The 285,237-nt window shown below is 48.9% G+C and overlaps 8 protein-coding genes and 1 pseudogene across 10 annotated transcripts; 4 read left to right on the top strand and 5 right to left on the bottom strand.

The window, feature by feature from the left end:
• Positions 1–41,858: 41,858 nt before the first annotated feature.
• Positions 41,859–66,843, bottom strand: CMC2 (C-X9-C motif containing 2). Its single transcript, XM_080703163.1, has 4 exons — positions 66,836–66,843; positions 55,746–55,858; positions 46,090–46,161; positions 41,859–42,068 (listed from the first exon to the last, which is right to left on the bottom strand). The coding sequence occupies exons 2-4, from the start codon at positions 55,824–55,826 to the stop codon at positions 41,982–41,984; spliced, it is 240 nt and encodes a 79-aa protein (XP_080559289.1). The 5' UTR covers positions 55,827–55,858; positions 66,836–66,843; the 3' UTR covers positions 41,859–41,981.
• Positions 58,501–60,249, bottom strand: TIGD1 (tigger transposable element derived 1; the record flags this gene model as incomplete). Its single annotated transcript, XM_080703464.1, has 2 exons — positions 58,501–58,506; positions 58,759–60,249. 2 exons carry the CDS (start codon positions 60,247–60,249, stop codon positions 58,501–58,503), a joined length of 1,497 nt encoding a protein of 498 aa, XP_080559590.1.
• Positions 66,844–72,291: 5,448 nt separating the features above from the next.
• CENPN (centromere protein N) lies at positions 72,292–86,033 on the top strand (the record flags this gene model as incomplete). 2 transcript variants are annotated; one of them, XM_080702708.1, is made up of 10 exons in its annotated part: positions 72,292–72,462; positions 73,283–73,328; positions 75,226–75,285; positions 75,547–75,623; positions 77,504–77,677; positions 80,370–80,471; positions 81,649–81,712; positions 83,661–83,773; positions 85,650–85,776; positions 85,951–86,033. In XM_080702708.1, the coding sequence occupies 10 exons, from the start codon at positions 72,292–72,294 to the stop codon at positions 86,031–86,033; spliced, it is 1,017 nt and encodes a 338-aa protein (XP_080558834.1). The 2 variants fall into 2 exon arrangements, with proteins under 2 accessions (XP_080558834.1, XP_080558835.1); XM_080702709.1 differs by lacking the exon at positions 80,370–80,471.
• Positions 86,034–88,721: 2,688 nt separating this feature from the next.
• ATMIN (ATM interactor) lies at positions 88,722–102,442 on the top strand (the record flags this gene model as incomplete). Its single annotated transcript, XM_080702333.1, has 4 exons — positions 88,722–89,060; positions 98,262–98,387; positions 99,072–99,271; positions 100,633–102,442. The coding sequence occupies 4 exons, from the start codon at positions 88,722–88,724 to the stop codon at positions 102,440–102,442; spliced, it is 2,475 nt and encodes an 824-aa protein (XP_080558459.1).
• An 8,697-nt stretch (positions 102,443–111,139) lies between these two features.
• On the bottom strand, positions 111,140–113,872 carry LOC308267379 (uncharacterized protein C16orf46; the record flags this gene model as incomplete). The annotated part of the gene is made up of 2 exons (XM_080702046.1): positions 113,638–113,872; positions 111,140–112,153 (listed from the first exon to the last, which is right to left on the bottom strand). Exons 1-2 carry the CDS (start codon positions 113,839–113,841, stop codon positions 111,140–111,142), a joined length of 1,218 nt encoding a protein of 405 aa, XP_080558172.1. The 5' UTR covers positions 113,842–113,872.
• A 7,299-nt stretch (positions 113,873–121,171) lies between these two features.
• GCSH (glycine cleavage system protein H) lies at positions 121,172–132,687 on the bottom strand (the record flags this gene model as incomplete). The annotated part of the gene is made up of 5 exons (XM_080704363.1): positions 121,172–121,269; positions 121,919–122,050; positions 124,440–124,503; positions 126,153–126,232; positions 132,549–132,687. 5 exons carry the CDS (start codon positions 132,685–132,687, stop codon positions 121,172–121,174), a joined length of 513 nt encoding a protein of 170 aa, XP_080560489.1.
• Positions 132,688–134,657: 1,970 nt separating this feature from the next.
• On the top strand, positions 134,658–134,909 carry LOC308269156 (cytochrome c oxidase subunit 7B, mitochondrial-like; annotated as a pseudogene). The gene has a single exon. The product of its transcript is annotated as a cytochrome c oxidase subunit 7B, mitochondrial-like (transcript).
• A 3,689-nt stretch (positions 134,910–138,598) lies between these two features.
• Positions 138,599–229,048, bottom strand: PKD1L3 (polycystin 1 like 3, transient receptor potential channel interacting; the record flags this gene model as incomplete). The annotated part of the gene is made up of 43 exons (XM_080703463.1): positions 138,599–138,760; positions 141,630–141,761; positions 142,252–142,353; positions 144,467–144,677; positions 145,844–146,004; positions 146,850–146,977; positions 147,832–147,965; positions 150,116–150,443; positions 152,029–152,214; positions 152,866–153,006; positions 155,185–155,278; positions 156,641–156,845; positions 157,998–158,226; positions 159,035–159,227; positions 159,574–159,791; positions 160,174–160,373; positions 162,521–162,667; positions 162,963–163,141; positions 164,199–164,300; positions 167,090–167,320; positions 173,748–173,941; positions 175,583–175,805; positions 181,811–181,942; positions 183,105–183,231; positions 184,384–184,508; positions 185,727–185,909; positions 187,992–188,123; positions 189,136–189,330; positions 190,141–190,286; positions 192,053–192,229; positions 193,852–193,993; positions 195,446–195,569; positions 197,184–197,391; positions 200,669–200,786; positions 202,957–203,006; positions 204,217–204,294; positions 206,281–206,685; positions 208,998–209,218; positions 216,867–217,014; positions 221,258–221,368; positions 225,467–225,652; positions 226,540–226,701; positions 228,748–229,048. 43 exons carry the CDS (start codon positions 229,046–229,048, stop codon positions 138,599–138,601), a joined length of 7,371 nt encoding a protein of 2,456 aa, XP_080559589.1.
• A 17,346-nt stretch (positions 229,049–246,394) lies between these two features.
• On the top strand, positions 246,395–284,304 carry BCO1 (beta-carotene oxygenase 1; the record flags this gene model as incomplete). The annotated part of the gene is made up of 11 exons (XM_080702707.1): positions 246,395–246,458; positions 249,271–249,399; positions 255,607–255,736; positions 259,191–259,338; positions 261,936–262,083; positions 265,084–265,307; positions 268,252–268,509; positions 276,682–276,787; positions 279,274–279,368; positions 280,928–281,039; positions 284,075–284,304. 11 exons carry the CDS (start codon positions 246,395–246,397, stop codon positions 284,302–284,304), a joined length of 1,644 nt encoding a protein of 547 aa, XP_080558833.1.
• Between the last annotated feature and the right edge of the window lie 933 nt (positions 284,305–285,237).

Raw genomic sequence — 285,237 nt, 5'->3', positions numbered from 1 at the left:
TGCCTTCATGCGTGCATGCATTTGTTCAGTGCATAGCGGTGACGCAGTTGTTCTCAGCCTGTCCTGAGCTGGTGGAATGTTCCAGATACTCCCACTCTCCCGCTCAGACCTGCTCCGTTCCCTACCCTTCTCCATATAACCCCCAGCGTCCACAGAGGAGTGGAATCCTTCACTTTCTGGGACCAGCTAATCTTGTTCAGCAAAATATTCTCTCATTCCATCCATGTTCCTGCAAATGACAATGTTTTGTTCTTCTTTACGGCTGAGCAAAATTCCACTGTGGGTCTATACCATAGTTTCATAATCCATTTATCTGCTGACTGACATCAAGGCCGTATTTATTCCATAAATAAATTCCATTCTTTATTCCATAGTTCAGCTCTTCTGAACCATGCTGCTGTATCATGAGTATGCATGTAGCCCTGTGATATCCTGACTTCAGTTCCTTTAGAGAGATCCCCGAGCATGGCACGGCTGGGTCCCCTGGTGGTTCTATTCCTAGTCTTTTGAGGAACTTCCACACTAATCTCCATAGCAGCCGAACTAATTTGCATTCCCACCAACAGTGTAAAAGGGTTCCTATTTTCTCTGCACCCTTCTGGCATTTATTATTGTCTGTATTCTTTTTTTTTTTTTTTTTGGCCATACTGGGGATGAAACCCAGGGTCATTCGATCTCCGAGCAACACCCCCCGACCTATTTTCTATTCTTTATTTTGAAACAGGGTCTCACTGAGTTACAAAGGGTCTCACTAAGTACCCGAGGCTGGCCGTGAACCGCGATCCTCCTGTCTCAGTCTCCCAAATGCTGGAATTACCCAGTGTGGGCCACCACGCTGGCCACAAAGGTCGTTTAAGAAGCAGAGGAAAGTATGGTGGTCTCAGGAAGCAGAAGGGGTGAAGGAAATGGGGAAATAAAGTATTCCCTTGAAGCCGCTGGCACAGACATTCCCTGTCCTCAGGAAGCTCACGGTCTACCTGGGGAGAGAGAGGTTAATGACTAAATCCCCTGCAGAAAATAAATGAAGCGAAATGAGACTGATAATTGGGGGACTCCTCTAATGAATCAAGGGAGCCGATCTGGAAAGAGGGGCAGAATAAATGAGGCGGTTTGGTGGGGACAGAGAAGAGGGATGGTTAAGGCAGCCCGGGTGAGCACAGGGGCTCTGGGACATTACAGACACTCTGGATAAGGACACCTGGGAGGGCCAGGAAGGGGCCAGCATGACCGGAGGCCAAAGATGCGCAGGGGAGAGGTGAAGTCCAGAGCCAGAGAGAAGGGAGGGCAGAGGGCAGAGTGTACATGGCACCAAACACTTTGTGAGGGGTTTGATTTTGAATCCCAAGAGAAGAGAAGATCATTGAAAGGTCTTCGGTGGAGAAAGGACAGAATTCATCGGATGTTTCTTTCATTCCCGTGCCCTGTGGAGAATGGGTTGGCGCCGACAAGAGTGAAGACAAAGAGCCCGGCAAGGAGGCAAGAGCTGTGGTCCAGGAAAACAAGGACAGGCAGAGCAGAGCGTGGGCACCACGCCTGCAATCCCAGTGCTTGGGAAGCTGAGACAGGAGGATCGCAGGTTCTAGCCCCGTCTCGGCATCTTAGCGAAACCCTCAGGACCTTAGCAAGGCTCTGTTTCAAATTTTTTAAAAATAAAATAAAATAGCGCTGGGGATGTGGCTCAGAAGTAGAATGCTCCTGGGTTCTATCCCTCATACTCTTGGAGGAGAAGCCAAAAGAGAGAAGGTTTAAGAAACAGAATCCGCAGCTTGATGAGAGATGAGGGAGGAAGTCCAGGCTGTTGACCTCCTAACTCGACTCTGCTGTCCGTCAAGGACACTCTGGGTTTTCTACTGCTCTTATGCAGTTGCCCAAGGAAGTCACGGAGATGGCCATGACAGAACAGAGTAGAAAATGGGCGCTGAGCCAACACCTACCTAGCGCTTCCGCCAGTGTTTTCATTCTGCAAGCACAATGCAAGGTGAACGCCAGGAGACTGTGAAGTCTATCTCTGACCCTCATTAGCTAGAGAGCAGGAGTGACCTATTTTGACCTGTGGAGCTTCTGTTTCCATATCTATAAAATGGGGATTATGATACCCACCTGTTTTAACCTGGGTTTGTTCAATACACACACACACACACACACACACACACACACACACACACACACACACACAAGATCCTCTGCAAAGGGTAAAGAGTATGCAATGCTAGTTAGTTTGGTATAATTACAAGTAAAATCACTCTCTTATGAGAGAACATTTATCTAGCACATTGGTTTCTGGCAATGACTAGTTCTATATTTGCTGATCCCTCCCAAAAAAAGGGAAATTGCTTTCATGGGTCTTTGTTTCAATGTCATGCCTCTATAGATCCAGGGGCCAGCACCTCTCTGTGTGACTTGACAATGAGGAATTTCAAATGGAAAAAAAAAAAACCCACAAAGTATCCTATTTTGGGTATGGTTTTTGCCACTCAGAAAACCTGTCATCAGTGACCTGTCGCCTGTGCCTGCAGTCCTCTTTGATAAATTACACAGGTGTTAAAGCCACAGGCAAGCAAAAGGCTCAATGCTCAAAGGGATGAAGAGAGGCCAAGCCAGGGGTCGGGCTGATTCCAAGCAAAGACCTTCACTCAAATTGGTTAAACAAAAAGGGAACTAACTCTTTGATATGGAACAGAAAGTACCAGGTCTGTGGCAGATGAAAATATGGCAAGTTCTGGGGCTCGAACAATGTCACCAAGGCCCTCCACCTTCTCTTCTGTGCTGGCAACACCTCAGATTTCTCCCTCACAACCCCAGGTTTAGTCCATGGCCCTGGCAATACCTTCAGTTATAATGCCTAGCCCCTTGAGGAAGGGTCCGGGAGGAAGGAGGAGGAAGGGAAGGAAGAGTTAGGTAGGTATGGGGAATGTGTTATGTGCGTCTATACATCTGTAACAAATCCCACGATTGTGTTTAATCCTGATGCACCAATAATTTTTTAACAAAAAAAAACTCCTGGCCTCCAGAATTGTGAGAGAATAAAATTCTATTGGTTTAAGCCACCCAGTTTTTAATCAGTTTTTATAGTGGCTCTAGGAAACTAATACAGAAAGGTTCTGGGACACACACCGGGGAGGATTTGGGGAAAGGGAGTTACTGGACCTGATTTACATCTTAAGATTTCTCTGGTCACTGTGAAGTAATTACCTATAGGAGCTGAGTCACAGAGGTTCACATTTGTAATACCAGTACTTGGGAAGCTGAGCCAGGATGACTGCAGATTAGAGACTGGCCTCAGTAATCTAGGGAGCCCTTAGCAACTTAGCAAAACCCTGTTTCAAAGTTAAAAAGACAAAAAATAAAAGGGCTGGGGGAGTGTAACTCAGAGGTAGAATGCCGCTGGGTTCAATCTCCAAAAGGAAGAAAGGGAGGGAGGGAGAGAAGGAGGAAGGAGAAAGGGTTAAACCACATGTGACAGAAACAGGTGCATACACGCTGGGGAGACCATTGCAGAACTCCAGGGAACACGCTGGTCACATACGTGGACTGGTAAGAACTGGATTCTATATAGACCCTGAGAGTAGAATCAACGGTATTTGCTACCAGTTGGGCGCAGGGTACAAGAGAAGACGCGGTGCCAAGAATGAAGCCAGAGATTTGGGCCCGAGTGACGCAAACATGAGCCGCCATTATTTTAGATGGAGCGTCACGGTGGGCAGGTCCGGTGTGGGCAGCTCTCGGGAGCTCTGTCTGGGCCAGGCTACTACTGAAAACCAGTGAGCCGGCTTAAGTGGAGAGGCTGCTGAGGCAGCTATATGTTCCAGAGTAGAGTTCAAAGAAGAGGACCAAGTCAGGACGATAAATTCGGAAGTTGTCCTCGCATGAGAGGGGTTAAAACGTGAGGCTGGATGAGGTGGCCTGAGAAGAGATATGGTAAGTGTAGAAGAGAGAGGAGATGCAAGGCCTGGGCTCTGGGGGCTCCAGCCTTTAGAGACCTGAAGTGTGACGGAGAACAAGAAGATGACCACCCAGAAATGGGCATGAGGACCAAGAAGGAAGAGGGTGTCCTGGAAGCGTAGAGAAGAAAGTATGTCAAGGAGAAAGAGATCAACTGTGCCAACAACTACCTGAAGGTCACATCAGATAAGGGATGGGAAAGAGCCATTCATTCAGCCACAAGAACGTCACTGCCACGGAAACCTGGGGGAAGGGGTGCAGCTTCAGCTCCAAATTTTGCCCTGGATTGGAGAAGGAGGAGTTGTGTTTGGTGTGTATATGTGTATATGGTACTGGGAATTGAACCTAAAGGCATTCTACCTGTGAGTCCCCCACCCCCAGTCCTTTTAATTTTTTTTTATTTTCAAACAGGATCTCACAACCAGGCTTGGAGGTGCAAGCCTATATAATCCTAGTACTTGGGAGGCTGAGACAGAAGGTTCGCAGGTTGGATGACAACCGCCGTAAACAGTGAGACTCTCGTCAACCTAGCAAGACCCTGTTTTATTTATTTATTTATTTATTTATTTATTTATTTATTTATTTTTGGTGGCACTGGGGTTCCTGGAAACCCTTCTACCTCCGGGCTACACTCCCAGACCTATTTTTATACTTTTTATTTTGGAAACAGGGTCTCTTAAGCCAGCGCGGATGGCTTCGAACCTGCGCGATCCTCCTGTCTCCGCCTCCCAAGCGCGGGGATTACAAGCGCTCGATATCGCCACCACTCCTGGAGATATCAAGACCCTGTTTTAAAATAAAGAATAAAAAATAGGGCTGGGGGTGTCGCTTGGAGATAGAATGCCCCCTGAGTTCAATCCCCAGCACCACAAAAAAAGATAAAGAACTTGCCACAAACTGGGATTGCAGGCATGCACCACCACAACCCAGAAAACTTACATCTTTAATGGTTTTCCAGGCGACTGTAATGCTGCTGGGCCCCACTGAGTAACAGAGATTTATAGCAACACTTTCTTTTGCTTGCTCAGGTCTGAAAACCCAGTAGGAACCCAAATCTCTCCATGCAGTTCACTTCCAGGCTGATAGAGGGAACCTGCAGTGTAAACCCCGAATCCTTTGGCTTCTCTTCCTTTGAATTCTTCCTGAAGCGTAGCCCCTGGCAGTCAGACAGCAGGCACTCAGTTTCAAAGCTCTCCTGTGGCTCCACATATTTAGTATCATACCGCATATAATTGTTCATTTGAAATCAATCATGGTTGCAAATACGAGACGCGGCAGTCAGAAACAGTTTAAGAAATACGGTCAGCATGTGCTCTAGGGGGATTGCTCTCCCCTGTCCCCATAAGACCATCCTGAAATTCAGGTCCCTCTCTTTTGGTGTGCAGCTGCCACGGGAGGGTAGAGAGAACAACCTGTCAACATCTCATGTGAAATATACACAGGCGCCCTCCGGCTGAAAGGTCTACATTCCCACTTACTTTCTGTATTTACCAGCCCTGGGATTCTATTTCTGTTTCTCTCTGGTCCTGTCTGTTCTCATCCGGACCTGGAAAGAGGACCGGGTACCTCTGGGGGAGTCTTGCATCAACAGGAGAAAATGCAGAACTGAAGAACGCATTGACGTTGGAGTCAGAATCTCCTGGCCTCTCTTCCAAATTCAGGAAGAGAGCTGAGCACCCCGAGGTAGGTTCCTTGGCCCCGGAGCCTCTGTTTTTTTCCCTTTAGAACAGAGACAATAATGACCACTTTGTGGGCTGCTGATGCTAATTATCCGAATTGTTTTCTCTACCTCTAGCATGAGCAGCAGAATTAATGGAGTCGCTAGTTCATTCATTTAGCAAACACCTTCTGAGTACCCCCAGGACGGGGCAGAGGTGCTGCAGTGAAGAAAAGGCACAGATTCCCGCCCTCTTGGACCATGGTGGGAGCAGAAAGCCAGCAAAACGTAACGAGTGCTATTACGCTCCATCAAAAGGCACGAGGTTTGCAAGGGGGCTTGGGCTTCCCATGGCGGGGAGGTTGCAGTCTTAAATATGATGGTCAAACACGGCTTCGCAGAGAAGGTGTTCACTGAGCAAAGGAGCTGAGAAGACCCCCGGGACAAGAGCACTTGGGGCCGGGCCAACAGTAAGCACAAACATCCCCAGGTGGGGACATTTTCATGACTTTGAAGATTAGCACAGAGGGCACAGGATGGTTAGCAATGAGGTTAGGGCGTCATTCTGTGAGAAGATAAGTCACAGTGGCCCAGAGTCACTTTGCCTAGTGACAGCTAAACTAAAAGTCGGGTTTTTAGTTCCGGCAACATGTTCTACAGGCGACAGCTCTTTGCTAGCAACTCTGAGTGATGGGTATTCCTCTGCATTGCCAACGGTAATAAAACGTGACCTTCCCTAATACCAATAAAAGCCAGATTCCCTGAGGGTGAAATGTAAATGAATCTCAATGAATATCCACCTAGGTGAGGGCAGCTGGGTCTACAAACTATTGTTTCCAGATGCATTCTCCTTCTGAGGTCTGTCACAGCCTCCAGGGGGACGCCTCTCTTCCTACTTAATGCCCTCCATGGTGCGAGGGGGGAGGCGTCTCTCCTCTTCAGAGCCTCTAAGCATAGTTGGGTCCAGGCTGGGGCAGAAGATCGAGTTTTCAAGGGCCAGGGGAGGACGAAGGGAGCTCAGCACGAGGACCTACTGGGAATGTGACCGGGACTGGAGACCAGCCCTAGAACCGGCTCTCAGCCCAGCCTCTCGGAGGTGGGCACTTTGTAGCCCTTATTTGCTACATTTAACAAATAGATGGGGGGAAATGCACTATATGAAGCAATGAGGATATATTTTAAATAAAATAAGCATAAGTCTTATGCTTCACAAAGAAATCAATATTTAATCCCAAAGTGGAAAAGGCCAATATTATGGTCAGCTACAGAATGTCCCCTGAATTAATGTTCAGGGTTGATATAATTAAGACATGAGGGTTACAGTCTCATCGGTGGATATATCTATTGTAATGGATTCGCTGGGTGGTAACCTAGGCCAGCGGGGTGTGGCTGGAGAAGGTGAGTCCCTGAGGACGTGGCCTTAGGGATTTTGAATTCCCTTGCTTGCTGGCTCTTCTCTCCTCAGAGCCCTAGTTCTCTTCCTCTCTCTGCTTCCTGCCACCATGCTGAGCTCTGCAGACCCAGCCTCACATGGACTGAACCCCCACATTTCAAAGAAAAATTTATGAACAAATACCTCTTCCTTCCCCTAGATTGTGTGGTCAGTTCTTTGGATGATGGCAGGGAGAATGTTAACCAAGACAGCAATAAGGAAACGAAGATTTGATGATATGCTAAGTAGCTAAGCCTACTTAGCGTAGTCAGGAAGGCTTCTGTGAAGGGGTGCCCCATATTCTGAAACCTGAGAAGGAGGATCCAGCCTTGCAAATGTGTAAGAAGGTACCACCAGACCGAGGGGGACCTATGTGAAGGGACTGGGTGGGAAAAGGGAACATTCATTCCTCTTGCATCTTCCTTTCATAGTGTCTCCTCTACTAAACTATAAACTGTAATCTCTGCCAGCAGGACCTGGGCTAGCCTTTACACTGTTAAAGCCAGGGCACAAGCCGTGCATGGTGCTGCATGCCAGTAATCCCAGTGCTTGGAAGCTGAGACAGGAGGATTCCAGGCTTGAGGCCAGCCTCAGAAATTTAGGGAGACGCTGTTTCCAAATAAAAAGTAAAATGCGGCTGGAGGTGTGGCTTAGAGATAGAATCCCTCTGATTTTAATCTCCAGTTCCACAAAACAAAACAAAACAAAACAAAACAAAACAAAACAAAACAAAAAACCAGGGTATATACAACTGTGCCTCTCACAGGCTCGATACTCAAGAAATCTTACTGAAATGAGAGAATGAGTCAAAGACTTAGAGAAGCCCCCAACACATGCTGGACATGGAGTCCTCCCCCATCTTCGTGTGTGTGTGTGTGTGTGTGTGTGTGTGTGTGTGTGTGTGTGTTTCTGGGGATTGAACCCAGGGGCATTCTACCTCCAAGCTATACAACCCCAGCCCTATTTTTATTCTTTATTTTGAAAGAGGCTCTCACCTAAGTTGCGGGGGGCCTCACTAAGCTGCCGAGGCTGGCTGTGAACCTGCAATCCTCCAGGTTCAGTCTCCCAAGTACTAGGATTACAAGCATGTGCCACCATGCCCAGATTTTCCCTGTACCTTCTTTAAGGATACTGTCAAGGATCCTGGTGTAGCAGGGGAGGGCACTGGCGGAAGCTGAGGTACCTATTACAGTGCAGAGACTTATAAAACCATGGTGGGGCTGGGTGTGGTGGCACCTACTTGTAATCTCAGCGCTTGGGAGGCTGAGACAGGAGGATCGCACAGGTTCAAAGCCAGCCTCAGCTACTGAGTGAGGCTCTCAGCAACTTAGTGAGACCCTGTTTCCAAATAAAGTATAAAATAGGTCTGGGAGGATAATCCGGAAGTAGAAAAGCCCCTGGATTCCACCCCAGTACCACACACACACACACACACACACACACACACACAACCAAAAAAAAAAAAAAAAACATGGTGGGTGGGCTCAGGCATGAGTTGGAGTCAGCTCAGGCTTGGCTAGCTAACAAGAGCTGCTGTCCTCATCTTTTTCCAGCTCTGTATTCAATGACCTCATGCTGGTAGTTTGAAATTGACTATGGCCATAAAAAGAGAAGAAGGAGGAGGAAGAGGAAGAGGAGGAGAAGGGGGAGAAAGGGGAGAAGGAGAAGGAGGAAGAGGAAGAGGAGGAGGAGAAAGAGGAGGAGAAGGAGAAGGAGGAGGAGGAGAAGAGGAAGAGGAAGAGGAGGAGAAGAAGAGGAAGAGGAGGAAGAGAGAAGGAGGAGGAGGAGGAGGAGGAGGAAGAGGAGGAGGAGGAGGAGGAGGAATTTTTATTTTGAGATGGCTTCCACCCTGGCTGAATCCCTAAGATCCTGAAACTCTGCGGTCTCTGTCAAGGCTCCTTCCCGTAGGGCACAAAAGTCCCTCTGCGGGTCAGATCCCACGAGCACCCTGCTTCTCCTTTACACCTCCAACGGTGCTGTACAGGCTCAGTTCTAATAACGACCTGGACAAAAGTACTGGTAACCCTCCATCAGCTTCTCTAAGAAATTGCCAAGGAGAATGTCAGGATACGTGAGCATCCAACTAATATAAAGACAAACTCATTCCTTAAAATTCACGTGACGTTTCCCTTGAGCACCTTGCAGTACCCCAGCCAGGTGAGACGCCGCCCCATCCCCGGCTCCTGTGTGGTGCTGCGTGCCCACGGTACCCGGCATTCGTCCTCACCTCCAGGGGAACATGCTTATTTTCAGCATCTCTGCTTCTCTCGCTAACAATTAAAATTCCATTACAGTCAAGAGCTCACAGCAAGAGAGCTCTCAGGATCGTGCCACTCTACCCAGGATGCCCAGAAGTCGACCGATGGTGGCACAAGATGGGGCATTGACAAGTGTTAGCGACCTTCTAAAAGGACAATCGGCAAACACACACGGAGGGTGCCTCTTGGAATTCTTCCCTTTGTCAGAAGGACTTGCCTAAGTGAAATCTTCTCAAGAGACGTAACTGCCGAGGAGAAGACTGGCTGACAAAATGCAAATATTTAAAATTTAAAATTCTTCGGGAGGGAGATGTCGCCGGGCTAAAAATAGAAGGCTTCAAGAAGACAGAGGGATAAACACCACGGAACGAGATCTGACTCAGCAACCAGGGAGTGCAGCACACGGAGTTGCTGTCAGACTCAGAGGCTACTTGCTGCGTGGCCCCATCCACGTCACAACCTGGACAATGAACTTATGGTGCAGGAAGAGAAATCCGTGGTTGCCAGGGCCTGGGGCTGGCGAGAAGAGAGAAGAGAAAGTACGGGCTGAAAGGAGTTGTTTTGATTATATGTGAATACATGCATTTGTCAGAGCCCCTTAAAAGGGTGAATTTTTGCCATATGTAAATTGTAGCTCAATGTGATTTTTGTGTGTGGTGTGGGGGGAGGAGGTACTGGGGATTGAAGGGCATTCCATTTTCGAGCTACACCCCCAGTCCTTTTTTTAAATTTTTTTGTTTTGATACGGGGTTTCTCCAGGTGGCTCAGAGTCTCCCTAAGCTGCTGAAGCTGGTCTCAAACCCATGATCATCGTGTCTCAGGCTCCCAAGTATTAGAAGTACAGGTGACGGCCACCACACCTAGCCAGCTCAATTTACACACACAATTCACACACACACACACACACACACACACACACACACACACACACACACATTTTAGTGTGGGCAAAAAAAAAGTATCTAAAGTATCAGCTGGATGTGTGTCCAGTACCTGGAAGGCTGAGTCAGGAGGATTGCAGGTTCAAAGCCAGCCTCAACAACTTAGTGAGAACCTGTTTCAAATTTAAAAATAAAATAGGTTATCTGGAAGTGTAGCTCAAAAGTAGAATGCTCTTGGGTTCCATCCCCAGTAACCCACACACACACTCAAAAATAACAATAAGCAAAAATAAAGTAATGCAGCCAGGCATGGTGGCACATGCTTGTAATCCCAGCATTCGGGAGGCTGAAACCAGAGGATCGAGGTTCGCGGACAGCTTCAGCTACTTAGTGAGGCCCTCCGCAACTTAATGAGACCCTGTTTCAAAATAAAGAATAAAAAATAGGGCAGGGGGTATAGCTCAGAGGTCAAATGCCTCTGGGTTCCATCTCTAGACCCGCAAAAAAAAAAGTAATGCATCAAACCTTACGGTAATTCAGAATTATATCGTTATTTCAAGACCTAATACATAGATAGGGTAATGATATAAAGAGATAATTTATATGGATCAAGAGAAATGGCAAAGATAAAAGCCACGGGTAAAAATCCATGCTGCTGGATTTTAATGCAGGCGAAAGCAGCCCTGACATATCATTTTAAACCTGCCCGATTTGGCAAAATGTCACAAAATAAACAATATAGAACATGGGCCAAGTTGAAATAAAATGAGGACCCTCATTCATTATAGGCACCATTATAAATTAAGATGACCTCTTTGGAAAGCAATATTAAAAAGCATTTCCAGTAATTTCACTCCTGGTAATGTATCCTAAGGAAATAATTCAACCGAAGCAAAGAGCTATATGTCACAGATATGTTTATTACACTGTCAGCTGTTATAGAAAACTAACAACAACTAGAAGCTAAATGTCTAACACTAGGAAAATAGTGCTGTAAGTTATGACCGATCCAGAGAACACCAGAGAAATTGTAAAAAGGAATGCTAATGATGTACAGTTGGGATAAAAAAAATTTTTTTAATACAGCAGTTTTTCACCATAAACAAGAACTAAATTTTATTCTCTGCGAACACAAACGGCCGATGCATTTCAAGATAGCAGCAGCCCATGACATTTGGAAAAGAAGCAGAGAGATCGTGCTGAATTCCATTTCTCCACGGCTTCCTCCTCCCAGCAGCTGCGTGGGAAGTCACAGCCCCTAGGTATGGTTCCTGCATTTGTAAATTGAGGTAAATAAGGGAGAAAAAAATAAGAGAAAACACTTTCTAATCTGTAAGGGACTGTGTAAACAACAATGTTGCAATTATCAGGAAACAGCTAAACTTAAGGGAAGAGTTCAGCAAGAAGTTGGAAAATTAATAGCAGGGCCAATGACAGAAGATTCTGAACAGTTTCAGGAGGCTTTCTGGTGTGTGTGTGTGTGTGTGTGTGTGTGTGTGTGTGTGTGTGTGTGCATGCGCGCGCAACCTCGAGCATGCTTCATATGTTCTGTTGGGTCTAAAATGAACATTGCGGGGAGGCTTTCTAATTGAAAGGGTCTGTTTGTAACTTATTCCTCAAGCTACCTTAGAACAACTTGAAAAAGGTTCCTTGCCTTTTCCATTGTATTGGTCAGTTCTCACATGTGACAAGAGTCTTGATTCAATTAGACTGTTTAGATTGACTCGACATGCAGATGGAAGCACACGCAGTTTGGAAGCAACAGGGTAGAAAGACCATAATGTGTTGTTTTTGTTGGTTTGGTTTTGTTTTTGCAGTGCTGGGCGCCACATCTAGGGCCTCACGCATGCTCCACACGAGATCTACCACTGAGCTCATAAATCATTCTTAAGTCAATGACTTCAAAATGAAACCCAGACACAGAAAACCTAAAAAATAAATGCAATAATTGTGCAAAACCTATGGGAAATGACTGGTAATGAGTATTGAGTCTATTTAAATATAGAACCAAGCCCCGTGGTGGCACACACTTGTAATCCCAGGGTTTGGGAGGCTGAGACAGAAGGATCCAGGTTCGTAGCCAGCCTCAGCTACTTAGCGAGACCTCTGCAACTTAGTGAGACTCTGTTTCAAAATAAAGAATGAAAACGATAGGTCTGGGAGTATAGCTCAGAGGTAGAATGTCCCTGGGTCCCATCCCAGTACTACAAATATATATAAGCCGAGCATGGTGGCGCACGCTTGTAATCCTAGCATTTGGGAAGCTGAGACTAGAGGATTGAGGTTCACAGACAGCCTCTGCTACTTAGTGAGGCCCTTCACAACTCAGTGAGACCCTGTTTCAAAATTAAGAATAAAAGATTGTGCAGGGGGTGTAGCTCAGAGGTCAAATGCCTCTGGATTCCATCCCCAGAACCACACACACAAAATATATAGATAGATAGCCGGGCATGGTGGGCACGCTTGTAATCCCCACTCTTGGGAGGCGGAGACAGGAGGATCGCTTAGGTTCGAAGCCATCCGCGCTGGCTTAAGAGACCCTGTTTCCAAATTCAAAAAGTATAAAAATAGTCTAGGAGTGTAGCCCAGTGGTAGAAGGGTTTCCAGGAACCCCAGTACCACCAAAAAAAAAAAAAAAAGCCTAAAAACTGGGTAGGGCTGGGGTGTAGCTTGGCAGTACAATGCCCCTGGAATGACAATGCCCCTGGGTTCCATCCCCCCTACCAAATACAAACAAAACAAAATAGATGATAGATAGATAGATAGATAGATAGATAGATCTCCGACAGTAAAGAGCCATGGGGAACATAAAAAATAAAAATAATTAAAATTAAAAATAATTAAAATAATTAAAAAATAATTAAAAAATTAAAAATAATTCTGGTCCAACTTTTAAAAATCAGGAAACAAAAAAAGTAAGCAGAAGAAATGTGTTAACACTTTCGTTTTTCTTAGAAGGGATTAATTAGTTGAAACACAGCTTTTCAAAACCTCCAATTACTTTAATTTTCATTATCTCTCTCCCTATATTTTTCTCTTTCTCATTTTTTTATCAATAATTTTTTTAATTTTTTTATTAATTTATTTTTTAAATTGGTGCATTGTAGTCATATATCAATCACATTGGAGTACAAGACTTGAGAGGATATACAAGCACACATCATCCAATTAGCCCTCCTCCAGCCCCCATCCCATTCCCTCCCCCTCCCTCCATCCCACGCTTCTTTGGTGATTTACTTTGATACATTTGTTTATGTACCTCCTGCGTTTTAAAGAGGCTCCGTCCTCCAGTATTACATACCCTCTGATTGGTCACATTAGTTGCTTCACTATAGGGCCCTTTCTATAGCTCAACCTCTTCCTGTTGCCCTTTTCCTCCTAGTTATTGCTGATTAAGAGAAGCGTCTGATTTATATTTTCTGCGATATTTCTCTGTGGATGCTGTGTTGCAAGTACCGATCCCACTCTTGATGGTCCCAGTAGTGGCCTGGCTACTCAGTGGACTGATCCAGACCTCGCTGGCTCAAGCAGCGGCCTTGCCTCATGGGAGGCCCCAGTTCTGGTCTCGCTGGCCCCTGCACCGGTCTAACCCCTAAGCTGGCTTTGGTCCCGGCCTTGGAGGCCGCAGGAGTGAACTTGCCTCACGCCAGGCTCCGATGCTGGCCATTGGCCCCTGCACCAGCCTAACCCCTTGGCAGGATTCCAATCCTGGCCTCGGAGGCCCCAGCACCGGCCTAGCCTCACGGCAGGCTCCAATGCCGGCCTCGTTGGCCCCAGCACCGGCCTAACCCCTCGGCAGGTTCTGTTCCCGGCCTAGGAGGCCACAGCACTGGCCATGTCTCACGGCAGGCTCCAATGCTGGCCTCGCCTCACGGCAGGCTCCGATGCTGGCCTCGCCTCACGGCAGGCTCCGATGCTGGCCTCGCTGGCCCCAGCACCGGCCTAACCCCTCGGCAGGCTCTTATCCCAGCCTCGGAGGTCCCAGTACCAGCCTTGCCTCACGGCAGGCTCCAATCCCGGCCTCGGAGGCCTCAGCACCGGCCTTGCCTCACGGCAGGCTCCAATGCCAGCCTCGCTGGCCCCAGCATCGGCCTCACCCCTCGGCAGGCTCCAATCCCGGCCTCGGAGGCCTCAGTACCGGCCTTGCCTCATGGCAGGCTCTGGTGCCGGCCTCGCTGGCCCCAGCACCGGCCTAACCCCTCAGCAGTCTCCGATCCTGGCCTCGGAGGCTCCAGCACCGGCCATGCCTCACGGCAGGCTCCGATGCCGGCCTCGCTGGCCCCAGCATCGGCCTAACCCCTCGGCCGGCTCCGATACTGGCCTCGGAGGTCCCAGCACCGGCCATGCCTCACGGCAGGCTGCGATGCCGGCCTCGCTGGCTCCAGCACCGGCCTAACCCCTCAGCAGGCTCTTATCCCGGCCTCGGAGGCCCCAGCACTGGCCTTGCCTCACGGCAGGCTCCGATGCCGGCCTCTCTGGCCCCAGCACCGGCCTAACCCTCGGCAGGCTCTTATCCCGGCCTCGGAAGCCCCAGTACCGGCTTTGCCTCATGGCAGGCTCCGATGCCGGCCTCACTGGCCCCAGCACCGGCCTAACCCCTCGGCAGGCCCTTATCCCGACCTCAGAGGCCCCAGTACCGGCCTTGCCTCATGGCAGGCTCTGATACCGGCCTTGCTGGCCCCAGTACCAGCCTAACCCCTCAGCAGGCTCCGGTCCCGTCCTCGGAGACCCCAGCACTGGCCTTCCTCATGGCAGGCTCCGATGCCGGCCTTGCTGACCCCAGCACCGGCCTAACCCCTCGGCAGGCTCTTATCCTGGCCTCGGAGGCCCCAGTACTGGCCTTGCCTCACGGCAGGCTCCGATGCCGGCCTTGCTGGCCCCAGCACCGGCCTAACCCCTCAGCAGGTTCCGGACCCAACCGCAGAGGCCCCAGCACAAGCCTTGCCTCATGGCAGGCTCCAATGCCGGCCTCGCTGGCCCCAGCATTGGTCTAACCCCTCGGCAGGTTCCAATCCCGGCCACGGAGGCCTCAGAAGTGGCCTTGCCTCACAGCAAGCTCCAATGTCGGCCACTGGCCCTGGTGCCCACCTACCCCTCAGCAGGTTCCGATCACTGTCTCTGTGGTTATTATTTCAAAGGTTCCAGGTGTAATGTATCAGATCTCTGCCTCCCCTGAGTATTGGCCACTGGCATTGCCACTGCCTCCACCGTTTCAAATCCTTCCCAGGCTCTTTTTCCACTCTGAATGTTGTCCAGTGTTCCTAAGCATGCGTGATGGTAGCATTCGACATTTGGTGTAATTTCTCCAAAAAAATAAAGTTGGTAGGATCCGGTTTCTGCTTCTCCTGAATACAAGTCTCCACCACCATCGCAGAGAACTCTTTCAACACCGCATTTCTCCTTGGTTTCCGCTAAACTCTCTCCTTACAGGTGATGTCTGAGATTCTTAACAATATAGAGAAATAGCAGTCCTCTTTCACGGCGAATTTTTCCATAAGTTCCAGTGCATTTAGGTAAGTTTTGTCTGCATCTCCAGTGTCCTGGCATCCATAACGGCTTTCTTACCTCCTCTCCGATATTTTTCTTTTATCTTTTTCTGTTCTGGGCCGGGTTTCTCCAGGGGTCTGGCGAGCTACGCGCAGTTAGGCCAGGGCCCAGAGTCCCGCGACCCGGCCCTGGCTGGTGTGCGCTGCGCAAGACCCCCGCCCAGAACCCAGCGTCTTACTGGGCCCGGTTTCTCCAGGGGTCTGGCGTGCTACTAGCAGTTCGGCCTGGGGCCTAGAGTCCCGCGACCCAGGCCCCTGCGCCCGCGCGATCCCCGCCCAGAACCCAGCGTCTTACTGGGCCCCTCTCATGTTTGTTTGTTTGTTTGTTTGTTTGTTTGTTTGTTCCAAAGAACTGGGGCTACAGGCGTGCACCACCGCGCCCAGCTTCCTTCGCTCCTTTTGGTGTTTTTTTCTATATTCCTTTTTTAAAAGAATCTTTTATTATATCTCATACTAAAACACACTTATTTACACATCAACAATTCTTGAACCATTTCACTACTTTCTGGCACTGAATCCAAATGCGTAAATGCCTAAAATGAATGTTTTATCTCTTTTGTTGTCTCATTTTAATAAAACACATTCATCCTCGGAGCAGCATCCACCGGTGTCGACGAGGGCTATTGCTGTGTGGTGTTCCTTTGTCAACTTTTCTGCATCTTTGGATCGCTTTGAAACAAGCACAAGACCTCCTTAAAAAGACAACAGATCGGCCGTGTTATTAATGACAGCCATTGTGACTTCAGGGAGACGTAGGAGGGGCGGAGAGGCGAGGCCCGGATCCGCTGCGCTCCGACCTACTTTCCACCTGCAGGAAGATCAGTGCACGTCCGAGCAACCGTGCTGGGCCTCGGGAGCCCGGGAGGGGAGCGGGTCAGGGCGCCCAGGGTCGCCCCATCCCCAGCGCAGGGCTGGCTTCCCCCAGGAGGGCCGGCCGCCTTGTCCCCTAAAGCTGGGTGGCTCCCTGGGGCCCTTCTCCCTGGGCTCTGGACCCTCGCCTCCGCGGTGGGACACCCTGCCGGCCCCCCAGGGGCAGAGAGAGGCCCGGCTCCCAGCATCCTCGCTGGGCGGGAAGGACCACCTGGGGCTTGGAGGTGAACAGGCTCAGGAGCTTTGCAACCCTGGCCTCCCACAAGGCAGTGCTCCTGGGAGCCCCATTTCTCTATTTTTATTTTTTATTTTTTGGTACTGGAGACTGAGCGCAGGGGCATTCTCCCTCTGAGCTACAATTTTTATTTATTTATGTATTTATTTATTTGTTTATAGCAGTACCAGGGATGGAGCCCAGGGGCGTTCTACCTGAGTTTTATTTTTATTTTCTTACTTTTTTTTTTTCAATACTGGGGATGATGCCCAGGGGCATTCTACCTCTGAGCTACAATATGTATGTATGTATGTATGTATGTATGTATGTATGTATGTATGTATTGTAGTACTGGGGATGGAGCCCAGGGGTATTCTACCTCTGAGTTATATTCCTAGCCCTTTTTTATTTTTTGCAGTACTGGGGATAGAACTCAGGGGCATTCTACGTCCGAGCTACATCCCCAGCCCTATTTTTTATTTTGAAACAAGGTCTCACTAAGTTGCAGAAGGGTCTCACTAAGAAGCTAAGGCTGGCTGCAAACCTGCCATCCTGTCTCAGCCTCCCAAGTACTGGAATTACATGCTTACGCCACCATGCCCAGCTTCCTAGCTCTATTTATTTATTTATTTATTTATTTATTTATTTATTTTAATTTTGAGACAGGGTCTCACTAAATGCCGAGGTTCTCACTAAGTTGCTGAGGCTGGCCTGGAACTTGCAGTCCTCCTGTCTCAGCCTCCCAAGTGCTGGGATTACTGGCATGGGCTACCACACCCTGCTGATTTGTCTTATTTTAAAGATGGAGAAAATGCCACCTACATTCCAGAAAATTCCACCTACATGCCAGTACATTCCAGGGCCAGGCTCTGGATTAGAACTGAGACATGTTTGGCAATGTCTGGCATGGTGGTGCCTGGAGTCAGCCTTGACCCTGGGGCTTGTCATGGAGAAGTTATTCCTTCTTCTCCTCTAAGCTATTCTGAATGAGGATTTTTCATCTATTGCGATCAGATAAATCGTGAGGCACTTACATAACGTTGAAAGGCAGTTTCATTTGAGAAAAAAAAAACCATTCCCACCCACGGGCCATTCATCACAGTAAAAGTATGGGCTCAGCTGGAGAAGCAGCAGGGTCCTGTGGCCGAGAAAACCATCTGCAGCCTCCAGAACCAGAACCCACTTATTTAAGAAGGCATCTGAGCCGGGTGTGGTGGTACACGCTTGTAATCTTAGCATTTGGGAGGCTGAGACAGGAGGGTCGTGGCTCATGGACAGCCTCAGCTACTACTTAGTGAGGCCATTTGCAATTCAATGAGATACTGTTTCAAAATAAGGAATAAAAAATAGTGCTGGGGGTGTAGCTGGAAGGTAGAATGCCCCTGGGTGCCATCCCCAGTACCACCACGGATGTCAGAAATTCCATGGCAAGGTGGCCCGTCCAAGACTGAGCGCGGGGTCCCATGGCTGGCTCCCCGGAATTCCATGAGCCTCCTGAGATTGTATGTGCAGCTGCATAGCTTTCTGAGGATGGTGTCTACGGTCCCATACAGATTCTCCAAGGTGGGCGTTGTGCCCAGTAGGTTAAGACTTAGTGAATGGGTCTAGGCACCCTAGCTGAGAAGCCCTCTTAGAGCTACACACAGCCCTCCGAGCCAGGATGCTGGAGCCATCATTGGAAGGCCACCCTCTGATAACCTGGTTCCTCATCGGACTCAGGTCCAAGAAGAAAACCCAATGAGCTACGGATGGGGGCACTCGGGCTCACAGGAGAGCAGTATGCCCTATTGCGAAGTAAGAAATGGAGACATGAGGGAAAAGGGGGCATGTTAGTTCTTGGAAACCCCAAGTACAAATACAATTGTACCCAGGAAATAAGTACCCGTATGTGTTGATCCTATGGCCCAGGTACTTTTGATCATGTATTATCTCATTTAATCTTAACAACCCTGTCATGATTACATATGAGGGGGAAATCACTTCAATTTATATATTTATTTTTTTTTTAGGAAATCACAGTTTGTTCCAATAGAGACATTCCCTCAGGGTCACGCAGCTGCCCGTCTTCCAAGCCCAGAGCTGTTTACGCTGACACCAATTGCCACACACCCCACTGAGCTGCTGCCAATACTCTCCACTACTCCATCAATGGAACCTGCCTCCAGTCCTGGCCAGCTGCCTGGGATCCCTCTGGATGAAGAGGTTTGTTTAGGGTTGGAAACATGGCCCAAGTCAGGTCCCTCCAAGTTCTGCCCTGGTTGTTGTCAATGGAGACAGTATGGAGATCCTTCGCCTCTTGGGCCTTGGAGAAAGTTCACCTATTGAGGAGGGAATAAAGTTACAGAAACCAGAAGTGATGAGAGGTGGGCAGCAAGCTCTGGGTCTAGTTCTAGAAGTTCTTCCTTCTGTTCTGTGAACTTTCCTTTTTACACCCTGGACAGATGAGTCATGGGAAGGAAGGTCGTCACAAGGCATGTCATGGCTACCTTAAATTGCATGGATTTCCCCACATCCAAACTCCGAGGTAAGGTCTATTCTTTTTGCCAAGGTGAAAGAACAAAATGGTAAAGCATACTGCCCAAGGTCACACAGAGGTGAGTGGCAGAGAACCCCAGAGCCAGAGCTTCAGCTCAACACCATATAATATCGCTCTCCATCAAAGGATGAAAGTCCTCGTCAATATTTGGGTCCTGTCCATGAGAGCAGAGAAGGACTGTGTCTCAGTTTGGGGACAGAGCTGAAGGCAATTTCCATGTCTCCAGGGAGGTAGGTTGTCCTGACAGATGCAGAGGCTCCTCTTAGCTTACCTCAACAATCAGTGTGTTAGTATCTTGTTATAACAACTCCAAAAATCTTCACGGTTTGCAACCACAAAGGTTTCTGCATTCAGGTTTGCAGCTCAACTACACCTTCTGCTCAGCTCCATTCCCACGTGTCTTCTCACTCCAGGATGAAGAATGAAGAATTCATCATCATCTGGGATTTGCAGTCTTGTGGAAGCAAGCAGGAAGCAAAAAAAGCCAAGCCAAACCGTGAGACCTGGTTGAAAGCTTCTGCTTAGACATGGCACAAACCATGCCCATTCCCCTTGCGCTAGCCAAGCCTACCAATATATTCCACCTTCTGGAGTCACTCCTGGGAGTCACATGTCAAAGTGTGTGGGCACATCAGACCCAAGGAGCAGGGAGAAGAGAGACGCAAACAATGAACACAACCGACCACATCAAGAAACAAACAAGTGCTAGAAAATGGAACTTGGGACGAACCTACTGCAATCACAGGGAGCCCTTTAGCAGGACCGATAGAAAAACATGTTTTCCAGGCTCATTGAGTCCTAGCTGCTAAGCTCCAGAGGCAAAAACAGAACATCCTGAGAGGTAGACCTTTCACCATCTGGAGCCCAAACAAAGGCTCGACAAAAGATCAGAATACAAGGACCCCAGGGGATGCCAGTTGAGTATCGTGAGAATAATCTCTGTCACCGGACACTGAGTGATGAGTAATCTCCCAGTCTATTCTATTGCATTACTGTACTACTTTTATGATGATAAAAACAAGCATTTATTTTAAAGACATGTGCCCTTCCAGAAGTCCAAAACAGCATGAGGCAGCAGAGACAACTGCTTCTCAATGCCAAACCTCATGATATTGGTGAAGGTTTGTATATCAGATGACTCAACAGGGGTGTGTAATTTCAATACCCTAAGGCAAACAGTCCCGCCATCTACTGTTAATAACTTACAACTGGAAAAGCAATAATTAGGATAATCTTTTCCCCAAGTATTTTTTTGTTTCTCCAATCAGCATTCTTGCTGCTGTAGTCCAAAACAACTGACCACAACTTAAAGGAAGATTTGCTCACAGTTTGGGAGATTTCAGGGGTTCATCTCATGTCAGGCTGGGTGTATCTGTGGAGGTCAGAACATGGAGGTGGGAGCCAGAGAGAAAGAGAGAATAAAACCTCTGCTCTCATATCATGGAGGCTGGGGGGAAGGGAGAGAGAGAGAGAGAGAGAGAGAGAGAGAGAGAGAGAGAGAGAGAGAGAGAATATGAATGAATGAATATGAATATGAGTGAGAATGAATGAATATAAATATAAACCCCAGGCCACATAACTAAGAACTCCTCCTCAGCAACCAAGGCCTGCCTGCCTCCAACACAGCTGTCTGCTTTCCATGAAGTCTAGAGGGATGTTCTAAATTAAAACTATAACACTGGTTTGCTTACTTTAAAAGAAAATAGGCAAATTAGATTTCACTTAGTGAGACCCTGAAACTTATTGAGGCCCTATTTCAAAATAAAGAATAAAAAACAGAGCTGGGGGTGCAGAGCTTGGAGGTAGAATACCTCTGGATTTAATCCCCAGTTCTGAGAGAGAGAGAGAGAGAGAGAGAGAGAGAGAGAGAGAGAGAGAGAGAGAGAGAGAGAGAGAAAGAGAAAGAGAAAGAGTGAGAAAGAGTTTTAGCTGTCATTGAACCTGTGAGATTGACTCCAATTTGATACAATATACATTGTGACTTAAGCCCTGGGTTTTGGAGTTAAAACAGGCTTTTGAACCTTGGTCCTGTGTTTGACATCTCCCTGTGGGCAAATGATTTATTTCCTTGTGCCTCCATTTCTGCTTGAAAAATGGGACAAGAGTAGCATCTACTTTGTTTGGATGTGTTTTTATGATTAAAGACATACATCTAAAGTTCCAGGCATACTACCTGACATATAGTGAGCAAGTAATAAAATCTGGTTAGAAATCCTAATGTAATGGAACAACAATGATTGGTAGGTGCATTCTTGGTAGCTTCTACCTCTCCTCTCCCATTAAAAAATAGCTACTAATACAGGCCAGAATTTCCTCCTGCCCCTTTTACCACACTTTCCTCCTCTTGGAGAAATGAGCCATTTGTAGGAAGAAGAACCAGATGAACAAGAATGAGGATTTACAATAGAAAATGCAAAAGAAACCAAAAAAATTATAGCTGGGCATAATGGTACACACTTGTAATCCCAGTACTTGGGAAGCTGAGACAGGAGGATCGCAGGTTCAAGGACAGCCTCAACTACTTAGTGAGGCTCTCTGCAACTTAGTAAGGCCCTGTTTCAAAATAAAGAATTAAAAATTAGGGCTAGGAGTGTAGCTGGGAGGCAGAATACCCCCTGGGTTCTATCTCTAAAACAAAACAGAAACAAAGCAAAAAATTAGAATAAATCAGCAAATAATAAGAGAAAAAGAGAAACCAAAGGAGGGAAATGGAGATACTTTTCAAAGTTCTGCAAAGAGTGGAAAGTAAGAAACAGGGAAAAAGATGTATCATGCTAATGGAGACCAAAAATGACCAGGAGTAGAGACAAAGCAGGTCACCTCCTTTTATTCAAAGGAACAATTCAGCAAGAAGATATAATGACAGTAAAAGTTTATACCCCAAATGTAGATGCACCCACATTTGTAAAGAAACACTTCAGGACATCAGATCTCAAATAGACCCAAATACAATAATATTGGGAGACTTTAACACACGACTCATGCCATTAGATCAATCTTCAAGGCAAAAGATGAGTAAAGACTCTTCAGAAATAAAGAAAACTATAAACCAAATGGACCTAATAGACATATACAAAATATTTCAATCAGGAACAGTAGAGTATATATTCTTCTCAGCAGCCCATGGAACCTTCTCCAAAATAGATCACATCCTCGGCCACAAAGCAAGCACCAGCAAATTCAAAAGATGTAATATAATTCCCTGCATCTTTTCAGATCACAATGGAATGAAAGTAGAAATCAACAACAGGAAGACCAAAAGAAACTATTTAAATACATGGAGATCGAATGATAAACTATTAAATGAGAAAAGATCAGAAATAACAGGAGAAATAAAAAATAAATTCCTGGAATTAAATGAAAATAAAGATACAACATACCAAAATCAGTGGGACACTTTGAAGGTGGTGTTAAGAGGAAAATTTATAGCATTGAGTCCCCATATAAGAAAAACAGAGAGTTGTCAAATAAACAACCACATCTCAAGGACTTAGAAAAAGAGCAACAATCTAATACTGAAACCAGCAGAAGGCAGGAAATGATTAAAATGAGAGCAAAAATAAATGAAATAGGGAATTAAAAAAATACAAAGAATCAACAAAACAAAAAGCTGGTTCTTTGGAAAGACTGACAAACCCCTGGCCAACCTAACCAAAAGAATGAGGGAATCAACTCAAATCCTTAAAATCAAAAATGAAAAAAGGAGACATCACTACAGACAGTGGGGAACTTCAAAGGATTATCAGAAACTATTTTGAAAATTTATACTTCAATAGACTGAAAAACATGGAAGAAATAAAAAGATTTCTTTTTTGTTAATTATTTTTTTCATTACTGGAGATGGAACCCAGGGCCATTCTACCTCCAAGCAACACCCCCAGCCCTATATTTTTTTATTCTTCATTTTGAAACAGGGTCTCACCGAGTTGCAAAGGGCCTCACTAAGTATCTGAGGCTGCCTGTGAATCACAATCCTCTTGTCTCAGCCTCCCAAATGATGGGATATAAGCATGTGCCACCATGCCTGGCAAGATACTGAAAGATTTCTAAGCACATATAATCTACCTAAATTGAACCAAGAGAACATAGCAAACCTAAACCAACCAATAGCAAGCAAAGAAATAGAAATGGCAATAAAAATTCTGCCATCAAAAAAAAGCCCAGGCCCAGATGGGTTTCCAGCTAAATTCTACAAAACTTTCAGAGAAGAACTAATCTCAATACTTTACAACTTGTTCCAGAAAATTGAAAGAGATGGAATTCTTTCAAATTCCTTCTATGAGGCCAGTATCACATTAATACCAAAACCAAATAAAGATACCTCAAGAAAAGAAAGTTACAGACCAATATCTTTGATGAACATTGATGCAAAAATTCTTTTTTTGTTTGTATGTTTGTTTTTGTTTTGGTGGTACTGGGGTTCCTGGAAGCCCTTCTACCTCTGGGCTACACTCCCAGACCTATTTTTACATTTTTATTTGGAAACAGGGTCTCCTAAGCCAGTGTGCGTGGCTGGCTTTGAACCTGCGTGATCCTCCTGTCTCTGCCCCCCAAGCGCAGGGATTACAAGCGTGCGCCACCAACGCCCGGCTTGATTCAAAAATTCTAAACAAATAATCACATCAAGAGAATTGTACACCATGACCAAGTTGGTTTCATCCCAGGAAATCAAGGCTGGTTCAACATATACAAATCAACACGTGTTATTCACCACATAAACAGAACTGAGAATAAAAACCATATGATCATATCAATAGATGCTGAAAAAGCATTTGACAAAATCCAATACCCATTCATGTTAAAAAAAATTGCAGAAAATTGGAATAGAAGGAATGTATCTCAACATCAATAAGGCAATATACAATAAACACAAAGCTAACATCATATTGGATGGAGGAAAAAAAGTTCAAGAATCCCCCTAAAATCAGGAACAAGACAAGGGTGCCCACTATCACTAATCCTTTTCAATATAGCCCTTGAGACTCTTGCCACTACGATAAGACAAGAGAAAGGAATTCAAATAGGAAAAGAGGAATTAAAATTATCCTTGTTTGCAGATAACATGATCCTATATCTAGAAAACCCAAAACACTCATCCCAAAGACTACTGGAGTTGATTAACCAATTCAGCAAAGTGGCGGGATACAAAAATATGCCAACAATGAATCCATGAAGAAAGAAACAGAGAAAACAATTCCATTCACAATAACCTCAAAACCAATAAAATACCTAAGAATAGACCTCGCCGAAGATGTAAAAAGGCCTCTACAATGAAAACTATAAAACATTAATGAGAAAAATTGAAGACGACCTTGGAAGATGGAAAAATCTCCCTTGCTCATGGATAGGCAGAATAAATATCATCGCCGGGCGTGGTGGCGCACGCTTGTAATCCCAACGCTTGGGAGGCAGAGACAGGAGGATCGCGCAGGTTCAAAGCCAGCCGCGCTCCCTGGCTTGGGAGACCCTGTTTCCAAATAAAAATGTAAAAATAGGTCTGGGAGTGTAGCCCAGAGGTAAAAGGGCTGCCTGGAACCCCAGTACCACCAAAAAAAAAAAAAAAAAAGAAAAGAAAAGAATAAATATCATCAAAATGGCCATTCTGGCAAAAGTGATCTAAAAAGCTGGTCACGAGGCCCCAGCTCCTCACCACAAGGCCCCTCCATAGGGCTTCATGAGTGCCTTCCATGACATGACAGTGGCTTCCCCAGAGTGACCAGAAAGACAGAACAAAGAGAAAGCTGCAGGCCTTTCATGACCTAGGCTTGAAGCCACACCATCACTTTTACCATATTTTATTCATTAGAAGAGAGTTTGAAAGATGTTATTTGGTTGTCTCCAGATCTCGTTTCGGATGACACTTCCGTGATCATTCTAATCCTTGTTCCCTAGTATATAATGTCTCTTTGTGCTCAGGCTGTGCAGTCAAGACTTTTCTCCTCATTTTTGACGTTCAGCAATTTGACTGTGATGGACCTACATGTAGCTCTCTTCATATTTACCCTGCATTAAGGTTCGCTGCTTCATATACCTCTAAGGTAATGTTTTCACCAAATTAGGGAAATTTTAGACTTTTATTAAAATAATCAATTTACTCCAATCTCACTCTCTTCTTCAATGGGACTCCACTTACACATATAATGCTATCTGATGTGCGCTCACATGTGCTCTGTTCATTTTCTAATACATTTTGTTGTTGTTGTTGTTGTTGTTGTTGTTGTTGTTGTTGTTGTTGTTGTTTTGGTGGTACTGGAGGTGGAACCCAGAGGCTTTCTACCTCTGGGCTACTCTCCCAGCCCTATTTTATATTTTATTTGGAAACAGGGTCTCACTAAGTAGCTGAGGCTGGCTTTGAACCTGTGCGATCCTCCTGTCTCAGCCTCCCAAGCACAGGGATTACAAGCGTGTGCCACCTCGCTCGGCTCTAATACATATTTTATCTATTATTCAGGTTGTGTGTGTGTGTGTGTATATATATATATATATATTTTTTTTTTTTTTTTTTGCAGTACTGGGGATGGAACCCCCAGCCCTAATTTTTTTATTTTTTATTTTATTTATTTGTGGGTCTGGGGATGGAACCCAGGGGCATTCAACCTCCAAGCTACACCCCCTGCCCTATGTTATCTTTTTATTTTAAACAGGGTCTCACTGAGTTGCAGAGGGCCTCACTAAGTAGCTGAGGCTGTCCGTGAACCACGATCCTTCGGTCTCAGCCTCCCGCATGCTGGGATTACAAGCGTGCGCCACCACGCCCGGCAGGTTGTATAATTTTTACTCTTCTGTCTTCCAGTTCTCTGGCTTTGTATATATACATATTATTATTTGGTTTCTTTGTATATAGACATGCTGTTATTTGTCTCCTTCCTTTCTTCTTGTCTGCCCTCTGCACCTCCCTCCGTCAATCCTCTTCACTCTTCTAGTGATCTCTCTCCTTATTTGTCTGAAGCCTTTTTTATTTCCAGTTTTCTCTCTTAACTTCCACATAAGAGAAAAAGCACATCTTAAAACTTTGAGACCGGCTGTTCTCACTTAACATAATTTTCTCCAGTTCCATTCGTTTTCCTGCAAATGAATAATTCTGTTCTTTATGGGAGAGAAAAATACCACTGCATGTATATACCATCATCTTCTCTGCCCATTTGTTTGTTGGCAGGCACCTAGGTTGGTTCCATAATAAATTAAAAAAAAGACTCAGAATAGCCAAAGCATTTCTCGTCAGTAAGAATGATGCTGGTGGCATCACAATTCCTGATACTAAACTATACAAGAGATAGTAACAAGAAAGCACGACAAAGGCATTAAACCGATGCCGGCCAGAAGAGAAGATACAGGGTCCTCACACGTACAGCCAGTTGACTTTTTATGAAGATGCCAAGAACGCACACTGGAGAAAAGAAAGCCTTTTAACAAACTGTGTTGGGGAACTGGACATTCATATGGAGAATGAAATTAGACCTCGATTTCTCATCCTGCACAAAAATCACCTCAAAATGGATCAAAGACCTAGGAAATAGACCAGAAATTTTGCAATTACTAGAGAGAGAGAAAAAGAAAACACATGACCAACTCTCCAACATGTAGGCACTGGTAGACTTCTCCAATCAGACCCCTAGAGCTCAGGAAACAGAACCAAGAATGAGTAAATGGGATACCATCAAATTAGACAAGTTCTGTGGAGCAAAGCAAACAATCAAGGAAGAGACAGTCTGAGGAATGAGAGAAGATCTTAGCTAACTACCTCTCTGATAAAAGACTAATATCTAGAATATACCAAGAACTTTAAAAAATAAACACCAAAAACAAAGAACCCAACCCAAATATGGACAGACACTTGTGATCCCATTTATATTTTAAAATACAGCCCTGGGTGAAGATTCCTGCATTCCTCTGGTAATTACATCTTCTTCTTCCTCCTGAGAGTTACTACATAGGGATATATGTATGTATGTATATTTGTATATGTATGTATATCTATTATGTGGATATACATGTTTTTATGCTTAAGCCTCTATGCTCTTTTCTTTCGTATACTCTTAATCTTAACATAAACAGGACTATACTATAGATGCTAGCCTGCGACCTATGCTCACTGTTCATTACAGGATTTGTGAGACACGTCCACGAGGAGCATGTGAAGTCCCAGCTCACGCGTTTTTGCTGATGCATTCCAGTGTATGCAGGAACCAGAGTATATTTATTTATCTTCCTCTGAATGAACATTTCCATTTTTCTTAAATCTACAAAGAAAGCTATTGCAGACATTCTCAGTATATGGCTTTGGGTGTGTTCGTAGGAGAGTCCCTTTGGGGTATATAAATAGGAGAGGCATTACTGAGTGCAAAGATGTGTCTGTTTTTAACTTTGTTTTTGATAGAGGCTGTATCAATTTACATCCCCACGCCTCTGTGTGAGAGGTCTGCTGAGTCTCCACATCCTTGCTAATACCTGCTGGGCCTGTCTTGAGAATCCATAAATCTTCTTTGAATCCTCTGTGGGAGTCTCAACTCCACATGGCCAAAGATTGTGTCGATTTCATTCACCCCAACCCTAGAGACAACCCACAACACTTGGTATGTTCTGTGAGGGAGAGACAGGCCAAGAATGGGTTCTTAGACTGGGCATGGGGGCGCGCACTTGTAATCTGAGTTTAGGGAGGCTGAGACAGGAGGACTGCAGGTTCAAGGCCGGCCTCGCCAGCAATGCAACTTAGCAAGAATCTATTCAACTTAGCAAGACTCTGTTTCAAAAAAAAAAAAAAAAAAAAAAAAGTGTTGGGGGCGTAGCTCAGAGGTAGGATGCCCCTGGGTTCAAGCCCCAGCGCACGCGTGCGCGCACACACACACACACACAGTGGGTTCTTAGAAGGTAGGGTCTCGGCCTCCTCCTTATCTGGGTACCTCCTTCGCTATGTTGTTATCTGTAGGGAGGGAGGGAAGGACAGTCTGTTTACTGGGATCATCTTGCTATTAACAGAACAGGCACACAGAGCTAAAGGATGGAAAGACATCTTTTGTCCTCCAGCTGTCTAGCGTCTATGGGGAGTCCTCCTCTCTTCTCCTGGGCCACTCACATCCTTCATTCTTCCTCCTGGCCAGGGTCTTCCTCAGCCTCAGCCTCAGCCTCGGGCTGTCCGTCAACTCAGGTCCACTTGGTTTCCCTTTAATGGAGCTAGGGAGTAAGGAAGAGGCCAGAGGGACCCAGGAGAAAGGGCAGGAAAGAGGAAATAAAAGCAGCCTCCCTGAGCTGCCTGCACAGGAAGCATCTGAACCCCACCGTCTGCTAAGATAAGCCACTTCTCTGCACAGGACAAGTGGATTTGGGTTTCTCTCTGCTTTTCCAAATGCGTCCTTTTCCTGTCCTAAGCATGGGCCAAATTGCTAGGAAAAAGACAAGGATGCACCGCACCTGGCCAGGATGGGTACGGACTCCCTCCAGACTCAGTCTGTTCCTAACCCTGCTTCCTACAATGGTTTAGCCAGGCGCTGTAGTGCCCTTCCCTCCCGGAGGCAAAGGGGGACAATGTGGGGATTTCTTTTCTTTTCTGTTTGGTTTTTTATTCCTCCAGTACCGGGGATGGAACCCAGGCGCATTCTACCTCTGAGCTACACCCCAGCCCTATTTTTTATTCTTTATTTTGAAGCAGGGTCTCACTGAGTTGCAAAGGGCCTCACTAAGTAGCCGAGGTTGGCCACGAACCACCATTCTCCTGTCTCAGCCTCCCAAATGCTAGAATTACAAACATGTGCCACCATGCCCAGCTTGTGTGGGGATATTTTAAGTAGTCTCCTACTTGGGAACTTAACAAACAGGTCAGCATCAGGGACGCTGAACAGGACAAACCCACACAAAGAAGAACTGTCTGTCTTAAAAGCTGGTATTGCCCTCACTTGAAAACGCTTCCAAAAGCTGGGCACAGAGGCCCACACCCTGGGATTGCAAGTTCGAGGCCAGCTTCAGCAACTTAGTGAGACCCTGCTTCCAAATAAAAGGCAAAATAGTAGCTTGGAGGTAGAATGCCCTTGAGTTCAATCCCCAGGACAACGAGAGCGAGAGCGAGACAAAACAAAGCGCTGTTGGGTCTGGGAGGCCGGAGGACATCCGCCCTGTTTACAGGATTGCTCCAGCACTGGACAGGGCCCTGGCAGAGAGGGAACTCAATAAATAGTTGTTGAGGGAAAGAATGCATGCATGCGTGTAGAGTTCCAGAGTTCAGAGAATCAAGTGCCTGCCACAAGCATGCTCTGGAAAGCGGGTGGTAACTCGTCAGTGGTAAAAGGCAGTCCAGGAGCCTGGAAATTCCCCATAACCCGTCACAAGGAAGTAAACAATTTTCTCTCTGTGGGGGAAGAGATTGTGTTCCCTCTTCCTGGGAAGGTCTCGAATGCTGTCTTATCTCCCACGGAAGCATGAGGGGGCTGAAGCAATGGATAAATAAATCTGATGTGCCAGATCTGTCTGGGTGGCGGGCGAGGCGGGTAAGATGTGGTTGGGGTGTGGCCTTTGGGTCATATATGGCTCCTCCCTAGTGCGCGCGGTCTGTCTCTGTCTCTTTCCTGGCCTTCATGAAGAGCAAAGCCTTGGGCGCTCCCTCTCCGCTGTCATCAGGCACTGAGATCCGTGGTCCCCAGCTTCACGAATGAACCCCAAAACTGTAAGCTAAGACATTTTCCTCTAAGCTACCTAGTCCAGCCTTTTAGATTATAGCTGTAGAGATGCTGAGAGACGCAGTCTGCAAGCACAGCTCCTAGAGGGGAAGGCAGGGGAGCTGGCATTGGGCTCTGCCACCTAGCAGCTGAGACTTCAGATGAGCAGCCCAGCTTCTCCAAACCTCAGCCTTTTCCTCTACTAAATGGGACTAACCATCCTTGCCCTAGACGGGAGGGGAGAATTAATGAGGCCAGGGCGCATGAGGCACCGTGCCTGGCAGTTAGGAAACATTTATTTTTGTCATCATTATTAATTTTTGTGGTTTTTTTTGTGTGTGTGTGGTACTGGGGTTCCTGGAAGCCCTTCTACCTCCAGGCTACACTCCCAGACCTATTTTATATTTTGAAACAGGGTTTCTTAAGCCAGCGCGGCTGGCTTCGAACCTGCGTGATCCACCTGTCTCCACCTCCCAAGCAGGGGGATTACGAGCGTGCGCCAGCATACCCAGCTATCATTATTAATTTTTGAAAAGCAACCCCAGGCAAATGGCCAGTAATAAAGCCACTGACCACCTCGGGGAACAGAAGAGACGTTTAACCCAAGGACAGGAGCTGGCTGAGAGAACACTATGTCCTTAGGAGACAAAAATGAAGCAATTTTATTCTGTCTCTAAGTCATTTGATTCCCTGGTTGAACAAGACAGTGTTGTGACTCACACTTTAAAATATAATTGTGTTTCTATATCCCTTCGGTGATAAATATTTCATTTCTGGGCCTCCTTTGCAAAAAATGAAGGTCTCCCAGCCAACTTATTCCTCATTCAAACATTACCAAAAGCGTTTCCCTTTCCCTGTCCTCCCCCAGCCTCACCCTCGATGGCATTCTGCTTCACCGAGTGGATTAGTGTTTTATTCCAATAACTTTGAACATCGACAGTAAAGAAAACACTTGGCATCTGTTTTCTGTTGAAATGGGAATGTTTCAGAGAAATATTTACAAAACCCACTTCCCAACCACTGCTCTTAGATTTGACCGAGTAACAGCAAAACACGCCATTCCAAATCGAGGGACAAGCTGTTCCTGGGTTGCGTCTGCGTCGGGGCCAATCCCGTCTATTTCCAAATTGACAGCACGGTGCCAGAGACACATCTCTTATCCAGTGAACCCAAGCGAATGCTCCCTCCTCTCACTCCCAATACAAGAATTTCGGTTTTCCTGGCTCCACATCCCAGTGGATGTTCCCTTTCACGCATTTTGGAGATTGTAGGTGATGTAGGGAATAATTCAAATATTGGTAGAATGTACCCAGGCGTGATGGCACACACTTGTAATCCCCACGCTTGGGAGGCTGAGACAGGAGGATCGTGCACATTCCAAGCCAGCCTCAGCTACGTAGTGAGGCTCTCAGAAAATTATCTTTCAGTAGAGATGATCTGGCAATTAAATAAATCAAGGGAATTCATTACAGGCACAGGGCAAGGAGCAGTCTTTTTTTTTTTAATCAAACTTAGGTCTTCATTTAGAACACTGACAAAATTCTCTCCTGGACATCTGGTGGACAGGCGGCGACTTCCATATCCCCAGTGACATAATCACAGTATTCTGTCTAAATCAAACCCACGACTAATAACTATTATCAGTACTCTGAGTAACAGCCTCCAGAGATAACAGGTCCTAATCTAACCTGTAGGTGTTATCTTTTAAGGAAGAAGGGTCTTTGTAGGCTTGATTAAGTTAGAAACCAGAGCTAGAACATGACCTTGGGTTCTCTGGAGAGCCCAAAATGCCATCAGGAGTGACTTCATAAACCAGTGAGAGAAGGATCGGATGTGGAAAGTGAGGCCGTGTGAGCAGAGACTGGGGTTCTGTGGCCACGGGCCGACCAACCCCAGCGGCCACGGGGGCTGGAGGAAGCCAGGCAGGGACTCTCCCGGAGCTCCATGGGGCAGCAGGGCTTCAGTCTCCTGACGCCCACTTGAGACTTCTGGCCTCCAGAACTGAAAAACAAATCTATTTCTGTTGTTCTCAGCCAGCTCTATTTGTGGTGTTCCTTTACGGTGGTCAGAGGGGATTAACACGCTGCACAAACAAAAGGCCAACTCACAAGAGGCCAGAATTCAGCAGTGAAAAAGAATCCAATCCTCCCTCAGACTGTTTCAATAGACTAGGAAACTAAACAGGGCGGGGGTAGGGAGTGTGGCGCAATAAATCCACACGCCCCGCAGGAGACAGAGCGAGGACCAGGCCTTTAGAGTCTCCTGACTTGGTTTTAGGAAGGAGGGTTGAGCCTGTGGCCTGCAGGAGGCCTTTCCAACCTCCCCAGGGTGTTTTCAGGACTTATCCAATACTGTCCAATATGGTCCAGGCCACTAAAAAATAAAAGGGCTGGCAAGGTAGCTCAGAGGTAGAACACCCAGAGGTTCAGTCCCCAGTACCAAGAAGAGAAAAGGAAAAAAAAAGTCTATGAGTAAGTTTCTATAGGGAGCATACATATTTCATTCTGACCATATTCTTTTCCCACTCCTGGCATTTCCCACTGCCAACATTTTGTATTTTTTGAAAAGTTGGTCCTTTGTCTTCACCAGAAAAACCCAAAAACTCTTCAGAGTCAAAAAGACCAAAATAAATCTTAAGCATTTGAGAAGAACCAGCAGTTCTAAGCCTTTTTCTCAGAAAAGTACATGTTTCTGACAAGTTATATTTCTAGATAAATTGCTTCTTGACTCTAAAAAATTTTGATTCCTTTTAAAAAAAATATTATGGAAAATTTCAAGCATTCATTGAGAAGAGAGAGAAGGATAATAAAGCTTCCTTTATCTATCAAGATCCAACAGCCGTCAACCCCTGGCCAGTCTTGCTTCATGGAGTCCCCTGACACCCACTTTGTTTGCAGGTATTTTAAATCTCACACAACTGTCATTTCCCCTGTAAACACTTCAGCGCATCTTCAACTGATAAGGACATTCTTTTCAACATAATCGCCATGTCATCATCACACTTAGCAAAATTACAGTAATTTCTTAACACCATCTGAGACCCAAGTATACTCAAACATCTCCAACTGTCTCAAATACGTCCTCTTTGCTGCTTCTTACATCCCTTAACCTAAGGTACTGTCCACTCCCTCTCTTATTTTATGCTATTTACTTGTGAAGGCAACTGGGCTACTTGTCCTGCAGAAGGGCACAGGTTTTGGACCTCAGAGGCAGCAATGTAACGTGTTTTTCTGGCTCTCAGATTCCTGGAAGGAGGTGTTAACTAGAGGTTTGATTAGACTGAGGGAAATGGGAGATTTTTTTTTAAGGAGGCACACAGTACAGGGTAGTGTCGCTTGTAACAAGTCATGCATTTTAAGATTCACCAATGTGTCCTGGCCTCACAGGTCTGATTCAACATTCACCTTTGTCTTTCCTTTTTTTTTTTTTTTTGGCGGGTCTGGGATGGAACCCAGGGGCATTCGACCTCCGAACTACACCCCCTGCCCTATTTTTTATTCTGTATTTTGAAACCGGGTCTCACTGAGTTGCAGAGGCCTAAGTAGCTGAGGCTGTCCGCGAACCGCGATCCTCCGGTCTCAGCCTCCTGAATGCTGGGATGACAAGCGTGAGCCACCAAGCCCGGCTCACCTTTGTCTTTCCTCAACTGGTTTCAAACACCCACCGATTTTAAACTTCCCAGAACTATAAGTTATTGTATTAGGGCTGCAAAATGGCATTTTTATCAAACTCTCACAGTCTGTGTTTATTGGCTGGGATTCCTCAAGAAAGAACTTTCCCGTTATTCAGCAATTAAAAAAAAAAAAAAAAAAACAAAGTGCTGACACATATCGCAATGTGGATGAACTTGGAAAACACGATGCTAGGTGAAGGAAGCTAGGCACAGAGGACCACCTATCACTCAGAACAGGCCGGCCCAGGGAGACGGAGAGCAGATCAGGGGCTGCTGGGGCAGCAGAGGCGGCACATGGGGAGTGACGGCTAACAGGTCCGGGGTCCTTTAGGGGAAACATAAAAAAGACATATTTGAAACAGAGATATTTGAGTATGACTGGGTTTCAGATGGTGAAGAAAATATTCTAGACATAAGTTGTGGTTATGTTTGCACAACTTTGTGAATGTAATAGAACACCATTAAATAAAATGGGTGAATTTTATAATATGTGAATGCCTCAAGATAAAAAAAGAGCTCTCTTCTGCCATCCATTTGACAACTTTAAGTATAATTTATATAAGAAAGTTAGCATAGCCAGGCATGGTGAAGCACGCTTGTCATCCCAGCATTAGGGAGGCTGAGACCGGAGGATCGCGGTTCGTGGACAGCCTCAGCTACTTAGTGAGGCCCTCCGCAACTTAGTGAGACCCTGTTTCAAAATAAAAAGAATAAAAAATAGGGCAGAGGGTGTAGCTCTAAGGTCGAATGTCCTTGGGTTCCATCCCCAGACCCACCAAAAAACACAAAAAAAGGCATCAGGATAAATATTTCTTTCCTTTGAGAGTGATGAGTTGGACACCCCAGTAGTCTCCTGTGATGAGAGTACATTTTAAAATATTTTCATGAACACAAGGATATTTTCATATTCAGTATGTTTACACCTATTATATTCTTAGGGGCTTGTACGTGGTCCTGGCTCTGGCCAGTGGGGCTCCTTCAAACTGGTTCCAGGGCCTCACTTACAAAGACCCCGACAGTCTTGAGAGCCCCCTTCCTTCAGGCACAGGAGAGCCCAGGCTCACATGATGTTGCCTGCCCAAGACCTGGAATCTGCCATTTCAACAAAGCCTTGTCTCTTTTCAGGAGGGAACGATATTTTGAAAGCACCATCTGAGAGCTCAGGGTGCTAATTGCTGAGTTGTCATTGCTTCAAAGGCCTCTGCAGTGCACACAACTAGGAAATCCACTGCTTTTTTTAGAAGGAGAAAAATCATGAATTCAAAGTAGTATTTCCAATTCAAATGTAACATTAAAATGTTTTGACTTGGTTTTTCTTCTTGTAGTGTTTTGCTCTCAGGCTCAAAAATCTCAGTTTCCTCTAACATAATTACTTATTTTACAACATATGTATATATATTTTACAGCAATAATTTCAAAGTAACTATTTTTATTATTAATAAATAGTCTTACATTTCTTTTAAGTTCTTTTTATCTTCAGACTACATCTCCTTACAGGAGAGTAGAGACAAAATACTGTATTTGAACTGTTAAATAACCCTTTTCTTCCTATGGTTACACAACCAGCTAGGTACTTACATAAGAGTTATTTCTAGCTAGGCGTGGTGGGGACGCTTGTAATTCCAGCATCTGGGAGGCTGAGACATGAGGATCGTGGTTCACAGACAGCCTCAGCTACTTAGCGAGGCCCTTAGAAACTCAGTGTGCAGCCGGGCGTGGTGGCGCACGCTTGTAATCCCCACGCTTGGGAGGCGGAGACAGGAGGATCGCGCAGGTTCGAAGCCAGCTGCGCTGGCATAAGAGACCCTGTTTCCAAATAAAAATATAAAAAGTAGGTCTGGGAGTGTAGCCCGGAGGTAGAAGGGTTTCCAGGAACCCCAGTACCACCAAAAAAAGAAAAAAAGAAAAAAGAAAAAGGAACTCAGTGTGCTACTTGTTTCAAAATAAAGAATAAAAAATAGGGTTGAGAGTATAGCTCAAAGTTAGAATGTCCCTGAGTTCCATGCTCTGTACCACAAAAAAAAAGTTATTTCAGTTTGTTTTCAGGTTTGAGGCCTTTCTCTTTAGAGAGAGATATGTCACAAAGAAAATCTTCATTCCTTTTGTTACCTTCATGATACATCTTTGTGTAAAATCGCCATTGTTGATTTGACTGTGCTGGTGGTAGACATGAAGAGTCCTTTGAATTGTAATTATCCAACAGTGTCCCTAGTAATCTATAGAAAAACACTTAGAAAAAGTGAATTTACTTATTTACTTATTTATTTGGGTACCAGGAACTGAACCCAGTAATATTCTACCTCCCAGCTAGACCTCCAGCCTTTTTATTTTAAACCAGGGTCTCACTAAGTTGCTGAGGCTGGCCTTGAACCTCTGACACTACCCCAGCCTCCCCAAAACTGGGATTACAAGTATGCACCAAACCATGCCCACTGAAAAAAATGAATTTTAAAGGCCTTCACACTAACAAGTAATTCAACTCTTAACTTATTCATTTATCAATTAAAAAACTCACTCGATACAAGAGAGCATCGACCACGTGCCAGCCACAGAGAACAGCAGATACAGCCACGCAGTGGAAGGAGGTGTCGGCCCAGGGAACAGCCAGTCCAGGTAACCTGACCCCACTGTCGCCAACACTGTGAACCATGTGCTGGCTGAATTAAATGCTGATTCTAGCAGGTCAAGCCATCATTGCAACTTGTAATTTACCTGGAGGTTTCTAGGGTAAAGGTCAAGCTTACTTGATCTTTTTATCTGCTTTGAAAAGATAACTTTTCACAGTCTGGAATAATCCCAGGAAGCCCAATCAGCAGACCAGCAATCAAGGGACACCAGGAAATGCAGCTGCTCTGTGTGCGAAGCGCACACCTCATGGAGAAGCGCCAGGCCCGAGGCTGCCATGCTCAGTGCATCCCTGGACGCTTCGCTCTCAGCTCCCTGCCCTCGAGGTGAGCAGAGGGTAGCCCTGGGAATTTCACAGTGGCTTTACCCTGAAGTTAAGTAAGATTTTACTGTCATATAGAATACATGGCCAGTAAGAACTTTTCTCAAAAACCTGCAGCACAAAGCCACTTCAGAGAAGTGTGTAAAGGGGCTTAAAAACGAACTAAAAAAGGCTCATGATACAAATGGTGACAAGTCTGAAGGACATCACCAAAGCCAAGCAAGTGGGAGTTAAGTCAGGAAAGTCAAAGTGAGTGCTTCTTGTTTATTTTTGGTACAGGGGTCTGGACTCAGATTCTACCTCTGACCTACACCCCAGCCCTTTTTATTTTTTGAAACAGGGTCTCACTAAGTGCTGAGGCTGACCTCAAACCTGCAATACTCCTGTCTCAGCCTTCCAAGTACTAGGATGACGGATGTGCACCACCATACCTGGCTTCAAACTTTTATATGTATACAAATCATCTGGGGATTTGTTTAAAATGCCGAGGTGGCAGGGCATGGTGGCGCACGCTTGTAATCCCAGTACCTGGAAGTGTAGATCCCTAGCGGAGCCATGACAGGCTTCATCCATCCAGCAAACACGCTAGGCCTAAGTTTCAGTTTCCCAGGAATACAATGAACAGGTAAGCGCCAGTTTTGGCACCTGGGTCAGGGTGAAAATCTCCCAACCAACCCCAGGAGGCACGAACCAAATGGGAGGCACCAAGTATCCTGTCCGTTGCTTGAGATCATAGCAGTAAAAATTGCTTTTGGTCTAAAGATAACCCCTTTGTAAATCACAGCCCGAGTGACTGAAATGTATAAAACTGCCTTGGAACAAAGGCTCAGGGTCCTTGTCAAGACTCCATTGTGCTGGATGAGACTCGGACCCTAGCTCGAGCTAGTTTCCCAATAAACCCCTTCCTGTGTTTGCATTGTGTGATGGTGGTGGTCGCTGTCACCCTGGGGTCCCGAACTTTGAGTAGAACAGGAGGCTGAGACAGCAGGATTGCGTAGGTTCAAAGCCAGTCTCGGCTATTTACTGAGGCTCTTAACAACTCAGTGAGACCCCGTTTCCACTTGTTGAAGCTGTTTATAGTAGCAAAGACTGGACAGCTAAGTGACCATCAACAGAAAAATGCTTAGAGTGGAGTAGTCATACCACCGAATACTATTATGGCAGTCAATACGAACAAGAGCTTCCTTTACCAACAGTGTGTGCCAAAAGGAAGCTACGAGGTCTAGGCGCACGATGCCTTCTAAGCAAAATTTTTAGATATGCACAATGATATGCAACATACGGATCCTGACACGTGTCAGAAGTACAAAATCATGAGCCCGGCGTGGTGGGCACACTTGTAATCCCAGCACTTTGGAGGCTGGAACAGGAAGATCGCACAGGTTCAAAGCCAGCCTCAGCTACTTAGTGAGACCTTGTTTCCAAATGAAGTATTAAAATAGGTCTGGGAGTATAGCCTGGAGGTAGAAAGCCCCAGAGTTCCATCCCTAGTACCACACATACAAAAAAAAATAAAAATAAAAAATAAAATAAAATAAAGAATAAAATATAGGGCTGGATATGTAGCTCAGAGGTAGAATGCCCCTGGGTTCCATCCACAGTACCACAGGGGGGAAGGAAAAAAGATAGTAGCTTATAGGTATTTATACTAGTCAGTTCACTTCTCTATGAAACTCAAAAGCCTCATCTTTGGTGAGAATGGCAAGTCAGATAAAAGGTCTTTCCCACAATGCAGTGCTCCCTTCTCCGTTTCAGAAGGGTAGGCACTGCGCCAGCTCCTATTGTTAGTGAAATCGGCCCACGTGTTCTCGGCTGTGCCGCCTACTGTCAGCCGCATGTTCAGTCTTCTGTCTTTCCGTGTGACCGGCTGCCTGTGAGATCAGACTTGAGCTCAGAGAAGGAAGCAGCCTCATGGGCCTGGAGCCCAGGCCAGCTGCTCACCGACACCGTGGAGGCCGGAGACGGGTAACACGAGAGCATCCCTTCTGAAGGCCCTGCTGCTCCCCGTGCGCTTGTCCCCTCCAGTGACCTGGAGGGGCGGCAGGCACGACTAAGTTAAGGACTTGGGCATCCTTGGATCCAGCACTCAGGCACCAACTTCAGTCTCAGGGTGTGGTGAGATGGGCAGCTCCTCTGTGACTATGTTCTGCCAGGAATAGAATGGTCTCTGGTCTACCAGGCAGGTCAATGGCACGATTTCTCATTTGGTTCAGCCCACACGATTTTGTTTTCCGCTGAGAACTCTACAGAGATTAATCTGATTTTCAACTTTATTCATTTACCTAAATGGTAATTGAACCCAGGGACATTTTACCTCTGAGCTACACACCTAGCCCTCTTAATTTTTATTTTAAAGCAGAGTCTCGCTAGGTTGCTGAAACTGACCTTCAATCCAAGATGCTCCTGTCTCAGTCTCCCAAGTGCTGGGAGTGCGTCACCACTCTAAATTCAATTTATCTAAGTTCAGCATCAGCCCAACTCTTCTATCTTCACGCTTAGGTAAAACCGTGTAGCGCTTCTTACAACAAAGCATTAATCAATTTGTTGTGACCACAGCATCAAGGTTCACAGCGTTCTGCAAAATTCCATTTCTCAGAAAAACCTTCACTGCTGCTCTTCAATTCCCAAGAGACCGGCCCTTCTGACCCAAAGGCACTGAAAGCTGACAGGTGAACCGAGTCTACGCCTTCGCTCTCCATCGCGTGCGGTCTCTACGCTGCCTTCCCACTGCCCAGGAGGAGAGCCAAACTCCGTAAGACTCAGGAGGCCCCATCTGACCCAAGCCTTCTTGCGCCACGACTACCCATTCATCACTGTACCAGCGGCACCCAGCGCCCTGCCAGGTGCTTAATAAAGGAAGAAGACAGAGGACCTGTGGCTCCCCGCCCCGGGCTCCCTCTAGTCTCTTAGACTTCTAGAGCAAGTGAAAAGTTTTAAAATACATGTAATCCACCAAGGGAAAGAATGCTTGCTCTAGAGAGGAGAAAAAAGGAGATGCCACTCTCGGCCACAGAAAGCTGAGCCTCGACTCCTGCAGGGCAGGACATGAATAAAGTGATACAGACAGCTGAGATCCAGCGAGACAGACAACCAACTCCAGACCAAACTGCTCTCACCGTCGGAATGCTACCTGGGCTGCAGAGGGGGCTCAAAAAAGAAAATTACCCCACTAGTTAGTTAGTACTTAGGCTTGAGGTCCTACGAATTCTGTGGTAAACTAGTCCAATGATCTCATTTTGAAAATTAAGAGCCGAGAGCCGGGCCTGGTGGCGCACGCTTGTCATCCCCGCGCTTGGGAGGCCGAGACGGGAGGATCGCGCAGGTTCGAAGCCAGCCTCAGCTACTGAGTGAGGCTCTTGGCAACTTAGTGAGACCCTGTTTCCAAATAAAATAGAAAATAGGTCTGGGAGTATAGCCCGGAGGTAGAAAAGCCCCTGGGTTCCACCCCCAGTACCACACACACAAAAAAAATTAAGAGTTGAAATCCAGAGAGGCTGAGCACTCTGTACAAGTCAAACAGTTGTGTAACTTAGGATCGGCACCCTACAGTCCAGTCATGCTGAACGGCCTGAAATTCCCAAGAGGCATCCCATTTCCTCTTATCTGGCAAAGCTCGCCTTTGCTAAGCAGCTTTCTTGGAATGACTCCCTCCTGAAGGCTGGGCATAAGCGTCTTTTTCATTTCCCATGACATCTCTCAGTAGAAACTTTCACTAATAACAGTTGACTATTATAGTAGTCAGCTTGCCAGTTTCTTACAAGATTTTCAAGGTAAAATGTCTCATTTCTGCACCTACTCACGCTGAGGGAGACTGAACACCGCAGTGTGCCTTGGCAGGGCCTCTGCACTGCGCCTCTTCTCCATCCTCCATCAAATGCCTGTCAGCCTTTGTAACTCTTGCTCAGGACGTCGACTTCTTGAATACCTTCTGGGACAGGGTATCACTTATTAACACCAGCGGCCTCAGGCTGGACATTATGCACAGGATCACCTGGAATGGAACCCCCAGCTCAGTCCATTCCTTGACACCTGAGAAGACCAAGACCCTGCTGTGGCTGGGAGATGCTGACTCCCAAAGGGTCAGACTTGGAAACAACGGGCAGAAGGAGCACTGGTAACTCCTAGAACTGAGAGCTTAAAGAGCCCTACACCTGCAGAAAAGACCCCTGTTCTGAGGTTAATACTCAGAATTAACAGGCACCACAGGCACAATCAGCCACATGAGGAAGCAAAGACTTAAATCCTGACCAGAGGCAATCTTATCTATATTAATTAGTCATCCACCGCTGTCTGAAAAGGATTGGTATCTTGATGGTGTGGTATTTACATATACCCTATACACAAGGATTTATAATACACATACATGCTGTATCTTTTAGAGAAAAATTTTTAAAAGTCTGCACATACTTAGTAAAGATTCAATTTTTTTTCAAATATTTTCAATCTATGGTCAAAGGGTCAACTATAAATAAGATATCAAAGCCAGGCGTGATGGTGCATGCTTGTAATCCCAGTACCTGGGAGGCTGAAACAGGAGGAATGCACAGGTTCGAGGCCAGCCTCAGCTACTTTGAGGCTCTCAGCAGCTTAGTGACACCCTGTTTTCAAATTAAATATAAAATAGGCCTGGGAGCTTAGTCTGGAGGTAGAAAGCCCCTGGATTCCATCCCTAGTACCCAGTTTTATTATATATAATAATAATATATCAGAAAATGACCCTTTAAAAACAACATAACCAAAACATTTTCATATAGTTAACACTGCTGGGATTTTCCCAGAATTCTTCTTGCTCTAACTTACGTCTTTAATGTTTGGTTTTTATTGCAGTGCTGGGATTGAAACCAGGGCATTTTACCTCTGAGCTACATATACTCCAGCCCTATTTTATATTTTATTTTGAAACAGGTTCTCACTAAATTGCTGAGGGTGTCTTTGAGCCTGTGATCCTCTAGTCTCAGCCTTCCAAGTACTAGAATTACAGGTGTGCACCACCCTGCCTGGCTGTGTCTTCAATGTTTAATATTCAAAATCACCATGTTGTCAAAGAGGGAAGGCTATCAGCACTGTTTTTCTCTAGTTCTAGGAAAGTCTGAGAGAAAGGAGAAAACTGGCTTAAGTTATTTTATTGAGGGAGGTAAGTTACTGGAACGCGGGTGGATGGAGGGAGAGCCGTGGCGCAGGCCGGCTCGCTGCTGGGCTGGCGGCACTACCGCTGCTCAGCCCACGCCAGAGTCCAGGTCTGCGGCCCCTCGTGGTCCATGCTTCAGGGAACACGTCCCGTTCACAGCACTCTGAAGAGGACGTAATAGAGGACTCGCTCAGCTACCGGCCAACAGCCCCTGGGTCTCCTCTCAGCCGAGACATCCAGTGAAATACAACTTATTTTCCCGATTCCTCTGGAAGACTGAAAAGCCTCCTGCGCATCTCATCGCCGTGTTCCCTGCTCCTGGTCCTCCTTTCCATGTACTAGAAGGAAAAAGGAGACGAAATGGCAGAGGTCAGCGCTTGTATCAGGTAAGCCAAACGATAAGCGTTTGTACTGACAGACATTCTTGCCTGTCCTCTGTCACCAAAGCTGAGATGGAGACAGTGACTTTAGAGGACCCGGGTAGAACCTCCTTCATCTCCTAACAAGCACAGAAGCACCTGCTGAGTCACCTGCCTCCAGAAATGAGGAGCCAGAGAGTGGACAAAGGCTGAGCTCGGGCCACTCCCCAGGCGCTCCCGGTCCAGGCCCTCTCGCCTCTGCTGGACGCGTCAGTACGAGGGGCCGGCTGCCTTGAAGGTGGCCTGTAACTGCGGCCAGCTCTATCTCCTAGGTTTCCAAGTTGGACCAGAGCACCCCCTAGAAGCCCTCCTACTGCCCTCCACTTCCTCTTGCCTGCTATAGTCTTCAAAGGATGACAGGTGACCCACTCACTTTTTTTTCAGGCTGAACATCACTGGTTTCTGAAACTGTTCCATAGAACATAGCTTGTCTTCTAACAGCTTACCTGCACAATGCATTTTATAATGCACTTTAACCAATGCCCTTAACTTAAAAATCACAAGAATTAAACACAGTGCAGCAGACACACTTGAACCGGAGGGCTTAGTTCTTATGCGCTAGTTATATATTCTATAAATATTATTGAGAATCAGCGGCTTTAGCAATCATATGAAAATCTGTAGCCAGCTCAACTTCGTAGGATTTTTTTCATCTTGAATAGTCATCAAACTTGATTCTCCCCAAACCGTAAGTTTCTGTAATCAGTTGGACTTAACTGCAGTCTTTGCCTCGGAGGGTTGCAGGCTAACGCTGTGATCCAGCCAGTGGGTTATAAATAACACAGCTTGGCATTTGAGGAAAAAACACTTGAGAGTTCCCCAATGGTTACTAACCCATGCTTAACACAGAGAAACTTGAATATGCTTTTATATGTGCATATTTACATGCTTACAATATGTATACAAACACAAACAAAGAGTAAAAGTTAATTAAAATAGAAAAAACTTGATTACATGTGAACAGTTGAACATCAAAATCTTTGAGGAATCAGAGATGCGGAAACAGAAGCCACAGAAACAAAAGATTAGAGACAGAGCATTAAGAACCTAACTGAAACCCCTTCACCACGCCTGTAGAGCAGAAAAATATGGGGATCGTGACTTTTGGGTTATTTCACTCTTCAGGATCAGTTTTCCCAAACAGAGGAGCTGGGCTAGAAAATCTTGAAGTTTTCTAGGTCAAAGATTTTTGTTGAAAGATTCTACAAACTTTTTTTTCTTTTTGTTTTTGTTTGTTTTGGTGGTACTGGTGATGGAACCCTTCTATCTCTGGGCTACACTCCCAGACCGATTTTTTAAAAAATATATTTTTATTTGGAAACAGGATCTCTGGAGCCGGCAAGGCTGGCTCCGAACCTGTGCGATCCTCCTGCCTCCGCCTCCCAAGCGCGGGGATGACAAGCGTGCCCACCACGCCCGGCTCTACAAATTTTTTCACATGACAGTGTTTTGAGCCATTTTCCTTCCTCATCGAAGTGACAGATGAAACACCATTTTTAAAATCTATCATATATTAACTTCCTCAGAATATAATACTTTGTACCAGGTCAACAAAATAAATTACACAGCTAAGACAAGAGGATGGGAGGTTCGCAGCCAGCCTCAGCGACTATGTTCCCAGGTACTAGTTCCTGTTTAAAAATAAAAAAATAAAAAAATGAAACAAGGCTAGGGATGTAGCTCAGAGACGAAACGCCCCCGGGGCTCAACCCCCAGTACCAAAACAAAAGTTATAAAGCAAATTAAAATAGAAAATATGTTAAAGTATATGCTCTAGAGGGAGTCAAGAAGACCCCTGAATAAACAGGGGAGCTATCGAGTCACTCACAAAATTATACCAAATAATGCAGATTGAAGAAAAGGTCAATTAACCAAACAATTAGGAAGGATAAAGGAGGTCGATACAAAAGTATTATTAACAATTACTTCAATAAAAATAAAAGCAGTAAAAAATAAAAGGGCAGCAAAAAGATTCAGAAAGAAACGGCCAGCCTTGCCCAAGTGGCCAGCCCCAGGCACGGAGTGAGGCGTGGTAAGAGCATCTCCGGGTGCACAGGCTGACGGGCTGGAGAGGCGCGGCCACGGAAAACGCCTGCGGGAGACACGACGGCAACGTGAGGCCGCACACAGGGCTGCTGGGGAGTAGGCCGAGGAGCCCCAGCGCGTGGCAGGCTGAGGCAGGAGGACCGCGGTGCGCGGCCAGCCCCGGCTGCCTAGCGAGGCCTCTGCAGCTCAGTGAGAGCCTGCTTCAAAATAAAGAATAAAAACAGGGCTGGGGCGTGGCTCGGAGGCAGAATGCCCCAGGTTCCACCCCCAGTACCGGAAAAATAAAACAAACTAGAATGCCCCAATACTGCCCCCCAGAAGGAGAAATACCAACTCTACACAAAAAAGACAAAATAAAGCAGATAAAATACAACATTCTACCAAACACTGAACGAGCCCAGTATCTGCTGAAGAAAACAAAAATTGTATCAAGTTCTAATCACCAGAACAATGGCAAAATATTGAAGTGTATGGAGAAAAAAAATCTAAATCTAAGTAAAAAAACCTATGTAAGTGAAAGCATTCTGAATCTTAAAATTCATCCAACTGGCTGCTATATCAAATAAAATAGCATGGGCTCTGTTTTCCCATTACATTTATTATTAGAACAGCCCTAGGTTTAGTTTCCATACAAACCAGACTTTATATATGAAGACCACTTTTCAAAAATCATTTTAAAAGCCAAGCCTGGTCGTACAGCCCTTGCAGTCCCAGCTGCTTGGGAGTGAGAGGCCGGCGCGGGCAACCTACTGGGACCTTCTCTTGGGAAGAGACTGGGTTGGGGGGAGGGGAATATAGCTCAGTGGTAGAGCACTTAGCGCACATGAGCCCTGGGTTTATTCCCAGTGGGGGGGGGGTTGCTTTCAAGTACTGATATACACATTGTGCACACAAAGTAAATGACCACCTTTAATATAGAACTCCAGAAAATTCTTCAAACAGTAAAGGTGATGTCACACTGAAAAGGGATTTCAAAAAACCCGCTTGGATGTAAAATGCCTCTGGGTTCACATCCCAAGCACCACAAATAATAATAAAATAATACTAATAATGACAAAAAATAAATAAAAATAAAAATAAAATGCTGTTATCTAAGATAAAAACATAAAACTCTCCGAGTAGAAAATATACAAAATGAAGATAAATGCTGGATAACTTTCAAATGTTAAACCTTTCAATCTGAGAATAACTGAAAATAAGAAAGTTCATATAAAATATAAAAATGAATATCAAAACACAGATTTCTTAGTTAATTTATATATGTATTTCTAGTCATCACCTGGTCTTGGGCATTTGATGTACAAAGCAGAAATGGAGTTAAATTTCTTTTGAGGGACCTGGAAGACACACTGCTTGGTTGGCAGTGGCTGCAAACGGGCACTGCAGTGGGCATCTTTCCTATCTGCCAAGGCCAAGCCCCAGCCTAACACTTGCATCACGAGATGAGGGTCCCAACCAAGTCTCTGTAGTCATGGCCTGTGCAAGGCCATGCAAAGAAACTCCAATGTGGAAGCCGGAAGGAGCCCGAGCCCGGCCTCCTCGCTCCACACAGGAAAACTGAGCCCCAGAGTTTGAGCATCCGCTAACCAGCTAATCGCTGAGTGACCTAAGTTGTCTGCGGACCAGAGACTCAACTTCTTAAACCTTAAGATTCAGCCAACTAGAATTTCCCAGTGAAAACAAAGATGTTTTCCTCGTTCGTGTGCGAGGCAGAAAAGCAGCAGCGTTTGAAAACTGGCCCGGAGGAGGGCTTTGCTTGCCCTTAGCCTTCGAGGGGAAGGCACACATACAGCCAATTTGCTAGACTGAGATGGGGGAAATTTTAATAATGGCAACAATCCATCATCCAAAAATGTCCCATTTTCACCATTTCCTGCTTTGACACTTTCCTTACCTCATTCTTCAAGCACCTTCTCATCTCCCGATCAAGAGCATTGCAATGACCGAAAAACTTGAGAATGTTGTGCTGAAAGGAAGAAAAGTGATAAAATGTTCATCCATAAGATGCCAAGGTACATGGCATACAGAACGTAAACACACGCTCAGGGACATGACTTCACAATGTCCCTTTGTTAACAAGCAAATAGTTAAGTGTATTAAAATATATAAATAAATAGCCTTATCCTGATCCTGGCTACCAAGGAGAAATAAATGCTCTCCAAGTATGAACAAAAAACAAAAGACCTTTGCTTTTACAAAAGGAAAGCCTCCTAACCTCACACAGAGCCAGGTGCCGAGGTGCTCACCTGTGATGGCGGTTCGTGGGAGGCTAGAGTGGAGGATCGCACGTTTGTTCAAGGCCAGCTTCAGCAACTAAGACAAAATCGGGCTGGAGATACAGCTCAGAGGTAGAATATGCCCCTGGGTTCATTCCCAGCACCACACCAAAAAAGAAAGAAAGAAAGAAAGAAAGAAAGAAAGAAAGAAAGAAAGAAAAGAAACAGAAACAACCTAACAGAGTGTACAATGCAGCCTCCTGGTCCCCCTTCCCTCAAGGGGCACATTTAAAATCACAGCACAACCCATTCTCTACAGCAGGGACAGCTGTCACGCTGCAGCGTGGTCAGTGACATGCAAAGAGTAGCTATTCAGTAGCACACCTCTGTTCCATACAGAGTTACTAATAAAATGCCCAGCGCCACATTCTCAGGCATACATTCAAAATGCCATCAACCCAGACACACCTGCTACCATGCCCTGACCTGCGGAGGCCATGTGAGCAGGCCACGGTTTACAGTACAGGGAAATCTACATAGCAAGTTCAAAGTCTGCCGTGTCAAAGCAACAGAAAGAAAAAAACCTCCTGGTGCTTCAAGCCTGTGACGATGAATGGCAAAGTGTGGATGTTAAGCCGGGCGTGGCGGCGCACGCTTGTAATCCCAGCACTGGGAGGCTGAGACAGGAGGATCGTGGTTCATGGCGAGCCTCAGCTACTCAGTGAGCCCCTCTGCAACTCAGAGAGCCCCTTTTCAAAATACAGAATAAAAATAGGGTTGGGGTGTAGCTCAGAGGTAGAACGCCCCGGGTTCAATCTCCAGCACCAAAAAAAAAAAGTCTGGATGCTGCAGAGCAGGTCTGGATGCCGCCTCACGCCGAGGACCTGACCTTACGGGGCTGTGATCAGTGGACTTGCTCTTCACAATTCCAAGGGCGGGTCAGAAAGCGCGGCGATCGCTGTAATGGCGTGCCGTAAACGCTGAACTTGTACCTGTTATAAGTGCATTTTCTCCTTCTCTCTCTAATTGCAGCTTTCACGGAAACCAGACAACACACAATCAGTACGCTGTGCCTCGTGCTGTTTCATTCTTTCTTCTTCGCTGCCACCTTAAAGGCATGTCTCAGGTCCATGAATAAGTGGCGAGAAGTCTTTAAGACAGTCTAGGGCCTCCTACTTGTTGCCTAATGGCCTTCTCCGAACATTTCATGTCTATTCCTAAACTACTTAAACGACTTCTTTGACAGTGAATAAACAGGGACGATGTGTTTCCATCCTTCTCAACAGGTAGAAATGACAGAAACACGCAACCTGTAGAACCGAGGACAGTATTTCGGTTTGGCATACGTATCATCCCAGGCACATACACCATACTTCTAAAATTCAGAACTAACCTGTGTCCTTTCACCTGCACAGTAACTCAAATGGGAATTACACTCCTGACATTACCTGAAAAATGGCAGAGCCGGTGCAAAGGTCTGCGGGCCGCGCTTCTCTAACACACAGGGCAGGAGCCTCGAGCGCTCAGGGCTATTTCTAGAGAACCAAACAGCTGAGCCGCTGACTGAGTAGGGAGCCGTCACGAGCCCGCTGAGGACCCAGTGCAGGGAGAAGCGCGACCCAGGCCCCGCACTCACAGCCCCACACAGACGGAGCCACCCGGATCTGCTCCTTGGAGACTAAGCGGAGCAACGGCCACCGAAGTGGGAAGCCCCAAGGCCTTGCAGGACGCACAGGCCAAAGCTCCCTTCCTAGGAACACAAGGCCTAGTCTTCGTCTCTTCGCTCTCACCCCTCCACAGGGCAGAGCTAGTGCACGGAAGGGCACTAGTGCAACGACTGAGTGTGGAGGAGACACGCGAGGGCAGCGGGCTCCACTCACTCAGACGCAGGGGACCATAATGCAGGCAAGGCCATTCTTCCATTTCCTTCCATCTTGAGGAATAATACTTTTATGAAATATTGACATGTAAGTGGTTTATTACAGACTAACTTTTTACCGTCTCAACTTTCATATAAATCAGTAAATACTGACCGATCTCGCCCACATAAACAATACTCAGTAACGACTAACAATGCTAGGATGGTGGCGAACACTTTCCCCAGCACTTGGGAGGCTGAGAAAGGAGGATCGCAGGTTCGAAGCCAGCCTCGGCAACTTAGGGAGGCTCTCAGCAACCTAGTGAGACCTTGTTTCCAAATAAAACCGGGCTGGGGCTGTAGCGCTGAGGTGGAATGCCTCTGGGTCCCATCCCTAGAACCAAGAAAAGGAAATGACTGAGAGCATAGAGTTCTGAGGCAAAAAGGAGTAAGGACAGCAGCCAGCTGCGCCGAGGAGACCTCAGGAATTGTAAAGCCTGGCGCGGGAGACTGAGCGAGGGCACAGCACGCACAAAGGTAGCAGAGGGCAGCAGCATCCGCAGCGCCCAAGGCACACGGTGAGGACAGCGAGGAGCGGCGATGCCTGGGGGCCACCTGTGGACCGGTTTCGTGAAGCCCCAGCCATCAATACACCAATTCTGGAATTGACTCTGGAGGCCAAGGGAGCCGCTGCAGGGGAGCAATGACTAAACTTACTTTTGAGAGACCTGCAGATCACTTTGAAAGTGCATAAAGAAAGGGACCAGGCAGGAGAGCCAGTGGACGTGTTTGACAGGTGACCCTACCTAGGTGCCGCTGCAGGCTATGCTGGTGGCCATGGCAACGAAGATCAATGCTTCCAGGACTGTCAGCAGAGGGCACAGGCAGCGCACAGCGAGCGTTCACCAGAGGTGGGCTCATGTGGAATTAGAGACGACACGGGCGGGCTTCTGGCTTGAAAAGCAAATGTCACTAACAAAGAGGTTTTTAGAAAGTGGTAAACTGGGCTTGGTGGCGCACGCTTGTAATCCTAGTACTTGGGATGCAAGACAGGAGGATCGCAGGTTCAAGGCCAGCCTCAGCTACTTAGTCCTCGCAATTTTAGTGCAACTCTGTTTTAAAGTAAAGAATAAAAAACAGAGCCCTGTGTTTTTTGGCTGGGAGTGTAGCTTGGAGGTAGAATATCTCCTCAGGTAGAATTCCATCCCCAGTACCGCAATAAAGAAAAAAGCAGTAAAGCCAGGCATGGTGGTGCTCACCTATAATCTCAGCTCTTGAGAGGCTGAGACAGGAGAATCGCAGGTTTGAGGCCGGCCTCAGCAACTTAGCAAGATCCGGTTTCGAAATAAAAAATAGGGCTGGGATTGTAGCTGAGAGGTAGAATGTCCCTGGGTTCAACCTCCAGGACCAAAAATACATGTTGAGTTCATTTGTAGAACAGTTAAATCCACTACAGAGCTGAAATAACAGACTTGGAATTGGGAAGAAATCTGCACTCCAGATGAAAGCGTTGAGTTACAAAACCATGGGAGTAACCGTGTTTCTCCAGGAAGGTGCAATAGGCAGAGGAACAGGACTCAGTTAGAGGGGGCCGTGGAGGAAACTGCCGAGCGGCCAGACACAAAGCCAAGCCGGAGGAGGAAAGCTGGGAGCCTGTGGACACTACGGAAAACGCCCGCCCGCTTTAAGGACGCTGCAGTGGCGGTGGCCTTGGCAGACTTAGCCCCCTGGAGAGGGTGGAGCGCAACTGAGGAGCTGGCTCTCCCTCGCCGTTCTGAAGGGGGCACACAGAGCTGCCAGAAGCCTGGGCTTCTGGAAGGGGATTCCATTACCCATTTGGTCAAGATGAAAAAGATGCGGGCACTGTAAAAGGCCAACCGGAAGACAACACAAAGACCTGAAGAATTAAAATTGCTGGGTAAAGCCAACTGTCAATGAGTTTATTTCTGAGCAGTAGAGAAAAAACGTCATTTTGTTTGCATTATACTTTCTCAGGTTTTTTTTAAAACACTATTTCCAATGATATGTATTACTTAGATATTACTTTCACAGATCAAAAAAAAAAACACACACACATTAAGGACTTGAAGTCGCTTTGAGGAAAACAGCTGTCTTAAGTTCTGTATTTTAACTGTAGGTCGTCTGAATGTTGCTGACAAATGTAGACAAAATAGGCCAGTAGATCAGAGGCAGCCGTAGATTCTGACGGCTATGGAAATGACATTTGGCTGCAAAGACCACAGAAGAGCCATAAAACACAGAAAGGATGATAAAAGCACAGCAAGCTGGGGCTATTTGGAGATAAAGCAGCCGTATACTTCAAGAGGATTAGAGAGTACTGCAGAATTATTGCACGGAAAGAAAGGCACTCAGAATGATGGCCTAGTCAACATAAAAGATTAAACTCAGTATTACATAAATTGGGGGCTAGAAGACATCTGGACAATTTAATCCATTTATTCTATGGATGAAACAACTGGGTTTCCAAGTGACATGTACTTAGTATCCTTGAACAATGTGGGAATATAAGTAAAAGTTTTGAGCTTGATCAAAAATTAATTTTTTCAGAAGCACATGCACGCATGGTACCTTCCTGTTGACATCAAACATGAAAATGGGCAAAGCTGACGCTACGGTGAGGACACACTGCTGGCTGTCCGTGTCGAGGGGGACTGGGAGGGACCACGAGGAGTTTTAGGGTGATTTTGTCGCTTGACCAAAGCGCTAAAATATGAGTATGTGCTTGTGAGAAACCCTCATATTATCTACGATCTATCTGCTCAACCCCTGAATACACAAAAGTGGGTTTCAGAACTGCGACTCCATGCCGCTGTGAAACCCAAACTCTGCCACCAACAGGTCTTTGTGTTGCCTCTGCTCAGATTACTTGGGCTAGCTCACTTATTCCTTTAGTGGGATTAGAAAACTCATTTAAAATAAAACACATTAGCTGTGCTACCAATACTGCCTCTCACGGTTTTTTAAAGGCATCAATTTTATGAAACTTAATTTCTTCTGAAATTTTGAATCCTAGTTAGGTACTTTACCCCACAGGGTTATACAGGAATTTACACAGGTTTCTCTTCTTTTTAAGCATGATTTCATTTTTTAAGTTTAGACATCTGATCCACTGAAAGTGGATAACACTGATTCATGCATGGTATAAAGCACAGACCTAAAAACAGGAACACAACAAAGATGTCCACTATCACCACTTCTTTTCAATATAATACTTGAGATTCTAGCCAGAGCAATAAGGCAAGAAAAGGAAATCAAAGGAGTACAAACAGGAAAAGAAGAAATAAAATACAGACTTAATTCTTAACCCTTTCTAAATGACTACCTAGTTGTTCCAGAGTCATTCATTTTAAATCCTTCCTTAAACTTCTGGTTCTGGCCATGAAGGAACAACTTGTGAACAACTAGTTCTTTCAACATTCGAAAACTGGACAAAAAGCATGAAAACACTATTTTCAGACACTGGGGTCACAGAATGCAGGCCTCTGCTACCTGGGAGAAGGAAAGAAAATGAGTTGAGCCCTTGGTTCACCCCGCCGCCTGTCAAGAGGTGATTACAGAGCAGGGTAAGAGAACCAAGAAATGACTGGTGAGAATGACTGGTGAGCTCACGGAGTTCAGGAAGCAGAGCAGAGTTTAGAAGGCTGAATCTGCAAGGTAGAGACACGCAGCGCAAGAAACCCAGGCATGGAGGTGGGCGCTCGACTGCTCGCCTGCACCTGTTGAACTTCCCCAGGCTACAGTAACAGGGCCAGGAGTCAAAGGAGTTCGCAAAGCAAAAACAGATCTCATGGAACGTAAGTCAATCAGTGGAGATCTAGGAGAGTCATGGTTGGGCTACATGAATCCTAGAGTAAAGATGACTCCAGACATGGGGGAGGTACACAGCAAGTCTACTGAGTCAAGTACTTCTCTATGAAAAGGAACTGCCTACCAAACAAAAGAGAAAGCCTAAGCAGTCGACAGTGTTCAGCATCAAATGTAAAAGAAGTAGGCCGGGCGTGGTGGCGCACGCTTGTAATCCCCGCACTTGGGAGGCAGAGACAGGAGGATCGCGCAGGTTCGAAGCCGGCCGTGCGCGCTGGCTTAGGAGACCCTGTTTCCAAATAAAAATGTAAAAATAGGTCTGGGAGTGTAGCCCGGAGGTAGAAGGGCTTCCAGGAACCCCAGTACCACCAAAAAATAAATAAATAAATAAAAGAAGTTGACATGGTTTTTTAAGAAATCGACACACTGATTTTAATATTCCTATGAAAATGAAAAGTATCTAGAATGTCAAAACAAGAGTAAAAAGCCAAAGCTGGAGGATTCACACTAGATGATTTTGAGATTTGCGAGAGGGCAGTGGTGACAGAACAGTGATGCCAGCGTGAAGAACAGGTGTACAGGCTGGGGTGCAGCTCAGCAGTAGGGTACTTGCCTCACACCCTCAAGGCCCTGGGTCCAATCCCCAGCATCTAAAGAAAGCAGAATAAAAGACAGAAAGGGCAAACAAACAAGCAGAACAGTCTAGAGGCCAACTCATTTTGACAAAACAACCAGAGTAAATCAACGGGAAAGGAGTCTCTTTAAAGGAGTCTCTTTAGTTGGTTGTAGCAACTGGATATCCACAGGCAGAGTGAGCCTCGACTCATACCTCACACCATACACAAATACTAACCGAAGAGGAATCAAAGACCTAAGTGTTAAAGCCAACACTAAACTCTAAGAGAACACAAGAAAATCTTTGTGACCAAGAATATACAAAGTTTTCAAGAGAGCTGGGCGCCAGGGCAAACACCTGTAATCCCAGTATTTGGGAAGCTGGGACTGGAGGATGGTTTGAGGACAGCCTCAGCAACTTAGTGAGGCCCTATTTCAAAATAAAAATTAAGAGGGTTGGGATGTACCTAGGAGGTAGACTACCCCTGCGTTAAATCCCCAGTATCCCCCCAAAAATAAAAATTTGGACATAAAAAGCATAAACTATAAAGGGGGAACAAGACAAGTAAGACTTTATCAAATTTATAAGCTGCTACTTGAAACACATTATTAAGAAAATGAGCAAGGATGTTACAAGCTGAAAGAAAATATTCACAAAGCATCACAGGGCCTGCATGCCAAACGATTAAAAAAATTCTTAGAACTCAATCAGAGCACAAACAATCCAATTTTAAAATATGAGCAAAAGATTTATCTGAATGGCCAATAAGCACATAAAAAGATGCTCAAAATGACTAGCCCACAGGAAAACACAATTCAGAACCGAAAGGAAACACTAGTACAATACCCATGAACAGGCTAAAGTTAAAAGTATTTGCAGTATCAAGTGCTGGAAAGAACGGGAGCTGACAGCAAGACGATAGAGTGCAAGCAGTCTGGCAGTCATCCCACTCCCAGAGTTACCCGAGAAATAAAACCGCGTCCGCACAAATACTTGTACACAGAGGTTCACAGCAGCTTCATTCAAACAGCACACTATAAAAAAGACAAATGCCCACCAACGGGCAAAGAACTGTGGCATAGTCACCCGATGGAGTACTGCTCAGCACAGAAATGAACGCACCACTGGTGCGTCCAACAGCACGTACCTGCCTCAAAAATGGGAGCAATACTTAAGATTCTACAACGTAGAGAACATTTGCAAGAGGTTCTACAACAGTAAAACTGACCTACATCAACAAAAAGTAATGGAGGAGCTACATTCAAATATGTGTAAAAGTATGAATGTAGCAGGTCAACCTGGACACTCACTGTTGGGAGGGGGAAGGGCAAGTGGGGTGGGAGAGGGCACCGAGCACAGTCTGAATGCATGCCATTTTCAAAGCGATACACATAAAAAATAAATTTTTAAAAATTGCTAATAAAAAAAAGTCGTTGAGCCAGAGGGAGGAATGGAGACTGTGAAGGACATGGGAGCTCTGATGTGAAAGAAATAAGTGAGTCTTATCTCCACTGTGATGGTGGTCGCACAGGTGTTTGATATATCTTATTATAAGAGATCACTTTGAAATTGTTTAGTTTGCTTCCAATTTGAAAATAGTTATGGACCAAATGAAAATATGCAAATAACACATAATGAAGAATAGTTAAAAGGAATTAAAAAAAACCCAACCCTTAAGTTGCTTAACCTAGGAAGTTAGGATGGAGAAATGACATCCTTATTTATGTCTAGCATTATGAAAAACACAACACACTTCCAGAGGGCTGTGCCAGGACGGAAGTGCCATTCCAAGTTTCCTCCTCTCCATGCGGCCCCTTTCTGTTGGCAAGCTTCTTCCTTTCTCTGTGGCCTACTGCTACTTACCACATAGAGAGCTAAAGCATTCTGTATTAAATCAACACAGTCAGGTCCTACTCTTTAAAAAGTACACATTTTGTATTTTAACTTTAAAAAACCTGAAGTTTTGTTTCACTGATGTAGTCTGTCTCAAGTTTTAGCTGAGTCAGTTAAAAGTAGGGAGAGCGTGGACCAGCTAGCTCCCAATTCATGATTCAAAGGCATGGTGTAGCCAGGTGTGGCGGCATGTGCCTTGGGAGACTGAGAAAGGAGAATAACAGGTTCAAAGCCAGCCTCAGCAGCTTAGCAAGGCCCTTCAAAATTTATAAAAATATCAACTAGATTTGATATATTCCAAATAGGGGAGTCATTTCCTTTTCTTTTCCTTTTTTTTTTTGGTGCTGGGGACTGAACCCAAAGCTTCCCATTCCCCTGACAGGAAAGCGCTCTACCACTGACTTGCTGAATTGCACCCATAGCCCTCTATTTTAGTTTTAACCATAGAATTTTGCTTCCATTCCATTAAAAATTAAGTAAATCTATCAGATTAGGCCAATCAGAAATTAAATCCAAGCCAGGCGTGGTGGCACATGCTTATAATCCCAGCATTTGGGAGGCTGAGACAGGAGGATCAGGTTTCGCAGACAGCCTCAGCTACTTACTGAGGCCCTTTGTAACCCAGTGAGACCCTTTTACAAAAATAAGGAATAAAAAATAGGGCTAGGGATATAGCTTGGAGTTAGAATGCACCTGGGTTCCATCCCCAGTACCAGAAAAATTAAGAAAAAAATTAATTAAATCCAGCCAATATCTAGTAATATAAGTGTTTCAATTAGCATAAAATCGAAGTCATCAGAGGACACACAATCATAGAATAATTCCATCATGATGACAAGAGGCAGAACTAGACATGATTTTTCTGGTATCTTATTGTTAGGGAAACATTTTAAGTTAATGGATTCTAACTACTATCTATCATTTCAGAAGTTCTCTAACAAATTATCATGGCTTCACTTTTCCTAATCATAAAAGAAGGTGGTTTCTAGGGTGTTCACACACATCGACTGCTAATCTTTACCAAGCTCAGACCCATTACTGAAATATTATCATCTCTTTGCATGAGTAGGGATAACATTTTATGTTGGTGCGTCGTATCTCAAGTAAGTCTGTGCACTGTGGACCTTTTTCTGAACTCTTACATTTCTGTGACATTCCTTCAGCAAGTTAATCAAGGTGTTGCATTCTTCAGTGTGCAAGTGTGGAGAGAGGTCAGGATGCATCTTTAGGAGGTGATGGATCACAGCAGGGCAACCTGTGGGTACAAGAATGTCTTGAATATGCGTGCATATACTTGTGAATGCCACCTAACAGCGTATTCAGTAAGAACCCAATATGACCTTTATCAGAAGAGAAGGTTAACCGTTAACCAGCTGTTGACCGTAGGCAAATAATTGAACTGGAGTCTCAGCTTCTTCATCCAATGATTTAATATATTCAGCAAGTTAACAGAAGTTGTTTAAAGAATGTGCAGATCCAGAAGGAGAAGAGCAGGAACCCCACCCTCCCAAGAGACCAGTCCTGGAAATAAGTGCTCTAGCAGAAGCGGTCTAACTTCAGATAGTTTACGTACATTTCTTAAATTGATTACTGCTCATTTCGCACATGAAATTCTACCACTTAAGGGAGCTGGCATATTCTTTTGAAAGAGTTAAAAGCCCACTGGCCAGTATCCCCTTAGTGTGAATTAATACAGACTGCTTTCTTCACACCTGGCAAAGAAAATCTAGCCAATAAAACAGAACAAGAAAGAGATGTACATTTTTTTTTCAAATTTAGTACATCCATCCATAAAACTAAGATTACACTGGAAAAGAAATCTGAAAGTAAATTTAATTGGTTCATTCACAACATAGAAAATTAGTAACCATGGTCAAAGGAAAAACATTATTTTAAGGTGTTTAATATAGTCCCTTAGTGCTATTCACTTATTTGTTACATATTCTAACTTGGAAAAGATTACCAGAAGAACCAACTAACTGTGTTAATATTTTAAAAGTTCCAGGAAAGAAACCATAGGATCCACATCGCAAAATAACAAGTATTAGCGACATGAAGAAATTGGACTTCTTGTTCACTGCTGGTAGAAAATGTAAAATGGTACACAGTGAAAAACTGTATGATGGTTAGTCAATAAACTAAAATCAGAATTAGTCTGATGATTCTACAATTCCACATCTGAATATATACCCAAAAGAACTGAAGGCAGGGTCTTGAAAAGATACCTGCACGTGCATATGTGTAAGACATTATTTACCATGGTTAAAACAAGCAAACAAGTGCCCATGGACAAATGAATGAATAACCACAATGTGGAATATACACCTGATAGGACATTATTAACCCTTATGAAGGGAATTCTAACATGCTACAACATGAAGGCATTCTGAGGACATTTTTGCTGAATGAAATAAGACAAGTCACAAAAAGAAAAACACCGTATGTATGATTTCACTTATATAAGTAGCTAAATCACAGATAAAACAAGTACAAGTGTTTTGCAGGAGCTAAGTGAGGAGAACAGCGTGGCACTGCTGTTCAATGGGTAGCACACGCTCCAGTTGTACCGGATGAAAGAGTTACAGTGATAGATGGCGGGAGCAACTGCACATTATCAATGTACTTTCTGCAATGCTGGCAATCTACCACAGAACTACAGCTGAAGCCCTTCTTTATTTTTCACACAGGATCTACATTGCCCAGCCTGACCTCCAACTTGCAATCCTCCTTCCTCTGCCTCCAGAATAGCTGTGATTACAGATGTGCACCACAGCATCTGGCAGGAATGTATTTAATACCAATGAACCGTATGCTTAAAAATGGTAAGGATGGCAACTTTGATGTTAGATGTATTTTACTTGAACTCTTTTAAAGAAAACAGAAAATCACAATCTCAGGTTGAGCAAAAAACATTCCTAGATACATCAAAAGTCCAATCCGTAAAACAAAAAATGTACGTCTCATCCAAACTCCAATCTTTTTCACTCCAAAGAACACCATGAAGACAATGAAAAGGCGCGTCACATTCTGAGTGGTGACAACGCACTAACGCCTTCAACTCTAACCATGGACCGTGGGTGACAGGGGTAAAGGAATATCAGAATCTCTGTACTTTCTGCTCAATTTTGCTCTCAACCTAAAATTTTGCTAAGATAAATGTTTTAAAATTGCTAAGCCACAAACCAGAAGACACCAGCAAATCACATATGATAAAGGACCTGGAACTACAATACAAAAAGAATACTTACAACTCAGTAAGACACAGAACCTAATTTGTAAATCACAGCGAAAAAATAGGCAAAAGATTTAAATGGGTATTTACCCCAAAATATAGGAAGAATTAATTAAGCACATGAAAAGATGCTCAACACCATTAATCTTTAGGGAAATACAAGTGAGAATTACAAGATATTATCACATCTACCAGAATAGATACACAGATGCTTGACAGTAGCATTATATCCAAATAAACCTACAGTGAGCTAAGAATATCGTAAGTAGCCAGGCGTGGCGGCGCACGCTCGTAATCCTAGCGCTTGGGAGCCTGAGACAGGAGGACTGCATAGGTTCGAAGTCAGCCCCTGCTACTTAGTGAGGCTCTCAGCAACTTATTGAGACCCTATTTCCAAATAAAAAATATAAATGGGTCTGGGAGTATAGCCCAGAGGTGAAAAGCCCCTGGGTTCTACCCCCAGTACCACCAAAAAAAAAATATATATATATATATATATTCTAACTTAAAAAAACGCACTTAATGCACCTAGTCTACTGAACAGCACAGTTTAGCCTAGCCTATCTGAACTGTGCTCAGAACACTTACATTAGCCTACAGTTGAGCAAACTCATCTAACAAAGCCTTTTATTATAATCAAGTATTGCATAACTCATATAATTCACTTAACACTATAATGAAAGTGAAAAACAGAATAGCTGCGTGGGTACTCACCATTAATGTACAAAGCAGAAAACACACTGGGCCTGAAGAATGTTCGAAGCACTGAACTAAATTTAACTGTTGGATGATGTGGAAACTACAGGGACAGGGGCGTGGATTTCTCTCTCTCTCTTGCTGGTAGAAGGCACTGGAACATGGGCTCTTGGTGATGGTCTAGCAGGGATGGTGTTTCTCAGGAAGACACCAAGTTTTGACTGTACAGTTTGCTTCTTTTCATTATATATTTCTCTATAGCAAGCAAGAGCATCCTGGATCTGCCTGTCAGCTCTCGCGTATCTCTCATAATTATCGTCCATTTCTTCTAACATCCGCATGCCACTGCGGATACTAGCAAAGGCCGCTGCCAGTTTCTTTGCTGTGAACATTCTTGGTGCCTCAGGCAAAACGTCTTCCTCTGCTTTAATTCTGCTTCTTTCTTCTTCTGGTTCAGTCAGCTCCTCACTGGAAACCTCTTCAGTCTTGATGCTGACAATTTCACGAACATCCCCCTCTTCATTGACGTCCAATTCTAGCTGCTTCCCAAGCACTAATACCTTGTCACTTACTAAACCGCCAACAGCAGGATCTTTGTTAAAGCCTCTGAACGCGTTCACATACGTCTTCAAGACTTTCTTCCAAATACAGTTCATGCATTGCTGGGTGACTTCTCCCCAGGCTGCGGCAATGGTCTGGACAGCATTTAGAATGGTAAAACCTTTCCAAAACTCTCGAAGTGTTTGGCCCGATTCGGTTGCTTCAACAGCCTGAGCAAATGTTTGGCGTAGATAGTGTGCTTTGAACGCAGCTATTGCACCTTGGTCCATTGGCTGAATGAGCGTGGTTGTGCTCAGTGGTAAATAAATTACCTTTATATCAGGATGCATGCCACCGACGTGCGGTGGGTGCCCTGGCGCGTCATCTAAGATGAGGAGAATCTTGAATGGGATGTTGGTCTGCCTACAATACTCTCTTGCCTGTGGAATGAAACAGTTCAAAAACCAGTCTTCAAATAAGGCTGCCGTCATCCAGGCTTTCTTGTTATGGCGATAATGAACAGGAAGCGAATGCTTGCTCACGTTCTTGAATGCTCTAGGGTTCTCCGAGTGGTAGATAAGGAAAGGCTTTAATTTAAATCCGGCCACATTTCCACCCAAAAGCAGAGTTACATGGTCTCTGAATCCTGGCACTGTCTTGGATTCCTGGTGAACATACGTACACTCCGGCAATCGCTTCCAGAATAAGCTTGTTTCATCAACATTGAATATTTGTTCTGGTAAATACTTCTGATCCACAATCATCTTATGCAGCTCTTCCTTAAAAGCCTCGGCACATTCAATGTCAGCACTGACTGCCTCACCACCAACTTTCACAGTATGAAAATTATGACGCCTTTTGAAGCGCTGGAACCACCCGTGACTTGCAGTGAACATCTGTGTATACGCAGGGTCAGCATGCTCTTTCAGCATATCGAACAGACTTCTTGCCTTTGCCTGGATCATCAGCAGGCTAAGCGGTATGCGCTTCTGGACCTGCTCTTCTATCCACGCAACGAGCAGCTTTTCCATATCATCGATAGGCCCCGCCCTTTTCTTCGTGATGACCGTGGACTGCACGGACGCTGAGGCCTTCACTGCATCGCTGACCCGCTTCTTATCCTTTAAGATGGTTGAGATCGTGGACTGTGAAAGTCCTAACTCACGCGCAATGACCATCACTGGCTTGCCACTTTCGTGTTGGGCTATTATTTTGAGTTTCAACTCAAGAGTAATTGCCTTCCTCTTCTTCTTTCCACCAGAAACGGGAGCCATGGGTGGCCGTTTTGTAGACATGATGGGATTCAAAAAGAGAAAACACAATATCCAAAAAGCACTGGCAACACAGTACACTATAAAGTACACCCTCGGAATCACGTGGCTGGCTGGGAGCTACAGCTGAAGGCTGCTGACCAGCATCGAGATAGGGTACTGTGTCACAGATCGCCAGCCAGGGAAACGATCAAAATTCAAAATTCGATGAAAGGATTCTACTGAATACATATTGTTTGTGCATCATTGTAAAGTTGGAAAAATCCTAAGTCGCACCATCATTAAGTCAGGGACGGTCTGTAATCAAAAAGTCAGACAATACCAAGCATCGGTTAGGATGTGGAGAAACGACCTCACGCACTGCTATCGGGGACATAAAATAGTACAGACACTCTGGACAACGATTTTGCAGTTTAAGAAGCAAAATACAAACTTACCAGATGACTCAGCAATTGTACTCCTAGGAATCCACCCAAGAGAAATGAAGACACAAATCCACCAGACGTGTACAGAAACGCTCACAGCAGCATCATTAACAATAGCCAATACTGGAAAGCATTCACGTGTCCAGTAACTGGGCAAATGGATAAACAAAATCTGCTATATCTCCATAACGGGACACTACTTAGGAACTGAAAGGAATGACTACGGATGTATGCTCTAACAATGAACTTCAAGAACCCTTTGGCAAATTAAAGCAGCCAATAAAAAAAAAAAAAAAAACCTACCCGTTACATAATTCCATCTATATGCAATGTCTAGAAAAGGCAAATTTATAGAAATGTAAAGCAAATCAGGAATTACCTGGGTCTGCAAGTGAAAATGAAAATAATTTGTACATCGGCACACAGGAGCCTCTTTGGGTGATGAATATGTTCTAAAACTGGATTGTGATAATAAGTTCTAAAAAACTGCTAAAATTACAGTGGGCAAATTGTGTGGTATGAAAATTAGACCTCAGTAAGGCTGTTTGGGACAAAAGAACTGAGAAATTCAAACTGCCCATCCACTCCTAACAAATAAATATGAAATACAACAAAAATGTCTGAGCAAATAACAGCTACTACTTCAAATGACAACTCAGATCACTGTTCCGGTCAGTAACTAAACACACACATGAACACACCACAGCAGAAGATCACAAATCAAGCTGCTGCGGCCAGGTTCGAATCTTGTCTGCCTACCACTGACTACAAAGTCCTATGACACAAACGGATACATTGCCTCAGAAGACTAAAATTTCATACAGCTCAGCAATGTAGGCCATCTAACAGTGTACTAGCATTATGTACCTACATTTATATATTAGTTACCTGGCTCCTGCTTCATTTTCCCTAGTTTAGACGCCTACAAATTATCTTTACCATTTCGTAAATGTATCTGCACACTACTTGTATATGTATCAGCCAGCCCTCAAAATTGAGCCCTTCCAGTTCAGAAACATTCCTGATGTACTGAAACAACTCATTAGCAAAATAAGTAGGCTGCCCCCGACTTAAAACGCTCCTTACAACTTCTCAACGACAATGCTGCAGAAGCAGGGGGTACTCAGAAGCCATATGCTGAATTTTGATCTCCTGAACTAGCAGTGGCGGCCAGCAGCAGCTTCCAGTCAGTGACAGGGTCGCAGCAGGAGCGATCCATTCCACGATGGGCCGTGTGGCCATCATTTGGATACTGTGTTTTGAGTTTTCACATTCCATCGTATCTCTAAAATACCCATCAGTGTGTGTACATGGAATATTCAACACTCTACTATAAAAATGAAAGTAGGGCTGAGGGATTTAGCTTGGAGGTAGAATTCTCCTGAGTTTAATAAAAGAAAAAAAAAGATACGCTATGCTAAGTTATAATGGTTCAGATTAGATGAATTAAATACATTTTTACTTTTTTTTTTTTTTTGGTGGTACGGGGGTGGAACCCAGAGGCTTTCTACCTCCGGGCTATACTCCCAGACATTTTTAAATTTTATTTGGAAACAGGGTCTCACTAAGTTGCTGAAAGCCTCACTGAGTAGCTGAGGCTGGCTTCGAACCTGCGCGATCCTCCTGTCTTGGCCTCCCTAGGGCAGGGATTACAAGCGTGCACCACCATGCCCGGCTGACATTTTTACTTATATTTTCAATGTATGATGGTTTACCTTAACATAACTCACTGAAAGTCCCATAGCATTTGTACCTGAGAAGATACTTGTGCTAAGCCAGTACATACAGAAGTATAAACACACAGTGATATGTAATGACACACATCTTTGCCTCCTTCAGAGAGAAGTTTACTTCAGATATGCGTGCTATTGTAGACCCAGCCAGGGTATCAATAAGAAGTTTTCCCTTCTACTTTTTTATTTTTAACCAACAGATAACAATTGCATGCATTCACAGGGCGCTCCTAATTTCTTAGAAATTTCATAGAATTAAATGGTTGCAGCTTCCTTCTCCTAGTCTTCTTGTATGAAGTTACTACTTAACCTGAGCTCTAACCACTCACCCTTATCTAGCAAACTCCCTGCTCTACCAGTCATTCTCCTTCCCCCTCCACCAGAGCCTGCCAGCTAGACACTCCCTTCCTCCCTTCTCCCCACTCTGCCTTCACCCCTGCTTCCTTCCATCCACCCTGTCAGCTGGTTTTGCCTACATGTAGTGCACGCACAGATGTGCTGCCACCTCTTGGGTGAAACGCACAAAATTTGACTGTAATGTAAAACGATGGCACTGTTCTGACACTTTCCAGGAGTCATCTTCCTACTCTAATGATACTAACATAACTCAAGATATTTGAGTGAAGGAAATCTAAATATATTCAGTATTCATATCTTTAAAATTTCTTACCCAGGTACGGTGGCACACACATGTAATTCCAGTACATAGGAGGCTGAGACAGGAGACAGGCTTGAGTACAGCCTCAGCGACCAGCACGACTCTCAGCAGAGACTATTTCCAGTAAGAAAATCAGGCTGGGGTGCAGCTTTAGGGTGGAATGCTTCTGGGTTCAATCCCCAGTACCACAAAAAATAAAAAGGGCTGAGGATGTGGCTTGAAGATAGAATACCCCTAAGTTCAATCCCCAGTACAATAAATAAATTAATTTCATAGAAAAACTAAGCCCCCAGTCATTTACTGTGAGTAAATGGCAGACCTACTACCCAACATACTACCCACCCTGACAGATCATTCCCATACTCAAATAGGGAATGGCATGCCTTCATAGCAATTGGTGAATAAAATAAATTCACACAGAGCCAGGTGTGGTGGCACACAGCTGTAGTCCCAGTACTTGGGAGGATCCTTCAGGATAATGAGCCTGAAACTAGATTTAAAAAGAAAACCACTGATGAAACTGGGTCTATTTACCAACTTAGAGAGGCCCACAACAGACCACATACAAACAACAAATAGTCTTATTAAGTAGAACAATGAATCTGAAGGAAGAAAATGCACATAGATTTAAGGATGAAAGTTATGGACTTGGCTGTTTTTTTTTCTTGTTTTTTTTTTTTTTTTTTTTTTTTTTTGGTACTGGGGGTGGAACCCAGAGGCTTTCTACCTCCGGGCTATACTCCCAGCCCTTTTTTATATTTTATTTGGAAACAGGGTCTCACTAAGTTGCTGAGAGCCTCACTAAGTAGCTGAGGCTGGCTTTGAACCCGTGCGATCCTCCTGTCTCGGCCTCCCAAGCGCGGGGATTACAAGCGTGCGCCACCGCGCCCGGCTGGACTTGGCTGTTCTTAAATGCTATCTTTCTGGTTACTAATCGGTGACCTAAGTCTCAAATAAAATGGAATTAGCTCTTGATCTAAGTTTCAGAGTTTGAAACAACATATTTGAGCACATCTGAAATAGCAAACAAATGTCACTTATGTAAAGTGTTACCTGTATATCTGAAATCCTCAGACCCATAACGGGAAAGACTGAACTGAATTTACACTGTGTTATGTCTGAGGACAAAAATGGAAAACAGCAAATTTGCCAGAACATGTCATTTTCAAGGAGGACTGGCAGTGAAACAGGCTGCTGTGTGAAGCTGAGTTAGTAACCCACTGTAACACTTCCAAGAGGCCACATCGACTAAAGACATTATGGAGTGTATTCTTACGTTACATTCTTAAGTTTCTTCTCAAATATAAGTTTACAATTAAAAGTACTACAAGCCACTTCCAAAAATTCAAAGAATGCCTGAAGAATAAACACTGAATACTAAGAAACACTAGAGGTGCGGCTCAAGGGCAGAGCATGTGCTTAGCATGTCCACGGTCCCTGATCCAATTCCTACCATCCATCCATCCATCCATCTCTCTCTGTGTGTCTGTCTGTCTGTCTGTCTCTGTCTCTCTCTCTCTCACACACACACACACAGTATTCAAAAATATCAACAGCACTGCAGCAACAAAAGCAAAGTCAACATTCATTTGTGAAACGACCTGCTACGTGGGCATTTGCAGTGGAAAGAGGTATTTCCATTCACACTGTATTAAGCACAAATTTTCAAACCCAGAAGTAGTCATGTTTAAAAGCGTATTCTAATAACACCAGTATAACACGAAGTATTTCTTAAAACTGAAGAAGAAGAGCGTGTAAACACAGAACCTCAGCCCCCCCCTTTACCCTGGCATTGGTAAATCACCAGAAGGGTAAACTTGGCACATTACACCTCTCATTCCCTGTCAGCCCTACTTCCTCCCTCAAGTGCGCACAGTGACACCCAAACAGTCCAATGAAACAAAACTTTTCTGCCGGAAATTCAAGGTGGGCTGGGAGGGTAGATGCAGTATGATATTCTCAGTGAAGATATAAAACTTATAGCTTATTCATTCCATCTGAAGTCTACCACAATTCTAAAAAATTGATGAATTTTCCAAATGAGTATTCTGATATCGGATTTCAACCACCAGGTGGCACAATTTTAGAAAATACAAGTACAAAGAAAAGGGCTAGAACTCTAATAACAGACTTTCACAGACCTACAATCACAGGGGGAACGCTGTATTTTAATGCCACTTTGGTTTGTCTTTAGAAAGATTTTGCTACCATGGAGCTGTGTCAAAAATAAAAAACCTTTATACCACAGCTGCAACTTCTAATGTTTTAAAATAAGCAAAAACCAAAACAAGGCCAGAAAAGTTATTGATCAAAATCTGAAGAAATCTGTTCTCCAGGAAAAAAATATAAATAAATGAACTCTTAACGACGGCTTTCTGAAATGTTCCTTTTTAAAGCCTACAATTCAGAAAGTTCCAGTAAGCAGTATTTTCCAACTTTTCCAAACTATGAACCACCGTGCAGAACAGACAGCAGACAAGGCAGGAGGATCGTGCAGGTTCGAAACCAGCCGCTAGCTCTGGCTTAAGAGACCCTGTTTCCAAAAATATATATAAAAATAGGTCTGGGAGTATAGCCCGGAGGTAACCCCAGTACCACCAAAAAAAAAAAAAAAAAAAAAAAAAAAGAAGAAGGGGGTGTGCCCAGGCTGCCTGAGAAGGATTTAACAACTATGACCCACACCCAATAACTTCACAAGAAACAGACCTCTCTGCAACTTTCCCCAAACAATCATCAGTACTCCGAGGTGCTGAGCACTCTGCCAAGTCACATGAGTTTCAGACGGGGGAAAAAAAAAAAGGCCTATACATGTGGAAGAATGCACAGGTCAGGGAGAGAGGGCTGTAAATGTACGCAGTAAATGCTAAATAAAATTTGCTAAATGCTGGGTGTTTTATTATCAGAATGAGTGATAAGTCAAACCTCAACACATGATGAGAAATGAATGATGTTTCGAAAGAGGCTCGTTTTAAATCAACTACACCACGTGCAAAAATCGGTACCTATAGAAAAGGAAATACCCTGGGCACAAGAGAAATACTTCGCCACTGCAAACCTGAGCTCATTAGACTCAGTTTTAAAGGAAGTTTCAGAATCTTCCGACTGATTGGACTCTTGGGAAAACACAAACCTGGTCATCTTTAGAGCCAGTAAAAGGGATGTGAAGGTCAGCTTTGCTAGACAAGGGTGCCGATGGGGATCTTGCGGGTCACAAGCCGGATGGAGGCAACTTTGGCTGCAGCTGCCATGCGCTCTAGCGGGCCCGTCTCCTACAAGCAGCGGTTTAGGAACCGCTCAGTGTGCCCTAGGCTGGATGCCGGGCTTCAGGTCTAAAACCCCACGCGATGGGTCGGCCCCGCTCTGCGGGAGGGTCACGGCTCTCGCGGGTAGGAGCCGCCCAAGGTCACGGGCTAGCGGAGCGGGCGCCGGCAGGTGCCGAGGGCGGGACCAGAGCCGGTCCAGGCCCGAGCCGAGGGCGGAGCTCGGGCCGCCCCCCGCGAATCCCCGCACCGCGGCTCGGCCCGGGTCTTCCCAGCCCGGCCTCCCCGACCAGACCCGGCGGGACATGGCGCCGCGGAGCCTCCCCGCCCCAACCTCCGGCGAGGCTCTCCCAAGAACCGGCCGCACTCCGGAGACTCCCAGGCTCAGCCGCACTGGACGGCAGGAGCGGGGCTCACCTGCCGAGACCGAGACCCTCGCGCCCCGCGCCGGCCACCCCGCCGGAAGCCAGCTCCCCGCCGCCCCGCCCGCCGCGGCGGCACGCGCATGCGCGGTCCGGCCCGGACCGAACCATTCCTCGACACCGGGGGGGAGGAGAGCGAGCCCCGGAAAAAGAGCAGCGCCCGAGCGGCAAGCCGAAGAACCAGGCGGTGTTCCTGCATGAACCTACCTCGCCGTGCACAGTCAGCTCTTCTACGAAGGGTGAAGCGCGGCCCCGCTGAGAGACCCTCCAGTCGCTGCCCCCGTGCGGCCCCCTGGACCCGAGGTACAGTCCGCAGTCTGCGCACCGGGGGCGGAGCCTGAGGCCGCCGGGGCCTGCCATTGGTGGCTTTGAAGGCGCCTCCTCGGCGGGAGCCGCTGCGGAACGGCTGGAGATGCGGGCCGGTAAGCGAGCCCCGGGCGCAGCGGGGCCGGGCCGCGGGGTCGTGGGGGAGCCGAGGAAGCCGTGTCCCCGGCCAGCGCGCCGGCACTCCCGCAGCCGCTGCGCGCCCCGAGGCGCAGGTTTGGCACTCAAGCAGGAGATGGGGGACTACCGTAGAGGCGGAGAGGAAGAGGGCAAGGGTGCTCTGCGCCGGGCGTCACTTCCGCCCGCAGTGGGGCGGGGCTGCTTCGGCGCGCGCCTGCGCCGTTGGCCTGCCGGGCCGTCACGTGACAGAAGCCTTGCTGCCTGGGCTTCCTACCCCGCAGAGAGTTGGAATTTTGTTTTGAGCTTTAGTTTCCTATAGCTTCCGTCGTTTTTGTTCCTGCAGCCTTTCCCAGTGCGCCATATACCCCCCGTTGCAGCGGCGTGTGTCTGCAGGAACGTTACTTAAAGATGTCTTTTTTGTTATGTCTTCATTGCACAAATACACCTTAAGCACTTAACTATACCCCAGGCACTGTGCTAACACATTAGGAAGCTAAAAGTTTTTTTAACGATCGTTACTGGGTCAAAGTTTGTTGAAAGGTTTTCTCTCTCTCTCTCTCTCTCTCTCTCTCTCTCTCTCTCTCTCTCTCTCTTTGGCAATGGGGATTGAACCCGAAGGCATTCTACCTCCGAGCTACTCCCCCAGTTCTTCTTAATTTTTATTTTGAAACAGGGTCTCGCTACATGGCAGAGGCGGGCTTAGAACCTGCACTCCTTCCGGCTCAGCCAACCAAGGACAGGTATTACAGGTGTGCCCCACCACGCCTGGCTTTAAAAGGTTTTATAACTTTGCTGTTGAGATTAAGTATGCTCCTTTTACCAGAATTTTCTCTCTCTCTCTTTTTTTTTTTTTTTTTTTTTTTTTCAGGTACTAGGGCTTGAGCCCTGGGGCATTCTACCTCCGTGCTACACCCCCAGCCATGTTTTTCATTCTTTATTTTGTTGTTGTTTGTGGGTCTGGGGATGGAACCCAGGAGCATTCGACCTCCAAGCTACAAGCTACAGCTCCTGCCCAATTTTTTATTCTTTATTTTGAAACCGGGTCTCACTGAGTTGCAGAGAGCCTCACTAAGTAGCTGAGGCTGTCGGTGAACAGCGATCCTCTGGTCTCAGCCTCCCAAATGCTAGAATTACAAGCGTGCACCACCACCCCCGGCTTCATTCTTTACTTTGAAACAGGGTCTAAGTTGCAGAGGGCCTCACTAAGAAGCTGAGGCTGACCACAAACCTATGATCCTCCTGTCTCAGCCTCCCACATACTGGGATTATAAGTGTGAGCCACCAAGCCTGGCCTGTTAACTAGATTTCTTTAGAGTGGCGTTCTGCAAACTTTACCCAGAATTAAGATTCTTCTCAAGTACACTTCTGAAATGCTAAATGTCCAGTCTTCTTTCTAGTTTAACTTCCTTCAAGTTAAACTGTCCCTCTCCCAGTTTAACTTGATGGGGCCTAGTAGTCTTGATGGGCCCTTCCAACACTTCTATTAAGAAGTGTTGGAGTATTGGTTCAATATTTATTAAGTGCAAAGCTATAGTTCTCAGGCATAATGAGAATCTGGTCATTCTTGTTTAAGGATAGTGTCAGAGTCATTCCTTCCACAAGTATTTAGCAAGTACATGGGAGATGGTTCTTGGCGTGCCTTGACTTACTGACTAGACTGGCAGTATTGTAGGTTCTAGGGGTGTAGCTACACATAAGACACAGTGACCTGGAGCACAATAAGATATTGTGGATACCCTAAAATAATAAAGCAAATTTCAGATAGCTCTGTAGTAAAGTAGAAGGTGGGGGGGAATAACTTTTTTTTTTTTTTTTTTTGGTGGTACTGGGGGTGGAACCCAGAGGCTTTCTACCTCTGGGCTATACTCCCAGACCCATTCTATATTTTATTTGGAAACAGGGTCACACTAAGTAGCTGAGAGCCTCACTAAGTAGCTGAGAGCCTCACTAAATACCTGAGGCTGGCTTCGAACCTGCGTGATCCTCTTGTCTCAGCCTCCCAAGCGCGGGGATTACAAGCGTGCGCCACCACACCCAGCTTGGGGAAATAACTTTTGATTGGGTGAACAGAATAAGTGTCTCTAAGGATAAGCCATTACCTGGGTATGGTGGCACACAGGCTTGTAATCCCAGTTATTTGGGAGGTTGAGACAGGAGGATCCAGGTTCTTGGCCAGCCTCGGCTACTTAGTGAGGCCCTCTGCAACTTAGTAAGACTCTGTTTCAAAGTAAAGAATAAAAAAAGAAAAATAGGGAAGAGGGTGTATTACAGATGTAGAATGCCCCTGGGTTCAATCCTCAGCACCACAAAAAAAAAAAAAAAAAGAAAAGAAAAAGTGAGACCAGATACGGCAATACAGATCTTAAATGCCCCCAAAGGCTGACATGCCAGAGGCTCCGTTGCCCGCTTCTGGAGCTCTTGGAAGGTGGTGAAACTAGTGGAGGTGGGGCCTAGAGAAAGGAAGTTAGGTCTTTGTGTGTGTGCCCTTGAATGGGAATTGCGATCTAGCTACAGTCCTCTTTCTCTCTGCACAGCCTCCAGGAGATGAACAGACCCCTACCACGCACTCCATAATGAACCGTACGGCCACAGGCCCGAGGCGGCGGAGCCAAGCCCATGGACCAAAACCGTGAGCCAAACTCCTCCTCATAAGCTATTTATCTCAGTATCTCCACAGCAAGGGGCAGCTGACTCACACACCTCAGTGATGAAGGCAGTCACCCGTGTGTGGAAATGGACAGGAAAACCCCTTCCAGGCAGAAGTAATCGCAGGTGCAATGGCGCATCCCCAGAGGGGTCATTCTGCCTTCTAGGAACTCAGAAGTCAGAGTAGTTGTAGCTCGGAAAGCCAAGGAAGCCCAGGCCAAACCATACAGGGCCTTAGAGACGCTGCCGAAGGTCTCATCCGTCACCATAAGGTAACAGGACGGGCCTGTTTCTAGACAGGACAGCAAATCAGACTCGGCTGGCACGGCGCGCATTCTGTCCCCTGTTACTTGAAGGCCCGAGGGCTCGGAGCCCTTGCACATGTTCTTGCCTCTCCTGGAAGGCTCCTCGGCCCCGTGACTCGCGCCCTCTCCTCCCAAGATGGCCTCAGTGTGGCCCCTTGCAGCCCCACTCTCTCTCTACCCCTTACTCCTGCCTCACAGCTAACACATTTTCTCCACAGAATCTCTCTCTCTTTTTTTTTTGGTGGTACTGGGGGTGGAACCCAGGGCCTTTCTACCTCCAGGCTACACTCCTAGATCTATTTTATACTTTACTTGGAAACAGGGTCTCACTAATTTGCTGAGAGCCTCACTCAGTAGCTGAGGCTGTGCAATCCTCCTGTCTCAGCCTCCCTCGCGCGGGGATGACAAGCGTGCACCACCACACCCGGCGCAGAATTTCTCTCTTTTAACATATCTTGTGGTTTTCTTGTTTCTCTCCTTACCGAATGACTATTACATGGAATTTTATCTTCCTGGCTAAACCTGTAACTATCCTTAGTACCAAGAAATGCCTAACATACATGTGCTCAGAAATGGGTTGCCTCAGCCAGTGGGTGGATGAATGAAAGAATGGAGGACTGATTTACATATCACTGCCATAAAAAGATCAAAATATTCTAGACAAGATGAGGAGCTAGCACTCGTAGCACTAGTCTTCCTTTATTTTTGTTCTTTTTTTATAATTTTTTTTACTGGATATTGAACACAGGCATTCTACCTCGAAGCTAAACTCCAGCCCTGTTTTATTTTTTAGTTCGAAAAAGGGTTTCAGGAAGTTGCTGAAGCCTCACTAAGTGTCTGAGGCTGGCCTTAAACCTGTGATTCTCCTGTCTCAGCCTCCTGAGTACTGCGATCACAGGCATGTGCCAACACACTCAGCTCTTCATCTGTTTTGTGTTGCTATAACAAAATACTCAAGAGTGGGTACTTTTATTTAAAAAAAAAAAGGTTTGCCAGGCTTGGTGGAGCGTGCTTACAATCCCAGTACTTGGGAGGCTGAGACAGGAAGATTGCAAGTTTGAAGAGAGCCTCAGGAATGTAACAAGACTCTGCAGCCTAGAAAGACCCTGTTTCAAAACAAAAAATGAAAAGGGCTTGGGGTGTGACTTAGAGAGGTAGAAGACGCCTGGCTTCGCGTCCAATTACCACAAAGAGGAAAACCGAGATTTGTTTAGCTCACAGTGGAGGCTGAAAACGCACCATTGAACAGCCACATCGGGTGAGGCTGCTGGGCTGTGTGCACGAGGCTGAGGGCGTAAGGACCAGCGCTTATGCGAGAGGTACGCAGCGTGTACAGACGAGAGATCCCACATAGCGGGGAAGAGGGGAGCGAGGAGGAAGGAGAGCCGGACGGGCTGTAGAACAGGCGGGCCTGCGGGGCGCTCATCCAGTCCAGCAAGAGCCATGGGAGGCTGCCGGGGTGTCGTCCCATGAGCTGTGTGCCTCCTACTGCTGTGGGCACCGCACCTCCACCGCTTAAAGATCCTCCCCTTCAGCCGGGCGTAGTGGCGCACGCTTGTAATCCCCGCACTTGGGAGGCTGAGACAGGAGGATCGCGCAGGTTCGAAGCCAGCCGCGCGCTGGCTTAGGAGACCCTGTTTCCAAATAAAAATGTAAAAATAGGTCTGGGAGTGTAGCCCAGAAGTAGAAGGGCTTCCAAGAACCCCAGTACCACCAAAAAAAAAAAAAAAAAAGATCCTCCCCTTCTCATTACCCTTGTTACCCAGGGGCCCTAACCTAGCACACGAACCTTTGAGGGGCAAACCCTGCAGAAACCAGGACAGCGTTAATGCTTTAAAAACTCTCAAACATACTGAAATATGTGGTTTTTCTAATTATCGAATCCTTAGGTTGAACCGCTGTCTGCGGAGAGGCTGGAAGAGGGACACATTTGGGTTTGGGACCTCCAAAGCAAAATCTTAGCTAAAAATCCTGTGCCGGAAATTTCACAGTACAGTTAAACTTTTGAGTTTGATTAGGACTTTGTTGTGCCTTTTTTTGTTAAAGCCCCAAAGAGATGGATGTGAATTTGGCTGAGTTTATCAGGAGGACCATCTTGAAAATCCCCATGTATGAGATGATGACCATCTTAAAAGCCTGGGATTTTCTGTCTGAAAACCAGCTGCAGAAGATAAACTTACGGCAGAGAAAGGACTCCGTGGTTCAGGACCTGGTTCTGCTGTGTGAGGTGCGCACTCAGCACGGTCAGCCTCCACTGGGGTGTATCTCTGGGGGAGAGCCCTTGTCTAGCATGTGCAAGGCCCTGGGTGCAAGCCCCAGATCCACCAAAGAAAATAATAAAATCAGCCTTAGCTGGGAAAATTAAGTACTTGGGAGTTTGAGACGGGAGGATCACGGGTTTGCAGCCAGCCTCAGCAACTTAGGGAGACCCTGTCTCCAAATAAGAAATTAAATGGAGCTGGGGGTCTAACTTGAACTTACAATGCCTCGGGCTTCAATCTCCAGTACCAAAAAAAAAAAAAGGTCAGCCTTGAACAACATGCAACCGCTTTGGGTTTTTCTTTCTTCCTTAATCCAAAAGTGAAACAAACTAATTGTAAGTAACAGTATTGACAGTAAGAAAGAAAGTGAATACCTGTGGGGGCGTGGCGGCGCATGCTTGTCATCCCAGCATTGGGAGGCTGCGACGGGAGGATCGCAGGTTCGCGGCCAGTCTCAGCTACTTAGTGAGGCCCTGTGCAGCGCAGTGAGACCCCGTTTCAAAGTAAAGAATAACAAATAGGGCTGGGGGTGTAGCTCAGAGGTAGAATCTGCCCCTGGGTTCCATCCCCAGTACTGCCAAAACAAAGAACCAGCCGTTAGAAGTGACAGATGAGGAGTGAGTTCTGGGAAGGCAACCGTAGGGCCTGGAGGACGCGGGAGCAGTCGCCCTGCTGGCGACAGGAGACAGCGGGGGGCCGTGGGCGGCTGCGGGGCCCCCGCTGAGCAGCCTGAGACACGCTCCCACCACAATTCACATTCCCTGAGCAGTGTGTTCTCTCTTGCAGGAGAAGCGTGCAAGCCTCGATGACGTGGCCCTTCTAGACATCGTCTGTAAGTGTGGGTGATATGTACTTAAATTCAACCTGTCAGGCTCATCAGCGCCAACTTCGGACACAAGTATGCGGGTTCTAGGGCTGAGGAGACCTGGCGTGGAAGCCTAGCCCTGCCACTTACCTGTCTTGTCGCCACTGCCACTTACCTGTCTTGTCGCCACTGCCACGCTGCGTGGCCTCCGTAGACTCCTGAGTAAATGGAAACGGTGGTGCACGCCCCACGGGACTGCCTTGAGGACTCAGCACAGTAGCTGGGACATCATTAACAACAGCAGCAACAAAGCCTCTCTATTTGGGCTTTATGTGACTAGAGGATTTGGAAATAGAGTTCTGAGAATTTGTTATTGCAGTGTAGCTTCTCACCTCTTCCTCTATTTTTTGGATTATTTTAAAGATATATATATATATATATATATATATATATATATATATATATATATATATATATATATTCCATAGAAAACATAATGTTGAGGCTAAGTACACGGCCCCTGGGGCCAGATGTCTTGGATTCCTTCCATGACTCTACGTCTGCTGCCGTGTGAGCTCTGGGGAGTGTGTTTAATGTCACTGGGCCCCAGTATTCCCACTTGATAACTCTGATTAAGGATAATATCCCACAAGGTTATGGTCAGGATACGAGAGTACACGTCAAGTACGGAGAGCAGAGCCTGGTATTTACTGATGAGCTGTCATTACAGTCATACGTTATCGTATATGCACGTCATATTAGCTACCTTCTGTGACGTGGAAGTTTATCAAGTTACCTTTATTAACCCCTTGCTCCGGTGCGAGAAAGCTGGATCTCCTTCAGATATCTGCCTCTGATTTGGTTTGTCTCCTTTCCAACAATCAGATACTGAGTCACAAAAGGTTTATCAACACAGTTCCCGTTTCTCGTGCATTCATTCAAATGCTCACTAAGCACCGTGGTGGCTCGTACCTGTGATCCCAGGACTTGGGAGGCTGAGAAAGGAGGATCAAAGACTGAAGGTTCTATTTTGAAATAACTAGAAAGGACAGGAGGTGTAGCTCAGAGGTAGACTGCCCTTGGGTTCGATCCTTGGTACCACAAAAAAACAAAAAGAAGCAAAGCACCTGTGGGCAGACAGCACGCCCGGCCCTGGGCAGCAAAGAGGCAAGGGGGCGTTGCCCCTCCCCAGGCGCCTCAGTCGAGTTGAGGGAAGAGGCTCAGGAGCTAACGCGTCCCTGCCGGCCGGTTGCGTGGAGTAATTAGGATGTGTTTAAATTGAGTGCATCTGAGGTTTATATTCTGCATAAGAATCTGTACCATCTAATTTGTGCATTACGACTACTCGTTCCAATTATTGTATGTTATTAAGAATATTCATGGAGGCTGTGACAGGAGGATCACGCAGGTTTGAAGCCAGCCTCAGCTGGCTTAAAAGACCCTGTTTCCTTGCCGGGCGTGGTGGCGCACGCTTGTAATCCCCACACTTGGGAGGGTGAGACAGGAGGATCGCATGGGTTTGAAGCCAGCCTCAGCTATTTAGTGAGGCTTTCAGCAACTTAGTGAGACCCTGTTTTCAAATAAAATAGAAAAAGGTCTGGGAGTATGGCCTGGAGGTAGAACAGCCCCTGGGTTCCACCCCCAGTACCACCAAAAAAAAAAAAAAACCCTGTTTCCAAATAAAAATATAAAATAGGTCTGGGAGTGTAGCCTGGAGTTAGTTAGAAGGCCCCTGGGTTCCATCCCCAGTACCACCCAAAAAAAAAAAAAAAACATATATATATATATGTATGTATGTATGTATGTATGTATATATATATATGTATGTATGTATGTATGTATTTATTCATTTATTTAATTTTGAGCCCCTTACTTCAGGAGTCCTAAAATAACGAGATTAGTAACAAGCCTTTTCCTCTCTCAGATACTCAGGTTCATCGGCACCAGAAAGTCTGGGATGTTTTTCAGATGAGTAAAGGACCAGGTAATATTCTCCATTTTAAGCAAACATCCGCATTTGCTGTTTTGGCCATTTAAGAAACGGAGAGCCGGGTGTGTGTTCTGTTAAATGTCTGTGCCGCAAGGTGACTGGCAGCTCAGATCCGAGGTCGTAGCGGCGCGCGCGTGCGGTGCGGCCATGATTGTTCTGAGCTGCTCGGCCTCAGGGCTCTCTGCAGATGTGGTCCTTGAAGACAGGACAGCGCCCTTAGTCTCTCTTCATTCTTCCTTTCTTTCGCTTTGACAGAGGAGGATGTTGACCTTTTTGACATGGAGCGATTCAAAAGTTCATTTAAGAAGATTCTCCAGAGAACGTTAAAAAACGTAAGAATAAAATCCATCTGCATTTACACCAGATTCTACTTAACGGCAGCTGGGAGCTTAAAATGTGCTACTGTCTTGAGCTTTTTGTTCGTAAGGAATTCAGTTCGCCACATCCCACACTGTTCTGCCGTGTGCCAAAGCCAGACGCCGCGAGTGTTAGAAGAGCCCCCTCCCTCCCTCCCTCCCGCAGCGCAGTCGGGCCTGGCGCCTCCGGGGAGCAGCGCCGGCCGGGAGCCACGTGCGGCCGCCGAGCACCTGAGCTGTGGCTGCTGGGCCTCGGTGACCAAACTTTTAATCTTACTTAACGCGAAGGATTTCCCTTAAATAGTGTGGCGGTGGCTCGGGCTCTGGTCGGCGCAGCTCTGGAGCACCGTGACTGAGGACGGTGTGTCTTTTGTAATGGGGAGCGAAAGAGCCCTGCACTGTGGGACCTCTCCACTCCAGCCGCGGCCTTCGAAATGAGAAGCAAGAGCTGAGCAGTGTAAGGCGCTCTGCTCTGCTCCCCTCCACGCCCAGACTGGGGAGAATCCTCGTCTGCTGCTCCGCGGGCATCGGGAAGAGCAGCTAGGTTCAGAGTGGGCAGAGCAGCCACCGGAGCAACCTGAATTTCCTGGAGTAAGATTCCAGAGGGAGGAAGCAAGCAGCAGGCCAGCTGAGTACGCCGCTCAGGTTCCTCCTTCCCAGGGAAGGTGATGCCTGGGGAATCACTGAGTTTTCTGCAAAGCTCATGAGCTAGGAGCAGGCTGTTAAGTACCAGCCACACTTCCGAGTTAAAAATGCTTACCACGATCCATAACTGAAAACCAAATAAAACTTCCTGGTGGGGGGTGGATGGGCGGGTGTTGGGGGGTGCTGGAGCTTGAACCTGGGGGCATTCTGCCTCCAAGCTACACCCCCAGCCCTCTTTATTTTGTTTTGAAACAGTCTCATAAGGTTGCTGAAATTCTCACTGAGGTGGTTCTCACACCTGTAAACCTCCTGTCTCGGCCTCCCAAGTATTGGGAATACAGACGTTGAGCCACCATGCTTGGGCTGTATTCTTGTCATATAACATCCTTTTAAGTAGTTTTTAGCTACTGAGCTAAATGCATAAAAGCATTAGGATCAGTATGTTTTTGAAACTATCCCTATATAGAAATCTTACTATTAAACTTTATAGTATAAGCCAGGCGTGGTGGCGCACGCTTGTAATCCCAGCGTTTGGGAGGCTGACACAGGATTGCAGTTCATGGACAGCCTCAGCTACTTAGTGAGCCCCTTTGCAACGCAGTGGGACCCTGTTTCAACAAAGAATAAGCCGGGCGTGGTGGCGCACACTTACAATCCCCGTACTTGAAAGCTGAGACAGGAGGATCGCAGTTTGCAGCCAGCCTCAGCTACTTGGGTCCTTTGCAACTCATTGACACCCTGTTTCAAAATAAAAAATAGGGCGGGGGTGGAGCTCTGAGGTAGAATGCCCCTGGTTTCATCCTCAGTACCGCAAAAAAAGAAAAAAAATTTATAGTGTATGCTAGGTCTGCGTTAGATGCTTAAAAATGGCTTCATTATAAAACACTACCTCACATGTAAACTCTTACGTATAGAGGAACCATGTTCAGAACAAGCCCCAAAACTCATTGAAAAGTACCCGTGTCGTCCCCTTGTAGGTTTTTAATAATGTTTTTCTTTCCAAAAGACTCTACAAGGCAAATGTGTCTTTAAAACAATAACAAAATGTCTTCCCAAAGATTCCCCAAAACACTTGTCATCAAAAGTAGGAGAACAGCCGCCCAGGCCTCAGCCTGGGTGCAAAGTCGTAATGAGGTTGTCCACTCGTACGAGTTGCCTGCGTGGGTGCCACGGGCGCTTCCACCGGGAAACCCGCATCTTCTCTTACCAAGGTGACGGTCACCTTCAGAGACGCGGAGGAGAACGCGGTCTGGATCCGACTTGCCTGGGGAACACAGAACAAGAAGCCAAACCAGTACAAGCCGACCTACGTGCTGTATTATCCCCAGACTCCCTACGCCTTCACGTCCTCGTCGCCGAAGAGCACTGAACCCCTCCTGGGCCAGGTACGAGCCAGCTGCTACCGGCACCAGATCGCTGCCAGGCCTCAGCCGCGTCTGCAAGGGCTGCGTGGCTCACACGCTCCGTGAGCATTGCCTGTAGAATACATTTGATTCCTGTTCTCCTAAAAGGAGCAGAAAGTGGAGGTGTGGCATGCAGTGTTCATTTAGAGCTCTTCTTTATTCTTTATTGTCTTAATCTAGAAGTAACACATGTAATGTAAAAAAAAAAAGAATTGACAAGCATGGTAGCGCTCGCCTGGAATCCCAGTACTTGGGAGGCTGAGACAGGAGGGTCACAAGTTCAAGGACAGCCTCAGACTCTCCTCAACTTGGACCCCGCATCAAAATAAAAAGGGCTGAAGATGTAGCTTAGAGGTAGAATGGCTCTGGGTTCAATCCCCAGTACCACCAAAAAATAAAAATAAAAACAACCCAAAAGTCTCCAAAAATAAAAACTTAGTCTTTAAAACTTCATACCCAGCCGGGCGCTGTGGCGCACGCTTGTAATCCCCGCTCTTGGGAGTCTGAGACAAGAGGATCGCGCAGGTTCGAAGCCAGCCTCAGCTACTGAGTGAGGCTCTCAGCAACTTAGTGAGACCCTGTTTCCAAATAAAATAGAAAATAGGTCTGGGGATATAGCCCGAGGTAGAAATCCCTTGGGTTCCACCCTCAGTACCAAAAAAACAAAAAAGCTCTATACCCTTTTCCCTAACCCATTCACCCAAAATAATTTCTATTAGTGTTCTGATTCATTTCAAAAGATATTTTGTCACAAAAGGCAGGGTAGAACATATGATTCCATAATTTGCTTGCGGGGGATGGGGGGTACTAAGGCTAGAACCCAGAGGCATTCTATCTCCGAGATCCACCCCCAGCCCTTTTCAGCTTTTGTTTTCAGAGTCTCACTAGGTTGCTGAGGCTCTGACCCCAGCTTTCCAAGTACTGGGATTACAGGCATGTACCACATACCTGGCTTATAATTTGCTTTTCTAACAGCATTTCCACGTGGCTATATACAGTGCTTTCTCATGACTGTATAATCTGCCTGCTAATAGCCATTATGGGCATCCATAACCATTTTCCCCACATTGAAGACTGCTTTAACCCTAAGCTGTAGCCTTTGTCCAAAGTCCGCCCCTCTTTATGGTTTGCCTGGTGTTTCTGGCTTCCACGCATCTTTCTTAAACTGTCCCTGCAGTCGCCACGCCCACTGTTGGCGATTCACAGCTAGAGCGGCACCTTCCGTTCCCGATCTTACGTGTCGCGTCGATGGGGGTGAGCAGCTCCTCCATCCTGGCCGCGTCACCTCCCTGCTTCCCTGTGTCTGGCAGAGCCGGGGAGCACCGCGCCGGTGTCGGCGCCGAGCTGGCTGTCGGAGCCGGCGGTGTCCCCTGCTGCTTAGGATGCTGGGTGGTTCACTGTGGTAGCAGGAAGACTGCTCCTCGCCCTCCCCCTGACACTGAACTCTGCTTTTCCTTTGGGGTCCCTCCCTCCCTCCCTGATGGTGCTGGTCATTCGCCCGCGTCCAGCGCGGTGGGCGCGTCCTGCTGCAGGTGTTTTTGGGTTTTGTTTTGGTATTGGGAATTAAACCCAGCTTCCTACCTCCAAGTGATACGCCCTTGCCCTCGTGGTGTTTATTTTGAAACAGGGTCTCACGGAATTGCTAAGAGTCTTGCTAACTGCTGCAGATACTTTATAAACATTACCTCCAGGGCTAACGGTCATTTCTGTTGTGTACCTTAAGGCAAATGTATTTCTACTCTCTAGTTCCAAGTAAATAGCTTATTTGAGTAGTTTTCTTTTTACCATCTAACTTGTTTCCCAAGTAACAGGCAGCTTTATAAAGTATAATTACAAATTGCACTTAATACATGGTTTTTTTCCTCAGTATTTGTCCAAAAGCATACACATTTGCATATTTGCATGGAGTATCATTGTAATCTAGATGACTTTTTTTTTTTTTTTTTTTTTGCTGTACCGGGGATGGAACCCCAGGGGCATTCTACCTCCGAGCGACAGCCCCAACCCTAATTTTTTTTTATTATTTTTGAGGCAGGAGCTCACTGAGTTGCAAGGAGCCTCACCAAGTAGCTGAGGCTGTCTGCAAACCGCAAACCTCCAGTCTCCGCCTCCCAAATGCCGGGATTACAAACGTGCGCCACCACGCCCGGCTAAAATGATAACTTTTGAGTATTCATTGTTCATTTCTAAGTCTGGACTTGATTTATGGTAACTCCTAACTTTAAACAGAATCCCTTTCCTAAAAACAACTGCTGTGTGTGTGTGTGTGTGTGTGTGTGTGTTAGGTTCTGGGAATGGAACCCAGGGGCATCCCACCTCCCAAGGTACACCCCTGCCTTTTTTTATTCTTATATTTGGAAACAGGATCTCACTGTGTTGCAGAGGGCCTCACTAACTTGCTGAGGCTGTCTGGAAACCTGCCATCCTGTCTGAGTCTCCCAGATACTGGGATTACAAGTGTGCGCCAACACACCCGGCCCAGTGGCTGCACTGAGAAGACCTTGATGCCACCGACCACTTTTTTTTTAAGTGGAACAATGGGCAGTACAATGTTTCTGTGTTTCTCTTCACTCTTACCGGTCGCTGCGCTTACTTTCTACTTTGACAGACATTATAAGCCCAGTCATAGTATTGTAATAGTGATCCTAATAGCTTTGCTAATTTTCAATTCAAGGCTCTGACAGTCGCCAGCAAACACCATCAGATTGTGAAAATGGACCTGAGAAGCCGGCACCTGGACTCCCTCAAGGCCATAGTTTTTAAACAGTACAATCAGGTGGGCCCATCAGCGACTCTGTCTTTAAAGCGGAATTGTCTTGTAAGTAGGCACGGGGTGGTGAAGCAGGTGGGAGTCCACTCCAACCAGAGATCACTTAGAGTTAGTGAAGAAAGCTTTCAGTCAGCCCAAAAGGAAACAAAATCACCTTTTTATAATTGTTCTAGATCCCAGGTTCCAAATCGGCCATTCCAGTTAGGGTTGATTTCCTCTTTAGAGTAACTTAACAATGTCTGCTGATGCTAAATACATTATTCTCTTATGCAAGAAAAAAATATAACTAAGATTTCAATCCACCAGTCAAGCAGGGGTGGAGATGACAGGGACAGCATGGGTTTATTGAGTCCCACAATTTGTTTACTTGTTAAAACTGTTTGAAGGTGTTATTTAATGGTGAAAGCGGGTCTGGCCTTACTCCTGGGCTCCGGGGTTTCCCCCTGCGTATGGAAAACATCTCTTCCTGTGCTCAGCCTCTGTAGGTAGGAGGCGGTGAAGGCTCTGTGTCTATCTTTGATCCCTCGGAGATGTCATCCCTGTGTATTCTCCTCCGTTCTAAGTAGAAAGAAGGGGTGATTGTCTGCAAGTCACTATTTAAGGGAAAAAATATCTAATATTAAGATGTTAGGTAATGATTTTCTCCCCGGGCCACCCCTTCTCCTCCTACCTCCTGCTAAACTGATATCAACTGCTCTGCCAGAACAGTGACATTAGTAGGAAAATCCACACAGTCAGACCTCTGAATTACAGTGGCTCCAAGGGGGACAATGAGAGAAGGAGGTCAAGACGTTCAGACCTAGGGCAGGACAGTTCTTTTTGTAACGGGGCTCTCGGTGAGCATTTTAGGGCGATAGAGTTGACGCTAAAATATACATTGCCAATACTGCCTTTGTTTCCTGTAGCTTTGGCACTCACCCCCAGCCGCCTTCCAGACCCATTTTTATGATGACCAAGTACAGAGTTCTTAAGCAAAACAGCCATGTCTCGGCCCCACCGCGGCTCTGCCAGCCTCGCGTCCCAGGAGCAGAGCTCAGCTCAGCCAGGATGTGGCCTCAGAGCTCTTTGTCTTGGGGAAAAATGATCAAGATTTCACTTTTCTTTTTACATATTAAGACCAATGAACATAATACTTGAAGATGTTAACATCAATAAAACATTCATCTTTTTTCTTCTTCTTTAGAACTTTGAAAATCACAACTCCTCGACAGCTCTACAGGAAAGAAGCCTGGGACTACATATGAATAGTATGTGTGTTTTGAGATAAAACTGAAATTTATAAATGGATTATTTCCTTACAGATTTCCTTAAGAAAACACCAGGATCCAGATATAAAACTATGTACTGCATTGAGACCAACTGAAAAACATTAATTGAAGGAGGAGAGCCAAGCTTATCTGTGTCTCCTTCAGAGTTTACTAGAATGGTCTCTGATAACAGTAGCAACAAAAACTAGCTAATAGTTGTTGAGGCTTCTTTTGTACTGAGGACTATACAAAGGTGTCTCTGTTACTTCCTTCATCTTCATCCTAGTACCAGGGATAAGTGCTATTCCTTGGGAATTTAGAACCTGGCTCAGCAACTCCAGGAAAGTCATGCTGCGGCCAGCAGGGGGCCGGAGTGAGTCTCAGGCCTGAGCACTGGGTGCCCTGGTCCTAGGGAGTCAGAACAGTGCCGGCGTTGCTACTCAGAGGTCACAAGAGTCTCTCCCTGGAAAGCCCAGGAGAACAGGAGAAGGATTTATCAAAAGTGAAGACATGCCTATCTCTGAGCAGCGATTTAGCTGAACAGTGCAGTGGTACAGCAGTTATCAACTAAACATTGATATAACTCGCCCAAGGCGTAAAAACTACTCTTGATTTTATACTAGCTAAAGAAAGTGGGACACGAAATTATGTATTTTATAATCCCAGTTTTAAAAAAAAGTATGTATAACCCTTTTGTCTCAATCTCAGAGTTTTAAAGCATCTTATTTATTGCAAAAGTCTCATCTTTATCACTTTTTAAAAATTAAATGTAAATGGAGAGCCCTAAGGTTTCAAGTTTGGTAAAGCCCTTTAAACTTAAGAGGGGGGTGTGTGTGTGTGTGTGTGTGTGTGTGTGTGTGTGTGTAAGTAAAATGTACTAAAATAAAATTTAAGAAATAAACAAATTGTTTTTTTTTTAAGTACATACAGAGCCAGACGTGGTGGTGCGCAACTATAATTCCAGTACTATAATTCCAACTATAATTCCAGATCACAGGTACACAGCCAGCCTCGGCAACTTAGCGAGGCCCTTGGTAACTCAGTGAGACCGCTTTCAAAATTTTAAAATAGGGCTGAGGAGACAGAATGCCCCTGGGTTCAATCCCCAGTACCACAAAAATAATAAAAATAATATAGTAATAAGTAAAAATAAAAATACAAGCCGGGTGTGGTGGCGCAGGCTTGTAATCCCCACGCTTGGGAGGCAGAGACAGGAGGATCACGCAGGTTCGAAGCCAGACTCGCTGGCTTAAGAGACCCTGTTTCCAAATTTTTTTAAAAAGTATAAAAATAGGTCTGGGAGTGTAGCCTGGAGGTAGAAGGGTTTCCAGGAACCCCAGTACCACCAAAAAATTTAAAAAATTATAAATAAATAATAATACATACATGTATATGAATATTTATTTTTATTCATTATATAAGGAGCTAAACAGAAACATATTAAAATAATGTTTATCATAAACATGATAAATATTAAAGTAACAGTGTTTATCTCTGGGTGTTAGAATTATTGATCATTTTCATTCTAATTGCCTATAATTTCCAACTATTCTATATAATAAATTAGAATCAAGAGAAGGCATAGGAAATATTAAATTATTTTGGTTTTTTGGAAAGGGTTTTGTTTTTGTTTGTTGTGGGTCTGGAGATGGAACCCAGGGGCATTTGATCTCCGAGCTATACCCCCAGCCCTATTTTTTATTCTTTATTTTGAAGCAGGGTCTCACTAAGTTACAAAGGACCTCACTAAGTAGCTGAGGCTGTCCACTAACCGCAATCCTCCTGTCTCAGCCTCCTGAATGCTGGGATTACAAGCGTGCGCCACCATACCCAGCTTGGAAATATTAAGTTATACAAATAATTTTAAAAGATTAGAAATATAAAGAGGATGCTTTAAGGATGCAATATATTCCTAATGGCTATTTTGTTGGAAATCTTACACCTATAGTGGATTCAAGGATCATTCATGAAAATGCAGTAGAAAAAGAGAGAGTCCAAAGAGTGACCCAGGAAACCTTTGGAGACTATCCCCAGCCACAACTAGAATTTGCACAATATAAGGTAGGACATTGCAATAAACACCACTTCCAACTTAGCAGCATTTCTTAAAAAGAAAAGTTAATTGAAAAATCAGTCTAAGAAACTTTCTTTTTCATGTATCACTTCAATGTCGTAAGTAAATTTATGAGTTAGCTAGACTTCCTTGTTATATTAAATTCCCTTAAATTAAAAATTCAGTTATGTATAACTGGCCATGATCTATTCACTTGAGCGGGAAAATGTGTAGGTTATACCATTAAGCCCACGCATGCCTAGAACAGTACTTGGCATGTAGTAGGTGCTAATAAATACTTATTGAATAAGAGAGTAAATAAGTAAGTCACTACATCGCCACCACCACCGCCACCACCCCGCATCACATGGAAAAAAATCTGTAGCATAAATACACTGCAAAGGTAGTGTGTTCCACAAGTGTGCTGCTGCCACGGGAGGCAGGAAAAGGCCACAGGTGCTCATGCAAGCCCATCACCACCATTCGAAGAAGTTGAGGTTTACATCGTGAGCACCCTAGTCTGCGTCCGTTTTCCTGCACACAGCACCCTCCTTCCCCCAAACCCTCTGATTGATTTCTGTTTAGTCTTGCTAGAGCTGCAGGACACACTTTAAAATCTTCAGCTGATTTCTTAGGCCCAACGCCGATTCGGTTCGGTTTGTTTTCAGCGGGAGAAGTCCACTGACGCCTTTCAGACCTGGGTTTCAGGTTGAGCTTCCCTAGTGACAGGTTTTAAGGGAGCTCCTTGACACACTCGTAGTCCAGGAGAGCAAGGTCCTCTGCACTGATGGACCGTCTCGTAGGAATGGGCCTGCAGTGTAGATTTCTCGGCCTCACCCAGACCTGGGTCTGAGGAGGTGGGACGATTCCGCGCTCTCATGCTGGAGAGCCACTGGTCTAGGTGATGGGTCGTTTGATTTGCAAAACTTCCTTTTCCCACATGTTAGAGCGCCTCTCTTCTGTAAGTCTACGTACACATGCATATGGGCCTCTAGCTTTTCCACACTACTATTCTGGAAAATGTCAAACCTTCAGAATACTGGCAAGAACGGTCCAGTGAACAGCCATCCCCCCTTTGCTTCAACTCACCGATTGTTCAGTTTTGCCTCAGTCGCTTTTTTTCCTCTCTTTTTATTCTGAACCATTTAAATTTATCGCAGACATTACTCAGCCCCAAAGTATTTCAGCATACTGTCTCTAAATTGTAAAAAGCACGTTACATTAAAAATTTGAAATTTCGCATCTAAGAGCCAAGTACCTATTGAAGAAGCAGTACTTGCATATTTGATAATATTAAGGAGTTGTTTTTAATTTTTTAGGTCTGCTAGTGGTATTGGAGTTTTGTTTTTAAAGACTTCTTTTCTCTTTTAGATACATGCTGAAATACTTTCAGATATTTGCATCCAAACAGTCTCGTGGGGCAGTCAGTAGGGACTGGGCGAGGGGGTATCAGACGAAACCAGGTGGCCAGAAGCTGGCAATGGATTCAGCCGCGTGATGTGCACAGGGGACTCATGCCAGGCTTCGCACTTCTAAATATTTTTAAATCTTCCCTAAAACGAAGCTGTGGCGGTGACTCAAAAGATGTGACATTTTTATGTTGAAGTGACACATTACAAAAGATAGCACCAGTTTTCCATTAAGAATGCCAAGTACGAGGGTGCCTGAGGGCAGAGGTGACGGTCAGCGTCTCTGCTCGTGTCCTCCGGGGTACACCCGTGCAGATGCTGGCTGCGCTGTTGGCAGTCAGCAAATTAAATGGCCTCCACCTTCATTACTCCCTGTATTTCTTGATGGCAATCATTAGTGAAATGTATAATTTGATTCCATTACCTTTTACCACTCCAACTGACACAAGTCATTTATAAACTTGTTTATTGACAGCTCGAAACGAAGTTCAGAAGTGACTTAAATGGAGGCGTCTTGGCCGAGAGGAAGGAACCCCTCCGGTGCCTAATAAAATTCTCCAGCCCGCACCTGCTGGAGGCATTGAAATCCTTAGCACCCGCCGGTGAGTGCTCTTATTTTACAAGCTAGAAGAGTTAACAACAGTACCCGCATTTGATCTTCTACTGCTGACTCATACTGGGGTTGGGGGGGCCATCATGCACCCGCTAATCTTGGCCATTTCTAAACAGACTCAGATCTGTGTGATTAGTTTTTCTTTTTTGATTTTTTATTTCAGGTATTGCAGATGCGCCACTTTCTCCGCTGCTCACCTGCATACCCAGCAAAGGAATGAATTACTTTAAAATCAGAGATAAGTAAGACGTGTGTGGTTCTGCAGTGGCAGTACCTGGCTATTTGGTCATCTTATGGAATTGTTATTAATATTTTACGTCTGCTAGCGGTGGATTGCTAGTGGCTCCTTGTCTGTCATGCATACATTCCAGTTAAAGGCTAGCTGGGTAGAGTCTGTCTATGAACTCACACTTTAGAAATTAATCCTTGGTATGGAGAATTGAGAAATCTTCACATTAATCATTGGGACTGATTCTTTTATCCACCCTATGTACCCCTGCCCCTTTTCCTGCTAAGCTTAGCAGCTGTGGGCATTTGAGACACAACAGAATATGTGTTTGGCTGTGGATTAATCCGGGTGCAGAATGTGCGGAAGCCAAGCCCGTGGCACAGCGGCTCACCTGCCGCCGCCGTGTCTAGCGTCCCCTTCCCTCTCCTGCCTCTCCTGGATCGTAGCCAGGTCTCCTCCCAATGGCTGGTTTCTAGGGATTTAACGTTAAGCCTCGGATCACGAAGAAGCACTAAGAAACTGTACCCAACTTGAAATTTCTTGGAGAATCATAAGATCGGTCCATTCAGAAAACAAGAGTTGGGTCCGTTAAGCTGTTGTTGCAGGAGGTCGCATATCCAGTGTATTCACTTATATAAAACAATGGCTGTAAATATGATACTTTTCATAATGTATTTTATCATATTTGTTATATTCAGACAGACCACTATTATACTGATTTGTGAATAAAGATACTGAAAACTGGTACATCAATTACATGTGTGTTTGTGCACGTGGTTCTGGGGATTTAACTAAGGGGCATTCTACCTCTGAGCTACACCCCCAGCCCTTTTTATTTTTTATTTTGAAACAAGGTCTTGCAAAATTGCTGAGGCTGGCCTTGATCTACAACCCTCCTGTCTCAGCCTAACAAGTACTGGGTTTACAGGTGTTTGCCACCATGCCTGGCAATTTTAGTCAAATTTACAGATGTCATAAGCACTTCACTTATGTCCAGTTAGGCACTGAGTCTGTTGAGGTGTACTAATGCTGTGTGGTGTGCGTGCGCGCGTATGTGTGCTGGGGATTAAACCCTGGGGCTTTCTATCTGAGCTACACTTCCAGCCCTATTTTATTTGGAGATGACCTCACTAAGTTGATGAGAATGCCACTACTTGTTGAGGCTGTCCTCGAACCTGTGATCCTCCTGTGTCAGCCTCCCAAGTACTGGGATTACAGGCATGTGCCACCACGCCCAACTTGCTTGTCTCCTTTTTACCATAGTCATGGTTTAGGGCATCTTTACTGATGTGCACACCAAGTGGGGATTCTGTCCAGTCCTTGAACGCCTGCATTAGATCTGCAGAAGGCCCTGCGTTTTCCTGGGATGGTTTCCCACCGGCTCACAGCTCTCCCTAGTGCTTGATAGGAATGTGTATCTGGAATCTGAACAAGACACTAGTCATGTTCTCTGCCTACAGTGGTACCACTTCAGGCTGCAGCCTGCAGCCTTCTCAGACAGGCTCCTGCCCAAGAACATGAGGACTGAGGACTCACCAGTGTACTTCTGTACTTGACTGTCACCCCTTGGTGAGGCCCTCAACAACTTAGACCCTGTTTCAAAATAAAGAATAAAACAAGGCTGGGAGTTTAGCTCAGAGGTAGAATGCCTCTGAGTTCAATCTCCAGACACACGCACACACGCACGTGTGCAACTTGGGAATAGGTACAACAGTGAATGCAGAACCAAGGGCCTCTGCAACCAATTGAACTGACTGGCCAGGAGTGATGGTGTGTGTCTAATCCCCATACTTGGCAGGCTGAGACATAAGGATGCAGGTTTGAGGCTAGCCTCAGCAATTCACTGAGGCCCTTAAAAACTTACTTGGGCGTGGTGGCTTGCGATTATAATCCCAGCATCCGGGAGGCTGAGACTGGAGGATCTGTTCGCGGACAGCCTCAACTTCTTAGTGAGGCCCTCTAAAACTTAAGTGAGACCCTGTTTCAAAATAAAGAATAAAAAATAGGGCAGGGTGTGTGGCTCAGAGGTCAAATGCCCCTGGGTTCCATTCCCAGATCCCCCCAAAAAATTAATTAGACCCCAGTGACACACGAACACACACACGCGACAGAAGTAAATACAGACTCCCTAAAAGGATGAACTGTCGATTGTAACAATCCTTTTCATTCCTAGCGTGACCTAGGGAGAGTCACTTAAATTTTTCTAAGCCTAAATTTATTTCTCTGCACAACGAAGGAAGACTAACTGTGCATACCCAATACCACTGTTTTGAGGACAAAATGAGATACTGAATGGAAAGCGTTTCCCCCAGAGCCTGGTAAAGGGTACCCTCAATGTTCCACAGTGGGAATTAGGGTTATTGTCTCTCGTGTCATTGGCCGCTGGGTTGTGTGTGATCTTTGGGAGTTAGAGCGCCTGACGCGTGGCTTTTTCTTCCATCCAACTGCAGCCTGAGGTCAAGGTCCTAGCAAAGTGAAGAATGAATGCAGGGGACAGAGCTGCGGGACCCAATTTTACCTTCTCTCCGCGAGCTTTGGTTTTGCAGCCTCACCTGGCGCCGGCCTCCTGGGAGGCGTGCTTTCGGCGGCCGGCAGGGGGCGCTCCGCCCGCCGGATGCTAATGAGCCCGGAGGCCCCGCCCCCTGCCGGAAGTGGCCGCGTCGGGGGCGGGGCCAGCGAGCCGGGCCGGCGGCCGTGCGGGAGCCATGGCAGCCTCGGAGGCGGCGGCGGCGGCGGCGGGGCCCGCGGCTCTGGGGGCGGTCGCCCCCGCCGTCCCGGCGGCCGCCCAGGGAGCCGCCGCCGCCGCCTCGGGCCCCTGGGGCGCCCCGGGACCCCGGCTGAAGGGCAGCCGGCCGCGACCCGCCGCGGCGCGACAGCAGCCCGCGGCCCCCGCGCCGCCCGCCAGGGAGCTGATCCAGCCGTCGGTGAGCGAGCTGTCCCGGGCCGTGCGGACCAACATCCCGTGCACCGTGCGCGGCTGCGGCAAGATCCTGCCCAACAGCCCCGCGCTCAACATGCACCTGGTCAAGAGCCACCGCCTGCAGGTGAGCGCGGCCGGCCCGCCTCACAAAGCGGCCTCGGGGTGCGCGCCCCGGGGTGGCGGCGCCGGCCGGGGTCGCGAAGCCCTGGCCCGGTGCCCGGCCCGGCCCGCCCGGCGCCTCCGCGAGGTGCGCGGCATCCCCGAAACACTGATGGGAAAAGGTGATGCCACCTGGGCGGTGCGGGGATCAAACCGGGGGCCCGCCGGCGTGCCTGCCTCCCGCCCCACCCACGGTGCCCAGCCGGTCCTTCCCGTCCGGCGGTTGCAGAGCAGCCGCAGGTCTGGCTCCGTGCACCTACCGTGACAAGTTTCACTGTGTGGCCAAGATCATCAGCTCGGCTGGAGAATGAGACCCGAGGGGGACTGCGCCCATAGGTCTGGGCTCCGCCAGGGGCTCCGCACCACAGGACAGAGGTCTTAGCAAGCCCTGCACGTCATTTTGCCAAAGGGAACGTGATGATCCACCTCGGAGCACTCTAGAAAGCTATTAAAAGTCCTGATGTGCAGCCCCACCCCAGGCCTATTAGGTCATAATCTCTCTGTCATTACGGCAGGCCACCTGGTAGTCTCCAGGCCGGCGGCGACTTAAATGGAAAGTGTAAATTGGAACGCAGGTTTGTGTCTATGTAGTTTTCCATGGCCTGATTGGTCTGATTGGACTCGGTTACCTAGAGAGTTGCATGGGCTGTCAGCTTCAGGTAAATCCTCCTGGGAAACCTCTTTGGAATGGAGCTTCTGGTAACTGACCAGCGGGGCTTTTGAGTTTGAAATCTGTGGCAGGACAGAAAGACTTAAGTGCCAGAGCAGGGGATCTGCCGTTACACCAGCTGAGGGGAAGCTAGACAGTGTTCCCAAGCAAAGACTAGTCAGGAAATGTCTGCGCAGGGGGATAGGTGGAGGAGGACCACCCAGGCGAGGCCGTATCCAGCTGCAGATGAGCATTGGGTTTTGACAAGCAGAACTCTGGGAATGGTCTTTCATATGCTGTTCATACTAAATTTTAACCTTTTCTTAACCATGCCATAAGTTGGTAGATGGAACTATGTATACGTGTAGGGATTCTACAGACTACTGCCTTAACTCCGAATACAGCCATGACTCACCTTCAGTATTGTCCCCTGGCTAATCAGCAGATACTGCAGACAGTATGTCTCTGAGCACAAAATAAGGCTGCCAGTCCGCCCAGGTCCCTCCCTCCTGTTGCTGGAGTCACTCTAGCCAGCAGCATTTCTTAGCAACTTAAAATGTTCTTTTCTCTGGGATTGCTGTTGGGAGCTCTGTGTCAGAGAGATTTTGTTGTTGTTGTTAAGCCTAAAGATAATACTTCAGGACTAGTTTGAGAGTATACAATAGGTTTATTTCTGGCGATGTGTTTAAAATATCTAAAGTTCAGCCAGGCATGGTGGCCCACGCTTGTAATCCCCGCGCTTGGGAGGCAGAGACAGGAGGATCGAGCAGGTTCAAAGCCAGCCACGCGCGCTGGCTTAGGAGACCCTGTTTCCAAATTTAAAAAATGTAAAAATGGGTCTGGGAGTGTAGCCCAGAGGTAGAAGGGCTTCCAGGAACCCCAGTACCACAAAATAATAATAATAATAATAATAAATAAAATAAAATATCTAAAGTTCAGGAATCCACAAGAGGCCAAAGTATAAATAGGCCTGAGGAGAATACAAATGTTTGAGCCCAAACAAATTTTGACAGTGAAATTGTTGGGGGTGATGGGTCCATTCCTCAACTCAGGATCGGTAGTGCTTGGCAAATGTGATAGGAAAGGATTTCAGCACGTGCCTGGGACATGGAAGTTTATCTTGAAAAGTAGGAAATGCACATTCAAGGGAGAATGTGGGCGATCTCAAGAGGAAGAGAGACATTTGGGGAGTGCAGGGCTCTTTTCATAAGGGGTAAGCTAGAGGAGGTAGTCCTGAGGTGTTTTTTAGTGATCTGGTCAGCTTTAGGGAGGATGACCTCCGTCCTATAGTCCTCAGGCGGTTTCTGGTGGTCTGGTCATCCTTAGGGTCCTCATGCTGATCAAAGTCTTTATTATCTGATTAACAGATACGTGGAGATTGTCCTAAATTACAGGTTTCTCAAGCCAGTGTATCTGTCTTGTTCACAAAGCACTGGGCAATTATGGTTTCTTTCATTTAACTCTAGGATCTACAGATTTCCCAGAAATTTGGGAGAGGCAGGCCCGGGAAAGAGAACTGGTGTAGGGAGTCAAGGTTGAGGCGCTTTAGCTACAGGTTCTTAAAGTCGTATTTGACTCTTCCGCTCTGTTCCTGTCTGCTCTCTACCTATCCGCTTCGTGTATCCTCCATCAAGATCTTTATTTGAGCCTTAGCAGTTCAGAGCCCCCATGCCCTCCCTGGCCTAGAGCCTGTGCTAAGCATTTTCTCCGTCGTGGTCACTCGTTCTTCAGCTGTCCCTTATTTGAAGGAAGGCTGCACAGTGGGCTTGAGATCCCTTTTTAGCTGAAAATGCTGAGCGACAGAAAAGTAGACTCTTCGAGAGTCCGGCCTGGGCCACTGGGACATTTTTCGGTACTAGGGGTTGAACTCAAGGCCATTCTACCTCTGAGCCACACCCTCCAGCCCTATTCTATTTCATTTTTTTATTCTGAAACAGCATCTCACTAGGTTATGGTGAATCTCACTGGGTTGCTGAGGCTGGCCTTGAACCTTTGATCACTCCTGTCTCAGCCTCCCAAGTACTGGGATTACAGATTACAGGCATGCCTAGCTTGGGACAAGCTTTTTTTTTTTTTTTTTTTTTTTTAACGGGTCTGGGGATGGAACCCAGGGGTATTCGACCTCCGAGCTATACCCCCTGCCCTAATTTTTTATTCTTTATTTTGAAACCGGGTCTCACTGAGTTGCAGAGGGCCTCACTAAGTAGCTGAGGCTGTCCTCGAACCGCGATCCTCCAGTCTCAGCCTCCCGAATGCTGGAATTACAAGCGGCGCCACCACGCCCGGCCTTGGGACAAGCTTTTTTTTTTTTTTTTTTTTTTTTTTTTTGGTGGTACTGGGGTTTCTGGAAGCCCTTCTACCTCCAGGCTACACTCCCAGACCTATTTTTTATTTTTAGAAACAGGGTCTCAAGCCAGCACCGCTGGCTTCGAACCTGAGCGATCCTCCTGTCTCTGCCTCCCAAGCGTGGGGATTACAAGCTTGCGCCAACACGCCCAGCAGGGACAAGCTTTTTAGTAGGCATTTTAGGAACCTCACTGACTTCTGCCCCTGGTCACGCAGCTCACTTTCCCATCTTTTGCCTTTTTTTGTTGGCTTCCTTCTATTTTTGTTGCAGTCCTGGGTGTTGAATCCAGGGCCTCACACAGGTCAGACAAGCACTGAGCTACATCCCGGCCCATTTACTTATTTCTCACTAAGTTGCTGAGGCTGGCCTCCAGCTGGCGTGTGCGGCCTGGCGTCTGCCTGCCCAGCCTGTGCCAGCAGGCCCCGGGCCCCTGTCTTTGTGGGAGGGCTCCATTTTCTTCAATGTGTGACAGAATAGTCAGGCGTGAACAGTAGTGCCAGGGTGGTAGATCTGGCCTCCTGCCTGGATGCTGGCCAGAAGGGAGGGGAGGGGCTGAGAGGACCACGGGGTCCCGTTGCCTGGGAAGCTCCCTGCGGCGTGGGGAGTGTGCGCAGTCAGGTGTATACCCCCACTTCTGGCCTGAGTGTCTCTGATCGCTGACTTTTATATGCACTAGAAATTTTCATCGTGTTGGTGACAGCTACTGCACAATTCTAGTTTCCTTCCTTGTTTTTATATTCTCCGGGCTGTGATAATCCCCTGTTCCCTTCTCTGTGAGTTGCTGCTCGGTTCCTATTTTATTCAGATCTTTTTCATAAGATGCCCCCCCCCTACCCGCAGCCAAATCTTAATGTATGTGATTAACAAACACTTCTGAAGAATTATGGGTAACACCGGGAGAATTGAGTTGTAAGCTGCAGAGTGCGTGCTGCGTTGGGGGTTCGTGCGCTCCTAAGTCTGTATTCTGTGTCCTGTAAGGACAGATGTCCTAGGCCAGCCTCACCTGCACTGGCGTCCATACAGGAAGCGGGAGCTGAGCCGATTTGGAATGAAGGCTCACTTCAAGAGCGGGAGTAAGAAGCAGGCCTGGACTGCTGCTCCTTGGGCCTGAACGCAGAGAAGGGGGCTGAGGTCACGGACCCTCTAATCAAGCGACAGTTACATTTTTTAAAACATGGCTTAGAGAATTTTGTTATATTCAGTCCAGGGATTTGCCAGGAAAAAGAAAATCTTTTAAAAAGAAAAGGAAAAGTTCCAAGTTGCTCCTTAGACCACATTGTCGAGGCTCCTGGTTTTCTCTTTAGAATAAGATGCAGCGAGCTGGTTTCCTTCTCAGGTGCTTCCTTGAAAGGGGTTAGTGCTAGACAGTTTTTGCTACGGTCCTCATAATCCTTTCCTTTCCCGTCTACAGCTGCGTCCCTCCCGTCCCTCCTCCTTGCGTACGTTTATTTTTTTTTCTATCTGGTTTTGGATTGGTTCCTTTCATAAGTGGCTTTTGAAATTCTCTCCCGTAAGATGTTTCTACATAAAGTATCTCCTGCAGACTTTTATTCCTTAGTTACGCACACAAAGGCACAGCACCAAAGTCCGGGAAGGTCCCCCCCGTGGGTGCGTACAGGATCTGGAAGCAAGCGCTGCCCCCTCGCTGCGGTGCGTGTTCTGTGGAGCCACCGCCTTCGCTCATCTCCTGAGCGTCCCCAGGGTTTACTTGCCTCGGGGCCAGAACGGACCCCAGAGTCAGGGCGGGCTGCTTGAGTAGCGGAACTGAGGTGCTGGCGCCCGAAAGCAGCAGTGTGCCGTGTCAGGTGCGTGCTCTGAGCCCATAAAACAGCAGCAAGAGGCTTATTAACGTTCAATTTGACTCTTTTTGGCGGGGGAGGTCCTGGGAATCGAACCCGGGAACATTCTACGTGGTGTATATTTAAAGTACCAGCTTCAGTTCGTTTACTGGCATTAAGTTGGCAAAAGAAATGAAAGCCTGCACAGCCAAAAACCAGGAGCTGACCTTGTTTATTATATGGTGAGCACTGTTCTAAGTCTTTACACATACTCACTCAATCCCCACAGCCCTAAAATGGGCCCATTTCACCGATGAGGAAACCAAGACAGCTTCATTTGCCCACAGTCCCGGTTAGCAGAGTAGCGAGGTAGAGGATTCAAACTCTAGTCTCCAGCTCTAGAACCCACAGGTCTACCAACTGCGCCAGTAGACCGTGTACTGGGTGTGCACTGGGGTCATCTGGGAAGATTTTAAAAACAAACACGGGTCCCTCAGCGCACTCAAGACCGGTTATGACTGCATACCTGGCTCGGGTCCGCTGTGGGAGTCCTGCTAAGTGTCTTCCGTGATTCCTGTGGCCGCCACGGTTGGGAACCACCCTGCACTGCGCTCCACTTGGCACTTAGTTCCTTCTTTAAGTAGAAAATACCAGGCGGCGTATTAAGTAGTTTCTGCCCATCAGAAATTTAGCCTCGGAGACAGAAACTATGAAAGAAAATGAGCGTATTTAAGGTACTCAAGTGCTGTGTTGGAATTCTGAGAAAGAACCGGCCCTGAGCTCTGGGGAGGCGAGCAGAACCAGGGACAAGGCAGCGGTCAGCATGTGACCTGGGCCTGGCCACACACCGAAGCTGCAAGTAATGCCGAGAGCGAGAAAAGCTGTTTTAGAAACGAGTGCCTGAGCCAGGTGTGGTCACGCACCCTGGAATCCCAGACAGGAAGAGCACAGGTAGAACGAGCAACATAGCAAGACCCCGTTTCAAAATAAAATGGGAGCAGATCACCCCGCTTTAATAGGGAAGAAAGGAGGGAGGGAGGGATGGACCAGAGAGGACAGCTGCGTGGCCGGGGTCACACCACAAGCAGCAGCGCACGCTCCAGCTGCCTCCCCACCGTACTCTGTCTGAAGGGAGCGGGGGTGTGGGGCTCCAGGGACCTTCAAAGAGGCAGCCTCCTCCAAGAGTGAACAGATGGTAGGCTGGAAGTGGAGGAGCGCCGGGCGGAGCAGGACAGCGTGTGCAAAGAAGCGAAGGGGCGGCAGTGGCCGGGGTGGCGCGCAGGCCCCGGGTCCACCCAGTGCTGTGAAGGAGAGAGGAGGAAACAGAAAAGGGTCAGTTGTAATGGCGGCTCGAGGCCTGGCGAAGAGCTTGGGCTGGCCGAGACGTGCCCTCTGTTGTTAGACAGAGCTGTCCTCACTGTCAAAAGGACAGTGATCCTTTTTCTGGAACGTCACATTTCCAGTGACATTAGAAGATGGGAATTTGGGGGAGGCCGCTTAAATATCCACATGAATGTGGTTACCTAGACAGCGTAGTAGGGTAGGATTGTACAGGACGGGCCAGCGTTGAAAACCTGGGGGACAGCAGGGGTGGTGGCGCACGCTTGGCATCCCCGCACTTGGGAGGCAGAGACAGGAGGATCACACGGGTTCGAAGCCAGCCTCAGCTACTGAGTGAGGCTCTCAGCAACTTAGTGAGACCCTGTTTCCAAATAAAATAGAAAATAGGTCTGGGAGTATAGCCCGGAGGTAGAAAGCCCCTCCCTGGGTTCCGTCCCCAGTACCACAAAGAAAAGAAAACCCAAGGGATGCCTTGCCGAATTTGATATTAATGAGAGATACACAGGGAGTTTAAGATAAAACAAGACCAGCTCCTTCCCTCCAGATGAGCGGACAGACTCGGCAAGGCCAGTTTGTTCCCTTGAGACTCAGGGTCTAGGGGAGACCCGGGCGAGGGCTTGCCGCAGCATCTCACTTCCCCAGGTCCCACTGAGGTGCAGGAGGCGGCGGCGCCTTGGCCTGTTCTCCATAGAGGCAGGAGGAATAGAGCTTCTCTGTGAGGCAGCGGCGGCGGTGGGGCCTGAGCGCACCTGTTTCTCTGGTGACCCAGGAGGAGAGAGGCATGACTCCGCAGCCTCCCTAGGGCCAGCCGGGAGGGGCCAGGCTGGAATCGCACTCCGGTAGCCTCAGGCCTTAGGTGTGTGGGCAGCAGCATCGAAGCACCTCAAGCTAAAGTAGCTCAGCAGATCATCATCATAAACACCATCGTCGTCATCATCATCACTGGTACTCGAGACTGAAACCCAGGGGCGTTCTACCTTCGAGCTCCACCCCCAACCCTTCTTGCTATTATTTTTTTATTTTGAAACACGGTCTCACCAAGTCACCGAGGCTATCCTTGAACCTGCAGTTCTGTCTCAGGTTCCCAGGAACTGGGATTCCAGGTGTGCACTCCCACACCTGGCTCACCAATCATTTTTAAGCACCCAGATAAAAAAGCTGTTTGCAGTAGGGTTTGGGGTGGTGCGCATGTAGACCCAGCTACTCAGCAGGAGGAGGCAAGAGGGTCCCCGAGTTCAGGGCCAGCCTGGGCGACATGGCAAGATAGTCTCCGTTTGGGGTTTGTTTGTTTGTGTGTGTTTTTAGTTTCTTGTGGTTGTTTGTTTGTTTGTTTTGTTTTGTTTATTTTTGGGTTTTTTTTTTTTTGGTACTGAGACTTGAGCCTACAGGTACTCTACCACTGAGCTGAATTCCTTTTTTTTTTTTCCTTTTAAATATTCAGAAAGAGTCTTGCGTTGCCCAGGCTGCCCTCCAACTTACATTCCTCTTCCGTCAGCCTTCCCAAGAGCTGGAATTACATGTGCTTTTGTCACCACACCCAGCCCCATCTCTTAAAACAAAATGATTAAAAAGTCAATTGCCTCCTTAGCGAGAGGTTATTAGGATTGTGTGGGTAGCAGGAAGATCTCAGGACAGAGCCTGAGGCTGGGTGAGAGCTCCTAATACTAGGCATCGTAATGATAAAGCGTAAAGGCAGAAGAGTGTCCGCGTTCCAGTCGTGTCCACCAGCCTCAGCTGCCTGAGACAGTGTGATGAGCAGAGGTCCCGGTGCCACGAGGAGCAGGAGCAGGGTGCGTTCCGAGCCAAAGAACCCCCAGGGGCTCAGCTGAGAGGCAGGACCCAAACTTGAGCCTTGGCCACTGGGAGTGATTCTACTCACTAACCGAAGCTGACCGCCAGGCAGAGTTTTAAGTTTAGAAGGAGTTTTAATGGAATAGAGAGGAGTAAAGCTTTTCTAGAAACCATAGTTTTCATGGGTCTTTTGAAAAAACTCAACAGTTTATATAGCATAAGCTGAGCTTGGTGGCACACACCTACAATATGTTGCAGGGGATAGGTTGGGGGGGGGGAGGTGTGTGGTGTGAAATAATCCCCCACCACCACCAGACACACAGAGACAAACAGAAAAACCGTGGATTCTTGTCCTAAGCTAAGAATAAGAATTCATCGCTTGGACAGCTGCTGCAGATTTAAAGAAGTTTATTAAAAAGATAGAAATATAGAGATAGTTACAGCCCTGTGCCGGAGCAAGGCACAGGGGGGCAATTCGAATGAAAATGTCAAAGAACTCCAGTTTACTGAGTTTTTATCCTGTTTAAGTCCAGCAGGTCCCTTTGATTTTTGGAGATCATGTTACACCTTATCGCCAGCCCCTGCTCTGCTTCTGTTATCTCTCCAGCTGGGTTTATGGCCTAAAAGGGGGAAACATCTCTATCTTCAAACACAGGCCCAGATTTATGGCCGGAGGGGGAGGCATCTCTGTCTTCAAACACAGGCTTTTACATTTCGTCTTCTCCCCCAAACTGTGTCAAATTGTTCTTAGGAATGCAAGGACATGTTGGCTAACCCTGGCTTTCTTAGTAAAGAAGATATGTTTCAAGGTTGGACATCTTTCCCAGGATTGATACATTAATACTTTTTAAACTCTCTTCCCAATACCAGTACACAATCCTAGTACATGGGAGGCAGAAACAGGAGGATTGCAGGTTTGAGGACAGCCTCAGCAAGAAGGGAGGCTTTCATCAGCCTAGCAAGACCTTGTTTCAAAATAAAAATAAAATAGGGCTGGGGGGGGGGTGTCATTTAGACGGTAGAATGCCCCCAGGTTCCATCTCCAATACTACAGAAAAATTGCATACCATAAACTATACCCATTTTAAGTGGGCGATTTCGTGTTTAGCAGATTTACAGACTTGTCCAGCCACCACCACAGTCCTGATTTAGAGCCTCTTTGGGATCCTGAAAGAGCCCCATGTGCATTTTGTTTCTCCTTATTTCTACCGCCCACCTGTTCTATTGGCGTTTCTGAAAACACTTATTTTCCTTTCGCAGGATGGCATAGTAAACCCAACAGTAAGAAAAGATTTGAAAACCATCCCAAAATTCTACTGTTGTCCAATTGAAGGCTGCCCCAGAGGCCCCGACAGACCGTTTTCTCAGTTTTCTCTCGTAAAACAGGTATTTTACATTTCTTAATCTAGTTCTCTGAGGATGAGATACAGATGGTGTAACTGAGTGTGCCTTCTAATTACTCAGCCAGGGGCGCCAGAGAATCTCGTGAGCCCTTTTGACAGATGCTGGGTGCTGCCTGGGGTGGCCCTAAGCTGGGTGTGATGTCGCGGGTGGAGTGAGGCTCATCCTGGAGGGAGAGTCCACTGGTGGCTGGAGGAGGAGCTGCGCTTGACGCTTGCAGATCTGCGGGTGGCCGTGCCCCCACGCGGAGGGCAAAGACACCAAGCCACCCATAGCCCAGGAAGGAAGGACCGCAGACCCCGGAAAGGCGGCGTTGGCGCTGCGGTCCCCACCCCACGGGAGACAGGGCCGAGCCCTGGGGAAGGGGAATTGAGGGCTGGAAGAAACCGCCTCTGAAATGTCTCCTGGGGTCTGCTGGGCGGTGTCCCAGGCCGGGCGCCACACAGACACGTCCCGCCCCGAGGTCCAAATGCTGGGCGCCGTGGATCGGCTCCAGAACGCGTTTAATTTTGCAGGAAGCCAAAGCCCCAAGAAGAGGCCTATGGCGCCTGCTCTTGGTCTTTGGGTTGGGCCGCTGGCCCCCTGCCTGGGAAGCGGCTTTCCCTTGGGCTGCGGCGTCCCTCCCATGCCCGGAGCGGCGCTTCTCACGCCCCTCCCGCGCCCCTCTAGCACTTCATGAAGATGCACGCCGAGAAGAAGTTCAAGTGCGGCAAGTGCGGCAACTCGTACGGCACCGAGTGGGACCTGAAGCGGCACGCGGAGGACTGCGGCAAGACCTTCCAGTGCACGTGCGGCTGCCCCTACGCCAGCAGGACCGCGCTGCAGTCCCACAGCTACCGCACCGGCCACGAGATCCCCGCCGAGCACAGGTGAGCGCCGGGCCGGCCGGGCACCGGGAACAGGGACACCGGGCGGCCTTGCCCCGGACGCGGCCCGCTCCCTCCCAGCACCTCCTAGGGGAGGGATCGCAGGTTGCTGGCCAGTCAGGCTTATTATGAATCTGCACTTCATTTAAAGATCCAGTTTGTGTTTGCGATAATAGCTTCCTGCCTTAGGAATCATAAAACTTGCATTATATGGAAATGGTTTAGCTCCTTATACCTAGACGTCTAAGTTGAATTCTAGTACTTACAGCCTTAAAAGAAATAAGAAATAGTATGCGTCCTCCTTCTGTCAGTTCTCAGTGTTGCAAGAAGAGGTTTTAGCTTTGTTGGGTGGAGTCTAGCATTTCTGTGTGTGTGTGTGTGTGTGTGTGTGTGTGTGTGTGTGTGTGTGTGGTACTGGGGGTGGAACCCTGGGGCTTTTCTACTTCCGGGCTATACTCCCAGACCTGTTTTATATTTTATTTGGAAACAGGGTCTCACTAAATTGCTGAGAGCCTCACAAAGTAGCTGAGGCTGGTTTCAAACCTGTGCGATCCTCCTGTCTCAGCCTCCCAAGTGCAGGGATTACAAGCGTGCACCACCATGCCCGGCTTTGAGTCTAGCATTTCTAAGTGAAGACACAGTGTAAGTCCTGGTCACAGAAAGCTTTTTTTTTTTTTTTTAATTTATTTTCTTGGCAGCACTGGGACTTGAACCTAGGACTCCGTGCATGCTAGGCAAGCGCTCCACCACTGACCTACATTGCCAGTCATTTATTTATTTATTTATTTATTTATTTGGTAGTACTGGGGTTCCTGGAAACCCTTCTACCTCCAGGCTACACTCCCAAACCTATTTTTTATATTTTATTTGGAAACAGGATCTCTTAAGCCAGCAAAGCTGGCTTCGAACCTGTGCGATCCTCCTGTCTCCGCCTCCCAAGCGCAGGGATTACAAGCGTGCGCCACCACGCCCGGCGTCTTTTTTTTTTTTTTTTTTTTTTTTTTTTTTGGTGGTACTGGGGTTCCTGGAAGCCCTTCTACCTCCGGTATACACTCCCACGGGCTACACTCCCAGACCTATTTTTTAACATTTTTATGTGGAAACAGAGTCTCTTAAGCCAGCGAGGTTGGCTCCGAACCAGCGCGAGCCTCCTATCTCCGCCTCCCAAGCGCGGGGATTACAAGCGTGCGCCACCACGCCCGGCTTTTTTTTTTTTTTTTTTTTTTTGAGACAGGGCCTGGCTGTGCTCAGGCTGGCGGTATACTTATGATCCTCCAGCCTCAGCCTCTCAAGTAGCTGGGACTGTAGAGCTCAAAAGCTGCATTTTAAAATTATTCTTTTTTATGCTTTGGGGTTGTTTTCAGGGATCCACCTGGTAAAAAAAGGAAAATGGAAAACTACCTGCAGCAGCAGCAGCCGGCAGCTAATAAGACCGCTGAGCCCCTGGGCGATCCACCCACCTCTCAGCCAGAGGCCCGGGAGCTAGAAACTCCCCAGATAAAACTGGTGGCCACGTTGGAAGACCCCCGCGGCACTAGCGCCAGGAAGCAGGGTGCCGCCGTGCCCCCCAGGGGCCCACAGAAGCTGCTCCTGCCGAAGCCCAGGGTGGCCCTGCTGCGGCTGCCACTCATGCAGCTCTCACCCGTGCCCGTCCTCGTGCCTGCGGCCGACTCCTCGGGCCAGCCGCTGGTGCTGGGCGTGGACCAGGGCTCGGCCATGGGGGCTGTGCACCTGGTGCCCTTGTCGGTAGGAACCCTGATCCTCGGCCTCGACTCCGAGGCTTGCTCTCTCAAAGACAGCTTACCTCTTCCAAAGGTTCTCACTCCTGTCGCTGAGCCAGTTAGAAGTGGTGTTCAGGTGAACTTGGGCAAAAGCCCGTCCAACCCCTCGCAAGAACTCGGGGACTCGGGTCAGAGGAGCAGCGTTTCCTCCATCACTGTGCAGACAGACTTGCCTGGTGCTGCACAGAACCTGGCACCCTCTGCGCCCTGGGTCGGCCCTGACTCCTCCGTGTCCTCGTGCTCTCAGACCGATCTGTCCTTCGATTCTCAAGTGTCCCTTCCCATTAGTGTTCACACCCAGACATTCCCGCCCAGCTCAAAGGTCACCTCGTCCACAGCCGCGCAGACGGACGCGCTCCTGCACACTTGTTTCCAGCCAGGCGGGATCTCCAGAGAAACCCAAACCGGTGGGCTGCCGAGCTCCGCGGGGGACCGGGTGCAGATGGAACCGGCCGGAATGTGTGGAGACATTTTTGAGAGTATGCATCCGTCATACAGCACGCCCACAGACAATATGATAAGCAGTGGCTTAGTAGCAGAGACAGTAACTCATGGTTTGCTACCTCAGAACGACCCTAAGGCTCTAAATCAAGACATCGGGAAATCCACACCCATGTTAAACTTCAGTGCACAGAGTAGTATACTTCCTTCGCAGAACATGACAGATAATCAGACCCAAACGATGGATTTATTAAGTGATTTAGAGACCATCTTGTCAAGTAATCTGCCGGATCAGACATTGGATAACCGGAGTCTTTTGTCTGACGCAAATCCCGGGCCTGATACCCAGCTGCCATCTGGCCCGGCCCAGAACCCAGGAATAGATTTTGACATTGAAGAGTTCTTTTCAGCCTCAAATATCCAGACTCAAACTGAAGAGAGTGAACTAGGCGCCATGCACTCTGAGCCCGTCTTGGAGTCACTGGACATAGAGACCCAAACCGACTTCCTGCTCGCGGACACGTCGGCCCAGCCCTACGGGTGCAGGGCGAGCGCTCACTTCCTGGGCCTCGAGATGTTCGACACGCAGACACAGACGGACCTCAACTTCTTTCTAGACAGCAGCCCACCTCTGCCTCTGGGCAGCATCCTCAAACACTCCAGCTTTTCCATGAGCACCGATTCATCCGACACGGAAACCCAAACCGAAGGAGGCTCTGCTGCTAAAACCCCCCCTGCTCTGGAGAGCAAGGTTCAGCTGAACAGCACAGAGACGCAGACCATGAGTTCAGGACTCGAAAGCCTGGGGAGCCTGTTCTTCACCAGCAACGAAACTCAGACGGCCGTGGACGACTTTCTTCTGGCCGATTTGGCCTGGAACACGATGGAGTCCCAGTTCAGCTCCGTGGAGACCCAGACCTGTGCGGAGCTGCACACGGTCTCCGGCTTCTGAAGGCGAAAGCGTTGGGGTGTGCACCCTCCTGCCAGGCTGGGCACTGGAGCGCAGGGGCAGCAGCTGACTCGGCGGAATGCGGTTGCTGACACGGTCGCTTAGGTCCTGGCGGTTCCTTGCCTTTTGTACTTGTGAACACAGTTTGTGTATAAATGTGAGTGTATTATAAAGCGTAAGATGTTGCTCCAGTGGTTGTTTTTGTGTTGTCAACGTTTGCCCTTTTATGTCCAGCTAGTCTTTTCTCCGTCTTTAATTTAAAAAAGGAAATGTACTTCACACCTGTAAAACCCATACAGCCGTTTAGCTGAAGCCGAGCTTACTAGGTGCAGGGTGCGAGCGGAGCAGCTTCTCGGTGTGTAACACACTCGCTTCCATTGCGCCCACCTGTCTTAGATGCTTGTGTCTGGAGACCCCAGCGCTGTGGCCTCCTCTGCTTCCTCTCTCCTCACTGGAAGGCCACAGGAAACGCTGTGTCGTTAGCTTTGGGGAGCGCTTCCCCGGCCCCTGCCCTGCCTCCCCATCCCTTGTGAGTATTGCCCTGCCAACAGGAGTGTAGCCTTGCCTCCCAAGAGGTGTGTCGCTGTGGAGGGACTGTCTAGAGGAAGAGCGGCAGGCTCGGTGTCCGCGGGGAGCCTTCTGAGCAAAGCACCCAGGCCACGGGGCGCTTGTTAGTTCATTCTGGGGTGAGCCCTGCGGGAAAAAAAGTTCCCTTGCTCTCACCCCACCCTCAATCCACGAGACTTCTGTGCCCAGATGTGTGGTCGCTCTCCCCACACATCAGCAAGCACTTCTCACCAGATCGTAATGTGGGTTTCCAGGCCAGAGATCTGACCAACCTGCTGTGAATTGGGGTGTCCAGGAACTCCTCCTTGGGCTCAGTTGATTTGCTAGAGCGACTCACAAAACCCAGGGGATACAGATAGAGAGGCACCAGGCGAGGTGTGTGGAGGGATCCCGGCTCCTGTGCGGGCTCAGCCTGCTGCCTCCGGGAATCTCCACACATTCCGCTCTCCCGGAGAGGAGATCGTGGAACCCAGTCCTTTGGGGTGTTTGTGGAGGCCTCACTTATTTACATGGGTTTGGTTAGTTACATCACTGGCCTTGGGTGATCAACTTCACCTTCAGTCCTCTCCCCTCCCAGGAAGGGGTGGGGTGCTGGAAAAGTCCCAGACTCCAGTTATGCCTTGTCCCCGGTGACCGAGCCCCATGAAGCTACCCAAGCTGTATCTCCTAGTGTACCCACAGGCCGCATCTGAGTTCCGTCCCTTTAAATATTAAAAAGGGAAAAGGCAGGGACAGCCCCCGCTTTCAGTCCTCAGCCCTCCTCAGCTCTAGGACAAGAGGGAGATCACAAGGGCTTCAGAGCTGCTTGGCCTCCCACCCAGCCCCCCGTCTTCTCCTTGAACACACTGGTCTAAGAACACACTGGTCTAGCAAATGTATTATTTGTGCCTTGAGGCTAGCAATTATAGAACAGACCCACCTAAAGTACGGTATTCGGCATTCTTTTTTTTAAGATTAATGCCAATCTTCAAGGAAAACAAGGGTGAAAAACTATAAAAAAAAAAAATAGCCAAGAACATTTTCTGGGTTTTGAGACAAGAGCCTGGTCAGAGTGTGCTTTGGAGGGTCTCTGTCTTTCGCAGATCCAGAATTCTTCATTGTTGCCCAACTCTTCAGGAAGACAGTGCAGCCTGTGAGGGCTCCAAGTTCACCCCAAAATGCTCCGGGTGGCCAAAGGCTAAATCCCCGAAATGAAGCCTAAGGAGGGAACTAAGGATTCATCAAAGTAAACTGATGGCGTTGCTAATGCTTACCCCATACATCTGATAGAGAAGAACTGTTAATAGATTAATAGCATCCAGGCAGATGAACTAAAACCTAGTAGGTTAAGGCTGCTGCGGTCACCGTTGCCTATGAGTATGGGTTCCGAAACAAACAGAAAGCCTTAACTTAGATTTTCATCGTTCTCGAGTTGTCATTGCCTTAATGTTCACATATCTATTTAAGTCATCCTAGTGAAGAAGAAATGCATGTTTGTTTGTGGCTGTTTGTAAATATAAACGCAGTGATCTATGGCTTTACTTTTTGTTTGTGACAATGTGTGTTATTCCAGCCAATAGTTATTTACAAAAATGGAGCATGTGATTGTTCTTCATGTACAAAAACTGTTCCCCCCCCAAAAAAAATCTTAGTCACCTGAATTGTCCTCAGATTATTTGTAAGAACTGAAATTCAATGATTAAAGAGAAGCTAGAATTCTATACTTTTGTGTGGATTATTTGACCTATGCATGATGTGACTTACTTTGTTGCCTTAACCTTTTAAAATTCATCATCTTCTGAAAGTCACATGATGACTGAGCCATTGCTTTCATTATTGTTTTACCGTTGTTCATGAAGATAGGCTATTATCACAGTTTTTACTTGAAGTTGATAAATATTACACACCTAAGGGCTTATTTTTCAATGTATTCAAAGCAAATGTTTAGTCAATGAATCTACTCCATGCACTCACGACATGTGACCACTTTTAATGGGCTGGCTGCCTTTTAAAGCAGCAGGGCTATAGTTTTTTGCTCAGTCACTGATGTGGAGAAAAGCCAATCAGTGTGTATCTGATTTCTTCAGATAAAGAGAAAAAAATTAAAAAATTTTATAGACTTACCTGAAAGATGCTGAGTAGTTTGAAGTGACTTTTGTACCTGAAGAAAACAGGTTAAATCTAGCCGTGAAGTGTCTTCTCTTGACACTAGCAAATGATGGGACTGTGTATTCTGTATGGCCTCAATTCTCCCTTGTTCACAGGAATTCTGTCTGAAGCTGTTCATCAAAACCTGCTAATACCGGCTGTAAAGAACACTTCTGTCTATCTGGTATATTTCAATCAGTGCTTCTGAGATGGTTCTCTCAAGGCCCTGACAGAGAGGGAGAAAGCACTCTGTAACTGGCGGAATGAAGCCTTCAGATCAAAGACTGTGCAGTTTTATTTTTCTTGCACTGCAGTGTGTGTGTGTGTGTGTGTGTGTGTGTGTGTGTGTATGCTGAAAGGTCACTGATCTGACCTTAGGAGAGGGCGGCATACAGTAATACAGACCTCTTCAGACCATCCACATCTAATTGTTAAATGACATGGATTTTAATCTAGTCTCAGCAAGATGCTGGTTAGTAAAATCTTATGATCAAAGAAAGTGACTTCACCGACTTGCAGTATTTAGATCCAAAGAATCCTTTCAGTTGTTTGGAACTGTTTATTAACAGATATACTGATGCATTCGTTTACAAATCCAGAGACACAGGCTAAAGAACAAATGGAGAGACTTCTCGCTGTTCATTCTCAGACATTAACTACCATGGGCTACATGTAAAAACAAGCATTTTTGGAAGGAATAAAGCCCAAATTCTAAATGAAAAGCAGCATCGTCTACATAGCATTTGAACTATATTACCAAAATTCATTCAGGTTTTTCAACAAACGGGAAAAAAACTACAACTTTAATATTGCCTTACTAATAGCAAAATAAAAACATCTGTAGCTTTACTCCAACTCCACACATTTCCTAGGCTGGCCCGTGGGAAACAGTGCCATGGCCCCTCCACTAACTTTTGGTACAATTGCTCTCAATTACTCTTAAGCAAGTTAATGTTGCAGGACACAGAGCTGCAACAAAGAACAAAAAATTAAACAAGTAATATGCTTTTTAGCTTATCAGTAAAAAAAAAAAAAACTAGCCAAATGTTTCCAAAAATGAAAAAGTATTTGGGGAAAATATTTCCATGGTGCCTTATTCTCAAGCGTACAGTATTACGCAGGGTAAACCAAGGCCTTCCGGCGGCCCCAGGCGGGCCCCTCTGCGCGTGCGCGTGCGCGTGCGCGGCGTCAAGGCGCGCCCCCGCGCTGAGCTGGCCTTCGCCCGCTGCTTGGCTCGTAGCGTGTACTCTGCTCGCTCTGCTCTCGTGGCCCACTGCCTTCCCGGGTGAAGACGCACTGGGTTTTATGAGAGCATCCCCGACATGCTGCTGCTTAGGGCTGACTCTGAAACTGACCCCTCTCCTACTTTTATCTTCTTTATGCGCTGTAAAGAGAAATTTAGCGGCTTCAGAAAATGTGGAGTCCACGCTGTAATAAAAGTTTAGCAGAAGTCAGTGCATCTAAGTTAACTTGTTACAATGGACATTTAACCGTTAAAATTCTCTAATTTCCTCCTAGTTAAAAAGTAAGCCTCCCAACATTAAGAAAGTTTTGAGAAACCCAGGCAAATTTTGGCAAATTATGCTTTAAAAGACTTTTCTTCAAACTGGGTATGGTGGTGCACGCTTGCAATCCCAGTACTTGGGAGGCTGATCCCGGAGGATCGCGGTTCGAGGACAGCCTCAGCTACTTAGTGACACCCTGTTTCAAAATAAAGAATTAAAAATAGGGTTGGGGGTATAGTTCAGAGGTATAATGCCCCTGGGTTCCATACCTCCTACTGGAAAAAAAAAATCTTTTGCTCTGTATTGTCTTATTTTAGATACATGTAATTTTCATTTTGCTTTGAGAGTCTAGTTAGTGATTTACAAGCTGGTGTCAATTATTTCTCTTTTGTACCTTTTTTAGTAAAATGTGGCATATTTTAAAGCCATTTATTCGTTTATAAAATTTATATTGGCACTGAGGATGGAACCCAGGGGCATTCTACCTCTGAGCTACACCCCTAGCCCAACTTTTTATTCTTAATTTTGAAACAAGGTCTCACTAAATTGCTAAGTAGCTGAGGCTGGCCACAAACCATGATCCTGTCTCAGCCTCTCAAGCACTGGGATCACAAGCATGTGCCAGCACACTGGCTTAAAGCCATTTAAATCACTATTCTGAAAAAGAAAACTGTGCCAAATCTTGTTCCCAGAATTCTGAATTTACAGTTTGCTAAGCCAAGCATGGTGGCTCACACCTGTGCTCCCAGTATTTAGGAGGCTGGTTCAGAATGGTCGCAGATTCTTGGCTTACCTCAGCAACTTAGTGAGACCCTGTCCCAAAATACAAAATTAATAATAACTATTAAAAATATCAGAGGTATAACACCTGTGGGCTCAATTCCCAGTACCAAGGTGGCGGTGGGGAGGGGGACGAAGTTCACTAAGTAGGTACCAAAGTGATAAGTATCATCTCTCTGATATCCTGTCTCCCTGAAATTTAAATTAGAGGAATCGGGTCATGAGGATTTGAGCAAACAAGACAGAGAAGGAAATTACACATTTGTGAACAGTAACAGGACCCATGGTGGTACTGTCCCAAGTTCACTGTTAGATTCTCTCTTTCTTCAGAGCACATGCAGACTAAAACAAGTGAGATTACCAACAGTTCTCGAGCATTTGGAGACACTGAATACTCACGACCCTTCTTCGGTGCTGAAACTGAGACTATGGTATGTTTTCAAGTTCGCTGTCCTCAAGTTTTAATAAGCGAAGAAGTTTCATTTTAAAAGCTACATGGGGAGAAAGGTTTGTAGTTTAAGCTAAATGAGAGGGGGGAAAAGAAAGCCCAGCCACTTTTCAGATACATGTGTGAGGAACCGATCTGCCTGTAATTACAAAGGCATGTCACACAGAACTGGCTGCCTCTTCATACTCAACCCCCATTCAGCACAAGCAGTAAGTGTGGGAAAGAGACTGCTGCTTAAACAGTAGAGAATTCTGCATCGCGGCACTAAGCGCCCGTATATTAATGTAACATCTTAGAATTATCTTGGAAACCTTACCAGGACAATAATGCGTTCTCTTGAAGGAGGGAAAGGGGGATGCCCGCCCTCCTCCCAGTGGGCTCTACTGTTAGACGCTTTTCCAAGAGAAACAAGCAGGTGGTTGCTTTCTAGAGACATGGGCAAAACCAAAGTGCTCCGGGGACACTTGTGCCTTTGGGGACAAGCAGGGGACTGCCTGCCGCCTCCCCTCCCTCTTGGCCAAGGCCCTGCCTGCTCTGTAGAGGCCAGAAGAGAAGCCGTACACAAAGGCCCTGCCCCAGAACTGCTGATTCCGGAAGCAGAGGTTCTTCTCGGGGGTGAGGGAGCCCCGGGGTCACTCGGCAATGTCTGGATCTTTCTGGGGTTCTTACAACTGGGCGTGCTACCAGCATCCAGTGGATCCAGGCCAGGGAGGGCTCAGCAACCCACAGCACGCGGGACAGCCACCAGCAAGAGGACTGATCTGGCCCTGGTGCCATCCCCAGGACCACAGAAAAAGAAAACTAGGGGAGTCTTCCAGAGTAGCCAAAGGTCTGTGTTCTTATCCAAGCACAGCCAAGCCTCATTCTAATTACAGTCTTCCCATTGTCCTTCAAAAATGACATCCCAGGCCGGGCGTGGGGGCGCACACTTGTAATCCCAGCATTTGGGAGACTGAGACAGGAGGATCACGGTTTGCAGCCAGCCTCAGCTACTACTTAGGCCCCTTGCAACTCAGTGAGACCCTGTTTCAAAATAAAAAATAAAAAATAGGGCTGGGAGTATAGCTCAGAGGTAGAATGCCCCTGGGAGTAGAATGCCCCTGGGTTCCATCCCCAGTACTGCAAAAAAAGATACTCCACTGTGGCTGGGGGTGTAGCACAGTGGTAGAGTATCTGCCTCACATGCACAAGGACCTGGGTTCCATCCCCAACTACACACACACACACACACACACACACACACACACACACACACACTGAGGGGAGGAGAAATACCCTGCATTTCTTTAGACCCACACTGCTAGGGGTGGAGGGGAGGTTCCTGCCCCTCTGGCTCCTCCTTGTCTCACCGGCTCTCAGTAGCCCCTACAGGCCTCAGCACCCCAATCCGGTGGGTGGAAATCTTGAAGGTTTCAAGAAAAACAGGAATTTGGAAATTTTTACTAGTGAGATATTCAAAACGAATAGGACAAAAAGTGACATACGAGCCCTCTCTGCTTGGTTAGAGGACTGGAGGGGCCGGGCCTAACTCGCGAGCACAGGCCAGCGGCACTGTGAGGACGTGCCTGGCTCTCCTGGAGCGCTTCCCCAGACGCTCAGCTAGCGACCTGAATCCCACTGGGAAACTGCCTGCTGTTCACCGTTTTGCCGGGTCTAGATTTGGACAGCAAATGTCCTGAGCTAATCTGAACAAAAAACTGGGTCAAGACCTGGAGTGACTTCACCTACAGAAGAACAGATGAAACGCAGGCCGGAGAGATCTCAGGGCTTATACTACAGCCCAACCAAGGAGACCCAAGCGCCAGGCATTCTTCATCTGCTCACAGAGGAATCCTCTCATCAGTATTTATTAGACCAGAATATTATTTACTCAGAAAGGATACCACAAGGCCGCTGTCGCTGTTCTTAGGCAGAGGGTGAGGGTGCTGGAGGCTGAACCCAGGGCCTTGCGCTTGCTACGCCCACTGTCCCCCGACACAGCAGTGGTAAATTTGGGCCTGTTTTGTCTTCAGACTGGCCCTCCTCTTTATTCTACATTACTTCATTTATGTATTTATTTATTGTGGTACTGGGGGTGGAACCCAGGGGCATTCTACATCCAAGATACACCCTCAGGCCTCTTTTTTAGTTGAAACAGAGTCTCACTCAGTTGTGGTGGGCATCACTAAGCAGCTGAGGCTGGCCATGAACCTGGATCTTCCTGTCTCAGACCCCAAGTACTGGGATTGCAAGTGTCTGCCACCATGACCGGCTCTGATGTTTCTTCAAAATCAACTCAACACAACAGAACACCTAAGCTAACAGACAAGATGCTGCAAAGAACAGTCGTGGCAAGCAGACGTTCGCACACACACGGCCACGTCCTCTTGCTCCATCTCTTAGAGGAAGGGAGTCAAGAGTCCAAGCACAACACCTGGACCACGTGCAGATGAGCACGTGGCAGCTGGGACAGGGCCCTGCAGTGTTGGCTGTATGCACCTCCCTGAGAGGCACTCACATGCTGGGGCGACACGAGAGCAGGTGGAGCACAGGGGAGGCGACGGCCTCATGCTCTGAGCCCCACGGTTGGCCCCAAACACTAGATCCAGCGGAGGAAGCAGGTGGGGTGGCGATCATCACAGCAACTTTGGTTTTTTCCAAATGGTTAATTAATCTTAACCTACTCCCCAGGCTAGATTTGGCAAAACAGTGGGCAAAACTTCCAGACGCAGATTAGAATGAGGCTACAACACGAGGCTCTGACACCCTGGACATGGGACCCAAAGGACCGTGTTATGTCCCCAGACATGATGCCAGGACAGGACACCCGGACAGCCACCAGAGCACGGGCTGGAACGTTCTATGAAAGCAACGTCTCATATCTTTGCTGCAAGAGAAAACGAGGAAGCTGACACATTATCACCTGGCTCAGAACTCCAGGAAGCATTTGGTTTAAGCCAACAGCGCAGTGTACTTAGCTCAAGGCACCAGGGAGAGGGGCAGCCCCTGCCAGCCAGCTGTGAGGAGGGGGCCCTTCCGCTTCCCACCCGCCCCATGGCTGGAGATGGCCCACGCTGCCAAGATGCACTTTGTAAACAGCTTGGAGTCAGAAGCAGATAACCTGAACACAGTGCTGTAGAGAGTAAACCCACCCATCCAAGGAGTTTCAATTACCTCTGGTAACTGGAGAGGGGCGGGGAGAGAGGGGGAGGGGGAGGGGCTTGGGGCGGCAGGGAGGGAAAGCACAGATTCATTTCAAGCAGAGCTTCTTCTCAGGGACTTCTATTGTGACAATCAGAGGACTCTGTGAGTGGAGATGGGGATAACAACTCTGCTCACTGTGAGGGACGGCAAGAGGGGCTGCGAGAATAATTTGGCTTCCACCGTGCGAGGCCGGTTTTCCTGCTTGGCCTCCAGGAGAATGTGCTTCTGCGCGCTCTGGTGAGCTCTCCCCTCCTTGGACTTGAGCTTGGTTTTGTAGCTCTGAATCCCCTGCTTCTGCAAGAGCTGCAGGGTGGCGAAGTAGCGCACGGTGTTGTGGGTGGAGGAGCACGCCCGGTGCTTCTCAGGCAGGAGGGACCAGGGCAGGCAGCGGGGCTCGGCCTCGGCCAGCGGGGCTGCCCGCGCCGCGGGGCCCAGAAAGGGCGCGGGCTCTTTGGCCTGCAGGGCCTTGGCCGGCTCCAGGGCTCTCCGCTCGCCCTTCCCATCCGCGGGCTTCGGGCTGCACTCGCAGGCCACACACTCGCCCTCCGTGCTCAGCAGCTTCTCTTCCGACTGCCAGAACGCGCTCTTACTCTTTTTACCCAGAACATCTGAGCCGCTCGGGGGTGAAGATTTCAGGGGAGGCAGAATTAACAGGGCCTTGGAGGCCAAGGAGTCCGAGATGTGAGGCCTCCTGTTGGCAGTGGGGCTCCTGGGGGCCCTGGCGCTAATGGTCTCGGGGATGGCCCAGTCGTCCATGCACCAAATAAACTCCTTGATTTGCAGACTTTTTTTTTCCCCGTGCATGTAGGAGGGGGCGCAGAGCTTGCTAATCTCCCTGGAAGCAGCAGCACTAGGGGCTGCAGGGGGCCCCTGAGTCTGGGGCGCCCCACTCCGATTCTTCTCATTCTTCTCGAGGGCTCCCTCGGCCGCAGCCCCTGCCTCCAATTTCCCGGCCTCCACAAGAGGCCTGGCCTCTGGGCTGCCCTGGGCAAGAGTGAAGCAGAGTAAGCAGCTGCTGCTGGGACTTTCTCCTGCCTTGGCCTTTCTCAGTTTCTTCCTTGGCCAGATGCAGGCAGTTGGCGAAATCTTCCCCCAGCCTCGGACCTGCAAATACAGCAGTATTACTCTCTGGCTCAGCTGCCCCCCACCTCCAGGTGCCCCAGGTTGGGCCACACCCCCATTTGGGCAGTCAGATTGGAACCAATATTTTGTTGTTGTTGTTGTGTGTGTGTGTGTGTGTCGTACTGGGGATGGAACCCAGGGGCTTTCTACCTCCGGACTATACTCCCAGACCTATTTTATATTTAATTTGGAAACAGGGTCTCACTAAGTTGCTGAGAGCCTCACTTAGTAGCTGAGGCTGGCTTCGAACCTGCGCAATCCCCGTCTCAGCCTCCTAAGTGCAGGGATTACAAGTGTGTGCCATCAAGCCCAGCTTGGCCAGCTTTATTTTTAAAAATGCAATGTCGCCAGGCGTGGTGGCGCATGCTTGTAATCCCAGCATTCGGGAGGCTGAGACAGGAGGATCGCAGTTCGCGGACAGCCTCAGCTACTCAGTGAGGCTCTTTGTAACTTAGTGAGACCTGGTTTCAAAATAAAGAATAAAAAATAGGGCAGGGGGTGTAGCTCGGAGGTCAAGTGCCCCTGGGTTCCATCCTCAGACCCGCAAAAAAAAAAAAAAAAAAAAATGCACTGTCTATTTGTGTGTGTGTGTGGTACTGGGGATGGAACCCAAGGGCCTTCTACCTCTGGGGTACATCCCAACCTATTTTATATTTTATTTGGAAATAGCCTCACTGAGTGAGAGGCTGAGAGCCTCACTGAGTGGCCGAGGCTGGCTTCGACCCTGCGCAATCCTCCTACCTCAGCCTCCCAAGTACTGGGATTACAAGCATTCGCCACCTTGACCCGCTTTAATGCCTAGTTAAGCCTCATAATGAGCAAGAGTATTTATAATCATATGTATTAACCGTAAATGCTAGCAGTAGTATTTGCTAATACTAAAATATAGGCAACAGTAGTTGTAAGTGACCACTTTGATGAGCAAACTTTCTTTTCAAATGCACATTAAATTCAACATTATTATTATTTTGTGTGTGTGACACACACACACACACACACACACACACACACACACACACACACACTGGGGATTGAACTTGGGCATTCGACTTACATGTTACACCCCCAGTCCTATTTTTTTCTTTTTTTTTTTTTTTTTTCTTTTTTGGTACTGGGGATGGAACCCAGAGCCATTCTACCTCCAAGCTACACCCCCTGCCCAATTTTTTATCCTTTATTTTGAAACAGGGTCTCACAGAGTTGCAAAGGGCCTCACTAGGTAGCTGAGGCTGTCCGTGAACCGCAGTCCTCCGGTCTAAGCCTCCCAGATGCTGGGATTACCAGCATGCCCACCACGCCCGGCTTAAGGAACAGACGTTTAAAGAGCACCCACAGGCACCCGTAGCGGGCACAGCGAGTCCTGCCGGGCGTTTCACCTCGGGCTCTGCATTTCGTTGACTCAGCTTTGGTGATATCAGCTTAGGGGGAGAGGGCAACATCAAACAGCAGCCCAAGCAGACACTCACAGCCTCCTCCCACCCGGTGCCGATGATGAACTCCGTGGCTCTCTGGTCTTCTTCAAGTGCAGAATCACTGATACTGAGAAGACAACACACATGACTCCTTTCACTTCTTTCATCTGGACAAGAGGAGGGTAGCTCAGCTTCTTCTGTGCTTTGAATCTCGTTATGTTCTTTATTTTCTAACTCACTTTCCTGATGGAGATCCATTACCAGGATGGTTGCTTATAGTTTTTAACATCTTCTTCCTGAAAGTGGGAGATGCGGATTGAGCTGTTTTTAATATTCACTTCCAAAGGAATTCCGTGACATGGGTGAAATGTCTTTTAAGATATTCAGAAACAGACATCACCCATTGTCAACTAGTGAGATGATAAAAAAATAAGGCGAATTTTCACACGCGATGGATGGATTTAATTAAAGGCCAAGGATAGGAGTGAAGAAAAGAGGGAGACATCATCGCGGACGGGCTCTCCTGTGGCGGGGACAGGAGCACTTAGGAATCGAGGTTCAAGGATCATTATGCTCCACCAAACACGTATCTAGATGACGCCGTGCTACCATCGGGAGCGCAGTCAAGGCCACGTGTCACTTACGGACCCCCAGCCGCTCCCCCCTTCCTCCATAGTGGCTTCAGGGTACTCAGGCTTCTGAGGAAGCTGCTGACGTGTGTTCTAGGGTAAGTTAGTAAGTTCATACCCTTCTCATACCTCTACATCCCGACTTTATCCCCCAAAATAAGTACTGAGTCTAAAAAAGAAAAACACCCGAAGGAAGAAGGGAGGGAAGGAAAGAGGGAAAAAGACAAGACAGAGAAACTAAAGTTAAAAACAGAGAGGGAGGGAGCGATGGAGGGGTAAGAAGGAAGGAAGAAAGGAAGGCAAAGAAAGAAAAGTGCTGGCCAGGCGTGGGTGGCGCACGCTTGTCATCCCACCATTTGGGAGGCTAAGACAAGAGGATTGAGGTTCTCAGACAGCCTCAGCTACTCAGTGAGGCCCTCGGTAACTTAGTGAGGCCCCATTTCAAAATAAAATAATAAAAAAATGGGCTGGCGGTGTGGCTCGGAGGCAGAATGCCCTTGGGTTCAATCCCTAGTATCACCCCCCCCCCAAAAAAAGTCTTGGAATTAGCGTTGAGAGTTGAACAAGACTGTGAGTATACTTTAAAAAAAAAAACACTAAATGGTACTTTAAAAATGACTAAAATGGTAAATTTTATGTTACTGTAACGCTTATTTTTACTTTTAAAAAGAAATGATTCACAAGTAGGTCTGTGGTCTAAATTGGCTCAATCAAAATGAATTACATATACACATACACAGGACATAGAATTTTTCATATACATAGGACAAAGATACTCTCTTTGTCCTGCTGATCAAAAATGAAGGAAAAAAACATAGTCCCAGGAGCTGCTTAAGTCAGTTCTAGACATAAGGGACAATTTATGGACTGTTAAGAGGAATAGTCTGAGGTCAGGCTGCAAATGCAAAAGACAGTGAAGAGCTAGAACGAAATAAGGAGAAATAGCTTCAGCTTCTGGTGAAGGACGACGCTTCTACTGGGCCAACTTTCCAAAACATAACTAAAACAACAACAACAAAAAAATAAAGTAAAAAAAAAATTTTCCCAAAGATACCAGAGAGCAGAGAGTATTAAAAAAAAAAAGCCAGACACTGGAGGGAGCCTAGATTTGGAAGAAGGAATGGGCTCAGTTCTATGTTTCTATAGCTTTTTGTCTGAAGACAAGCACTGGCTTGAAGAACCAAGGGACAGAGCTCAGGGGAACTAAAGTAGGCAGAAACAGAATTTAGGGAAATTCTGGGAGGGAAAGAGCCCAAAGAGCAGGGTATCCCCAAATTCTGTGCAGAAACTCTGCTCTGAGAGGTGCACAGTCTAAAAGATGCCCCTTTGTTGTACATCTGGTAAAGTCACTGCAGGTTTTAATACCCCCAACCAATCGGTAACTTAGACATAATGTGTCTTGCTTCTAAAATGAACAAAGACACCCATTTGCTACTCCAGTGAACAGGGCAGGCATGTCAAGATCAAACTGAGTAGAGCAAAGAGGACACAGTATCTGCTGGCTGTATAAAAGTTAAAATTAGAAGGGGAAGGGGAATCCATGTAAACTGATAAAAAATGAAGTTATCTACTGTTTACAAATAAGTAGTGCTGTGCAAAGAAAAACCTTTGTGGAAAGGAGATCACTTGCCCAAGAACACAAAGTTCTATCTCGGAGCTGCATGTCGGCCCTATTTTATTTTTATACAAGGTCTTGCTAAGATGCTTAGGGCCTCGCTAAGTTACTGAAGCTGGCCTCGACCTGTGATCCTCCTGTCTCAGCCTCTCAAGTACTGGGACTACAGACATTCAATACGCTAAGAATAACACAGTCTTAAATCAAGACACCTACAAGCCTGCAGGTTTTGCTCCTCAGTCCTGGCTGTTCTTCCCAAATGACAACCCTGAAAAACATCTGCAATATTATCTATTATTTCTATTATATTACCTATCCGTAATAGTATTTATTATTTCTTCAGACAAAAGTCTCAAATTGCTCGTCATCTGAAGAATGCACGCTTACTTATTAAATATCATTCTTAAAATGCAGTGCCTGGAACTGAGGTTACTTCAAATGTGGTCTGACTAGAAGTGCCTATTTCCAAACCTGTCTCCTTCTGGTCTGAAACTTAAATCTATTAATTAAACAAAGACAGCTAAACTATCAATTAAAAACACACCTAAAAAAAAGAATAAGGATCTGTATGTTTTTAAAAAGCTATATCCCAATACCTATCTATCGGGTCGACTTTGGCTCAGAGGTTACTTCCTTGACAAGTTGGACTCAGTTGACAATCTCTCTTTCGTGTGTGTGTGTGTAGTATTAGGGGTTGAACACAGGGGCGTTCTATCTCTTAACTATGGCCCCAGCCCAATATTAATTTTTACTTTGGAACAGGGTCTCACTTAGTTACCACATGCTGGCCTTGAACCTGCGATCCTGCTGTCTCAGCCGCCCAAGTACTGGGATTACAAGTGTGTGCCACCGAGCCGTTTATAACCCAACCTTGATTAACAGTGAGACTAAATTCAACTACAACTTCAAGATTTTTTTTCGTATTAATGGCTAAAAGTCCCTGTCTTCTTCACTCTGTATCTGTGATGTTCATTTTCTTCCTCCCTCCCTTTTCTAGCTACATGTATATATCTCACTTGTATCATCTTTGTAAAACTTCCCTTCGCTAAGTTCCTAGCGACTTCTCAGCTTTCACGCACTTTACAGCATAAGTCACTGCAAGTCCTCAGAAGCCCACACCGGTCGCTCCTTAAGCCCACGTGCTCCAGCCTGGCTCCTCCCCTTCCACTGAGAAGCTCCGCCCCGCCCACAAGCCCCGCCTCCCCCACCAGGGAGGACGTGGCTCCTCCCCGCTTGCCTCGTCCCCGGGCGACCTCACTAGGATCCTCCCCTCCCTCCAGCAGCCCCTACCGTGCCACAAGACGCCGGCTCTTCCCGAGGACCCTCGCCCGCAGCACCTCTCCCCTCCCCCCGGGACCCGGCCCTGTGGCCCCGCCCACAGAGGCACTCCCTCTGCCCCGCCCACCGCCCCGCCCCGGCCCCGCCTCTGGCCAGCCCTCGGCCGCACGGCCTTTCCCCTTCGCTTGCCGCCTAGGGTCGCTTCCTTTCGATCGGACAGGCCTCTGCCTCGTCCGCCCGCGGGGTGGACTGGGCCTCGACGCGGGGGCGCGGCTGCTCACACTTTCATGGAGGGCCAGGCACGGTGGAAGGCCCGGAAGCGGCTAGTCCCGGCCGGCGGGCTAAGGCGACACCGACGGCGGGCGCCCGGGCGTTGCCCTGGGTTACCACCACGCTGGAGGCGGGCCCGCGCCTAGTCGCAGCGGAAGTGACGTTGCCATCGCGCGCAACAAAAGCGGAGGGCGGAGTCGCGTGGCGCGCTCCCGGCAGGCTGTGCGCGGCGCGAGTTGGTTCCCGGCGGCCTCCGCGAGCTGCCCGGCGGGCGCCGGCGGGGACGGCGCCCGGCACAGCGGACGGGCTCGGAGCCTCGCACTGCCGGCTCGCGGCCGCCGGGGCCTGAGGCGCCCCGGACCCTTGGGAGACGCCAGGTAGCTGGAAATGGCCGCGCCCTCCGCTGCCTCTCCCCTCGAGGCGATTCTACCGCTGCCCACGGAGAAGCGCCCGCCAGGGCGCCGCAGGCCCCGGCCCTCCTGAGATGCCCTGTGGAGCAGTACCAGCCTGCCCTCGCCGAGCTTCTGGCCGGCCCAGCGGCCACTGGCATCTTTTCAGTAAATGACGGCCCAAGTCCTTTAACCAGCCGCTCCTCCTCCCCGCCCATCTTTGGTGCGGGTGCTTTGGGGCATCCTAAGGTGGGAACTTATGCTTGAAAAGAGCCAGGTATTACTGCTTTTGTCAGAACACAGCAGCTTTTGAATTTATTTTGTGGTGCTGGGGATTGAACCCAGGCGCATTCCACCTCTGCGTTACACCCCAAGCCCTATTTTTTAATCCTTTATTTTGAAACAGGGTTTAATTTGAAAGAGGGCCTCACAAAGTAGTTGAGGCTGGCCGTGAACCTACAATCCTCCTGGTCTTGGCCTCCCAAGTACTGGGACGACAAGCGGACACCACCACACTCCGCTTCTATTTTGTATTTTATGTTGAAACTGGGTGTCAATAATAGGTTGTTGAGAATCTCACTACTTATTGGATGTCAATTGAGATACCGTGTGCCATGGAAGAGACAAAGAGTTTAAACGATGCCACAAACTCGGAAACGTACACATCAAAATTCAATAGTAATAATTAACCAAAAACTAAGTTAATATTCTCTTGCCTGACAATATGGTTTGGTTTTCCTTCAGCTCTGTCGGAAACAGCACTTGGAAGCACCTGACTAGCAGAAAGATTTTGTTATCCAGTCATAGAGCTACTTAGTTTCTGAAACACTCAGTTGAGTACAGTGGAGGCTGGAAGACCTGAAAACCACTTTCCCTCCAAGTGTGCCCGCATGCCCTAGGTTGAAGTCTATAATCACTACTGAAATCTAGCAAGCAAAAGCCTAAAAGCATGACTGAGCAAAAATGTTAAAAGACAAGATTGGCTAATGTTTATAAAAAGCCAGTAGAGATTGAGTCAAGATAAACACTAGAAGAACTTTAGGAAAAAGAGATGTTTCAAAAAAATATGAGGATAGCTAAGATAATTTTTTTTTAAACCAGGGGCATTCTACCTCCAAGTTCCCCAGCTTTTTTTTTTTTTTTTTTTAAACAGGATCGGGATCTGGCTGAGTTGTTGAGGCTGGAGGCTGGCCTGGAACCTGTGATCCTCCCTGTCTCAGCCTTCTGAGTACTGGGATTACAGGCATGCACCAGGGTGTTCTACTTAAAACTGGTCAACTTTACCCACTGGCCGTACATTTTAAAACTTTGTGATGTAGGAAGAATTTAATCTCAGCGCTCTGAGGATGGAAGGCAGGGGTGTGATCAAATCTGAAGTACAAACAGTGATTCGAGCAATAATGAAGGCACAGGCACACTTACAGCTAGCTTTTTTTTTTTTTTTTTTTTTTTTTTTTTTTTTTTTTTAACTGCTGGCCATCAAACCTAGGACTTCACACATGCTGGGCAAATGCTCTGCCACTGAGCTATATCCCCAGGCTCCTAAAAATGCATTTCAAGTGAGGAATTTTCCACTTTGGGGCAACATGTTGGCACTCATAAAGTTCCAGATTTTGGATCTTGCTTAAGGAAGCTCAACTTGTAACACTTGCTAAGAGCCTGATGGACCACCCAGATACTTGTGGCAGGGGTAGTGGACAGCCCTCCCTCTGGCAATTGTGAAGATCAAGGAGGGGAACAGAGGAGAGCACTTGTTTTTAATTTTTGGTGGCGCTAACCCGAGGGCAGTCTACCACTGAGCTACACACTATTCACTTTGTAACAAGGCCTGGCTGAGTCACACACATTGGCTTCAACCCTGCAATCCTTGTCTCAGCTTCTCAAGTACTGGGATTACAGATGCACACCACTGTGCCTGGCTTGAGAGCATCTTCTATGTAATTATGACTCATCCCTATTTACAAACAGTAATTAACCTAATGATTAGAACAGGGAGTACCCCGAGTACTTCCTCGATAAGGGTGCAGATCAGAAACATTAGCCATCATGGGAAGAAAATGCTTTTCAGCTAAGGAAGTGGGAGTTATACATTATTCCCTGCCCCTTCCTCTAAGTTCTGTATTTGGTATTCATTACTAGGAGGTAATATCTGTTTTTCTAGAATAAAAGGGAAAATGAAAGTTTATCTGCCTTTGCTTTGTGTGTGTTTATATATATTAATTTGTACATATATAATTCATCCCCCCAAATCAGCATTTTACAGTTGTCTAATTGGAGAGTATGCTATTTGAACCAGGTGTGGTGGCACATGCTTGTAATCCCAGCATCTGGGAGGCTGAGACAGGAGGACTGCAGGTTCACAACCAGCCTCAGCAACTTTGTGAGGCCCTATTTAAAAAATAAAAACACGCCGGGCGTGGTGGCACACGCTTGTAATCCCCGCGCTTGGGAGGCAGAAACAGGAGGATCGCGCAGGTTCGAAGCCAGCCCCGCGCGCTGGCTTAGGAGACCCTGTTTCCAAATAAAAATGTAAAAATAGGTCTGGGAGTGTAGCCCGGAGGTACAAGGGCTTCCAGGAACCCCAGTACCACCAAATAAAATAAAAATAAAAATAAAAACACAACAGAAAAACAGGGCTGGGGTGTCACTCAGAGGTAGAATGCCCCTGAGTTCTATTTCCAGTACCACACACACAAAAAAAGACAAAACTGCTTAGCATGCTCAAATCAAGGGCCTGTATTTGATCCCTAGTGCCTCACAATAAATGACCAACTTTCCATAATAAAAAATGAACGTTTTTACAAGTACTAGCAAAGTCATTAGATGGTATATTAACACCAAAACAAAAACATAATTAATGAAGCTGAATTTTTATTTGTTTCTTATTTTGTTGCAAAGCTGCTGCTTCACTGTAAAAAAAAAAAAATAGCACCAGCAAATGCAATATATTATAAAAATTAAGAGAGTATTGTTCTTCATCTGACACTGTACAACTAACACACACTTGTCCTCCACTCCCAGGCATTTCCAGTGGAAAGACCAGTATTTTGACAGAAATCCAGAGAAGAGAGGTGTAAGTGAGTTACAATATTATACAAGATTTATGGTAATAATGTTATCCTTGAATTACATTATTTTTGTAACCAGTTTTTGCCACAGATCATTTTATAAATTCTGAATATCAGAGCCTAGAGTCTACTCTTAAAAATTCTAAGGTATTATAAAAAACTTATAGTGTATTTATCTGGGATCACAGGAAGGTGAAGGGTATTTCTTCTAGTAGCAGTGTTGAGACTAGTTTCCTTTCCATCAAAATTGCTAAAGGTTGCCACTCAAGTCTTCCCTCCAGCGCAATGTAGACAACGGTGCCGGAGCCAGCCACTCACACTGTTTACTGGGCGCTGCTCTCACTCCTCAATAGACCTTATGTACTTCTCGTAGGCCTCTTCACTCATGAGACCATCCAGCTCTGAGGGGTCACTCAGCGTCATCTTAATCAGCCAGCCTGCAACCAAAACAGACACCTTATGTTCCAGAATTACCTTTTGAAGGTCAAAGTCATACAAAATACCAACTTCTGAGAACCTAAAAATTAAGTGATTAATCCAATGTGCCCTAACTGACCTACTTGTAGATCACAACTAAAAAGAATTACAGCCAGAGTAGAGCCTACCATACGAATTGAAGTCTGAATTCATGATATGAATTGAGTTCTGAACTCTTACGTTGTAATACACATAAATGACTGACATTTAAGAAAATGGGTTCAAGCGGGGCGTGATAGTGTACTCTTGTAATCCCAGTACTTGGGAGACTAAGACAAGAGGATCGTAGCCAGCCTCAGCCACTTACTGAGGCCCTCCACAACTTAGTGAGACCCTGTTTCAAAATAAAGAACAAAATAATAGGGCTGGGGTGGCTCAGAGGTAAAATGGTCCCCAGTGCTCCCCCCCCAAAAAAAGGATTCAAATCTTAAAACCACACTGTAAGCACCTGATCCCAGGCTTGTCTTCTGTTGTTGGCTGTACTCCTGACAGGTAAATTGAGGGGATGGGGGTGGGAAAGGGAAAGCTCTATTCTACAAAATGGAGAAAAGTGCTGTTAGCACACTTCATAGGCTTATTACGAGGGTGAAGATGTGGGTAACAACTTACCATCTTCATAACAAGATTTGTTGACCAGCCCTGGATTCTCTGCAAGTGCCTCATTAACTTCAGTCACTTCTCCCGAGAGAGGAGAATAGAGTTCACTGGCAGCTTTCACGCTTTCCAGAGCACCAAACTCATCTAAGTGCAGAAAATTAAAGGAAATATTAAATGTCACCAGTGACTAGAAAACAATTTTGAGAAAAACGTCTAAGTCCTCTAAGAGTAAAACCACAGGTTTTTGTCATGTATCACCCACGAGAAGGTATTAATAGCCTCAATAAAGGAGACCTGTCCTGGACACAATGAATAACAAATGGTGACAGCCTGAATACCAGATATGCTCAAGTTCAGTAAAACTGTTTCCCATTGGGCGTGGTGGCGCACAGTTGTCATCCCAGCATTCAGGAGGCTGACAGGAGGATCGCAGTTCATGGACAGCCTCAGCTACTTAGTGAGGCCCGGTTTCAAAATAAAGAATGAAAAATAGGGCAGGGGGTGTAGCTTGGAGGTAAAGAGCCCCTGGGCTCCATCCCCAGATCTGCAAAAAAAACAAAAACATATTTCTTCCCACTTACTACAGCTCAGAAAAAAGAGATGAAAGTAAAAGGCCTTAGGCTCCAGTAATGACGAGTCCCTTGTATGAGGGCAAGTTATACAGGCCGTTGAGTGTCATCAAAAGGGGGCCTCGGGCCTTCAAAGACGGGCAGCAGCTGGTAAGAGGCCCCAGGTCCCCGACCCAGAGCCCATCCAGAACACTGGCGACTAGAGCACTCGCAGAAAACTGCCTGAAGGGTGAGGATGGAGTGTATAGTGTCAGCGTGTCTGAAAACTGGGGGCTGAGACCCTAGAAAGAAGGAAACATGGTCACAAGTAAAACGCATCGGCCCAAAGTTCCCCGCATCTTGGCTCTTATAAATGTGTTCAGACCTGGAGATCGTCACTGGAGTGGACATATGGGGAATGAATCCTTGCAGTGGGATTTTTTTAATGGATACTCTAGAAATGGAAATCATAAAGTGTAAACTAAAACATTCAGCAGAGAGCAAGCTGGGGATAATAGAAGAAAGGACCTGTGCATGTGAAGAAATATCAACTGAAATCCACCTGAAACCAGCTGATCTACACAATAGCTAAAGACTAAAACCAGAGCCTCCAGGGCCTGTGGGCAGAATCAAGTGATCTGACAGACACTGAACTCAGAAGGAGCAGGGTAAGAAAAAATAGCAGAAATAAAGATTATAAAAACCTCCAAAACTGCTGAAAAGAAGAAATCAACTTAAAGATTCCAGAAAGCTCAGCAAACCCAAAGCAGGATAAACATAAACCACATCTCTGAAGTAATAGTCAAACTGCTAAAAACATTTAGAAAAAATTAACATAGAAAAGCTTCTTCTCAACAGGAAAACAGGGCAGTGAACAATGGAATGAAAGCTTGTAAGGCGCTGGGGACAAGGGAAAGAGAATCTGCCAACCGAGAATTACATACATGACAAAAACACTCTCCAAGAACAAAAGTGAAATAAAGACATTTTCAGATAGATGAAGAATGAGGCAAGCCAGCACGGCAGCACACACTGTGATCCCAGTACTTGGAAGGCCAGGACAGGAGGATTGCAGGTTCAAGGCCATGCAAGACAAAGCAAAAGCAAAGAACATAAGGTCGAGCGGCAAAGGCAGCGCATCAGCATTACCTGAGCACAAAGTGACTGCACTTAGCCAAAGGCAGATAGAAAGGGTGAGAGAATGAGACCAAAGCATGTGCCGCCCTTAGGAAGAGCTGTGCAGCCCGCCAGCCTCAGGGACGCTGGCACCGCACGGTGTGCAGAGCAGACTGCAAGACAAGAACTACCCAAGGTACAGAGGGACGTCTCGGAACCACAGAAGGGTCAACTGCTCAGCAACACAGAATCCTACAAGTGTGCACACCTAATAAAGGAGCGTCAAAGGGAAACAGACATCTGTAATCATTGTTGAGAGAGTTTAATACCCCTCAAAAAACCCAGTAAAGACGCGAACATCAGTATCAACAATTCTAACATTATCAGTCAACCTAATGAATGTTAATTCTTACCCATTGTGGTGGGATGAGGAGGTGAAGTCTCTGGCAGATGACTAGGTTAAAAGAATGTAGCCCCGATGAGAGGGCTTAGTAATTTTATAAAAGGGACCCCCAAAAGTGTTTCTCTTTTATGCCATCAGAGGATGTGTTGAGAGGTATTCCAACAGATCCTGGCTGCAAAAAAAGTTATTTAGATAAAGACCAGGCAGCCGGGTGTGGTGAGCACACTTGTAATCCCAGCATTTGGGAGGCTGAGACAAGAGGATTGAGGTTCGTGGACAGCCTCAGCTACTTAGTCAGGCCCTTTGCAACTCAGTGAGATCCTGTTTTCAAAGTAAAGAATAAAAAATAGGGCTGGGGGTGTAGCTCGGAGGTAGGAGGTAGAATGCCCCTGGGTTCCAGTAACGAAAAAAAAAAAGACCAAACAAATGTCCTGGCATGAATTGTGATATTCTGAGAAAAACTTACCCTGCTTTTTCAATTTTGTCCCAACTTCAGGCAGACTACAGTAAACAACATCTCCCAAAGCTTCCTATAAAAAAAACCAAAAAACAAAAAAACTCTTAAGTCAAATTAAGTTGGGCGTGGTGGCGCATGCTTGTAATCCCTGTGCTTGGGAGGCGGAGACAGGAGGATCATGCAGGTTCGAAGCCAGCCTTGCTGGCTTAAGAGACCCCATTTCCAAATAAAATATAAAATAGGTCTGGGAGTGTAGCCCGGAGGTAGAAGGGTTCCATCCCTAGTACCACCAAAAAAAAAAGGTCAAATTAAACCCACTCCATACATAGAAACAAGATAAACACTGAATCACATATAATTCAGGCTATGCAGTCTACACATGGGGGTCTACTGTCTTGAGTTTTCCTTAGGACCTTTAAAGAGTATTCTTAAAAAATATATATTCTTAACTCAGAAGCTGCCCTGCAAGAAACAGGCCACCCCAGCTGTGCTTTCTTGCCTCTGAGCACTCGCAGATGACGCTTTCCCTCTGCAGTGCCCCTGCTGCACAGCAAATCCTGCTCAGAGTCCTCTCACTTCAGACCTCATGCCCGGCACACCCTGGAGACCTGACTCCAGAGGAAAGGGCGTCCTCATCAGGCAGGTTAGTCGTGGCCCCGCCCAGGTGACCTCCGTCACGTACTGTTTTGTATGTTATTTCTGTGTAGGTGATCCCTACATTGTTTATGTGGATAAACTCCAGGAGGTAGGACAGCATCTTACACGGTATTCCACAACCCCCTGCACTGGGCTCCACGATAGGTGCACAAGACATATTGTCAGAGACGATTTGTCTGACTAATTGTCAGAGCATGTCTAAGGAACTTTGTGTCCGTCCCCCTCCTCTCTCATCCACACATCCCGATCAAAATCGACAGCCTATGCTACTCTCTGGCTCATTTCTTTCTTTCCTTCCTTCCTTTCTTCCTCCCTCCTTCCCTCCCTTCCTATAGTACTTAGGATTGAATTCAGGGACACTCAACCTCTCAGCTAGACTCCCAGCCCTATTTTATTTATTTACTTATGTTTATTTTCTGTGTGATATTGAGGATTGAACCCAGAGGCATTCTACCTCTGAGCTACACCCCCAGCCCTGTTATTTCTATTTTCAAACAGGGCCTCACTGAGTTGCAGAAGGCCTGGCTAAATTGCTGAAGCTGGCTTCAAACTTGCAATCTTACTGTTTCAACCTCCCAAGTACTGGGATTACAGGCATGTGCCACCACACCAGGCCTCTCGTTTAAACAGTATCTCAATATAAGATCCATAGAAACAGGAAAAAAAAAAAAAAAGGCTAAATAAAAGATGTGCCTTTGTATAACCCATGCCTGTTTGGGTTTCCCCCTCTCCAAGGCCCGCTGGTCACGTGGGCGTCACTGTGCCCACAACACTGAGCCCTTCAGCCCGGTTGCTTGTCCTGCTTTTTCTTCTCTCTTTAACTGTTTGATTGAGAACATTTCTTTCTAGAATAAGGGATGTTTCTTACTTTTGTTTGCTCAGTTCCTCTTATGATACTATATAGTACCCTGATGTACATTTTACTTATTTCGCCTCTGACTGATTTTCTCTTAAGGGCCCTAAAAGGGCCCAGAGTATTATATGGAATAAACAACTTTCTAAAGACAGAAATAATCCAAATTATACCAGAGCAGAGTGCCAGAATATTTCACAATAATACGGTACCTGTGCAAAATTGCTGATTCCCACTGTTCCAATTCCATTTTCTGTTGTTATCCATTCATGCTTGTCTGTGAATTTACGCACTGAAACAGAAAACCAGTGTTTAAGAAAGACAGTAGCATCATTTCTTAAAAAGCCCATTTCATGCTGGGCCCAGCAGCAGGCTGAGACAGGAGGATTCCAAGTTCCAGGCCAGCCTAAGCAACCTAAGGAAACCCTATCTCAAAATAAAAAGAGGGTCTGGGATGTAGCTCAGTGCAGAATGAAGCCCTAGGTTTAATCCCCAGTACTACAAAAAAAAAGCTTAGGTGTGGTGGCACACACTTGTAACCCCAATCCCAGTATTTGGAAGGCTGAGACAGGAGGATCGCACAGGTTCGAAGCCAGCCTGATACTTAGTGAGGCTCTCAGCAACTTAGTGACACCCTGTTTCCAAATAAAATACAAAATAGGTCTGGGAGGATAGCCTGGAGGTAGAAACGTCCCTGGATTCCACCCCCAGTACCACCAAAAAAAAAAAAAAAAAGGAGGAGGAGGAGGAGAGAAATAATCCCAGCTACCCAGGAGGCTGAGGCAAGCGTGGTGGTGCACGCTTGTAATCCCAGCATTTGGGAGGCCGAGACGGGAAGGTTCATGGACAGCCTTAACTACTTAGGCCTTTTGCAACTCAGTGAGACCCTGTTTCAAAAAAAAAAAGTAGGGCTGTGCCGAGGGGTTAGGCCGGTGCTGGGGCCAGCGAGGCCGGCATCGGAGCCTGCCTTGAGTCATGACCAGTGCTGGGGCCTCCGAGGCCGGGATTGGAGCCTGCCGAGGGCTTAGGCCGGTGCTGGGGCCAGTGAGGCCGGCATCGGAGCCTGCCTTGAGTCATGACCAGTGCTGGGGCCTCCGAGGCCGGGATTGGAGCCTGCCGAGGGCTTAGGCCGGTGCTGGGGCCAGTGAGGCCGGCATCGGAGCCTGCCTTGAGTCATGACCAGTGCTGGGGCCTCCGAGGCCGGGATTGGAGCCTGCCGAGGGCTTAGGCCGGTGCTGGGGCCAGTGAGGCCGGCATCGAAGCCTGCCTTGAGGCAAGGCCGGTACTGGGGCCTCCAAGGCCAGGATAAGAGCCTGTCGAGGGGTTAGGCCGGTGCTGGGGCCAGCGAGGCTGACATCGGAGCATGCCGTGAGGCATGACCAGTGCTGGGGCCTCCGAGGCCGGGATCGGAGCCTGCCAAGGGGTTAGGCTGGTGCTGGGGCCAGTGAGGCCGGCATCGGAGCCTGCCGTGAGGCAAGGCCAGTACTGGGGCCTCGAGGCCAGGATAAGAGCCTCCCGAGGGGTTAGGCCGGTGCTGGGGCCAGTGAGGCCGGCATCGGAGCCTGCCTTGAGGCAAGGACAGTACTGGGGCCTCGAGGCCAGGATAAGAGCCTGCTGAGGGGTTAGGCCGGTGCTGGGGCCAGCGAGGCCGGCATCGGAGCCTGCCTTGAGGCAAGGCCGGTACTGGGGCCTCTGAGGCCGGAATTGGAGCCTGCCGAGGGGTTAGGCCACTGCTGGGGCCAGTGAGGCCGGCATCGGAGCCTGCCGTGAGGCAAGACCGGTACTGGGGCCTCCGAGGCCAGGATAAGAGCCTGCTGAGGGGTTACGCCGGTGCTGGGGCCAGCGAGGCCGGCAGCGGAGCCTGCCTTGATGCATGACCAGTGCTGGGGCCTCCAAATCCGGGATCGGAGCCTGCCGAGGGGTTAGGCCGGTGCTGGGGCCAGCGAGGCCGGCATCGGAGCCTGCCGTGAGGCAAGGCCGGTACTGGGGCCTCTGAGGCCGGGATTGGAGCCTGCCGAGGGGTTAGGCCACTGCTGGGGCCAGTGAGGCCGGCATCAGAGCCTGCCGTGAGGCAAGGCCGGTACTGGGGCCTCGAGGCCAGGATAAGAGCCTGCCGAGGGGTTAGGCCGGTGCTGGGGCCAGCGAGGCCGGCATCGGAGCCTGCCTTGAGGCATGACCAGTGCTGGGGCCTCCGAGGCCGGGATCGGAGCCTGCCGAGGGGTTAGGCCGGTGCTGGGGCCAGCGAGGCCGGCATCGGAGCCTGCCGTGAGGCAAGGCCGGTACTGGGGCCTCCGAGGCCAGGACAAGAGCCTGCCGAGGGGTTAGGCCGGTGCTGGGGCCAACAAGGCCGGCAGCGGAGCCTGCCGTGAGGCAAGGCCGGTACTGGGGCCTCCGAGGCCAGGATAAGAGCCTGCTGAGGGGTTAGGCCGGTGCTGGGGCCAGTGAGGCCGGCATCGGAGCCTGCCTTGATGCATGACCAGTGCTGGGGCCTCCAAATCCGGGATCGGAGCCTGCCAAGGGGTTAGGCCGGTGCTGGGGCCAGCGAGGCCAGCATCGGAGCCTGCCTTGAGGCAAGGCCGGTACTGGGGCCTCTGAGGCCGGGATCGGAGCCTGCCGAGGGGTTAGGCCGCTGCTGGGGCCAGCGAGGCCGGCATTGGAGCCTGCCGAGGGGTTAGGCCGCTGCTGGGGCCAGCGAGGCCGGCATTGGAGCCTGCCTTGAGGCAAGGCCGGTACTGGGGCCAGCGAGGCCGGCATTGGAGCCTGCCGTGAGGCAAGGCTGGTACTGGGGCCTCCGAGGCCAGGATAAGAGCCTGCCGAGGGGTTAGGCCGCTGCTGGAGCCAACAAGGCCGGCAGCGGAACCTGCCGTGAGGCATGACCAGTGCTGGGGCCTCTGAGGCCGGGATCGGAGCCTGCCGAGGGGTTAGGCCGGTGCTGGGGCCAGCGAGGCCGGCATCGGAGCCTGCCGTGAGGCATGACCAGTGCTGGGGCCTCTGAGGCCGGGATCGGAGCCTGCCGAGGGGTTAGGCCGCTGCTGGGGCCAACAAGGCCGGCAGCAGAACCTGCCGTGAGGCATGACCAGTGCTGGGGCCTCTGAGGCCGGGATCGGAGCCTGCCGAGGGGTTAGGCCGGTGCTGGGGCCAGCGAGGCCAGCATCGGAGCCTGCCTTGAGGCATGACCAGTGCTGGGGCCTCCGAGGCCGGGATCGGAGCCTGCCAAGGGGTTAGGCTGGTGCTAGGGCCAGTGAGGCCGGCATCGGAGCCTGCCTTGAGGCAAGGCCGGTACTGGGGCCTCTGAGGCCAGGATAAGAGCCTGTCGAGGGGTTAGGCCGGCGCTGGGGCTAGTGAGGCCGGCATCGGAGCCTGCCATGAGGCATTACCAGTGTTGGGGCCTCCGAGGCCGGGATTGGAGCCTGCCGAGGGGTTAGGCTGGTGCTGGGGCCAGTGAGGCCGGCATCGGAGCCTGCCTTGAGGCAAGGCCGGTACTGGGGCCTCCAAATCCGTGATCGGAGCCTGCCAAGGGGTTAGGCCGGTACTGGGGCCTCTGAGGCCAGGATAAGAGCCTGCCAAGGGGTTAGGCCGGTGCTGGGGCCAGCGAGGCCGGCATTGGAGCCTGCCATGAGGCTAGGCCGGTGCTGGGGCCTCTGAGGCCGGGATTGGAATCCTGCCAAGGGGTTAGACCGGTGCAGGGGCCAATGGCCAGCATCGGAGCCTGGCGTGAGGCAAGTTCACTCCTGCGACCTCCAAGGTCGGGACCAAAGCCAGCTTAGGGGTTAGACCGGTTCAGGGGCCAGCGAGACCAGAACTGGGGCCTCCCATGAGTCAAGGCCGCTGCTTGAGCCAGCGAGGTCTGGATCAGTCCACTGAGTAGCCAGGCCACTACTGGGACCATCAAGAGTGGGATTGGTACTTGCAACGCAGCATGCACAGAGAAATATCGCAGAAAATATAAATCAGACGCTTCTCTTAATCAGCAATAACTAGGAGGAAAAGGGCAACAGGAAGAGGTTGAGCTATAGAAAGGGCCCTATAGTGAAGCAACTAATGTGACCAATCAGAGGGTATGTAATACTGGAGGACGGAGCCTCTTTAAAACGCAGGAGGTACATAAACAAATGTATCAAAGTAAATCACCAAAGAAGTGTGGGATGGAGGGAGGGGGAGGGAATGGGATGGGGGCTGGAGGAGGGCTAATTGGATGATGTGTGCTTGTATATTCTCTCAAGTCTTGTACTCCAATGTGATTGATATATGACTACAATGCACCAATTTAAAAAATAAATTAAAAAAATAAATAAATAAATACAGAAAACTGAAAAAAAAAAAAAAAAAAAGTAGGGCTGGGGTGTAACTCAGAGGTAGAACGCCCCTGGGTTCCATCCTCAGTACCACAAAAAAGAAAGAAAGGAAGAGGCTTATAAGCACAGTGGCACAAGCCTCCAGTCCCAGCTGCTTGGGACGCTGAGGCAGGAGGATCACTTGAGACCCGATTTTCATGGACAGCCTAGGCAACAAAGCAAGACCCCATATGGGGCTGGGGGAGGGTAACCTAAAAAAACCTCTAGGAAGAGATGCTCTGAGAGCTTCCCTGCAGTCTAGTTACGGAAGAATGAAACTGGTCTTTAGAACCTGACCAAGTTCTTAAAATTCTTTAATCAACTTAAGCCTTTCTTTGAAGCAAGGGATTACTGCTGTTCAAAGAAGGAACTTATATTCCGGGTAGGGTATTCGCCTTGCATGAGCAAGGCCCCTCTTTCAATCCCCAGGACTGCAAAGGAAAAAAGTTAAGGTGATTCTAAGCAAAATACATGCCATATGGCTATTTAGTACGCCACTCAATTCTCCCTCTCATTCATTACCACTCTAGAACTTGCTGAATACATTAACCGTTATGTGCAGTTTGAAAGTAAGGGCTGGACAGCGATAAACATATATAACCTCTCTGAAACTCCTGGCACCTTGCCTGGTGTCAAGACCATCTCGGACTGAGTGTTCTCTGACATTCGCCTTTTTTGTTTCTTTTGGTACTGGGAATTGAACCTGAGCTGTATATACCCGCTCTATTTTACTTTTCACTGGGACACACGGCCTCACTTAGCTGCCAAGCCTGGCCGCAGTTCTCCTGCCTCAGCCTCCTAAACACTGAGATTCCAGGCGCGCACCACCATGTCCTTCTGACACTTGCTTTAACAACTGAGCAATCCCAAGTGCAGAGACGGCCGCAACTTTACCAAGCTCAGGGCGCCTGGGCCACTGACGTCAAAGTCCATAAGTCTTTTTTTTTAAACTAAGCATGCTACCTGGGCTAAAGATGGTATTAGTGCAATGCTCCTTTAACCCTTGACCCAACAGGAAAAAGATTAGGTAAATACTTTTTACAGGACCTCCAAGAAAACATGGTCGGGGCCTAAAACATTCGGGAGTGGTTATTAAAATTTTGCACTTTTCTCCTCCGAAAGTCATTAGAAAAATTATTTTCCATATTTTCCATATTAATGTTGGCCAGTTTTTCTTACTATTGACACTAAAATATTTAATGAGTAACATTTATTCTGTGCTTATTATGCATCAGGCTATAGGTTGCATTATTTCACTTCATCCACCTAACAGCTGTATGAAGTTAAGTGTTACCTCTGATTTTCAGATGAGGGAAACTCCAGTTTTAGGTACTAGTGCCAACAATCTCAGCTCTAAGAGAGGTAGAACGAGAGCTGGAAGTAGGGTCTGTCTGCTTTTAAAAGTCTCAGTACACTGTATACATTGTATCCCATACTAAGTGCAATTATTGTGCCAATTTAAAAATACTGAATGAATAAAAATTAAAGCCTAGGTCCTCAAACCAGAGCACAGGCATTGACATTTTGGGCAATATTTAACTAGGTACCTAGCAAATGCAAACAGCTAGAGATAATGTAATGCTGAGTAACAAACTGCAAAAAGCCCCCGCGAAGGTCTGAAATTAAGTTCATGTCTGCGAAATGCGTTGCCCTTGGATTCAAGCTGGTAGTGCGCGGCTGTGTCAAAGAGCGAGGGAATATTGGCGCAGGAGAAACTGCTGTGCTTCCAAATTAGGAATCCGTAAAATGACCCACAGTTCCAGTTCCAACCGGTTTCTGAAACAATGAATTTAATGAGACAGAAGCTACACGGGCCGACGCACCCTCAATAAGCAGTCAGGAGTTCTTACCAAGAGCAGTCAGTGCCCCAAGTAATTGCACGTAAAGAAGGAAAAAACTGTTTTTTCCGCTACGCTAATTGTGCTACAGCTGCAAAATGGCCAAGACATTTACGGGCAGGCCTCCCAGTTACTCAAGTCCGTTTAAATCAGGCCTCTGTTCAGCCCCAGTGCACACCAGCGACCCCATCGGGCTGGGCACGACTTCTGTCCGGCGTCCGGACTCCGGCGCGATCTCTCAGGGCCGGTCGGCCTGCGCCGCCTCCTGGTTTGGGCCAGAACAAACCCGGACCCCCGGCGCCATCCCGGCAGGTGCTTCTGCGACCCGCCTTCGGGGTCTCCGCCGCGGGCCACTCGGTGACCCGCAGCCCGCAGCGCGGGGCCGCCGCCCGGTCCCGCCCGCCGCCCACGTGCCGCCCGCCGCCGCCGCGCTCACCCGAGAGCAGAGCGGGCCCGGTGCGCAGCGTCCGGACGGCGCCCGCCCACGGCCGCCAGGGCCGCGCCGGGCAGGGCGCCGGGGCCGCGCGCAGGCCGCAGGCCGCCGCCCGCACGCTCCGCGCCACTCGCAGCGCCATGTTCCCGGGCTCGGGGCTCGCGGCGCAGCGCTCCGCCACCGGGCTGCCCGGCCGGAGCGAGTCGGGGGCGGCGCGGCGCGGGGCGGGGCGGGGACGGAGCGCAGCCTGATTGGGCAGCGCGGGGGCGGGGGCGGGGACTCCCGGGCCGGGCGCGACCTCGGATAGGGCGACGCGCGAGGGGGCGGGGACACGCGGAAGAGTCCGAGGCCCGGATAGGGCCGGGGCGAGGGGCGGGGCCGCTGAGCTGTCCGGAGCTGGGGGCGGGGCCGCTGGGGGCGGGGCCTGTCGGGCTGACGAGTCGGGGGTGGGGCTTGGCCCGGGGCGGAGTTTTTCTGGAGCGAAAGCGCTGGGTCATCAGCCTGGGGCGCCCCGGCCCCGAGCGGGTAAGGCCGCGTGGCTGGGCTGGGTGTGGGAAAGGGTCCAGGCGGCGCATTCCTGTGCGGCGGGGCCCTGGGTCCGGGGGAAGGCGCGCCGCCCCCAGGCCTGGTAAAGGTTGAGGTCTCTTCTTCCACAGTCTCTCAAGGTCGCCTAGAGCCAGGTTCTCCCCACCCCCAAAATGCTTGCTGGCTACTGGCACAAGGTCAGACTGACGGGGCAGTTCCTCTGGCTCGTTAAATGCCGCAAATGTTCCAGGACCCCACTTTATTACGTTGCAGATCCCAAGAGGCCCAGCGACCCTCCAAACCAGACAGGCAGAATCGAGGAGGCAAGGGACTTGCCCCTGACAGAGCCTGTCACTCAAGCAGGCGCGTGCAAAAGGCAGAGCTGAGAGCAGCGGACCCTTGCTCAGTCAGCCAGCCACGTGACCAAGGCCTTCTGAGAAAAGCTGGTCATTGTCCAGACCTCAAAGCTCAGAAAAGAAGTTCTGGGAAAGACGTTACCTCCAACACAGATTTTATGCAGTGGGCTAGTCAGGGGGGAAAAAATCCACTGGGAAAAAAAAATCCGCTGGAGAGAAAACACCTCCAGCTGCAGCCCCCAGATCCCCTGGGTGGGCCCCCGGTTGTCCCGGTGTCCAAAGGCCCAGGTCCTATCCCCCTGAGCTTCCCTGGCAGATCACCTGGGCTGGTGAGCACATCTGTGCAGAGGCTTGCGAAGGCTGTCCAGCCAGGTTTTCCTCTGGGCGGGAATCGTCATCTACTGAGTCCTTGCTGGATGCCTGTCATGCAGCGAACTTGGTCTTTAATCCTGTCCAAAGCCCATCCCGCAGGCTCCCATTGCATTGATCAGGCCAAGGGCGGAGTGGGGAAAGCTGTCTAGCTGTCTGGCGGGCTCGGTGGCGTGGCAGAGCTCCGGCTGGCCCCTGCTGGTCCACTCTAGAACTTGGCTCCCTTTTCTAACGCCAGGATTCCACTTGCATTATTGCCCTCATCTCAAGCCAGTGCAGTATAATCCAACCTGTGCCCTAAAATATGTATTCTCAGCTTCTCTAGCTCATTGAGTGGGAAGAACAACATCACTACCAGTGTGTGGGCCACGTCGCAGGCCCTCTCCCCAAAGAAATACCGCCTGTGTCCTTTTTTTTCTCTAACAAGCACTGAATATAGTAAAAAAATAAAATAAAAAAAAATTACTGGTAATTTTTGTAATAGTAATGGCTTGAGATTTATAAAGTTCATCTTTGCATATCTGATAGAGGAACTCACGTATTCTGGGTGTCTCAGGAGGGGCCTGCTCATCTGTGCTGATAGACTTCTTTTCCTCTTATTACAATAGAAGGAAGTGCCAGTTTGATATTTACAGTCAAGGCAGTACTGGAAGCCAGAAGTGGAGGTGCACGCCTGTAATCCCAGTGCTTGGGAGGCTGAGACAGGAGGATCACAAGTTCACGGCCAGCCTCAGCAACTTACCAAGTCCTTCAGCAAATTAAAGAGACCCTGTTTCCAAATAAAAAAAAAATAAAGGTACCGGGAGCGAATTTGCACCGACCCAGCAGTTGCGGTTCTCACAGGTCCATCCTCAGCTCCACCATGTTTCCCTTGGCCAAAAATGCACTGAGTCGTCTGCAAGTTTGAGGCATTCAGCAAGCAGTGGCAAGGCAGAGCCACCAGAGCCACCAGAAACGAGCACCTGATTTCCATGACAAGTATGGCAATGCTGTATTAGCAGGTGGAGCCACTTTCTGTATTTCCACGTGGACATACACAGCAACACAAATTGGAATAGAATGGAACCTGTCTCCTGTCGGCCGAGTCACCCCAAAGGAATGGAGAGATCAGTAATCATGCCAGCTGGTGTAATACCGAATTGTCTCCAAAGGAATGCATGATCAACGCCAAGTAAAAGCATATGTACCTATAAAAATCAGGCAGACTGAAAAAAATAAAGTACACTTAAACCACACACACACAAAAAATAAAACAGGGCTGAGGTAGCTCAGAGGTAGAATGCCTCTGGGTTCAGTCCTCCAAGTACCACAAAAAGTAAGTAAATAAATAAGTAAATAAAGATAGGAAGAAAGAGAATGAATGAATGAATGATGGAGAAATGGGAATTTACAACTTTTCCAGGTAATAGAACTTTTCCTCTTTGAAACAAACATGATATGTATCTGGATGAGCTTCTGTACTCCTCTGTCAGGAGATATTTGTCGACCTCGCTCTGGGTTATTTAGTGGGCATCTCTGCATACGTAGCTCGTGTCAGCAACTGATGCAAAAAGAAGACACGAGGATGCCACGTGTGGGGGTGCATGCCTGTAATCCCAGCAACTCAGGAGGCTGCGGCGAGAGGACCGCAAGTTCAAGGCCGGCCTTTGAAATTTGTCTCAAAATAAAATAAAAATAAAAAGGGCTGGAGTTGAAGCCCAGTGGTACAGTGCCCTGGATTCCATCCCCTGTAAAACACACATACACACACACACACACACACACACACGCATGCGCGTGTGCGATGATAGACCTTTGGGTATACAGAAGATGAGATTTCCCAAGGTTCTATGTATAGCGCATGTCATTTCCCTCTGTTTATAAAGGATCTTGGGCCTGTGGGTCCATGAGTTTTGATTGGCAAGGTAGTAGGATGGCGTCTCAATTGAATGGTCTTGAGAAGACTTGTAAGGTCTCACGGAGCTAGAAGGCCAACAGTAATTCATCTCTAAGGGCAAGTGGGCCATTTAAAGACCTCATTGAATACCCATGATCCTTTTGTCTCTGCCATCTTGAGATTTTCTCCCTATGGTCTCAAGATAATGGCCAAAGTTCCAGGTGTTTGAGATCAGACAATGTCCAGCAAACAAAAGAACCCATCTCTGTGTGTCTCTTTTTGTTAGCAAGGAGGCCTCTCCCAATGTGACTTAGAGCCTGCCATTCATTGGGTGGGGGAGGGGGAGGTCCTGGGGATTGACCCCAGGGATGTTTTAATTCTGAACTACATCCCTAGGCCTTTTTCTTTTCTTTTTTTTTCTGGTTTTTTTTTTTTTTTTTTTTTGGTGGTGGTGGTGGTATCGGGGATGGAACAGAACCCAGGGGCCTTCTACCTTCGGGCTATACTCTCAGACCTATTTTTTATATTTTATTTGGAAACAGGTTCTCTTAAGCCAGCTGAGGCTGGCTTCAAACCTGCGTGATCCTCCTGTCTCAGCCTCCCAAGTGCAGGGATTACAAGTGTGCACCACCACGCCCGATCCTAGGCCTTTTTTGAAACAGGGTTTCACTGAGTTGCCTAAGATCTCTCTCCCTAAGTTGCTGAGGCTGGCCTCTAACCTGCAGTCGTCCTGTCCCAGCTGTCCAAGTACTGGGATTACAGGTGCTTACCACCATGCCCAGCTCCTCCGTTCATTTTTTTACTGGCTCAACCCAGCCAGATATCAAGGGAAAGGATTACCATTCCTTAACGGATTACTATACTAAATGGATGACAGTTACTAAATAGATGACCATTACTAAGACAAACCAGGATTTACCTTGAAGTGTACACAGTAGTTCTGTGGGACTAACCCTAATGCTACCCAAGCAGGGTCAGGTTTCTCATAGCAAAGAGGAAATCATGGGATGGATTTGGAGCAGACACCTCTAGTATCTGCTACAGGGAGTGTGTACCAGGAAGGACAAGACAGGGGTGAACTGGAAGGGATGCTGGCAGCTCACCTCTGTGTTGGGGAGGGAAATGTACACTCCTCCATACCAACCGCTGGAAGCCCTTTATCTTCCACAACTGTCTGTGGTCCTCACAGTTGACAGCATGGTTGTCAAGTTTTGGAATCAGGGAGAAGTTTAAAAACGCTGATGCCCTTGTCCCAGCCCAGAGATTGTGATGTGTTTGGGGTGAAGTCTGGGGGTTCTAGCATTCAGCTAAGGCTGAGGACCACCAGTGGAGATCGTAATTCCCAGAGTAGTGTGTAAGGACCGCTCACCGTGAGCGGGGCACTTCAATGCCTAGTGCAGATGCTCAGAGAAACCGCAGTGCACACTAAAGGCGCCTGTGTAGCCTTTTTTTTATTTTTTTTCATTACTGGGGATGGAACCCAGGGGCATTCTACCTCTGAGCTATACCCCCAGCCCCTTTTTTAATTCTTTGTTTTGAAACAGGGTCTCACTAAGTTTCAGAGGCCTCACTAAGTAGCTGAGGCTGGCATCAAACCTGCGATCCTTCTGTCTCAGCCTCCCAGGTACTGGGATTACAAGTGTGCACCACCTCACCAGGCTGAAGTGAAACCTTTTCTAAGCCAGAAGTTCCCGTGGTCCATTCTTTTCTTTTCTTTTCTTTTTTCTTTTTTTTTTTTTTTTTTTGAGGGTGACACCTACTACAGATTGAACTGTGCCCCTCAAAGAGAAAAGTCAAAGTCCTAACTTTCACTGTTTCAGAGTGTGAGCATATTGGGCAATAGAGTGCTGTGATACAATCAGCTACCTAAGGTCAGACTGCTGTTGGGTAGATCCTGAGTCCAGTATGATCGACTAGGGTCCTGATAAGAAGAGGAAATAGGGGCAGTTGCTGCATGACAGATGGGGTGATGGATCTACAAGCCAGGGCTCGCTGGAAGCACCAGAAGCCAAACAGGCTCAGATTCTTCTTTAGCGTCCCAGAGGGATCGCAGCAGAGCCAACACCTTGGCTTCAGGCCTCCGGCCTCTGGAACCATGACACAATTATTTTCTATTGTTTTAAGTCACTGGTTTGTGAGAGTTTGTTCCAGCCATGTCCCTGGGCCACTGAGAGGACATCACAAGCATTTCTTGGAGAAGCCCAGAACCAAAACTATTCAAGGCCAGGCATGGTGGTGCACGCTTGGAATCCCAGCATTCTGGAGGCTGAAACAGGAGGATCCGGGTTCTCTGCCAGCCTCAACTACTTAGTGAGGCCCTTTGCAACTCAGTGAGACCCTGTTTCAAAATAAAGAATAAAAAATAGTGCTGGGGGTATAGCTCGAAGGTTGAATGCCCTGGGTTCCATCCCTAGTACCACACACAATATATATATGTGTGTGTGTGTGTGTGTGTGTGTGTGTGTGTGTGTGTGTGTATATATTCCAAAGTATATTTACATATATAAACAAATATATTTTATATATAAATATATATTTATATATAAATATATATAAATATAAAATTATATATGTATATATAACTATTCAAAAGTAAACCCAACTGCCAAAAAGATGAAATAATTACTCCCCCAGATAAGATGGTTTTCTATTATATATAATATATTTATTTTATTTCTAGGAGGAAATACATTTCAGCAAGCAAACTCTCAGAGTAGCAGCAATTTTACTGATGCTATGTATGTATTCTTACATGTTTGCAATTTTACTGTACGCATGTATGTATTCTTACATGTTTATTTGCTGGGCTCAGTAATTCTTCTACTAACGCAAAAACTAATACTCTGGAGAGACTATAAAATCACTGGTAAGCACAGGCCCATCCTCTGGTCTTCTGGTGGGTGGACGGTCCTGTGTGGGTGAACAGCTTACACCTTGGACAGAGTCTGCTCCGGTTGAGCGGGCCCAGCCCTGGAGGGTGCCTCAGGCTGCCCACCATCTTTCTGAGGCCCCTCTCTTCTGCCTCTAATTCCCAGGAAACTGAATATTTTCATCAGGAGCAAATCAACAATCTCTTCTTCCTCTGACAGCTGCAAGGGAGGAAAAAAAAACAAGCAATGTATTTGTAACCATCCTTCCTGCAGACTCCTTTCTAAGGGGAGACCATGGTTTTATTGTCCTGTTTGGTCCCAGCCTAAGGTCAAATCATTATTATTATTATTATTATTATTATTATTATTATTATTATTTGGTGGTACTGGGGGGGGGACCAGGGGCTTTTCTACCTCTGGGCTACACTCCCAGACCTATTTTATATTTTATTTGGAAACAGGGTCTAAGTTACTGAGAGCCTCACTTGGTAACTGAGGCTGGCTTTGAACCTGCGCGATCCTCCTGTCTCAGCCTCCCCAGCGCGGGGATTACAAGCGTGCGCCCCCACGCCCGACCAGATCACTATTTTAGTTGCTCTAGGGTTGGGGTGGCTCCTTCTGGGGCTGCCAAGAGCGTTTGCTCCCTCTTTTGTCCCAGTAGATTTCCTCTTCCTCTCTAACTACGCATGCCTGGGTTTTCCTGGCATCCGTTTGTTTATTTATTTATTTATTTATTTATTTATGTATTTATGTTTTATTTATGTTTTATTTATTTATGAAACTGGGGATTGAACCCAGGGTCATTCCACCTCTGAGCTACATTCTTAGTCCTAATTTTTTTAATTTTTATTTTGAAATGGGGCCTCACCAGGTTGCCTCAGCAACTTAGCGAGGCCCTCTGCAATTTAGTGAGATCCTGTTTCAAAATAAAAAATAAAATAGGGGTGGGGGTGTAGCTCAGAGGTAGATGGCTGCCTTGGATGCCATCCCAGTACAAGATAAAACAAGATTGGATGCTCTTCTGGACTGCGGGCGTAGGTGAAGGTCCTGGGAGGGCGATGCGACCTCCGCCCACACCCCTCACCTCCCACCTCACCCCCTGCATCTCTTCTTCTGACTATCCGTGTGTATCCTTCATTAATATTCTTCGTAATAAAGCGGTAAATGTGGTTTTCTGAGTTCTGTGAATGGAACTAACTCATTAAACTCAAGGAGGGAGTCGTGGGAACCCAACATCGAGCCGGCTGGTCAGAAACTTAGGCGACACCCTAACTTGTGTTTGGCATCTGAAGTGGTTGAGCCTGCCACCGGTGGGACCTGACACTGTCTCCAGGTACATAGGTCACAACTGAATTGAATTAGCGGACACCCAGTTGGTGTCCTCTGTGAAGGTGGAGTGGGGACAGCCCCACCCACGTCTGATCACAGGGGTGCTCTGCCTTGAAGGAGTGGAGTACTGGTCTACCCCTTGCCAGCACCGATCTGGGAGGCACACGCACAAGTGTGCTAATGACCACATACAAAAGGTAAGGGGCCACGATTCCTTTATCCTGTGGTCAGGAACTCCTGGAAAGCAGCTCTCTCTTTAAAAATTATCTTTTAGGGGGTATACAGAAGAGGGAAATACACCAAGTGATTGTGTGTGTGTGTGTGAGAGAGAGAGAGAGAGAGAGAGAGAGAGAGAGAGAGAGAGAGAGAGAGAGAAAGGAGAAAGAAACAGACAGACACTACAGACTGAACCCAGGGATGTTCTACCTCTGAGCTACAAACCCCAGCCCTTTTTTATTTTATTTTATTGTGTGTGAAATAGGGTCTCCCCACCTTGCTGAGAGTCTGTGTTTGCTGAGACTGATCTCAAACCTGCCATCTCCCTGCCTCAGCCTCCCAAGTACTGGTATTACAGGCATGGGCCACCATACTTGGTCTTTATTATCACCTTGAATTTCACTAGGATGTATACATTACACCAATAAAAAAAAAAAAAAGCTGGGCATGGTGGCGCACGCTTGTGATCCCAATACTTGGGAGGCTGAGACAGGAGGACCGCGCAGGTTCAGAGCCAGCCGTGGCAACTTAGGCTCTCAGCAACCTACTGAGATCCTGTTTCGAAATAAATAAAACCAGGCTGGGAGTATAGCTTGGAGGTAGAATACCTCTGAGTTCCATCCCCAGTGCCAACAGAAAATAAAACAATCCTTTAACATGATGGAGTACATCACCTTTTGCAATTTGGAAGAACAAGTCACTGCCCTTGGACAGGAATTGGAAAAAGAAACCACAGAAAAGCCTAACGATCTCTCTGCCAGGCACGCAGCTCAGGTAAGATTTTAAGGCATTCTTCCAGTCGGGAAGAAAAAGATGAGCTGTGTAGTCGCTCACCCTTCACTCTACCCCACCTCCAGGACAGGAGAAGAAAGCACGCATCCAAGTCAGGCAGCAGGTTCAAGCCCCGCCTCCCCCGCTCTCCAGCTCCTTAGTCCGGGCTAAATGGTCTCAACTCTCTGAGCCACGGGTCCTCCTCCTTGAAGCATTTACCTCACCCAGCTATTTGGGGGATTAAACAAACGTGTGAAAGCTTTCAGCACAACGTCTGTGGTGAAGAGAGTTCTCTGTAGGTGGGGGTGTAGGGTTAATTCTGGGGGGTGGGGGGGAGAGACTTGGCCGCCCTGAGCGGACGAGATTCAGACTCTCCTGCAGAGCCCTGGACCTTGGCTAGATAGAGCATCACTGGGTGATTTCAAAGGCACCAGCACCTGTATCATTACCCCCATGCTTCTGTTCATGTTGGTCTCAGAAGAGGCAGCCACCATTCCCAAAAGCCCCAGTGTGGTTCCAAGCTGCAGTCAGAGCTGAGCATCACTGGTGAGGTAAGTGGTCCAGAACCCGGAAGCAGGAGACACAGCCCTAGCCCCAGCTCCACCCCTCACCTGCGTGTCCTCTTGAGGAAGTCATTCTCTCCTGGGCCTCAGTTTCCCCTCCCGTAAAACTAGAACATTGAGCTCCGAATTTTCCTACATCTAAGCTGCTCAGGTGGTCATGTCACAGTTCAAAGCCAACAACCAGGGAAGGATAGGCCGAAATAACTCACCTGGCCATACTTCTGTTCCTCGCTGAAAGCCACCAGGATGACAGAGATAAACAGATTCAGTACCACAAACGTCATGAAGACAATGCAGGACCCAATTAGAAAGGAGCCAAGCACGGGGCTGTCTTCCAGGACCTGACAGGAAGAAGGCGAGTCACTCCTGGTGCGCTGCGTCCAACTGGCCGCTCCCCGTAGGAAGCCAGAGGGAAGCTGAGTCCTCAGCAATGGGCAGAGCTAGGAGCCAGGCAGGCCCCTCTGCCTGGGCCCGGAGTGCGAGCAGAGCCCTCAGAGCTGGCCTGGAGAGGGCTTGGGTGGTACCTCTGCCCACCACTATCTCCCCCAAACACAGGAGCCATCTCCAGCTGTGATCTGAACATCCCTGTTGGATACTCCCTACACTCCTGACTAGCCAGCGCCCAGTGTTCCTCTTGAGCAGTGGTACCCAGGGAGTTCACTGGGGGCTAGACATGGGGGGTTATTTGTCCAAAGCTTCCCTGTGCTTGAATTTACAGCAGGTCATGTCCCAAGAAGTGACCTGCAGGTGTGTGGGCAGGAAGAGGGGTTGCTACTTTTCCAAAGGCTGGGTATAGGTCCCAGTATCCGTGCCCGCCTCTTTCCCCATTACCTCCTCGTAGTTGAAGATGCCTAGCTGAAGGCTGATCATCGTTTCCGCCGCGTCAAAGAGGGTCTTGTAGGAACGGAGTTTCCAACCAAATATTAAGTTTGACTGTCATGGAAAGAGTTCTCGTGAACAGAGAAAGAAACGCGGACCTCCCCTCCCTAAATCTTTCCTGTGCTAGCCACTGCCTTGGCCTGGCCAAAATGTCCACGCCTACCCAGGTGTGCCCAGTTGTGTGCACAGGTCTGCTTCCATATGGGACATGTGTGTTTCTCTCCATGGGCAAGCCCACACATGTGTGCCAGTGCAGCAGGGTGCGTGTGTATCTCTGTGGGCATCCCACCTGCACACGTGTGCCGGGCAGGCTCAGACACCCACAGCCTCAGCTGCTGCTACAGTCCCGAGGGCGGCTCAAAGGCTCAGTAAGGAAACTGGGGTCCTGGGGCCCCAACATCTGCTCTGGAGGGGCTGGACTAGATGGACAATGAGCTTCTTTCCCCGGGGCAGTCTTCCCCCACGTCACCCCCACATTTCCCTTCACCATGACCACCCAAGACTTTCCCAGGGCTGTAGTGTCAGAGAAAGGCCTGATGCCCCTGACTCTGAGTTGGTGGCTTCTGTACAGAGGACACTGTAATGTCCTTGCAGCTAGTAGAGGACCAAAGAAGTCTATACGGGTTAGGGCATTTATTTTTTTTTTAATTTTTTTTATTTATTAGGGTACTAGGGATGGAACTCAGGGGCATTTTATCTTCAAGCTATACCCACAGCCCTATTTTTCTTTCTTTCTTTCTTTCTTTCTTTCTTTCTTTCTTTCTTTCTTTCTTTCTTTCTTTCCCTTTCTTTCTTTCTTTCTTTCTCTCTTTCTTTCTTGTGGTGCTGGGGATGGAACCCAGAAGTTTTCTACCTCTAGGCTCCCAGACCTATTTTATACTTTATTTGAAAATAGGGTCTCACTAAGTTGCTGAGAGCCTCACTGAGTATCTCAGGCTGGCTTCGAACCTGCGTGATCCACCCGTCTCAGCCTCCCAGGTACTGGGATTACAAGCGTGCGCCACCGCGCCCGGCTTTATTCTTTATTTTTTGAAACAGGGTCTTGCTGAGTTGCAGAGGACCTCACTAAGTAGCTGAGGCTGGCCACAAACCACGATCCTTCTGTCTCAGCCTCCCCAAATGCTGGGATTACAAGCATGTGCCACCATGTCTGGCTTGGGTTAAGGCATTTAGACGGGGTACTCCCCCCCAAAAAAAAACATGCCTTTCACCATATACTCCCACCACTCCATCAGGGCACCCATCCTGCTTATGAAGGTGGGGCCAGGGATTGGCAGAGGGGTCCGGGTGGCAGGGTGAGGGCTACACACTGGCGTGAGGTGTAAGGGTTCCCTGGGGCCTAGGATAGAGGACAATATGGTGGAGGATGGTCAGGGGACGATGGGAGGTAAGAGGCTGGGTAGAGCCAGCGTGACAATGCTAAGGGGTCAGAATGCAGAGAGGGTCACTCCGGGGCTGAAGCGTCAGGGTCAGCAGGGACCGGGGGTGGTGGGCATCACGGAGGCAGTGAATATCAGTGCTGGGATGTGAATTTGGATAGAGATGGGGTGTGGCCGGAATCAAGAGAGGGCTTTGTTTTTGTACTGCTTGATAACAGGAAGGAGTTGGGCTTTTAAAGCTTGGGTTGTTTTTCTTGTGTTTGCTAGTCACAATAGGGAGACTGTTAAAAGGCCTTCAGTGTAAAGGGGTGGATGAAGCGGGTTGGTCCTACTAAGATCCTGCCTCGTGTCCAGGGCGGCAGGTGCTAGGCTCTGAACAGATGCAGCCCTGCATCCTCATCTCTCCCCTAGCTCCAGGACAGGGATGACCCAGCTCACCCACTGGCACAGTGGGAATGCTCTGTGCTCATCTGGGAATTCGCCCTGTGCCTTCTGAACGTGCAGGCTGTCAGGAGAACTGGCACACCCAGGCAGGGTCTAGCTGCACAAAGGAGCCCTTCATGGGAGGGAAGTGGGCCTCTCCATCCCAGAGTCTGTGCCTCGTCATTCCGACTCAACCAAGGTCTCCAGTCCTTGCCATTTAAGATGGCCATTCCACACACTCCCAGCTAAAAGACCCTGGATTCAGAAGGTCCACCATCTCCCTCAGATTCCTAGGGTCTCCCTAACTCAAACTGTCCACCCCACACCAAGTAGCCTTAAGGATCAGCCTAAAGCAGCCAACTCACCGCAATGGAATAAGCCAGGAGCATGATAAAAATGACGATGATAAACCCCGAAATGTCACCCCAGGCGCGGCGCAGGGCTGAGGTGATCATGTGCATTTTGGGATTCAACCTGAGCAGATGCCAGAGCTTCACTGTGGACAGGAGGACCAGGAAGGCGATGATGTATCCGAGGGCGGCATCGGCTACCGCTGTCTCACTGAAGCTGATGCCCCTGGGGAAGCCTGGGTCTCAGAGACCATGAGCAATACAGCTGGAACCCATCTGGATACAGGATCAGACTCCCCACCATCTCTCTCTCTCTCTCTCTCTCTCTCTCTCTCTCTCTCTCTCTCTCTCTCTCTGTGGTGCTGGGGATGGAACCCTTCTACCTTCGGGCTACACTCCCAGACCTTTTTTTTTTTAATATTTGGAAACAGGATCTCTTAAGCCAGCTGAGGCTGGCTTCAAACCTGTGCAATCCTCCTGTCTCTGCCTCCCAAGTGCGGGGATTACAAGCATGTGCCATCATGCCCGGCTCCCCACCATCTCTTGATGCAGGATTAGACTCTGCACCATCTCGGGATGCAGGATTAGATCTCATGATTGCAGAGGCCATCATATCTAGAAATAGGTCTGGGAGTCAAAGTGGTCCCGATTTCCCTAGCTAGGTGGTGGTAATGGTGGTGATGTCGATGGTGGTTATGATATGATGACAGTGATGATGGTGATGGTCATGACATTGGTGATGGTGGTGATGGTGCTGATGATAGCAATGTTGATGCTCATGATAGCGATGATGATGGCATTGGTCCTGATGCTGCTGATGCTAGTGATGATGCAGCGGTGGTTGGTGGTGATGATTGTGATGGTGGTAGTGATAATGGCAAAGGGGATGAGAAAGATGCTGTTGGTGATAAGGGTGGGGATGAAGATGATAGTGATGGTAATGACATGGGTGGTGGTGATAACGATAGTGGTGATGTTGGTGATGACGATGTTAAAGATGGTAATGAAGGTGGTGGTGATGAAGATGATGAGGAGGTCCCAAAGTGGGGGGGGCTTTATATTTTTTTTGGTACTGGGAATGGAACCCAGGGACATTCTACCTCCGAGCTACACTCCCAGCCCTATTTTTTATTTTTTATTTTGAAACAGGATCTTACTAAGTAGCTGAGGCTGTCCACAAACCATGATCCTCCTGTCTCAGCCTCCAGAATGCTGGGATTACAAGAATGCACCATCATGCCCGGCTTGGGGAGGGGGCTTTAACTAGCGGTCTCAATCTTTTTTCTTCTTGTGGCAGTGGGATGGAACCCAGGACCTCACATGTGCTAGGTAAATGCTCTGCCAGAGAGCTACATCCTGGCCCAGCGGTCTTGATTGATGGCTGCCACTTACCCCTCCTTGTGGACCCGGTAGCGCTGCAGGTCTCGCTCTGCCAGAACAGCCCTCTTCACAAACACCGCCAGGGCGCTCCAGCTGGCCAGGATAATGGCCAGCTCCAGAAGATTCCACTGGCTGCAGAAGTAGCCCCACTTCTGCCTCCTCATGAGCTTGCCCTGGGAAAGGAGCCCAAGGTTCTGCCGAAGGCTGTGGCCACTGCCCCTTCGCCCTCCCCACCGGAGGGCCCCCTGGCAGGGGGGTGATGATCCCGGGAAGACCCTGCAGCCCCACCCCCGCCCACAGAGTACCCAAGGCCCCTCCAAACTTTGCACACAGACCCATCTGCTTCCATTCCACACCTAGCCCCAGCTGCAGGATTTGCAAGATTTGTAAGAGTAAATACAATATCTAATAAAACATTTCATTCTCTCTGATATAAAAGGGGGCAGAAGGGAGAGACTGGCTTCCCAAGCCCATTTTTCTTTTCTTTTCTTTCTTTTTTTCGGTACTGGAGATGGAACCCAGCGGCATTGTACACTCCGAGCCATTTTCAACCCCAGGAAATGGCCCTTTCTAGATACTTTTTCTCTGGACCGCATTCCCCTGACTCCTTTTATAAGGACTTTCCTTGCAAGGTGCATCACCTTGCTAAGTAAATTCCCTATTTGTGCTTTTTTATGCATCAATGTTTTCCATGCAGAGGAGCAAGAATTAAAGTATCATGAGATAATGTTAAAATCGCCCACCCAGCAAGAGTCTCAGCTAAGCAGAAACAGGACCGATGCTCCCCTCCCGGGGTGACAGATCCTGGGAGTGCCACCTTGCTCCTTCCTGTGCCCAGGCTGTGGACAGCAGCTGGGGTCAGCCCTTGGGACCCACAGCAGGACCACAAGTTGTCAGTGCAAACACCAGAGGCCAAGCCTTACCCAGGCCTTGCCTTCTTCAGGCTCCACCCCAAGCAGGGAGGGATGGAGGACCCAGGGCCTGCTACTGCCTTCCCACCCCAGCCCCAGCCCCTCACCTGCACCACCATGTAGTAGAAGAGGAAGACAAAGTAAAGGAGCTCCGCGGCCACCACAAAGGGGTGCCAGCCATCGGTGAAGGGGTACAGACGGAGGCTCTGCAGGGCTGCGTGTGCAAAGAAGGTTCCTGGGAAGCAGAGCGCACACTGCTTAGTACTGCGTGCTGTGTATGGACACCAGGACCTCAAACAGGCTAAGCACATACTTTATACCCCCAGACCCCAAGCCCGATGTGTGTGTGTGTGTGTGTGTGTTCCTGGGAATTGAACACAGGGATATTCTACCTCTGAGCTACAGCCCCAAACTAAATAAAAAATATTTTATCTTTTTTTTTTTACTTTGAAACAGGGTCTCAGTAAGTTGTGGAGGACCTCACTAAGCTGCTGAGGCTGGCCACAAACCTATCATCCTCCTGTCTCAGCCTCCCAAGTACTAGAATTGTAGGTGTGTGCCACCACATACCTGCCCAGCTTCAATATTTTTTAAATGCACAAACATGTAATACTTTTATAATGAAAAATATAATTTGTATGTGCGTGTGTGTGTGTGTGTGTGTGTGTGTGTGTGTGTGTGTTAGATTTGAGATGTACAGTGTACTTCCCACTGTGGATTGGTTTTCCAAGTTGTAAAATATTCCTTTTGGTGACACCTTGGGGGCCATCTCCCCTCAGCCCCTCCTCGCCCCTCCCTACCACACGCGCAATGCAGGGGAAGCTCAGAGACAGAGATGGAGAAGCTGGCTTTAGATTCTAGGTGGTAACTTGGGAGAAAGGGCCAGAGAGAAGAGGGCAAGGGGACTGGGGAAGTTCTAATGCTTTGCCTTTGGGGGAGCCAGGGATTCACAGCATCAAGGAGGACTGAGAGCCACCCTCTGACTTTCCAAACACCGATTTTCTCTGGAGCCCTGGCTCTGGGCCAGCGGGGCCCAGCCAGGAGCCTGGGACCCAGCCTAGAGGGAGGGGCTTCGTGCCAGCAGCCCACCCAGCGCACTGGTCTCCAGGGTCAGCGTGACGATGCAGAAGAGGTTGACGTTGGCGTTGTAGACGGTGAACTCCACGAACACGGCTCTGGTCAGGGAGTCCAGCCAGGTGTTGTCAAAGAGGTACTGGAGAAGTCTGTGGAAAAGAGGGGTGTTTGGGGCATCTCCACCCCGCAGGGGCTCCGTGCACCCCAGCCCTGGACAAGGCCAGGCTTCCTGTCTAACCCGTCTTCCGATGCCCCCCTCCACTCACTCCTTGGCCCCCAGAGCTGCTCCTGGGAGTGGCCCCCTTTACCAGTCCGTGGCATAGTATTTTGACCCACAGTCTCCTGGCCATTAGCAGAGGTTGTCAAAAAAGGTCTCAAAGCCAGGAGTGGTGGCACACGCCTGTAATCCCAGTACTTGGGAGGCTGAGACAGGAGGATCATGGGTTCACAGCCAGCCTCAGCTGCTTAGTGAGGCACTCAGCAACTTAGTGAGATCCTGTTTCAAAATAAAGAATAAAAAACCAGGTGTGGTGGGACATGTTTGTAATCCCAGCATTTGGGAGGCTGAGACAGGAAAATCACGGTTTTCAGACAGCCTCTGATACTACTTAGCGAGGCCCTTTGCAACTCAGTGAGACCCTGTTTCAAAATAAAGACTAATGCCGGGCGTGGTGGCGCACGCTTGTAATCCCCGCGCTTGGGAGGCAGAGACAGGAGGATCGCGCAGGTTCGAAGCCAGCCGTGCGCGCTGGCTTAGGAGACCCTATTTCCAAATTAAAATGTAAAAATAGGTCTGGGAGTGTAGCCCGGAGGTAGAAGGGCTTCCAGGAACCCCAGTACCACCAAAAAAAAATAAATAAATAAAGACTAAAAATAGGGCTGGGGGTATAGCTAGGAAGTAGAAAGCCTGGGTTTCATCTCCAGTACCACAAAAAAAAAAAAAAGAAAAGAATAAAAAAATAGGGCTGGGGGTGTAGCTAGGAAGTAGAAAGCCTGGGTTTCATCTCCAGTACCACACACACACAAAAAAAAAAAAAAAAAAAGAAAGAAAGAAGAAAAGAAAAGAATAAAAAAATAGGGCTGAGGGTGTAGCTCAGAGGTAGAATGTCCCTGGGTTTAATCCCCAGTATCACAAAGAAACAAACAACAAAATAAATAAATAAATAAATAAATAATACAAAGGGCTGAGGGTGTAGACGCTGGGATACCAAAGAGGGAGGGAGGAGGTCCCCAGACAGCATTATATGGGCGCTTGTTGGAAATACCGATTCTCAGGCTCCACCCTAGACCTGCTGAATCAGAGAAGCTGGGCTGGGGCCCGGGATTTGTGCCCTGTTGAGTCCTCGTGCAGGGAAATCTGACGTTCTTTAAGCCTGAGCGCCATGAAAGTCATAAAACACCAGGGGCTTGGGCCGGCAGCAGCTGCAGCTGCCATGGTCCCTCTAGGGCTGGCAGCTTGCAGAAGACCAGCTCCTGGAGGCCTTGCCAGCCTCAGTGTGGAAACAGCGTGTGCCTTGGTGGCCGAGGGATCTGGGTTCAAACCTCAGCTGCCTCCTGGGCAAGCGGACAACTTCTTCAGGCCTGGGTTCCTCTGTTCATGAGAGTTAACACTAGTGCCTCCCCCATCACTGGGAGAAGAAAATGGAATAGTGTGCATGTGCGTGTATGTGTGTGTGCGTTTATGTACTGGGGATTGAACCCGGATGGTTCAATTCTTAGTTATACCCCAGACTTATTTTATTTTATTGTGATACTAGAGCTAGAACCCAGGGTCATCCTATCTCCAATCTACACCCCAGCCCTATTTATTTATTTATTTATTTATTTATTTATTTATTTATTTAATTTTGGTGGTACTGGGGGTGGAACCCAGAGGCTTTCTACCTCCAGGCTATACTCCCAGACCTTTTTTATATTTTATTTGGAAACAGGGTCTCACTAAGTTGCTGAGAGCCTCACTAAGTAGCTGAGGCTGGCTTCAAACCTGTGTGATCCTCCTGTCTCTGCCTCCCAAGCACGGGGATTACAAGCATGCGCCACCATGCCCAGCTACCCCCAGCCCTATTTAATTTTTGACTTTGAAACAGGGTCTCCCTAAGGTGCTGAGGGTTTTCCTAAGTTGCTGAGACTGGCCTTGAACCTGCAATCCTCCTACCTCAGGCTCTCCAGTACTGAGATTATAGGCATGTGTCACCACATCTAGCTGGCTCAGCCCTATTCTAAACGCTGTATCTCCCAGTCTGATGTGTACACTAGCAAAAGACTTCAGTCAGCTGCAAAAGAATCAAGCCAGCCTCACCTGGATGCACTTTGGCGATCAGTCCCCAAGGGGACCACGTAGCCTCCTCCCCGGTACATGGCGAGCTTGCCCCACCTGGGGTGACCTCCATATTGGCTCTGGTTTTGGTATTGCCAAACCCGGGGAAAGCCATTGCTGTTATTGCGTGCAGAGGCATTCCAGCCTTCCCCATAATCTGTTAGGTCTTCAACATCCAGGGAATATGGTGCCCGGCACCCATCAAAAGAAGCCTGCAGTTGCTGGGCAAGAGGGCAAGAGCTTTCGCGGACCCTCACTTGACGAATGTGTGCACTGCCAACCAGCTTGGAGTTCCCATTGGTGACAAAGCCTAAAGATGAAAACCAGGTGGGTAAATCTAACAATCAAATTCACCATAACACATTCTGAGCTCCCTGGCCTGGATGCTAATAGGGACTTCAGGGTGGCCATTGCAGAGACAGTCAAGAGAAGCTCATGGCCAGCCATAGTCTACATTCAGCTCAACAACCTCACCGTCTCTCCATCTGGAACCTATTCTATCCCTGCATAAGTTTACTTGGGGAGTGGTACCCCACCTGCTCATCCACTGGACACTGTGCCCTCGTTAGAGTTAGATATAGAATGTCTTGTCTTTTGGAGTCGATGGAATTGAGTCACGCGGGTTATAATCTCATCAGATAGATCCACTGTAATGGATGTACTGGGTGGTAACCCAGGCAGGTGGGCGTGGCTGGAGAAGCTGGGTCTCTGCGGGTGTGGCCTTAGGGACTGTGTGCGTGTCTTTGAATCCCATTGCTTCCTGGCTCTCTCTGCTCCCAGCCTTGGTGACGTAAGAGCAGAGCCCAGGTGCTTTCCCTCTCTCTGCTTCTTGCCGCCAGGCCCTGAACTCCACAGACCTGGCCTTACATGGACTGAACCTGGAATCTTGGAGAGACTGTGAATGAATCATTCTTCCTCCCTGTAAGTTGTGTGGTCAGGCAGAGACATCCTTCTCCCTCAGCCCTTACATCCTAATGGTCATCACGTTCCAGCGACACCACCTCTTCCGTGTTTTATGAACACACCCCCTTCTCCCAAACACCTCTGTCCCCTGTCCCTGCATCATCCCCTACCACGTCTCCCTAGCTCCCTAACTCACCCACCCCATGCCCAGCCTCCCCGTGCCTCTAGAGTGATCCTTCTTAGACCACAGACTTGCAGGACGGACCTCCCATGGCACCTCCTGCCCTCGAGGGGAAGAAAGGAACTCTGAGCTCCTTTACGATGTTGTCCCTGCCTGCGCCTCCTCCTCTGCCCTGCACCGGCCCCTAACTCAGGCTCTGCACCACAGCCACACTAAATCTCTGTCGGTCCAGGGCTTGCCTTTGTTCACCTTTTTCTCCTGTCTTGTACACTGGTTGTGCCTACTCAATTAACATTCCTGTTTAAGACATTTTTTGTGTGTGGTACTGGGGTTGGAACCCAGGCAGGGGAATTCTACCTCCAAGTGATACCCCCAGTCCTATTTTTTATTGTTTATTTTGAAACAGGGTCTCACTGAGTTGCAGAGAGCCTCACTAAGTAACTGAGGCTGTCCTTGAACAGTGATCCTCCTGTCTCAGCCTCCCAAATGCTGGGATTACAAGTGTGCACCACCATGCCCGGCTCTATTCTTTATTTTGAAACAGGGTCTCACTGAATTGCAAAAGGCCTCACTAAGTAGCCGAGGCTGTCCTCGAACTGCAGTCCTCCTATCTCAGCCTCCCAAATGTTGGATTACAATTGTGCGCCAACATACCCAGCTTCATTTAAGACATTCTTTACTCCACATCGGCAGAGCATCAGTGGCCCCCTGAGGACCTGTCCTTCAAAGCGCATGGCCCTGTGCCTGTTGGTTTCCTTCTGAGGATGGCGTTATCAGTGACCTGCACCTGCCCCCACACAGGGGACTCTACCTGGGTGACGGCCATACAGGTTGTTGACGAGGGTGGTGTTGGCCCACTTGAAGAACTCCTGGAAGCCCAGCACGTCTGAAAAGCCTTGGGTGAAGCTGTGCTCCAGGTGTCTGTTGAAGTGGTAGGCACTGGGGTCCCTCTGCCCATAGGCCACCAGCAGGAGCATCCACAGGAAGCCCAGGTAAGCTGGAAGGACACAGCCCCGGTTAGGCAGGACCGTCGACGGCCATCAAGGTCAGGCCAGGACGTGGCGTCGTGGCTGGCTCCATACAGTGGAGGTCTCGGAACCAGCCCCTCGGCCCTCTGACAACAGAGGAGCTGGTCCTCACGGAGACAGCAGAGAGCATGACGTCCAGAGACACGAGGCCTCCGGTCTGCGATCCAATCTCAGCTGTGCCTCTTCCGACCCGCATGCCCCCAACAAGTGACCCAACCCTCCACAGTGCGCTCCTCGCCTGTGAAACGTGGGTAATTCCACAGCACAAGGGCGTGATAAGGGCGGCGCTCCCTTTAACATCTCGGCAATATCTGTAATAGCGCAAAACAGTGTGTGCTCAGAGTTTGTGCTGTAGGAATGCTACCTCCTTCCTGCCTTCTCCCTCCCTATCTCCTTTCTCTCTTTATTTTCTCTTTCTTCCTCTCTCTCTCTCTCTTTTCTTTCTTTTTTTGCATGGTGCCTACAAAGCCAAGGATCTTGAGGGGCCACCAAAGGATTTCAAGTATAGGGGAGAAGCTGGGGTGACTGCCATTGTGGGAAACTGAGTCCCGGAAGCAGGAGGGACTCAGCGAAGGCCTTGTAGTGAGCGCACCTCTTCAGGGGGTCGGGGAGCCGCCTACCCACGATCTCTCTGACGAGGGCAAAGGCTCTCTGCTCCTGGAGGCGGCGGCTCTTCATCTTCTCCACGGCGGCAGCCAGAGGCGGCTGGTACAGGACCTTGCTGCTGCGGCGCCCACGTGCCGGGGACCAGGCGCAGGGGTCTGTGGAGACAGGGAGTGTGGGGTGGGTTGGCGTTTGCAACCAGACGAGCCTGCTCACCAGCCTGCGCCCCGTGGCTCACCAGGGCCTTCTGACAGGCGCGTATCATCCCTTCTGGACCCGCGCCCTCCTGTCCCCGAGCACAGCTGTCTGACACCTCTCGGACCCACCACTGGCCGCCCAAGTCCACTTGTGACCTAACACCTCTGTCTTCATGAGCAACTGCAGGAATATTAGTAAAACCACAAAGCAGATCACACCACTCTCTAGCTTGGAGCCCCCAAGCTCCTCTAGGGCCCTGCATAACCTGCTCCCCAGCCCCTCTCTCTACCTCCGGCCATGCTGTCCATCACTGCTGTAAAATGACAAGTGCTGTAAAATGACAAGTCCTGTCCTGCCTCAGGACCTCTGCACATGCCCCACAGGCAAAGGGGCCAGCCCTCCCTCCCCCACCCTGCAGCAGAGAGGCACGTCCTGTCTTGACTCTTCCTCTCCTGGCTACTTGTACTTGCTTGTCCCCCAAGAAGGCCTCTGATTCCAGGAACAGTGACCTGTCCCATGTGGTCAATGCCACGTGGCCTGGGCTGGGGGGTGCTGACTTCAGATGGGCAAGCAGGACCCTTCTGGGGTGAGCAGTTGCTCTCCCTCCAGGCACATCGAGGGCCACCTAACCCTCTAAATGTACGAAACCAGCCAATCGGCACTGACGATGGGTGACTTTTATGTAAATTCTGTGCCCCCAGCACTGCCTGGCACATGGCCAGTACTCATCGACGGACTGCCGCAGAATGACTGAGTATTTAACTGACCCAGAGGCTGGCAGTTCTTTGGAGAAAAATTATTCCTCTGTCTTGAATTTTTTTTTTTTTTTTTTTTTTTTTTGGTGGTACTGGTGATGGAACCCTTCTACCTCCGGGCTACACTCCCAGACCTATTTTATATTTTTTTGGGAGCAGGGTCGAACCTGCACGATCCTCCTGTCTCCACCTCCCAAGCGCTGGGATTACAAGCATGCGCCACCACGCCCAGCCTGAAAGAAAGTTTTTTAAGAATTTTTTTTGTGTGTGGGCTGGGTGTGGTGGCACATGCTTGTAACCCCAGCATTCAGAAGGTGAAGACCAGAGGATTGCAGTTCTTGGACAACCTCGGCTACTTAGCAAGGCCCTTCATGACTCAGTGAGACCCTGTTTCAAAATAAAGAATAAAAAATAGAGCTGGGGCCAGGCATGGTGGCACACGCTTGTAATCCCTGCGCTTGGGAGGTGGAGACAGGAGGATCACCCAGGTTCAAAGCCAGCCATGCTGGTTTAAGAGACCCTGTTTCCAAATAAAAAAAAAAAAAAAGTATAAAATAGAGGCCGGGAGTGTAGCCCAGAGGTAGAAGGGTTTCCAGGAACCCCAGTACCACCAAAATAATAATAATAATAATAATAATAATAATAATAATAATAATAATAATTAGAGCTGGAGGTGTAGCTCAGAGGTAGAATGCCCCTGGGTTCCAGCCCTAGTACCACACTGAGTTGCAGAGGGCCTCACTGAGTAGCTGAGGCTGGCTGTGAACCACGATCCTCTGGTCTCAGCCTCCCAAGCACTGGGATGACAAGCATGCACCATCATGCCCGGCAGCACAGCTGTGTTCTAATAAATCTTTATTCATAAAAACAGACTTGGCCCGCCATTGCAGTTGGGAGACCTGCTGTCCTTGGAGTCTAATTCACAACACCTTTTTGCAGCCCACCTGCAGGCTGTTTTTTAAAAAATATCTTTAAATTTTATTTACTTTTTATTTTTTATTGGTGCATTGTAGTCATTCATCTTAATAGGATAAAAGATGGTGGAGACGTACATGCACACACAGGCTACTTTTTATTTTTGGTTTTCGTTCTAAATGTTCCGGGGCCTGAGTCTAAGGGAAAGAAAGCTGCTATCTGGGATTATGCAGAGGAGGCAGGTCTGTGGTCAGGTCCGGGATACCCAGGCACCTCTCTGGCTGAAGGGTCACTGCCCAGGCTTCTGTGGGGGGGGGGAGCACCAAGCTGCTTGCTAGACAAGGGGGAGCCACTTTTGTGTAGCTGGTGGGAGAACTGAGACCCAGGGACCCCCAGAGGCTGCAGTCTACAGGTCGCAGCCTCCTCGGCATTGCCAGCGCCGGCCTCCACCCACAGAGGCTCCATTACCTGGGCCAGACAGATGTTCCGGCAGCGGGGGCACAGCCTCCTCCTCGTCCTCTTCCTTCAAGACCAGCGCAAAGAAAGCAGCGAAGCCCAGCACCTGTAAACAGGCAGTGTGAGCCCCAAGTCTGCACCGGACCCCTCCAGCCTGGTCTGAGAGGCGGCGGGTGGGGCCACATTGGTCCAGGGGGTGCAGGAGCCGGAGAACGAGCTGCCCTTTGGGATTCCAGCACTGGGGTGGGGTGGGGTGGGGTGGGGATGGACTCCCGCCTCCCTCCACCCCGGACTTTCTGCATGCACCAACCTCATCTCTGTACCCATCATGTTCAGTAGAGAAGGATTCTGCACTTTGGGAACAAAAGACTCAGGACCCCCCACCCCAGTATTTTTCTAACCTATTCTGGTGGGGAGCCCTCAGTAGTTTTTGGTGTTTTGTACCGTGGATTGAACCCAGGGCATTCTATCTTCGAGCTCTAAGCTACAGCCCCAGGCCTTTTTATTTTATTCTATTTTATTTTATTTTTGAAACAGGGTCTCTCTAGGTTACTAAGAGTCTCACTACATTGCTGAGGCTGGCCTCAAACCTGTGAGACTCCTGTCTCAGCCTTCCAAGTATTGGGGTTACAGGTATGCAACTTCCTTTTTTTTCAGTACTGAGGATTAAACCCAAGGGAATTCTACCTCTGAGCTAGGTTTCATTTCTTCCTTCCTTCCTTCCTTTCTTTCTTTCTTTCTTTCTTTCTTTCTTTCTTTCTTTCTTTCTTTTTCTTTCTCTCTTTCTCTCTTCTTTCTATTTTGTGGTACTGGGAATGGAACCCAGGGGAATTCTATCTCCAAGCTACACCCCCAGCCGTATTTTTTATTCTTTATTTTGAAACAGGGTCTCATTGAGTTGCAAAGGGCCTCACTAAATAGCTGAGGCTGGCCGAGAACCTCAATCCTCCTGTCTCAACCTCCCAAATGCTGGGGTTACAAGAGTGCACACACCGGGGTTGTATTCTTTATTTTGAAACAAGGTCTTACTAAGTTGGGGAGGAACTAAGTAAGTAGCTGAGGCTGGCCACGAACCTGCATTCCTCCCGTCTCAGCCTCCCAAGTACTGGGATTACAAGTGTGCACCACCATACCTGCCTAGGCTAGGCATGCAACTCATTAATCTCAAATTCTTTCTCCTCTGAAAACTTCTCACCATCCTCAGGGTGCTTGTAATTATCAGACACAAGCCTCTCAGTACCACACTAAGCCTGGCCCAAAGACAGTGCCCCCCCCAACCGGTTACCATGGTAACCATTATCATTGGCCTCCCTGCTCAGGGCTGTACACAGAGGTGGGGTTCCATGTATGTCTGTTGAGTGACTTAGTGTAGGAATGGCCAAAGCCCAAGGCCAGGCCAGGACTACTCTCAGGAGGATAGGGGTGAGCGGGAGGGGGGAAGGCAGCCTCGTTGGGGCAGGGTCCCTACCTTAAGGGGCTGGGTAACAAACACACTCTCGAGGAAGGAGACAGCCATGGAGATGAGCCAGCGCAGGGAGCTGGCCCGGCCATAGTGCAGGCCGTAAAGCATGGTGAAGAAGGCCGCCACCCCGCTGGTGGCCACCACCAGGAGCCAGCCCACCAGGACGCACCACCAGGGCAGGCCGCGACTGCGCCTCCTGGCCCGCGGAGAGCTGCAAAGGGTGGGGGACAGGGTCAGGGCGGCTCCAGAGGCTCCAGTTCAAGTCCCATTCTCCCCAGCATCCCCACGGCCTTGGCCAAAGCTCCTCGGCCTCCCAGACCCTCGGGTTTCTCTTCTGTAACCTGTCCCTGCCTCTCAAGGCCACTCTCCATGTTATCAAGGGAAAGCCGTCATGTCTACTCAGCGTCTCCTAGAGGGCAGCCCCTGTTCTGCCTGCTCCACACAAATCTGCCCGGCTATTCCTCCTGGCAAGTCTAGAAGGCTGATTCTGTCATTTTTCATTATGAAAATGTCTCATCTTACAGAAGTTATCAGGCACTTATGACTAGTTCTGTATATCCACCTTCTTACCTGCCCTTTTTTGGGGTGTGTACACACGTGCACACACACTAGAATATTTTAAAATATTAAATAATAATATAATATTATGGATTATTATTAAATATTATTATAATACAAAATCATCCCTAATTCAGAATGCAACTCAGATATGCTTGTCTGTCTGTCTGTCCATCTTTCTTTCTTTCTGTCTGTCTTCCTTTCCTTCCTTCTTCATACTGGGGATTGAACCCAGGAGTGTTCTACCTCTCCACTCCCTAGCCTCTTTTATTTTTTATTTTTTAGGAAATAGGGTTTAGCTAAGTTGCTGAGGCTGGCCTCCCACCTGTTGTCCTCCTGTCTTAGCCTCCCAAGTACTGGGATTACAGATGTCTGACTCACACACATACTCTCTCTCTCTCTCTCTGAATTACCATGCTACTATTCAAATTAATTAATTTTTATGGCAGCTGATAACCTACCTATTCAAATTCCGCTAATTAAAAACACAGTTGAAGTTTGAATCCGGAGTTAGGCATTATCATTTCCACTTTACAGAGGAAGATACTGAGGCTCAGAGAGGTGGAGGGACCGGCCCGAGGGCACACAGCTAGAAAACATCCCACATGAAACTGACTGTGAATTGCAAAGGGCTGTAAGTGTCTTCAGGCCCAGTTCACCCCCAGCCTCTCTGAGTATTTGCAGGAATCTGGGTCCTTTCTTTTTGGGGGTCTGGGAGCATCTGCCAAAGGTTGCTCAGAATGCCTCCCCCGAGGCCCCAGGCTGGAGAGGGCAGATGCCCCTCAATGCCAGGAAAGTGTGCTACCTGGCTGGAGCGGGGGGCCAGATGTCCGGCTGTCCCCCCAGGCAGCCCATCAAGGCCTGCAGCCGCCTGAGAGCCCGGGCGTGGCTGTGGCGCTGCGGGAAGCTGTGGGCCCCCACCAGCCGCAGCTCTTGCTCCAGGCGCTGGAGCTGAAGGTAGAGACATCGCCGGTAGGCGCCGTGCTTCCAAGGGTCATGGGGGACCAGCTTGGGCTCGCAGCACTGGATTTTCTCTGGGGGACAAGAGAGAAAGTGATCAGCCGATGTTGACAGCAAACCGGTTGTAAGAAAAACAATCAGCCCGGCATGGTGGCGCACTCCTGTAATCCCAGTCCCTTGGGGGGCTGAGACAGGAGGAGCACAGGTTCGAGGACAGCCTCAGCAATTTAGTGAGCCTCTCATCAACCTATCCAGACCCTGTTTGAAAATAAAAATAAAATAGGGCTGGGGGTGTAGCTTGGAGGTAGAATGCCTCTGGATTCAATTTTCAATATGAAAGAAGAAAGAAAGAAAGAAAGAAAGAAAGACCTGCTTCAAGTTCAAGTTCATCCAGCCATGCGAAATCTGAGCTACAAAGAGATCAAGGGCAAGGTTCCAGGGACACAAGACCAGCTATGATTTGCATTTGTTATTATTTTTTAGCCTTTTATAAAGGACGTGTTCAAAGTTTCCATACACAAAAAGAAGAAATTTAGCCATGAGCTGGGTGAATACAAAGAGACACTTAGGGGTCAAAAGCATAAAACCAGGACCCCACCAGAGCCCACAGGCTTGAGTGGCTCTCTGAGGAAGGGATGCTTAAGCCAGGGCTAAAGGTTGAGTAGCAACTGGCTAGGCAAGAAGAGAGGAAGAGCATTCTAGACTGCAGGGCCAGCATGGGCCAGGCCTCAGCAGGAGGTGGGCGGCAGTGTGGGGACCGCAGGGATGGAGACGGACACCCTGGCCTGACTCCTTGACTCCAGTGACGCAGACCTGTCCCTGACCTGGCTCCTCCCGGCTCCAGGTGCCTCTTCTCTTGGCACAGAGATGTCCCGGACTCACCTCCCACTTGCACAGACCCCAGAGAGAGCGCTTCCTCCCGGAAGCTCTGCCCTGCTGCGTTCTCTGGACAAACGATGTCTTCCACCAAGGTCAGGAGGTGGTTGATGTCCCCCGAGCCCACAGAGTCCCAGCCTGAGGATGGCGGCGGGATCTTCAGAACTTTAGACAGTGCGCTGACCAGTCTCCACAGATCCTGCAAGGTAGGGTGAGGACTGTGAGCCGCAGGGGAGGGGGTGCAGCTCAGGGGCCCCAGCCATCTGCGTGTGAACCCCAGTTCTGCCCGTAGAGGCATGATCTCCAGAGCTTCTGCTTCATCACCTCTAAAATCCCTCTTCTGGGGTTCCAACCGCTCCCTCCAGGATGTACTTCTCCAAGAGGAGCCTATAGACGTGCTCAAAAAAAGCTTATGGCAAGCCAGGCTTGGGGTGCACACCTGTAATCCCAGTACTTGGAGGTTGACTGCCCCTAGGTTCAATCCAGGGCTGTGCGGAGGCTAGAGCACCCCCCGCGCACACACATAGCCGAGGTAGAGGACATGCCTGAGCCACGGCTGCAGGTGTCAGAAGGCCCTTCTCCACGGGCTGCGGTGGGGGAGCCGGCTTGGGGGGGCCCTGGCCCCGTTTCCTGGCGGTCTGCCCCTGAGTGTGCCGAGGACGGGTGTTTCGAAAGATCTGGACGATCAGGAGGTTGATGGGAAACATAAGGATGGAGCTCTCCAGCCCGATCATCACTTCCTGCCAAGTGAACTCAATTTGACCTGGGGAGGATGGAGAGACATGTCAAAGGGAGACATAGCGCGCAGAGCCTGGTCCCCTCCACTCCTGCTCCTGGGCTCTGTGCAGCCAAGAACGAATCAGACCAGCTCCCGGGAGGTTACCTCCGTGCCCTCGGATGTCCTGCCTGGCAAGAGTGTCCTTGCTTACCCGGGGCCTTGGGCCACCCTGTGTTAACGGTGTGATTTATGGCAGGCCTGGTCACACATGGCTTCAGCTTGACCTGTGCAGGGGCTGGAGGCCAAGGGCAGCCGTATCTACACGACCAAACCCCAATCAAAACTCTGGATCCGTGCGGCCATGTTGGAGCAGTGACGACTGATGTCCCCCAGCCGTAGCCCCGAGCGCCACGGTGGCGGCAATTACCCAAGTCCATCTTTTGCTCAGCTGGGTCCTTGGGGACGCCCCAGAACATGATGCTGGTCAGCATGGTGCAGAGGAGCAGGGAGAAGCAGCAGGACACCCTCTGCACGCGCGTGAAGGGGCTCCGGGCCGCGCGGCTGAAGATGGAATACCAGATGTGCCCTTCCTGGAAGCCCGCGGAGGTTCTCACGAGGAACAGGTGGCTGTGGGCGGCAGGAGAGAGGATGGGCGTTTAGGGAGACAGGAGTGGGGAGGGACTGGGCGCTTTGGAGCGATCCTGGGCTGGAAGGGAGGGAGAGAAGGAAGCATTTGCTCTTAGGGCTTATCAGACACGTTGCTTTTGTTGTACGGGCAAAGTGTCACGTGGATCGGATGGTAGGCTGGACAGAGCGGCACTGGAACCTCGCCTACCCTCTTACCAGCCCTGCAACCTCACTTTTTGCATCTCAGTCTATGTGTCTTTAAAATGGGGATAATAAGCTGGGTGTGGTGGTAAACGCTTGTAATCCCAGCATTTGGGAGGCTGAGACCAGAGAATCACGGTTCCCGGACAGCCTCAGCTTAGTGAGGCCCTCTGCAACTTAGGGAGAATTTGTTTCAAAATAAAGAACAAAAAAATAGGGCAGAGGGTGGAGCTCAGAGGTTGAATACCCCTGGGTTTCATCCCTAGACCCACAAAATAAATAAATAAATAAATAAATAAATAAATAAATAAAATGGGGATAATAACAGAATCTACCTGTTCAGTATGGTTGAAAAGATTCTAAATCATCATTTTTGCCAAGCACTTGGACAGTACTAGAATATAGGTAGGTGTTCGATTCCTGTTCACATTATTATTTTTCTCCAGTGTGTGTGGAGGGCATATGGGGTACTGAGGATGGAATCCAGGGTCATTCTACTCCTGAGCTATACCCCCCAACCCGCAGGCATGTGGAACCCGCCAGCCTGCCCACGTGTGTGTTATGCCTCTTGTGGTGTCGTGTCTCTCTCATTTAGATTTTTTCTCCACTTGGAGGGCCTGCTGGGCATTTGAGAGGAAAAGTCACCTGAATAAATGTTCTGGAAACAGACCCTCTGTCCATTGGAGTGAGAGGGGTGAATTTGTTGTGTGGCGCCCATCCTGTGGACTATTACAAAGCCAGTAAGAAGCCGGGCGTGGTGGCGCACGCTTGTAATCCCCGCGCTTGGGAGGCGGAGACAGGAGGATCACGCAGGTTCGAAGCCAGCCGCGCGCGCTGGCTTAGGAGACCCTGTTTCCAAATAAAAATGTAAAAATAGGTCTGGGAGTGTAGCCCGGAGGTAGAAGGGCTTCCAGGAACCCCAGTACCACCAAAAAAAAAAAAAAGCCAGTAAGAAGACAGTTTGATTGAAACGTGTTCCCCCAAAATGATGGTCAGGATACGTCATTTAAGAAAAAAGGCAGCCAGGCATGGTGGCACAAACCTGTAGCTCCAGTACTTGGGAGACAGAGTTGGGAGGATTGCAGGTTCAAGAGAAGCCTCAGCAACTCTCAGCAATCTAGTGAGACTCTGTCTTAAAACAACAACAACAAAAATAGCCGGGCGTGGTGGTGCGCGCTTGTCATCCTAGTACTTGGGAGGCTGAGACAGGAGGATCGCAGGTTCAAGGACAGCCTTAGCAAGTAGTGAGATTCTCATCAACCTAGAGAGACCTTGTTTCCAAAGATATAAAATTGGTCTGGGAGTGTAGGTCAGAGGTAGAACACCCCTGGGACCACAAAATAAATAAATAAATAATCAGGAAAGTAAAAAACACATTTAGAGCAACATGCCATTTTATAAGATACAAAACAACAGTCTGTGGTGTGTGTGAATGTGACTGTGTGTATGAGTTAGATTCTACTCATATGTGTTTGCAGACCAGTGTCAGAGAAGACACAGCAGGAATGGAAGAAAATGGGGAAATGAGAAAACCAAAGGGCGGTGTGTGCCTGAGATCCATCTGGGGGTAAAAACGATGTGAAAGTGGCCAGGGACCGAGACCCCCCCTCCAGTCAGTCTCTTCACGAATACAAAAAAAATATTGCCGGGCACGGTGGCGTGCACCCATAATCCCAGGTGCTGGGCAGAAGGATCACAAGCTCCATGCCACTCTGGGTACCTTAAATCCTGCCTCCAAATAAAAAAATAAAAGCCCTGGGGACACTTCTGTCTCGGAGGGGCGCACATCTCTCCAGGGCTCTCATTCCCAGCAGGAACCCGATCATTACCGTCACACACTCCCAGGTGCGCAGGACTGCTGGCTGAACTGTACCTTTATTTGGATACACCTGGATTGCGGTGTTACTTCCCTTGAGACAGAAGGACAGAGGACAGAGCCTTTGTACCTGAATCGCTTCCTGTCCCGCTCGGTGGCCACGGGGAACACCTTGTCCAGGACGCAGTCCCCGAGGTCAATGGACAGCCACGAGTCGCAGAGGAAGTACCACTTCCGGTCCATTGTCAGGTCGTAGACCAGCACCCTGCTCACATACCTGGGGAGGGGCCCGGGGGCTCACAGTTAAGGTGAAGGGGAACGAGACTTCCCAGACACCACCTCTACAAAGGGAGCCCTAGGAGCAGGAGCTCCTGGAACGAGAGACCACGTTTTTCTTCTGGACCATGAGCAGGGGACCTCCCTGACCCCCGGCTTCCTCATCTGGGAAGTGGAGATGCATTCTACATGTTTTGAAGAGTCTTCTGAGGGCCAGGAAGGCAGCAGGCGGGCAGAGCTTCCCCCCGGCCTGGACTGTGAAGGGCCCCTGTGAAGGTGTTCCGTCTCTGACTTACCAGGATGGCCGGTCCCCTGAGCTGTCATGCCACAGCCTGAGACTTCGCAGCTCTCCCAGGGGAAACAGGGTGGAGAGCAGGAAGACGTCCACTCCTCCTCGCTCGAAAACTGGGGAGTCGGGGTCCCACAGGTGGTGGGGCTCACTCTCTCCCTCCAGGCCATACAGGGTGATAGTCACCTGAAATCCAGAGACCACTAGTGGCCACCTCTACTTGGTAACTGAGTCCAGCTGGGCTTGGGGCGTTGGAGGTGGCCAGAAACCAAGAGAAAACAAGAAGCACAATGCCTTCACCTCTCCTTCCTGCTTCTGCCTGCCTGACTCTGTTGTTTGAGATTTTGGATTGTATGCAGATTTGGGCTGATACTACCAGCACTCATGTCTTTCAGATGAATTAAACTAGTAAAACACTTGCTGGTGACCTTTTCAAATGCCTAATATATTTATTCATAAGGGCAGGAACTAGTTTCCTCCCTGACAATGATATTTTCATTCTCAGAGTGTCCGGCACTGAGACATGAATGGAATGCCCACTACTTTGAAGATACATACTCCCAGCACCCACCCTCGATCTACCAACTAAGAACACTGTGGATCACGCCCGGGGGTCTGTTTTTCTGAAGCTATCTTGGAGGTACAATAGGCATGGCTGGTTTTCTGAGTCAAAACCAGTACTGAGGTGGATACAGCCTGTGCTCTGCCTGCATCCCTCCGCCTCACCAACACAGCACTGCCTGCACCCACATCCAACTGCCAGTTGTGGTAGCTTTTGCCCAGGTTCTTATTTATTTATTATTATTTTTTTAGAGCCAAAAAGGGGCCAGAGAATGAATGGCTCCTGTGTGCTGTTCTCAGGGAAGGAAGTGGCTGACAAGTCCCCCAGTTCCTGCCTCCTTTAGATGAGATATCTTTGGGGCATGTGGTTCTGTTTTTGAGTCCCCTAGTGGAATTAGGCGCAGGTGTTCACAGGGGTGACCGACTTGATCATGTACCTTTCACTGACTTCCTTCTTTTCCCTATGCAGCTTCCTACTCCATTCTTGGTGTTTTCCGGGACCCCATCACAGGAGAAATTTAATTTAACCAAAACCTTTTTTCTCCAAAATACAAAAACCCAAAGAGAAAAAACAAAGTCCAACAACACAATCCACCATGCTGAGGTCACTCCACAGGGCCAGAACGAGCTCTTGGTTGGCGGGACACACAGATCTATGGACGGGACTCCCGCTGTGAGGTACCTGTGAGGACGTGGCTGCCCCTCGCCGGTGCCCAGTGTAGACCGTCACCAGGTAGTGGTACTGGGCAAAGGGATCGTTGTCCTCCAGCACGGTGACCCTCACCTGGACGGAAGGATGGGGTTCAGAGGATTCTGCTCAGGAAGCCCACCCCTCATGTCCCAGCCAAGAAGTCATGAAAATAAAAGAGCCGAAAAAAGCAACATTCATGGAAATAAAAAAGGGCAGAAGCAAAATGATGCATCTTATTTCTCCACTGCGGCAGGTGAGAACCCTCCTTTATCAAAGCAGGGGTTCGAGGGAAAATCTATTGGCTAAATGAAAGAGCTCAGGGTCAGACTAGGACCCCATGTGGTTAATTTGGAAATGGACTTGGCAGTAAGCTGAGAACAACGAATGTCTGGTCTGGTGAACACCACTCACGTGATTCCTAGTGACACTGGGAACTAGATTTGCTTCTGAGGGAATTTAAAAGTAACAAAAGGTTAGAATAATAGTAAAGGAAGAAGCCAATGAGCAGGAGCCGAGCAGAGACCGTGGTGACCTGTGAGATGCACTGCCCAGGTGTCCCTCCCGTCGGAGGCGCGTGGCCCAGTTGCTAGGCGCTGTTGCTAGGATACAGGAGTCATGCCTCCACTGAGGTCATGCCTCCTGGGGCAGCCAACATCCAGTGACCTCGCTGAAGTTCCTGGGCGTGACCAAGACTTGGGCCTCTCACGCAACTTGGGCGGGCTCCAGAGCTCCCCGAGGGACTGGCTGGGCTGCCAGTGGCTGCGTCACAGCCTGCTGTCCCCCTCTATTCACCCTCTATTTATCCTGCCTCCTCCCCAGGTGCTCATCCCAGGGACCCTTTAATTAAACGCCCAATTGCCAGGCATGATGGCACAGGCCTGTAATCGCAGCACTTAGGAGGTTGAAACAGGAGGGTCACAGGTTCAAGGTTAGTCTCAGAAATTTAGTGAAATCCTGTTTCAAAATAAAAAATAAGAAAGGACCAGGGGGTCTAGCTTAGAGGTAGAGCATGCCTCAGTTCAATCCCCAGCACCAATAAATAAATAAATGAACACTTTATATGCTCAACTCTATCTCAGAGTCTGCTTTCTGAGAGCCCACCTGCAACTAATGTTTAATCCCTTAGGTGAGCTGGGCGTGGGGGCGCATGCTTGTAATCCCCGCGCTTGGGAGGCTGAGACAGGAGGATCGCGCAGGTTCAAAGTCAGCTACTTAGTGAGGCTCTCAGCAACCTAGTGAGACCCTGTTTCCAAATAAAATATAAAATGGGTCTGGGAGTATAGCCCGGGATTCCACCCCCAGTACCACCAAAAAAAAAAAAAAAAAAATCCCTTAGGTGAATCAAAGACAGATGCCTAAGTGTTGAAACTGTTACTCTCCTAAATTTATTCTGTGCTACCATCCTGGGTGTTGTTGCTGGGGAAGAGGGTTATGGTTTAGATTTAGAACATCCCCCTAGACCCCATAGAGACAAGGCAGCCACTTTGGAGGCAGGGCTTGGTTGCCAAGGAGGGGTCCCTGGGGGTGTCGCCTTGGTAACATATATGGTCCCTCTTCCCCTTGTTCTCTTTCTTCTGGACCCCATGATCTGAGCAGAGCCGCTACTTTCTCCCTCTCTCTTCCTCCCACCACTATAACCTGAGCTCTGCAGACCCAGCCTGACATGGACTGAACCCTGAAATCTCTAGAGCTGCGAGCAAATCTTTCCCCCTCTAGATCGTGGTGGTCAGGTGTTAGGGGTTACAGCCCTGAGAACACTGACTGAAACACAGTGTTGCAACTTCACAATCATTTATGCATTTCCTCAACACTCATAAGTATTTACCGGAGGCCACTCAGGTGTCTGCCCTGGTTCATATATTAGAAAATTAATAACTTTGTTGTTTCAAACACCATGTTGCCCCACTGTTGTTTGATCTCGATTCTATCCTGAGACCTGCATCACACTCAGGGAGATCTGGGTTTACGTGCCAGCTCCTGCCTGCTGACATAAGGCCAATTCATTTCCCTCTCGTTCCTTGGCTGCCTTTCCTGGAAAATGATAGGAATACTATGCAAGAGAGAATCCATTAGGCAACCTTGGGGCATCCAAAACCTGTACATTCCAAAGAAAAGACTGTCCGTGGTCCGGAACCTGGGAGGTCACTTACAAGCCCTTGGGAAATCCTGTGAGATAGGAGAGCTTTTGTGTACCCAGGGCCTGGTTCAGGCTAGAAAGCCCATGCTGACAGTGTGGTATAAGTATGCAGAAGCCTTGGGTTTGGCCTCTGCGGGGGAAGGCTGGAGCTGGAGCAGCTAAGGTGGTTCAGATGGATGCTCTTTGGCTGCCTGGCTGGCTCCCAGGTGGGCGCGCTCTGTCTCTGGCTGATTCCCAATCAAACTCGGGACACTGAAGCTCAGATGAGCATCTCAGGTTGGCAGTACTTCTATGCACTGTCCCAGACCATCCCTGGGAGGGTTGAGCCCTGTCTGTGGACGCCGTAGGGACGGATCAACCAGAGTCGACGTCTGCTCTCTCCTGTCCCTTGCTCACTGTATCCCACACCCTTTCCCTGGAAGAAGCTCCCACTGTGCGTCAAGCCTCTTTGCTGAGTTCTGTGAGTCCTTCCAGCAAATCCCGGGACCCATGACATGGTACCATTTCCATACAGCCACTGTGAGCTAAATAAGAACGATGTCCAGCATATCCCCAGTAAATAGTAAATATTCCCCATCATTTTGTAGATCAGGGGCTGAGGGGCCAGTTTGCCTGGGAGGACCCCGGGTGTTCAAGGCCTGGACTACCAGCGGGCCTCTCAGCAGCCTAGCTGGGCTCGGACCCCTGCGGCCCTGCAAGAAACTTCCTCACCCCTCCACACCTTGCCCAGGGCCACACAGCTCACCTTGTCCTGATCCTGGGCATCCTTCCTCCTCGCCCATATCACCAGCAGCGCGTAGACCACGCACAGGCAGCCCACGGCGGTCACGACCACGGGGTTATCCTCGAAAGTGGCAAAGAGCTCGGCGGTCTGGTGGACGTCGATGGTGTTGGGCATCACCAGGAACGTACTTCCGAAGAAAGTGAGGTGGTCGCAGAGGCAGTGCGTCTGGGAAGAGGTGGTCCGCGGCCCCACCTGCGACCCCCAAGAGACCGTGGGTGGAACCACCCGGAAGCATCTCCCGGGCCCCCTTGAGCCCGAGAGAGAAAAATGTCCACCATGGGTACATGTCCACCGTCAGCTTTTTGTGGCCACAGATTCAGCCAACTCTGGATGGAGAACATTATTTTTTAAAGTGTCTGTACTGAACAGGTACAGACTATTTTTATCATTACTTCATAAGCAACGCAGCATAGCAACTATTTTGCGTAGCATTTCCATTGCATTAGGGAATCCTAAGTAACACGGAGGTGACGGGAGTGTACAGTAGCTGTACGTATGTTAATGCAAATGCTAGGCCTTGGCACAACAGGAATTTGAACTTCTGTGGATTTTAGCATCGGCGGGGACTCCTGGGGTTAAGCTCCATCAGATACTGGGGGACATTTGTACCGGACTGTGGGATTGGGGAGACTGCTGGGACCCCAGCTTCAGTATTTTTTTAAGGGCTGGAGGGCTGGTTTTTTTTTTTTTTTTTTTTTTTTTTTGCAGTACTGGGGATGGAAGCCAGGGGCATTCTACCTCTGAGCTACACCCCCAGCCCTGTTTTGTTAATTCTTTATTTTGAAACATGGTCTCGCTGAGTTGCAAAGGGCCTCACTAAGTAGCTGAGGCTGGCCACGAACCGCGATCCTCCTGTCTCAGCCTCCCGAATGCTGGGATTACAACCATGCGCCACCACGCCCTGCTACCACCAGCCCTTTTTAATTTGGAAACAGGGTCTCACTAAATTGTTGAGAACCTCACTAAGTAGCTGAGGCTGGCTTCGAACCTGTGAGATCCTCCTGTCTCAGCTTCCCAGGTGCTGGGATTACAAGCGTGCGCCACCACGCCCGGCTGAGATTATTATTTTTAACAAGCATCTCCACAGCCATGGTTCTCAGTGTGCGGCTTGGAGCCTCCTGTCCACCTGCCCTGCCTGTCTTAGAGACGTGTTGCAGGTGACGTTGGCAACTCCATCATCCCAGCCCCAGAAGCATCCGTTATCACAAGCCTGCGTGTACTCGCCTCCCGCCCTCTGCCCACCTGATGCGATTTACAGGACCAGCACTTGGCGGTGCGTGGCTGAGGCTGAAAGCACTCACGGCCGGCCTGCTCCAGGACTCGCCTGCTTTTCGAGCTGCCAAGTCCCAAGTCCCAGGAATCTCTCAGTCCTGAGCAAACTGGGACGGTTGGTCAGTTTCAAAAGCGCAAAGAGACAGTCTGGGGGAACCACAGGACGGAAAAGGGAAGACGGCGTCCAAATCCTAAGCTGACGTCTCAACACCGCGAAGGTGTGCTGGAGCTCAGCCGGGCAGTCCCGCGGGTGCAGGGCCGCGTTGGTGGATGAAGAGAGACAGGGTGGGTGGGCCAGGGCAGGCACCTCTACCCCGGCTCGTCCTTAACCCCCTGCGTGACCGGGCAAGCGTCCCCAAGCCCCTCGGCTGGCCGGCTTGAACCACTCGGGGCCATTAGGTGGGTAATGAGGGAGAATCAGGGACGGGAGCAGAGGCTCCAGCGGAGTGATGGGGGGGCTCTAGAGAGGTAGAGAATGCTGCTTATGGAAGTGCACAAAATTGCCAATTCCAGTCTCAAAGACGCGTACAGAGAGGGGGAGGAGTGAGTGGGACCCCGAGGAAAGTGCTCCAAGAATGTGTATGTTTCTATCACTCTACACCCAGTATGGTGTATAATTACAATCCACCAAATAAAAGTGTTAAAAAAAAAAAAGCCAGGTGTGGTGGCACATGCTTGTCGTCCCAGTACTTGGGAGGCTGAGATAGGAGGATTGCAGGTTCGCAGCCAGCCTCAGCTACTTAGTGAGGCCTCCGCAACTTAGACCCTGCTTCAAAATAAATAATGAAAAAATAGTGCTGGGGGTATAGCTTGGAGGTAGAATGCCCCTGGGTTCAATCCCCAGTACTGAAAAGTATATATACATATACACCATATACATATACATATATATTCAACTTCACAAGGCAGAACTCTATTTTCATTCCAGGGTCAGAACAGAGGATGCAGAAAAGGCTGCCCTCTAGAAAGTTCTCTGCTCCAGCATCCATTGAGGAAGACTCCTCCGCAGCTCACTGATGACCCAACAGGTAACGCTTGTCTTTTTTCATAATGAACCATCAGCAAAGATTCGATGGTCACGGGGCCGATCGTCCAGCAAAGATTCGATGGTCACGGGGCCGATCGTCCAGCAAAGATTCGATGGTCATGGGGCCGATCGTCCATTATAAATTTCAGGTGGGTCTTAGTTGTGTGTTTGCTAATCCTGGTCATCATTTGGACACAGCTGTGGGCGGGCAGACAGGAAGCCCGGCACACCTGGAAGGGGTGGGGCTGATTTCAGAGAAGACACCCACGCAGGTGCCAGAGACGAGAACTCAGAGCTGGTGCCCAGAGACTGGTCTTGACTTCTGCCCAACGCCTTGTCCTCCAGGGTTTTCACAGAGACCTTGAGGTCAGTGGCTTCCCTACGCTTTGTTAGCATAAGAGGATTTGTGTGGGTGGCGGCGGGGTGTTATCTTTTATTTTCAGTCCTGGACTCCAACCCTGAGCCTGGCACATGCTAGATAAGTTCTCTGTACTGAGCTATACGTTTCCAGCCCATGCAGAGAATGCTGGATCAGAAATGAACCTGCGGATCCTCTTCTGACAGTAGTTGTGCTTTTAGTATCACTGGAGAAAATACACATGTGTGGACACAGATTTTCAGATCCCATAATTCTGCCTTGACTGTCTGAGAGGACTCCAGAGATTTGGGCTTCTCTTTGGCTATTTCAGGAATACAGTAGTGGTTTTCCATTCACTCTTGTTTTATTTTTATGTTTATTCTTTTGCATGGTACTGGGGATTGAACCCAGGGGCATTCAACCATCAAATTACATGCCCCGTCCTATTTTATTCTGAGACAGGGTCTCACTGAGTCGCTGAGAGTCTTGTGATGTTGCTGAGGCTGTCCTCAAACCTTCGATCCTCCTCTCTCAGCCTCTCAAATCCTAGGATTACAGATGTGCACCACCCTGTCTGGCTTCCGTTCAGTTTTGATGATGCCCTTTACCTATTCATGGCTCCTTAATGACTTCTAGGTAATGACCTCATATCTATAACTATATCGATCATGACCTTTGAGTACTGCCAGTATTGGATTAATTATAATTCTTGGTCCATACACATGACCTCTGTATAGGCCAGGTTATATATGTCTGCATTAACAGATGCATTTGTGTGTGTGTGTGTGGTACTGGGGATGAAACCCAGGGACATTCTACCTCCAAGTTATATCCCCTGCCTATTTTTTATTCTCTATTTTGAAACAGGGTCTCACTAAGTTGCAGAGGGCTTCACTAAGTAGCTGAGGCTGTCTGAGAACCGCGATCCTCCTGTCTCAGCCTCTCAAATGCTGGAATTACATGCGTGTGCCACCATGCTTGACTAGCAGATGCATATTTTATTTTATTTATTTTTTTGGTGGTACTGGGGATGGAACCCATGGGCCTTCTACCTCCAGGCTACACTCCCAAACCTATTTTATATTTTCTTTGGAAACAGGGTCTCTTAAGCCAGCTGAGGCTGACTTCGAACCTGCGCGATCCTCCTGTCTCAGCCTCCCAAGTGCGGGGATTACAAGCGTGCGCCACCACGCCCAGCTCAGATGCATATTTTAATAGCATAATAAGCATGTGAGAACTTACCACTGTACTCAAAAGTTAGAAATTTTGCAGTAATTTAGGTTTAGCAAAGTGGTCCTCCCCCAACTCATTCCAGACCCTCTCCCATCCACCATCTTGAGCCCTTGCTCTCTTTCTTTCTTTCTTTCTTTTTTTTTTTTGGTATTTGGGGAATGAACTCAGCAGCATTCTACCCCTGAGCAACACCCCAGCCTTTTTTTTTAATTGGTGCATTGTAGTTATATATCTTAGTGGTGTACAAGATGGTAGAGGCATACATGCACACGTCACTCATTTAGCCCTTCCCCAATTCCCTCCCCCTCTCTCCTTCGCATGTTCGGCTCAGTGGTCAACTTTGAAGTTTGTGAATGTACATCCTGTACATTAGGAGTTCCCCTTTACCCCCCATCATCTCCCTCGGTCCGGTCACCTTATTTGCTCATCTATGGTTTTTCCTTCTTCATTTAAAGTTTCTCCTATGACTCCGTTTCCCCCCAGCTTCTGTGTATTAGAGAGAGCATCTGATTTTTACTTTTTGTGACTCAGCATAATGTTCTCCAGTTCCATCCATTTTCTCGCAAATGACATAATTTTGTTCTTCTTTATAGCTGAGTAAAATTCCATTGTGTACATATGCCACAGTTTTGTAATCCATTCATCTGTTGATGGACATCGTGGCTGGTTCCATGGTTTGGCTATGGTGAATTGTGCAGCTATGAACATAGATACACATGCATGAGTTTGGTATTTTGGTTTCCACTCTTTTGGGTAGATACCCAGAAGTGGTATTGCTGGATCATATGGTAAGTTCGTTCCCATTCTTCTGAGGATCCTCCATACTGTTTTCCAAAGTGGTTGCACTAACTTGCAATCCCACCAACAATGTATAAGAGTTTCCACTTCTCCGCATCCTCGCCAGCATTTGTTGCTTTTGTGTTTTGAATGATTGCCATTCTAAATGGAGTTAGGTGAAATCTCAGGGTAGTTTTGATTTGCATCTCTCTGATTACTAATGATGTTGAGCATTTTTCCATGCATTTATTGGCCATTTGAATTTCTTCTTTTGTGAAGTGTCTATTTAGTTCACTTGCCTATTTTTTGATTCGGTTGTTTGTTTTCTTAGCCATGAGTTTCTCGAGTTCTCTGTCTATTCTAGATATTAGTCCTCTATCAGAGTAGTTGGCAAAAATTTTCTCCGGTTCTGTTGGCTCTTGGTTGAGGTTTCTGATAGTTAACTTTGCTGTTCAGAAGCTCTTCAGTTTCATGCAATGCACGTATTGATCTGCCTTTTAGTTTCTTGGGCCTTTGAGGTCTTGCTGGGAAAGTTTTTATCTGTGCCTATGTGTTGCAATGTTGGACCTATGCCCTCTTCAAGGAGCTGCAAGGTCTCTAGTCTGATTACCAAGTCTTTGATCCATCTTGAATTGACTCTTGTGCAGGATGAGAAAGTGAGGTTTATTTCTATTTTTCCGCATATGGCTAACTAGTTTGGCCAACACCATTTGTTGAAGAGACTATTTTTTTTGTTTCCAGTGTATGTTTTACCCCAGCTCTTTTTGTTTGTTTTGGTTTTGTTTCTTTTCTTTTCTTTTTTTTTTTTTCCTTTGGTGGCACTGGGGTTCCTGGAAGCCCTTCTACCTCGGGGCTATACTCCCAGACCTATTTTGTATTTTTTTTTTGAAACAGGGTCTCTTAAACCAGAGAGGCTGGCTTTGAACCAGCCCGATCCTCCTGTCTCTGCCTCCCAAGCGCAGGGATTACAAGCGTGCACCACCACACCCGGTATCATACCCCAGCTCTTTTTAAAAACTTTTAGTTGGAAGCAGGGTCTTAATAAGTTGCAGAGACTGGCTTTGAACTGGTGAGCCTCTTGTCTCAGCCTCCCAAGTACTGGGATGACCACCATGTACCACCATGACTGGCTTCATCAAATCTTTATAATGATCCGCACTCTTAGAAGGGGATGAGACAGTGACATCCCAGAGAGGGCTCTGCTGGCCTCAAAGCCAACATTTGCCTCCAAGATATGGCCAGGGGCCTCAGCTCCCTGGGCAGGGCAGAGCCAAGCTGGCCTGAGACAGGAATTTGATTACAGTAAATAAAGCCAAGTGTCACTGGTGCTGGGAAGCCCTGCTTCGAGCAGCCTCAGGCACCCTCTGCACAGACACACCTGGCTTCCAGTCTCAGCTCCGCCACATATTAGGTGTGGGATTTGGGGCAAAGTCAGCCAAGTTTCCAGAAGCTTTGATTTATCATCTGCAGCATGGGAACAATGACTGCCTTGGAGATTAGGATACAGGGCTATGAAATCTTTTCCTGAGAAGTGACACCTTGGCCTCCCCAGCAACCCACAGTCGAGGGACTTCCTGAATCGCTGTGCTTCAGTGGTCATTTGTTCCCATAGGAACAAGCAGGTGAGCTCTTCCTAGGTAAAGGTCAGCTGAGCTCTGCTCAGCACTGTGGTATCGTCCTGGAGTATACCCTGGAAATCTGACTTGTTGACCTCCTCTTGTAATCAGCATCAGGACCTAGTCAGGGTCAGGAACAGTTTTCTCGAGGAAGCTTGGCTTAAGCTAGGGCCCGGGGACATGCTGGGCACAGGGAATGGATTATCCAGAGGCCCTGTGGCTGGGGACACAGGACAGTGCACAGAGACATCAATAGAAGCCTGCGCGGGGGGGTGGGGTGGGGGGCTGACACGCCCTCCCAGGGCGCCCGCTGCTTCTTGGCCTCCCTCTCCTTACCTGGCACCCCGAGCTGTCCCAGGTTCCCTGGACTTCATCCCAGAACACACACTGGGCCAGGAAAGTGCTGATACCAACTGTGAGGTCCCTGCCGGGCTCAGGCTCCAGCTCAGAGTCGGGAAGCACCGTCAAATAGTAGACGCCTTCCCCAAAGGGCAGGTCCTCTGGGCCCAGGATCCACGTGGTCGGCTCATCTGCAGGAAAGGGGGCTGGTCAGCCCAAAGCCCACCCAGACAGGCGCTGACCCTGTGGGAGAGGGGCACAGAGGTGGCGTGGATGGAAGCTCACCCGAGTCCCTGCATTGTCCAGGGGCACCCTCACTTCTCGGGAACAGGGTACAAAGGGGCAGCCGGTCGTGCAGAGCACAGCAGAGAGACCGGGGCTCATACGCTGATTCTGTTCTTCATCAGCTGTTTGATCTCAAGCCAGTTACTTAACTGCTCTGTTCTCATTTGGAAAGTGAAGATTTCAGTAGTCTCTCCCCACGGGGTGACAGCTGTCACTGTCACCTGATGGCGAGGAGGTCGGTTCCGTAAGTGTGTCAGGGCTTTTAATACGCGCTCACCTAATGTTAGCAAATAAAAGTATTTTTTTCTTCTTTCCTTCCCTATGTCTTGTTTTATAAGTGTGTGTGTGTGTGTGTGTGTGTGTGTGTGTGTGTGTGTGTGAACCCAGGGGCATTCTGCCTCTGAGTTATATCCCTCAAGCCCTGTTTTATTTTTTTAATTTGTTTATTTTGAAACAGGGTTTCACTAAGTCGCTAAGGACTTCACTCAATTGCTGAGGCTGGCCTGGAACCTGCGACCCTCCTGTCTCAGCCTCCCAAGTACTGGGATGACAGGTGTGCACCACCACGCCCGGCTAATCCTCAAGTATGAAGATTCACATCCCCACTCCAGCCCCAAAGCAGCTCAAGAAACATCCCAGGGCAATATAGAGAACAAAACAGACTAAGTAATGTGATGTGTGTGCATGAATGTATCACCGTAAACCTCAGTCTCATGTGCAGTTACCATGCACCAGTGAAAATTAATAAAAATAAGTGGGAATAAGTGTGAAAATTAACAGAAGGACTTCCAAGGAAGAAAGAAACTGAAATTGATTGGATGTGGAGAAATAGAAGCTCTTAAACATTGTTGGTGGGATTGCAAGTTGGTGCTACCACTTTGGAAAACAGTATGGAAGATCCTCAGAGGAAGGAAGACGGACTTACCATATGACCCAGCAACACCACCGCTGGGTGTCTACCAGAAAGAATGAAAACCAAAGTACCAAACTAATGCATGGACAACCATGTTCACAGCTGCACAGTTCACCATTGCCAAACTGTGGAACCCACTAAGATGTCCTTCAACAGATGAGTGGACTTCAAAACTATGGGATGTGCACGCAATGGAATTTTGCCCAGCCATAAAGGAGAACAAAATTATGACATTTACAGTGAAATGCCACAAAAATAAGAAATCAGATGCTTTCCCTAATGTGTGAAAACTAGGGAGAAATGGGAACAGGAGGAACCCTGGATGAAGAAGGGACCCTGTAGAGGAGCAATGAAGGTGACCTGAGGGGATGAGAAGGGGGAAGAGGGAAACTCTTTACAGCACATGATGTACTTAAACATATCAAAGCCAATTCAATCAGGAAGCCAAGCTTGGGTAGGAGGGAGGAGGAGGGAAGGGGCTAGGGATTGGGTAAGGGCTGATTGGGTGATGTATACATGTCTATCTCTACAAATTTTCTATCCCATTAAGATCCTATTAAGACTACAGTGCATCAATTAAAATTTATTTAAAAATAAATAAACAAAAGAGAAGCAGCCCAGGGGGCAGGGCTACCTGTGGCAGCTGCTGGCGGCAGGTGGGTTTGGGAGTCGTGGCTGGTGTCGTTGGGCCGATAGCCATAGCCCAGGCTGAGCGTGAGCGGGACGCGGGGTCTCCAGTGCAGCTGGACCCCCAGGGCTGCCTCCCTCGTGGTCACATTTACCCACAGAGCTTCGCGGCCGGTCAGGTGCCACATGGTCGGCTCGTTGTGTCCTTCAGAGAGCCGGGGCAGCAGGATCTGCCATCAGAAACAAGGCAAGTGTGTGCCCCGAAGGAAGTGTCAGCCGGGTCATTTCAGGCCCACTATTGATCCTGGGGACTGAATCCAGGGTCATTCTCCCTCCGAACTACACCCCTAGCCCTACTTTTTTATTTTGAAACAAGGTCTTGCTAGGTTTGCCGAGAGTCTCACTATTTGCTGAGGCTGTCCTCGAACCTGCACCCTGCTGTTTCAGCCTCCCAAATACTGGAATTACAGGCATGCGCCATCATGCCTGGCTCTCCGGTGGTGATGAAAGACCAAGGTGACGCCATGACAGGCTTCAGTTAAAGGTTTAAGTAGAGTAGACCTAAGTTTCTGTCCAAAATTAAGTTTCTGTTCCCCTGTAACCTTTGCCCTATTCCCAGGAAAGAAGCTGCTCACTGCGCTAATCCGATCTTCCCTTAGCAGATATCTGGGTCTGGAATTCACAGGTATCCCAGGCAAGGTCATTCTGCCTGGAGTTAGAGACCCCCACCCATCCTGAACATTCCGGAGATAAGCTTCCCAAGGCACAAAAGCTAAGCCAATGGGAGGGGGGGCGTCAGCAATGCAAAGGTGGGTCGGACGGCCTTTCTTAGGGGATATTAGCTTTGTTCTTGGGGGGCAAAGGGCTCTCCTCCGTGACCCGCATGGAGAGACCAAGCTTGAGCTTGGATAAATCCCTCTTGCATGGGAACGCCTGGTGGTCATCGGCGGATAACGGACTGGCATAACAGTGTCTACAGCCAATGACCACAAACTGGGTGGCAGGAAACAATACAGTGCCTGGAGGCCAAGTCCAAAATCAGTTTCACTGGGCTAGAGTTGGCTGGGCTGGTTCCCCCAGAGGCTCCAGGGGAGAATCCTCTTCCTTGGGGTTCCAGTTTCTGGGAGCCGCCTCAGTCCTTGGCTCCAGCCTCTTGCTTCATCAAATCACCTGTTTCTCTCCCTAGTCAACGCCCCCTCTGCTCCCTCTCTGAGGCCCCTCGTGATCCCACTGGGCCCAGCAGGTAATTCAGGAGCACCTCTTCTCTCAGGATCCTCAACTCAGCTACATCCGCAGGTCCCTGGTAACTTACAGGCTCCAGGCATTGAAGACGTGGTTTAGTCACTGGTAGGAAAATTGTAGATGGCTAGGAAAAAATCATTAGAATTCTGAAGGAATCTGAACTGGCATTGCACCATGGTGTTTCTGTTTTTGCTTAACTTAAAAGAAAATCTAAGCTAGGCGTGGTGGCACATGCTTGTAATCCCAGCACCTGGGAGGCTGAGACCAGAGGGTCTCAGTTCGCAGACAGCCTCAGCTACTTAGTGAGGTCCTCCGCAACTTAGACCCTTGTTTTAAAATAAAGAATTAAAAAAATAGGGTGTCGGGGCCCACTCGGCTGGACCGAGATGGCACCCAGGCTTGTTGCCAGCGTGGACTCAAGATGGCGCCTAGGCTTGCAGCCAAGTCATGAGACTCACAAGATGGACGTCTCCTTGAGCATGCGCAGTGTGCCATGCTACGTGCCTGCAGAATGATCAGTGACGCAGCACCTCGTGCTACCACCAGCCTGCCTATGAGAGAGTCAGAAATGTGCATGCCCTAGCTGTGGAAAGCTTGGGGTTGGTAGGTGTTAAGTTGGGTCCTGCACTCATGTGACTTTGTGTCACATGACCTCTGCAGGGCAAGGGAAGGGCTGAAACCCCCGCGAGAATTGGGCATTCCCGCGAGTAAACCTCCATCTCGCGAGATGCATGCCTTTAAAAGGAGAGCCCGCGTCCTCTAGCTTTGGACAGGCGTGCGGGCCCCATGGTGCCTCGCCCTGATCCCCGGGAGAGCCGTGCCATTAAAACTTTACATGCCACGTGTACCGGACCTCTCTCGTGTTTTTCACACTCCGCCGTACTCACTTATTTTTATTTTACTCGCATTTAATTTTTTATTTTACTTATCATTTGGTGCCGAACCGGGAGAACTCTTGGGTCCCTCCCCATTTTTTCTTTTTTTTTCGTTTTTTTCCTTTTTTCTCTTTTTATTTTTACTCTCTTTTTGAGCCCCGGACTCTCCGACCCGCCAGCAGCTGACTGCGAGGTCCCACACCAGCGCTCCGCTTGCAGGCGTTGCTCCCACCACTGCCGCCGCTGCCGCCCCGTGCCTGCGTGGACTACCTCCTGCACGGGCCAGGACCTCTGCCTGCCGCTTGGACCTCCTAAAACCGCCGTTCCCGCCTGCCCACGCCGCCCGCCGCTGGAATGGGACCGCGCCGCCCGCGGACTGCGCCACGCCGTGCACCTATGTCTTCTCCGCGCCTGGCATTGCTTAGACCCGCCTGCCGGGGCCGCCTGCCTCCTCCATCTAGGCGGCCGCCACTCTGCTAAACAGCCCCCAGCCCGCCAAGTCCAGCCCGCGCTCCAGCTGGTTCCTCCACTCGGACTCGCGCCCTGGCGCCCTTCACCCTGTGCCTGCCCACCCCTGCTGCCTGGGCCTGGCCATTCCGGTAAGCAGCCACATGGAATTACTGGGGGGGGGTCGCCAGCTTTGGCCCGCCATCTTGGACACATGGAATCACTGGGGGACCGCCATCTTGGCCCCACCATCTTTAACCCCTCCCACCTCATGGCCTCACTGGAGGCCTCGCCATCCTTAACCCCTCCCACCTCATGGCCTCACTGGAGGCCTCGCCATCCTTAACCCCTCCCACCTCATGGCCTCACTGGAGGCCTCGCCATCTTTAACCCCTCCCACCTCATGGCCTCACTGGAGGCTTCGCCATCCTTAACCCCTCCCACCTCATGGCCTCACTGGAGGCCTCGCCATCCTTAACCCCTCCCACCTCATGGCCTCACTGGAGGCCTCGCCATCTTTAACCCCTCCCACCTCATGGCCTCACTGGAGGCCTCACAATCTTTAATCCCTCCCCCTTTCCACTCCTAACCAATCCTAGGAGTCGGCGGCCATCTTTCCGGCCCGAGCCAGGCAGCTTGGCACTTGCTCTGCCTGCCAACCACCTGCGCGGGCCAGGACCTCTGCCTGCCGCTTGTACCTCCTAAAGCACCGTTCCAGCTTGGTTCTCCGGTCACCGCCGGGACCTCTGGCCGGTTTGCCCCACCCGCCCCGAGCCAGGCTCACTGGCGGTGCTCCTCGGGGCCCAGCCTCAGCGTCTGGCATGTGCCTGGAAGCCATTTTGTCTCCACGCCGCGGGCCCGGCAAGCCATGCCGCCTGCGCACCCCCACTGATCCCACCTGCGCCAGCCGCCAGTGCCGTCCACACCAGCCACCGGCATCCACGCGCCCCGGCTCCACCACGCTCCCAGCAGCTTCTCAGCGCTTCTGTCGCAGCCAGCGCTGGCTGGCAACACTTCACTCCGGTAAACTGCCTCCTTCCCTTGGTTAGCGGGTTCCGGACTTGGGTCTCCCGGTCCACTGGGACCTAAAAATCCAAGCGCTTGGTGACCCATTGTCCCCCGGTCCACTGGGACCACGCTGTGGATGACCAGGTCATCCTCCGGTTTTGAGAAGGAATGAAGACGTTCTTCCCTATCTCTTAACCTCTGTTTCCGAACGATTGAGCAGGGAAATCGGGGACGCCCATTTCCTGTTCTTCGTTTCCGCCCGCGAACCAATTATGGGGAGTCGAACCTTTATACTAGCAGATGCCCTGAGAGCCTGTCTGCCTTGATACGAGTTGGGAAATGGGTTGCGGTGGCCCAGGAATAGTTAGGAACTTTTATAAGCGGTCTGGTATCCTTCCAAATGCTCTCCCCCATCAGCTTCCATTTATTTTCCCGCCAGCTGCCATTTTGTGATGGCGCGTAGTCACTGCCTGGTGATGTCACAGTCGCCATCTTGGCCCGCGCCAGACTGCAATTTTGCTGGGCGGCCCGCGTGGGCGCGCCCTAGGTGCTGTGGGAAACGCCGGGGCTGGGGCGACACCCTCTGCCCGTGGGGAGTCTGCGTTGCCATTCTTGCCGGACACCAGCCCCGGGACGCGCTCTTTGTGAGTATAGGTCCGTCACAGCTGACAGAACCTTAACATAGCATCTAAGTTTTAATTCCAGAGAGAAACAGGCAGAAATGGAGCATACACTCCGACTTTGCCAAAAAGCAGATCCCTGGTAGCTGCCCTTTGGCTGGCGGTGGCGGCTCAGCCCCCTGGAGCGCCACCTAGGTGTGGAGGACTGCAACAACAACTACCTCCAGGAGCCTGCCTCAAGTGGGGCAAAGCCACGCCTACCAATCAGACTGCTCGGCGTGTGGCCAGGAGGGCCACTGGAACAGTGCCCTTGGAAAAGGGTGAGCCCCAGGTGCCTCAACACAGGGGGAGCACCTTTCCAGACCAGGCCCCGCCGCTGGCCCTACTCAGCCTGGCTGAAGACTGATGGCTCCTGGATCCCTCAACCTCCATCCTCTTTGCCAGCTCAGGGTAGCTCTCCAGGTACTGAGTAAGCCAGTCTCCTTTTTGGTCGCCTGCTCAATCTCATGATTTGTTTTTTTCTTTAATAGCCCTTGCCTATTCAAGCCTCCTCAAGCGCACAGCACTAAGCTGTCCAGGGTAACCTCCAATTCGCACTGCAGCTATGCACCCACCTGCACCCCCTTCTGGGGGACTGAACTCCCGACTCCTCCCGGCCTGGGGCCCCTGACGACGCCCCTTGACAGCAGGAAGAAGCTAGAGGGTCCAATCGGCATCCATTATCCCTACCATCAAAAGGCCGGAATGTTAAGTTGGGTCCTGCACTCATGTGACTTTGTGTCACATGACCTCTGCAGGGCAAGGGAAGGGCTGAAACCCCCGCGAGAATTGGGCATTCCCGCGAGTAAACCTCCATCTCGCGAGATGCATGCCTTTAAAAGGAGAGCCCGCGTCCTCTAGCTTTGGACAGGCGTGCGGGCCCCATGGTGCCTCGCCCTGATCCCCGGGAGAGCCGTGCCATTAAAACTTTACATGCCACGTGTACCGGACCTCTCTCGTGTTTTTCACACTCCGCCGTACTCACTTATTTTTATTTTACTCGCATTTAATTTTTTATTTTACTTATCAGTAGGGAATAGAGGGAGGGATTATGATGCTGATATATATTGTGCTTGTTGTATGCATTGTGAGACATATTAGCAGACATATTGAGACATATTAAAAGAAGAATTAAGGATCCATTAAAGAAGAATTCATGTTTCAACTGAAGAGGTGTCTGTGTCGTTCTCTAAGCCCCTGCAGGTCGGAGTCTTAGGGGACGATAATAGGGCAGGGGGTGTAGCTTGGAAGCAGAATGCTCCTGGGTTCCATCCCCAGACCCGCAAAGAAAAAAATATCTAACTAGACATTTTAGGGGATACATTACAGGGGTGGTTTCTACTATGGAGACGATTAAAATTCCAATCAATGGATTCACGTAACCAGGAAATTTTCTTAAATGGTCATACATTTATAGTTTAAGTTAAGGTGGGGTAAGGGTCATTTTAAATAATTTCCTTTTATTTTTGGTGCTGGGGATTGAATTCAGAAGCATTCTCTGAGCTATACTCCCAGCCCTTTTTAAAATTTGAAGCAAGCCGGGTGTAGTGGCGCACACTTGTAATCCCAGCACTTGGGAGGCTGAGACAGGAGGATCGCAGGTTCACAGCCAGCCTCAGCTACTTGGGCCCTCCGCAACTTAGTGAGAACTTGTTTCAAAATAAAGAATAAAAAATAGGGCCGGAGGTGTAGGTTGGAGGTAGAATGTCCCTGGGTTCTATCCCTAGTACTGCAAAAATAATAAATTAAATAAATAAATAAAATTTTGAAGAAGGGTCTCTCTAAGTTGCTGAGGGTCTTACTATGTTGCTGAGATTGTCCTCAAACCTGCAATCCTCCCATCTTGGCCTCCCAAGTAATGGGATTCTAGGAATACGCCACTACACCCGGCTAATAATTATCTTCTTTAACCATTGTTTGCATAACCCGCCAACTCTTGGTCCCAACCAAGTTGAAAAAGAAGACAGCATGCCATCTGGCTTTTGGCAACACCCCAACTTCTACCTCGATATTCTCTGACAGGTTCTTTACGGGGATGAGCCGTCCACTCGAGCTGGTCAGACGGAGGCCGCCGACGGTTCCGCTGACGTCAAAGCGACTTTGGGCTGGGAAGGGGCTCTTCCGGAAACTCATCATCTGAAACCCAGAGCAGGGGGCATTGGCCAAGACACCTAAGGGCCGCGAGGGAGCAGGTCCCTAGGTGAAAGGTGAGGTCCTGGGAGGACAGTGTGATAGGTGGATGGGGACCCCGCCTTCAGCTGCCTCTGGTTTTCAGGGTGTTTCTCAGAGGGCTGGCCTTGGAGAAGCCAAACCAGACTTGCTTTGATTAAGCAATTACTGGAATATAAAACCATCTAACTCTTCCCTTCAGGCCACTGTATTATCAGGCTTGCTTCTGTGGATGTAGCCAATCATGGGTCAGAAATATTATAAGGAATGCTGGGCGTGGTGATGCACGCTTGTAATCCCAGTACTTGGGAGGCTGAGATAGGAGGATCCGGGTTCACGGCCAGCCTCAGCTACTTAGTGAGGCCCTCTGCAACTTAGTGAGACCCTGTTTCAAAATAAAGGAGGTGTAGCTTGGAGGTAGAATGCCCCTGGGTTCAATCACTAGTACCACCAAGATATAAATATATATATATATATATATATATATATATATATATATATATTCTAAAGTAAACTATAGCTATACTGAACATGTGCAGACATTTTGGGGTCATATAATACATGGATCAAAAATGTTCTAAAGAAATCTTTAGCTATACTGAACGTGTGTAGACATTTTGGGGTCAAATAATGCAGTCCAACAACTATTTACATACAACTTGTATTGAATATTAACAGGAAATCTTGAGATGATTAAATGTATGTAGGTTATATGCAAACACTAGGCCATTTAATATATGTGTCTTGAGCATTCATAAAGTTGATATTCAGTACCCGTGGTTACCCAGGGATAACAGCAGCGTCTAAGAGATGTCGGTCCACTCTCATTAGATCAAAGCATCTGCAATCAGCTGAGGCCCTGGGGAGGGGAAGAGCTCTGGACTCGCCAGTTCCTAGTTAAGGGACTAAGCCTGAGGACTGGTCTTTCCAATGACTAATGGGGCCAGGGCTGCTGGAGAAGTCTTGCAACCCGTGGCCAAGAGGAAGGATTTGTGGTCCAGAGCGGTGGTTTGGCGAGTCATAGAACCTCATCTATAAAACGGGCAGGATGCTGCTCCGTAGTCCTCAGGGCTGAAGCGCTTTGTAAGCTGTGAAGGGCTGATCCGGGGGAGGTTGTGGCCGCCGTTACCCTTATGTCCACGGGCTCCTGACTGTCGTCCACGTCGCAGAGGGAGGCTCCGGCAGGCAGGGTGAAAGTTGCAGAGTTAGCAGCAGCAACGTGCACAGAGGATCGTGGCCAGCGCCGAGGCTGGATTCTGGCCACAGGGTAAAAACAGAGTGGGGGAAGAAAGTCAGTGCTGGAGAAAGACCCCTGCCCCTCCTGCACGACAGCAGCCCCGGCTTCACTGCCGGAGCGGCCAGCTGTGTTTTGGTACCTTCCGAAGGTTCTGTATGTCTGGTCCTCAGGTGACCTAGAGGCTCTGGGAGGACAGGGCCAGCATCTTCCCCAGGCGCTAGAACAGCGTCTGGCACTTAACGGGTGCACAGCAAAATTTTTTTTTTTTTTTGGCAGTACTGGGGATGGTACCCAGGGGCATTCCACCTCCGAGCTATACCCCCAGCCCTATTTTTTTTTATTCTTTATTTTGAAACAGGATCTCACTGAGTTGCAAAGGACCTCACTAAGTAGCTGAGGCTGTCCCCAAACTGTGATCCTCCTGTCTCAGCCTCCTGAATGTTGAGATTACGAGCATGCGCCACCACGCCCGGCTCATGGCAAATATTTTTATTGAATAAATAAATGTGCTTAGATGTAGATATCTTCTTATGTTTATCTCCCTCCCTGCCTTGACTGTCCAGGTCTCAGGTTCTTCCCTCTGTCTATTTTGGCCTTTCACCTTGTCCCATCTGATTAGACCGGGGACCTGGTTTCAAATCCAAGCTCTGACCTGGATGCTGCTTTGGGAAAGTGCTCTTGGGATCAAAGTCGCCCAGGGCAACTGTGGCGTGTGGAGTGAGACCTGGAGTTTGGTGGGGTGCAGGTGGGGGAAGAGAAGCGAGGAGGCACCCTGGCGCGGGGTCGGTGCTGGGGAGAGACCAGCCCTCCCTGGGGAGACTCCCCGGGGAAGTGTGTCTTGAATCCTTGTGGGCCCTCAAGCAACAGTCTGGCCATGCACCCTGGCAGGGACGTGGGCGGTAGTGGGCTGGTCCAGCCCCGTGCTGTGCGGCTCTGATAGATGTTCTGCAGGATTCACAGGCGGCTCTAAAGCCAGGTTTGATGTCTCTGTCCTGTACAAATGTCTACCGCCGCGGGGGCCCTTCTCTAGATGGAGACACCCCCCCCCCAGGTCTAAGCCCCACACTCCTCCAACCCTCAGTGTCAGTGTCCTGGGCCAGGTCTTGGGATGTAGGTGTGGCAGGAGCGAGGTTAGGGCATCTTGGGGACCGACAGTGCCGCCGCTGGTTACCTGTTGGTGTACACGGAGATGGATGGGGTGGCCAGGGTGGCTGGAAGGCCCCCGGGCAGCGTCCCCAGCAGGAGGGCTGTCTGCACATGCTCCACAACCCCGAGCAGCCGGGACACTGTGGCTATCTGGGAAGGGAAGCAGGGGATACCACTGTGGACCGTCGTCCTGTGACGATTGTCATCGGGCCAGTGTGGGACCTTCAGCAAGCACCAGGAGAGGACAAGGGCATCATGGGAAAAGGCTGTCACGGTGAGAGCAGGCACTTATGAAGGTCCTAGATGCCCGACTTGGGATGGAGAAACGTGAGGGAGAAGAGCAGCGGCTCGCGGGAATCGTCTGCTTCCAGGGTCCTTGTACTCACTCTCACGCTGTGTGGCCCTCTGTGCTGCAGCAACCACACTGACCCAGGTCTCACTCCAGGACGAGTGGGGGGCTGCAGGCAAGGCTGTTCCCCGCCGTCGCCTGGCTGGGGCTCCGCTCCCTACCCATCCAAGCCCCCAGATGAGACGCATCCTGGAGGGAGGGTCTTAGAGGAGCCGGATGCTTGTAAGGAGTGAGTGAAAGACAGAGACAGACAGACAGATACAGAAAGAGATAGAGTGTGTGTGTATAAGTGTAGTGAACGTGAATGTTTTAGTGAATATAAGTGTGAGTCTGAGTGTATGTGTGTAAGTGTTGGTGAGTACACACAGGTGATGTTGTGTGTGACTACAACCACATGTAAGAGTCTGTGAGTGTGTAGCTGTGTTTCCACATGTGAGGGCATGTGAGTGTAAGTGCGTGTTTGTGTGAGGGTGTGACGGTGTAAGTGTTCGGGTGCCTCTGAGAGTGTGTGTGTGTGTGAGAATGTTGGTGTTTGTGGGTGTGAGTGTATATTTGAGTGTGTTTGTGTGTGAGGAGGAGTGCATGAGTGTGGTCTGGGTGTAAGCACGTGACAGGGATGTGGACGGTGGATCGGCTCTCCTCGTGCTGCCCCGAGGGGCTGCACCTCTTGTCCTCGGGGGCCAGGGTGAGGCACGCATCACCATCTTGCTTTTATTTTGAGTGACCGACTCATAAAAACGTGCTGTGTTCTTGGCTAAATGAGCCAGGACTTACCGACCTCCCAAGGGGAATCTATGGACTCTCTAGCTGGCGACTGGTCTGGGACGAGGCAGGTGCCTACTGCACCACACCGCCTGCCCAAGGTGCTGCCCTCTGGAACCTTTGGCATCCTTAAGAAACGCTAATCTCTGTGCCTTGGCTTTCTCGTCCATATGATGGGGAGGAAGATCATCTAGAAATGCCAGTATGAACTGGCCACGCAGCAGGTGTGAGCTCCGCGTCTGGCCCAGGACACCCACCTGGCTGCCATTGGCCTCTCTGGGCTCCTCTGGTCCATCGCTCAGGGAAGCTTCCAGCACGCTGCCTGCAGCCTGAAGCAGGTCCCTGGTGGCTGCCTGGCGCCTGTGGTCCTCAGGGTGGGCCTTGGCCCTCACTGTCAATAGGGCCTTGCTGGCATGTTGCAGAGCCTGGCTGGCCTCCCGCTGGGTTAACCCAAAGAAAAAAGCAGCATAAGCCCCTGCCTGAGACAGACCTGTGCCATTCCAGGGACAGAGGAGGGGCATCGGTGCAGAGCAAGGCAGGGGCATAAACCAGGAAGAGCCAGGACGGGCCCGTCACACAGCTGACAGTGTTCCTGACTTCAGGCCAGGTGCTCCCTCCTTTTAAGGCTCGAAGTTCCTCCAGGAAGTAGCCTGGGAAGCTGCGGAGTCCTCCCAGACTGCCTTACACATGGCCCAGGCATAGAAGGTATTCAGAAACATTTGCTGATTGGAGGGATGGATGGATGATAGAAAATGGGATAGATGGGTGGAAGATGGATCGATGGATGGATGGATAATCGAGAATGGGTATATGCATGGATGGATGGGTGGATGGATGGATGGATGGATTGATGGATTGATGGATAGATGGAGAAAAAATGGATGAACAGACAGATGGACAGATGGAAGGATGGAGGATGAATGGATGGATGGATAGATGGATAGAAGATGGATGGATGGACAGATGAATGGATGGATGGATGAATAGATAGTTGGAGAATGGATGGATGGACATATGGACAGATGGATGGATGGATGGACAGATGGAAGGATGGAGGAAGAATGGATGGATGAGTGGATGGATAGACACATGGGTGGGCTGGTGTAGGTGGGTGAGTAAATGTATGGATGGAGAATAAATGAATGGATAGACATAGCACTTATTACAATTTTGTAATTATATATGGATTTCTAAAATTATTTGTTTAATGTCTGGCTGCCCTAATAATCTGAAAGTGCCAGGAGGGCAGAGTACATGTGTGAGACTTGCTGCAGAATCCTCAATGAGTTCAGTACCTGGCACATCAGGAAGCATCTGTTGAATGGATGAGTACTATAGGTACATAGACACATGTGTGCACATAAAACAGATGGCTGAGCAAATGGGTGTGTACATGGAAGGTGTCAAAGCAATAGCGCATGGCCCTGAAATAGAGAGCAGCCGTGGCTTCAGCCTGGAGGAGCTGGGGAACGGCCCCTTCTGCAGTGTGTGGGGCAGAGCCAGGGCAGGTTTTCATGCCTTCCTTTTTATATTTATTTATTTGTTTGTTTGTTTGTTTATTTATTTAGTTAGTTAGTGGTGCTGGGATGGAACCCAGGGGCATTCCACCTTCAAGCTACACTCGACCCTGATGTTTCATTCTTTATTTTGAAACAAGGTCTCACTAAGTTGAGGAGGGCCTCACTAAGTAGCTGAGGCTGGCTGGGAGCGCGGATCCTCCTGTTCAGCCTCCCAAGGACTGGGATTACAAGTGTTCAGCACCACGCCTGGCATGGCTTCCTTTTTAACCCGTGGCTGCCCTACCCCTGGGACCATGGTGCTTTGACTTGAGTCAAACACCAAGAAGCAGATCCTGAGGCAAACACTTGAAAGCAAGTCATTCATTTGGAGAAGATCCCAGGAAACAAAAAAATGGAGTGAGACTGGGAAGGGTCAGAACCTAGTACAGGAGGTGAGACCAAGCTCACCACCTGGGGCCATTCCTGCCTGGGAGTCACCCAGCAAGAGGGGCGAGGGAGCTGGGGTCTGTCCACTAGCCCATTAGCCACTGAGCACTGTGAGTTCCCTGTCATATGGGCAGGTGGGAAGGGTCCTGGGGGTCAGGGAAGGATTCTGGAGTCAAGGAAGGGTCTGTGGGTCAGGGAAGGGTTCTGGGGGTCAGGGAAGGCCCTCGGGCTAACACAGGAGCCAGCAGCTGGATGGTAGGCTGGTGTGCCTTGAGGTGGGGCTGGGGTGGTCAGCAGCCGGCTCATCTGGAACACACCTTGGTACCCAAAGATGGAAGCCACTTAGTCCCTCCCTTGAGTTGCTACCCAGGAGGTGGGAGTAGGCACCACCCCACCCAGTGCTGGAGGGGCGCCTTCCCCGCACCGCCAACAGGGCCCTTGGGGAAAGGATGGCAGCCCCAGGAGAGTCCCACACCTGGGGGACCCCTTGACCTATGCCCGGCTGGGTTGTCACCCACCCACCGCGGAGGTGTGTGTTCCAACCCTGGCCTGGCTCGCCAGGTGGACACGTCTCACCTGGGCCAAGGGAGTGAGCTCCTGGCTGTGCTGGGTCACCTCTCTCAGCACTTCAGCCAGTCTCTGCACCCTCTGCATGTCCTCCAGGCTGGTGGTGACCATGGACAGCAACCTCAGCACCTGCTCTCTGACCTTGGAATGGGGGACATGGGCAAGGAGAGGAAATTCAATTCTAGAAGCTCCATGGAAACAGACATTTCAGGAAGATCTGGGGCCAGTGGGTTCTTCAAAGCCCCATCAACCTGCATCCTCATAGGATGTGTGGCTAGGGCAGAAAGAAGAGTGCCCCCCAATGATGTCCACACCTCAGTCTCTGTAACCTGTGGACACACCGCCTTGCGTGGCAGAGACGCACTGACAAGCGCACTCTGGACATGTGATTCGGTTAAGGATCTTGGGATGGGAGATTACCCTGGGTCAGCACACGGAACCGATGTCTTTACAAAGGCATTTCAAAGAGATGTCTGAAGGAGGCAGAGGTGAGGGGAGAGAAAGGAGGGTAGCGAGGGCTTTGAAGATGAAGTAACGGGCCAGGAGTCAAGGATGCAGGGCCTCTAGAAGGTGGAAAAGGCCAGGAAATAGTTTCTCCCCAGAGCCTCCGAGGTCCGCAGCCCTGCTTAGGTTTGCCTGGCCCCGGCCAAGTCTTTTCTCTTCTGGGCCTTGATTTTGTCTTTGTTTGTTTGTTTGTTTGTTTGTTTGTTTGTTTGTTTGTTTAGTGGTACTGGGGATGAAACCCAGGGGCTTTCTATCTCCTAGCTACATTCCCTGATCTATTATATATTTTTATATGGAAACAGGGTCTCACTAAGTAGCTGAGGCTGGCTTCCAACCTGCGCAATCCTCCTGTCTCAGCCTCTCAAGCACTAGTATCGCAAGCCTGTGCCACCACGCCCGGCGGATTTTGTCATCTTTAATAGGGAGGGACTGACGTGATGCTCTCTAAACCCCCTTGCAGTTGCAGAGGCCCGTGGCTCTGTGACTACAAGCAAGGAAGGGATTTCTCTACTTGATGTCCCTCACCGGAAGGACCTGAGCAGGAGGTGCCACGACTGATGGAGACACTAGAGGCCTCTCCGCTGGCCGAGTGGCTGTGCACCGCGCCCAGGGGCCCGCCGGAGGGTCTCAGAGGGGCCGCCTCACGCACCTTCTGCCTGGAGTCTGTTCTCAGCAGCTGCCCGGAGCCCCGGCCTTGGTCCTCCTCGCTGAGCACCGAGGACATGGACTTGGCCAGCTGGAGAAGCCGCTCGGGGGCGTGCTCGCCTTGCAGGGTGGCAGCGAGGCTCTCCAACACAGCAGTCGGGAACGCCACATCCTCAACACGTGGGTCGCCGAGTCCCACCTGACAGGGACATCGGAAATGGGCTCTGCGGTCCTTGTTCAGGAACCCAGGACCTGAAGTCAGGGGTCTTTGTGTGTGACCCAGAGGAGGCCTGGCATGGGGGCTCTCAGATGCTTCCCTAGGGTGAAGGCAGTTGATGGAAATCTGGGGCAATATATCCCTTCACCTCAACTCCCTCTTCATCTCGTCTCAGTTCCTCCTACCATCTCCCCCTGGCTTCTGACCCTGGAACTTTTTCTTGGTTTTTATTTTTTTATATTTGGTACCCGGGATCAAACCCAGGGGCATTCTATCTCCTAGCTACATCCTCAGCCCTTTTTTATTTTTCTATTTTGAAATTGAGTCTTGCTAGGTTGCGGAGAGTCTCCCTAAGTTGCCGAGGCTGTCCTTGAACCTGTGATCTTCCTGTCTCGGCCTCCCAAGTTCTGGGATTACAGGACTGTGCCAGTACACCCAGTTTATTGGCTGACCTTGGTCCTCCTTCCTCTGAGCTCTTTGATGGTGTTGGCCTTACTCATACCTGGGTCCCAGAAAGACCCTTCTGTTCCTTTCTTCTGCTCTTAGGACTCTACCCCTTTTTTGGCCTCTAATTCATAAGATCTGCACAGGTAGAAACCACTGCCATGTGTGCAGGGCTGCATCCTCAGGGCATGGCTCCTAATGGATGCTCTGTAAATACTGGTTGAAGGAATGAGTGAATGATGCCTGAGGCCATGCCCTCAGCTGCCTTCCACCCTGCCATCCTTGTGGTGAGGTTCAGATGGGCAGAGAAATTCTCTTAAAAAAACAGTGACCTCCACCCCCACCCACCTTGACCACCGCACGGGTCTCCTGTCTGTCCCCTGCCTGATTGGTGACAGAGATGACCACTGTCTGCAGGAAGTCATTGTTTTCTCTTCCGAGTGGTAGATACACAGATGAGAGGACCGGCTCAGGGCCACAGTGCAGGCAGGAACCTGGCAGAATGGAATTTGAACAATCATGGGGATGCATCTCCAGTCCCCAGGGAAGCTGCAACCCACCCATCACAAGAACTCAAAACCCTCAGCTCCTGATGATGTAGCAGGCACTCTGGGAGGGGACAGCCATGTTTACCAATCCATTGTCCTCTCTGAGTAACTGTGGGTCATTTTAACTTTGGAAATGTTTTTCTAAAATCTATTCAAAGTTGCAGGGGGAAAAAATCCCCCATTTATACTTTTTTTTAAATAAAAATTCAAAGTAATAAACCAAATTACCAATAGAAGAAAATCAAAAGAAATGGGGGAGGGGAAAGTGAGCAGGAAGATGAAGAAAAAAAGAACAGCTGGAAACTTAGCTCAAAACACAGCCAGGTCCCTCAAAGGGCATGTCCTTTACAAGGCCCCTGCCCGGCAGCTCTGTCTCAAACACACCCTTGCCGTATACGCCTTGGTTTACCAGTTGTCCCTGCCACTAGATCCTGAACACCCTGAGGTCAAGGACTTTCTATATTTTTTATATCTAGCTCCAAAAACAGAGGCTGGCATTCAATGCATGTTTGTTGTAGAAATGAGTGAACCACCTTTCTCTCCTTAGACGTGTCCCACTCATCACTGGCAACCACCAATGGTGTATAGTGTGCAGACAGTCATGAAGTTATTGGCTTGCAATGAGACATGTGTTTTTATACGGTCACACCTCCCTGCCTTCTTGCCCACTTGTAGGGTGGAGGGAGATTACTAAGGGAAAAATCACTTGGATTAGAGCGGCTGTCAGGGCCCCTCACATTGCGAGGAAGATGCAGGTTGGAAATAAAATCTATTCAACTTTGCTTGGCATTTTGCCTTTTAGGCTCACACGCAGTCAGAGCCCCATGTTTTCTTGACTCTGTGGCAGGTAATCCTTGAAAACAATAGCCCCCGGGGCTTCAGGAGAGCTTGCGCCCACCTTGCCCTAGCTAAGGTTAGTGTTTGTACACTGTGGTGTCTCATGTTGGATATCAGGGGGCATCCCAGCAAAACTTGCGGTGCTCAGGTTTGAAGGAAAGTTTCAATCCAGATAGAATGCTCTTAGGGCTCATGTGAGGATCACAGAACATCCACAGCCATTGGGAAGAGGCGGAGAGCCCTCCAAGGACTAATCCGTGGAATGTGGAATGCCCCATCTCTCCAGCCGGCACCCACTGCTGTCCTGGGCTGTGGGCTGTTATGGGTGACAGCGCAGGGTTTTATAAAATGTGGATGGGACCTTTAATGTCTGTCACCTGGAAACCTTTGCAGAAATGTTCTTTCAGCTCAGCTTGCCCCGTGACATCACCCACTCCCTCCCTGCTTGGAGCAAGTGACCTGGCGGTTCTAGAACCCCTCCGTCTTCCTGAGCTCCAGGGTTTTAGGGTTACAGCTACTCCCAGATCCCAGTGTGTGGTGTCCAGCTAGGGTCATACTTCTGGGACTCCCTGCCCATCTCAGCCTTTCAATGCTAATTTCTTATGCTAGGATGGAGGTCATTTTGACCTCTGTGGTTGCTAGGAGGTTGCTGCGTGGTTGCTAGGAGGTCTGCTGGGACCTTCTTCTCAGGACTCTCTGGTGTGATGGACGGATCAATGCCCTGGGGTGGACGTCAAGGTTTAGGGGATCCATCATTCTGCCAACCTCCCTCATTTATAGCCACATTCTTTGCAGCTCCCAGAGAGCGAGGGTCCCCCTTCTTGGAGAGGCTGAGCCTGGGAGCTGAGGGGAGGAGCCAAGCCCTCAGCCAGTACCTGATTCCAGACAGAAGCAGTACTCCAGGAGGCTGGGGGCCTGGGAGGCAGTGCAGACAATGTCAAAACAAGTCAGCACGGTGCCCTCCTCTGGGACAGTGGTGCAGGTGGGCACCTCAGGGGGAAGTAGAGTGCTGACCACATAGGTGTCGTCTCCGTAGGCCTGCCCGGTCAGCGCTGAGAGAGAAGACAGGAGGTGCTGAGGGGGCTGTGTGGGTTGTGGGACTCCATGATGCTTCCCTGTCACCCAGAGAGCTTGTTCAACATGAAGATTGCAGAGCCCCTCTCCAGGCCTGCAGTCCCAGACCGCTCTGGAGATTCTGGGACAGGCTCCCAAGTATTCATATCTAACAATTCTCCCTGGTGCAGGGGCCCTTTGAGAAACTGGGCAGAAAAGCCAGGCATGGTGGTATATACCTCTGATTCCAGTACATGGGAGGTAGAGACAGGAGGGTCACAGAAAGACTGTAACTCTAAGGTCAGCCGTAGCAACTTAGACCCTCAGCAACTTAGTGAAACCCAGTTTCAAAATAAAATAATCACACTTGTAATTCCAGTGCTTGGGAGGCTGAGACAGGAGGATCACACAAGTTCAAAGCCAGCCTCAGCTACTTAGTGAGGCTCTCAGCAACTTGGTGAGAGCCTGTTTCCAAATACAGTATAAAATAGGTGTTGGAGTATAGCCCAGAGGTAGAAAAGCCCCTGGGTTCTACCCCCAGTACCACAAAAAAAAAAAAAAAAAGAGAGAGAGAGAGAGAGAGAAAGAAGCCGGACGTGGTGGCGTATGCCACTTGGAAGGCTGAAACAGGAGGGTCTCGCAGGTTTGAAGCCAGCCTCAGCTACTTAGTGAGGCTCTCAGGAACTCAGCAACTTAGTGAGACCCTGTTTCCAAACAAAATGTTAAATAGGTCTAGGAATGTATCCTGGGGGTAGAAGGCCCTGGGTTCCATCCCCAGTACCACTAAAATTAAAATAAACAAATAATAAAATATTGGAAAAGGCTTTGGTGTACCCCAGAGGAAGAATGCCTCTGGATTTAATCTCAGTACGAGAGAGAGGGGGGGGAGAGGGAGGGGGAGAGGGAGAGAGGGAGGCAGGCAAGCGAAGGGAAGGGAAGGGAAGGGAAGAGAAACTGGACAGAAATAGAGGAAGAGAATCAGGCAGATCTAAGCTAAAATTCCTGTTCTGCCATTTACCAGGCAGGTGACCTTGGACTTGACCTTTTTGAGGGTTCATTTAGCATCTGTAGAATGGGGCCAATAATTAATAATAACTTCCTCACAGGGATCTCACACGGGCCACCTACATTGGGAAGCAATATCTTGCTCAAGGAATCCTAAAGCAGCACCAGGAAGCAGGCTGATCCCATGCAAATCCCCCCCATCCCACCCACCCCAGCCCCCCAGCACTGTGAAGACCCTAGCCCACCTGCAGCAACATCCCACATCACCTCCTACAGTCAAAGATCGTCTGCCTGCCAGAGCTGGGCAATGGAGACTTGTAATCAATTACAGCCCGCCCTTGGCCTAAACTCAATTCCAAAGGCCTGGGGTGGCCCCTGGAGGCTCCGTGTAACCAGTACCCCAGTTTATCCTGTCGTGGGTGATCATGGGCCACCACAGGAAACAGAGAATCAAAGGATTCCTTCTGCAAAGAATAATAATCTGATTCTTTGTTGTTAAAGCTTCATATTTCCCCAAAGGGGAAATATGAAGCCCCCAAGCTAAGCCATGGCCATGCTTTCGGGCCATGGCATTTATCTCGGGTCTCCGACGGGAGGTGGAAGGCCGGCTCCCCACCTGTGGCTCGGATCCGGACAACCTGGCCCCAGGTCTGCAGGGAGCTGCTGTTCAGCTGGATAGTGGAGGCATTGCTCTGGAGGAGGATGAGAGACCGAGGCCAAAATCCTTGGAGTCCACAGCTGGCCGGGAGGGGGTCAGCCTGAAAGAGAGCCACGCCCAAGGCCTCTGAGTCTAAAGTCAGGCCACTGGACCTCAGCGGGACAGCGGCTTCTGAGCCCTGGGCCCTTCCAGATTCCTCTCTGATGAGTGCTCGGCAGGCCCAGCTGGCTTCCCTGGAGGTCAGCCCGCACAGCCAGTCTCCAGCCATGTTGGGCTGTTTGTTCTAGATCAGGGTCCCTGGCAGTGGAGCCTTAGAGCGGGATTTGTGTTCATGTCACTTAACAAAGGAAAGTTTGCAGGGAAACCAGCAGGGGATTGAGGGAGAGATGCAGACGAGAGCAGAAAATAAAACAAGGAAAAGTGGCTTAAGCCAAGCACGCCGTGGCGCACACCTGAAATCCCAGCTCTGCGGAAAGCTGAGACAGGAGGATGGCAAGTTTGAGGTCGGTGCATCGCAACTTCACCAAACCCCATCTCAAAATAAAAACTGAAAGGAGGCTGAGACATGGCATGGACAGCCTCAGCGACTACTTAGCGAGGCCCTTTGCAACTCAGTGAGACCCTGTTTCAAAATAAAAAAATAGGGCTGGGGGTATAGCTCAGAGGTAGAATGCCCCTGGGCATTCAATCTCTAGTACCATGAAAAATAAAAATAAAAAATAAATAAAAACGGAAACATTCAAAATTAAAAGAGCACTGGGCATGTTGGTGCATACCTGTAATTCCAGTACTTGAGAGGCTGAGAACAGAGGGTCACAGGTTCCAAACCAGCCTCAGGAACTTAGCAAGGCAGGCTCTCAGCAAATTAGCAAGACCCAGCTTCCAAGTAAAATGTTAAAAGGAGGGTTTGGGGCATAGCTTGGAGTTTGGAGGGCTCAGGGTATAGCTCGGAATTCATTTTGGGGAAATGTTCCTGAGTTCAGTCCCCAGCATGACCCCCCTCAAAGAAAGCTGGGGATATAGCTCAGTGGAATGCCCCCACTTGCCCCGGAGTTCAATCCCCAGTGCAAGAACAAAACAAAACAAAACAAGAACAAAACATAAAAAGAAACAAGCAAACAAACAAAAAAGGAAGAGGTGGTTTTGGAGACCATCCAGCAGCTCTGGAGCCTCAGGGGCGCTGTAAAAATTGCCTTCCTTGGGCAAGAGAATGTGCTGTGATCCTCCCAATCCCTGCACAAACTCCATCAGCCATTCACCAACAGTCACCACATAGCAGCTGGGGAGGGTGCTCCAGCCTGGAAGGGGGTCTCAGCAGGGCACCGACGCATCTGCAGGGCATCCTCATGGTTTGGGCTCCTTTGTATGCTCTTGCCCTCCTGAAAACTCCCTGTCTGCCTCTGTGACCCGCCCCCAACCCTCCTGACCCCCACCGTGTTGGCTCCCTATGGAGCCAACCCTCTTGCTTGGTACCGGTACCAGCATGCCACACAGCTCTGGCCAATCAAACAGGGAGGCAGTTTCTGTGTTGAGTGGTTGGCCGTGGGCTCACCTTCTCTGGGGAGGTGTCGTCTAAGTACCAGCTGAACGTGGCCGCGGGGGTGTTGTCTTCCAGGGTCACCCTGAGCAGGACATCTTCGCTGGCATTCACTGGCCGCCGGCAGTTCTTCTCACAGCTGGAAGGGAGACCAAGAAGGGAGCAGGGTGATCACCGCCTGGTCTTTGCCCAACTCTTCCCAAGTCTTTGAAGAGAGATAGAGTCAAAGTCACTGCGGCTCCCGCCGAAACAACGCAATGGCTTTGGTCCTGCATGGAGGAAATTGAGGCTAAGTCCCTGCTACATTTAGGAGGCTGATCTAGATCCCTGAGTTCAAATCCCACCTCTGCCACCTAAGAGTGGCCACCTTGTGCAAATCCCTTAAGCCCTCTGAGCCACTGTGTCCTCTTCTGAAAGGTGAGGGCATAAGGATGGACAGCTTTTGTGATTCTTTAAGTTCTAATAGTGGGAAGTCACGCTGTGGGTTTATAGCACACATGCCACGCACCAACGATGCCCGTGGGTGTCCGCCCGTCCCGTGCTTACAGCAGCCCTGTGAGTAACACGTCAGAATCCCCAGGCACACCTATGTGGCTTGTCCCAGGTGACCCATCTCCTCTGCGGTGGATGGCACCTGCTGCCGTGTGTCTGCTCTGAATCCTGGGTTTCCTCTGTGATGTCCCACTCCCTCCCTGGAGCCCCCTGCGTGGTCGCTTTGGCATCTGCGGCGTGTCCGATCCAAAGCCCTGGTCCTTTCGGTCTTGAAACTTTGCAAGCTCTCAAATCTTCAGGTCTTCTCTCTTCAGGTCTGTTCTACTGCAGGTGTGCAGGGTGGTCTGCGCTGGCCCCTTTAGACCATCCTGCAGCTCTTGTGAAGGTGGCCCTGGAGACAAACCTCTACAGACTGCAGTGCTGATGGGGACAGGAGGCGGCCAGGAGAGAGGGCGGGGCATCTATTCCTTTCTCTCCCTACAAGGCGGCACCTGTGCCCCACTAGCCTGTTGAGAGGTCTTTATCCCTGGTGTTACAGCTCTGTCGGCTGCCAGTCACAGCCAGCCCCGCCCCTGCAGTCCTAGCAGCAATGGCTTCCCGTTTCTCTGTCACCCTGGGTTGTCCCTTGACCCCATCCACCCGCGGCCACTTCCTGATGATGGGCCATCTTGTTTCCTGCAGGGACCTGGCTGCCAGGCCAAGCTTCCTTGAGTTCTTAACTCCTGCGAGAGCCCAGGTCACCTCCCCGAGTCCTCTCTGGCCCTCCCGCACGGTTCTCCACTCCGCCAGCAGGCATGACCATGTTCCCATCTGCTGAGACTCCTGGTGGCCTTCCCTGGGCAACTCTCAGGAAAAAGACTCAGACCAGCCTGGGCCGGGCTCTCCTGCTCTTGTGGATTCTTCTTGGCCCTCTCTCCTCCGGATTCCTCTTCTATTTCCTGGTCATTCTCTGTGTCTCTCTTGGCCCACTCTTTCTTCCCCTGTCCCCTTTCCCGGTCAAGTTAAATCCTCCTCCTTCACACCCCGCTGAGCCCCAGCTCTGGTGGGAAGCCCCCTCTGACCCCAGCCAGGGCGGCCGTCGCAGGTGTGCGCTCTCCCTTCATTACGTCCTTCCCCGTTGCTCAGGGAGCAACCCGTAGAAGGACAGAGCCGGGGCTGAGCAGCCCCGCAGCCCCAGCCCTGTGTGCAGCCAGCCCCAGTTGGCTCCCAGGAAATGTTGGCCGGTGTCTGAATGACAGTCAGCCTGGAGGGCAGCGCTTACCTGACTCTCGGCCGGAGGAGCCGGGGAGCGGACACGTAGAGGCACCGCTCTGCCTGGTTCTCCACGCCCTGGTCCCTCAGCACAGCCAGGCGCAGGGTGATGGCAGAGTCTGGGGGTGGCAGGCAGGATGGGGGGAGCACCAGCTCCCTCTGGTCTGTGCGGAGCAGCCGGCTCCCAACACAGTCGCGCCACTGAGCCCAGCAGCGTCCTGAGAGAGATGGGCAAACACCGTTAGCTACAGGAGGTCTGAACCCGGAACATGTACCAACCTTCTGGTTTTGATGGGTTGTTGTTGTTGTTGTTGTTTGGGACACAGTTTAGTCTTATCATGTTACCCAGGCTGGTCTCAAACTCCTGATCTTGAGTGATCTTCACACCTTGTCTTCCCAAGTGGCTGGGACTGCAGGTGCACAACACCAAACCTGGCTTGGTTTGAGGCTTTTAGGAGAAAGGCGTCAAAGCTGGGCATGGTGTTGTGTGCCTGTAATCCCAGTATTTGGGAGGCTGAGGCAGGAGGATCACAGGTTCAAGGCCAGGCTTAAGCCCTCAGCAATTTATTGAGATCTTGTTTCAAAATAAAAATTGGCTGGGGTTATAGCTCAGGAGCAGAATGCCCCTGGGTTCAATCCCCAGTGCAAAAAAAGGAGGAGGAGGAGGAGGAGGAGGAGGAGGAGGAGGAGGAGGAGGAGGAGGAGGAGGAGGAGGAAGAGGAGGAGGAGATGGATACTAACAGTATTAACTTCAAGCAATTTTGGTTAAAAATAAATGCAACTTGCAGGTTTCAGGAGAGGGGCTGCAGAGGGATGCTTTGGGAAATGACCCCCACCCCAGCTGGATGCTGAGTGGTATAAAGGGTTTCTAGGGAAGTCACAAATAAAGCTCATAAAACCAAAAGAAACTCGGCAAGACAATTCACTTCTGCCGAAGGGGTGTAGCCGACATAGAGTCCAGTTACCAAGCACACTGGGCAGGCCTGCTCTGCTGTTATCCCTCAGACATCCTGCCCCTCACCCTGACTTAGGGAGGGTTTGGGTTCCCAACTCTGCAGGACTGGCTACTTTCCAAGACACAGGTAAATTGAAACAAAGTTTATTATTCTAGAAGCAACTCTGAGCTAAGATGGATGACCAAAACTAAGATGGCTGGCTTCTGGGAGATTCCTGGTCAATGAAAGGTCACTTAGGAGCTAAGCTAGATAATTAAAACTAAGATGGCTGACTTCTAGAAGATTCCTGGCTCACTAAAGGTCAACTGTAAGCTAAGATGGATGGCCAAAACTAAGATGGTTGACTTCTGGAAAATTCCAGGAGAGGGATACACTATATGATGTATCATTATCAAAAAAATGCCCATGTTACAGTAAAAAAAAAAAAAATGGAAGAGTATATTTCTATGTAGTTTACTACTTCAACAGAAAAGAACTTTTTTTACTTCTTATGTGAGCAAACCTGCAGGATGCACTTGGCTGGTTTTATGTGAGACTTCCATTTATGATCAGGCAGGCCAGGGCAGGAGAGGCACTCAGGAGAGGCGCTCAGGAGGGCAGGAGAGGTCTACGCCTCGGGACAGGACAGTGTCTCATCATTGGTACAGTGGTCATTCCACAAAGAGGAGGCTGTCGCAGCTCTGCGCCCCCGTGGGGTGCACTGGGTCCCTGGCAGGCCGCCTGGGCTGCTATACCACTTCCTGCTTTACGTTGGCAGCTCCAAAGTGTGCCCTGCATTGACTGGTGTCTCTCTGCCAGCCCCTCACTCCCCACCCCTCCAGGGTGCTCCCCACAAGACACGCCCAGGCTCAGGCTCCGCTCAGTTGCCCAAACTCTGAAATCGTGTCTTCAAGATTTAAAAAAAAATGAGAAGTAATATTCAGAAAAATGCCACGACCATGCAACAATTAATATCAAAAGCAGTGAATTTTTGTATGACTTCTGACTCAGTTGTTCCAGTTTTAGAAACTGAGTTCTGAAGGCAGCCACAGGTGTAAACAACGATTGAATGATAAAGATGTTCATGACAGGCTGGGCATGGTAGTGCACGCTTATAATCCCCGCGCTTGGGAGGTGGAGACAGGAGGATCGTGCAGGTTCGAAGCCAGAAGCGCTGGCTTAAGAGACCCTGTTTCCAAATAAAAATATAAAATAGGTCTGGGAGTGCAGCTCGGAGGTAGAAGGGCTTCCAGGAACCACAGTACCACACACACACACAAAAAGATGTTGATGACAGTATTGTTTATATAAGCAAACAACTGGAAACAACCTAAGTATCCCAGGAGAGGAGAGGGAACTGGCAAATAAACAAATGATCAATGATCATGTGTCCACTTGGTCTATTGTACAACTATTATGAAAATCAAGATGGACAAAAGGCAGCTAGGTGTGGTGACGTGCACCTGTAACCCCAGTATTTGGGAGGTGGAGACAGGGTTCGAGGCCATAGCAACCCAGCAAGACCCTGTTTCAAACTAAAAAAAATGAAACAGGTTTGGGGGTATAGCTCAGAGACAGAATGTCCCTCCCCCCAATTTTCTTTGACAAAAGACTCCATTAAAATATGCAAGATGTGTTGTATGCACACAATGAATAACATTTATTTATTTTTCTTTCTTCCTTTTTGTACTGGGGATTGAACCAGGGGCATTCCTCTTCTGAGCTACACCCTCGGCCTGATTTCATTTTTTTTTTTTTAAATAGGGTCTCACTAGGTTGATGAGAGTCTCACTACTTGCTAAGGTTGCCCTCGAAACTGTCATCCTCCTGTCTCAGCCTCCCAAGTTCTGGGATTACAAGCGTATACCACCATGACCCACTTCATTTTCTTTCTTTCTTTCTTTCTTTCTTTCTTTCTTTCTTTCTTTCTGAAGCCCTTCGACCTCCGGGCTACACTCCCAGACCCATTTTCATGTTTTTATTTGGAAACAGGGTCTCTTAAGCCAGCGCGGCTGGCTTCGAACCTGTGCGATCCTCCTGTCTCCGCCTCCCAAGCGTGGGGATTACAAGCGTGCACCACCACGCCCGGCTTCATTTTATTTCTAAAGGAATGTATATATCTACGATAGAAGATTCCCTGTTAAAGGGAGGCTTCCCCTTTCTAAAACCTGGTGCTAGCATCTTGATTTGTCAAAAAATGCCAAATGTCCCCCTTTGAGACTCTTTCCCATGATGCACTGGGGTGAATGGGATTCGCCCGGAGGAAGATATCATCGCCAACATAGTTTGGAATTGCCAATACCTGGGGCCAATAAAAAAGCAGACTGGCTTTTAGAGTTTTATTCTTGGTTTAATTTTCTACCTGATCCCCTTGTCAGGTGCATCCAGGGCCACCCCCTTTCTTGGTTTGCCGTGGCCCCCCACTTCCCGTGTGCATAGAATTACAGCCTCTGGCATGTAAAAGTTACATAAACCATCACGCAAAAGAACGGCTCAGTCTGACCACTGGTCACCGCTGCTCCGTGACAAAGGACAATCCAGGACCGTTCACGCCACCTACCGCAGGACCAGTGGAAGCGGAAGTCCTCACCATCGCCTGGCCAGCCCGCGGTGACTGTTGTGAACGGGTCCACGTACACGCCGGGCTCCACATACACCTCCACATCCCCTTTGTCTCTCTGCAGAAGAAATGGTGACAGATCCTTGCACAATCAGCTCGGCCTCGATGCAGTGCTACGACCAGCCTGCCTCCATCCCAGGACAATCTGTGCCAAGACTGGCCGCAGGATGAGGCGTGGGGTGGAGAAAGACCCTGGTTGGTGCACCTGGATGCTTCTCCTGGGGTCTGGAGTCTGTTGCTGAAGATTTCTGAGTTTTAAGCATTTTTATTCCAAGTGTGGCTCGGGGCCCACCATGCATTCAAGTGCACGGACAGAGCCTCTCTGGACCCGAACCTGCACTTTCTTTCTGGAGATACGAGAAGAGAGATGCGGCCCTCGCCCTGAAGTTAGGTAGGAAAAACAGGCACCTAGACTGATAATTAACTGATAATAACTGAAAACTCGGAGCAATAACTGGACCCTAGTAGAGGGAAGTCGAGGGGATCATGAGATTGTGGTGGAAAGAGGTAGGTTAAGAATGCAGGCCTTAGCTGGCCATGGTAGTGCACGCCTGTAATCCCAGTACTGGGCGAGGAGGTTGAGACAAGAGGATCATAGGTTCACAGCCAGCCTCGGCAACTTAGCTCTCTGCAACATGGTGAGACTCTGTTTAAAAATTGAGAGATAAAAATAGGATTTGGGGTGTAACTCAGAGGGAGAATGCCCCTGGGTTTAATCCCCAGGACAGACAGACAGACAGACACACACACACACACACACACACACACGAATGTTGGCCTTGGGACTGGCCATATCTCACACTGGGCCTTTAGCCTGTGACCTCCAGGAAGTTTCTAAATCTCCGAGCATCTGTTTCTCAGAGGGCTTTGACAGCATTTGATTCCTGTGATTTGATCTACAAAATGCTAGGTCTGTCACGGAGAAGGAGTGCGGAGGTGTTATCTCTATAAACTGGACAGCCGAGCCAGGGGACATTTCCCTATATGACGAGCTCCCAGAACAATCACAGAGGAGGAGGAATAGGGACAGGAAGAGGAGGAGGGACAGAAGCCAAAGGAGGAGGAGGAGGGTGAGGCGGAGTAGGGGAGGAGGAGCAGAAGGGGGAGGAAGAGGAGGAAGAGGAGGAAGAGGAGGAGGAGGAGGGCAAGGAGGGGGGCTGGCAGGGCAACAATGGGGAGAATGTGGGTTCTAGGAAGAGGGATTGGCAGGCACCCAGAATGCTCTGGGCGTGAATTCAGGTGGAACTTGTTAAACAGCTCAGGCACCGGGGCCTCTTGCTCAAGTCTAGCAGACTTGGCCTGAAATAACACAAGACTACCACAAAACTCAGCCTCCAGGAGCCTCCCATGGCCTGAAAACAGAACCGGGACTCCTTGCCTTGATACCCAAGGCTCCATGTCCTGGGGCCTCTGTCCACCTCTGTAATCTAGTTTCACCCCCACCCCCCAGCCTCCAACCATATTGGCTTCAGGCCATTTCCAGCCTCAGGGCCTGTCTCAGCTCACCTACTCAGAAAGACCTGCTTTATCTGTATGTCAGCTCTTGAGAGGCCCTTGACCACATTGGCTAGGCTACCTTCCAATAGTTGCTGCCACTGTACACTATTGGTTCTTGTTAGGTACTTAACACAATCCCTAATTTCTTAATTTTTCTAGTTTGTCTCATCTGTCAAGTTTCATGAAGGCTGGTATCTATTGTTTACCATTGCATCCCACTGCCTGATACCAACCCTTATACACAATAGATGCACAGTAGGTCTTTGTTGTTGAATAAATGTATACACAGTGTCAACAGAAAGGAGTTGAAGAATTGCTCTTGCCAAACAACTAAAAAAGATGGGCTTATTTTCTAATATAAACATTAAAAGCTATGAATTTTCCTCTGAGTGCTGCTTTAGCTGCACCTCCACAGATTTGGATAAGTTATTTTACTGTTATCATTTAGTTAGAAGTATTTGTCATTTTTCTTGTAGTTTTGTCTTTGGCCCATTAATTCTTTATAGAAGTGTGCTGTTTAATTTCTAAGACGTCCAAGAGATATCTACATACCCTAGGTGGCTTATTATTGATTTACAACATAATTCTGATTTCAATCTTTTCAAATGAAAGAAGGCTTGGGGATTCCTAATCCTCTGGATATTGGCACCAACAAATCAAAACTCAAAACTAAAACAGAATGCTTGGATGTCTTTTTCTTGGAAAGCTAAATGCTTTTGAAAGATACTCACATTCTTCCCTTTAGCATTCATTCCAGATGGTTCTTGGAGACTGGAAGGGGCTGTGAACACAGTGAAAATGGGCATCAAGCTTGGTGGAAAACCCTACAAAATGTTGTCAAAAACCAGAGTCAGCTGGGCACAGGGTGCACAGCTGGCTGGGAATCTGAGGCAGGAGAACTGTCTGAGCCCGAGAGTTCCAGTGGAGCCTGGGGTAATAGCAACACCCATTCCCAATCCTCTGCCTCTCCCAAACATGAAGGCAGATCAGAGGACCATGCTGAAGACACCCTGCGGGCACCAATCAGAGGACCATGCTGAAGACACCCTGCGGGCACCAATCAGAGGACCATGCTAAAGACGCCTTGCGGGCACCAATCAGAGGACCATGCTGAAGACACCCTGCGGGCACCAATCAGAGGACCAGTCTTTGGAAATGGATTAGGGGAACAAAGCAAACTCCTGCCAACTTCTTCCTATGTGAGATGAGAAAGCTCTGAACTTAAAGCCATTTAGGTTGGACTTTTGTTACGTACATCCTTAAACGTCATAACTAATTTAACTCTCTTGTTTCAGAAATCCATGTCAGATCCGAGGATGCTCAAGTCCCTTAGATGAAAATGGTGTAGCATTTTTCGTATTATACATGCACATTGTCTCGTATACTTCTTTCCTGCAGTGCTGGGCATCAAATCGTGCCTTCCACACACAAAGCAATTGCTTTACCCCTGAGCTACACCCCCAGCTCACCTCTAGATTACTTATAGGGTTTTTTTTTTTTTTGTACTAAGAATTGAACTCACAGACATTCTACCTCTGAGCTACACACCCCCGACCTTATTTTTTATTTTGAAAAAAGGTCTAGGCTAGGTTGCTGAAAGCCTTGCCAAGTTGCTGAGGCTAGTCTTGTACCTGTGACCCTCCTGTCTCAGCCTCCCAATCGCTGGGATTATAGGTGTGCACCGCCATGCTCAGCTCTCCAGATTACTTATAAAACCTGAAATAATGCCAATGCTGTGCCAATAGTTGGTGTACTGTATTGTTCAGGGAATATAACAACAAAAGAGAGGCTGCTCATGTTCAGTACAGACATGTTTTTTATCCTATTTGTGGTCATTGCATCTTTAGAGCAACCAGGGATCTTTGAATATCTGTGGAACAAGACATATACTCGGAGCACTGTTTGAAGCTCACGCTTCAACTAGACCCCAGCAAGCGCAGTGTCCTGACTCCTGGTAGCAGGTTTTATACACCTTTGCAGAAATGCCTTGCCTGTCACGGTGACGTTTCCGAGGTCCATGCTCAAGTTAGAGAAGGCGTTCCTCACCAGCACGGAGACCGAAAAGGTGCCTGCGAAGCAAGCGACAAGGGGCTCGGCGTTAAGATCACAGCACCTAACTGTTTGGCGCCGAGGCAGCTCTGCCGCCATGTGCTTGTTCAGTGCATCCAGGCGGCAGCATCTGAATCTTTCACCCTCGGAGCATTTAATGAGCCCCTGCTGTATGCCAGGCCTTGGGCAAGGCTTTGGGGACATGGAGATGAAGAAACCTAACCCCGTTCTCAGGCACTGTATCAAATAGCAGAGTGTCAAACGAGGGCAGGAAATGGCGTAGGGGTATCGTGGGTGTGGAGAGGGGCTGCTTCAACCTCGGGAGAGGAAGAAAGGGTTTGCAGGGTGGAGCTGGGGCTGGAGTGTCCTCCTCCCCCACACACACAGAGGGAAGGACATGGTCATGATAAAGGTCAAGAGAGTGGAAGGAGGTTCGGAGGTGGACGTGGAGAGGCCCGTTAGTACAGGTGTGTCTCGTCCCTTCTCCCCTCGTGGGGAAGGCGTGAAGGTAGGGATGCCTTCCCTTCTCAGCCCAGAGACATTCTCAGGGAACACGTGTGCTTTGAGATGGGGAGCCCCAGGGGCAGATCCCCGACTCTCGCCCTTGAGGAAGCCATCTTTGAGGGCCACGAGGTGCAGGGGGAGAGGAAAGGGGAGAGGAGAAGCAAAAGGCTGCATTTCTGCTACTGGGAAATGCCCACCATTGGCTGGCAGGAGGTCAAGAATGGGAAAGAATTTTCTATGAACCCGATGTGGGCCTTGGGAAGAGGGGATGCTATAGAGGGCAAGGATGAGAGGCTCTGGCACAGAGAGTCAGGAGAGCCCAGAGGAGGCAGCCCTGGGGAGGTATGTCCAGCTGAAGAGGAGACAGAGTCCATCCGGTCCCAGCATCTGTGGACCAAGGGGCCCAGCAGGAGGCCTCTGAAGCCCATAGAAGCATCCTGAGCCCAGGCCGGCCAGGCCAGAGCCAGCACCAAGTGCCAATGCTCCTCTTCCACCCTTTCCATTACTTTGTCCCCTGCAGTGTCCAAATCTGTTGATCTTAGGGTAAGGAAAAGTCTACTAATAATCTGGGAGGAAGGAAAAGGTCCAGGGTCCAGGGTGGCGTGGAGATTTTGTCTAGCAGATTTTGTACACATCCCCCATGCTGTCAGTGGGGAACAACACAGCTGGCGTGTGGACTACCCCTTCTGCACTGTTTGTATTTTCCAGTTTTGATAACTGCATTCTTTCTGTTTTTCTGGTTTTCTTCTCCAATCTATCATTCCTCCTGCAGTCTCTTTTGCTCTGGCCGAGGACCTGGGAACCCCACACCTGCCCACTGTTACCCCCTTCCTGATACACCTCTGAAGCTTAGGGAGCCGTGGGTCGGGATGGGCTGGAGACACATACTCCTTTCCTGCCTGCCCATCACATCCCGAAGCCCACGGGGCTCTCAGTCGCTCTCAGAGCTAATGCCAGTGTTCCTGCCTGGAACTTCCTGCCTGGTGGGCACCGGCCATTCTGTCTTCAGCCAGCATCATCCGCCCAGCCCTCTCTCTGCCCCCAGGACATGAACTGCAGTTTCCCAGACCATATTCTTCTCTAGACATGTTGGAAGGAATCTGAATGCACCTGCTTCTATTCAGCGATCCTCAAAGAGGATGGTTTTGTCTGGAAATGTTTTTGGCTATCCTGACTCAGGTCGCGGGTACCACTGGCATCTAGTGGGGGGAAGCCAGTGCTATTGCTAAATTTCCTACAGTGCACCGGACAGACCCTGGCTATGGCAAGGAGTTTTCCAGCCCCAAATGTCAGAAGTGGCAAAACTGAGAGCGCCCTGCAGCTGAAAGCTCTAGGGGAGCGGGTACTATACGTCTCTTCCCGTCTTGGTGATCCAGGCAGGACCACCACGTGAGCCTGTTTGTATCCAGGGCACACTGAAGACCTGGCCAGCAGGACCCTGAGCACCAAGTCAGGGAGGGAAGAAAAGGAAGGCTTGGAAGGGAGTCATCAACCCCAAGTACCTTCAATAGGAACCACCACATGGTAAATCCCAGATGGCTCCCCCAGATTCTCTTCCTCTTGAGAGAAGTTGGCATGGAGTCCCACCACCTCAAAGGTCAGCTTCTCTGGGATGCCGTGGGCCACTGAGATGTTGATCAGGAGGTCCTGTCCAAGCTCCACAAGGTCAGAAGCCCAGGAGGCCCGCAGCCCGGACAGGGGCTCCATGAAGTGAACCGTGATGTTTCTAGAAGGAGCCGGGGTGGTGGTATTGCTGATGGCTCGGATTTCCACGTGGTGCATCCCAGGGCCCAGCAGTTTCTGGGTCTCTCTATCCAGGGTCAGATTGTAGGGTAGTGAGCCCCTCTGGGTGGCCGACTCAGCCAGAGTTATGTTCCCCGAAAGTACGGTATAAGTCACTCCTGTTCCTAGGTGAAGTAAGAACAAGGTAAAGATGTTGGTAACAGCCATACAGTTGATTGCACCATGACGGTTCAGACTCAAGTTCTAAAATCAGAATCTAGATACAGATGTGGATATGGATAGAAAATAAAGAAATATATAAGGATATGCCCCCCTCCAATTTTTTTTTTTTTTTGTGTGTGTGTGTGTGTGTGGTTCTGGGGATGGACCCAGGGGCATTCGACCTCTGAGCTATACCCCCTGCCCTATTTTTTATTTTTTATTTTGAAACAGGGTCTCATTAAGTTGCAGAGGGCCTCACTAAGTAGCTGAGGCTGTCCATGAACCGTGATCCTCCGGTCTCAGCCTCCCGAAGGCTGGGATTACAAGTGTGCGCCACCACGCCTGGTCCCCTCTCCAATTGTTAATGGTGACTCTGAGTATTTGGGTCAATGAAACAGAAAGAGAAAGAGAATATGTGTGTGTGTGTGTGTGTGTGTGTGTGTGTGTGTTACTGGGGATTGAACCCAGGGGCCTTCTACCTCTAAGCTACACCCCCAAGCTCCATTTTATTTTTTTATTTTGAATCAGGGTCTCACTACGTTGCTGAGGGCCTTGTTAAGTTGCTGAGGCTGGCCGCGAACCTGCGATCCTCCCGTCTTTGCCTCCCACACACTAGGATTACAGGTGTGCACCACTGCACCCATCTGAATTTCTTTTCTCTTTGGGGGTTCTCTGTGCTCATTTATAAATTCTACTTTAGGTTATACTATGCATATTTTACTCTTGAACCTAGACGTCTGCAGCAAGCCATTTGAACATCTCATGAATAGCGATGTTCTCGGGGGGAAGAAGCCAAAGTGGCAACATCTCTTGGGCTGGGCAGACGCTGAAGGAGCCTAACATACGCCCCACGAGAGCCGCACCCCTACCTTCCACTTTCCCTGTGGCCTCCCCTGTACCTAGCAAAGAGCTGGTATTTGATTATGATGTGGACCGAATAAATAAATGAGGGTTATTTTATGCATGCCCCTGTATCGGCCATCTTCAGCCACCAAGACCAGAAAGGAGTCCCGTGAGCATGGGTCAGAGCCCAGGTCACATCATTGAGCTACTGCTGAGTGAGGCTCCAGGAGGTACACGAGGTCACGCTGGGTCGTGCCCTCCTCTCCACACAGCTCTGTGCCACACCGTTTACATCAACATGCCTTGGTACAGATCTCAAACGGAACCAGTGCCTCATCAAAAGATGCTGCCCTGGATAGGGACGGGTCTTAGCCCGGAGGATGTCTACCAGGAGAGGGGAGGATATTTAAAATAACAACTGAACGCCGGGCATGGTGGCGAATGCTTGCAATCCCCGTGCTTAGGAGGCGAAGACAGGAGGATTGCGTTGGTTCGAAGCCAGCCTTGCTGGCTTAAGAGACCCTGTTTCCAAATAAAAATATAAAAAAAATTAGGTTCTGGGAGTGTAGCCTGGAGGTAGAAGGGTTTCCAAGAACCCCAGTACCACAAAAAAAATAAAATAAAATAACAACTGAAGCTCTGTAAGCATCAGCCAATTATGATGGATGTGCGGAGGAATCAGAATGGACAGTGTAGCCAATCAGAATGGATTCCATGACCGATGAGAATGGACAGTGTGGCCAATCAGAATGAATTCCGTAGCAAATGAGAACAGGTGCCATGACCAATCAGCATGAATGCTGTGACTGACCAGAAATGTTGCTCTGGCCAATCAAGTGGGATGCCATGAATGGCTTCTCAATCAGAATGGACACCCTGACCAATCAAAACAGACATGATGACCCGGCAGAATGGCCTCTGTGACCAACTAGGAACAACACCATGGCCAATCAGAATGGCTCCTAGCCGTGACAGCTGTACCAGTGTGCAGCTGGGCCTCAGCCCTGACAGGGGACACCATGGCTGTGCCAAGCTGCTGGCTGTACAGAGCTGGGCTCAGGCCCAGCTGGCACCCCCCAAGGCCCACCTCATCCTATTCAAGTTTCCCAACCGGAAGTGGTTCTGGAAGTTTGTTTCTTGAGATGAGGCCAGCAAATGGGCTTGGGAATGCTGGGTGTTCTCCCTGCGTCTAACTCTGTGACTTTAGGCAGATTTCTATCTTTATAGATTTCTTCATCTGTAAAAGGGAGCTTACCAGTGTGTCCTAGCAGGCTAGCATGGTAAAGCATTCAGGACAGTGCATGGCACACACAGGTGCTAGATAAAGGACAAAATGGTCGCTAAAAACACAACAAGTGATCACTGTTATTATTTGCTAACGTCGGAAGTTGCCTGGGTAACTCAGAGGAAACCCAGGATGCTGCAGACTCACCTCCATCCAGCTGCACCTGGATCCACAGAGGATCCCCGAAGAGAGCCCGGCAGTGAGGGCTGGCTCCCGGGCTGGAGAGGCCGGCGCACCGGGTGACCCGGAGCCTCTGCGCCTGCTCTCGCACCGTCACCTGCGCCCGAGCCATCACATGCCACTCGCTGGTCGTGCACTCGGCAAACACGGCGAACTCCCCGGCGGATGTGAACTGGTGGGTCACGTTGCTGGACAAACTGCCGGCCATGGGGAGAAAGGACATCAGTGTTGGGGACACACATACACACACACACACACACACACACACACACACACACACTCATACCCACCCAGCTCTACAAGATTAAAAGATGTAGGAAGAGATGCTGTGTGCGGCCGAGGCTGGGCTCTTGGGGTTGGGGAATGTTACGATGTCCAAGAGCTGATGGGCAGGGGCAGAAACGGCCTTAAACAACCAGGGAGGCGAGTGTCAGCTGCAAGTCCCTCTCCTGTTATTTCCTCCCTCTGGTGCTCACACAATTACCACCCCTCCACCTGGTTCATCTGTGAAATACTACACCCCAGACTACCTTACTGAGCCTTATTTTCCCCATCTATATCTATCTATCTATCTATCTATCTATCTATCTATATATATATATATATATTTTTTTTTTTTTTGGTGGTGGTACTGGGGGTGGAACCCAGAGGCTTTCTACCTCCAGGCTATACTCCTGGACCTTTTTGATATTTTATTTGGAAACAGGGTCTCACTAGGTTGCTGAAAGCCTCACTAAGTAGCTGAGGCTGGCTTCGAACCCGTGCGATCCTCCTGTCTCAGCCTCCCAAGCGCGGGGATTACAAGCGTGCGCCACCACGCCCGGCTATTTTCCCCATCTGTAAAATGGAGTCCAAGTCTAAACATATCAAAGCTATGGGCACACATGACTTCTCATTTTCCCTGAGGGACTAATTAAAAAAAACATAGGTATCCATTAACAGATGAATGGATTACAAATCTGTGGGGTAGCCACACAATAGAAATCTACCCAGCAATAAAGAAGGACACAATTATGTGATACGCAGAAAAATGGATGGACCTGGAGAACATTATGTCAAGTGAAATTAGCCAGTCACAGAAAGTGAAGGGTCGTATGTTTTCTTTAATATGCGGAAGCCAGGGAGTAATAGAATACCAGTGGGACTTCAGATAAGGAGGAGAAACCCCCGTGGGTTTCTATATATAATCCACCAATAAAAGTATTGAAAGATGAAAGCCTTTACCATGGCCCACCAAGACCCGCAGACTTTGCCTGGGGACCTGCATCCCTCATCCCCTGCCAAGCTGACCTGCCTAGCTGCACTGGTCAGCCAGACCCCGGTGCCTGTCTTCCCCGCCCTGAGGCTGCAGGTGTGCAGTTCTTCACGGGGAAGGCTTGTTCACCGCCAGGCTGCCCCACGGGTCCTCAGCTGACCCCTCATTTCTTCAGGGAAAGTGTCCTTAACTGGCAGACTGACAGACTCCCCGATGGCCGCTGTAGTGTCCGGCTTCTCCTAGGTGACACCACACCTTCTGTGTCTACTGACTGTGCTGTTCTTTGCGGGTTGGCTGGCAGTGTAGACCATGCCTGTCTAGTTCTCTGTTAGACACTCAGTTGTTCCTCAGCACCCACAGGGGACTGGCTCCTCCACAGCCCCCCCCCCCAACAGGTACCAGAATCCACAGAGGCTCAAGTCCCTTCTATAAGCCAGCAGAGTATATACCTCCAATCTACACACCCTCTTCTATATTTTCAATCCTCTCCAGGTTACTTAAAATATTCAACATAGTATAAATGCTGTGTAAGTTGTGGTTATACTGTATTTTTAGATCTGTATTGTGTGTTATTTTCTCCCTCTGGTGCTCACACAATTACCACCCCTCCACCTTCCTTCCTGGTTCATCTGTGAAATATTACACCCCAGACTATAGGTGTGTGTGTGTGTGTGTGTGTGTGTGTTACTGGGAACTGAATCCAGGGGTGCTCTATACCCCTGGTTCTATTTTACTTTTATTTATTTTTTTGCGGGTCTGGGGATCCACCCCCTGCCCTGTTTTTTATTCTTTATTTTGAAACAGGGTCTCACTAAGTTGCGGAGGGCCTCACTACGTAGCTGAGGCTGTCCGCGAACTGTGATCCTCTGGTCTCAGCCTCCCAAATGCTGGGATTACAAGCATGCGCCACCACGCCCGGCTTCTATTTTACTTTTTATTTAGAAACAGGTCTCACTAAATTGCCAAGGCTGCTCTCAAATCCGGGACCCTCCTATCTCAGCCTCCCTAGTACTGGGATTGCAGGCATGTGTCGCCGCCATGCTGGTTTATTTGTATTCTTAATGATCACCGTTCTAATTGGAATTATATGGAATCTCAAGTTAGTTTTGATTTGCATTTCCCTGGTAGCTAATGATGAACATTTTTTCGTACAATTTGTTGGCCGTTTGTCTCCCTTCCTTCTGTCTTTCCTTCCCTTGGTACTGGGGATGGAACCCAGGGACGTTCTACCTCGGAGTTACACCCCCAGCCCTTCTTATGTTGTTTGCTTTGAAACAGGGTCTCACTGGGTTGCTGAGAGTTTCGCTGCATTAGAGAGGCTCAAACCTGTGATCCTCCTGTCTCAGCCTCCCAGGTACTAGGATTACAGGTGTGCACCACCATGCCCAGCTCAGATTAAATCTTAAAAAAAACAAAAACAAAGACCCAACCATACACTGTCCACAAGAAGGCCACTGTAAGCATAATGACATAGTTAAACTAAAAAGATGAAAGAAAGACATCAGCAAACACAAATCCAAAGAAAGACGGACAGTGTCAGGCGACATAGATTTGAGAACAAGCAATCGGTTAAGCATGGAAATGTGAAAGCTGATTTTGAAGAGCAAAACCCAGTCTATCTTCCAATGGTCTTCCTGGAAGAAGCCATTTATTTACTCCACTCTCTGAGCTCTGATGTCAGTGGAAATTGCCCAGAGAAATGGAGCTCTCCTTATCGCTCTCCGACCTCTCCCCCAAGGGGTTCACTGCTAAGTGGTTTTAGAAACGGTTGCCAGCACAGAAGAGATACGCTCAGAATAAGGAGAGCGACGGCAATATGGAAACTCATGCTATGAGTCTATGGCCCAGAAATTCTTTTCTTGGATATAAATCCAGTCAGAATGTGTGTGTGTGTGTCTGTGTGTGTGTGTTAGGATGTTCATGACAGACGCCGGGCGTGGTGGCGCACTCTTGTAATCCCCGCGCTTGGGAGGCGGAGACAGGAGGATTGCACTGGTTCCGAGCCAGCCTCGCTGGCTTAAGAGACCCTGTTTCCAAATAAAAATATAAAATGGGTCTGGGAGTGTAGCCTGGAGGTAGAAAGGCTTCCAGGAACCCCAGTACCACACACACACAAAAAAAGAATGTTCATGACAGCATACTTTGTGATAGCCATCAAATGCTTATTAATACCAGAATGGGTAATCGAACTCAGGTATATTCCTACAGTAGCATATTAGATAGCACTGATAAAAAGAAATTATATAAGCTAGGCGTGGTGGCGCACGCTTGTAATCCCTGCGCTTGGGAAGCTGAGACAGGAGGATCGCGCAGGTTCAAAGCCAGCCACCGCTGGCTTAAGAGACCCTGTTTCCAAATAAAAATATAAAATAGGTCTGGGAGTGTAGCCCGGAGGTAGAAGGCCCCTGGGTTCCATACCCAGTACCACCAAAAAAATTTATATAAAATATGGATGCATCCTATAAATATAATGTTGAGCAGAAGTCAGACACGAAGAGTGTATACTTTACGATTCTATCCACGTAAGTTTCAAATGCAGGTTATATTCACTTATGATGTTAGGAAACCAGGCAGATGGGTATTCTTGGGGATGGGAGGCCAGAGGGGCCTCAGGAGGAGGATTTGGGGGAGGCTGGTCACGTGCATTTTTCGATCCGGGACTTGGTTACATGCGTGTGTTATATAAAGATGGAGTGAGCTGGGCTTTTATGCACATACCTGTTCATATGTTGTACCTCAACAGGACATTTTTAAAAGTAGTTCAAGACTGCTGCTCAATAGTTTGCACCCACTGCTGTGAGCTTTGCCTTTAATAGATGAAACTTTTCTTTGGGAGGAAAGTGGAGAAGAAAGCTCACATTTAGGGCTTTGCTTATAAGGTCTAATGGTCAAGAACACTATATCCTCTATTATTTTGTTACGTCATTGATGAGTAGCCAACCGGGCTGGTGGATGAAGCCCTCTGACCAAGTTGGCACTGGGCTGGAGTGTAAAGGGTAGGAATCTGGAGTCATACCTCAAGGAAATCCACTGGTCACCTGAATAACCTACTATCTCAACTAAGCTCTCTGAACCCCGGTTCCCAGCTCCACAAAAGGCAGATTAACCAGCCCTGGGCTCAGTTATTATTTGGCTGAAAAGAAAGCATAGCTGCGAAAGTATCTGCTATCTAGTAAACCCAAATATTGTAGCGTTTTGTATAATAAAACAATATTGGGTACCACTTAGCCTATTAAATACAATTACATTTATTTGGTATTAATACGACAGAATTGCCCATTTTATTATTTTTTTGTGGTACTGAAGATTGAACCCAGGGACATTCTACCTTTGAGCGGCACCCCCAGCCCTAATTTTTATTCTTTACTTTTTTTGTGGGGTACTAGGGTGGAACCCAGGGGCTTTTCTACCTCCGGGCTATACTCCCAGACCTATTTTCTATTTTATTTGGAAACAGGGTCTCACTAAGTTGCTGAGAGCCCCTCTAAGTAGCTGAGGCTGGCTTCGAACCTGTGCGATGCTCCTGTCTCAATCTTCCAAGCGCTGGGATTACAAGTGTGCGCCACCACGCCCAGCTTTTATTCTTTACTTTGAAATTGGGTCTCACTAATTTGCATAGGGCCTCACTAAGTACGAGGCTGGCCACGAACCTGAGAACCTCCTGTCTCAGCCTCCCAAGTACTGGGATTACAAGTGTGTGCCACTACTCCTAGCCCAAAATTGCCCTAAAAAAAAATCAATTCTGCCAGTTTTTCTCTTCTTTGTAGTCTCAAATATGTCTTAAAATTATCTAGTGAGGATTAGTGACACTATCAATAATATTAACAACATAAGTCACACAATTCCCAGATTTTAAAAAGTCTTCTTTTGCCGGGTGTGGCGGCGCACGCTTATAATCCCCGCGCTTGGGAGGAGACAAGAGGATCGCACAGGTTCGAAGCCAGCTGCGCTGGCTTAAGAGATCCTGTTTCCAAATACAAAGTGTAAAATACATCTGGGAATGTAGCCCGGACGTTGAAGGGTTTCCAGGAACCCCAGTACCACCAAAAAAAAAAGTCTTCTTTTCTCCTCTGTAGTGGATGCTGTGGTGTGTCGCCCAAACTATCCTCTAGGATGGAAGTGTGCGTTCTTTCAGTCCCCACAGCTGAATCCAGCCCCAGGGATCCCGTTAACCAAAGGGAGATGCCCTCCCCAAGGTAATAGCCCTCCCTGGGGCATTCTGCATCCAATATACTCAATTCTGGGATATAAACTTTCACTCTCTGGTCTCAATGCAAGATGCTTCTGAGAGCCGTCGCAGCTCAGGGTCCCCGTGGGATCGATGGGGCCTCTGTTACTGCCACATCCCAGTCTGCCCCATCTTAGCACCCCTCCTGCACCCCGAGTCAGAGTTTGCTTCATAATATTCAATCTACCTACTCTCCTGAGAACAGTTTCCTTGGATTGGCTGGCGTCAAAAGCTCTTTCCAAAGCCAGGCACAGCGGCATATGCCTGTAATCCCAGTACTTGGGGGGCTGAGACTGAAGGATTGTAGGTTTGAGGCCAGCTTCAGAAAATCAGCAAAGCCCTCTGCAACTTAGTGAGACCTTGTTTCAAAATTAAAAAATAAAATAGGGCTAGGGGTGTAGCTTCCAGGTAGCAGGGCCCTGTACCCCCAGCACCCCCAACACACACAAACTCTCTTCCTGACCAAGGCCCCATTGAACTTTCTGGCATCTCTTATAACCCTGAGCTCCAGGGAGTGAGATATTCGAGTCATCTGTGTATGCCACGGTTTTTAAGACTAAGCCTATTTTTTCCTCCTAGATTTGGGGCACCTGCCTTATAATTCTGGTTCCTCAACCTTCACCCCAAAGTATTTCAGCCCTAGTCATTTCCAAACATCACCTTCCTCTGTGCCTCCCGAAGGCCGGTGCTTGTCACTTTCCCATCCGTCTCTGTCCTTTCAAGTCTTAGCTGTAACAGGCCGCTCGAAATGACAGGAAAATGGTGTCAATCCTCAAATCTGCCACTAGGTGGCGCTTGATGACCCAATGATGACCATGGACCAATTTCATCCTCTGCAAAAGGTCCCCGCGGGCCCAAGATACAATCTCAGAAAGGTAGAGAGTTTCTCAAGACAGAGAAACAGAATAGTCTGCCATGCAAACACGCACAAGGCATGGAGAATTCAAAGTGAAAACGTAACTCCTAAAGGAGAAGCCCTGGCTTTCATTTCACGCCAGTGAATTCTCCCCCTCTGCTCATGCGCGATTCTGTGATGGGCAGAGAGTCTGATTTTAAAATCTCTCCCTCTTACGCCGGGCGTGGTGGCGCACGCTTGTAATCCCCGCGCTTGGGAGGCTGAGACAGGAGGATCGCACAGGTTCGAAGCCAGCCTCAGCTACTTAGTGAGGCTCTCAGCAACTTAGTGAGACCCTGTTTCCAAATAAAATATAAAATAGGTTGGGGGTGTAGCCCGGAGATAGAGGCCCCTGGGTTCCATCACACACACACACACACACACACACACACACACACACACACACACACCTCTCCCTCTTAGACTCAAGGCTTTAAGCAAAAGTAGGGGTCTGTACAAGCACACGAAAGAAAAGTTACAGTGGAGGTCACACAAAGTACACAGCTTCTGACTAAGTAAAATCCACCCTATTTTCTGAATCGCAAATGAGTGTTGAGGTTCTGGAAGACTGTAACTTTATAATCTTGCTATGATATATGGTTATATTTTGCTAAGTTAAATGGTAGCAAACTGGGAAAACACAAATAGAACAATACCATCGGTATGTCCATCACTTAGACTCCCTTCCCCAAAAGATGTATCACATATAATTTCTCATTTTACATCCTGAGACAATCAAGGCAGCCATCAGTGTAAATGACAGGGAAGGAAATGAAACAGCAAGGCCAGGGCCGCCCGGGGGTCCCAGCCACACCAGCAGTAGCTGGGATCAGACACCCAGCATCAGCACCCCCGATAGGATGCTGGCTTTTTGGGCATCACTGCACAGTGCCCGAGAAACACTGGCGGCTCACACTGTTTCTATTGGACAGTGCCATGCTAGATAGCGATCATCTTGGTTTTATAGACTGAGGCTCAGAAAGGTACAGAAGCCCTGCCCAGGGCACATGCTGGGGAGTGGCAGAGATGCAAACCAAGACCATCTGCCATCGGGGGCCAGGCTCCTGGAGCAACATTGGGGTCTGAAGATGCTGCAGCTGGTATCTTCCAGGGAGCACGGTTGACTCCACCGTGATGAAAGGCAATTAAATCTGATTCATAGAATTTTATTCCCACTGCATGCAACTTTCCCGCCAGCTTAAAAATGAACCCAGGCGAGCCTATTGGGTGACAACTGGCACAGGCTTTGCCATCAGCTGACAACCTGACATGTGAGAAGGGCCTTCCTTGGCCAGCCATCACTAATAGAGTAGGCCTGCACAAGAAAAGCCACCCGGCCCTCCCAAGAACCACGAGAAATAATAACTCTTCTTTGACACCACTAAGTTTTGGGGTGGCTTGTTATGCAGCAACAACTGACTGATACAACCTGACGCAAAGCTCCGAGATTCCACTTACCTGAGAGGGTAGTAGGGATCAAATGTGTGGCCATCTCCCATACTAAGTATGCAGGACAGGTTCCCTATGTAGGGAGAGAGGAGCCACGTCAGGGAGATGGTGACGTTGTCAAAGATGAAACTCTCAGAGGACACCTCCAGCCGCAGGCCTGCAGACCCAAACACAAGTGACACATGACCTCGTGAAGCAGAGACGCATGTTTATGCTTAAAACTTCCTCAATGCTAAGCCGGGCGTGGTGGTGCACGCTTGTAATCCCCGCGCTTGGGAGGCTGAGACAGGAGGATCGCACAGCTTCAAAGCCAGCCTCAGCTACTTAGTGAGGCTCTCAGCAACTTAACAAGACTTTCCAAATAAAAATATGAAATAGATCTGGGAGTATAGCCCGGAAGTAGGAAGCCTCTGGGTTCCCCCAATACCACCAAAAAAACAAACTTCCTCAATGCTATCTACCTGACTGTTCTTTTTATGTAAGGCATTTAAAGTTTTGTTTTTGTTTTTTTTGTAGTAGTGGTAGTACTGGGGATGGAACCCATGGCTTTCTACCTCTGGGCTACACCCCTAGACCTATTTTATTTTTTATTTCTAAACAGAGTCTCGCTAAGTTGCTGAGAGCCTCACTAAGTTGGCGAGACTGGCTTTGACCCTGCGATCTTCTTGTCTCAGCCTCCCAAGTACTTGGAATTACAAACATGCCCCACCACACCCGGCTAGTTATATTCTTTTTAATCTTGAAAGTTTTTCTGAGTGTTATTTTTCACTCATAGTACACAATCAAGGTACAGAATTTGAAATTTATAAAGGCTTCAGAATGAACAACAAGCCTCTCCTATCCCACAACCCAAGTTCTGCTGCTCAGAGATAAGCATTGTTCCCAGGACCCCAAAGCGCCCTCCAGACACAGCTGCACGTAGACAGCCGCGCGTGCTCTTGTGTTGACACAAAAAGTATGTGCTGCAGTTACTGTTTGGAACCTTGTAATTCACTTAATAGAGCTCAGAGATTTCTTTATGTGACTAAAGTTAAAGCTGCCTGGTTCTTCTTTTTATTTTTATTTTTATTTATTTTTTGGTGGTACTAGGGGTGGAGCCCAGAGGCTTTCTACCTCTGGGCTATACTCCCAGACCTATTTTATATTTTTAGGGTCTCACTAAGTTGCTGAGAGCCTCACTAAGTAGCTGAGACTGGCTTCAAACCTGCACGATCCTCCTGTCTCCGCCTCCCAAGCGCGGGGATTACAAGCGTGCGCCACCACGCCCAGCTGCCTGGTTCTTTTTAATAGCTGCACAATGTACCCTAATTTATTTAGTGAGGATTCTATTGACCATCCAAATATATTTCATGATGGCAAATATATTTTATGAAGGCGAAATCCTTTTTAAAAAATCTGCCTGGCTGAGGTGGCAGAGGAATCGCTGTCAGACACTTAGTATACACTTAATTTGATAAAACCTTGACCTCCGAAAGTTGGCACAGAAGATGGGGTGAGGGAAGTGGAATTTTCTGGGGCTCCATCCAAGCACTGTCATCTTTCAGTGTCTGAAAACTAAAATGTAAATGGGAATAACTTTGTGGAGTTGGTCAGAAAGCCATTAGTGTCCTGATTCCCAGCTCCCTGAGGCTGCCCAGGATGCACCTGGGGCCAGGTGTGGTGGTGCGGGCCTGTAATCTCAGTAGTTGAAAGGCTGAAACAGGGGAATTGCAGGTTCAAAACCAGCCTCAGAAATTTAGCAAGATCCTCAACAACTCAGCAAGATCCTGTTTAAACACAATAAATAAATAAATAAATAAATAAATAAATAAATAAATAAGGATGGAGAGCCGGGTGTGGTGGCACCTGCTTGTAATCCCAGCATTTGGGAGGCTAAGACAGGAGGATCGCGGTTCCCTGCCAGCCTCAGCTACTTAGTGAGGCCCTTTGCAACTCAGTGAGCTCCTCTTTCAAAAAAAAAAAAAAATACGGCTAGGGGTGTAGCTCCAAGGTAGAATGCCCCTGGGTTCCATCCCTAGTACCTTTTAAAAAGGATGCTACTGGGCCTTCTGGTCACAGTCACCAGGATACTGGATAAAGTCCCTCCCTTCACAAATTGGAGTCGGACTGTGATCAGAACACACTGGTTCACAGAGGGACAAGGTATTTGACATCAGAGAAGGGACAGAAAATTTGGTCCACACGGGCGCCCGACCCAGCACGCCTCTTTGCACTGGGCTGCACATCTAAGCCACAGCAATGCCCCGACTGGCAGATCTCCAAAGGGCGTCACCCTTTGTCTGCCAATAAAACCACCCAGTGAGAATCACTGCCCCAAAATGTGGCCTCTTCCCAGAAAATACAATGGAGATGTCTCACTCGCTCTTAATCCCATCCAGGTGCATCCAGCAAATGAGTGCCAAGTATAAAACTTGGTCTTTGCCGCGCCCTCTCCTGCCTCCTCCTTCCTGAGACTCGGCCGTCCCAGACGTCCCTCGGGGTCCCTACGGCCCCGACATTATTCACCTGTTCCCTTCAACATCCCTCATCCCCGCTGTTCACACCCTCGGTGGAAGCTGCTGTGCTGAGTAATTTGTCAATCGACAGCACTGTTCGATTCCACGGCCTGTGGGGAAATCGGCTCACTCAGGCCCGGTTTGTAGGAATGGAGACTGAAGCTTTAGAGGGGAATTAGGCCGCGTCTACTTGAAACGCCCATACCCTACAATCTAGCGTGCCCACTACTGGGCTCTCACCTCCAGAAATAAGCCCAGGTACCTGGCAAGGTGTAGGAGAGGCCCACAGTGAGAGGTAAGAAGGAAAAATCGGAAGCCACCGGAGTGTCCATCAATAGGGTCCTTGTCTTAATCTAACGATGGACTGCGATGTAGGCACTAAAAGAATGAGACAGGCACTTGGAGAGATGTCCAGGATATATTAAGTGAAGAAGAACTGAGATATGGATTAATATGTTTCACATGATTTCATCTATCTAGTGTGTGTGTGTGTGTGTGTGTGTGTGTGTGTGTGTGCGCGCGTGTGCACGCGCACCCCGGCTACTGAACCCAGGGACATTCTACCTCCGAACTGTTCACACCCTCGGTGGAACAAGCCCTTTTTATTTTTTTATTTTTGAAACAGGGTTTCACTAAGTGGCTGAGGCTGGCCTTCATCCTGCCATCCTCCTATGTCAGCCTCCCAAGTACCGAGATTACAGGCACACACCACTGCACCTAGCTATGTATATGTACAATCATACAGAGCCATGTCTATGCAAAAACATTAAAAAAACAGGAAGGATTTTTTTTCTAAATAATAATGTTTCTTTATGGGAGGGGTAGGATTGTTGAAGTCAAAATTTTTTCCTTTCTTAATTTATAAAACCTTTATAAATTGTGATAATGTGGGTTATTTTTGTGACTTTCAAGATTTTTTTTTTTTTTTTTTTTTGGTCGTACTGGGGTTCCTGGAAACCCTCCTATCTCAGGGCTTCACTCCCAGACTTATTTTTTATATTTTTATTTGGAAACAGGGTTTCTTAGGCCAGCAAGACTGGCTTGGAACCAGCGCGATCCTCCTGTCTCTGCCTCCCAAGCAGGGGCGGGGGATTACAAGCATGCGCCACCACGCCCGGCAAGATTTGTATTTTGTGTGTGTGTGTGTGTGTTACTGGTGATAGAACCCAGGGGCCTTCTGCCTCTGGGCTACACTCCCAGATTTATTTTATATTTTATTTGGAAACAGGGTTTCTTAAGCCAGCCAAGTCTGGCTTCGAACCTGCTCGATCCTCCTGTCCCAGCCTCCAAGCGCTGGGATTACAAGTGTGCGCTGCCACGCCTGGCAAGATTTTTTTTTTTTTTTTTTTTTGTTGTTTTTGCGGGTCTGGGGATGGAACCCAGAGGCATTTGACCTCCAAGCTACATCCCCTGCCCTATATTTTATTCTTTATTTTGAAACAGGGTCTCACTAAATTGCTGAGAGCTTCACTCAATAGCTGAGGCTGTCCACGAATTGCAATCCTCCTGTCTCCGCCTCCCAAGCGCGGGGATTACAAGCGTGCACCACCACCCCGGCAAGGTTCGCATCTTTAAAAGTGAGAGCTCTTCTGGCTCCTCCCAACCAACCCAGCAGCCTTGCATCTGTCTATTGTATGAATGGTTCATTCCCACAAAACTTAATTCAAAGGGGCCTGAAGCTAAAACTTTTTTGAGTTTAAGTTTTCTGTTGCTTTTTTTGTGCACACAGATCTGCAAACAGTTCACCCCAAGAGGCAAGTCAGGTGGGAAGGTCGGGCTGCAGGGAAGCTGTTTTGGGTAAACATGTCCCTTATCACACAGCAGATTCGCCCGCCTGGGTGGCCACTGCTGGACACACTGTGAAAAAAAGAAAATTCTTACACCCAAGGAAGTCAAGAGACTCACCTTCCCGGCACTGGTACTGCACCCACAGGTAGCTGCCTTGAGCGGGGCACGGGTCTCCAAAGTAGGTCCCATCTGCGGCTACCTGGCAGGCCTGCAGACCCTGGCACTGCCCTAGGAAGCAGAAGGTGGTGCAAAACACAAGGACCAGTGTTCAACAGAGCTCCACAGACATGAGGAGCCTCTCTCACCCGCCAGCCCACCATCTGCCCAGCAGGACCCGCCGTGTCTGCTAAGACCAGGCAGTGCGCGGACCCTTGGAGGAAAGGATTTCTAACCTTGAGCAGGTCAGAGGTGGACACATTAGTTCTCAAGCTAGCCTCCCAGATCCTCCAGGGGGCTTATAAACACACGGGGTTCCAGACCCTGCCCTCAGGGATTCTGGTCCGGTAGGTTGGGATGAGGCCCAGGATTCTGCTTTTTCTAATCATCTCCCAGGTGATGTTACTGCGGCTGGCCCAGGGACAGCACTTTGAGAACCGCTGGTCCATTAGCACCTACTCGGCTGGTCTAAAGTTAAAAACCTACACCCTGAAAACCAACAAGAGGGGGCAAGACTAGGGAACTAGTCTGTCAGGAGTGGCCAGTGCCTGCAGGAGTGGGTAACAAGGATTCCTACACCAGAAACCCCAGGGTCACCGACTGACCCCTCCCTCCCACGCATAGATTAGGTGTTGCAAAGGAGCCCGGGAGAAAGGGTCAAGAGGCGCGGTGGCCTGAGAGCATCCTTGTGGCGCTGTGTCATGGTTTTCCTTTGCTTCTCAGAAACCTGTGCTCTCTGGTATTCCCAAGAGTCCCTAGTTTGGGCATATTAGAGAAAACATATGTCCCTTGAATGTATGCCATTTTAAATATGATCCACATAGCCTGGCGTGGTGGCGCACGCTTGTAATCCCCGTGCTTGGGAGGCTGAGACAGGAGGATCCCGCAGGTTCAAAGCCAGACTCGGCTGGCTTAAAAGACCCTGTTTCCAAATAAAATATAAAATAGGTCTAGGAGTGTAGCTTGGAGGTAGAAGGCCCCTGGGTTTCCATCCCCAGTACCACCAAAAGTAAATAAATAAATAAGTAAATAAATAAATATGATCCACATAAAAATAAAAAGAAAGCCATGCTCACTCCAGACTTTGAAATGTTTAAATGCCCACATGGGCCGGGCGTGGCGGCGCACGCTTGTAATCCCAAATGCTTGGGAGGTGGAGGTGGAGACAAGAGGATCACTCAGGTTCGAAGTCAGCCGCGCGGGCTTAAGAGACCCTGTTTCCAAATAAAAATATAAAAATGGGTCTGGGAGTGTAGCCCGGAGGTAGAAGGGTTTCCAGGAACCCAGTACCACAAAAAAATAAAAAAATAAAAAAATAAACTCCCGTGTGGTTGCCAAACCAAGCAAGATCCCCATTGCATCCCCAGCTGCCTCCTCGGATCTGAACGCCTCCTCTCCCCTCGCTGCTTCCTGTGCCCTGACATTCAGCACGGGTCTATGAGTCCTAGCCCGCACCTCCCAGCCGGCTCTAAGTTCTTAACCTGTATGTGCAATTGAAGTTCCTAACCTGTATGTCTAACTAAAGTTCCTAACATTTATTTCCAACGGAAGTTCCTAATCTGTATGCCTAACTGAAGTCCCTAGCCCGTATGCCCACTTGCCCCCCGGCACCTCCATTGCGTGGATATATGATGCCTGGGATTGAACCCAGGGCCTCACACATGCTAGGCATGTATTGTTCCACTGAGCAACACCTTCAGGCCCCAAGCGTGATTACTGAGAAGACCTCCAGATCCGAATTATATAGTCCATGTGTATTTACAGCACTAGACTATAATCTCCAAAGGAGCTGGAGATTGTGTGTGTGTGCATGTGTGTGTGTGTGTGTGTGCATGTGTGTGTGTGTGCATGTGTGCGTGTGTGCGTTGGTTTCTTTTCTTCCTCTCTTCCTCCCTACCCCTCTCCATCCTTTCTTTCTTCCTTCCTTCCTTCGGATTGAACCCAGGGCGTATCCTATCCCTGAGCTAAATTCCGAGCCCTGTTTTATTTTTAGTTTGAAACAGGGTCTCTCTAAGTTGACGAGAGTCTCGCTACTTGCTGAGTCTGCCCTCAAACCTGAGATCCTCCTGTCTCAGCCTCACAAGAACTGGGATTATGGGCATGTGCCACCACGCCTGGCTTGGAGCTGGGGATTTAAAAAGTGCTTCGTTTACGACTGTGTCTCTAGCACCCAGAATGGTACCTGGCACGTGTAGATACATACACAGCGTGCTTTGGCTGAGTGAGTCCGAGCACCTTCTGCTCATCCTTTTGGAGTGGTTATCACACTGTTGAGTAATTGCCTGTACAGACACATCTGTCTCTCCTTTGGACTTTGAGTTCTTTGAAAAAACAAGGTTTGATTCATCTCCGTATCTCCAGAGCCCAGAATAGTGCGGAGCACAATACTGGTGCCCCATAAATGTTTATTGGCCACTGAGTGGAAGGGTGATCAGGGCACTTAGGTAAGGGAGGAGTCCCCGGGACCCTCCCAGGTCTTCTCCTCCAACCCTTCCCAGGGGGCACAGGGCCCCCCTCTGGAGTGCTCTCTGGGGCTGGGCTGCCATGTTTCCAAAACTTGCAGCTGAGCCCTTGAGGAAACAGCTCTCCCAGCCCCAGTGCACCAGTGAAGGAGGCTTGTCCGGCCGAGGCCCTTCCTCCTCAGGGCCACAGCTCAGGATTGCTGGAGCTGGTTCGAGCATGCCCTCCTCTGCCTGTGGTCAACACGCGCAGGGGAGAGGGGCAAGGGGCGGTTTCAAGGGAGACGAGGTGTGCTCCCTCAAGGAGGAGAAGGGTCAGGGTTCCCTTCCTGGATCTTCAAAGGGCCTGTGGGTACAGGAGGCTGGCCCAGCAGCCCCAGGCTGGGAGTCTGGACACATTGACGTTGCTATGTCCCCCTTAGCTGGGAAGCTGCAGACCACCTGCCTTCCTGGGACCCTGCAGGCTGGACAGAAGGCCCCACGGCATATAGGAGAGGGTCCCCAATGTCCCAGATAATGGGGGTCTCTGAAAACCTCACACCTCCCAGCAGGGTTCAGAGAGCCCCTGTGATCCTTGAAAGCGAATGCTTATCAAATCGAGCACTGGTAGAGGAGAGATTTCGTCTGACTTAGTAGCACAAAGCCCTAGAGGAACTCCCTCGTGTGGAGAGAGAGCCTCGGGGACGGCTGCTTCAGCCTTAGCCACGGTGCAAAAGATGGAGAGATGGGTGGCGGAGCCGAGCCGCGGCACCCTTACGTAACGTATGCTCTGAGGACGTGAGAACAAGGAGCAGCGTGACGGACCACGCGTCTCAAGAAGCATTTGTTGAGCAAAATACAACAACAAAAGGGAAATACATGGCAGAAACTCACATTGTCTAAGATGGCAGCGCTTGTGTAAACATCAAAACCCTGCAGGGTAGCAGGACGTAATGTTTAGGGATCATAGAGGGCAGGAGTAAAGAGCTATGCGTGTTATTAATAAACACCGTATTTGTAATAGAATCAGGACCACAGAGGCCTCCACAGAAGCCTTTAGTAGAGAGAGAGAGAGAGAGAGAGAGTGTGTGTGTGTGTGTGTGTGTGTGTGTGTGTGTGCGTGCATGCATGCATTACTGGGAATTTAACTCAGAGGTGTTGGACCTCTGTGTTGGACCTCCAGCCCTACTTTGTTTTTTATTTTGAAACAGGGTCTTATTAAGTTGCTGAGGCTGGCCTTAAACCTGCAATCCTCCTGTCTCAGGCTCCCAGTGACTGGGATTATAGGCATGTTTCACCATGCCCAGCCCTGTTTATTTTTTAATGAGGGACTCTTAAGCAAATGATCCCTAACTGTTAAGACCTAGCAAAGGCTGGCAGTGGTTTTCTGGGAATTCATCACGGTATATTTTTTATTCTTGTCTGTATGCTGGAAATATTTCAAAAATCTTAAGATTATGTTAGATAAATTGATATTTCCTGCCTCCAGAAGGGTGAGGGAGCAGAACTCCTCTCTGACTGGGTTTGATATTGGGCAGAGGGCCAGTCACAGCCCCCTGATCCCTGCTGGAGGCTGCAGGCAGAGACTGGCTAGTTTTCCCACCCATGGAAGGTCCAAGTCATATCTGAAGATTGTTAGAACTTTCTCTTCCAGAACTCTGTGCTGAGCACAGAATACTAGTACTTGCCTAGTATTTGGTGCCCAGCCAGAGCTGCAGAGCCTGGGCCCTACCTGCCACTTCATCTTTGACGCTGAGCCAGCTGCAGCCCTCCTCCAGGTCCGAGGCACGCCGGGCATCGGGGGTGCAATAATGGGGGGTCTGGCGCCCGTAGAAGGCATCCTGGATCTGGATGACCTCGCCCGAGCCGCAGTGCATGGTGACATTGTGACCTTCGCAGGCCAGGCTCCTGCCGAGCTCTGAGGCAAAAGGAGACCCCAGTGAGATGGACCCAAGGCTGATGGATGAGAAGGGTCAGTCACAGGTCAGGGTGGGAGGGGAGAGCGGGGAGCTGTAGAGAGGAATGGGAGACACCGAGATTCAGAACGTCACACAGCTGGGGAGTCGGGGCGGTGGGCCAGAGACTGAAAGGGAGAAAGTCCCAGACACACAGAGGTGAGTCAGAAAGAGACAGACAGGCACTGAACCAGGGAATAAGGAGATAGAGAAACCTGTTAGAAGCCTGCTTTGAGGTCACCTCGGTCCAGCTTGGGAGAGGCATAAACTACCCCCCTCCAGTGGAGATTTCTGCACCCAGACAAATGTCCGAGGACCAGATGAGTCCAATTAACAAAGACCCTGACAACTTCCTAATTTGCCCGAATTTTACCTTTTCCTTCCCCAATTCATCCGTGACCACCTTGATGTTTTCTCCCAACTCACCCCATGACTGCTTTGCTGTCTCCCGTGATTAATAATTTTTAGTGTTTTGGTTAAAAAACTCTCAATAAAAGCAAAATACTGATGGGGGGACAGGTAGGAAAGATATCTCTCTACTCCTCAGCCCCCTCAGCTATCCTCTTTCTCTAATAATAATTTTCTCTAAAAATTATTATGACTATTGTCATTCATGTAAGAGACCTCTAATCGATCAACCAACCAGCATCGATACTATCTATTATAGAAACCCACAGAGAGACTGAGGGAAAACCAGAAGGAAGGAGAAAAAGAAGCCAATGGAAGACCAAAAGAAACCTGAGACAGAGGAGGAGAGAGATGGAGGGCATAGAGATGGAGGCTGAAAGAGGAAAGAGGGGTTGGGCTGGGCAGCGGGGTAGGCGGGAAGGAGGGAGAGAGGGCTGCTCACCAAACTCGCAGATAAAGGCAAAGTCCTGAGTGCAGTCGAAGGCAGCCCACTGCGAGGAAGGGCCTTGCTTGATGTAGCCGCAGGTGCCTGGGGCAGGTGCAGCCTGCCCTTCCTGCCAATTGCTGTAGCTCACGTTGGAGGTGTCCAGCCAGGTCCCGGGCCCTGGGATGGGAACATGACCACTAAGGTTTGGCAGGGTCCTCCCTTATCTCCTCCTGTGCAGGGCTTGCCCCTTCCCAACTCCTGGTCCCATGGACGCTCCATCAGTGGGGATCTTCCTCCCACACCAGTGAAGGCACACATCCTCACCATTAGCATCCATACTCAGACAGGAATGGGGACGACAGATCAGTGAGCCTGTAAAAGGTGATTCAACTAAAGAGATGGTGCTTAGCCGGGCACAGTGGCGCACACCTGTAATCCCAGTACCTGGAGGCTGAGACAGGAGGATCCCAGGTACGTGGCCAGCCTCAGCAACCTAATGGGACCCTCTGTGACTTAGTGGGAGCCTGTTTCAAACTAAAAGGTAGGTGGGTAGGTGGGTGGGTGGGTGGGTAGGTAGATAAGGTAGGTAGGTAGGTAGGGCAGGAGTGTAGCTCAGATATAGAATGCCCTTGGTTCTACATGTTTGTTTTAGATATTTGTTGCTCAGAAATTCAGTCCCCAGTGGAAGGAAGGAAGGAAGGAAATTGATGCTTCCAGCTCTGCCTGCCATTGATTTTAAAAAAGGCCCCAGAGAGCCAGATGTGGTGGCGCATGCTTATAATCCCAGCATTTGGGAAGTTGAGACAGGAGGATGGTGGTTCATGGACAGCCTCAGCTATTTAGTGAGGCCTTTTGCAGCTCGGTGAGACCCTGTTTCAAAATAAACAATAAAAAGATGAGCTGGGGGTACCGCTCAGAGGTAGAATGCCCCTGAGTTCCATCCCCAGTACCGAAAAAAAAAAAAAAAAAAAAAAAAAAGGCCCTGGCGCTTGCCATGGGAATTCACCAATGTACCACCCCTAAGTAGGGTCCCTGGTCAGCTGTGTGGCACAGGACTGAGTTAAAATAGAAGTGATTCTGGATTCCTTTAGAACTCTTGAGAACCTTGAAAATTCTGCTGAAGCCCTTCAAAAGGCTCTGTGTGTGTGTGTGTGTGTGTGTGTGTGTGTGTGTGTAGCATTTCAAAGACACTCCTGTGTTCCAAAACACTAGACAGAAAAATTTAGTAGCAAGACTCAACATAATTATTCATCTTAAAAAGAAAATAACTCTATGCAAAACCAGAGTATCTTCCCTCTGCCAACCTGTGCCCTGCAGCCACCGTGCGTTTCCTTGTAAACCACTCCAGGCTGCTCTGCTCCACACGTCAGGATTGGTGAGTGCCTGCAACCTGCTTATGCAAATGCTCCTCTGCTGCTCACTGCGTCCTGGCTCCTGCTTCTTTGAGAACATTCAATCTTTCAGGTTGCTACGTATAAGCCCAGTGAATCTGCATCGTTTCCTCCCAGAGCCACACAGGGACATCTTCATAGACACCACTCCCTCAGCTGCAGATGGGCAGATGTCTGTCATGTAGAAATTCACAGCTGCTACATCTGCAAGTCGAGGAGCCATTCAAAAGACACTACTGGCCGGGCGTGGTGGCGCACGCTTGTAATCCCCGCGCTTGGGAGGCAGAGACAGGAGGATCGCAGGTTCAAGACTAGTCTCAGCAACTTAGCCAGACCCTCAGTAACTTGATAAGACCCTGTTTCAAAATAATATAAAAGGCTGGGATGTGTAACTCAGAGGTAGAATGCCCCTGGGTCCAATCAAAAGGAAGGAAGCTGAAGGGTGGGAGGGAGGGAGAAAGGGAGGAAAAATGAAAGGGAGGGAGGAAAGGAAGGAAGGAAGGAAGGAAAGAAGGAAGGAAGGAAGGAAGGAAGGAAGGAAGGAAGGAAGGAAGGAAGGAAAACAACTACTGTGAATAGTACTGTGCTAAGCACATGACCAGCTCTAGTCTCATAAAAACTGGGGAAAGAATTATGGATGTGCTTTGAAAATAGCGCAGTCATTATTTTCTGACTTTTAAGAAGAGGAGAACCATCATCATTTTCTCATTGGTTATTGTAAAGATCAGCACCGTAATAACCATGAAGCCCTCGGGAGAGAGCCCTGTACCATCCTAGCAAGACACTGAAGAAGCCATAGCTTCCCAGAAGACGCGGCAGTGACCGCACGTACCTGCCGCGCTCCCGTTGTGTGCCGGGGTCCCTGTGAGTCCGATCCACCACTCCCTGTCCTGGGAGATGCGCCCCTGCAGGAAGCCCTGGGTGTCCTCATCACGAACAAAGACCAGATGGCCTCCTTGCCCTTCGCACCAGCTCTGGGCACCGTGGAAGGGGCGTGCGAGCGGCACGAATTCATAGCAAGCGTCTTTGAAGGCCACTTGGGTCTTAGAGCAAGAGCTGGCCTCTTCTGGCTTAGCGATGGTGGCACTAAGCCTCAGAGCAAACCCCAGGAGTACCAAGCCCGCAGCACTCATCCTCGACCCGGGTGCTGGCTGGAGCTCACACTCCGTCCTTTTTATTTGGTTGCTTTTCTGCCATCCATCTTCCTTTCCTTCTTTGCATGAAATTATAGCAACTCCCTTTTGTTTATGAGACAAAAGACTTGGGGTGAATGGGACCAGGTTTCTGCTCCATCCCGATCTTTGTGTGGTGCCTGTTGATCAGTTCACAGAGATCTTCTAGAAAAAGGTAAAGCTGAAGTCCCATCTGTCTGTTTTTTGTTTTTTTCTTTTGCCAGTTTGCCATCAATGGTTAGACTCCAATAAGAATTCTTTGTTATTGATTTGAGGCCATTAGCCGAGCGCCAAATGTTTCAGGATAAGCCATCAGCATATGGGGAGGATGTGATAAGAAAACCTGGCAGGAAAGTTAGAGTTACGGGCTGGCCAGCAAACCAAGGGGCGCTCACAGGGAACCTATTGTGTAAGTAGAAACAGGTTATCATGTGTGCAGATGATAGCCAGCCTCTGGGCATGGCTGAAATCCTAGGGCCCCTCTGTTTACCACACTCTCTCTCAGGCCTGCTAGAGAAGGAAGATGTCCCACGAAACCTATTTGACATCGTCAGGAAAACAAATTTTAATTTGAAACTTAGACCTGGCCATCTTAACCCGCTACCTACACCCATCAGTGACTTTCTAGGGGCTATGGATGGAATTTGAATTTCTTGGCTCCATACACAAGGCTCTGTACAGTGTGGTCCCCGACAATATTTCCAAACACGTTCTTCAAATGTGGGAGATGGCACTGTCACTCCTTGCACAAGGGAGTGTATGTTGGCACAGCTGTGGACAGCGTGAGAGTAGTGTCAAAAATTTAAACTGGGTGTGGTGGCGCATGCTTGTAATCCCAGTACTTGGGAGGCTGAGACAGGAGGATCGCAGGTTCAAGGACAGCCTCAGCAAATAGTGAGACTCTCATCAACCTAGTAAGACCCTGTGTCAAAATAAAACTAAAATAGTTCTGGGGCTGTAGCTTGAAGGAAGAATGTCCCTGGGTTCAAGCCTCGCTAACACACACACACACACACACACACACACACACACACTCACACACACAATTTAAAGCTCAAACTTCATAATGTAGGAACTCCAACTTCCAGAATTTTATCCACAGATAAATTCACACATGAATGAAATGGCCTGTGTTTAAGGTTACTCCCTGTGAAATTTGGTAGAAAAATTGGAAATAACCAAAATGTACATTAATAGGAAAATGGTTACCAAAATGTGGTATATCCTACAAACCCATTAAAGAATGAACAAATATTTCCTATATAAATTTGGAAGGACTCTTAAGATTCTGTTTGTGTGTGTGTGTGTGTGTGTGTGTGTGTGTGTGTGTGTGTGTGTGTTACTGGAGATTGAACCTAAGGGCATTCTACCTCTTGTACCCCAAGCCCTATTTTTTTTTTATATATTTTGTGGTGCTGGGGACTGAACCCAAGAGCATTCTACCTTTGAGCTATACCCCCAGCCCGATTTTTTATTCTTTATTTTGAAACAGGCTCTCATTAAGTTGTGGAAGGTCTCAGTAAGAAGCTGAGGCTGTCCGAGAACCCGGATCCTCCTATCTCAGCCTCCCAAATGCTGGGATTATAAGTGTGTGCCACCATGCCCAGCTTAACCCAACCCCTGTTTGTTTGTTTATTTATTTATTTATTTATTTATTTATTTATTTATTTATTTGTACTGGGGGGTAGAACGCAGGAGCTTTCTACCTCCAAGATGCACTCCCAGACCTATATTTACTTTATTTGGAAACAAGGTCTCACTAAGTTGCCGAGAGCCTCACTAAGTAGCTGAGGCTGGCTTTGAACCTGCGCGATCCTCCTGTCTCAGCCTCCCAAGCGCAGGGATTACAAGCCTGTGCCACCACGCCCGGCTTATTTTTTTTTAATTTTGAAACAGGGTCTTAGTTGCTTAGGCTGGCCACAAAGCTTTGATCCTTCTGACTCGGCCTCCCAAGTACTGAGATTACAGATGTGCACCACTGCTCCTAGCTTCTAAGATTCTTGTTAATGTTAAAAGCAAAGTATGAAATATTGTGTATAGCCTGATCCCACTCACATAAACATTGCATATTTATTTATATGTGTACAATGTATTTCATAAAGGACATTCAAGAAACCGGCAATAGTGGCTGCCGAGGAAGGATACCAGGTACCTGGAGGCAGGAGAGAGGGAGACTTTTATTTTGTTGAGATTTTTCATTTGGAGTTGGCCATCCTTTTTTGACTTTTCTACTTTGCAGCATTACCTGTTTAAAAGTAACAAATTCTTTTCAAAACTACCTCACCTGCAAACTCAGTCTCTTCCTTAAGCTCCATGTATCTTAACTTCCCAAGTAACGTAACCCATGCGGCGACTTCATATTTCTGTACTCTTATTTTTCTGTTTCATCTGCCAGGAAACATCTTGGTCCGAGCCCTTCCTGGACCATCTCCTTATCCTTTAAGGCTCAGCTCAAAGCCTACTTCCTTTGTGAGCTTTTGTAGAACTTGCCTCATATAACATGCATTTCCCCTCTAAGAGTTTCTGTTTTCTTTTTTATTTTTTAATAATAGCATTATAAATTATGCCAGGCGTGGTGGCGCACGCTTGTAATCCCAGTATTTGGGAGGCTGAGACAGGAGAATTGCGGTTCAAGGACAGCCTCAGCTACTACTTAGGCCCTTTGCAATTCAGTGAGACCCTGTTTCAAAATAAATAATTAAAAAATAGGGCTGGGGTTGTAGCTCAGAGATAGAATGCCCCTGGGTTCCATCCCCAGTACTGCATAATAATAATAATAATAATAATAATAATAGTAATAACAATAGTAATAATAATAATAATAATAGCATTATTGAGATAGAATTCACATACCACACAATTCACTCACTCAAAGTGATGACTTCAGAGGTCTTCAGTCCATTTGCAAGGTTGGCCCTGCCATGGTCAATTTTATTTTATTTATTTTTTTAATTTTTTATTTTTTTGGTACTGGGGTTCTTGGAAGCCCTTCTACCTCCGGGCTATGCTCCCAGACCTATGTTTTACATTTTTATTTGGAAACAGGGTCTCACTAAGTTGCTGAGAGCCTCACTAAGTAGCTGAGGCTGGCTTCGAACCTGCGCGATCCTCCTGTCTCCGCCTCCCAAGCGCGGGGATTACAAGCATGTGTCACCACGGCCAGCTTACCATGGTCAATTTTAGAATGTTCTCATCTAGCCGGGGAGTGGTGGCGCGTGCCTGCAATCCCAGCCCTTGGAAAGCTGAGCCAGGAGAATCCACAGGTTCCAGGCCAGCCTCAGCAACTTAGTGAGACTCTGATTCAAAGTTAAAAAGTAAAAATAGGCCTGGGGTTTAGCTCAGAGGTAAAATGCCCCTGGGTTCAATCCCCATTAAAAAAAGAAAAACAAAGTTTTAATCCCCCTCTCTCATATTCTAAAAACTGCTCATTCCCGCCTGTCTATGGGTTTGCCTCTTTTGAACACTGCCCACGAATGGAGCTCCTCGGCATGTGCGCAGCGCCCCTCTTTCAAGGTTCATCCCTGTTGTGGTGCGAGCTGGTGCCTCCTTCCTGTTCTGAGCGAGGCACTCCGTAAACGTTTACTGAATAGATATATCCCTACCGTAGCTCTTTATTTGCCTGCCTGAATAATTTTTGTTGTTCATGAAAACTTTCAAAATTAGTCAAATTTGACCAAATGTCTATGTTACTTTAATGGTGGGGGAAATATCTTAATTGCTAGCACCAGCATTTTCCTTGAGAAGAAAACTTTTTCTTTTTTTTTTTTTTTGTTGTGTTTTGTTTTGTGGTACTGGGGATTGAGTCCAGGAGCATTCTGCCTCCAAGCTATACTCCTAGCACTTTTTTGTTCTTTTGTTTTGAAATAGGGTTTCACTAAGTTTCTGAGGCTGTCCTTGAACCTGTGGTCCTCCAGTCTCAGCCTCCCAAGTACTGGGATTATAGTTGTGCACCACTATGCCTGGCTAAGAACTTTTTCTTTAGAAAATACTGGCATAGAGCAATTTGGGTTGGCATAGGGCTGAGACGGGAAGATCACAGGTTCGAGGACAGCCTCGATAACTTAGCAAAACCCTGTTTCAAAATAAAGTATAAAAAGGGCTAAAGGTGTAGCTCAGAGGTAGAATACCCCTGGTTATATCCCCAGTAGCTCCTCCCTCCCTTCAAATATCATACCCCAGAGCGGGATGAAATGGTCTACAGGAAACATTCATAATCTGAAGTCAGAGAAGGGACCTCTCATGCAGTACGATGGGACCCTGAAGCCTTTTTAAAAAGGCGTCAGGTAGCCGGGCGTGGTGGCGCACACTTGTAATCCCCGTGCTTGGGAGGCTGAGACAGGAGCATCGCACAGGTTCAAAGCCAGCCTCAGCTACTTAGTGAGGCTCTCAGCAACTTAGTGAGACCCTGTTTCCAAGTAAAGTATAAATAGGTCTGGGAGTATAGCCCAGAGGTAGAAGGCTTCTGGGTTCCACCCCCAGTACCACCAAAAATAAATAAATAAATAAATAATAAATAAATAAAAAGGCACCAGGTAAATTCTCTTGTGTGACCAGAGCCTTTAGAGAACACAGCTGTCTAACATCTGATTTTATGTATTTATGTATGTATGTATTTATTTATTTTGGGTACTGAGGATTGAACCCAGGAGCATTCTACCTCTGAGCTACACTCCCATCTCTATTCTTTATTCTTTATTTTGAAACAGGGTCTCATTAAGTTGCAGAGGGCCCTCACCAGGTTAAGTAGCCGAGGCTGGCCACGAACCTGCGATCCTCCTGTCTCAGTCTCCCAAGGACCGGGATTATAAGCGTATGCCGTAGCATCTGATTTTAAATTCTCAACTTGTGCTGCTGTTTTTCCCCTTCCCCACCTTCCCTGCCCTGGGCCCGGGCAACCGCAAATCTATTTTCTGCCTCAGTGGATTTACCTATTGTGCGCTTTACGTGTACGTGGAGCCACACGCTGTGAGACTTTTGACTATTGGACTCTTTTACTGGACACCAAGCTTTCAAGTTTCGTCCACGCTGGACCGTGTGCTTCCTTCCTGTGGCCCAGCGATACCCATCCTAGGGATAGACCTCGCCCAGGTTACTTGTCTTCAGTTAGTGGACACCCGGGTTATTTTACGGGGAGTTTCTCGGGGAAGGGACAACGTCTCTTTCTCTCTGTCCGTCCCATGACTGACACATAATCAGATTCAATGGACGTTCGCTTGGCTCCAAAGTCCAGGTGTCTGGACTGACCCCTGACCTCCTTCCTTTCCTAGACACCCCTCCAAGCACTCTCCAGTGGTCCTGCCAGACAGAGGAGAGGAAGGGCCAGCGTCCAGGCCGGATCACCACTGACTCACAGGCTAGAACAAGGGCCGGGCAGAACTGGACTGTTATCTCTGGAGGCCAAGCTTCTAATGACTTCCATTAGAAAACTCTGTGAAGGCGCTGCATGCTGTGATAAGATATCTCGTGGGTAGGGCTTAATTTATGTCCCCAGTGGAACAGCGTGGAGGTTTGAGATAGCAATTGCAAGTCTTCAGGCGAAATTCCAGTTCGCAATCTTTACACTGTGATAAATCGCAGGCTCCGGGACACAGAGTTTGTCTGGGTGATAGCGGTTCCCAGTGTCCCCTAACCTCTGTGTCCACAAGGGTCACATTGAAAGTGAATAGGGACAAATGTGTGCTTCCAGTGATCTGATCCAACCACCGAGCCTCCAAGTGGGGTCAGCGGCCCGGAAGCAGAAGGACAGCGAGTTTGGTTTTAATAGGACGTTGGGTTCATAAAAAGAATCTCAAAGATATTTGCACCCCGGTGGCCCAGACATTCCAGGCTGGGGAATGTACCCATTTTAGTTTGTGTCTTGTAGATGCTGACATAAACAATTTAATGCAAGCAGTCTTCTTGGGAGGGGCTCCAGGAACCACCAGCAGAATTCTATAAGAACTGGTAATTTTACTCATCATCTTGTATCTTTGCCTTCCTTTACATCAAAAAGGGTACTTGGCAAAAGAATTTTCATGACTTCTCCCATCGCCCTAACGCATCTTTTTGTTTTCTCTTCTCTTTTCTTTCCTATCTTCTTTCTTCCTTTCTTCCTTCCTTCCTCCCTTCCTTCCTTCTTTCCTTCTTTCCTTCCTACCTCTCTTCCCCTCCCCGTTAGTACAGGGGATTGAATCCAGGGGCATTCTACCCCTGATACACACCCCCGGCCCTTTTGATTTTTAAAATTTTTTTTGAAACAGGGTCTCAATAAGTTGCTGAGGCTAGCCTTCAGTCTCCAATCTTCTTGTCTTAGCCTCCCAAGTACTGGAGTTTCAGGCATGCACCACCTCACCTGGCACCCTAGCACATTCATATGTGTGTGGTTTCTTCATATACCCATTCCCTTGAACGCAGGTGTCCTTGGGCACATTGTGTCTATAATAAGTTCACACGCGCCGTGTGCCTCACCTTAGCGTTGGACAGGAAGTCTTCTCCGTGTCGTCCAGGGGTTTTGAGGTTGTCGAGCTGGTGGCTGAGCCTCTTCCCACTGAACGGACACGAACTGTGCCTTTCCTGTATTTCTATACCTGTTGCATGGTATATTTTTCTTCTGTTTGGCTTTGCTATTCCAGTCAAAGCTGCTATGAACTTTTCTTGCATGTACTTGAGAAGAATTAGCCTGAGCAGGATAATTTCTTAAGGATTGGAGCAGACATGGTCAGTGCCCTCCCTAACCCTTCACACTTACCGTGGAGGGCGTCTAGACGCAGCTCCGATGGCCCTGCGCCTCCCTCTGCACATGTGGGACAGCATGGAGGGTCCTGGGAGTTGCCACCTTTCAGGAGGAACTCAACCTTGATTGGCCAGAGTTGGTGGGTCAGTGTCCTAATCCCCTCAAGACAACCCTGAGCAGGCTCACACCGGGAAGCAGACTGGGCTCCCGTAGTCCTTGATGGTAATAGGCTTGACAGTATATTGTTAATGTCTTCTTGTTATCATCAGTTAGGATGTTTTATAAATATTTTATAGCCAGGTGGAGTGGTGCACACCTATAATCCCAGTGACACTGAGGCAAGAGATTTGCAAGTTCAAGGCCAGCCTGGGCAACTTAGCAAGATTTTGTCTCAAAATAAAAAAGAAAAAGAGCTGGGCATTGGGAGAGCACCCCTGGGTTGGATTCCTGGTGCATCCATAAAAAATAACATCCTATAAATATCATTTATAGTCATAATGTCTATATTATTATTATTATTATTATTATTATTATTATTATTATTATTAGGTACTGGGGGTTGAACTCAGGGGCATTCTACCTCCAAGCTATCCCACCAGCCCTTTTTATTTTTTGTTTTGAAACAGGGTCTCACTAAATTGCTGAGGCTGGTCTTGAACCTGTGACCCTCCTGTCTCAGCCTCCCAGATACCAAGATTACAGGGCCGCATCACCAACCCAGCTTGAACGTATATTTCTTGCTTTGCATCTCCCACTCCAGAGGTGGCCCGCTTTCTCCCTGTATGTGTATTTCTTGCTTTCCCCAGTAAACCTGTCCATAGCTATACCTTTCTTGGAAATTCTTTTCCAATCCTCAGTTCACACCAGGACGGTTCCCTCTGCTGTGGTCCCTCCTCTCCTACACACGACTATAGGCTGACACTCTCTCTGTCTGGAAGAGCTCGCGTATCAATGTCTCCGCCGAAACCTTCTTGGTCTCATGGGAGCTCACTGACACATCTTCTCTGTCCTGGTAAAAGCTTAATCTACTGTCATCTTTGCACCGTTGGGGGAAAAAAGAGTGAGAGAAAGTACAAGAGAAAGAAGATCTTGACTGTAAAAATAAATCCATTTCTAGCCCTTTCCTTTCCCATCTTTAAATTGTTGTGCTTAATGGCTCTTGTGACCATTATTGTATTATGTCCCACAGAAAGATCTGTTAAAGTCCGGCTCCCTGGTTTCTGGAAACATGGCCTGCTTGGGGACAGGGTCTTTGCAGATGCTGCCAAGTTAAAATGAGGTCGTGCTGACGTAGAAGGGACCCCAGTCCCATGTCTGGTATCCTTAGAGAAAGAGAGAGGTTTGGACACAGAGAAATAGGGAAAGAAGGCCATGTGGATATGAAGGCGGAGATGGATGCGACACATTTATAAGCCAAGGCACACCAGGGATTCAGGCAGCCAGAAGAAGCTGGGAGAAGCAGGGAGAATCCTTCCCCGGGCCCTACACAGGATTTCGGCTCTACTGACACCTTTTTAGACTTCTGGTCTCCCGAGATGGAAGTCAGTTTCTGATACTTAAAGCCACCTGGTTCGGTACGTTGCTGTGGTAGGCGCAGGACACTGGTGTGCTGGTTTGCGGCACGGTGAGGTCACACGGCACTCATGCAAACATTGGCTCCTTTATTCACCGAATATTTGGTGAACACCTACTATGTGCCGCATACTATTAAACTTTGGATTTTAAATGGGAGAGTGACAGGATCAGGTTTGAATTTCAGCCAGGTGACCTGGCAGAGACAGGGAAGGTAGGTTGGGAAGGATGGAACTAGAGGTAGGAAGACCAGAGAGGAGGTTGTCTCCAAGAGATTACAGTGAGCACAGCCGGGTACAGCGGCCCATGCCTATAACCTCAGGACTTGGGAGGAGGATCGCAGGTTTAAGAACATAGAGAGAGCCTGTTTCCAAGTAGAAAATAAAGTAGGGCTGGGGTGTGAAGGCAGAATGACCTGGGTTCAACAACAATAACAACAACAACAACAGGGGCGGGCCTGTTGGAATGGAGGAATAATCTTGATGGCTATTTAGGAGGTGTAGACAGCAGAACAATCGTTCTGACAATAACTTGAGAGTTGTTTTTTAAATTGAATTTTTGTCAGGCATCACCGACTGGTCTTCAAAGTACATGGTGGAAAATTGAAGTTTTCCATCTCAGTCGCTAGAAGACATTTCTTTTCCTAACAGTCACACCCTCTGCACTTCAGTCTGGCCGATGCTACCTCCCAAGAGTGGCGTGTTGTTGTCTTAGGAATTACAACCCTGAGCAGTGCTATTTGCCTGTACATCTCCTTGTTAGACTTTGAGCTCATTGAGGTCAAGAGCGACGATCCCTAGTTTTTCCACCTCGAGTGAGTCTAGAGCCAGCCTGACTTTAGATGTTCATGGCATAATTCCTGGTCTTGGCACATGGTGAAGCTTGCCCTCCAGGAGCCGTGGGGTGGCTGTCTGATCACCACCTCCACTCTGTCTCCATGGGGGCAGGTGCCACCCCTGCGGGGGACTTTGCTTTTCACTTTGAACCCAGCTCTTGGGGTTCTAAGTTATCTGCTCGGCTTATCGCCCTGGCTAATTAGAGGTATCATTTAGGAGCTAACTTAATTAGAAAACTGCAAAGTAATTTAGATATGATAACGTTATCACCAAAAGGGAAATATTAACTCATTTTAGGCAACAACCTTGTCACGAGAGATAAAGAATTGCTGTGGGTTTTTTTTTTATAGACCCCCGCATCCCAAGACAGTCCTTTTTTTTTATTATTATTATTTCAGCATTTGCTTCTTAACCTCAGGATGGCTTTGCCAGCATAGTGGCTTCAGGAACCACCTCCCCTAGGCCTTCCCCAAATGACCGAGGCCAGAGGCTCCCCTCAAACACGCTGGTCTCCCGCATACCATGTCATCGTGGCCCAGGGGCACCACCTCACTAGGATTTAGCTGCGTTTTCCATCAAATGGGGATACAAGTGGCGCCGTGTGAGGACTTGAGGATGTAACCCAAGCACGAGTCAGGCACGGGGCTCAAGGTGGCCTGCGTCTCCTGTATCTTAGACCCTCTTAATGGTAGATAGCATGTGACCCAAGGTAGAACAGAAGAAATAAGATTTTAGATAGAAAGGAAATCAGTCAAGAAGAAAAGGATAATAGAGCTTTAAAATCTAAAAAACAAAACTTCATAATCTTGAGTTTCACTTGACAGAGCTTGTTTGCTCTTAAGACAAAAGCCAGGCCCACACTTTTAAATCATAATGGCCTGGCTCCCTGAAATTCCTGAGGCCATTAGATCCCAGAAAGAGTTTCGCCTTTTGTCAGAACCCCGATTTTCTTGGGAAGAAGGTTCTGGAGGAAATCACACATTTGCCTGGTACCAGCATGCTGGGCTCCATGACTCCCTGGAATTCTTACCTTCTGTCAGCCTAAATATTCAAAGAAAGGAGACCGGCCATCCCATGCTGCCTCTCCAGGTTCCTGTAAAAAAGAACTGAAATCAGTGAGACCCTGTTTCAAAATAAAAGCCAGGTGCGGTGACGCATGCTTGTAATCCCAGCATTCGGGAGGCTGAGACAGGAGGATCGCAGTTTGCGGACAGACTCAGCTACTACTTAGAGAGCCCTCTGCAACTCAGTGAGACCCTGTTTCAAAATAAAGAATAAAAAATAGGGCTGGGAGTGTACCTCAGAGGTAGAATGCCACTGGGTTTCATCTCCAGCACCACAAAAAATTTGAAAAGATCCCAGGGGCGCCCTCACACTGTTAAGGTGGCCCATGTCTCCCCTTGAACGTGTATCTTTACCTTTCTTAAATTAAACCTCTTTGTCTCGGATTGGCACGTGTTGAAATTCTTTTTGCCACGGAAGCCAAGAACCCCACAGAATCATCGTGTTTTCCTGTGACGTGACCCGCCCTTCAGAAGGAAGCCCACGGTGCCATCTCGGGATGCCGCAGAGGCGCCATTGCCAATGAGTGCAATTGTGTGTGACATGGCGGAGCGCCCCGGAGAGCCCTGGAGTGCATTGGGAATGCCAGCCCTCCTGGCATCTCTTCTCTTTCTTGTTTCTCCCCCGCAACTCCAACATCCACGCCCCAACTCTGCTGGTGAGCCTTTTCTCTTCCTTTCTTTCCTGCTGCCAATCTCCCCTGGCCCCCCTGCTCGCCTCCCCAGCTTCTCTGCACAAAGCCCAGCTGCCCCTCCCGGAATCCAGAGGGAGCAGCGGGGCAGCGCTGTCTTCGCACGAGCTGCTGTCCGTTAGTGTGACGGTCCTTCCCATCTTCTCGATTTGGCCCCACCTGCTGATGCTCCAGGTTGCAGCTCCAGCCTTGGTCCTGGTGGGAATCTCTCTGTGAGGTCCCCCTCCTCACCACGTACCTCCAGCTTGGAGGATTTCCAATGCCCTCCCCTCCTCTGACGCCCCGGGCACTGTGTGACCTTCGAGGCAGACTGTTCTTGCTAGGGGTGCTCCATATTTATGGAACAGATGAATGAATGAATGAATGAATGAATGAATGAACTAATTCACACCTTTCCCGTTATTAGCCATGGGCTTCTCTGACACTGGCTCATCACTCAATCCCAAATGCCCCTGGACCGCCTTAGTCACATGTAATACCATCTCAGCAGCTCTCCGGCTGGCTCAGCATTCTCAATAGAACTTTCTAGAAATGTTTTATGTCTGTACTATCCAAGATAGTGGCCCAAAACGCCCTTAAACCGTGGCCAGTATGAGCCAGGAATTTATGGAGGCTCTGATGCCAAGGCTCCCTGGGCTAGCTACTCTCCTAAGATGGCCCCAGGGAGCGATGTGGCTCAGACCCCACATTCCTGCCCCAGAGCAGACCCTCCCCACCGGATCTCGGCTGGCTAGCACCAACAGACACAGCGGTAGGAGGGGAACTCTGTCATTTGGGCTGTAGCCTTGATGGAGGCTGGACCCTTCTCTTTCTTAAGATATTCATTTTTTTTTATTTATTGTGTGTGTGTGTGTGTGTGTGTGTGTGTGTGTGTGTGTGGTACTGGGGTTCCTGGAAGCACTTCTACCTCCGGGCTACACTCCCAGACCTATTTTATACTTTTTATTAATTTGGAAACAGGGTCTCTTAAGCCAGCACGGCTGGCTTCGAACCTGCGCGATCCTCCTGTCTCCGCCTCCCAAGTGCGGGGATTACAAGCGTGCACCACCACACCCGGCCAAGATATTCATTTTTAGAGAGGAGGTATCACTTGTGGGCAATCCTGACCAGCCCGAGGATGAGGAGAAGCCCTTCCAGGATGGCAGCGTGGAGGCGGGAACAGCCCAGGTGGGATCCCCAGGGGCGCAGGAGTCTCCGCACCAGTGGCTGCGTGACTGAGATGGACGTGCACCTGTGGGGTTTCAGCAGAGGTTTCGTTATCCGAGGCCAACGTACCCTTCCTCAACTCACTGATTCCTAAGGACAGCACCATGAACTGAACTTTGACCCATCCCCCCAAAAAACTAATACAGTGAGCTCCTAATCTCCAGGACCTCAAAATGTGACTGTATTTAGAAATGGGGTCTTTCAAAGGTGATTGTAAGCCGGGCATGTTGGCACAGGCTTGTAATCCCCACGCTTGGGAGGTGGAGACAGGAGGATCACGCAGGTTCGAAGCCAGCTGCGCTGGCTTAAGAGACCCTGTTTCCAAATAAAAATATAAAATAGGTCTGGGAGTGTAGCCCGGAGGTAGAAGGGTTTCCAGGAATCCCAGTACTACAAAAAATAAATAAATAAATAAATAAGATTGTGTTAGAATGAGGTCCCGGGGGTTCAATCTGCTGATGTCCCTATAAGAAGACACAATTTGGCTAAAGAGACAGAGATGGCAGTTACCACAGAGAGGAGAGACCACCTGAGGACACGGGGAGCCAAGGGCCGCGGCCTCAGGAGAAGCCAGCGCTGCCCACACCATCTTGGACTTGAAGCCTTCTTCCTCCTGTAGCTGGGAGGTAGAACGGTAGGAAGATAAATTTCTTTGATTTAAGCCACTCAGTCTCTGGTACTTTGTTATGGCTCTAGAAAACTAATAAAGATATCTGTATTATGATTAATTAGTTATCACCATTGTTTAAAAAAAACACCCTTATTTTACCATGTAATTGTCCTGGGGCATGGTTGGAACTTAGATGAGAGGGCTTGTCCTTAGTCCTATAAACAGTGTGATGATATCAATGCAAGCCTGGCTTCCTGGGGGTCCTTTCCATTAACATATGGCTTATTATTTCATCCAGTAAAGGGCACACACCTGTAATCCCAGTACTTGGGAGGCTGAGACAGGAAGATCAAAGGTTCAGAGCCAGCCTTAACAGTTTACTGAGCATCTCAGAAACTTAGCGAGACCCTGTTACAAAATACAAAATAAAAAATAAAACGGAGCCAGGCATGGTGGCACTCGCCTGTAATCCCAGTACTGGAGAGGCTGAGACAGGAGGATCCCATGTTCAAATCCAGCCCTGGCAATGGAGCAAGTCTCTCAGCCACCTAGAAAGACCCTGTTTCAAAACAAAAAATAAGCTGGACGTGGTGGCACACGCTTGTAATCCCCGTGCTTGGGAGGCAGAGACAGGAGGATGGCGCAGGTTCGAAGCCAGCGGCATGCGCTGGCTTAGGAGACCCTGTTTCCAAATAAAAAATATAAAATAGGTCTTGGAGTCTAGCCCGGAGGTAGAAGGGCTTCCAGGAACCCCAGTACCACCAAAAAATAAAATAAAATAAAATAAGAAGGACTGAGGTGTAGCTGGGAGGTAGAATGCCCCTGGGTCCAATTCCCAATACCACAAAGGCAGAAATAAAGGGAAGTGCTCTGGGGTGGCTCCTGTAAACACCCCTGGGTACCACAAATATACTATATACACGAGCTCCACCTCACATCGGCGCTCTGTAGGGTGCCAGGGTCTACTCTGAAGTCGCGCGGCCAGCTCTGCTTTCTAATGTGATCTATTAGTTGCTGGGGCCCGGGGCAAGCTGGCTAGCTGGTCCCAGTTTTCTCAGCTCCGGGACAGTGCTAGGAATCTTCTCACAGGATGGCAGAAGCTTGGTGCATGCAAGGATTCCCCAAGAACTCGACTCAGAAAGTCCTCCACGGGTGGAGGCCATTGCTTTTCTGAATTTACAGAAAGGGACAAGAAAAAACATGGTCATTTTTTCACTTGTTAAAATTTTATTATCCCCCCCCCACCAAGCCACCCCCATTTTTCAGGGTAAAGTGACACCCCCAAGGGTAACGTGACATTAGTCACTGGCTTCTTAAATCTCGGGCTGCGACTCAAACCCAAGTCTTCTGGTCTGTGGAATTTATTTTTTTCCAATCCTGTCGTGTATGCCAGACGTCCTCATTAATCTTCACAAGGACACAGCTGTCACAAGCCAGGAATAAAGCCCCTGACGTGGGTATGCACGTGGAGACGAGACAGCTCCTGGGGATGTGGGTCAGGGGGAGGGCCTTGACAGAGGGAGGGAGAGAAGGGCAACGACGGTGATAATGTCCGGGAACACATGATTAGCAAGACCCTTGGTTTACAGAGGCCTTGAGACCCTGAGATCCTCACACCGGCTTTTCAATTAAGACCCAGAGGCTCAAAGAGGAAATCATGGCCCAGGCAGAAGGAACCAGGGACGAGCTAAGTTGTTTTTCTTGTGGGTGTTTTTTGTTTTGTTTTGTTTTGTTTTTTGGTGCTGGAGATTGAACCCAAGGGCATTTTACTTCTGAGCTACACTCCCAGCCCTATTTTATTTTTTACTTTGAAATAAGGTCCCACTAAGTTGCTGAGGGTCTGACCAAGTTGTTGAAGCTGGCTACGAACCTGCAATCCTGTCTCAGCCTCCCCAGTGCTGGGATTGCAAGTGTGCACCGCCACACTCGGCTAGAGCTGGAATTGGAATCTAGTGTCAACTCAAATGTGCAGCCTCCCCAGAACAAGATCCTCGACTTCCTCCACACACACCTGAATCATCTGGAGACGTGCGTGCGTGTGTGCGTGCGTGCGTGCGTGCGTGCGTGCGTGCGTGTGTGTGTGTGTGTGTGTGTGTGAAAGAAAGAGAGACAGAGTCGGGCGTGGTGGCGCACGCTTGTAATCCCTGCTCTCGGGAGGCGGAGACAAGAGGATCGTGCTGGTTCGAAGGCTTAAGAGACCCTGTTTCCAAATAAAAATATAAATGGGTCTGGGAATGTAGCCTGGAGGTAGAAGGGTTTCCAGGAACCCCAGTACCACCAAAAAAACAAAACAAAACAAAAGGGGGGAGGGAGTGTAGCCCAGAGGTAGAGAGAGACACACTGGGGGTGGAACCCAGGGGCATTCTACCTCTGAGCTACATCCCCAGCCCTATCTTATTTTTTATGTTTTATTTTTTCCAGGAAGACAGCAAGAGAGCAAGACAGAAAGCAACATTCAGCAAAACAGGAAGCCAGAGAGGGAAGCTATTTTTTTTTAAGAGGGTCTCCTTACGTTGCTGAGGCTGGCTACAAACCTGCAATCCTCCTGTCTCAGCCTCCCTGGTACTGGGCTTACAGGTGAGCTCCACCATGCCCAGCTTTGGAGATCATTTTTAAAACATGGCAGCTGACTCCGTGGTGAAAGATTCTTATCTGGGGTATGGAAAGATGGCGGGATGTCTGGGGCGCGGTGCAGCAGGGCATTTCTCAGTCTCTCACCAGGTAACTTAAAAGTGCAGTCAGGGCCGGGTGCGGCACCGCCAGCATAGGGCGAAGACTGCGGAAGACTGGGATGGGTCTCTGTCCAAACCCAACTGTTACCGCCTCAGCTGAGCTGCCTGAAGGCCAGTACCACAAGCCTTTTCTTTTTTTCAAACCATTCCTATTTTAATTTAATTTAAAGTGTTTTTAGCTGATATGTAAGACATAAACGTTGTCCCCATGGATGGGTCACCGTGTGATGTTTGGATTCATGTGTCCATCGTGCGATGTTTAAGTCAGGATAGCCCGGCCTTTCCGAGCTCTTTCCACGGAGAGTGGCCGGTTGTTTGAGCCGCACGAGTTAAGAGTTTTTTAACCCTTCACTCACCGCTCACAGCACCTTCAACAGGATTTTAGGCAGTGACATCACGTTAGGATAATTTGAATATTAGAAAACCCTAGAAGCCGAGGTGGCAGCGCACACTTGTAATCCCAGCATGTGAGAGGCTGAGACAGGAGCATCGCGGTTCGCGGACAGCCTCAGCTACTTAGTGAGGCCCTCTGCAACTCAGTGAGACCCTGTTTCAAAATAAAGAATAAAAAATAGGGCAGGGGGTGTAGCTCGAATCACACACACACACACACACACACACACACACACACACACGCAAACTAGAATCAAACACAGCCGGTTTATCCTCCCAGTAGACCAAGACGTTGAACCAAAGTTAATCATTTGGGGCTATTTTTTAGTTTCTGAGAGAAGCCATTGGTTCCATGCGTTTATTTTATTTTTTGAGCCCAGGGGCATTCTACCTCTGAACTACAACCTAAGAGTTTTTTATTTTAAAACCAGGTCTTTCAAAGTTGCTGAGGGTGTGACTAAGTTGCCAAGGCTGGCCTCTAACCTGTGACACCCCCCACCCCGCCTCAGCCTCCCAAGTCCTGGGATCATAGCCATGCACCACTGCGCCCGGCCCTCCCTCCCTCTTTTTATTTATTTATTTATTTAATTTTTTTTTTTTTTTGGTGGTACACTCCCAGACCTATTTTTATACTTTTTTCTTTTTTTTTTTTTGAAACAGGGTCTCTTGAGCCAGCGCGGCTGGCTTCAAACCTGCGCGATCTTCCTTTCTCCGCCTCCCCAGCGCGGGGATTACAAGCGTGCGCCACCACGCCCGGCTCCTTTATTTTTTACATTGACACACAAAACATTTTTATGTTTCTTTTTTCCAAAAGGAAAATAATAAATCAAGTTGCCCTTTACGTATGATTTGGGGGTGGGGGAAATCAGAGCCCTTTATTGTAAACAAAACTGAAACAGCCCTTCCCCATCTCTGCAGAAGGTGCCCTCTGCCAGGCAGCAGGCGTTGACGTGATGGATGCTCTCAAGGTTCCTGGTACCTTTGTCGACCCTGATGTGATGGGTCTGTCTGTCTGTCTCTCTCTCTCTGAAATGAATTATCTCAGGCAACATAGCTAAGCGCAAGGCACTGACTGACCCCGCCGTCCTCCCACCCCCTCGGAAGCAAGCTCTCTTTGGCTGAGCCAAGTGAGAGCGGAGAGGGAAAGTCGGGGATCCATCAGCAGGATTAAAGATTAGCCCTGACTCAGGGCTTGGGAATTGACCTTTGACCAAGCATCGGGTCAGTATCGCCAGCGCAGCAGCTTCCAGTGCCTGGCCTGCATGCGTGTGTACGTGTGTGTGTGTGTGTGTGTGTGTGTGTGTGTGTGTGTGTGTGTGCACGTGCAGATTCCAGGCTCTCAGAGAGGGAAAAGGTTGGAGGAGAAAGGCGTGGGACCCACCCAGACGTAAAGGCGGGCGGGACGGAAGGCAGAGGCGGGAGCTGCTCCTCTGAGCGCACAGGGGCCGGCGCCAGCTCCCTGGGAACACCGGCCTCGCCGCGCAGCCAGCAGGATGGATATAATATTTGGCAGGAACAAGAAGGAACAGCTGGAGCCTGTGAAGGCCGAAGTGACAGGTGAGCACCCGTACAGACGACGGGCTCTTCGTCCATGTAGACGTGGACCTCCGTTCTCTTGATGGCAAGTTATTTTTGTAAAGTCTGGAAAGTAGCCCAGCCTAGAGCGGCAAACCGGGCCAGGGTCCGACCCATTCTGGTGATGGGCTAGCTGTGCGTGTACACACCCGCGATAACCCAGTGTTCAAGGAGGACGGGCATGCTTACTGTTGCCGGGAGAAAAGTGTCGAGGACGTGGGCCATGGGGGTTATCTGCAAAATGCCACCTGTCCTCTACGCACGCTGTTTTGCAAGTTTCTAAGTAACTGCCTAGTGCCAAGGGAGGGTGCGTGGGCACGTGGAGGGCATCAGAGTTTGATGGGATCTTCTCTCCAGGGCCAACAGGTGTGGAATTCAGGGGCATTCTACCTCTGAGCTACACCCCCAGTCCTATTTTTATTTTGAAACAGGGTCTCGCTAGGTTGATGAGAGTCTCACTATTTGCTGAGGCTGTCCTCAAACCTGTGATCCTCCTGTCTCAGCCTCCCCAAATACTGGGATTACAAAAATGTGCCACCATACCTGGCTTCGACTCTGGAGACTTTTCACAAGGAGAGGACAACAGTGAGGGCTTATGGGGGGGAAAGAGGTGGGATGTCCAAACTTGGAGCTGCATTAGAGGTATTTGAAAGAAAAAAAATCAGCTTTTATGCTATTTTTTCTCGTTTCAAAGGTAATATTCATTACATAAAAAAAAACACAACTTTTTTGTGGTACTGGAAATTGAACCCAGGGGCATTCTACCTCTGAGCTACACCTCTAGCCCTACTTTTTATTTTTTATTTCTTTTTTAAAATTTTATTTTATTGAAAGTAAATGTTATACATTTAATCTGTATTTGGTGCCCCCCCCCCCGTTTCCCTTCCCCCATCCTGATACTTAATACCCAGGCTAACCTTGCTATATTCGTACTTTTACACCTATTTGGAAATAGCCGCTCATCAGTCAAGTTCAGCCTCCTTCCTCTCTTAGTTTTCCATTCAAACTTTGCTGAGATTTCCCTTCCATTATCTGGAGTCCCTCTGGTATCCCCAGTGCTCACTTGTTTGGGCATATTAGAGGAAACATAGGTCCCTTCTCTTTATACCCTCGGCCCTTTTCGTTTTTATTTTCTGAAACAGGGTCTCACTAAGTTACTGAGGCTGCCCTCAAACCTAGGATTACAAGTGTACGCTCCAGCCTCAGTAACTTAGTGAGACCCTGTATCAAAGTTAAAAAAATTAAACTAGGGAGTACTTGGGAGGCTGGGGCAGGAAGATTACAAGTTCAAGACCAGCCTCAGCAACTAAGACTCTCAGCAACTTAGCAAAACCCTGTTTCAGAAAATCAAAACGAAAAGGGCCGAGGGTATAGGTTGGAGATAGCATGCCCTTGGGTTCAGTATTCAGAACCGAAAAATAAAGTCTACAAAAGGTTGAGGGTGTCACTTAGAGGTAGCATGCCCCTGGGTTCAATCCCCAGTAACACCCACCCAAAAAAAGAGCTAAGTCTTTTTCAACGAGCAAATGCATTTTACTACTAATTTGTATTCATAGGAAGGGAGCCAGTAAATAGTGATGCCTGCCCTTCGTGCTCGGTACTCCACGAACTCTTTCCCGTCCCAGTTTGCTTCCCAGCATACTTTGTGATTAATGGATGCAAGTAACCCTCGAGCATCTTAGAAAAGAACAACCCTAGGACCTGACACGCTGAACAGACCCCGGACATCCTCCGGAACAGTGGTTCCCATAGGAGGTGGGCGGGGGGAGTCTAAGACCTGCAGCATCACCGTCACCTGGGTACCCAGTGGTACCACACATTCCTGGGCTCCCCAGCCCCACTGACCAGACAGCGGGGTGCAGCCGGCCCTGTGCACCTGCCCAAGCCCTCCAGGCACCTCCAAGTGCTAGAGGCACTGGTCCCACTCAAGTGCTCCTAACCTGGCAATGAGACGAGAGGACAGTGGCCAGCCTGAGAAAACGAGCTTCCAGACACTCTGTCCCAGCCCTGAGCCCCCAGCGGGGCCTGATCATTTAGACACCCAGCCACACCTGGTGCCTGTGTTGACACCCTCCCTAGAGAGGCCATCCTGAATGTCAAGGTCAGCCATTATTAAAGCAGCCTTCAGGGAGAGATGGATGCCCAGGGAACCTGGTGTCTGCCACAGCACCCCATCTTAGAACTCGCTCGCTGCCCACCGGGGCATAGTGCTTGCCATAGAGCCGTTTGTAAACTTTCTAGCAGATGCATTGAGAAAAGCAAGAAGGAATTGGTGAAATTGATTTTGATAGTATATTTTGTTTAACACAAGGTATCGAAAATATTAGCAGTTCAAGACGAAATCGGTATAAAAGGATCAAGATTGCGGGTTCAAAACCAGCCTCATCCATTTAGCGAGGCCCTCGGCAACTTAGCGGATGGAACCCAGGGACATTTGACCTCCGAGCTACACCCCCTGCCCTATTTCTTATTCCTTATTTTGAAACAGGGTCTCACTGAGTTGCAGAGGGCCTCGCTGGGTTATGGAGGCTGGCTGCGAACCTGCGATCCTCCTGTCTCGGCCTCCCGAATGCTGGGATTACAGGTGTGCACCACCACGCCCGGCATGTCTTTTCATCTTGGTATCCTCAGTGCTAGCAAAATGCCAGGCACAGAATATACCTTCTTGAAATGACTGAACAGATGCGTGGAATAGGCTCCGCGCTCTCTGGCCTCCGTTCCTTTCCACAGCCATTTCATTGAGCTTTTTGGTTTGGACATGTAACTGGCAACTAATCACTCTTTCTTGTAACAGGCAAGATCCCGCCATGGCTGCAGGGAACCCTGCTCCGCAACGGGCCCGGGATGCACACGGTGGGGGAGAGCAGATATAACCATTGGTTCGATGGCCTGGCCTTACTTCACAGCTTCTCCATCAGAGACGGTGAGGGCGCTGTATGAGTTTGCTGCTGCTGCTGTAACAGATGGCCACAGACTCCAAGGCCTACGACAACCCAGTTTGTTCCCTTTCGTTTCTGGAAGTCAGAGGTCTGAAGTGGGGGTCCCTGGGCTGGGATCAAAGGGCTGCCTTTCTTCAGGAGGCTCCAGAGGAGATTCACTGTCTTTACTTCTCGAGCTTCAAGAAGCTGCTTCGGGCGGACGTGGTGGTGCACGCCTGTAATCCTAGTACTTGGGAGGCTGGGACAGGAGGATCGCAGGCTCATGGCAGCCTCAGCTGCTTAGTGAGGCCCTTTGCAACTCAGTGAGACCCTATTTAAAAAACAGAGTAAAAAATAGGGCTGGGTATAGCTCAGAGGTAGAATGCCCCTGGGTTTCATCCCCAGTACGAAAGAAAGAAAGAAAGAAAGAAAGAAAGAAAGAAAGAAAGAAAGAAAGAAAGAACCATTAGACAGTCTAGGAAGGGCCTGGCACTTGCCCATATGCACACAGCTAAGACCTGGAGGTGGTCAGTTTTCAAGCCGATGTGTTTAAACTCAGAACCCCACCTTCACCTCTGTATAGTCCAGCCTCACTCCCCCGCCTGCCAGTCTCTCCCATCTCTCCAGCCTGGTCCTCTCAGTATTTCCAGACTGCCAGCACTGCTGGCTCAATCTGGCCTGGCCTCTCCTCTCTTCTCCCTCCCTTCCCCTCCTCCCTCCCCTCTCCTCTCCTCTCCTCTCCTCTCCTCTCCTCTCCTCTCCTCTCCTCTCCTCTCCTCTCCTCTCCTCTGGAACATGCACTGGCTCCCTGTTGTCTAATAATAGAAATAGGAAACAAAAATGCTATGTTCCGTGATGCCTCATTAGAAGCAGGGGTGCACAGGGAAGTCGGGCTCCGATTGCAGGCAAGACAGAGCCAGAAACTCTCAAAAGGCAGTTTGTATCCTTCCTCCATCAAACCGCCAGGCTGTTCATCACAGCAGGGAATCCCAAGAGCCAGCGCCACCCAGGGCTTGAGCGGATCCCAGCCCAGAGGGAAGGACAGAGTGCGGGTGTTTCTGGCCTATTTCCCAGGCTAGAGCCTTCCGAGGTTTGAGAGTCTCCATGGTGGGCCTCCAGCCTGGCTCCCAAGGTCCCCCAGGGTTAACACGGGTTAATCAGAGAGCTGCTTTGGGCCAGGGTGCAGCCTTCTGTAGTTTTTTTGTTTTTTTGTTTTTTTGGTACAGGAGATTGAGGTCAGGGCATTCTCTGAGCTACACCCCTCAGCCCTTTGTATTATTATTTTTTTATTTGGGGACAGGATCTCACTAAGTTGCCGAGGCTGGCCTGACACCTACGATCCTCCTGTCTCAGCCTCCCAAGCACTAGGCTTACAGGTGTGCACCCCCACGCCCAGCTGGCTTTCTGTAGTTTTTGTTTTTTGGTTTTTTTTGGTGGTACTGGGGTTCCTGGAAGCCCTTCTACGTCCGGGCAACACTCCCAGACCTATTTTTATATTTTTATTTGGAAACAGGGTCTCTTGAGCCAGCGAGGCTGGCTCCAAACCAGCGCGATCCTCCTGTCTCTGCCTCCCAAGCGCGGGGATTACAAGCGTGCGCCACCGCGCCCGGTTCTTTGTAGTTTTTAAGAAGCGCCTGGGTGATCCCAGTGCAGAGCCAGTGCTGAGGAAGGAACCTCCACTTAAGGCCAATCTGGGAGGAAGGATTTCAAGGAAAGAAACGGAAAAAAGAGAGTAAAATGGCTTGTGGCCTTTGGCAGAGACCCGTAAAAGTCAGTACTTTAAAAAGTAACCAAGATTGGCCAGGCGTGGTGGCGCACACTTGTAATCCCCGCGCTTGGGAGGCGGAGACAGGAGGATCGCGCAGGTTCGAAGCCAGCTGCGCTGGCGTAAGAGACCCTGTTTCAAAAATATAAAATAGGTCTGGGAGTGTAGCCCGGAGGAAGAAGGGCTTCCAGGAACCCCAGTACCACCAAAAAAAAAAAAAAAAAAGTAACCAAGATTGGATCATTCCGGGGCAGAGTGCAGAGGAGGAGGCTGGGTCAAGGGGATGTGAGGACAGTCCTTTCTCAAAATCCAAAATTATTTCAAAATCAGCAGATTTTTAATTATTTATTGGTGCACTATAATTAGAGATCAACAGGGGAGTCCTCGCGATATCTTGGCACGAGCACAAAGCACGCTTGGTCGGTGTTGTCCCCAGCCCCTCTTCTTTTCCTCCCCTCCCCCTTCTCTACTTTACTGGTTTCCCTTCTCTTCTCATGGGGTCTCCTTTATTTCTTTATTCCCTCGGACTCCACATCTAAGAGAAGACACACAAACCTTGGCTTGCTGAGTCCGGCCGATTTCACTCAGCGTGAGGGTCTCCAACTTTATCCACTTAACCAGCAAAAGATCTAATTCCATTCTTCTTTATGGCTGAGTAACACTTCAGTGTGTAATATACACTATATTTTCTTTATAAAAGAATTTTATTGGTGCAGTGGGATTATCCCATACATGGTAGTAAGAGTCAAAGGGGTACATTCAAGCTGGGCATGATGACGCACACCTGTAATCCCAGTATTTGGGAAGCTGAGATAGGAGGATTGCAGGTTTGAGGGGTTCTTTATGCTGATCTTCATAGTGGCGGTATAGTTTGCAGTTCCAACCACAGTCATAAGAGTTTTTTTTTTTTCTGCATTCTCCAAAATAAACAGCTTTGAAAAAAAAATAGGTATAGAAGCCGGGCATGGTGGTACATGCTTGTAATCCCAGTACCTGGGAGGCTGAGACAGGAGGATCACAGGTTCAAAGCCAGCCTCCGAGATGTAACAAGGTTCAGAAACCTAGTAAAACCCTGCTTATAAATAAATAAATAAATAAATAAATAAATAAATAAATAAGGCTTGGGGTGTAGGTTGGAGGTAGAATGCCCCTGGATTCCATGCCCAGTACCACAAAAAATAAAATAAATTTTAAAAAAGAAAGTGTTGGTTACTAATTATATAAGAGGAAAAGTCCCTCCAGAATTTGGCTATGGAAAAAATTTTGTGTAGCCTGGTGTGGTGGCCAAGCCTGTAACCCAGCACTTAAAGACCAGCCTCAAGTGCTGTTTCGAGGCCAGCCTCAGAAACTTACCCTTAGCAACTTAGCGAGACTGTTTGAAAATAACAAATAAGTATGATGGTGTATGCCTATAATTCTAGTATTCATTAGACAGGAGGATCACAGGTCCAAGACCAGCCTTAGCAACTTAACAAGACTCTGCTTTAAGATTAAAAGAAAATAAAAATAGAGCCGGACATGGTGACACATGCTTGTAATCCCAGCACTTGAGAAGCTGAGCTAGGAGGATCACAGGTTCACAGCCAGCCTCAGCAACTTCGTGAGGCCCTGTTTCAAATAAAAGAAATAAGTAGGACTAGGAGTATAGCTCACAGGTAGAATGCCCCTGGGTTCAACCCCTAGTACTAGGAATATATATATTTGTAGTCTGTTCTACCCAGGCTAGAGTATGGCTCAGAGGTAGAACACCCTTGAGTCCAATCCCTAGTATCAAAAGATAAAATAATGTTGGTGGGGTGCAGCTCAGAGGTAGAATGCTTTTGGGTTTAACCACCTTTACAGAGAGAGAGAGAGAGAGAGAGAGAGAGAGAGAGAGAGAGAGAGAGAGACGAGAGGGGAGAGGAGAGGAGAGGAGGGGAGGGGAGAGGAGAGGAGAGGAGGGGAGAGGAGAGAGACAGAACAAAATCATGTGTGTGCACACGGGTCTGTGCCTCCTCTGCTCTGAGAAGTATCACACTTGACCCAGTTGTCAAGGATCCGAGGCCGGGGCGCGTCTGTTTACTATGTCCCCTCAGAAGGAATGTGGCTAATTGGATGCTCCAGGACGGAGGGCAGGAGACGCACGGTGGCTCCTTCTGTCTTCTCGGCCTCAGAGTCCAGCATCGGCCTTGAGCAATTCCAGAGACACATTCTCCTGTGGCTCCTCTCCCAGAGCTCCCTGCCTTGCTACTGGATGTTTATAGGAAACGGGCCCTGTCTGGGCTGAGTTTACATTTCAAGTGAAAAGAATTCAACTGTGCTGGCCAAGCACGTGAACCAATGCCGTGTGAGCAGTGATCTTCAGAGACAGACTGGCCTGCAAGGACCGGCCGGCCCCACAGTGGGTCTCTGCTTCTATGCCGTAGGTACCTGGGGACCGGTCTGTGCAGCCTCCCCAGGCACCCCCAAGCCTTCCTGCCTCCAGGGTTCTCCTGGGGCATCTAGAATTTTCAGCAACCCCATACCAATGAGCCACACCTCCATGTTGCTTTATCTCTTCAAACTGCCACCCCAGGCAGGGAGGATTCTGGGATTTGCAACTTCCGGTTGAGGAAACTAAGCCTCAGATTAAGAGGGCCGAGGCTGGGCGTGGTGGCACATGCTTGTAACCCCAGTGTTTGGAGACTGAGGCAGGAGGATTGCAGCTTTGCAGCCAGCCTCAGCTACTTAGAGAGGCCCTTTGCAACTTAGTGAGACCTTGTTTCAAAATAAATAATTTAAAAAATGGGGCTGGGATGTAGCTTGGTGGTAGAATGCCCCTGAGTTCAATCACCAGTACCACCAAAAAAAAAAAAAAAAAGAGGGCTGGGCATGGTGGTGCATGCTTGTAATCCCAGTACTTGGGAAGCCAAGGCAGGAGGATTGCAGGTTCAAGGACAACCTCAGCAACCTAGAGACTCAAAATAAATAAAAAGTAAAATAGGGCTGGGGCTTTAGTTCAGAGGTATAACACCCTGGATTCAATCCCTGGTACCACAAAAAAGAAAAAGTTAAGAGACTCATGCATGGTGGCCCAGCTTGGACAGGGACAAGCCCCAGGACCAGACCTTGACCACTCTCTCTACAGCATCTCAGGGCTGTCTGCCACTTTCCTGAGCACCTACTGTGTGACCTCGCTCTATTACTGGAATGCTGCCCTTTCTTCAAGGGCTAGTTCAGGGGGCACCTCCTCCAGGAGGTCTCTTTTGAGCCATGACCAGCTGGAAGGGATTCTTTTCTCCTTCTCTCCTTCCCGTCTTCTCCCTCCCTGCCCTCTTTCCCCAGAAGGAACCACAAGTATATGTACCATGTCATTCCCCAGGGCAAGAGACTGCCTTCGTAGGTTAAGGATCCTGGGATGGGGAGAAGCCCGAGTCATCCACGTGGCCTTCTGTGATCACTGGAAGACTTCCAAGAAACGAACGAGAAGTGACGAGGGCAGGGGTCAGTGCGATACAGCCCTGAGCCAAGGAACGCAGCAGCTCTCGAAGCTAGGATAAGCCAGGAACAGCTTCTCCTGAAGAAATTAGCCCTGCCGACACCTCGATGTTAGCTCTTGCTAATTGGCTGAGGCTGTCCGCCAAAAAACGATCCTCTGGCCTCAGCCTCCCAAATGCTGGGATGACAAGCGTGCGCCACCACGCCCGGCTCCGTCACTGCATTCAGTCCATCCCATTTCAGCCTCCCCAAACTGTAAAAAGAACAAGTGTGTGTTGTTTTAAGCCACTTGTAGGAACTGTGAGAAAGCAGTTGTGTGTTGTTTTAAGCCACTTCTTGTATCAGCCACAGAAAACCGAGATGGTCTAGAGTCATCTGGCGTATTTCCAGTTTGATCTCAATGGACGGAAGAGTCGCTGTTTTGTATACAAGGCGTTGGACCTGCTCCGGGGTCCAGATGAACAGGGATGACAGCGCGGGGCCGACCCTCCGCTGGCCTGCGCAGCTGGGTGTGAGGTGGCCCCCTGGTAGATACCAAATATTATTCCAGGAGACGGGAATTGTCAGCACAGGTTTCTGAAGTCAGGTCTCCCAGCACTGAGAGGGGCCAAGGACGTGCAATGTTCTGAAGCAGTCTCCAGCCTGCGCCTTCCCTGGGGGGACCAGCATGGCAGAAGGAGTGGCCGGTAGCTGGGCGGCACTGGGCAAAGTGAGGGAATGTTCAGTTTCCTCCTTTGGACGTGGACTTAGGACAGGCATACTAGGCTTGCCGTGTTGTTGTGAGTCTCAAATGAGAAGGTGTGTGTGTGTGTGTGTGTGTGTGTGTGTGTGCGTGTGTGTGTGTGTGTTGATTGTAATGGGTGCTCACACTGAAGCAGTCTGCCCTGGTCAATGAACCTCCCCTCTCTCCCACTAAGACCGCTAGCAGGGCGGACATGGATTGTAAAGCCCGTGGAGGTGCTGGCCGGAGACTAATCGGCTTCTCTTTCAGGTGAGGTCTATTACAGGAGCAGATACCTGAGAAGTGACACCTACAACGCCAACATCGAGGCCAACAGGATCGTGGTGTCTGAGTTTGGAACGATGGCCTACCCGGACCCCTGCAAAAACATCTTTTCCAAGTAACTGCCCATGGTCAATTGGACTGAATGACGGGCTTTGTGATACCCTGGGTGGTCAAAACAACCTGCCCTTGCCCTTGGATGGCTCTCTCCAGGGTGGATAAAGACTCCGCACGCCTGGCCGTTGACCAGAGATGCTACTTAATTCACGATCACCAGAGAGGCAAAGCGTACTTGACAAATTATTAGAGGCTCACCCTCGTGGCTGGTGGGACAGTAGCTGGGAATCAGCCGTCAAAATGACAAATGCACCTTCCCTTTGGGTGGCAGGTATACTTACTTGCTCACATCTGAAATGGCAAAATGCCCCGGGTTATTCTTGGCTGCATCATTAGTTAAACAAGAAACTGAAAGGCATGCAAACGCTCATCCGCAAAGATGGGGTTAAATAAATAACAGTAAAACTAGGCAAGGAATGAGGGTGCTCTCTATGGGCTGTACGGAGACATTTCCAAGATGTGATATTAAGTGAAAAAGAGAAATAGCAAAGGGTAGAAAAAGCACAGAATATGCCAAATTTTGTGTAAAGAAGCAAAAGGAACTGGGTTTTTTTGATGCCTATACAAGTTTAGTTTTGCTTGTATAGGCATAAAAAAAATCTAAAGGAAGCGTAAGGGAGGTGGAGAACTGGCACGTGGACCACAAGAATTGGGATTTTTTTTTTTTTTTCCTCTCTGGGTTGGCAGGGTGTGGTGGTGCACACCTGGAACTCCAGTACTTGGGGAGGCTGAGACAGGAAGATCACAGGTTTGAGGTCAGTCTCAGCAACTTAGCGAGATCCTGTTGCAAAATAAAAAGGGTTGGGGGCATAGCTCAGAGGTAGAATGCCTCTAGGTTCAATCCCCAGTACCAAAAACTTTCATTAAAATTTAAAATCATCTGGCTTATGACGCATATGCAGATATAATATCCTTAACTATTAAATTCCTGGCCAGGGAAATGGGGCCTGCTGCCAGTATCTCCTTTCTGATACTGTTCAGACATAGAGGAATTATGAAAGGGTTAGGGTTAGACTGCCCCAGAAATGGAAGGTTGCTTCTGCTTTTCCAGAACTGACATTATCTCCCTGGCACAGGCCAGCAGTGGATTCACACCTGCAGACGGGGCGGAGCCCGGGAAGAGCCAGTGCGAAGGCGGGGGGGGGGGGGGGGGGGGGGATTAATTTAACGATGGAGCCCGGTGGTGATGCACGCTTGTCATCCCAGCATGAGAGGCGGGATCGTGGTTATCACAGCCCCAGCCAATTAGCAAGGCCCTTCGCCACTCAGTGAGACCCTGTTTCAAAAATAAAAAGACTAAAAGATAAGGCTGGGGGCGTAGCTCAGAGGTACAATGCCCCTAAGTTCCGTCCCCAGTATCGCAAAAAAAAAAAAAAATTAAAAAACAGTGATGGAGCCTCCTTGCAGTTACACTCTTGGTCAGCAGGGGGCGCAGTACACAACACCGGAACCCGGAGTATTTACCAGTTGCACCAAAAAAAAAAAAAAACCTCTTAGGATTTAATCGGCCTGCTTTGAGTTTGCATTCTGATAAAAACAAATGATGAATTCTTAACATTAGTTTGGTGTGCCTGTAACTTAAAGATTAAACTCAAGGTCACCCTCCTTCTGAGCTACACCCTTAGCCCTTTTTTATTTTGAAACAGGGTCTCTCTAAATTACTGTGCACTGGCCCCCAACCTGTGATCCTCCTGTCTCAGCCTCCCAAGCACTGGGATTATAGGTGTGCGCCACCATGCCAACCCTGTTCTCCTTTTTTCTTTCTTTCTTTTCTTCTTTTTTCTTTTTTTTTTTTTTCCAGTACTGGGAATGGAACTTAGGGGCATTCTCCCTCCAAGCTACACCCCCTGCCCTATTTTTTTTTTCTTTATTTTGAAACAGGGTCTCACTGAGTTGCAAAGGGCCTCACTAAGTAGCTGAGGCTGTCAGCAAACCACAATCCTCCTGTCTCAGCCTCCCGAATGCTGGGATTACAAGCGTGCACCACAACATACCCTGCTTTCTTGCTTGCTTTCTTTCTTTCTTTTAAATAAGTTCCTGGACAAATTTGAAGTAACCAGTGTGAACTCACATCTCTGCCGACACAGGGATTTGCTATGTGGCTAGGCTTGGGGGGCGGGCGCATGGTGCCTGATTTCTGCAGAGCAGCTTGAAAACGACCGGTCAGCTCTTGCCGGCTTTGCCATAGGAGACCTGGATGTCTGAGAGCTCAGGAGGGACCTGGGCTAGCTGGCGGCCCAGGGACTCTCTCTCTTTTTTTTTTAAGTTCTCAAGACAGGACTTTTTTTAATTCTTAATTTTTTTATTGGTGCATTATATTCATATATCATATTGGAGTAAAAAAAAACTTGTATGTAGAGACATGTACACATCACTGATTTAACCCCTACCCAGTTCCCACCCTGTTCCCTCCACATCCCTCCCTCCCTTGCTCGGCTTAGTGGTTGACTTCGATATGTTTAAGTACATTGTGTGTTTTAGAGATTTTCCTCTTCCCCCTCCTTTCTCCTCCTTTAGGTTGTCTTGTTTGCTCCTCCATAGGATTTTCTTTTTCATCTAGAGTTCCCCCTATGACCCAATTCTCCCTAACTCTCACATATTAGGGAGAGCATCTGATTTCTTATTTTTTGTGACTGACTAATCTCACTTAGCATAATGTCCTCCAGTTCCATCCATTTCCCTGAAAATGATGTAATTGAGGTTTTTTTGATGGCTGAGTAAAATTCCATTGTGTACATATCCCACAGTTTTGTAATCCATTCATCTGTTGATGGACATCTTGGCTGGTTCCAAGTTTGGCTATGGTGAATTGTGCAGCTATGAACATAGATACACATGCATTAGTTTGGTAGTTTGGTTTCCTTTCTTTTGGGTAGATACCCACAAGTGGTATCGCTGGATCAAATGGTAGATTTGTTCCCATTTTTCTGAGGATTCTCCGTACTGTTTTCCAAAGTGGTTGCACTAATTTGCAATCCCACCAACAATGTCTTAGAGTTCCCACTTCTCCACATCCTCGCCAGCATCTGTTGTTGTTTGTGTTTTGAATGATGGCCATTCTAGTTGGAGTTAGGTGAAATCTCAGGGTAGTTTTGATTTGCATCTCTCTGATTGCCAGTGATGTTGAGCATTTTTTCATGCATTTATTGGCCATTTGAATTTCTTCTTTTGTGAAGTGTCTATTTAGTTCACTTGCCCATTTTCTTATTGGATGCTTTGTTTTCTTAGTTTTGGGTAGGGACTCTCTTCTTCACTCACTCAACGCCGTGGTATCTTTGTGGGAGCCGAGATCCGAATCCCCAGGATTCCTCAAGCAACCCACAGAGATGTGGTCCTTTTTCTCCCACGGTTGAAGTCGAGTGTTTTGAGCGATAGGGGACCTGCAGCCACCGGGCGCCGAGCTCTCCGGCTGGGCAGACGCAGCCACCCACCCTGTGCATTTGCTGTCTCTCCAGAGCCTTCTCCTACTTATCCCACACCATCCCCGACTTCACGGACAACTGCCTGATCAACATCATGAGGTGTGGAGACTACTTCTATGCAACCACGGAGACCAACTACATCAGGAAAATCAACCCTAGCACCCTGGAGACGCTGGAGAAGGTATCAGCAACCCTCCCGTCCCTCCAGGCCCTGATTCCAGGAAGGCGCTGAAGGAGCTCTCTGGACCCTGCTTCTAGCACTGCTCTTAGTACTGAATACTAACTAAGCTCCTCCCAGGCAGAAAGTGTAGCTTTATTTATTTATTTATTTATTTATTTTTTTGGTGGTACTGGGGATGGAACCCTTCTACCACCTCCGGGCTACACTCCCAGACCTATTTTAAATTTTATTTGAAAACAGGGTCTCTTAAGCCAGCGAGGCTGGCTTCGAACCTGCGTGATCCTCCTGTCTCCGCCTCCCAAGCACGGGGATTACAAGCGTGCGCCACCACGCCTGGCAAAAGTGTAGCATTTTAATCTGTGTAGCTCTGTGGGTTTGTTGCGGCTGTTGCAACAGAGTCCAATCACAGCCACGGGGTTGCCACCTTTCATGTGGCTCTAAGGATTCCCTTGCCTTGTGACACCGTAGCTCTCTGTTTGTGTAAGAACACTCTCATGTTTGCACAGCAGTGAGATCTGCTAAGGATGCATTTCTCAGGACCTGGCCCTCTCATTAAGGTAATGCCCGACTCTACCACCAACGAGGAGGCTTAAAATAACAGAAATTTCAGCGGAGTGCGGTGGCACACTCCTGTAGCTTTAATACTCGAGAGGCTGAGATAGAAGAATCGCAGGTTCGGGACGAACCTCGGCAACTTAGCGAGACCCCGGTTCAAAGAGGACTGGGGATATAGCTCTGTGACCCTGGGTTTAATCCCTAGTATCACTAAATACATACATATACATGCACACACACACACACACACACACACACACACACACACACACATTTCCCCCCCGCAGAGTTGGCAGGGCCGGGCTCTTGCTGAGGGCTTGGGGAGGACCCTTCTCTGTCCAGAGGTTGCCAAAAGTCCCTGGTCTTCCTTAGCTGGAGGACATGTCACTCTGGCCTCAGCCTCCACCGTCACACAGCCCCCTGGTAGATCTGTGTTCAAATTCCCCACCTTTCAGCCAAGCCTGGAGGCGCACACCTGCAGTCCCAGTACTCGGGAGGTTAAGACAAGAGGATGGCAGGTTCAAGGCCAACTTTGGCAACTTAGTGAGACTCTATTACAAAATAAAAAAAAAAAACATAAAAAAGGCTGGGGGAGGTGTCGCTCAGAGGTAGAATGCCCCTGGGTTCAATTTCCAATGCAAGAAAGAAAAAAAAAAATCCCTACCTTTTATAAACGTCCCAGTCACTGGATGTAGGGACCACTTAACACTGTGACCCAGCTTTCATTCCAATGAATGACTTCTTTCCATCTACAAAGACTCTTGCCAAGTAAGGTCACGGTCACCAATCACTGGGGTTAAGACTTTAACATGTCTGTTTGGAGGACATAATTCACCTTGTAACCAAGTCAACAGTTCTTGGCACCTTGGGAGCTTAGTGAAGTTTAGGGGGGTTTTGTTGGTGGTGGTGGTGGTGGGGTACTTGGGGTGGAACCCAGGGGCTTTTCTACCTCCAGGCTACACTCCCAGACCTATTTTATATTTTATATGGAAACAGGGATGTCACTAAGTTGCTGAGAGCCTCACTAAGTAGCTGAGGCTGGCTGCGAACCTGTGTGATCCTCCTGTCTCAGCCTCCCAAGCGCGGGGATTACAAGCGTGCGCCACCACGCCCGGCTAGTGAAGTTTAAATAGTTGGAAAACCCCAGATTTCCAGCAGCCCTACCTGTATTGACCTGCAGAGGGAGGCATTAGGCAGAGCGCAGGTGCACACAAAATAAATGTCCTAGCAGATACCCAGTTTAGATTTTCTCCTGCCAGCCATTCAAGGCCCCGAGCTCTTCGCAAGGCATTTGTAACGATCTGTTAAAGGGAGTACCTTTCTTAGCTGGGAATTATATCCAGCACCGTTTAAGCTGGGTGGCATGAGACCAACTGATTCCTGCTCTTCACAGAAGAGGAAATACTGCCAGAGAAAAGAGCCCTACCTGACTTGGCTGGAGGTCACGCTATCACGGGGAGGAAGGGTGGGCAGCTGGTCCTCTGCCACCCCTTTGTTCTATGGTGGGGCCTGTTCAGAGCAGGGGTCATTATTCTACTTATTAGAGGAGTTTTGCTGGACCATATGTTTTTGTGACCTCTCTGTTCTCAGAAGAATACTATGAGAGACAGGGCTGGAAATCAGAGCCTCCACGGAATGCAAAAGGGGAGAATTTAAATGACTTAACCAGACCTCCACAGAGCAGCAAGCCAAGATTAGCTGAAAGGCTCCAGCCTCTGCCACGGTCGTTGCTGGGAGCCTTCTGCGGTGGGGCATCCTGTCTCCTTGCTTAGCGCCTGGCAGGACCAAGCAGTGGGATGGAAGCCACAGCCACAAAAACAAAGTGGCTCGCCGACTCGCCCGCGACCATGGGAGCCCCTCCCAACGCAGGGTTGCCTAAGGTCACGAGAGTCCACACCTTCCTTAAAATAAGCAAATTCTGTCTTATTTTCCAATCCGGAGATGTGCAAAAATATCCTTCATCTCTCTGGACCCCAAAGCCGGTGTTCATGGGACTTCACCCCCGGGCCCTGTTAAAGCCCCGTGGCTGTCATATTTTGCAGGTCGATTATCGTAAATATGTGGCTATAAATATTGCAACGTCACATCCTCATTATGACACAGCGGGAAACGTGCTCAACATGGGCACATCCATTGTGGACAAGGGGAAGACAAAATACGTGATATTCAAGATCCCTGCCCCAGTGCCAGGTAGGTCCTTCTTGGGACCCTAAGGAAGCCCAGGCCGCCACAACTGGGTCCAGCTGCAGAGCCCCGTGTGATGGCCCAGCATTCCCTGGCCATCCATCACCTACTCAGATGACCACACGCTCAGTGTTCTCGTGTAGGAGAGAAGTTTACAGGATTCCTTTCAGAAGAAGGGATCCCTTTGCTATGTAACCTTTTTTTAAGGCTCTGGTTCATAAATTCTTTATCCATCCATCCATCCATCCATCCATTCATCTACCCATCCATCCATTCATCTATCTATCCATCCATTCATCCATTCATCCATCCATTCATCTATCCATCCATCCATTCATCTATCTATCCATCCATCCATCCATTCATCCATCCATCCATCTATCCATCCATCCATCCATCTATCCATCCATCCATCTATCCATTCATCTATATGTACATACATACATACATACATACATACATACACCCACCCACCAAATCCATCTGCCCATCCATCCACTTATCCTGTTATAACTTCTTGTTTAGGGTCTAGTTCATTATTTAATTAGCTTATTCATCTATCCACCCATTCATCTACCCGTCAACCCCCTACCCATTCATTCATCTGTACACCCATCCACCTACCCATCCATCCATTCACCCATTTATCCTGTTATTATATTTTCTCTAGGCTCTAGACCATTATTTCATTAGTTTATTTATCCACTTGCCCATTTACCCATCCAGCCATCCAGCCATCCACTCACCTACTTACCCTCCCACCCATCTATCCACCCACCCACCTCCCACCCATCCATCAACCACCCATGCATTTATCTTGTTGAACCTTTTCTCTAGGTTCATATTTCATTAGTTTTTCCCACCCATCCACCTAACACCTCCCTACCCACCCATGTATCCATCCATGTGTTCTGTCATAATCCTTTCTCTAGGCTCCAGTTCATTATTTCTTTAGTCCGTCAGTCCATCCATGCATCCATCCATCCTTTCATTCACTCACCCACCCACCCACCCACCCATCCATCTATCCACCCACCTACCTCCCACCCATCCATTTATCCTGTTCTAAACTTTCCCCAGGCTCTGGTTCATTGTTTCCTGAGTTTATCCACCCATCCACTCACACATCCATCCATCTTCTATCTTCTGACAGTCTTTGCATGTCAGGCTTTGCTCCCAGCCCTGCAGCCAAACTCCCAGGGGAGTGCAGGGAGCTTAGCCCTGCTGGGATCCACTGCAGAGCTCCACCCTGTTCTCTGGGCCTTCTGGACCTTCTCCACTTAGGGCTGGGATCCTGGAGCCAAGCCCAGGCCAACTAGGATTGCGTGTCCCTGAGGGGGAAGAGGGTGAGGCTCCCAGCCCGTGTTTATCCAGGACCCTCCTGGCAGCCACGCCCAGGAGGCCAGGCCAGGGGAGGCAGTGCAGGCCTCTGAGGGTGCCTGACCTGACCTTCTGGTTTAGGGAACTAGATTCCATCTGTGATCCTGCTGGTCCCTGCCCAACCGTCCCATAGAAGCTCCATCCCATAGAAGCTCCGGGGCTGGGCGATGCGAGCCCCCCAGGTCATAAAGTACAATGAGTGTTCCTATTAAGCAAAGCTCCTATCAATTAAGATATAAAGTCTAGCCCAGATTTAGGAATTCCCATTAGATTAGGAATCATCTAGGTTTTGTGTTTGCCATGTCCTAACACAGGAGGACTTTGAGGCTGAGGGCATCCGGCCGCTTTCAGGAGCCCCGGCAGCAGAGTTCAGCAGCCACCCCCTGAGCTCCTCCTCTGTGCCAGCCGGCTGCTGACCCAGCCCCTGTGCCGGGCCTGGGCACTTTTCATCTCCGTTTGCATTGTGCACCACTTGTCTTGCAGAGAAAAGATCTATCCCGCAGCCCCACGGCAGCCCTCCCACCGGCCAGCTGTGTACAGTGCGTACAGGTGGCCTCCGAGAGCTGGGGACATTGGCGGGTGACTCGTTATAAACCAGCCCCAGGCCTGGGTGGAGAGGCCTTTTGGCCAGGGGTGACTCAGCCTTGCAGATGAATAAGAAAACCAAGCAGGTACTGATGCCTTTGGTGTCGGGTACCACATGAGGTCCTTGAGCTGCAGTTAGGGCAAAGGGGCCTGGCCTGAGAGCCCCACTGCTGATGGTTTCTTCCTTTAATCTGCCTTCCTTCTCTGTTGCCTTTCCTAATAACAGAGGAGGAGGCCAAGGCTCAGGAGCCATGTTTTCCTGGCTTAAGCCTGAGACTCCAATGCTGCTGATAGACCTTGCAGCAAGTCCCAGTTTCCAGTCTACAGAAGGGCCTCCCACAGCCTCACTTGATTGTCACCGCCTATGAAAAAGCCTCGCATCCTGACAGGTGTCCTGTAATAGCCAAGAGAAATTCATAGCAACCCTGGGAAATGCCTCTGAATGGTGGCTCCCGGTGCAATACCAGAGCTTCAGCCTGGGAGACTCCCCATCTCCCAGGAGCTGGGGGGAATGGATGCAGATTTCCAGGTCCCCCCCGCACACCCAGTTAAACCCCACGCTCTATCCCAGCCCCCAGATCACTCCTACACACATGAAAGGCTTCCTCTGTAAAAGGCAGACTTCTTCTATAAAAGGGCCAGATAGTAAATATTTAAGGCTTTGAGGACCACAGAACATCCTTCGCGACGACTCAATCTGGCCACCGTAGCTGCAAATCAAAGCAGCGGGTACACACAGAAGAGCTATGGTGGCCGTGTTCCAGATAATCCTTCATCTGCCAAAGCAGGTGGAGGCTCATCTTGACACAGGCTGCCGCGGGGACCCGGCCTAGAGGCCTCCCTGGGGGGACCAGACCTTCTCCAACTGGAGAAGCAGGGGGTGGCCCGAGCAGTGCTCCAGCCCCTGTACCCGGTCTACACCTGGTCTACACATCGGCTCTGACTCAAAGGTCCTTAGCAGCACGGGCAGCCTGTGCATGATGGCTCTGGTGTTCCGGGAGGCTGGATTTTTGCATGATTCCAACATCTCCTTTTCTCCAGAGGCCAAGAGAAAGGGGACGAGCCCCTTGAAGCACACAGAGGTGTTCTGCTCCATCCCCTCCCGCTCCCTCCTCTCCCCCAGCTACTACCACAGCTTTGGGGTCACCGAGAACTACATCGTGTTCCTCGAGCAGCCCTTCAGGTTGGACATCCTCAAGATGGCCACGGCGTACATGCGGGGGGTGAGCTGGGCCTCCTGCATCACCTTCCACAGGGAAGACAAGGTGAAGCCCGGCTGGGGCGGGAGGCCGGGGTGAGGGGCGGCTGCGGGCCATGGAGTAGACCCAGAGGCAAGCGGCTCCCAGGGTCTTGTCCTGAGGGGGAGCTGGAGCCCTCACAGCCGGCGCCATCCACTGGCAAAGCGTCTTGGCATCTCTGCTACGACCCAGGGAGGTCGAGGAGACGGTGGGTGCTCATAATGGAGAGCTCCGCACATGGTTCAGTAGAAACGCTCCCTTCAGTCCAGGAACACCCGAGGGCTCAGAGCACGCATGTGTATGTGCATGTGTGTGCATGCACCTATAACTGCATTATAGATGCATTAGGTATATGTATGGGTTTACTTATTTATTTGCTGCTGCTATTTTACTTTTGAAAAATATCATGTAATGGCCAGTGTTATCTATTCAACTAATAGAAAAGTATAGAAAGCCACATATAAATTCCCCTCTCCCGGCCCCCCTCCCCCTCCATCGCCCTCTCTGGAGGAGCCGCCACCGTTACTGTCCTGACACCCTCCTGCGGCCCTTCCTGAGCAATGGCCTGCACTTTTCTTCATATATACAAACATGGGCCCAATGTGAGAGTGTGCACCATAGTCCTAGTACTTAGGAGGCTAAGACAAGAGGATCACAGGTTCGAGGCCAGCCTCAGCTACTTAGCAAAACTCTCAGCAACTTTAGCAAGACCCTGTTTCCAAATAAAAAAATAAATAAATAGGGGTGGGGATATAGCTCAGAGGTAGAATGCCCCTGGGTTCTATTACCCTAGGCTCTATTTCAGGAAGGAAAGAAGGAAGGAAGGAAGGAAGGAAGGAAGGAAGGTAGGTGGTGGCTGGCTGCCCTCTTTGACGCCTGCCTCTCTCTTCTCAGGAAGGAGAGCCAAGTATTAAGGGAGTGAGGGGTTGGGTGGGGTCTCTCCTCTGCTCAGAGCCTTCTCGTGACTTCCCGCCTAGCTCAGAATAAGACCCGAAGGCTCCCTTCAGCAGCCTGAGTCCCCACACACCTGCATCCCCAGCTCTTTCCTGGCTTTTCTGGCTCTGAAACTGGCCAAACGTGTTCCAGCCTCAGGGCCTTTGCGCTGTCCTCCTCTCCTAGGATGAGATGCTGTCTCCCTCCGTTGATCTCAGTCCCGACTCAGCACCTCTGACTTCTGAGTCTTCCTCTAGGACCCCCCCATCCTGGGCCTTCTCCATCCCCCACCCTGCTAAGTTTTTCTCAGGGGAACCCATCAGCCTCGACACACCACCAATGAGGTGTGTACTGTGGGCTTCACGCCCACCAGCCTGTGAGCCTGTGGAAGGAGAGGCTTGGTACTATTCTGTCCCTCCATAAATATCGTGGCACCAATGACCAGGACAGAGAAGCCAGCCCAAGTCAAATGTGCTCCTCCGGGAGCATCTGGGGGGCTCCTGACCTCCATTCTGCGCCCTTGGGAATCCCTGGCCCTTAGACCAGTTCGAGCCCACACTGCAAGGCAGACAGCCCTGGGATGCTTTGGAAGAGAACTCTGTAAAGCCCCAGTGGCTGGCTCAGGGATTGGGGTCATGGGGAAGAAAAGACCAAACGAATGACCTCTATCTTCATCCCCATACATGCTACCAGAGATCTGCCTTGGTGACCTTTCTATCATTCAAAGCTTAATTCTGGAGAAAGAGCAAAAGGTGTAACCCGAGGCCCAAGTAGAAATCCTCCTCCTCCCTCAGGCGATAGCTGCGAGGTGACCCCCCACGCCCTGGACTGTGGATCAGGTGACCAGGTGTAGCTAATTGTCATCCAGAGTGATACTGGCCCACAGCACCCAGAGAGGTGGACCCGAAGGCCTAATGAGCTGCCCCGGCTTCTCAGCTAGAACTGGGGCCCCCAGCTGTGGCCCCTCCAGGACAGGTGGGAGGACAAGCACCTCCCAGGACACAGGAGAGGGCTGGAAGCAATGTGTGGAGGTCAAGAAGGGGGACCCAGGGGCCGGGGGGACTCAGGGTCTTAGAGGCTCCAGCCTCTGATGGATCCGGACACCGGGCTAGTTCTCTCACACTTGATAGCTGCCAGGGAGCTGGGGTATCACTGTCCACCTGAATCCAGTCAGTAGAATAAGAGGCAGTGGACCCTCAGGAGCCCCTCAGACTCTGCACAGAAGCTTTGACAGTACAGTGTCCCTCCTTCCACCTGAAAGACAGGATCACAGAAACGCAATGGGAAGCAGCTGCGTTCACCAGGCACGCCTGCCCATCTGGTACTTTAGAGTGGACGCAGTGTTCATAATGGGGATGGGATGCCCCTCAGTCACCTGCTAGTGCCAGGCAGAGCTGGGGGCTGTCGGTCCCCAGGTAGGCACCCATCCCCAGCTAGGCACCTGTCCCCAGCTAGGCACCCGTCCCCAGCTAGGCACCCATCCCCAGGTAGGCATCCATCCCCAGGTAGGCACCCGTCCCCAGCTAGGCACCCATCCCCAGGTAGGCATCCATCCCAGGTAGGCACCAATTCCCAGGTAGGCATCCGTCCCCAGGTAGGCACCCGTCCCCAGGTAGGCATCCATCCCCAGGTAGGCACCCGTCCCCAGGTAGGCATCCGTCCCCAGGTAGGCACCCGTCCCCAGGTAGGCACCCGTCCCCAGGTAGGCACCCGTCCCCAGGTAGGCACCCGTCCCCAGGTAGGCATCCGTCCCCAGGTAGGCACCCGTCCCCAGGTAGGCACCCGTCCCCAGGTAGGCATCCGTCCCCAGGTAGGCATCCGTCCCCAGCTAGGCACCCGTCCCCAGGTAGGCATCCATCCCCAGGTAGGCATCCATCCCCAGCTAGGCATCCATCCCCAGGTAGGCACCCATCCCCAGGTAGGCACCCATCCCTAGCTAGGCACCCATCCCCAGCTAGGCACCCATCCCCAGCTAGGCATCCATCCCCAGCTAGGCATCCATGGGAGAGCTGACCGCCAAGTGGACACCTTCTTTCAGACTTACATTCACATCATAGACCAGAGGACCAGGAAGCCAGTGCCGACCAAGTTCTACACGGACGCCCTGGTCGTGTTCCACCACGTCAACGCCTACGAGGATGATGGCTGCATCCTGTTCGACGTCATCGCCTACGACGACAGCAGCCTCTACCAGCTCTTTTACTTGGCCAACCTCAACCAAGACTTCGAGGAGAACTGCAAGCTCACCTCGGTGCCCACCCTCCGGAGGTTCGCGGTGCCCCTGCATGTGGACAAGGTAAGGGTGTCAGAGAGCCGTCCTGTCTTCCTAGGAGGCCTGAGCCCGGCTCTGAAGCTTCCTCCATACTTATGTGATTCGTGCTAAAATCCAAAGTGCTGTTCCTAAAGGAAAAGAATGGTTTTCATTGCTTTTTCCAAAAGTGGCCTGGATTCATTGTAGAAACTTTAGAAAATATAGGTAAGTAAGCCGGGCATGGCTGCGTACATCTGTAATCCCGGGACTTGGGAGGCTGAGACAGAAGGATTGTAGGTTTGAAGCCAGCCTCAGCAACTCAAGAAGACGCTCAACAACTTAGTGAGACCCTGTTTCAAAGTAAAAAAAATAAAATAAAATAAATAAAACAGAGCTGGGGGTGTAGCTCAGAGGTAGAAGATCCCTGGGTTCAATCTCCAGTACCCCCACACATAAACTCACCACCCAAGATGATCATCAGGAAAATATTTGTATTGCCTTCCTGTCTGTCTATTTATGTCTAAATCTAGATAGATAGATAAACATCAACATAGAGACAGACATAGATAGATGCACATACAATATACACATGCATAATATATATCTTAATTTTAATCATACTATACATAATTTTAACAGTTTCACATACAGTTTACACACCATACAATTTGCCCACTGAACATGTGCAGTGCAGCGGCCTTTGATGCTCTGCATCCGTCGCCTGTATCAATTCTCGAGCATCTTCATCACCGCAAAGGAAAGCCCATTGATCAGCCATCATGCCCTGTACCACCTCCCCCAGCCCCAGGCAACCTCTACCCTGTGTATATCCAGAAGGATTTGCCTCTCTGTAGTGTGTGTGTGTGTGTGTGTTTCGTTTGGGGGGATATTTATTTATTCATTCATTCATTCATTCATTTTTGTAATACTGAGGATTGAACCCAGGGGCATTCTATCTCTTAGCTAAACTCCAGTCTGAATTTTTATTCTTTATTTTGAAACAGGGAGGGTCTCACTAAGTAGCTGAGGCTGGCTGTGAACCTGTGATCCCCCTGTCTTAGCCTCCAGAGTACTGGGATTACAAGTGTGCACCACCACGCCCGGCGTGTGTGTGTGTGTGTGTGTGTGTGTGTGTGTGTGTGTGTGTGTTTGTTTTGGGGGGGGTTGTTTTTTGTTTGTTTGTTTTTTGGTGGTACTGGGGTTCCTGGAAGCCCTTCTACCTCCGGGCTACACTCCCAGACCTATTTTATTTTTGGAAACAGGGTCACTTAAGCAAGCGCGGCCAGCTTTGAACCTGCGCGATCCTCCTGTCTCCGCCTCCCAAGCGCGGGGATTACAAGCGTGAGCCACCACGCCCAGCATGTGTGGGTTTTTTAATTTAATTTTATTTTATTTGTGTGTGTGTGGTACTGGAAGTGGAACCCAGGGGCTTTCTACCTCTGGGCTATACTCCCAGACCTAGTTTGTTTTTTTATTTGGAAACAGAGTCTCACTAAGTTGCTGAGAGCCTCACTCAGGAGCTGAGGCTGGCTTCGAACCCGTGCGATCCTCCTGTCTCCGCCTCCCAAGCGCGGGGATTACAAGCGTGCGCCACCACGCCCGGCTTTTGTGTGTGTGTGTTCTATACTAAAGATTGAACCCAGGGGTGTTCTACCTTGGTGCTCAGTTGCTGAGGCCGGCCTCGAGCCTGCAATCTTCCTGTCTTAGCTGCGTGTGCCACCACGCCGGGCTTTTCTCTAAACTCCCTGCGGATGGACTTCCACGATATAAAGCCCCTCCCACGGCTGGCGTCCCTCGCTCGGCGCCATGCTTTCGGTGTCCCCGCCTGGGAGCGTCAGCCCTCTATCCCCTCTTGCGGCTGCAAAGGTACATTCTATTTTGCACACAGCCTCGTCTGTTGCCTCTTACTCTGACTAAACGTCTCTTCCTGCCACGAAATACTCTTTGACAGCTTCATCTTACAGACCACTCGAGGTCTGCATCTGAGGTCAGTACCCTCGGCTTACACAGTCCCCCGACGTTGAAGGGTTCTGTTCTTGCCAGAAAAATGACCATCGGGCCACTCATTATCCTCAATTAGGGCGATGCTGCGCGGCTCCGGCCCCCTCCAGGGGGCTCTGGATAGGCTTCTGGCTCCAGAAATTACTGGCTTCATGACTTAATTCATTTAAATGAAACCAAATTCAATTACAGTTTGATGGTTGCCATTTGCCAAATGTACACCGTGTGCCAGGGGTACTTGGCTAAGCGTTTTATTTCCCTTACGTCATTTAATGGTCAAAACAACCTATGGGAGACGCCCCCGTGTGAGCCTCATCCTACAGGTGAGGCTCAGGGCAGTGAAGAAATGCGTCCAAGGCCACATGGCCCGGCCAGGATCGGAACCTGCGCCAGGCAATCTCCAAACCCACACTTGAGACTCTTAGGGGCCTCTGTGCCCCGGACCCCCTCGTGGCAGCCCCCAGCGGGTGAATCCAGGCCCATCCATCTCAGCCCAGGGCTGATGCCTGCAGAGAAGCCTCTCTCCTCACCCCACACACCCCAGATTTTATAACCTTTTATCACGCTGGGGAAATGGTTTGGTTCCTCGGAACCAAGCTTAGAAGGTTAGCACGTATATTTTTAAGAGCCGCTATTGTAGCCGTGTGTTGCTTTGAAATTAGCAAAGAGGACCGAGCCCTGGGATGGGCCGCCCTGGCCACGCTATTTAATTGCTATTTACTGTCCCTTAAAAGTGTCTTCTTTCAAGTCGCCTGCGTATAGAGACGGGGACCTCAACAGGCCCACGTGGCTTCACGCGTCCCTGCGGGAGTCCCGGGGCTCTGGCGCCATCCTGTTCCAAGGCTTAGCAGTGAGGCGACCCCAGGGAGTGTGGGCCTTTCTCGGAGGTCCTTCTGTTCTGGGATCTTTGTCTGCCCTGTCTCCTCTGCCCATCACATTGGCCATGTTGGAATGACCCTCAAAGCTTGACCAGGCCGGCAGCCCACGCCCAAGCCAGGGGTGGCTCAAGCTCCAGGAGACCAGGCCTGGGTGGGCTCTGCCCCAGGGGTCCCAGTGCACAGCCAGGGGAGAGGAGGTCGGGCCTAGAGATCTGTGCGCACGCGTGGGGATCTCTCCAGAGAGAGGACCTCGCCTGGTCCCCTCTTCCTGCCCAGGGTGGGCTACAGGAGCGAGGGCCCCTGCCTTTTTGACTTGGGGGTGGAGGGTGCACTTTGAGCCCTTACGTGTTAGGATTGAACGTATGTTGAGGGAATTATTGGACGATGGGGTGCAAGATCTCCCTTTAGTGCTTGGAGCACATCCTGAATTGAAAAAGGCTTTGCACTAGATGAGGCAACAGGAGTGCCTGCCCTGGACGCCCTTGCTTTGGGGCCAGCAGGGGTCAGAGGAAGGTGGGGCGCTGGGGCCTCTTGGCACCCCGGTCTGTGTATGTAGGGCGGCAGGTGTCTGCGGCCCGGCTCGGCGGCGGCGGGGAGGGACCGGGCATGCACAGACAGCCGGGGAGGGCCCTGCCTTGTCCTGAAGGGCACCGAGCTCTGCCCCGGAGCTGGGCTGCCAGCAGTTCTCATCCACTCATGCAAGGCCCTCGTGGGAATAGGCACTTGGACCTGGTAGCAGCAGCTTCTACCTGGGTCGGGAGATTTGGGCTTGGTTGCCAAATGCAATAAACAAAAAAAATATAGACAGGATAATAAGAGAACTGCCACCGATGGCGAGCGTGCCGTGTGCCAGGCCCTGGGTTAAGTGCCCGTTCTGCTCTCAGAGCCTGGCAAAGGGGCCCCACTCCGGGTTTCTGTTCTAGCAGGGCCCCTCCTTTGCAGGGTGAGGGTGGCACAGAGCCGGGGGGTCATGCCCACCAGGAGGTGCCTACCATCCTTTCTGCAACTGTGTTCTGGACATCTGAGTCCCCAAGCCCGCCTCAGTGCCCGCCTCTGTCCCTCTAAGGGGACTGTGCCGCTGGTGTGCCCACCCCAGGCCCATGAGCTGGCCGAGGGCTTGGGTGGCAGCCAGGGCATGCTGCCTGGGCTGAGGAGGGAGGGCGGCCAGGGGCCAGAGGCAGGCTCCCGGTGTGCCGCCCTCCAGCGCGGCGCTCCAAGGCCCCTGGGAGTTCTACAGCCATCTTGGTTCTTCCAGACCACCGCTGTTCAACAGTACTTGGGAGGCTGAGAGGAGGATTATAGGTTTGAGGCCAGCCTCAGCAACTTAGCAAGACCCCGTTTCAAGATAAAATGCAGGTCTAACTTAGAGGTAGAACAGCCTGGGTGCAATCTCCAGCATGCCCTCCCCAGTTAGATTTAAAATGCTACAGTGGCGGCCATATTGGATGGTGCAGTTCCGCATATGGTCCGTGTGTTCAGCTAGGAGAGAGAAAATGTCTTACTTAATTTGCTTGTGACATCGGGCATAGGACCTATGGGCCCCTTTATTCATTCTTTTGCAGGGAGTCTTGCATATTTCAGGATTTGTATTTTGTACTAGAGACCAAACCCAGGGGCATTCTACCTCTGAGTTATACCTTTAACCCCTCTTCTTCTTTCTTTCCTTCTTTCTTTCTTTTTTTATTTTAATTTTGAAACAGAGCCAGGTATGGTGGCGCAAGCTTATAATCCCAGTGCTTTGGAGGCTGAGACAGGAGGATCGCAGGTTCCTGGCCAGCCTCAGCAACTTAGTGAGGCCCTCTACAACTTAGACTCTGTTTCAAAATAAGAAATAAAATAGGGGTGGGAGCATAGTTTGGAGGTAGAAGGCCCCCTGGGTTCGATCCCCAGGACCTCCATAAATAAAGAAGCTTTGAAGCAAGCTCTTGCTAAATTGCTGAAGGGTCTCACTAGGTTGCTAAGGCTGGCCTCAAGCCTGCGATCCTCCCTTCTCAGCCTCCCAAGTCCTGGGATTACAGGCTTGCAACCACCGCACCAGACTATACAAATTGTTGGTGCTTTCCCAAGTCACATCATAACCCTTCTGGGGATTTCTTATCCATGTCTGCAGATGAGAGGGAAAGTAACTTGCCCAACATAAAAAATCACGCGCAGGATCGTGTCGGGATTTGGACGCAAGTCTGTCTGTTACTAACTACGATGAGTCTGGCCCCGAACCAGGTGTTTTCACAACTATAATTTAATGCTAACCGTCATCCTCAGATGCAGGTCAGAGCAGCCCTGCTTAAGTCCACCAGCCCTCTTCACGGGTGGAGAGGCAGGGCGGGCGAGCTCGAGGCTCTGCCTGAGTTCACACGGGAGGTTGTGAAGTCAGGCTGAGCACCGAGGCTGGTGCTCTGGGGGATGACTGGGATGGCTGCTCCTCCTGGGAGTTCCCTCAGGGGTCGCGATTGCAAAGCAGACCTGCTGGATTCTGTGGAACTCCGGCTGGGAAGGGATCCCTTCCCCAAGTGAAGCACCCGGGCAGCAGAAAGCAGCCGAGTCATGTTCTTTACTGCTGTGTGTGGAAAAATTCAGTTTATCCCTCAACCAGTCTGACCAGTTTCAGGCTGGAGTTAGAAGACATCTCTGCAGAATGCTTCCCTGAGAATCAAGGCTGGGACATGCCCAGGGACTGGCAGGTGTCACGTGCCCAGCAAGGCACCAGACAGACCTGCTACCGGCTGGGCTCCTGGTGCTGTGCAGGAGGAGGGAGACGCATGGAGTTTCTGTTTAGGGGACACCCCGATGTGCCGGGCACCGGGCTACGCTGTTTGTACACTTCAAGTCTTGTAATTCTCCCAGGCAGCTTGCAAAGCATGCGACTTGTCTGCTGATGCTTGGCGAAAAGCTGACTGAGCCCTGCATTCACTCTTCTCTCGGCAATTACTTACTGGGTGTTGACTGCGTGTCGTGCACTGAGCAAAGTCTGGTCCGTCTCTATGGAGAAAATATGCTTAAAAAAAGCAGCCCCGTCAGGAGATGATCACGGCCTGGGACAAACGTGGTGGAGGCACTGCAGGGTCAGCTTGAGTTGTTAGGGAAGGGGATGTCTGAGCCCCACAGCCTCAGGATGGGTACTGGCCAGCCCCCGGGCCTTTGCACTTTGCCCAGAGTATCTGTGCTGTATATACTACCCGCCCGATAGTCATCGTGGAAAATTAATATCTAGAGAAAAGTTTAAATGAGAAGTCAGACGTAACAATAAGCCATGGCCTTGTTCCTCAGTGCCTCCCAGTGTCTGACCTGTAGTCATCCCCAGGAGTATTGGTAGAGTAATGATAATAAGAATAAGAGTTGTTAGTACTATGGGGATAATAATATTTTTTTGGCTTCAATGAAGAGAATTCTATGGGAATAATAATAATATAATAATAATATTGTTATAACCCCTTATCCATGGTTTCATTTCTACCATTTTAGTTATCTATGATCCATCAGTTGTGGTCCAAAATATTAAACTGAAAATCCCCCAAATAAACTCTGGGTGAGTGTTACGTCGTATGCTGTTCTGAGTAACATTCTGGGACCTGGAGCCGTCCCGCTCTGTCCCCCCGAGACGTGAGTCAGCCCTTTGTCACCGTGTCTGTGCTGTATGCACCGCCTCCCCGTTAGTCATTGTGTAGCTGTCTCAGTTGTTAGATAACTGTCGTGGCCCCGCAGCGCTGATACCTAGGTCTCAGTCCTCTCTGTAGTTCTGGCCATCTACTGGGGGATTTGGAATGTATCCCCTGAGGATGGGGGTGAGGGGGACACAGTATAACTACCAAGATGTCATCGCGAACCAGAGCAGCTAACATTTATCTAGCACTTCGGCCAGCCAGGTAATCCTGTCAACCATTTTTAATAACAATTTCATTTAATCTTCACAAAAACTCAACAGATACGTATACTATTATTATCCTCGTCGTATTCACCAAGAAACTGAACTACAGAGAAGCCAAGTCACTTGCTCAAGGCCCCACGGTTGGTTGGTCTGTGGGGGAGACAGGAAGCAGTAGGGGCTCAGTAAGTAATCGACCCAGTTCAGTCGTTTCCCCAGGCTGTAAGGATGATGGTCGGGGCTGCACAGAGCCCAGTCTGGTGGCAACTCGAGACTGAGGTACAGCCCGGAAAGCCGTTTTCCTCCCAAATAATTTTATCACGTTTGTTTGAATTTCAGCGGTGATACTTTTTCATGGATGAAAATGCAAGAACATACAGAAAGAGGAATGACAACCCCCGTGCCCCAGCACCCACTGGAGTGTCGATATTTGTTGTCTTGGGTGTGGTTTTGTGTACGTGGTGGAGCTCAGACTGCGCGTGTCGCTTATTTCAATACCTTCCCTCAAATGTCATATCATTAGCATTTCTCGTATTACTGCGGACTCTTTATAAACACCCTTCTAATGACCGATGCAGCCTTTTAGAGGTGAATCATCCCGTATTTAAAACGTGAGAACTTACGCTTATAAGCACTTTAATTTTCCCTGGGAGGGAGCAAGCAGCCCACAGTACGAGAAAAGAGCTGCGGGCTTCAGAGTCCTGGTTCCGCCATCCAGCATCTGCGAGACCTCGGGAGGCGGGGAAATCGCTTCAACTGCCAGGCCTCGTTTTTAAAATCAAGAATAAGAAATAATAGCAGTAAGCCAGGCATGGTGGCGCACGCTTGTAATCCCCGCGCTTGGGAGGCAGAGACAGGAGGATCGCGCAGGTTCAAAGCCAGCCCCGCGCGCTGGCTTAGGAGACCCTGTTTCCTAAATAAAAATGTAAAAATAGGTCTGGGAGTGTAGCCCAGAGGTAGAAGGGCTTCCAGGAACCCCAGTGCCACCAAAAAAAAAAAAAATAGAAAATAGGTCTGGGAGTATAGCCAGAGGTAGAAAGCCCCTGGGTTCCACCCCCAGTACCACCAAAAAAGAAAAAGGAAGGAAGGAAGGAAATAGCAATAAAATAGCCGCTTTGCATGGTTAATGGGAGACCCAAGCAAGATGATTTATGCAAAGCCATTTTTAAATGTACACATTTTTTTGTGTGTGTGGTACTGGGGTTCCTGGAAACCCTTCTACCTCCAGGCTACACTCCCAGACCTATTTTTATACTTTTTTTATTTGGAAACAGGGTCTCTTAAGCCAGCGCAGCTGGCTTCAAACCTGCGCCATCCTCCCGTCTCCGCCTCCCAAGTGCGGGGATTACAAGCGTGCGCCACCACGCCCGGCTGAATGTGCACATTTTTAAATGTACAAGGTGAAGCAAAGGCTTGCTCTGAATATGATGTTTCTCATTTTTCATTTTGTTTTTGAAAACTGCTTCTTTGCTGCAGGATGCAGAAGTGGGCTCAAACTTAATCAAAGCGACATCGACCACAGCCACAGCCCTGAAGGAGAAAGACGGGCAAGTCTACTGTCAGCCGGAGCTGCTTTATGAAGGTAAAACGCCCACTCTCTCCCTGGGCCTAGGGCAGGGGAGGTTTCACGGAGACCCTGACGCCCTTTTTTTTTTTTTTTTTTTTTTTTTTTGGTGGTGGTACTGGGGATGGAACCCTTCTACCTCTGGGCTACACTCCCAGACCTATTTTATATTTTATTTGAAAACAGGGTCTCTTAAGCCACTGAGGCTGGCTTCAAACCTGCGCGATCCTCCTGTCTCAGCCTCCCAAGCGCGGGGATTACAAGCGTGCGCCACCACGCCTGGCCCTGAGGCCCTTTTATATAATTTATATAAGTATATAGACCTCCTCCTGATACAGAGACAAGGGTTACAAAGAGGAGAGAGTGTCGGGGTACCCAAGGAAAGCTTCTGGGGACCTTTCTCTTCAGAGAGTTTCGAACGTCTCTGGTTCTTGGACCAGGTGACTTTCACAGATGCCTTCCGTAATGTTCGTTTCACTTTTTTTCTTTCTTTATTTTTGATCCTGGGAAATTGAACCCCAGGAGGTTCTATCTCCAACCCTTTCTTTCTTCTTTCTCTCCTTCTTTCTTTCTTCTTTCTTTCTTTCTGCAGTACTGGGGATAGGACCCAGAGGCATTCTACCTCCAAGCTGCACCCCAGCCCTGTTTTTTATTTATTTTTAATTTTGAAATAGGGTCTCACTGAGTTGCCAAGGGCCTCACTAAGTAGCTGAGACTGTTCCCGAACCGCGATCCTCCTGTCTCAGCCTCCCAAATGCTGGGATGACAAGTGCGCACCACCACGCCTGGCTCCTTATTTTTTTTTAAACAGAGTCCTACTAAGTTGGTGAGGCTCTTGCTGAGTTGCTGAGGCTAGCCTCGAATCTGCGGTCCTCCTGTCACCGCCTCCCAAGGACTGAGATAAAGGGCATGTGCCACTCTGCCCAACTTTGCTGTGACTGGCTTATTTAACAGGCATGCTACGGTTTTTGTTTGTTGTCTTTTGAGGGATGGGTACTCTGTTCTGAACCTAGGGGTATTCTGCCTCTTTGCTACACATCAGCCTTACTGTATTTTTTATTTGGAAACAGGGTTTCCTTAAGTTGCTGAGGGCCCTGCTAAGTTGCAGAGGCTGACTGCAAACCTACCAGCCTCCTGTCTCAGCCTCCCAAGTACTAGAATCACAGGTGTGCACCAGCGCACCCAGCTCACACTCGTGGTCACGGTGTATGAGCGGCACAGGGCCCACAGTCCAGCCTAGAGGCGTCTGCGGTACAGTAGACAGGCTTGCCCGAGGACAGTCCTTTAGAGACTGCTGATGCGCGGATATTTTTTTCTCTCTTTTTCTCCCTGAGATGGAACCACCCATGCAGCACAGGCTGGCCTGGACCTCACAGGCTCAAGCAATCCTCCTGCCTCAGCCTCTGGAGTAGCTGGCACTGTAGGCAGCCCGTCCAGCGCAGAAAGCGATGGGGATATTTTGTTGTTGTTGTTTTGATTTGATTTTTTGTGGTGCTAGGGGTGGAACTCAGGGTTTAATGCATTACTGAGCTTTTTTTTATAATATATATATATATGGCTGGAGGTACAGCTCAGAGGTAGAACACCCCTGGGTTTCATCTCAGTACTGAAAATAATCTTTTTTAAACATTATTTTTACATAATTATGTTTGTTTGTTTTGTGGTACTAGGTATTAGACTCATGGTCATTCTACCTCTGAGCTACACCCCCAGCCTTTTTTATTTTCTGATTTTGAAACAGGGTCTCACGAGGTTGCTGAGAGCCTCGCTAGGTTGCTGAGGCTGCCCTCAAACCTGCAATCCTCTCGTTTTGGCCTCCCAAGTACTGGGATTACAGGTGTACGCCACCACGCCCGGCTATTTTTATATAATGTTATAACGGAATTCATAGATTTATTTGTATTCCCTATTGATACTTCTTCCTATGGCTTCCAAAATTTCTCCTCACTTACATAGACCTTTTTTATTTTATTTTATTCTTTTTTTTTTTTTTTTTTGCGGGTCTGGGGATGGAACCCAGAGGCATTTGACCTCCGAGCTACACCCCCTGCCCAATTTTTTTTATTCTTTATTTTGAAACAGGGTCTCACTGAGTTGCGGAGGACCTCACTAAGTAGCTGAGGCTGTCCGCGAACCGTGATCCTCCAGTCTCAGCCTCCCGAATGCTGGGATGACAAGCGTGCGCCACCACGCCCGGCTTCACAGATCCTTTTTTAAAAAAAGATCTTTAAGAAAATTGCAGTAGCCCCTGATTTTAATCATGCAGTTCTCTTTGATTTCTATCTGGGGTAATTAAAGATGTTTATACACTTAAGAATCTTGCTCCTGAAATGTCTATTAGGGCTCGTCATTAACAGAGGCTCCCTCTCCTTCCTCTGACCACCTGTGATGCAAATCTGGAGTCGGAGTCCAGGTCAGGAATCCTGCTGGACATCGTTGCTGGCCTCAGGGGGTGCTCCCCTCCCCCAGTGACCGGCCTCACCGGCCACCTCATTTCCCTCTAGGCTTAGAGCTCCCTCGGATCAATTATGCTCGCAACGGGAAGCAATACCGATACATCTTTGCAGCTGAAGTTCAGTGGAGTCCCATCCCGACCAAGGTACCATTCCCCATGTGGCTGCGGGCTGATTTACTCTGTAGGATTCTCACCCATCTGCAAAGCTAGGTTTTGAGACTAGGTGACCTTTATCAGACAGGGAGGTCAGTGTAAGATAAGATAAATCTGAAGTAATGATGGACCATCCAGAGAGGGAGCTATGGCTGAGCTCAGGGGGAGAGGCCATGGTTGGAGTTCCTCATTGATTTCTTGGGTCCCTATGTATCTACTGAGCACCAACTATGGGCCGCAGTGTGCTAGGCGCTGAGGCTAAATCAGCAGGGAACCCCAAACTCTGTCCTTGAGGACCTGTCCCAATCCTGCACCCTCTGGAGCAAAAGAGCGTAGCCGGAACCTGGTGGTGGTGGGGGGTTCTTTTGTTTTTCAAGCTACTCTTTGTTGATACTTACTATATCCCGGTACTGTATGCAGAACTCTACAAGCATGACTTTTCCTTAACATCATCATTCGTGATAATTTTGCACTTTTTAAAAGTGCAAACAGCGTAGAACTGTACAAAGCCCAAAATTAGGGTTCCCACATACACACACCCCAAGCCACTCCCCATTAATCCCATACCCTAAAGGGAGTAGGCCTATGAGAACTTAGAGAGACCTTTTTTTTTTTAATGGTCCTGGGGACTGAGCTCAGGATTACGGCACATGCAGAGCAAGTACTCTACCACTGAGCTGCATCTCCAGCCTGGGGCTGTACGCTCTTAACACAACAATGGAATTGTGTAATATTTTAACTGCCAGCATTGAACACATTTGTTTATTTAACATATAAAATTGTAATGCAGTGCCACATACTAGATCAATTCAGGATGCTTCTGAGAAATCACTCTCAGTATCAGCCACATGCTTGGAGCTGGAGAAGGAGGAAAGCTAGGTCCTCTCCTTCTCTGATACTGTGCTGAGCAGTGACAGACGGCATTTGGAGGTAACATCGGGCCTCGATTTAAATATAGGCATGGTGGCATATGCCTATAATCCCAATACTTGGGAGACTGAGGCAGGAGTATCATGGGTTCAAGACCAGCCTCAGCAACTTAGTGAGACTCTGTTTCAAAGCAAAATTTAAAATAGTGCTAGAGGTGAGCCGGGTGTGGCGGGGCACGCTTGTAATCCAGCATCTGGGAGGCTGAGACAGGAGGATTGCGGTTCGCAGGTTAGTGAGGCCTTCTACAGCTTAGTGAGACCTTGTTTCAAAATAAAGAATAAAAAAGAGGGCTGGGGGTATAGATCGGAGATAGAATGCCCCTGGGTTTCATCCCCAGTACCGCAAAAAAAAAAAAAAAAAAAAAAATAGGGCCAAAGGTACAGCTCAGAGGTAGAATGCCTCTGGACTCAATCCCCTGTACCACACACATAAATAAATAAAGAAAGAAAGAAAGAAAGAAAGAAAGAAAGAAAGAAAGAAAGAAAGAAAGGAAGGAAGGAAGAAGTCCAGGTGTGAGGCACGACCTCCCCTCCCCGTGGGCTTCCACACCTCGCTCTTCTTGGGAAATGGGCACACTGCCAAGCAGGTGACTGCCATATGTCTCCTGTTTGGATGTCCAGATCCTGAAATACGACATCCTCACAAAATCATCCCTGAAATGGGGAGAGGAGGGCTGCTGGCCGGCGGAACCCCTCTTCGTGCCCACGCCGGGTGCCAAGGATGAGGATGACGGTAAGTCCCCGAGGGGGCGAGCCCACTCCCCGCACCTGCTCTGACCACCCCTCATGCAGAGACATCACTGGGGGCATCTATCACCCCCGCCCCATCACATTATTTTTGGGGGAGGCCCACTCTGAAGTCCTCATCTGTCTGTCAGGAAACTCCCAGAACCACTCTCAGTTCTAACACCAATTGCCAAGTCCTGGGGCCCCCAAGACCACTGTGGGTTCTGATTCATTAGGAGGACTCTCGGAACTCCCTAGGGGTCTTCCTGGGGTCACATTTTATGGCTGTGGAAGCAGACAGAGGACACAGCTCTGGGCCCTGGACAGACCAGCCTGGAGCTTCCAGCTGCCCTCTTCCGGGTGGCTGTAGACAGAGTTAACTTCTCCTGACAACTGTCTGGCAACCCACCCGGAGGCCCGCCCGCCACGGGGCTCACCGGAGCCTTGGTGTCCACAGCGTTAGTGGGGCTAAGTCACATCCACCCGGGTGGCTGGCCTGTGGTCTTCAGCCCCTCAGAGGTGAAGCTGATGGTATGGGGCCCAAGGCCCCACCAGGAACCACAGTGCCAGGCTGGACTCTGGTGCGGCCCGTGGTCCCCAGGTGAACAAAGACACTCTGCTAGGCAGGACCCCAAGGGCTTAGAAGGACCTCCCAGGGACAAGGCCAGACCTCTCTTTGGGAACAGCTAGATTCCTTACTATACAAAGCCCCTGACCTTTCCACAGAGTGACACCTAACTCTCCAGAATGTGGAATCTTGGTTTTAAAATTCATGGCACTGGCTGGATTCAAGTTTCTAACTCTAAATGTGGAAAATGTTCACACAGCAACTAGAAAGTGTGTATTTGCAGCCCACTTTCATTTTGTAGGTTGTTTTTTCTTTTTTTTTTTTTTTGGCTTTTGGTAATAGAGATTGAACCAGGGGCATTCTACCCCTGAGCTACACCTCTAGCTCAATTTTATTATTTTTTTAATCGTGTGTGTGTGTGTGTGTGTGTGTGTGTGTGTGTGTGTGTGTGTTACTAGGATTAAACCCATGGGGTATTCTACCTCTGAGCTATACCCCCAACCCTATTTTTTTATTCTTTATTTTGAAATAGGGTCTATCTAAGTTTCAGAGGGCCTCACTAAGTAGCTGGGGCAGGCCATAAACCCCCAAAATCCTCCTGTCTCAGCCTCCCAAGCACTGGGATTACAAGTGTGTGCCGTCATGCGTGGCTTATTTATTTTTGTATGCTGCCTCCGAGCCATACCTCCAGCCCTTTTTATTTTATTTTTATTTTGAAACAGGGTCTCACTAGCTAGATTGAGTCAGTATTTGCTGAAGCTGTCCCCAAACCTGTGATCCTCGTGCCTCAGCCTCCCAAGTCCTAAGATTACAGGCATGCACCAGCATTTATTTTTTATTTATTTTTTATTTTTTATAGGTCTGGGGATGGAACCCAGGGGCATTCGACCTCTGAGCTATACCCCCGGCCCTATTTTTATTTTTTATTTTGAGACAAGGTCTCACTAAGTTGCAGAGGGCCTCATTAAGTAGCTGAGGCTGTCCGCAAACCACGATCCTCTGGTTTCAGCCTCCTGAATGCTGGGATTACAAGCATGCACCACCACGCCTGGCTTATTTTTTATTTTATTTTATTTTTTTTTTTTTTTGGAAACAGGGTCTTACTAAGTGGCTTGGGCTGGCCTCAAATCTGAGATCCTCCAGTCTCAGCCTCCTAAGTACCGGGATTACACCCAGTACTTACAGTACTGGTGTGCTGTACTTACGGTACAGGTGTGTGCCACCATGCCTAGCTCTTTTTGTAGGTTTTTCACATAGCCAAATCGTCCTTTCCCTCCATCATTCTGGCTTGGCCTCAGAAAAGCTAGCCCACAGCCCTGGGAATGCTGAGGGGGTTGGGTGAGGCCACCACCCAGCCCAGCCAGTGATGGGGCTGCGGCACCTGCAGGGGAGGGAGGGCTGCCCCAGAGCCGGCCAGCTGCTTTCCTTGGGAGGGAAGGGAGTGGCCTTCCACCTGCCCTGTCGCCTCCCAGGTGGGGACTCTTGGCGTCCGCATCCCGCTCAGCTGAGCACAAGCGTCTCGACCTTCTCTCTGTCGGTCTTCCTCTTACCAAAGGAGGCTCAGAGGGAAGAGTAACTTGCCCAAGGCCGCGTCCTCCTTAGAAAAAATAACCACTCACCAACAGGAGGCTGGACTTGAGCCCAGGCTGATCTGACAGCTCCTGCGTTCAGCCACCCCGCAGCCTGGGCGCCTGGGGGAGGCCGCACCTTGCTGGAAGTGTGTGCGCGTTCTTTCTTTAATCCTCTGTCCACCCTTCAGGGTCGGTACTGAGTGTTCAGAGTGTCTTCCCTCTCCCCAGGGAAAGCAGGGTTAACAGTCCTGTTGCATGCATAAGAGCTGACCTGGGCTCGTCCGAATGTCAGTGGAGTGCAACAAGCCCCGGTGTAGGTAGCTTAGTAAGATGTAGTAACCGTTGTGTACAACCGAGGGGGAGTGTCGGTCATCAGGCGTGTTAAGTGGTAGGAAAATAGCCACTTACCAATGCAAGCACAATTTGCAAAGTACTTTCATAATCCACCCGGCAGGAGATCCTCTTAGCTAAACAGATAGGGAGGATTATCCTCCCTGTAACAGATAAAGAGACCAAGGTTCAGAGAGGGAAAGACTGGGTCGGTCAGGGCTAGAATCGGGTCTTTGGGTTCCTAGTTCCAGGGCCTCTCTTCTGCTCACATAGAATATCAAATTCTCTTCCTGTTTTGATTAGATGCCTGACTTTAAAGAGGAGCAGGAGACAGGACTGAGAAATGTATCCCTCCAGCTAGGAGGCTCAAGGCTGCACTCCTACCAAGCATATCTCTCTCTCTCTCTCTCTCTCTCTCTCTCTCTCTCTCTCTCTCTCTCTCTCTCTCTCTCTCTCAGGGCTGGGGGCAGCTCAGCAGTCATGCCCTTGTCTCGCAGGCGCCAGGCCCCGGGTTCCAGCCCCAGCATTGAACAAGGAAAGCTTTGCAAACCGCTTTTGTTTGTTTCCCCAAAGGAGTTATCCTATCTGCCATTGTCTCCACCGAGCCCCAAAAGCTGCCTTTCCTGCTTATCCTGGACGCCAAGAGTTTCACGGAACTAGCGCGTGCCTCTGTTGCCGTGGAGATGCACCTGGACCTGCATGGCTTGTTCATCCCCAACGTGGACTGGGACACAAGAAATCAGGCCCCTTCCGAGGCCCAGCGGGATGAGGCTGCAGATGGCCTCGCGGCCCCACAGGCCTGACGGTACCGGGAGGGGGCGTCTGGTGAGACCAGCTCCATCGGCAGGACCCTGGGAACCCCAGCTCACTACTTTCTCTCTGGGGAAGGGGGTACAATTCATTTTGTACTAATTCTTTCTGCAGATACTGTGATAAGCTTAGAGACAGGTTTCTCCGTATCTTTGCAGTAGAAACCTTGTTTGAAAGTCAATTATTTATTGGTTAGCTATAGCACATCTAAAAATGCCCCCCCTTTTTTTTTTATTATAAAGACCTTGGCCATGAATCAGAAATTTTTTTTTTTTTCCTGTTGTTGTTATCGGTTGGTTGCTGAGTTTGTTTTTGTGGTACTGGAGGTTGAACTCAGGCATGTTCTACCTCTGAGCTAGGCCCCCAGCCCAATTTTTCAGTCTTTATTTTGACACAAGGTCTCACTAAGTTGCAGAGGGCCTCACTAAGTAGCTGAGGCTGGCCACGAACCTGTGATCGGAGCTCCCGTCTCAGCCTCCCAAGTACTGAGATTACAAGCATGTGCCATCACACCTGGCTCTTTGTTATTTTTTTATTTGGAAACTCGCTAAGTTGATGAGGCTGTCCTCAAACCGACAATTCTCCTGTCTCAGCCTACAAAGTACTGGGAACACAGGTGTGCGTGGACCACATGCCCAGCAAAAATTGTTTTAAATCACATTATCATCATTCTTAGAGAAACCACCAACACCTTAAGGAAAAGATCGGTAAATGTCTCTCCTTCCTTCTTCCTGGGTCTCTTTTTCCCCTCCTCCCTCCCTCTCTCCTCCTGATGGACTGAACTGTGGATGAGGAGTCTGGGTTCTCTCAGCCACGCTCTGTCAGTAAGTTACGTGGCCGGGAAGGCGCGCTGCTCAGTGGTCATTCCGTGTAAAATGCGGCGTGATATAAAAGAATAAAAACTTTAAAGTTTCATTTTATTTTTA

The sequence above is a fragment of the Muscardinus avellanarius genome (assembly GCF_963383645.1).
Source record: "Muscardinus avellanarius genome assembly, chromosome: 10".
In the NCBI taxonomy this organism is placed as follows: Eukaryota; Metazoa; Chordata; class Mammalia; order Rodentia; family Gliridae; genus Muscardinus; species Muscardinus avellanarius.
This window is presented reverse-complemented; position numbering and strand designations above follow the sequence as displayed.

Bases quoted from the DNA above. Each gene is read 5' to 3' on its own strand.
- CMC2 (XM_080703163.1), bottom strand. From the start codon at position 55,826: ATGCATCCTGACCTCTCTCCACACTTGCACACTGAAGAATGCAACACC. The intron at 46,162-55,745 runs GTAAGAGTTCAG...TCTTCCTTTCAG, and splicing joins TGAAGGAATGTCACAGAAAT to CACAACATTCTCAAGTTTTT. The intron at 42,069-46,089 runs GTAAGGAAAGTG...TTTTCCTTCTAG, and splicing joins GAAGGTGCTTGAAGAATGAG to TACATGGAAAGGAGGACCAG.